This window comes from Notothenia rossii, assembly GCF_949606895.1.
Source record: "Notothenia rossii genome assembly, chromosome: 4".
In the NCBI taxonomy this organism is placed as follows: domain Eukaryota; kingdom Metazoa; phylum Chordata; class Actinopteri; order Perciformes; family Nototheniidae; genus Notothenia; species Notothenia rossii.
This window is the reverse complement of record NC_136902.1, coordinates 37,616,916-37,845,739: the sequence shown is the minus strand read 5'-3', so window position 1 is coordinate 37,845,739 and position 228,824 is coordinate 37,616,916. Positions and strand designations below refer to the sequence as shown.

At 41.4% G+C, this 228,824-nt stretch overlaps 7 protein-coding genes and 3 long non-coding RNA genes across 30 annotated transcripts; 5 read left to right on the top strand and 5 right to left on the bottom strand.

The window, feature by feature from the left end:
• The first annotated feature begins 12,921 nt into the window (after window positions 1-12,921).
• On the top strand, window positions 12,922-110,545 carry LOC307035092 (uncharacterized protein). 6 transcript variants are annotated; one of them, XM_079674080.1, is made up of 12 exons: window positions 12,922-12,952; window positions 105,002-105,199; window positions 105,424-105,662; window positions 105,768-105,868; window positions 105,979-106,151; window positions 106,466-106,660; window positions 107,612-107,698; window positions 107,787-108,040; window positions 108,118-108,243; window positions 109,081-109,221; window positions 109,377-109,485; window positions 109,927-110,545. In XM_079674080.1, the coding sequence occupies exons 1-12, from the start codon at window positions 12,937-12,939 to the stop codon at window positions 110,142-110,144; spliced, it is 1,857 nt and encodes a 618-aa protein (XP_079530206.1). In that variant the 5' UTR covers window positions 12,922-12,936; the 3' UTR covers window positions 110,145-110,545. The 6 variants fall into 6 exon arrangements, with proteins under 6 accessions (XP_079530206.1, XP_079530205.1, XP_079530208.1 ...); XM_079674079.1 differs by lacking the exon at window positions 12,922-12,952 and adding an exon at window positions 103,398-104,031; XM_079674082.1 differs by lacking the exon at window positions 12,922-12,952 and adding an exon at window positions 103,400-104,031 and having other exon boundaries at window positions 109,387-109,485; window positions 109,927-110,064.
• LOC307035097 lies at window positions 73,424-75,593 on the bottom strand. Of its 2 annotated transcripts, XR_013807018.1 has the most exons (3): window positions 75,436-75,593; window positions 74,812-74,872; window positions 73,424-74,729 (listed from the first exon to the last, which is right to left on the bottom strand). It is a non-coding gene; the product is annotated as an uncharacterized lncRNA (long non-coding RNA). The 2 variants fall into 2 exon arrangements; XR_013807019.1 differs by lacking the exon at window positions 75,436-75,593 and having other exon boundaries at window positions 74,812-75,407.
• Window positions 110,235-115,968, bottom strand: LOC307035094 (uncharacterized protein). 4 transcript variants are annotated; one of them, XR_013807010.1, is made up of 6 exons: window positions 115,374-115,798; window positions 115,182-115,282; window positions 112,210-112,349; window positions 111,871-112,119; window positions 111,500-111,770; window positions 110,235-110,743 (listed from the first exon to the last, which is right to left on the bottom strand). XR_013807010.1 is itself a non-coding variant. In XM_079674089.1 (6 exons), the coding sequence occupies exons 1-6, from the start codon at window positions 115,766-115,768 to the stop codon at window positions 110,543-110,545; spliced, it is 1,386 nt and encodes a 461-aa protein (XP_079530215.1). In that variant the 5' UTR covers window positions 115,769-115,968; the 3' UTR covers window positions 110,235-110,542. The 4 variants fall into 4 exon arrangements, 2 of the variants coding, with proteins under 2 accessions (XP_079530215.1, XP_079530216.1); XR_013807011.1 differs by having other exon boundaries at window positions 112,746-115,282; window positions 115,374-115,512; XM_079674089.1 differs by having other exon boundaries at window positions 115,153-115,282; window positions 115,374-115,968.
• Window positions 115,969-116,129: 161 nt separating this feature from the next.
• On the top strand, window positions 116,130-131,878 carry LOC307035093 (uncharacterized protein). 8 transcript variants are annotated; one of them, XM_079674086.1, is made up of 22 exons: window positions 116,233-118,238; window positions 118,472-118,590; window positions 118,669-118,943; window positions 119,036-119,652; window positions 119,733-119,800; window positions 119,890-119,979; window positions 120,115-120,429; window positions 121,295-121,586; window positions 121,777-121,906; window positions 122,281-122,358; window positions 127,288-127,522; window positions 127,649-127,827; window positions 128,115-128,224; window positions 128,747-128,861; window positions 128,975-129,037; window positions 129,336-129,390; window positions 129,616-129,707; window positions 129,943-130,060; window positions 130,202-130,301; window positions 130,397-130,567; window positions 130,814-130,990; window positions 131,355-131,878. In XM_079674086.1, the coding sequence occupies exons 17-22, from the start codon at window positions 129,700-129,702 to the stop codon at window positions 131,555-131,557; spliced, it is 777 nt and encodes a 258-aa protein (XP_079530212.1). In that variant the 5' UTR covers window positions 116,233-118,238; window positions 118,472-118,590; window positions 118,669-118,943; window positions 119,036-119,652; window positions 119,733-119,800; window positions 119,890-119,979; window positions 120,115-120,429; window positions 121,295-121,586; window positions 121,777-121,906; window positions 122,281-122,358; window positions 127,288-127,522; window positions 127,649-127,827; window positions 128,115-128,224; window positions 128,747-128,861; window positions 128,975-129,037; window positions 129,336-129,390; window positions 129,616-129,699; the 3' UTR covers window positions 131,558-131,878. The 8 variants fall into 8 exon arrangements, 4 of the variants coding, with proteins under 4 accessions (XP_079530212.1, XP_079530211.1, XP_079530214.1 ...); XM_079674085.1 differs by having other exon boundaries at window positions 129,606-129,707; XR_013807006.1 differs by lacking the exons at window positions 129,943-130,060; window positions 130,202-130,301; window positions 130,397-130,567; window positions 130,814-130,990; window positions 131,355-131,878 and having other exon boundaries at window positions 116,130-118,238; window positions 119,036-119,363; window positions 119,613-119,652; window positions 129,606-129,707.
• Window positions 131,879-136,215: 4,337 nt separating this feature from the next.
• LOC307037646 (uncharacterized protein) lies at window positions 136,216-145,688 on the top strand. The gene is made up of 2 exons (XM_079678706.1): window positions 136,216-137,666; window positions 144,447-145,688. Exons 1-2 carry the CDS (start codon window positions 136,910-136,912, stop codon window positions 144,485-144,487), a joined length of 798 nt encoding a protein of 265 aa, XP_079534832.1. The 5' UTR covers window positions 136,216-136,909; the 3' UTR covers window positions 144,488-145,688.
• LOC307037647 (uncharacterized protein) lies at window positions 142,563-146,513 on the bottom strand. The gene is made up of 3 exons (XM_079678707.1): window positions 146,213-146,513; window positions 145,684-145,861; window positions 142,563-142,820 (listed from the first exon to the last, which is right to left on the bottom strand). The coding sequence occupies exons 1-3, from the start codon at window positions 146,303-146,305 to the stop codon at window positions 142,714-142,716; spliced, it is 378 nt and encodes a 125-aa protein (XP_079534833.1). The 5' UTR covers window positions 146,306-146,513; the 3' UTR covers window positions 142,563-142,713.
• Window positions 146,514-159,337: 12,824 nt separating this feature from the next.
• Window positions 159,338-161,471, bottom strand: LOC307034790 (zinc finger MYM-type protein 1-like; the record flags this gene model as incomplete). Its single annotated transcript, XM_079673687.1, has 2 exons — window positions 159,338-159,888; window positions 160,295-161,471. The coding sequence occupies 2 exons, from the start codon at window positions 161,469-161,471 to the stop codon at window positions 159,338-159,340; spliced, it is 1,728 nt and encodes a 575-aa protein (XP_079529813.1).
• A 12,182-nt stretch (window positions 161,472-173,653) lies between these two features.
• On the top strand, window positions 173,654-178,471 carry LOC307037239. 2 transcript variants are annotated; one of them, XR_013807632.1, is made up of 4 exons: window positions 173,654-173,819; window positions 174,081-174,148; window positions 174,650-174,693; window positions 175,577-178,471. It is a non-coding gene; the product is annotated as an uncharacterized lncRNA (long non-coding RNA). The 2 variants fall into 2 exon arrangements; XR_013807633.1 differs by having other exon boundaries at window positions 173,662-173,819; window positions 174,081-174,693; window positions 175,577-178,455.
• A 1,139-nt stretch (window positions 178,472-179,610) lies between these two features.
• On the bottom strand, window positions 179,611-188,886 carry LOC307037930 (uncharacterized protein). Of its 4 annotated transcripts, none has more exons than XM_079679154.1 (17): window positions 186,895-188,886; window positions 186,633-186,765; window positions 186,457-186,531; window positions 185,893-186,288; window positions 185,601-185,705; window positions 185,260-185,492; window positions 185,002-185,180; window positions 184,319-184,412; window positions 184,002-184,237; window positions 183,670-183,784; window positions 183,151-183,268; window positions 182,979-183,070; window positions 182,432-182,549; window positions 182,233-182,334; window positions 181,961-182,134; window positions 181,319-181,495; window positions 179,611-181,091 (listed from the first exon to the last, which is right to left on the bottom strand). In XM_079679154.1, the coding sequence occupies exons 1-17, from the start codon at window positions 186,961-186,963 to the stop codon at window positions 180,817-180,819; spliced, it is 2,691 nt and encodes an 896-aa protein (XP_079535280.1). In that variant the 5' UTR covers window positions 186,964-188,886; the 3' UTR covers window positions 179,611-180,816. The 4 variants fall into 4 exon arrangements, with proteins under 4 accessions (XP_079535280.1, XP_079535279.1, XP_079535278.1 ...); XM_079679153.1 differs by having other exon boundaries at window positions 185,260-185,705; window positions 186,895-187,153; window positions 187,930-188,886; XM_079679152.1 differs by having other exon boundaries at window positions 185,260-185,705.
• Window positions 188,887-224,048: 35,162 nt separating this feature from the next.
• On the top strand, window positions 224,049-228,137 carry LOC307036840. The gene is made up of 3 exons (XR_013807489.1): window positions 224,049-224,171; window positions 226,193-226,319; window positions 227,796-228,137. It is a non-coding gene; the product is annotated as an uncharacterized lncRNA (long non-coding RNA).
• Window positions 228,138-228,824: the final 687 nt, after the last annotated feature.

Sequence of the window (228,824 nt, the reverse complement as noted above, 5' to 3'; positions counted from 1 at the left end):
CCCCAAGGAGAAGTGAAGTTTATCCTTCTTCCATCTCCTCTCTGCTCGTATACATGCGCGTCTCAGGGCGCGGGTAGAGTCAGTTATCCACGGTTCAGTCACAGGTTTAGGGTGTCTGGCCGTGAATGGAGCGATCAGGTCCAGAATATCCCTGCAAGTAGAATTAAAAAGGCTGAGAATCTCCTCAGCACAAGCAATCCAGGCTCCTTTCACGATGACAGAGTGTTACGCAACAGCCCTGTCCTCTGCCAGGCACTGTTTTCCCCAGCAGGTTGGTTCCTCCTTGGGGACAGTGGTTATCCCTGCCTGAAAACACATGTTGGACTAGTGGGAATGCTTTATGCTGAAAAGCTGACACGAAACTGCTATGCTGAAATGTAATGTGTAAGAATAAAGTGAAGAATTTAGATTGAAATGATACATGAACACTGGGGGCTTGAATGTGTGATGAGAGAAGAAAAGAAAGTAAAAAGGCTTGGAAAAGCAGCAGAATATTTGAACTGCAAGCTTTTGAACTAACTTGATGGCGAATGATCTGTCGCCATGCCAACGGCATTTGATGACATCCCTTAATACGCTTAGATGCGTTGATGGCTGCATCGTTACCAAACCAGTGAAGTTTTGGGCTGTTTGTAGTATTTTCACTGAAGTTAGGAGAAAACCGTGTTTCAAGGCAAGCCTTGTGTTGCCATGGCAATGGCATTTGAAGAAATCTCAAAACTGTCCCGTAGATGTCTGCATAGGTATCATGACAACATCGTGTTTTATGGCGAGGGATGCGTTTCCATGGAAACAGCCTATGGTGAGATCCCAGATTTGGCGTAGAGCTGTTGAGGCATGGACCGGTGATATACAAGCAAAGTTTGGGGGCGATCGGACCTTGTCCTTTGGAGTTAAAGCGACATTGTGTTTGTTGGCGAGGGATGAGTTTCCATGGAAACGGCATATGATGACACCCCATAATTGACAGAGCTGTTGAGGGTCGGACCATTAACCATTATCTGAAGTCTGATGCTGTTTTAGACCATTTGCATAGGTATCACGACAACATCGTGTTTTAAGGCGAGGGATGCGCTTCCGTGGAAACTGAACATGGTGAGATCTCAGATTTGGCGTAGAGCTGTTGAGGCATGGAACGATGATATACAAGTGAAGATTCGGGGACGATTGGACCGTGTCCATTGGAGTTACAGCGACATCGTGTTTCATGGAGAGTGGTCTGTCGCCATGGCAACGGCATTTGATGACACACCATAATACGCTTAGATGCATTGATGGCTGCATCGTTACCAAACTTGTCAATGTGACATCATTGTGTTCCATGACACAGGTGTTTTTATTTGAACTAACGGCGACAGCTGTGTGTCACCGTTAATGTATAAAATAGGTGGACCATGTTGAAGTCAGTATGAAGTCTCCATCAGACAGAAAAGAATAGCCTCAGACAGTCTGTTAAACTCCAGGGACCACGTCATTAGCTCAAACACGAACACCTGTGTGTTATGACATCATCGTGTTCCATGACACAGTTGTTTATATTTGAGCTAACGAGGTGTGCAGAGATCAAAGGTTTCCATTGTTCTGAATGAGAGATAAACCTTTTGCATGTGAACGTTTTGTCAAAGAACCGTAACAGATATCTGGGAAATTTCAAAACGTGAAGCATGTCAAGGAAGTTGAGTATCTGAATTGTAATTTTGGTGTACTTTCGGGTTGATAATGTTGATAATGATAATAATCCCTTTTTGGCAGTTTAACTAAAAGGCTGCTGTTGTGAGGAAATATCAGCCTGTAACTAGAGAATGCAATTCCTGAAGAAATTGCTAGCGGGAATGCTTTATGCTGAATTATAAAACGGACAAGTCAAATCAAGCAATCTGATTGGTTCTTAGCCGTGATATACTGAGCGTATACCACGGGTAGAATTGTAAGTAACTTTTCACAACAAGTCAGTATCCCTCCGCGTCTGAGAAAAACAGTCTACCGTTGGGCTGAAAAGCAAACTGCCTGCAGTTTGCTTTTCATACTGGAACAAGAAAGCAGCGGAGAAATAACGGGGCAGAAGCCCTCCTTTTTGACGCAGCGGTCCAGACATAGACATCAAACGCCAAAATATATACAGTGTGCAGTTCCTTTGGCATTAGGGCAGGGATATGTAGATACTTTTGAAGGTTTAACATAATGAATTGTGCTACTTTTAAAGCAAGCAACGACGTTTTCAAATCTGTAATCAAAGAGGTCCGCAAAAACGCTATCGACCAATCAGATTGCTTGATTTGACTTGTCAGTTTTATAAATATATTTAAATTTCTTCCGTTTCGAAACAAACTTACAAAGCATAAAATGGAAACATTTAAGATTAACTTCGACCTCCTGGGGGGTCTTACTATAGTATTGAGGAGTGGATTGAGCAGTGCCTATCTCCAGAAAAAAAAGCACCTAAACTACGACATGCAGAGCTACGTGAAGAGCAGGTAGACCAACTGGAAAAGTACCACCATTCGAAAGCTTTCTGATGCGGGTCTTGAAACAAAGCAGAACAATTATGACCGTTAGTGGCCACAGTTGCGAAAGCTCTCTCCAGAGCTACTGGAAGCCCAATCTCGGGTACCGGAGAAAGTGGAGCAATATTCTCGCCACGCCAAGCAACAGCCTCGAACAACCTCAACCTATACAAGTGACCACGTAAGCCAGGGGTATTCAACTAGATTAGGAAGGGGGCCACAATTGTAAAATGTCTTGAAGGCGAGGGCCACAAGACTGACAATGAAAATGAACAAATGCCATTGTTATTGTACAACCAACCATGCAATAATAAATTATTATTATTATTATTATTGATATTGTTATTATTATTGTAGTAGTAGTAAAATAGGCAACCAAAATAGTAATGTAGGCTACTGTGGCAGATTTGTGGTCTGCTGCGGAATATAAGGAGGGAGAGCGAGACGCAGTCGGGTAAACGGATATTTATTTCACACAAGGTTCCCGAGGTGGCTAAAACAGAACAATCCCTCAACGGGCAAATGATAACTGGCAGGGGTCTGGATTCTCGTCTTGGCGTAACGTTCGTCTTTCCGTCTGTCCGCCAGTCTCCTACTGAGAGAACAAAAACACACGTGGTTAAATACCACCGCATTCCTATCACTCTAATCCACTTGACAGCTACGTCAATCCCAGGCAATTAGCCGCTCCGCCCCCTGCTTTACAACCTGCCGCTAAACCACGCCCGCCCCCCCATACCACAGCTACTTTATTCTAATGAATCCATATAGATTTGTGTATTATAACACCAAAATGCTGGGTGGCAACAAATACCAGAAAACAATGCTAGGCCTAGGATAGCAAATGCGATCAGTAAGAGGCAGAGGAGGCCTAGAAGTCCGAGATTAACAAAGATGCAAGCATAGGCAGCGTCCCATCATTACAAAATAAATGAAAATAGAAGCTACCTGACAAATCAGTGTGAGAAGTTGCATTTCCGAGCCATAGCCAGTTTGCTGAATTCAGGTCGGTGCGAGGTCAGAGCAAGCTGCATGCACTGGTTGAGATGTTCATCCGTGAGTCGATTGCGATGTTGATTCTTTATCAAGTTCATTGTCGAAAATCCGGACTCGCATATGTAAGTAGATCCAAACATGGTTAACAGGTAGATAGCCAGTCTCCGGCAGTGATGAAACTGATGAGTAGAATGAGCCCAAAACTCGCACAGTCCCTCTTCTCCGAATTTTGCTTTCAGCACATCAGAGCTCTGAATTTGCAACAACTCCAGCTGGAATGCAGCCTCGTCAATACCGGGCATCACGGCTTTCGCCTCGGCTGGACAGGACCCGGAAACATCGACCGCAAATGGATTGCGCACAAATAAAATAACCTGTTTTGGAATCTTGAAGTCGTTGAATCGCTCTGTGAAGTTTTCAGCCAAGCTTTTCAAAAGTCCCTTCATTCCAGCCATTGCTGCGCTGCTCACGGGGACGTTGCGTAGTGTTGGGAAGTGGATCTTCCTCCCCATTACGTCAGGTAGAAAGAGGTCCAGGTTCACCCGAAACGCACTAACCTTCTCAATGATCTCAGCCACACTTGACCCTCCCCCCTGTAGCTGCAGGTTGAGTGTGTTTAGGTGGCCCATGATGTCGCACAAAAAGGCAATCTGTGCAATGAAATCCGGCTTTTGCATGCGTGCAAGTAGGTCTTTAGCTTTGCTTGATTTCTGGCTTGAGAGGAATTCACTCACCTCCTTTTGCAGTGCAAAGAAACGTTCGAGAACACGTCCTCGGCTCAACCAGCGGACATCGTTATGTTGCAATAGGTCTGAGTATGCGGCTTCCTGCTCTTGAAGCAGCATTTTGAACAGTCGGTGCTGCAGACCTGACGTCGAGCGAATATGATTCACAATTTTTACGACAGTCTCCATTGTTTCTTTCAACTCCCCTGACAATTTCGCACACATAACTGATTGATGTATGATGCAATGCAGTGTGTTCACTGTGGGATGCTCTGCACATAAGCGAGATGCAAAGCCCCTTTCTTTCCCAATCATGGACGGGCAGCCATCGGTAACGAGAAGGTTGATCTTACCTAGATCCAAACCTTTCTCTTCAAAAAAACTCCAAACTGCAGCAAAAATCACTTCACCTGTAGTGCTGGTTGTCAGTGGTAAAAGGCATAACAACTCCTCTTTAAAAACGTCACCATCGAAGTACCTCACAAACAGCGAGAGCTGTGCCGTATCTGTTGCATCGGTCGATTCATCGACAGCGAGTGACATGTACTCTGTCGATTTGAGATCGGCAATTAATGCTGAAAAACAGTCCTCAAACAGTACCTCTACTCTTCAACTTCCCGATGTGTCAGAGAGCGGTACTTGCTTCAAACGGTTCATTATATATTCCTTGTTTTTATCTCCTGCAAAAAGTTCATCCACCATCTCAAGAGTACACTCCTTCACAACTTCAGCGTCAGTGAATGGCTTTCTCTTTTTGGCTAAAGCGAACATCACTCGTAGGGAAGCAGCAGTGGCCTTTTCCTGGGCTGTAGAAGCAGTTGTAAGAATAGTGGTTGATGCAGTGTAAGAAGATTTAAGTATTTCTATTTTACCACGTCTAGCTGTGCTACCAGGCGGGTAAGCAACATTGAAGTTAGCAGCATGCTTGGTCTCATAGTGGCGCCTCACATTAGCAACCTTGCAGACTGAAACAGTTATTTGACATATTAAACATAAAGGTCTAGGATTGGCGTGCAATGGTAAAATAAATACAAAATCATCAGTCCATTTGGGGTTGAAGTGTCGGTTTGCACCGTCAATTTTCCGCCGTTTCTCTCCGCTCATTTTGGATCAGTAACGAGAGTAACGAGATTGACACGATATCGCGATAATTACATGCTGATCAGTCCAATGCAAGATTGCCTTTTAAGAGCTATTGAAGGAGAAATAATTTGGACTCATTTAATTCGGATAACATAATAGCGAACATATATTTACATTTATTTAAATGATTATAAAAATAAATTCTGTAATTAGAAAAAAAAATTTATATTGGAATATGGAGTGCGTTCCAGGGGCCACGAGAAAGCTCCCCGCGGGCCGGATTTGGCCCGCGGGCCGCCAGTTGAATATCCCTGACGTAAGCCATGCTACTGATGCTGGACAGTTTTTCAGTGAATGCACAATAAACAGCAACATACACATTAATGTAAATAAACAGCCAAATAATGGATCAACGCTCTCTGTCTAATATGTTCGCTTGCTGTTAGTGTTGCTTCGCGTCGGGCCGAACCACGCCCCTTAGCTGTGATATAATGAGCATATACCACGGCCTGTCGTGAGCTATTGCTTAAATATAATGTGTAAGAAGAAAGTGAATAATCAGGAATATTTGGATGACTGATTTCCATATGAATGAATATTAAGTTAAAAAGTAGCATGAAACTCCAAATGTATAAATAATGTTAAAGATTTAAGGCTTTGAATGTAAAATGTTATTCGTAGGAAAAGTTGAAAATGCAAAAATAACTGGTGAAATAGTAACATTTGGCAAATTTTATTTTCAAAAACCAGAACATGGGGGAAAAAAAACTATATAAAACGTTTCAAATCAATTACTAACAAATTATATTCAGTAAAAACACGAGTGAAAATCTGTCAAACAATACATGAAAAAAAATATATAAAACTGTTTGAATCAATTACTAACAAATATATTCTGTAAAACCACAAAGTGAAAAAGGTGAACAAAAATAAAGTAATTTTTGTGAAAGAACAAGTGATAAAACAACTATATATAGAAACTATTGTTCATTTGACACTTTAAAGTTCAACTGTTTAGGGAGAGATTAAGTTAGCTAGCAGCCTAGCAGCGTTAGCCCGTTAGTGCAATGCTAACGGGCTAATGCAACGCTGCTAGCTGTTAGCCCGTCAGCGCAATGCTAACGGGCTAAGACTGGATACGCTGCTAAGAAGCTGTTTCCTTTAATGTGTAAATTAATATCAGTTCTCACGCCAATAAACAGTCTATGAACAAACTCAAAAACGGTGTGTTATACTTTTAAAAAGAGTTCATTTGAGACTTTAAACTTCAGGTGTTTATGGATACATGAACTTACCTAGCAGTAGTCAGAGCAGAATAAATCTCCCGGGCTTGGTGTGACGCATCTGCTAATATTGATGCGTTCAAGGACACTCAGAAATGCTTAAGTTACCGATGAAGAGCGCTGGAAAAGAGACTAAATTAGAGTATTTTTTGTATTTATGTTATATATTTGTTTAATAATATAATTTGTTCACAGTGTACAAATGTGAGTGGTCAGGATCCATTATCAAAAACACCGTCATGCATAAAGACTGAAATGCAGAAAGAGCCTTGAACCATGTCAGTTGGAGTGATGACATCATCGTGTTCCATTACACAGGTGTTTGTATTTGAGCTAATGAGGCGTCCAGAGATCAAAGGTTTCCATTGTTCTGGATGAGAGATAAACCTCTTACATGTGAACGTTTTGTGGAAGAACCGTAACAGATATCTGTGAAATTTCAAAACGTGAAGCATGTCAAGGAAGTTGAGTATCTGAAGTGTTTTTTTTGTGTACTTTCGGGTTAATAATGTGGCCTTTTTGCTAGTTTAACTAAAGGTGTGCGGCTGCTGCTGTGAGGAAATATCTGCCTGAAATTACAATGGGCTTTAATGGAGACATGTTGAACGTTTTTGTCACTTCATGCCCTGAAGAGGCACTTTGTTTAATTATTTTTGCTTAATTATTTGTAATTTTTCAAGCTACGAGATGTTTTCCTACGTTTGTCATGAAAAATGATGTCTCAGGAATGTAGGGTTTGGGAATTATGGCAGTTTTAAAAAAATATATGAAGGCAAATTTCAAACTGTCCTCCACTCTAACTCTGACATCACGCCTTAACAAGCTGCGCAATGTTAAAGTTCAAATGTTAAAAATGTGATGAATTATGGGATGTATCTCTGGAATTATGAAAGTTATGAATGAGAAAAGTAATAGCCATCGATTCCCGACCGAGCTGAACGTTTTGATGTTTGAACGGAGTTTCTGCGATGTTCAATGCGGGAGAAGAAGCGCGGCAAAATAAGTCGGCGGAATAATACACTTTTCGTGCGTAGAAGAACAGTTAGTTGGAATGCTGTTAACAGCATTCCCACTAAATTACAATGGGCTCTAATGGAGGCATGTTGAAGGTTTTTGTCACTTCATGCCCTCAAGAGGCATGTTGTTTAATTATGTCATTTTTCAAGCTATGAGATGTTTTCCTACGTTTGTCATGAAAAATGATGTCTCAGGAATGTAGGGTTTGGGAATTATGGCAGTTTTAAAAAGAAATATGAAGGCAAATTTCAAGATGTCCTACACTCTAGCTGTGACATCACGCACTCTAATTCATGTTAAAATCTGAAGAAAGCCTCTTCCAAGGTCTGAACGATGTTTAATATCTCTAAAAGTAAGAATCAGATTTAAAAGTTGTGTTACACGAATAATGTCAGAAAGATGTGTAACATTTTAAAGTTGGAATGAGGTTTCTGAGTGAAAGTATGAATGAACAGTTAGCAGTTGAAGTCGCATGAAGATTTGTTGAAGTCTGAAGAATTTCTCCATTGACTTCCATGTTAAAAATTTGATGAATTATGGGATATATCTCTGGAATTATGAAAGTTATGAATGATCAAAGTAATAGCCATCGATTCCCGACCAAGCTGAACATTTTGATGTTTGAACGGAGTTTCTTCGATGTTCAATGCGGGAGGAGAAGAGGTGCAAAATTCCGGCGGAATAATAATAAAGAATTTGAATAACATGTAGTTGGAATGCTGTATCAGCATTCCCATTAAATAAGCCACACTTTGGGACGTAGGACCCAGAACTTCTCCCGCTAAACTAAAAGGCAGGTGTGTAACCTAAATTGATAAGTAAAGCCACGAAAACTAGACTACCAGGTCCTCCAGGCAAAAAGAGTCAAGACAAAGATTATGCAATGCTAAAGCCTAACTACAGTTAGAGGTCTTCAGGCGATAGTGTCGGCCAGCGTCCGTCAGGGAGACAATCCTTCTCCTACAGCCTTCCTTTTATACCTGTGATTAGCTGGAGTTGGGAACACCTGGGCAGAGGCGGAGCCAGGGGCAGATTAGGTGCACCTGTGCAATAAGGAGAGAGAACACAAAGAGGGGAGCACGTAACTTGTGCCTAAAACTGAATGATGTCCTTGAGGATGTTGAAGCCCTCCCCCTGAAGATGGTGACCAGAATCTTCCCCTTGCCACAGCAGGTGGACAGGAAAGTTCTGGACACCATCTAAGGGACAGGATTGCTGCACAAATGCCACCACACCTGAGAGAGCATGATTACATTAAATGACCTTTGTTTTATTTTTGCTATTGTTTTGCAGAACTTGGTTGTCTGTTAAACTTTTTAATTATGTGCACATATACCTGATTTCATTTGTGTTTTGCACATTTTTCATTTATTAGCAAGCTCCACTTCTCACTTTAGAAAAATAGGTGTAATAAAACATAGTAACATTCAACTAGAGACAAATGTCCTTACCTCTTGGACCATTCAATCATATTTGCCACACATGGGAGCATAGAAAAAAGGTTTAAAAAGTGAACACAGGTCTTCTAATAGAATCGCTTATTTTTAAAGTGCAACTCTGCAAATGGTTTGAAATAAGCAATTAATGCCATTCACTGGCATGCATTTCTTAATGGTGTATACCTATGAAACACACATGCATATCTTTATTTAAAATGCTGATATGCAGGGATACATCTTCAGACTTTGAAAAAAACACTTTTGAGGGGACCTATTGTGCTATTTTTGACAAATATATTGTAGGGCCATACCTATATAAAACATGTCTGTGAAGTTTTTTGCTCAAAATACCAAACAGATCATGCATTTTAGCCATGCCTCATACCCCTCTATTCCAGCCCTGTCTTCGAAAAGGCTGATTCTGTGACCTAGCTTTAATGCAAATGAGCTGCAGCTGGCCACGCCCCCCTCATACTCCAATGTAACGGAAAAACAACTAAAGACAAACTAAATAGTAATAATAAAATGTCTCCACTGATCTGTGTTGTAAGTGCGATTTCTGTATGATTCCAATAGCTTTTTATAGTCAAAATCAGCAAATATGCCGAGCTCCGCTACAACTACGGGAAGCGATGAGAAGTGAGGCAGGAACGTGCTCTGCCTCACATAAGCCCACAGTAACTGGCTGGAGTGCGGGCACTAATTTAGCACGGGCACTTATTTTGTGAGCGTGCTGAAGCCAGTTACTGTGTGGTAAGATGAGGCACAGACAAGCTCTGCCTCACATAAGCCCACAGTAACTGGCTGGAGTGCGGGCACTAATTTAGCACGGGCACTTATTTTGTGAGCATGCTGAAGACAGTTACTGTGTGGTAAGGTGAGGCACAGATTAACTCTGCCTCACCTCAGAATGCGTCACCCCACAGAAACTGGATGGAAAGCGGGCCCTAAGCGCATGCCTGTTACCATCTCACTGTATGTCACCAATGTAATGTTTGTAGATCCCTTTATTACATTTATCCTCGCCATCCATAGTCTCTAAATAACTTATTTCACGTGTATATGATATTTAGGCTCGCTGGTCTCATCATACAATGGCAATGAAAAAAGCACCAGGGGAGGCAGCCATAACCTCTGTCGCACTGAAGGGGGTGCACGTGAGCCCACAGGTTCTTGTTGCTACAGTTATTCTACGCAGAGACGGTAGACGCAAACAATAAACTAGACTTTTGAAACTACAGGAAGATAAGGAGGACTTTTACAAAAAAGTAATAGAGATTGTTGTCCAGAAGGATAGCATAGACTTCATCTTCAAGTCAAGGTAAGACCACGATTGTAATGAAAATGGAATCTTACTAAGAAAGAACAATCCAATATTTAGATTTTGGGTATCCTTTTGTTGAACAGTCTGTTTAAAATGAATTTTGAAAATAACCGAATATTTCCATTAAGGTCAAAATATAATATTTGTATATCTGACTCTGAAAGAATCAATCAACCAATCAATCAATGTGTATGTATATAGCCCAATATCACAAGTGTTACATTTGTCTCAGTGGACTTCACAGTTTGTACAGAATATCAGTATGACAATACGACACCCTCTGTCCATCGTACAAGGAAAAACTTCTGGAGAAAACCCACAGTTTAACCTCTTAAGCCCCACGGACCCGGTTACAGGGACGAAATCGCGTCATTTGCAGGAAACAACGTCTAAGGAACCTTCATATTTAATAATCTATGAATATTTTATATCCATAAAACGGAAAAAAACAAATTTAACTGATCGTTTTCATTTTTTTTTCAAAAAAAAGAAGACTGCACGGTCATTATAAAAGAATGAACATGACATTCCACTCGTCGCAGAGCCGCTAAGGACCAAAGATCTGAGCAATGACCATCTCTAAGATTGCATTCATGCCGAATAGTCCGCGTCTTTACACCAGACGCAAGTGTATTACATCGTTCATTTGCAGAAGGTTGGGTTTGCGTTACCCAGGCAACCTCAACAGACTATGAACTGTAAACTAAAGTCATTGTACGGAGATGCTTTTTCAAAATTGGCGTGACATTAAGCGGATAAAATGCAGATCCCAGCAATTTCTACAGTAGCCTGCATCATGTAGCATTGGCAGCTTATTTTCATGCTGCTGTTAATCTGGAGAGTGCATCAACAGACTCTGCGGCCGGCGCATAGGATTATAAATCAGACAACGTGCATTAAAAACATTATAACACATAATGAGACGTTATGCAATGAGGAGGTTTCACCGATGACAGGTGGCTCTGATGAGATTGTACCACTGCCTTTCTCTGTACACAGGGGACCAGTGAGATAAGCAGTCACCAGAATGAATGCATGACCCTATAGGTTACTGGATGTTGCACACAGCATAGATAGCAAAACAAGCGATGACGCGCAAATAGTTGTTTCTCATGTTTGATGCGGACTACGTCACACCAGCAATGAACCTCTCCAGAGTTTACTAGCGAGCGACCCAAGACCATATTTGAAGGCAGTAATCGGTATTGAATGTATTACAAGTCTAATATGTAGTATAACGTAGAGCACTTTGAACATTTGGAAAGGAGCTAAATAAATAACATGAATTGTAATTATGGCTGTTCTGATGCGGAACAGCTTGTCTGGTGGCAGTGAAGCTTGCATCAGCACACTATCGAGAATGATACCGATAATTCTAGACGTGTGGAAGGTCTTCCAGTTCCTGTTCTGAAAGAGGTAGGCCTAGCTGTTGAAACATTTATCTGGGAAAGTTAACAACTAGGAAATGGTTAAAAGATGGACACCAAGGGGTGCTTGCAGGTATTGTAGAGAATCCAGCATAATGCTTCTGATGAGTTGTCAAGAAACGTGGGCTACTATGGCAACCAAATGCACATTTGATTGTAAAACCTTAAAATATATATGCCGCAGAAGGCATATGGGATGTCTGCTTTCCCTGCCATGTCATCTACAGAGCATAGAAACGGGAAAAATCTTTAGTAGTTATTAATACTCTTGACAGAATAATCGTGAGGAACTAACGGCTCAATAAAGAAACGTTGCTAGAATAATTCCTCCTAGCTCTAGGCTAGGGGCGTGTCATGTTTTTAAACGTTTAAATAGCAGCACGTTTAATACTCCTGGCTCCTTCAGTGCAAACTTTAGTCTTGAGTGCGGGTTTCAACAGACATGGGTCCCTGGGAGCCAGCATAACCTGCTAAGAAACCTTGATTTAAGCCTGTGATAAGGTCATTTGACAAACATCTGTGATTAGAAAGAGCTTGGAAATTATTTGCAGCATGGTGCCTCCTGAGGCACACCCAGCGAGGGGCAGATATTGCAGGTAGTGGTTAATTCCTGTGAGGAAACTCTTCTTTGGTAGGTGATTAAATATACATGGCCGCTTGGCAGAGAATGATCATGGTATTCATAGAAGAGACACTGTAGGAGAGATTGAAGTCTAAAATGATGGTCAAAAATGTATCGAGCTCCCCTTCATATTCATGTAACGGAAATGATTAATTAATTTCCATTTTTAATTTAATTGATTTATAGTAGCATAAATACTTATACACTTACAACTCTGTATAATTGCCTCAAATATGACTTACTGCGGGCCAAATATTTCCATAAAAAAAACCTTGCTTATGCAGAATAGTATTATCTACCTGCCAAGATGCGATTCCAGAGAAATTGCTGCTGCAGGGGGCAGGAAGCTAGAAATCGTGGCTGGAACTGGGACTCCAATTCCCAGAATGCTCGGAGATGTGACGTCAGCGGCACAACGTGGTTGAACGCGGAAGTAGAAACATTTGTTTACATTGCAGGCAGAGGAAATCGAGTTTGTTCACGGGAATATCGTGGAATTAAAGGCTTCAAGCGCTGATGTTACTTCGAGAAGGTAGGACAGGATGGCAGGTACTTTGGGAATGCCGGAGTCAGCTTGCTCCTTCCTTTTTGGTGTTTAAATACCCGCCGACCGAGAGACAGTGCGACTCTTAGCTGACACACAAGAGAGGGGTTGTTACCGGAGCTGGCGTAGAACTCGGGACTTCCTCTGGCACAAGGATATTACAAGCTACTCCCGATGAGGACGGAAGGGACACCTGAATGTGTGTCGTGACTCGTGCGGGAGCTGTGGCTCGTTCCAGCGGCGTCTGAACCATGTTCTGAGCTAGCCTGTGTTTCGGGAATGAGGCATTTCTTACGGCTTCTTGCGTATGATGATTCGGTTCCAGAGTCGGAGATTGCAGTAGACATTTGCAAGGACAGCACCGGCAGGCAAGCAGCAGCAACATGAAACACAGCAGCAGGAACATGAACGTAGCAATAGCAAGTGAACGCAGCAGGCAAGCAGCAGCGACGTAGAGGTAGCTGCGGCAATAGCAGCAGCAAGCAATGCATGGAGAGAGATCTGGCAGGTTAAATAGAGCGGCATATTAAGGAGACTCTGTTTGGTTGGTTGCAGAGTGGCAAGGGGCGTTATGTATGAATGCAGCATAAGTGCTCGAGTTGACTGCCTGAACTAGCTCGCAGGCTTCGCCCCATTTACGGGACCGAAACGGCAAATACGTCTTACCTTTGCTGTTTTCTGATCAAAAGTTGTGCTCAAGGGCATTAACATGCATATAAACGCTGCTGAAGGTTAATCCAATGTCTTTGTGTCACTTTGAAATGATTACTGATAATCCATTATAACATTTATGTCAATAAGAGTAGTTTTCATATAGAGTGTATGAGAGCTGTAACCCAGCATCCGGTTTTGGGCATGCTGCCTGTGCATAACTCTCATTCACCAATGGTAATGTTTGGATGGATTTAGGAACTGCTCCTCGATTATATTGGCTCTAATGGTTAAAAAGAGGTGTCAATCACCAAAATCAACCGATGGGTGCCAGAGATATGGCAAATACACCCAAATGACCCCAGAGATTTTTTTTTTCTTCTAAACCTCTCTAAAAAGGTCAAATGCCATTTGTTTTGCATCAATCTTGATACAGGGTACTTATTATATGTTATACCGTAGTTTGGATTCCTAAAGCTTTTTTCCTACTATCCCATCATTCAAGGGTGGTTTTCACTATAAGTAATGGCTTTTTTTGGACGGAAACTATAATTTACATTGTTTTACTATGTTAAATCTGAATTTACTTTAAAATAATAACATCTATATTGATTCTGACTTTTCTACATCCAACTCACAGGTGTATTATTGCTTTTAGAAAAAAGATCACTTTATGGGTAAACTTTACGGAAAAACAGGCTCAGGCCTTAACCCTTAAAGACCTAGACGGAATTTTCGCCAGCCTGACTCTCCTGTATTTATTTGTTTCTCCTAACCTGTTCTAACCTTTTCTAGCAGTCAGCATCAAGTGCCTTGCCTCATTTGATTCAGGAGAACCTCTATTTCAAGTCTGGTTAATTTAAAGTCCAAATTTGACCTTAATTTGGTTTGATAATGGCTGAATTTACCAGTTTTTCAAAAACGCCAGTTCAAATGTTGTGTTTTTTTTTTTACTGTTTACTCAGCCAGGAACATAGGAATTTTTTTTAAATTATTTGCAAAGCTGCATTTAGATGTTTTAGGCTTTCAAATGAAATTTAATCTGCATATTATGTTCCCTGAGCAAGTTACAGCTATTTATTACAATATTATCTGAAAAACGCCTAGTATAATATGGAATAATTAAAACGAAATGTATTTCCATATTTAAATGACTGATTATGTTTCTTCTGTCAAAAAAAGGTTGAGAGAGTAAACAATTAAACCATAACAGATGACATTGCAACCCAAATAACTTGTTTCAGGGAAATATATTATCATTTGAACATTTAAATACAAACACAAACAGTGAAACAAATTCCAAGTGCTGGAGATACAAAGTGCAAATGAACAAAGTGCAAATTATATTGAAACTATAAACAAAGTATTAGACATATATATAGAAAGTGCAAATTATCTTGAAACTATAAACAAAGTGTTAGAAATATATAGAAAGTGCAAATTATCTTGAAACTATAAACAAAGTATTAGAAATATATAGAAAGTGCAAATGTACAAAGAGCAAATGATCTTCAAACTATAAACAAAATATTTGAAAAATATACAAAGAGCAAAGGAAATGTATCAACATTTTTTAAATGATTTACATCAAATTACAATCAGACTTGATTCAGTCAATCGAAAGGTTTTACGTGCGGCTGCTATGCCACTTGCTGAAGCAATTTCTGTGAGCCACAAGACGCAGTGTCACATCACACCGTGCACACTGCCAGATGGAACGGAGAGCACACATTTTCGCCGACCTTTTGTTGCCGTGTCTCCTGACCTCACTCTCGCAAATGAGTCAATTCCCTCCTCCTCCTCCTCTGCACAGGACATTGACTCTGGCAAGCACTGTGCCCCTTTGGGTGGCACAATGCTGCCAATTGGGACTCCACACAGCTCTGCAGACAGCTCCTCCATGAACTGGGCGTGGGACATGGCCACTGAGCCTGAGGACAGACACATCTCCTTGTGCAAAATATAGCTGTTGGTTGCAGCAATGTCTATAAAGTGGTACAGCAGTGTCCTGTACCACCTGTTGGACCTCTTGTGCACTGAATAGTATTGGATGAGCTGGTCAGACAAGTCCACCCCACCCATGTATTTATTATATTCAACCACACAACGAGGTGCCATGATGTTTTGTTTTTGCCATTTCCCCGTTTCCTTAGCATACACATTCCTGGTGACAGTGTCTCCATTGAAGGCTTGGTGTATTGTAGAACACACTGACACCTCTCTCGTATCCATCCACTTCACAAACAAAAGTTCCTGCTCTCTGAGCCATCGGATTGAGCCCCTGGGGCTCTTTGAGGTTAGCGCATTCAATTTTGATTTAGGCACGTTCTTCCGATTGTCGCGGAATGTACCACATGCTACAAAACCCCTTGCAAATAGGTCAGTAAAAAGTTTTGGGCTGGTGTAGAAATTGTCTACAAAAAGATGGTAACCTCTCCCCAAGTAGGAATTATCCATTAGGCCACTGACAACATCATAGGAGAGACCCTGCCCTGAAATGAAGCGGCTCTTTCCAGTATAGATGGAAAAATCGATGGTATAGCCATTGCAGGAGTCTGCTAACACAAACAGCTTCACACCCCACTTAGTTGGCTTGGCTTTCATGTACTGCCTCAGTCCAATTGTGGGTTTGTGGCCACCATCCGTTCATCAATTGAAATGTCTTTCCAAAGCTGCCACATTGCCTTGCATGCCTCTTTTATGGTGGCTTGAAGTGGTTTTAGGCGATGGAGTCGATCGTACTCTGGGGTGTCCTTTTTCCAGTCATTTGCCAAATCATGGTCTGGGTCGCTCAGGTGTACAGCTCTGCTGATTGCCATGAACCTGTTTCTGGTCATGACACAAGCAGGAAAGAGAACACTTAGGTGTGATCCCTTCCTCCAGTAGTCTCTTACTTTTGGCAGTTTTAGAAGTGCCATGAACATCATAAGGTCAACATACATGAGGAATTTTACCGGCTTTAGCTCTTCCCAAACAAACTTTTTCCCCTTAGCCTGCTCCTTTTCAGCATTTTTGTTTGTGTTCTTGCAGATGATATTTACAGCTTGCTTGTTAAAAAAAATTCTAAATATTTGTGCAGGAGTATACTCCACACCAACAAAACCTTGGACTCCAGGGGCTCTTTTCGGGCAAAAGTGTAGCAGTTGTTGGGCAGTATCTGGCTCCTGAGGTCCGTTTCAAACAGCTCCTGGCTCTTCTGGGGTCAGAGATGTTTTTTTCCCTTTTGCTCTTCCTCTCCCTTTCACTGTCAGGGGGGCTGGCATTGGTTTGGCCTTTTTTCTGGATGCTGCACCCTCCTGGCCACATTCTTTTCCCTCTAGGTTTGAAGGAGGCCTACTGATGGGGACAGTGGCTTGTGCATCCCCTCTCTCATCCTGTGGACTAAAATAAAAGGGAGGAAAATATACAGATATAAATGTCTGAATTTATTTTATTTCCTTTATTGCTTTTATTTCTCCATTGTCATCCTATCTATTTTCTAAACACAGTCTCAACTTTTGTTTTGATTTACACTTTATCCCTCTGCTAACATTACTAGTTGATGGAATCAGTAACTGAATTGTAATGCAATGAATATAATAACATTAGACCTTATAACAAACAACCAAAGAGGGCAAGCAGAATGAGGCAATAAATGAAAGGTATTGCTTGACGTTCTTTTACTGAAATAAATAGTAGCCTCTATTGATAGTGAATCTTGAGCTCAGGACTTCACTTTATGACACAATTACGGCAAATGGCCATCCATTATAAAAACTGTTAGGACTAATTATTTTCGGCGTTATACAGAAATAGCAACCGATAAATTCAACACAAACAATAAGAAATAAGCAAAGTTACTCACTTTTTATCTACGAAGGGATCAATCCCGTGATCATACTCCTCTTCATCACGTCAGCTTCAGAATCTGAGGAATCCACCGCTGCATCGCTAAGCGGTCCGCCAGACAAGTGTGTGTGTGTGTGTGTGTGTGTGTGTGGGGGTGTGTGTGTGTGTGTGTGTGTGTGTGTGTGTGTGTGTGTGTGTGTGTGTGTGTGTGTGTGTGTGTGTGTGTGTGTGTGTGTGTGTGTGTGTGTGTGTGTGTGTGTGTGTGTGTGTGTGTGTGTGTGTGTGTGTGTGTGTGTGTGTGTGTGTGTGCGTGTGCGTGTGTGTGACTGTATCTAGATATCTCGTGTTGTATTTATTTCTCTTACGCTGGCAAAATTACTCTTCTTTAGTATTACTCTCTCGTCTCTCTGTTTCTTTTTGTTTATCTCCCGCCGCCAAAAACATACACAGCAACCTATGTTGATTGGTCGAGAAGATCGTAGCATGGGCAGAGGTTTGCCTGGACCTTTACATTTTAAACCTATCCGGACACAGGGGGGTGGGACTTAGTCTATAACCTTTGCTGTTTGGCTCAGACGGAGGGGCCGCGTGGGTCTCCTTGACGAATCAAGGCTGTACAATGTGATGACGTTGCCCCGATCACGTCGGAGCCTCTGAATCCCGGAAAAGGACATAGTGATACCAGTGAAAAGCCTAGAATAGCCGCTTTACCTCACTTTTTAAATCAGATGGATAGGATTAGGTTAAAAAGTTATTAAGCATTTTAGAACGCTACCTCTTTGAAGCCGCGGGCGGCTCGCTCTGTCTTTAAGGGTTAACATGTTAAGAGGTTAATCATAGTGAAAGTGTTAGTTCCCCGTGATTTGCATCTGCTTCAAATGTAAAGATATTTTCCTTGATCTATGCTACACCCATCCACCATTCATATGAAAATAAGGGCAGTCATCTTTCTGTAATTCTGACAAACAAACAAACTGAGCCGAAAAACAAACCTCATTGGCGGAGGTAATTGTCAGAATTAGAATACCTTTATTTTTCCCACAAAGGAGAAATTCACATTGTGACAGTAAAAGCAAAGAGTGGAAAATAGCTCAATATTAATTAACCTGTTAAACCCCATCCCTGTTTTTCAGGTCTCAGGCTCGAAAATGACATGCCCAAAACAAATGACTATAACTTAACTTCTAAAAGGGTTATATGAATAATTTCTGGCTACAGAGCTACTAGAAAGACAGTCGAACCCGGTGCATTCCTCCGTCTGAATGTGGTGAACTTTTGCTAAATGTTTAGACAAATCACTCATGTTACCGCCCTTACATGCTAAACACTCTGGGCAACGAGCATTGTCCACCTCAAGACGGGTAACATTTAACCACACCTTGGCTTCTCTCCGCCATCCCCGCCGTGTGTTGCTGCATGTAGCAGCTGCGTGTGTGTAAACTGCCCCGCCCCCCTCACACACAGACGGGGGAGAGAGATCTCGTCTGGATTGGAAAGATCAAAAATACACCGACCATAGACGCATTTGTTTTTCTTTTTGCATGTTAGAAACGAGTTGGCGACACTAAGACTGCGAGATAACGTTTTTTTAGCAATAATACATGATCTTTCTCAACTCGCTACTCGGAGGGAAGTCGCTGTCATATGCCTTGTGAACACTCCGATAATGCCTCTCCACGTTACCTTTCTTTGGCAGAGTGACGCTTGCTTTACAAATAAGGCAAATAACCTTTGAATGTGAAATCACAAAAAAATATTCTTCCTCCCATTCTGGGTGGAAGTGGTATGTCTTTAGCTTTTTGCAAGGTCCCACACTCATTTTGTTGTTTGTCTCTTTAACTTAATTTGAGTTTTCCCGGCACTTGACTGATTTTGTATCGCTTTGCATTCTGGCTTAGCAGACTGGAAAGCGATAGGTCGCTTTTTCTGTCAATCAAGTAAACTCCTGAATTAAGTGGCAGGGAGGCCAAGGGCGGAGGGATCAAAATCTGTTTTGTCTATTTTTACGGAGCTGGATTTTTTTTTTATGAGTGACTCGCAATCTACCAGCATTGCCCCTGCGGTCGACGCACTGGGCACCTCTGGTCTAAACGTTTAGGTTGAGGAGGGAGAGGTTTGCGTAAACAGCATGTGCGACAGCATTAGCCCCGGACTGCTAAACCTTATACCTACTCTGCTGCCATGAATGTAATGATGGATTATCAGGAACAATTCTAAAGTGACAAAGAGACATTGGATTAACCTTGAGTAGCTTTTTTATTCCCACACGACTTTTGATCACAAAACAGCAACGGTAAGATATAATTATTGTTATTGTTTTCTTGCTCTGTTCTGGCTGCTATCAGTGAGTTATTGTCGTGCAGTGATGAGACTTATACGTATGGAATCTGTGGAGTCTCAGCCTTCAGATGATACGCCGTTTGTGCAGAAAATATGAAGTTTTAATGATCGTTTTTGCTAGTTATCACCGGAAGTAGCATTAGCCGGTTTTCGCTAAGGGCTCATTTGGACGCTTCTTGTGAGACTTGTGTTTTGTTTTGGTAAAAATGGCTCGTATCGGCAGGTAGCTGAGTTTCTTCCCGTTAATTGAGTGTGACACATTCATAGGTTTTTAAATATTAAGAAGCCCCCAGACGCTGTCTCCTGCAGTGACGCGTTTTTCCGCCCGGGGGCGGGGGCATGGTGCTTAACAGGTTAAGCATGCATCAAATGTTAAACATAAAATAGAAATTACAGATATTTCTATTTACAAAATACACATCCAGGACCAGTAACAGTTTTTAAAGTGTAGCATGTATAAAATGGTTTGATAGCCGCTAGTTGATAGTAATAATAATAAAAACTAACACTATATCAAAATGACCTTTTGTTATTTTTGCTGACCCAGTGGTTTTCGACCGATGGGTACTGGGTAAAGTTATCATACTGTTGAGATTTGATCCAGTGATTTTTACATGTGGATTCAATAAAATAAACAGACAGGCATGAGTGAATATGTAATTAATCCCAATCAAGTGCATCCATCTGAGCATCAACGGTGTAGAGATTGGAATGACGCAAAGATTAGATTGACTGGGAAACAGATTGAAGAAGACTGATGTAGCAATGACCCATCAATTAGTTATAGAGGCCCGTTCCTACCAAGTCCTGTAGAACCCTTGGATTTGTAATGCCTGGTTGACTTTCACTGTGGCAGTCTATCTTACATTCACATGGCACTAATGAGACAGGGACCGGGCGTGATTAATTGTGCGGCTCCGCGTTGTGTTCACAAACCAGCGCATATGTCCTTCTGCGTAAACAAATCTAGTAGGAAATAACAAAAGCAGATTCACAAATTACAGAAATTAGGAAGATAGACAGCATGCAAGGTGGCATGAATCTAACCGATGAATAAAAAATTATGTTTGTATCATAGCTATTTGTACAAGCAGCCTAGGAGAGTCAATAATGCGTCTCGGGTTGAATTCCTGAGGATGCAGAATCATATTTTTTTCTGGTTAACAATAAACAGAATGGTACAAAGTGGATCTGGAATACTGAGCTGGAAAGCCTCCAGTTATAGTGGGAAAACTCATTAAAGTTATCCGTTATAAGATGGTAACAGGCCTCCTGAATAAAATATTTGTTATTTGGTTTGGTTGAAATTTTACGCCAGGGGTGTCCAAACCTTTTTCACGAGGGCCACATACAGAAAAATATACGAAGGGCTGGGCCACTCACTAGGCAAGGCAAGGCAATTTATTTGTATAGCACAATTCATAAAGTGATGCAATTCAAAGTGCTTTACAGCATCAAACAGATAAAACACAATACATTTTTACGATGGTCAAAGGGAGAAGAAATACAAAAACACACAAAATAATTAAAAGAAAGAAAACCATGTTTAACAGTTTGAAAATTCGAAAATGTTAATGTTAAAAGCCATATTATAAAGAAATGTTTTTAGACCTGATTTAAATTATTCTAAAGTGCTAGCCATTCTCAGATGTTCTGGGAGTTTGTTCCATGCATTAGGAGCATAGATGCAGAAGGCTGCTTTTCCACGCTTTGATCTCACAAATGGAACAGTGAGCTGGCCTGCGCCTGAAGACCTAAGGGGTCTGCTGGGTTCGTACCGCTGAAGGAGGTCCTTGATATATTTGGGTCCTAGCCCGTTTAGTGCTTTATATGTGTGCAATAAAATGTTAAAGTCAATTCTCTCACTTACTAGAAGCCAATGCAGCGATCTCAGCACTGGAGTGATGTGATCTGTTTTCTTTGTCCGGGTTAAGATTCTGGCAGCAGCATTTTGAATTAGTTGGAGTTTACGGAGTGATTTTTTTTGTGAGGCCTGTGAAGATGCTGTTGCAGTAGTGAAAATTGCGAAAGGCAAATGCATGGAAAAGTTTTTCAAGGTCTTGCTTGGACATAAGGTCTTTAATACGCAAGATATTATTTAGATGGTAGTAGGCTGATCTGCTGATTGCCCTGATGTGGCTGTTAAAATTGAGGTCAGAGTCTAAAATTATACCTAAGTCTCTTGCTTGACTTTTCGGTTCGAGTAATAGTGATTCCAGGTGTGCAGAGACTTAATTCTCTTCTTTGGTTCCAAAAACTATTATTTCGTTTTTTTTTGTGTTGAGCTGTAAGAAATTACGGCACATCCAGTCATGTATTTTTTTTAGACATGTGATCAATAAATCAGTAGGACCATATTCATCTATGGAAAGTGATATGTAGATTTGGGTGTCATCCGCGTAATTATGATATGAAATGTTGTTATTTCAAATTATTTGAGCAAGTGGCAGCATGTACAAACTGAATAGAAGGGGCCCAAGGATCGACCCCTGGGGAACTCCACATGTCATTTTGGTTCTGTCTGATGTAAAGCTACCAATTGAAACAAAATAATCTCGATTTTCAACATAGGATGTAAGCCATTTTAGGACAGTTCCAGACAGACCCACCCATTTCTCTAGTCTTTCTATTCAAATATTGTGATCTACGGTGTCAAACGCCGCACTGAGGTCCAATAGAACTAAAACTGTGGATTTCCTAGTCGATACTAGAGGTATATTGCCTCAGTTATAAGTTAGCAAAATCAATCAAATGTAGGTAAATTATGCTGTGTTGGCAGCTGGAAAAAGACTTTTGGGCGGCACCAAAGATGTTCTGGAAAAATATCCGACACCTCAGGAGGGGGAAGCAGGGAACCCTAACCCTCCAAGCTGTGTACAGTAAGGATGGGACGTTGTTGACCTCAACCGATGGAGTTTTAGGGCGTTGGAAGGAACACTTCGAGGAACTCCTGAACCCGACAACCCTGCCCTCTATGGTAGAGGCAGAGCTGGAGTATGACGGGGGATCAATACCAATCTCCCGGGGGGAGGTCACTGAGGTCGTCAAACAACTCCACAATGGCAAAGACCTGAGGGTGGATGAAGGCTCTGGGTGTTGAGGGACTGTCATGGTTGACACGTCTCAACGTTGCGTGGAAGTCGGAAACAGTACCAAAGGAGTGGCAGATCAGGGTGGTGGTTCCCCTTTTCAAAAAGGGGGATCAGAGGGTGTGTGCCAATTACAGAGGCATCACACTACTCAGCCTCCCCGGGAAAGTTTACTCTAAGGTACTCCAAAGGAGGGTCAGGCCGAATGTCGAACCTCAGATTGAGGAGGAACAATGCGGATTCCGTCCTGGTCGTGGAACAACGGATAAGCTTTTTACTCTCGCAAGGATCCTGGAGGGGGCCTGGAGTACGCTTATCCGGTCTACATGTGTTTTGTAGACTTGGAGAAGGCGTATGACCGGGTTCCCAGGGAGTTACTGTGGGAGGTGCTGCAGGAGTATGGGGTGAGGGGGTCTCTACTCAGGGCCATCCAATGTCTGTACTCCCAAAGCGAGAGCTGTGTCCGGGTCCTCTCCAGTAAGTCTGACCCATTTTCGGTGAGGGTTGGCCTCCGCCAGGGCTGCGCTTTGTCACCAATCCTGTTTGTAATATACATGGAGAATTGGAGCAGCGGGAGCGGTACTGCAGTCGCCTTACCGCACCATTGTGACTAAAAGAGAGCTGAGCCAGAAGGCAAAGCTCTCTGTCTACCGGGCCATGTTGGTTCCTACCCTCATCTATGGTCATGAAGGATGGGTCATGACCGAAAGAACGAGATTGCGGATACAAGCCGCTGAGATGGGTTTTCTCCGCAGGGTGGCTGGCGTCTCCCTTAGGGATAAGGTGAGAAGTTCAGTCATCCTGGAGGGACTCACGAGTTGAACCGCTCCTCCTTCGCATCGAAAGGAGCCAGTTGACGTGGTTCGGGCACCTCAAATCAAGTTTTATTTATATAACAAATTGAAAAGCGATTTTTGGTTGAGCCATAGTGCTGTACATGTAATAAAAACACATTACTACATTATCACAATAAAAGACAATAATTTACAACAGAAATATAAAAAACACAGGGAAATGTCAGGAGTCGCGCTCCACTCTGACTAGAAGGCAAGGATGAAGAAGTGTGTTTTTAGTGAGGATCTAAAAAACCCTAGTGTCTAGGCCGACCTCACATGGAGGGGCAGAGTATTCCAGAGCCTGGGCCCAGATGCTGCGAAGGCTCGATGACCTCGGGTTTTGAGCCTGGTCTTGGGCACTATCAGCAGCAGCTGGTCAGCCGACCTTAAGGCTCTGGTGGGGTGTAGCGATGGAGGAGTTCGGCTAAATAAGCCGGAGCCAACCCATTTAGGGCTTTAGAAACAAATAAAAGGATTTTAAAATCAATTCGGAACCGAATTGGAAGCCAGTGTAGTGAAGCCAGAATTGGGGTGATGTGGTCATGCTTCTTGTGGCCAGTCAGAAGACGTGCAGCTGCGTTTTGGACTAGCTGCAGGCGTTTAATTGAGGCCTGGTCCCTACCCACATACAGAGCATTGCAATAGTCCAGTCTTGAGGTAACAAAGGCATTAGTAACCCTTTCTAGGTTCTAAGATAAATACGACTTGGTTTTCGCCAACCAAGCAGGCATTTTGTTTTTTTATTTTAAAAAAGCAGGATTTGACTACGGTGATGACCTGCTTGTCGAATTTAAAAGTAGTACTGAAGGTCACGCCAAGGTTCATGACAGAGGGGAGTATGTTTTCATTGAGAGAGCCCAGAATATCAACCGGAGAGGCTGGAGTTTGGGGTCCAAAAAAGATGACCTTGGTCTTGCTCTCGTTGAGGTTAAGGAAGTTTTTGCTCAGCCAGGATTTTATCTCTATCAAGCGTTGGACATTTGTTTTCAGAGGCAGATAGATCTGTACATCGCCGGCGTAGCAGTGGAAGGGAATATTGTGTTTAGTGAGAATTTAACCTAGGGGCAGTATGTACAGTAAAAAGAGGATGGGGCCCAGGATAGAGCCTTGGGGAACCCCACAGGTAAGAGGGGCTTTAGCAGAGGAGAAGGTACCTAGCTGCACTGAGGTAGGACCTGAACCATGCAAGCGCAGAGAGAGCCTGTGAGGCCTGCAGACTGTTCAAGCCGTGACAACAGGATGCTATGGTCCACAGTGTCGAAGGCAGCTGTCAGGTCAGCACGCACAGCACCAGGACAGCTGGGCTACCTGAGTCGGCGGCTAGGAGCAGATCATTAAAAACTATTAAAAGAGCTGTTTCAGTGCTGTGCATGGGTTTTAAGCCAGACTGAAACTTTTCATGAATACCATGTGTGGTTAAAAAAGAGGGGTGAAGAGAGGACAAACATCGCTCGTCCGCTCTCTATATAATAATAATAAATGGGATTTATATAGCGCTTTTCTAGACCCAAAGACGCTTTACATTATGAGTCAGGTCGACAAACAAAACAAGAACAAAAACACAAACAAAAAACAAAACAAAAACAGAAAAGCAGTCAGGAGGATGTTGGTTCAGAGGGGGGAGGGGCGGGTTTAAGGATAAGCAGAGTTGAAGAGGTGGATTTTATCTCCTCTGTTGACTCCTCCTCTCATGGCTCCAGCTGGTGTCGGGGACCTCCCTCCGCTATCTTCTATGTCCGATATCGCGTAAAACAGAGGATTTAGACGTAGTGTCTACATTGTATAACTCCACACGCCTTTTCTCCTCTTACTCTCTTTCATAACTTTTTATTTAACCTGTTAAGCCCGACCCTGTTTTTTTTTTCACGACACTGTGTCTCAGGGGATCTTAATATTTAAGAATCTATTAATGTATTATACCAGATTAATGGAAATAATCTCAGCTAATTGACGATATAAACCATTTTTACCAAAACAAAACACAAGTCTCATAAGAAGCATCTAAATGACCCCTTAGCGAAAAATGCTAACGGACATTGGCACAGAACTCAAGATAAAAGTACCCTTATTACTTATCGTAGCTGCACATACAAGATATCCGATTAAAGCTGAGGTTCCACAGATTATTTAGGTATATAGTATCATCACTGAGTGATCCGAACTTGCGACAGGGGAAGCAAAGACAAACATCACAACACGTACATTTACGGAGCTTCTAGGGAGATCGTCTCACCGTAGCTGTTAATCTGATCAAAAGACATGTTCAATGGCATTAAAACGAGAAAAAACGCGGCTGAATCGGTTAATCCATAGGTTGATAAAGTTTCTGGGCAATAATTTGTCTTATTTATAATCCATAATTCCATTTTTATGTAAAAATCGCAGAGCAAAAGTTAGCTGCTAATGGTAGCCACCAGAGTGGCTGCTGCTTCCGGTCTTGGCTATGCGTGAGTCTAACACACGCACATGACCAAATAAGGACTATGTGGGAGTTCCCCTCGATTCCATTGGCTCTGATGGTTAGAAAGAGATGTCACATGTCAAAATCCAGCAAGGGGAGCCAGAGATATGAATAATCCACCCAAATGGCCCCAGAAGAGGGTTTACTTAGCTAAATCTGTCTAAAAAGGTCAAATATCACTTGTTTTGCATCAATCTTGATACAGGGTACTTATTATATGTTGTACTTTGGATTTCTAAAGCTTTTAGTCTACTAACTGTTGGAGATTTGAGGATGTTTAAAACCAACCTCGTCTCCGCGTGTCGTTTGGTAAACTGGGTAAATTCGTAAAAAGGAAGGGATTAAGAAACACCAGAATGCAAGTTAAACAATAATCTTGTTTTAATGATACAATGTAACAATACAAATACAAAGGAAGTACTTCCTGCTCTTCCTCCAATCTTACGGATCTGGTCAGTTTGAAGAAAAGAAGAGAGCGGTATAAAGAAAACACAGGCTTATATCCAAAAACCCCAGGAGGAGCTATGCGGCTGCTCCCCCCCCCCCCCCCCCCCCGAGGGGTCCTCCACTTAGAAAAGACAGCCAATCTGCGCGAGCCAGAGGCGACCCTTACATTTGAGATAACAAACCCCTCCTTGCAAGTTTCACATACTTTTGGCATTTTATAAAGATAGGTTTAAGATATAGTTTTTTATAGTTGGATTATACAAATAACACATGTGAGTTACCTTAACCTCAAACAATAATAACAAGAGGAAAACATCAGCTCTGAGCTCAAGCAGTAAAAAAGTACCACACACTCATTTAGCCTGCAGCTCTTCCAGACACTTGAGCTATTGTTCTTTAAGAATATTCCCTGCAGAATCTTTATTTCAAATAAAAGGTTTCACATTGCATATTTCCAGCTTCCTTTACACATAGTGTTATTATTAATACAAAGTAATTAAACACACACATCTATTTAAAACAAGTAGAATACCCTGATAATTGACATGCTGAAAATCTTAAGAAGAGTGTCCCCTCCCCCAGCTCTCTCGTCCCTGTCATAAAAGCTGCTTCCATTTCCTATAGAGTAATAAAACATGTTTAAGCTAATTTCTCCACAATGTTTGTAGCCATTTAGTACCCACACATGAAAGAATAAAAACAGAGAAATCAAATAAAACACCAATACAGGAATAATTGATAAATGATTATACAGGACATATGATCACAAAGGAATACACACACATATATTCTCTATGAAGCGAACCTTGTTATAGGTCCAAATGTCCTGTCCCCTGATAGCCATGAGTTTTGGTTGATTAACAGAAGTTTAATTGTTCTGGTAGCTTAAGGCCCTATTTGAACTTCCTTTCACCTCAAAGTCCGTTTTACTGAAAAATGAATACAGAAATCCAACATACTGTCATCAAATGTCTTTCTATTATGAATTTAAATTCAATGTACATCCCCATAATGATCTGAACAGTCTATGGCTTTTACTTCTTTACCAGGCTAGTTACAAGATGTTGTCTAAATTAAATCTCATTAGATTACTATGTTTTAGCTTAAATGTAATATTTTCTTTCTACAGTTCAAACCTCAGTTACTTTAATACCTGTTGAAATATTACAAAATTGTTCCATTATCACAGGTCAACCTCTCTGGTATTCTCATTCTGGAATTACCTCTCTCAGTAGCCCCTTGTCCACTGATTCTGCATCTGTGTTACCTGTTATAACTCAATCAATATTAGAAACATGTCAACATTCATCAAACAGTATCTTATCCCCAGATATGGAGCAGAGTTTAAATCTAAAACTGTCAATCAATGGTCAGATTGAACCTCCGAGTTGGGGCGGCAGGTTTCTTTCAGTCCCGAAATGAAAAAATCCCACACTCCCCCTTTTTACACATGTACACATGTGTAGCAAAATACTGTATGAGAAGAAAACCTTCGGGTAACCAGTGGTTATAAGAAAATACCAAACATCATTCACAAAAGTACATCCATTATTTTTCACAGTAAACACTCCAGTGAAAATGAGTGTTTCTCTCCGTCCTTCAGTCCTAAAAGAAACAGAATCTTCAGATTTTAGTTTGAGTTTTACATTTGCAAACCGCCAACTCTTGTGGGAATTAGAAACGGGTCACATGTGCGTTTTTCCAAATATGTGGAATTGTAGGAAACCTGTGTTTCCCATGGAGCTCCAAAATAATGTGTTAGTCTAAAAACATGCTTGGGTTGTCATTGTTTTAGAATCATGCAGTTACACTGATCACATGCAGACATTCATTCACACTCACTCTGTCAGGTTGTAAAGTCAAGTTTGGTCAGCCCCAGAGTCAGTCATTGATAGTGCTTTTCTCAAGTCACACTGTCAGTCAGGGTCAAAGGTAATTTGGTCTAAGTCTTTTCGGCCATGTGTCGTGCTCTGCAGAGACTTTAATATTCTACTAGCTGGAGTTGTACTAGTGACATCATTGTGTTGATGTCAACCAATGCAACAAAGTTGTTCTCGTGTTCGCAGCACCATTTTCTTCAGATGTTTAACAAACAAATTATCAATACACTTTATTAATATACCGCCCCTAGGAAACACAATACCTGACTAATGTTCATGCAAGGCATTCTTAAGTGAACCTGCAGAAAACGGCCTTTTTAATTAATATTCCAAATTAATCAATAATAATAACAATAATCCATTTTATCAATTTGTTTACCCTTAGAAGTGAACATACCTCATAATGTTACATCAGGATGTTAAACTAAGCTTTGGCCAAATCAATCATTATTACTGTTTCAGATTTAACTGATGGTTGAACAAACACTAACATATTTTTCCAATTTCAGCATCAGCCTTGTTACTCTAAAAGTACGTCTTAAATAGGAATATTCGAAATGAAACAAATATTTAATCTTCAGAAATGTTCTTAACAAATGGAGAGTAATGCCATCTCTTTATCTAGTGAATAGCCAACATATTAAAAAAATGTCAGATATACAAAAATAAACCTAAATACTCTTTGACTATTAAAGTCTAAAGCTAGACCTAAACTGAACAGTTTTTTAATGGACAATTTAATCTAGAAACAAAACAAAACTGGACTTGTGTTCTTGTTATGTGTTCTTCAACATACATTAGTAAATACCTTGTGAAGTATTCACAATATAACTAATCCTCTCTAGGATATGAAAACCATTCATCTTTAACCAGATACTATTTCCCTATTTATTTTTAATTCATGATAAAAATGGTAGAACGTCCACACGTTTACCCATAGCTAGTCCCTATGTAAAGATTATCATGTGTGACAAAATAATCAGATGTCTTGTTTGCCAAACAAGGATATTAAACTTGAATCTTTTCAGTATTCCAGACCATCATTAAACAATCAGCCTCCCTTCCTAAACACTAAGCATATCGTTCTACACCACCTTCTGGTAAACTATTGCACAGTTATGCTGTAAAATCATTGCATGATTTCTTCAGAGTCTGAACAGACTGAGACCAGCCTGTCTCAAGATCTTGTCATATTGAGAACAGTCAGTGATTCATTGTCCTCTTCAGCTGTAGTCAGTGGCAGGGCCCCCAAAAAGCTAGAACCGGCCCTGGTCAGTGGGCTCCAAGGAAACTCTCTCTGGCATTGGGATGTACTGAGGGGGAAGGGACCTCTGGATCAATGTGATACAATCAGCAGACACACGTTGTCCTCTGTACAGCAGAAATCCCCAAAAACTGCAGTACCTCTTCACACCACTGTTGCCTTGACAACGAGGCATAAGCAAACTGTCCATACCTCCTCAGAGATGCGTTCTTTGCATAGTTCTTCTGTTTGCAATGAGCAACATTTCACCAACACACTGATTCAGAGTACAACCCAAAGGTGGCGCACAACTATCCAATGCTGCTGTAATCACAGCAAATCAGCTACTGAGAAAAACTCAATGTAAATCTCTCCCCCAGCGGGTTACAAAACAAAACAGCTGAGTGTCTATATGGTCAGGAATGCTGAAACATGTGAATGCCAAACCCATTAATGGTAACAGTCTTCCTATTCTTCATTACTTCAGTTCTCAGTTAATAGGCAAAACAAAGACACCTTTCTTAACCACTATAGATTCATCTTTTATCTACTTGCTTATTCTATTCTTTTTCAAATTGTTTATCTAAGTTGTGTTTTACAAGCATGGTTAGATTTGTAACAGAATAAAAAACTAACTGTATTCAGCACTATATATTTAAAATAAGTAATCTGACTACAGTTAATGAATATATTTTTGGAACACTTAAAAGGAATTATTACAAAATGTAATCTTCATTATTACTAAAGCTGAAACCTAAATAAATCATCACGGAACAGTTTTCTGTCCTTATTACTTAATTGTTTCAATAAAAACTAAAAAAAATTGTGAAAACTCCTCCTTTGAGAACATCTCAACACTTTTATTCCATCTAAGCGCGGATGTCCATGACAGACTCGTCCTATTAATCCAAAACGGTCTTTAATGGTATCAATTGTGAACTTTCTTAATATTAATTATAAATGCAACGTATGTTCTCTTTAGAACAAAGATAGGATAGTTGCATCTGAAACTGGTTAGTAGCAATTTTCTGTTAACCTAGATAAGCCTGTTGTTCTTATATCTAGTAAATATATTCGTATCTTATGTTACTCTTAAAACAATATGACATTTTCCAGAATAGTAGTTAACTCTATATAACCTGTACTCTCTCTATACTTCTTCAAACCATCTGACTTTTCTCTCTCTCTTCCTCTCTGTGCCCTGCAGCCCCTTTGTGTAACCGTGTGAGATGGCTGGAGCAAAACCTCGTGCAGGACCTCTGTCATGCTTAAACATTAACAGATTCCCTCTGACTGACAAACTTACAAAAACCTTCTTTTTACTTTCTACTCTTTCTTCATAAACTTAAAAACACCGTTCTGGTGGATCGTTTACGTTTTCAGTTTCCTATCTACTTTAAACAACCATCAACTGAGAGTAACTGTATATGATAAATACAACTCGTAAATAACATTACAATATATATTTCTTCCAGTGAGTTCGTTATTTCATGTCTAACAAATTCTCCTCTTTCCATGTCTTATTCTAGATGGAAAAATCCACCTATTATATTTGAATAAAGCCTTAACTTTAATGTACTTTATATACTCAGTAAATCTCTTTTCACTTTCCCCTAAGGTTACTGTATGTAATATCATTTTCCTTGAAGTATAATTAAGTACAATCCTTAGTTAATGACAAATATCATGAAATTCACAACGCAATGCAACGGTATCAATCAGTTCTCAAAGACTATGTTTAAATAGCAGCAAATCATTGTTTCTTATTTATTTCAATATATCTACCACTTCAAGTCACACCTTGATCGGTTAATTTTCTATGTATTTCACTCCAACTTCAGATCACTAGAGAAAAAAGCAAGCAGACACACTCCGGGATGCTGCTGCTGCTGCTCTCGAGAGGAAAAAAGGGGGGGGAAGGACTCTCACAGACAAATACTGACACCCCCCTCTCTCCCCCGCTGCAGCTCTCAGCCTTTTTAGGAGAAGGGGGGCTTCTTTCAACAATTAACACTTCTGCTATCCTTTTATCCAATTTTTCTGCTTGAACCCACTGTTCTCGTAAGCTCTTAACTCACGCTCCTCTCGTTCAAATTCTCCCTCTATTATGACTTCGTATCTATTCATCTGACTAAGGCTGTTTCATGTTCAATAATATATTCTATTTATTCACAAGAAATATATCCTCCTCACTGTCTGTCCAGCTTTTAAGATCGATATTTCTTTCACAGAATGGGAGTTTAAACCCAACAGAACAAGAGATAGCGAGATCCGTTAGTTTCAAACGGCTTTTCAAAGTTTGCGTTTTCTCCTCTTGGATTTTTACATATAACTCAACTTTGATTCCTATGAACCTAAGAATTATTATTCTGATTTGTTCCGGATGGCGTCTGAAAACAGCCACTGAACATCCCCCAACGAGTCTTAGCCGTCTAATTTTGAAAAAAGTATCGGGCCTTTCACCGTCTTCTTACACACCACACCTCGTTGATTCAATTTTATTTTATATAACTTTCCTATCTAAAATATGTATTGTATATTCCACCTCAACAACTATGACACCGGAATATGTCTCTGACAACTCTAAAATTTAGTTTAGCCAATTACAGACCTTCGATAGAAACAGGCTTGTCTGCTCACCTTTCAATTGTAGGATCCTCGTTTTAAGTTGTCAGAGATTATTCTAGGCCTCTTCTCCGGACCATTCGTCCGCTGGCTGCTGATTTTCCTCTAAAAAAAACCTACTCATGACGTCGGCACGTCCTCACGTTGCCACATCATGACGTCATCACGTCGGGGTCACCATTTGTTGAGGCAGAATCTCTGCTTTGCGTGTTCCTCTATGAGTTTGTTTAAAAAGAAGGAAAAGTCAAAGCACCAGGATAAGGGTTAAACAATAATCTGCTTTAATGGTAAAAACATACAATACATCACCTAATCACCTAATCACCTAATCACGAAGCACTCTGCAGAGTACTCCGGGCTCAGGTTCTACCACCGTGTGAGACACCTCTCACGAACGGCCAGTCCAAAACAAGAGAGCCGATCTTCAAAATGATCACAACATTTATACACAGGTGGGGAGGAGTTTTGTCGCTTGCTCTTCCTTAGCTATTTGTTATTGGCGAGTTCACTTCTGAGCGAGCTCGCCAGTGAGTTGGCAGTGTTCCATTGGTCGGTTTCACTTCTGGGCGGGACCCCAGGTAGTAGGTCAGCAGTTGTTGATTCCATCTGTTTCTTCTCTGCGCGTGTGTGTGTGTGTGTTTCTGTCCCTCTGCCCTTAGGCAGTCCCCAAATCAATGATTCGGAGTCATGACAGAGGACTCTTTGACAGGACACATACTCATTCCCCCTAAACATCTTCAACACACACAAACATCCTATCATGTATCTTTAACAGAAGTTAATTGTTCTTGTCGCTTAATGGCTTCTGTGAACTTCCTTTCACCTTGAAGTCAACTTACTAAGAATGAATACATTTTATTGATAAGCTCAAAAGGACGTTTATCTCGTTTACTGCTGCAGGGTATATGCAGGAATCCTGAAGTCAAATTTAATACCTTTTAAGACCTTTTTTAAGACCCTTTCCATACATTTTAAGACCTCATCGCAACTTTGAGTTCTAACCGGTTACATTGGCTACACACTTTACCTCACATTTACTATATTGATTGTAGGATAGCACAACTAAACAGAGTGCAGACAGACTACTGAAGCCTCCTCTCCACATGAACTTCAACCTCTCTGTGAAGGTCAGGTTTAATGCAGTATGCTGCTTTGTTGCTTCTGTAGACTCTGTAATCTTTCATTCCAGTAAAACTCCTCAGAAAACATTAGAAACCAGTATTTGACCAATAAACAAAACAATTGACAAAACTTTGAACTATGAAATATATTAAACTTTGGTGAGCTTCAGCGGGCTAATGCCATATAGGAGCTCCCTCACAAATACCCAGGGGTTAAATTGGGCTGGGGCTGTCCGGGGCTAAGCCCTGGCACATAGGACGATGCTCTGACGTCATCACCCTCACACATTTGTCATATGTTTACAAAAAAGGATATATATGTTAAGACTTTTCTCGTTCTTAATATAGACTATATTTAGGGTCTATATGTGTTGACTTTACTTTAAAATAGCAGATCTCTGTGACCGGATATAGTTTGGCTTAGACCCCGGCCCCACGAGGACGCATACGGTAAAACGCATACGCAAACGCAAAAAAGTCTTCCGTTCACACGCATTTGATTCATTAATGTGTCCGTTCACACTAGACCGCTGGAAATGCTGGAAACGCTGTAGTACATATGCCAGGCCTGTAAGTAGCGCTGCTGCCGCCACAAAATACACCAAAAGCAGCGAAGAAGACCCCGGAGCATGGTTGCCATGGTTGCCCTTCTGTTTATTCTCCGCGGTGGACGGCGTGTTCTCCTGCTGTATCTCTCAGGTAGTCCACCAGCAGATCAAAAACACCCACCTCTCCGCCTCTTCCAAGGGACGAGGGAACCGTGCGGCAGTTTCCGTTAAAAAAAATGTTCCGCCGGTCAACATGTCCGTTAAAGTTTAAATCTTCCGTACAAAATTAGAAAAGTGCCGATCAGAGGTCTTCTGTTATTTATTGAGCTTTAAAAAAAAATGATGACGACTCTGTTCTCTGTATAATAATATTTAATAAACGGTGCCTGCCTCTTTTCCTCCCCCTTTTCTGACAGCCCAGCAGCAGCAGGAGACGTTGGGAGAGGGAGGCGGGCTATTTAATCGTAATCAGAAAATGATCATATAGGGCTTACACACGGAGCCGTTGGACCCCCAGAGCGTTGCGTATGCCGGTCTACCCACCTTGGGACCCCCCCCCCCCCCCCCCCACAGAGCGGAGCAAAGCAACGAAACTTAAAATAAGAAGCAGCATTTTACGGCGCGCTATGGGGGCCGCCTTGAGGGGGTTTCCCGACATGTCGTTTCAGTAAATTAAAGGGTGTTTCATGTTGTCGTTGCTGTCGTTACTTAATACCTTGGAAAATGCCGTTTAATACTTTTTAATACTTTTTAAAAGCCTTAATTTTCGCTAAATTCATTTATCAACTTTTAATACTTTTTAAGACCCCGCGGACACCCTGTGCTGGGTGACCCAAGTCTCAAGGCCTCTTTTGGGGTATGTAGGAGATAAATCATTTATTCTACAAGGCTTTAACTGCCTTATATCTGAAAATGTATCTGGGAATTCCCCTGTTGATTGCAAGGACTATTGATAATTAACAGAGAGACCCTAGGGGCCTCTTCTTGGTATCTGCTAGGCAAAAGTCACTCAATGCAGAAATCACAAGTTTAACACACATTCTATATAAGGTGACATTAAAATGAATATACCAGATTGAACTTTCCTGCCATAACACGTTACTTTAATACTTCAAATAATTCAAATAATACTTCATAACCCATCATCCAAGGTTAGTTTTCACTATAAGTACAGCATATTTTTTGGACAGACACTATAATTTACAGTTTTTTACCATGTTCAATCTGAATTTTCTTTAAAATAAAAAACATCTATAGTGATTCTGACTTTTCTACATCCAACTGACAGGTTTATCATTACTTTGAGAAAAAAGATTATTAATTTAACCCTTTTAGAAGGGAAGATATGGTCATTTGTTCTGGGAATGTCATTTTCGAGCCTGAAACCTGAAAAACAGGCTCGGGGTTTAACAGGGTAATGCATTTTAACGGCTGCAATCGTTGTTAACACAAAAGTGGAAGTTACAGATGGAGCACTGAATTTCGGACTCCAGCTTACAGCTTCCTGCCTACCACCAGCCAAAGACCAGTATAGAGGAATGTTAAGCCCTCCCACTATTTTCCAAGAGGGCGTTGCCAGATTTTCAATTTCAGGTTTTAACCAGGAGATGGCGCTTCATTCACAAATACAGAAAGACAAGTTTCATGGACTTTCAGTTGTGTTTTGAAGAGCATTTGAATACATCAATATTTTAGATCAACTAAAGTATATCTAATCTTGTAATTCAATAATATATAGTCTTTATATATGAAATAATCATAATTATAATGTAAATGTTTACATTACACTTCTTTATTTGTTATGCTCATACTTTAACCTTTACAATCGTTTGCTTTAATATGCAGTATATTTTTGTGTTTGCTTCCTCCTGCTCCCTTTCGGACACATACTGTATGATTTATTATTATTATTAATATGAAGATATTATTAAGATAAGATAAGATGTTACTTTATTGATTGAACATTTTAGTTTAGAATGTGCTGTCCCACGGTAATTCAGAAGGCTCACAGGTCACATTCCGACCATTATTTAAAACAATAGGTGCTTTCACACCTTCTACAGTTTGATTTGTATAGAGGGAGCTCTGTCAGTTTTCGAATTACCCATTTGCTTTTGGGGAGCCCTATTTTTCAGAGCACATCCTGCTACTAAATATGTCACACGCACGCTCTGTTGACTGGCGCAGCAGCGCGGATGCGATCAATTGCTATAAAAACACTCTTCTACTAATACAGACGGTGTCACTATGCCGGCGGATGTGGCCGTTGTTGAAGCCTCTTCAGGCTCCGCATCGGCAGGCCTCTCCCTCGGTGTGGAGCTGTCAAACTCGACCCTAACGCCGCTTACAGCCGGCCAACTAAAAGTTGTTTTCCGTTCACGTTGTCCTTTTTAGACTCCTTCGCTTCTTTGCTTGTGAATCCAAAAGCTGTGACGCTTGGCTGTTTTCGTTTTGCCATATTTTTTTATTACACAGCCAGAGTTAAAAAAATATCAATATGAACATTTCAAATACCGCGCCGGCATCACCGCCATAATCATAGCAACGTAAGTAAGAATGCAGCGCCGCCACATACAGATGGCAACACCCAGACATATTCACAAATATAAAACAAATATTCAGAAACTGTAATGAACAATAACTATTATTTATTTCAAGAACTGTTATTTACAGAAACTCAACATTTCTAATCTGTGTGACATAAATATGCACGACTGTTTTGGGCTCCCCCTATTTATCTCAAAGTCAGCCTTCAGGGGAGCTCCCTCCCTCTTTGGGGGAGCCAAGCTCCTCCTAGCTCCCCCCCCATTTCGAACAGTGTCTGTGGCTGAATGGCCAGCGATTAGGTGCGGCGCATTTATCATAGGTGATCAGAGCTAACTGCCTGCCGTCAGATTTCATTTAAAAAACAGATCTGATTTTAAGACTATTTCTGCGCTCATAAAGAATGATAAGAATAAGAATAATGCGTATTGAACTGGTTTAATTAATTTGTGAGTTTATTTAACACTAGAACCGCCAATCGGGTCAATTTGTGTGATGTGTTGTTGTGTGTGTGCAATGTAACTTTTTTTCAATAAAATATTAAAGTCTCCCAGTGCCTGACTTTTCCTGAAAGTGTGTTATGTAGCACCCTATGTTGTTAAAAATTGCATTCTAATAGCGGGATTTGACGGGTTTAGGTAGGCCTATACAAAAACCTCTGGCGGTTCTAGTGTTAAGGTAATTAGGTACAGTAGAAGCCCTTTTTTATCAGTAACGAATTTAGCAGTTGAACATAAAAGTCAACTAACTGAGGGTCACTTGCAATGACAGTGTTGTGTCTAACTGTAAGCTTGTCACTCAGAGTAACCTACCGTTAATTTAGCTGCTGGAGAAGAAAGATCAAGGGGGGAGGGGGGAGAGAGCTGTGGTTGATGGGCCATTAGTTGTGTAAATACACAGCTGAGAGCTGCCGTTTCATTCAGACTGTTTAAAAAACTGTAACAACGGACTATTTTTCTTAGCGGATGCATGTCAATTTAAATCAATACATACAACTATTTTTTAAATCAATACATACAACTATTTTTTAAATCAATAAAAATGTTTTCTAAATCCATAAAAGCATTTCAATTAATATTGAGAGTCATGTCGTTACTTTGTTGAGAATTTGGCCGTGTAATAAGCGGGATAATTTGTAGCGACTTGTTCCTTATGGGGAAAATAACACCCGTCATGTGTGTGTAGTAGAGGTGTGTGTGGTTAAAACACTTTCATGAAGTGAAGGAATTTCCTTCTATAAAACAGCTGTGGGCAGCAGTGAGTGTCACGGACATGAATTCGTAGATCAAGGCAGACTGGTGCACACACTCTCCTGTCCTGCCAGGCGACACGCCCGTTCTAAGCCGTGTCCCTCACTCCTCACATCCCAAGCATCCCCACAAGTGTGTTAGGTTGTTACATCGTTTCAGATGTTATGTTTCAGTTGTGCTCTGTCTATGTTCAGTGATGCAAACTTGTCACCTTTCGGCAAAATTCGCCGTTTTGAATCCAAAATAAGTCGTTTGTGTGATTCATGTAGATCTGCAATACAAATATTTTTGGGGTATGGGGGGGGCTGGGACCCGGAGTAATCTGCGGCCGTGAGCTGTTATGTGCCATCATGACACGCATGGTGTTCTTTTTTTATATATTATAATGAAGTACGAGCTGTGTGCACGAGTCTTCCTGCCTGTCGGCTCTGCTCATGGATGTATAATAAGGCTCTGCTGCTCCGAGATGATGGTCTAGCTTCAGCAGCTACATTACCTACGGGTGCGTTCGTTAATATTAAATGTGCGTCCGGAGTCACTGTGGCACAGACTGGACCGCTGGTGAACAGCTGTTAGAACGGGCTGTTCAGGTGTTCAGAGCACAGCTCCCTTTCGGAGCGGCAGAGCGTGATGTGAACTGAAAAGTTTTTCTGTGGCAATATTATTTAAGGAATCGTTGAGCTAGCTAGCTAGCATACATTGTCACTATCTGCTAACGTTAGCTTTAGCCTTCTATTTCTAATAGTTTTTTTCATAGGCTATAAACAGAGGTGGTATAAGTATATATATTGTACTTGAGTAAAAGTAGAAGTACTCAGATCTTGTACTTGAGTAAAAGTAATAGTCCCAGAGTGTAGGAATACTCTGTTACAGTAAAAGCCCTGCATTCAAAATGTTCCTCAAGTAAAAGTAGAAAAGTATTATCATCAAAATATAGTGAAAGTAGCGACATTAAAAGTAGTCATTGTGCAGATTGGTCCATTTCAGAATAATAGATATGATATGTTTTATAATGATTGATCATGAAAGTGTTCTCAAAGCTGCTAAAGGTGCAGCTAGTTTGAATGACTTTGTATACTGCAGGGTAGCTTGTGGATTTACTCCAGGTGGAACTAAAGTCTGATTTAACACTTGATTATATTTCACTTAATTAATCCAGATCTGTGAAGTAACTAAACGTATTAAATACATGTAGTGGAGTCAAAGTACACCATGTACCTCTGAACTGTAGTGGAGTAGAAGAACAAAGTAGCAAAACATTGAAATACTTAAATAAAGTACAAGTATCTCAGTACAAGTGGGGGAGCCGGGAGCTCGGATCCTTGTCACCTTTTTCATACCTGATGAGTTTGCATCCCTGTATGTTAAAAAGCCTCAGTCACCTTAATTCATGTAATAAAAACATCTCAGGTCAGTAACACTCAAAGCTAAATGTGCAATACCATGTTCAGCTATGTTACTATTTATAATGTTATTGTTGTTACATCAGAAGATGTACATATTGAAAGGATTTCTTAACTTACAGTAGGCTATTTTTTACAATGTGTGTTGGAAGGATTTATTAAATTACAATGAATATTGTCATTGTTGAAGGCTTTTAGAGAAGGGTGAACTATAAGCCTGAATTACATAACATTTTATACCTAAAAACATAAAAGCCACAATAAATAAGTCACAATTATTCTAGTTATTTTTACCTCCCGTATTGCTTTCAACCCACCAGCTTTTATGGTGTTGTTACGTCACTAACTGTAAGCTTGTCACATACAGTCTATGGTCACTCAGAGTAACCTACTGTTAATTTAGCTGCTGGAGAAGAAAGATCAGGGGGGGAGGGGGGGAGAGAGCTGTGGTTGATGGGCCATTAGTTGTGTAAATACACAGCTGAGAGCTGCCGTTTCATTCAGACTGTTTAAAAAACTGTAACAACGGACTATTTTTCTTAGCGGATGCATGTGAATTTAAATCAATACATACAACTATTTTTTAAATCAATAAAAACATTTTCTAAATCCATAAAAGCATTTCAATTAATATTGGGAGTCATGTCGTTACTTTGTTGAGAATGTGGCCATGTAATAAGCGGGATAATTTGCAGCGACTTGTTCTTTATGGGGAAAATAACACCCTTCATCCAAATGAGGATCCCTCCGCTACACTTTGGGATCCTGATCGACCGACGAAACTCCATTAAAATATACATATTTTTGGTGAATTACTGAGTTTAGGCACGATAATAACGTTTTAATGACGTTGAATACAGTATATTCATATGTGTCAGTGATTTCATGTCAATTCGGCGAACATAAACATAAATAATCGTGGTGAAGATGATGATTAAATTAGGATTAAAAATCGAGAGCCGGGCTGCATTTCCTCCCGTTCGTTTTTTTCTAATAACAAAATTATTTTGTTAAATAACAACATGTTGATGTTTTGCAAATGATTACATGTCTCTTATTTAGCACAGAGTATGATATCCGTGACATATGGATCTTAACAAAGTTCCGCTGTACATCCAGCGTACTGTATCTGACTTTATTTCACATGAGCTCCAGTGTGGAACCCCACTGCACCTCCTGGTGGATCAATGATCCATTGCAGCTGGCTTCATTATAAATACATTTATCTATCACGGGGGCGGTCTCAAGTTAAGCTGGAGGTTTTCCCTTGAGCGAGGGCAGATCACGTACCAATCACGGCCCTCGCGTTTCAAACTGTCCGAAATGAATCGCTCCATCTGTAAACTCACTTTTGATATTCGGAAACTTCTTCCGGTAAAGCTTTTCAAAATAAACTTTAGCATCAACGTTAGCCACAGACGAATGTTAACCAGAAATGTTTTCACAATAAAACAGTTTTAAGCTTACTGTATGTTTAAACTAAATTACGTCATTAAACATTGTTAATGCTAGAAGCCTAGTGCCCAAATTAGATGTTTTCAAGACCTGGTTTTTAGTTGCTAAACCTGATATTGTTGTAGTTTCTGAAACCTGGTTAAAACCGTCTGTCACTGACACTGTTATTCACATTGATGGATATAAAGTATTCAGAACGGATCGTAAGGGCAGAGCTGGTGGTGTTGCAATATACACTGCTGAGAAACTACAGTGCTCAGTCCTTCACTCAATTTCAATTCCAAGGCAATTTGAGTTGCTAGCAGTCCAAATAACTATAGCAAATGCTCCTCTCACTGTTATTGGCTGTTATAGGCCTCCATCGGCCATCATGGATGCAACTACTAACCTTACTGAATTGTTGTCTATGTTTTCTTCTGAAATCATATTAATGGGTGATTTAAATTGGGACTGGTTGAGTGATAAATCTTCACAGTTTAAGCAGGTTTGTGATTCTTTGAACTTAACTCAGCTTATTGATCGTCCCACTAGAATAAACCCTGCCAAACCCAATAACGATACCCTTATAGATGTCATTCTAACAAATGCAGCTCATAAGTATGTGTCTGTTGGTGTTTTTCCTAATGATATCAGTGACCATTGCACTATTGCTTGCGTTAGGAGCACTAAGTTGCCCAAAGCCAAGGGCCTTATTGTCCTCAGGCGCTGCTTCAAACACTTCTCTGAGCAGGCTTTCCTACACGATCTGGCGGAGGTTAAATGGCACTTCATAGCGTTAATTCCATCTGTTGATGTTGCCGCCCAATTTTTTATTGATCACTTTTTATCGATTATTAATAGACATGCCCCCCTTAGAAAATTCAGAGTCAAGAATAGGAACACTCCATGGTTTACTAGAGAACTATCTGATCTAATTCATGATCGAAATAAGCGATGGTCTTTAGCTAGAAAGTCTAACACTAGTGATGACTGGCTTCTTTTTCGTGTCCTCAGAAATAAATGTTCAGCCCTTATTAAAAAAGCTAAAACTGATTACTATCTGAGCTTAACCACTGATTGTTTTAATGACCATTCTAAGTTCTGGAAAACAATTAAATCACTTCAGAACAAGAAAGTTTCTAGTTTCCCACAAAAACTGAAGGTCAGTGATTATTTTATTTCAGATTCAGATGGTATGTCTAATGCTTTCAATGCTCACTTCAAAAAGGCTGGTCACATTTTTGATGAGCAAAGTCATGACTCTCTAAATGGTCGTACTCACAGCCCTAGTCAAGAGATGAGCTCCCCTGTTTTTGATTTTGCTTCTTTCTCGGTCTCTGAAGTCTTACAGGGTTTGCACTCAATTGATCCTAAAAAGTCTGCCGGGCCTGACGGCCTCGACCCATTCTTTTTAAAAATTGCAGCTCAGATTATAGCATAACCAGTAACTGATATTTTTAATCTCTCCCTGTCCACTCACACACTGCCAGCTCTGTGGAAGCAAGCTCTGGTATCGCCCCTCTTGAAAGCTGGTGATCCCACTGAGTTAAATAATTATCGTCCTATCTCAAATCTTTCTGTGTTATCAAAGATTCTTGAGTCCCTAGTTTCTACTCAGCTAAAACTTTTTTTAAATTCACACAACATCCTTAACCCTATGCAATCTGGATTCAGATCAAAGCACAGTACTGTGACTGCCAGTCTGAAAGTCTTAGATGATATCAAGGCTGCTTTGGATAACAAATCTGTTTGTGTTGCATTGTTTATTGACCTAGCCAAAGCATTTGATACTGTAGATCACCACATTATGTCTAATGTTATGTTGGTGTCTCGTTTCGGTCATAATGCCATTTGTTGGTTTCAGAGTTATCTAACCGACCGTACTCAATGCGTCAGGTTGGGTAGCACTGTCTCTGACCCTGTCACCTTGGAGAAGGGCGTTCCACAGGGCTCTATTTTGGGGCCTTTGCTCTTTTTATTATATGTAAACAATATTTGTAATCAGATGCAATTTTCTACCTATCATATGTATGCTGATGACACTATTGTATATTCATGTGCTCCTTCTCTGGACATGGCCGTTTCCAATTTAAAATCAGATTTTATCACGCTGCAGCATGCACTTCTTGATTCCAAACTGCTTTTGAACAGTAAGAAAACCAAAGCAATGCTTTTTGCTCCCAAATCAGCGTCCCCTTGCCTCTCCATTGACACCATTGATGGCGTCTCTGTTGAGTTTGTTGATATCTACAAATATCTTGGCTTTTGGTTGGACAGTAATCTGAACTTCAAACACCATATCGAAGTTCTAACAAAGAAATTGAAATTCAGTCTTGGCTTCCTTTACAGACTTAAATGTTGTTTTTCAACTTCATCCCGTAAAAGGTTGGTCTCTGGCTTATTCCTGTCCCAGCTGGACTACGGTGACACCATTTATAGATTTGCCTGTCCCACTGTCTTGGCCAAACTTGACCCACTCTACCATGCTGCACTGCGTTATATATCAAATGCACCCTATAGGACTCATCATTGCACACTGTATAGCCTAACTGGATGGTCCTCACTCACTATGCGTAGGATGCAGCATTGGTTTTTATTAATGTATAAAGCCATTTTAGGAAATCTTCCACTCTACATATGTGCCAGATTTGCTCCAGTTTGTGACTTTTACAACCTCAGATCCAGTGCCTTGATACGGTTCCAGGTTCCTGCTGTGCGGACTGAGGCTGGAAAAAGGAGTCTCTTTTATTATGGTCCTTGGTCTTGGAATGACCTTCAATCACGCCTCAAACTGATGGCACTTGTTTCTATAGCCTGTTTTAAATTGAAGTTGTCAGAAGTCCTTACCACCAGCTGCTCTTGCAGTAATAAGTAGTGCCTTTCTTACTGTCCTAATGTGTACAATGTAGTAACTGCTTTTTTTTCGTCTTTTGTTTTCTTAGTTATGTTCTCTGTATTTTATATGTTTGTGTTATGTGTTATGTGTAACGTTGCTGCCTTCTTGGCCAGGTCAGCATTGTAAATGAGATTTTATCTCAATGCTTTTTATCTGGTTAAATAAAGGTTAAATTAAAAAATTAAAAAAAATTGATTTTAATTTCTTACACTAGCCCCAAAAACACAACCGCTCAGTTTCAATTAAAAGCAGCGGCAAAAAGATAAGTCTTCAGCCTGGATTTAAAAATAGTAAGAGTTACAGTGGACCTGCAGGTTTCTGGGGGTGTGTTCCAGATATTTGGAGCATAATAACTGAACGCTGCTTTACCATGTTTAGTTCTGACTCTGGGGACAGAAAGCTGACCAGTCCCTGAAGACCTGAGAGATCTGGATGGTTCATAATTTAGCAGTAGATCAGAAATGTATTTTGGGCCTAAACCATTCAGTGCTTTATAAACCAGCAGCAGTATTTTTGAAATCTATTATTTTACACACAGGAAGCCAGGGTAAAGACTTCAGAACAGGAGTGATGTGATCCACTTGCTTAGTGTTAGTGAGGAATCGAGCAGCAGCGTTCTGAATCAGCTGCAGCTTTCGAATAGATTTTTTAGAGAGACCTGTAAAGACACCATTACAGTAGTCCAGTCTACTGAAGATAAAAGCATGGACAAGTTTTTCCAAATCCTGCTGTGACATTAGTCTTTTATTCTTTCGGTGATAGTAGGCTGATTTAGTAACTCTTTTAATGTGACTGTTGAAACTCAGGTCAGAGTCCATAACTACACCTAGATTTCTGGCTTTATCTGTTGTTTTAAACATTGCAGACTGAAGGTCAGCGCTAACTTTTATACGTTCTGCCTTGGCTCCAAAAACCATTACCTCAGTTTTGTCTTTGTTTAATTGGAGAAAGTTCTGACACATCCAGTCATTGATTTGTTCAATGCACTTACTCAGTGTTTCAATTGGAGAATTTTCATTTCATTTCAAACCTTTATTTATCCAGGTGTATGCCATTGAGAACATTGATCTCTTTTTCAAGGGAGACCTGCTCAAGTAGGTTCCACATGAAACATACAAAACATAAACAGAACAACAAAAGGACATCTTACAGCATCATTACAGGGATTACAATTTTCACAACTATCCACATGAACAGGTACCAACAGCTTCCGTTGAGTAGCATCCAACCAAGCTTTAAAAACATTTAGTGGCACCAGATTGCTCAGTTTCCATTTCAATTGCAGACTATTCCAAGACAGTGGAGCTGCGCATCTAAATGCTATCTTCCCTAAGACAGTCCTAGCAGTTGGCACATTTAATAAAACTACAGCATGCGATCTCAGGCAGTAGCCACTTACAATTTGCGTTGAGATCAGGTAGCAGATGTAGGATGGAAGTTTCCCTAACATGGCTTTGTATGTAAAAATGTACCATTGACTGAGCCTCCGTACAGTTAGTGAAGGCAAACCAGCCCTTGCATACAGGGTACAGTGATGGGTTAATGCTTTACAGTTTGTCACAAATCTCAGTGCACTGTGATACGCAGAATAGTCTCCTGGTGAAATGGTTATGTACAGATGTAGCGCTTCATTTCAGACGCCTACCCGTGCAGGTCCGTGATCTGCACAGTGTGGGCCCCTGCTGAAAAGGACAACCCCCCGCAGGACTTGATACGCCCCCTTGATAAATAAATGCAATTATAATGAAACCAGCTGCAATGGATCATGGATCCACCAGGGGGAGCCGTGATTAAAAAGCTGCCACACTAGAACTCATGTGAAATAAACAGCTGATAGATCTACAGGTATCTGATAAAGCGGATATTTGTTAAGATACATATGTCACGGATAGGAACATATTCTGTGCTAAATAAGAGACATGTAATCATTTACAAAACATCACCATGTTTTTATTTAACAAAATAATGTTGTTTAATTCACGTTGGCGTAAGTACAAAACCATCGCTATGTTTTTTCATCAGGAAATGCAGCCCGGCTCAAACAAACGATTTTCAATCATCATCCTCACGATCACTGTTCGAAATGGGGGGGAGCCAGGGGGAGCTCGGCTCCCCCGAAGAGGGAGGGAGCTCCCCTGGAGGCCGACTTTGAGATAAATAGGCGGAGCCAAAATAATCGTGCATATTTGTATCGCACAGATTAGAAATGTTGAGTTTCTGTAAATAAAAGTTCTTGAAATAAATAATAGTCATTGTTCATTACAGTTTCTGAATATCTCTGGGTGTTGCCATCTGTATGTGGCGGCACTGCATTCTTTACGCTACTTACGTTGCTATGATTACGGCAGGCGATGCTGGCGCGGTATTTGATATTTTCATACTGATATTTTTTTTAAGTCTGGCTTTGTAATAAAAAATATGGCGGAAAAAAAAACAGCCAGGCATCGCAGCTTTTGGATTCACAAGCAAAGAACCGAAGGAGTCTAAACGTGACAACGTGAACGGAACAACTTTTAGTTGGCCGGCTGTAAGCAGCATTAGGGTCGAGTTTGACAGCTCCATACCGAGGGAGAGGCCTGCCGATGCGGAGCGTGACGAGGTTTCAACAACGGCCACAGCCGCCGGCACCACCTGCGCCAGCGAACCTTTCCTGACGATGCCCATGACCTGCATTTTAACTGGACACAGAAAATATGGAGTGAGTGGAATGAAAGTTATCCATGGCTTTTAAAAAAAAATAAAAAATGTGGATCTGAGACTTGCAAAGAGGCAAAAAGTATATTGATCTCCCTGCCGCCCGCAAAAAAATCCACTTTTCTGCACCTTTCCCAAGAATGGATTCAGGGACAAGTCAGCAGTGATCAACAAAATAACCTGCGGAAAAAGATTTATAAGCACTGAGTGCGTTCACACCTGCTTTGTGTAGTCCGGTTGAATCGAACCCTGGTCCGGTTCATTTGGGTCGGTGTGAACACAATCCGAGACCTCTTAAGTGAACTAAACAACCGGACTCTGGTCCGCTAAAATAGGTGGTCTCGGAGCGCTTGCTTGCAAACTCTGAAGCGTTTCATTGCTGGTGTGAACGCAGTCCGCACCAAAACATAGGAAGCGTAGTATTTACGTGTCACAAGAACGCGGATATCTTCAAAATCTTTAGCGAAAGAGTCTTTCAAGACATCCAAGGTTGTTTAATTAAAGAGTGAAGCAGAATTAAGTGTTGAACAGTGTTGTGTAAAGTAAAAATTCTCTGTCAGCTACATAAAAGTACACTCTTAGCCCGGCTTCGTTGACTTCACTAGAAATTTGCGTGGAAACCCGTTGCCTTAAACCACTTAAGTTTTTACACAAGCAATAAACTTAACAGGTTAAGGGACCAGCACCTTCATGCTCAACCAGGAAGATCTCAATGTCGCGGAAAGAGTCCTCATCATCAGTGTCCTGAAACGACAGCAACATAAGAGCACAATAAGGATATGTTTCATTAAATAACCATGAATAATGCAATATAGTCATAAGAGAGTCGGACACATGAGGGAATGTGTGAGTTGGTTCTGCTGGAATAGAGCACAAACAGATCACTCAAAGAGGTTGGAAAGAGCTGTTGCTATTAGTGCTGACCGAGAAATCATATTTTCGTTGTCATCGCAATATGAACATGCGTGATAAAAAAAATAGCAAAATAGCAATTAACAATTAATAAGAAATGATTTAATTTCAGGATGTTATGGAAACCCAATATTAAACGTAACCCTTTGGTATACCAGTTAAGACAAAAGCTGTCTGTATGAACTGTTTAGCTCAGTTTGCCACGTATCTTAAAACGTTGCGTATTCTTGTGAATTCACTTGATGACTGAGACAAAGCAGACCCCCCCCCCCCCTGGTCGGGTAGAGGTACCTGCAGGCAGTGACCCACAGCAGCAGTGGAAGGAGGACATAATAAATGATACTGACAGATGTCTGTGTTCTTCATTCTTTCAAAACTTGCCTCAGTATAATGCTGTCTATATATATTCAGATTCTTTATTGACATTTTAGATTTTTTTCCAGTGAGATATTAATGTATATAATGACTGATGCTGGTGTAACCGTTATACTGTTGCTGCTCTAGAATCACTACAGGTACAGCTGCTAGAGGAGGGGCTGCTTTGTCTCAGCCAGCAGCACACTTTATAAGATCTGCCACATTTAAAACAAGTGGCTAACTAAACAGTTAAGACTATATAAGCGGCTTTAGTTTTGTCTTGTGTGTAACAATTTCACCAATATTTATCGGCCAGAACTAATCGTACTAGTGATAAGTGGAACAATCTTAATCTGTAATTGTATAAAACTATGCTCACAGGGTTTACCAGGGACTAACAAATAATGGTGCTTTTAAATACTCTTTGAGAAGGTAAGAGGTTACTTACAAAGCCTGCTTTGTAGTTGTCGCCAAGGATAATCGGAAGCCCTCTGAGCACCAGGGTCCGGATATCAGTTGGCTCTGTAGTCTGTTGGGGAGTAAAATGACAACAAGTTACACGGCTAGAATGACAAGAAATGGTTGGTATATTTGACTCTTTACCACAGCTGTAGGACAGGAAAATAACCCGTTTTTCTTTCAGCTTATGAAAAGCCAATTTTATAATGTTTTTTAATGGACGTTGTGTGATTATATAATCATATGCGCGGGCCGCTAGTGTCTGTTGATCTCCAGATTAACAGCAGCATGAGCAAACCTGCCGAAAGTGCTGATGCTCCATGGCGGAGGCTCCGGTAGAAACTGCCGCGATTTGCGTTTTTACCCCCTTAATGTCTGACCAATGGTTGAACAGCATTTCCGTGCACATGACTTGTGTTTAAAGTTTATAGTCCGTTTGAGTTTAGCCCGTGTGAACGCAAACCGAACCTTCTGAAAAATGAAACAATGTAACAAACTGTCGTCTGGTGCGCAGCTGAGAGCGGACTATTAGGTGTGAATGCACAGAGCCAGTCACACGAAAAAGCGATCGAGATTTCGGAGATGAGAAAAAAGATGTCCTACCAAACAAGATAGGCCTATTGGCAATCAATATTGATCTAATGCAGGAAACATATACATCTTTCAGGTCTGCCTATATGATTGCCAAAAAAATAAATAAATAGGGCTCCCACGAAAGCAAATGGGTAATTCGAACACTGCTCACGATCATTTAATGTATCATATGTTCGCGAATTGAAATGAATGCACTAATACATGTAGTTTAATCCACGTGAGTTTACAACAACAAAAATAATCGCTTTGTTTTTATATCACATCCGACCGGAGGAAAATGCAGTACGGCTCTCACTACCGATAATCCTAATCCCACGGCAGGCCAGGCTCCAGGATGAAATGACTGAGGGGGCTGTTAAAAAATCAGAGGGGGCGACTTCTTTTTCACAACTGTCACGGCCTGGCTCTTGGCCATAACAAAAACGTGGAACGGACGCGATGTAAGGAAAGATATTTATTATTACCATTAAACTAAACAGAGCTACCACAATGGGATGTGTTAATCAGTAAGATCAGTAGTGTATGTGTGGGTGTGTGAACATGGTGTGGTCGTGCAAAGTGTTGAATGCCAAACTAAGGTGAAGGGAAACAAAATCATAAGTGAGGTAGCTGCTCTCCAAAACAGATCCTCCAACAGAGAGAGCAAGCCAGTCTCTGGCTCGGGCCTTTCACTCCTCATGACCGTACCGACAGCCAGGTGCCCTCAATCAGTGCTGAACGTTAAAGGGACATACACACACACAACAGGTAAATTGGCACATTTTTTTAACAAGATAAATCTGCAGAATTGTATCTTACCTTATTTCAGTAAAGTTGCAGCCTCCTTGTTTGCTTATTGAACTTTCTGAATAAGCGCTCCTTCCGGTCTTTTTCCCGAAATTGTTTTTTGAGATCCGCCTCACACGCCAATTGTATAATGCAGGCTGTTCTTGGGTGCAGTATGCTTCGTCTTCGCTGACTGAAGACATTCGTTAGCGTTGAGAAGGTGCTCTCACACGTAGCCGAGGATGCCCCAAAAGTCACTCCATGTTTCAGTGCGGTAAGCACGGTTGGCATAGCGGCAAGAGGCCTGGAGAAGCGCTGCAGGATGGAAGTGGGGGTCCACACATCCCCAGTAGAGCGGGCCATTTCAGATTGCAAAAAGTTTTGAGCTACAGCAAACTCAGATTCCACCAAAGTGGTTTTCGTGAGCTCAAGCAGCGGTGTCACCTTCTGCACATCCAAAAAGTGAGGATTTTCTGGGTCAAGGGCACAAAGCCCCTCGACCAGCTGGCTGTTTCGTTCAGAAAATCTCCTGTTCATTTCCCCAATGACACTGTCCAATGTGCTGAAGAAGAGCCGCTTGCACTCTGTCTCACTTCCTATGTCCTGCTGACCTATAGTACTCTCCACCACGTACTGCTTCAGGTATGTAGGGACTTGGCGAACTCTCTTCATTGGTGGAGGAGCTGCTGGTTCTGATGCATCAGCTGAGCTGCCAGTGGAACACTGTGCCCAAATGGCTTGGAACTCCGAGTCACTCCTGAGATGCTCCACACAATCCAACGCACTTTTAACAACCTTCACTCCAGTGGAGAGGTCTGTTTTTTTATCCTGCAAGACTTTTTTAGGAGGGTCCAGAAGGGCGAGGATTTTGTGGACCATAACCGCAGTAAATTTGAAGTGGGGCTCTTGAACTGCCTTTAGGAGACCTTCTGCCTCTACTCTTAGTTGGGTGGGAAGGCCACTGCTGTCAATCTCCGCAAGGAACTGCTCGACAGCGTCATAACTGTTGACTATGACTGACACGGTACCTAGGTGACCGGTCCACCTTTGGTCCAATAACCTTTTCAGGCGTTGTCCTGTGTACACTGCGGACACAGTTGGTTTTTTCAGAAACCGATAAAGCATGTCACACACATCAAAAAAGACTTGCAGAGTGTTCTCTGAGGACATGGCATGAGTAACGACCAGATGTAATTGGTGATTGAAGCAATGCACATATGGGACCTCTCTCTCAACTTTCTCCTGCAGTATTTTCTGTACGCCTCCTCTTTTCCCTGACATCAAACTTGCAGCATCATGGCACTGGCTGAGGATTTTGTCTGTTGTTAAGCCTGCCTTTCTTAGCTCAGAAATGACAAGGTCAGTCAGACTTAGGGCATCACAATGCTTCGTAGTGTCCATTACCATAAGTCTCTCACGAATATCATAGTTCTTATTTACATAAACACATTTTCACAACCTGTTGGATCCTTGGTCCCATCCACCTTTAAAGTGTACCAGCTGTCTCCTATTTCTTCCACTATTTCACTGGTCACTATTTCACTCATGAGCCCTATTATTTCGTTTTGAATGTCATGTGATGTGTATGTGGCATTTTTCGGAATAGTGCTGAATGCCTTTGCTAAGGCCGGGTCTTTCCTCAGTGTATATTCCATCATAGACAAAAACAGTCCACTTTCCACGTCTTCTCTTGACTCCACAGCATCCAACGTCCCCCTGAGCGGTTGCTGGTGTGACACAAGGAACTCAATGATGTCCACGATCGCACTTAAATATTGGCGATTTCTTGCCAGTTGCCCCTCATTAACAAGCGTGGAGACCTCAGATCCTGTAGCACTACGAGCACCATATTCGATCCAGAGAGCGTTGCATTTCAAATGTTCCTTGCTGGATGCATGTCTTGAAAAACCTTTGGTGCTATCAGTTGCACATTTCCAATTACAGAAGCCGGTTTGTGTGAAGGCTTTGTCTGCATTAGCACCACACCCTATGTTAAACTTTCTACATGAAAAGCAAAATGCAGCATCAGCCACAACTGAATATTCTAGCCACTTTCTTCCATTAAACCAATTCTTGGTAAAGGTTCGTTTTTGGCCATTAATTATTCGGACAGGGTAAAACTGCAGGATAACCTGAGCTGGCCCCTCTGTCCCAAGATCGTCAGGCGCAGTGGCATTAAAAGGTGGAGCTGGAGGCGGCTGTTGAGCCATTCTAGTGCTTATTATGGAACAAGATGCTCTGGCCGCCGCCGGGACATCTTCTCTGGCTGGTGGAGTTAACTCGCTCTGAACTAAATCCCTCTGTTGAAGCTCGGCCTCTACAATATCTTTGCTGCTGCCAGAACTACCAGCCTTCTTGTTGGACAACCACTTTCGGATATCCATCCTGACCTAAACGTGTCTTCTCTTTCTTCCTTTCCTTCTCACTGCTCTACAATCTCTTTGCTTCTTTATTCCGGATTTACCCCTCTCATTCTGTTCTTTTCCTCTGATCTTTAATAACAGATAGTACATTATTAGATGGCTGCAATTTGGTTAACAGACTAACTTTGATTTCCTCAATTCATAAATTGACAGGCTCTGTAATTATACCAGAACCTTTTCTCCTCTATCCCTTAACTCGTTTTCCTATACAGATTGACTTACTTAATTACTATCTACTCTAGTCACGTCAGGATTAAAGAAAAATGAATCATTAATCATCATTAAATGGTTGATTTTTTATTTTCAGAATTTAATGTTCAAACCAAGGCCTAAAACCTGGCATTTCATAAGAAAGTGACTAATATATAACCCAAATGTAATATTGGATAAAATACTAAACCAAATGGACAGACACAGATTAAAAGCAAAGCCCCCTGGTTTGTCTCTAGAGTCAAACTGCCATGAGAAAAATCAGTAACACTTTACAATAAGACTACCCTTATAAAGGGTTTACGAATAGTTTGTAATTCATTTATTAATTAAGTTGTGAAAACTTTATAAATCATTAATAAGATTTTATAAGATTTGAGATAAACAAGGCAACTGTGACCGGTTGCTTGCCAAATAGTAAGCCCTCATTTATCTGTACTGCTAAGCCGTATTAGAAATGTTAGTAACTCATTAATAAATGGGAATGTGTTTTACACTTTACAATAAGGCTCCCTTTTGGCAGTTATAAATGTTAGTAACTCATAAATAAATGGTCATAAAGAGATGCCAAGAAACATCAAGATGGAAGGGGTCTAAGGACAGAGGGTGTCGTATTGTCATACTGATATTCTGTACAAACTGTGAAGTCCACTGAGACAAATGTAACATTTGTGATATTGGGCTATATAAATAAACATTGATTGATTGATTGATTGATTGATTGATTGATTGATTGAAGGGGGGGAATAAACTCACTGAACAACAGATACCAAGGATGCTGGCTGATGAAGAAGATGAAGTAAGCTAGCCAATATAAGGCTTAGTCATCTTGCCAAATAGTGAGCCTGTGTTGACGTATGAAAACTATGTTAGAACTGGTTTATAAATGGTTCTTAATGATTAATAAAGTGTTTACAACTTAATGAATAACCTAACTATTTATGAATCTTTTATAAGTGTAGTCCTATTGTAAAGTGGTACCGAAACATTGAATCAATGTTCCACAATTCGTCACTAGATGTCACTCATTGTACCAATACGGTTTATATCATACACAGCATATTATTATTATTATTATTATTATAGTAAAAATCGAATCTAAACTAATGTAATATTGAAATCCCACACTTGACGATTGAGAATATAAATTTGTAACTTACCTCGTTTAAAGCTTTGTTGTAGTACTATGCAGTGCTTGAATTGGGCCGGTACTCACCGGTAGTACCGGCACTTCTGATTTTTACCCATGTGGTACCGGCACTTCTTACTGAGTACCGGCAAGGTGCCGGTACTCAGCCGCCGGCAATATACGTATATATTGTAAACGCAACGCAGCGCAAATGTGGGTCTGACTCTGCCTCACAGAGGGTGACTGGCTGTCTACATGACGTGGCCTGCCGACATTGCCACTTTCATACAGATCATACTAATGCCCTCGATTGGTCTCTGTGTGTCATTCAAGCTCGGGAGGGTGTGTGTTGGTGTATGTGTGGCGCGAGCGAGAAAGCGCGCGCACCGGTTACGTGTATTGTTGTTAGCATCTGGTGCTAGCTAGCTGCGCTAACGGATATAAGGAGCTTTTTCAACAACAAGGTGGAGGGAGAGTCCTTTGCTGTCAGACTGAGAGGCTGATAACTACAGCTCTGGTGAGGTAAATTACTCACTGAGTCTTTAGATAGTTAACTTAGTTTAAGTTATCTCAGTGGGTCTCAAACGGTTCGGTCACCATTTATGTAAACACATATTTCCATTTGAGGGGGTAGTGATTAGTAAAATATGCATGAATAATACAAACAAAATGTTAACTAGGTGAAAAAAGGTAAGATAAACTTGTTGAGAGCTAAAACTAGTCTTTGCTGTTGCCTCAAAGAGGAGCAGGGTGGAGAGGAGGGAGACAGGAGAGGCCGATTCAGGAGCCCAGACACACTCACAACTATAAATGAACCAAAAACAAATAAATAAACAAGTTTCAATGTTTTTTTCATATTGGATATGGTATGTTATTGGTTATGGCCATGTACTTATGATTTTATGATTATTTAAATGTATACATTTTTGTTTCATATGGGTGTAGTCTCTTTATTTCCCCCTCAAAATGCACCAGATTGATGCATTTAAGTCCAACATTTTAAAAAAAATCTGACCGGGGGAGCATGCCCCCGGACCCCCCTATAGGATTTGAGGCCCGGCCCCACTGTTCCCAAATAGATTTGCAATTTTTTTAAATAGTAACCTATCTCCATATGTTTCTTTTTGGGTAGTAGATTTAAACTAGAGGGCTATCACTTTGTGCAGCAACGCTATTGACAAATAAATCCAGCAAAATGGCACAAAAAACTGGTAGTGGCCTCAGGGACGAGGAGTCATTTAACCAGCCAGTAGGAGTCAAGCTTTACTTTCTTTTATATCCATAAAGAAAAAGTAAATCTGTTTACAGTTGTTTCATTATGGATGTTGAGAGGTATCCATATATCTCTTCATTTTGCTCTCAAAGTGCACCAGATTGATGCATCTAACTTCAATATTTAAAATAAAATGTTCCCGGGGGAGCATGCCCCCGGACCCCCCTAGACTAGAGGGTGTCAGGTCCACTCCCCACTTATAAAAATAGCACTTTACCACTGCACCCCCTCTAATCTCAGATGCACCCTGAGTCATTTTGTTTAAGTACAGTGAGCCTTTCTAAAATATACAGTAAAGACACAAACCCACCAGCATTATAGGATATACTATGACTTTGTGCCAAATACTTGTTGCTGATTTAGAGTACTGGCACCTTTTTTATTCCAATTCAAGCACTGGTACTATGTCAATATTTATAATATATTTTGCGTGCAGGTAGCCTACATTGAATTACAAGTAGAAGAAGAAGAAGAAATACGCTAACGCTACTGTTAGAAATTAAAATCAATGTTTTAATGGGGAAATGTAGTTTAAACATGCCGTCAGTTTTAATGCAGTTTTACACTGAAAAACCAGAAATGTTTGTGCACAACCAGCTGTTAAGCTTTATTCTGAAACTCTTTCATCTCCGGTTGGCAGTTAGCATGTGGTAAATTTACAATTTCCTAAAGAGGTGAATTTAGTAGCGAAATGATATGGAGCGGTGCAAAGCGAAGCCTACTGATTTAACACTACAACTGTAGATGTCGAGATACTACCATTGCTGAATATTAAATGAAAGTACAGTTTATTTGAATACATTATTGTTTACAGACGAGAGTAGCATGTGACAACATCCGGAAACCAAACCAGCCGTGAAGTATTTTCTGTATATTTTGGAGTATTGATTACAGCGTTTAGAATGTGTTACATGAAAAGTGATGAAAGAGACTATGAGGAGAAAAGGCGGGTTAAGCATTGAATGTGAAAAGTACCAATCCTCTGTTTAAATGCAACAACGGACATTAGAGACGAGGCGAGCCGGCTGGCGGGGAGGAGCCAGCAGAGGATAAATATAGCAGCACCGGACGAGGGATTCGCCCTCTTCTTCTTGCTCATATCAGGAGAGCCAGATCACAGCTGTTTGTCTGACTGAACAATATCATGCTTGTGACCAACCTGCGCCTTTTTTAATTAAAGTACCCAATGGAACTTTCACAGAGACTCCATTTAGTCTCCTTTTAAAGCTTCTCTCCTGGACGGGAGAATAACGAACACAGTTTACACTACAAACAGACACAACTCTGTTACCCTGTTTTTACCATAGACTGGTTTTTACTGACATCTAACATTTTATTTCACCTTGTTTTATGTTTTTTAATGCACATTCAAAAACGGGAGCATTTTTCGGAGTTTCAACCGGGTACCGGCCACCGAAAATGGGGACTTTGCCCAGAAAACGGACGTTTTGGTCTGTGGACTGTGTTTACAGCTAAGCACACACGCTAACATGAATTAAGACTACAAGCTCACTTGGGGTTGAGACTTTTTTACACGTTGCTTGACTGCCTGCCCACATATCTGATCCAAACATAGTAACGTAATGTAGCGATCTGCATTTATTGTTCAAGTGTTCTGTTAACTGTTTGTGTCAGGCTTCTGTGAGGAGAGCAGGTAGGGGCGGGGTTGGGGAGCAGAGGGTTTGGTGTGTGTGTGTCTGTGTGGGCGCGTGCAGGTGAGTGAGAGGTTGGCTCGAGAGGAGAGAGAGTGAGAAAGGACGGATGAGAGCCGTTGGTTGTTAATAAACCTGTTTAACTTGAGAACGCTTCACTCGTCATTCCGACACGTCCGGGTGGACGTTACATTGGTGTCAGAAGTAAAAAAAACAACAAAAAAAAACAGAGTTTTATCCGCTAATCGCCGGTAGCCGCAGCTAGCACTGACTCGGCTAACGTTAGCTCTGCTTCATCGGCCGGTAAATAATGGAAGCACAGATGAACCGGACCGGAGCTCGTCCGAAAGTCAAGGAGGAGATGGATGGCTTATGGCGTGACTCAGAAGACAATTTATGGCGTGAATTAAATGCTGCTGCCGGTTTCGACTCGGCCGGCGGGAAGCGGCACGTCGGCGCAGGGACCTCCCCCGGGAGTGGCGCGGCGCCGGTTGTAAACAATGATGGCGGCGCCCGGCTCCAAGTTAAAACACCGAAATACAACGGTAAAGCCGACTGGGAAGCCTTCCATGCCCAATTTGAACTGTTATCACGGGCTGTGGGCTGGTCTGAGGACAATAAGGCGCTCCAGCTGGCCCTGTGTATTACAGATGAAGCTTTATCCTGTTTGCTACTGCTCAGCCCGGCTGAAAGAACTGACTATGGGGCCTTGGTTGGGGCTCTGAAGCGGCGGTTTGGACAATGCAGCCAGCCTGGGGTGCTGCGTTCGGAGCTGTCAAGCAGACAGAGACAGCCGGGTGAGCCGCTCCGCATATTGGCTAATGACATTGAAACCCTGGCGAGAAGGGCATACAGCCACATGTCCCCTGAGGTGCAGAGCGAGCTGGCTAGGGACCAGTTTATCCGGGCCATAACCCCCAGGGAGCTGCGCGTCCAGACACAACTGGCACATCCCCGCTCTCTGCAGGAAGCACTGGAGCTGGCGTTGGAGAGAGAGGTTGTAGGAGGGGCGGCAGAGAGCACGCACACGGGAGGCGGCCCGGTTGTGAGAACGGTGAGACAGGAGGAGCCAGGACAAGAGAAACCAACATGGGCGGCTGAGTTGACTGAGCTAATCCGTGCTATGGCACTGCAATCGCCGCAGGGCAGCAACCGTCCTCGTCGGGGTCCTCTGGTGTGTTGGGGGTGCGGCCAGGTCGGCCATATTAGCACAAGGTGCCCCATGAATGCTGATATTCAGGGAAACGCCCCCGGGTCTGTGTAAATGGGACGTCACAGACCGCCGTTGGGTCCCATCCTGCCTGGTCTCCAGTGGACAGAGCCCAGCTGCACGGAGGGGGGAGCGGGGCTCCGCTTCCCCCAGAAGCAAACGACATCGCAGAGTCTGTGAGGGTGGTGGGCTGGACTCACGCGGGGGATTTCTGCCATGTCCCCGTCACCCTGGCAGGGGCCCCATGGACGGCCCTTGTTGACACCGGCTCCACAGCGACACTGATGAGACCGGACGTGGTCCCAGCGGGGACACGGTTGACACCCACTCTGGTGAAACTGCGAACAGTAACCGGTGAGCTAGCCCCTATGCTTGGGAGAGGGGTGGTGGTTATACAGGTGGGGGGGCTGTCAGTGTCTGTTAAGGTGTGGGTTGCGGCAGTACAGGACTCCTGCATATTAGGACTTGACTTTCTGCTGGTTGCACGCTGTGTGCTAGACCTGGGGAGGAACACGCTGGCCTTTCCAGGGGGTCCCACAGTTGAAATGGTGCACCCCACACTTGCCACGACACCACACCCACCTACATCAAGAGTGACTGAAACACTTCCCCCACCCCAAAACCCCCCCCCTGCAGCCATGCCCCCTGTCATCAATGCTAACCCCAGCCCCAACCCCACACCCCGTACTCCAGTTGATGTACGGCCCCCGGCCCCGGAACAACAACCTGCAGCTCTAAAGGGGGACAGACGGGCGGCAGTGAAGGAGGTGTGGAAACGCAGCTGTGATGACTTAAAACCCGAGCAGCGGGAGGAACTGTGGCAAGTGCTGTGGGAGTTTAAGGACATTTTTGCTCTGACAGAAGAGGAAGTGGGCCTGACACACCTGGTGCAGCACGATATCGACACGGGCGACGCACGGCCCGTCAAGACACGCCCCCGCCGCCTTCCCCTGGCCCATCAGACAGCAGCAGACAGCGCTATTGATGAGATGCTGTCAGCTGGCATTATTGAGCCCTCTGACAGCCCCTGGGCCTCGGGTGTTGTGATGGTCAATAAGAAGAAGAGTTCAAAGATGAGGTTTTGTGTGGACTACAGACCGCTGAACAGTGTGACCAAAAAAGACTCATACCCGCTGCCCCGCATAGATGAGTGTTTGGACTTGGTGTCTGGCTCATCCTGGTTCTCCTCTTTAGACCTGCGCAGCGGGTATTGGCAAGTTCCCCTCAGCCCAGAAGCCAGACCAAAGACAGCTTTTTGCACTGGGAGGGGGCTGTGGCAGTTTCGAGTCCTCTCCTTCGGCCTGTGCAACGCTCCGGCCACGTTTGAGCGGCTGATGGAAAGGGTGCTCGCTGACGTTCCCCGACAGGAGTGCCTGGTCTACCTGGACGATATCCTGGTCCATGGTAGCTCCTTCCAGGCGGCTTTAGGAGCCCTGCGGCGGGTTCTACAGAGGATAGCAGCAGCGGGGTTGAAGCTCCACCCCGACAAGTGCTGTTTCTTGAGGAGAGAGTTGGAGTTCCTGGGGCACCGAGTCGGAGGAGAGGGCATCAGCACGCTGGAGGAGAAGGTGCGGGCAGTAAAGGACTGGCCAGCCCCCATCAATCTGCGGGAGCTGAAGAGCTTCATTGGGTTAGCGTCGTACTACAGGCGGTTCGTGCGTGGCTTCTCTTGCATAGCTGCACCCCTGTTCCGCCTGCAACAGAAAGACTGTGATTTTGCTTGGACTCCAGAGTGTGAGCTGGCCTTCAGCTCTTTAAAGAAGGCCTTGACGGAGTCTCCCATCCTCACTCCCCCAGACCTCAGCCTACCGTTCGTCCTGGATACGGACGCCAGTGACGTCGGGATGGGGGCGGTGTTGAGCCAGGTGGGGCCTGGGGGGGAAAAAGTGGTGGCGTATTTCAGCAAAACCTTCAACAAAGCTGAACGGCGCTATTGTGTGACACGCAGAGAGTTGCTGGCAATTGTGAGAGCAATCAGCCATTTCAGGTACTACCTGTGTGGCCTGTCCTTCACAGTGAGGACTGACCACGCAGCCCTCCAGTGGCTGATGTCCTTCAAGGAGCCCGAGGGACAGATTGCACGCTGGCTAGAAGGACTGGCGCCGTACGACTTCACAGTGGAGCACAGGGCGGGGTTCGCCATACCAACGCTGACGCCCTGTCCCGGCGCCCCTGTGCTCCCAGCGGCTGTCGGTACTGTGAAAAGAGAGAGGACCAAGAAAAGGAGCTCTGTGCAGAGGAGGAGCGAGACCACAGGCATAAACCAGCCGAGCCGGTCTGCAGAGGTGCACGGATCATCGACTCACCCGAATGGAGAGCGCGGCAGGAAGAGGATGCTGACCTACAGCCAGTGCTGAGGTGGGTGGAGTCAGGACAAAAGCCACTGTGGAATGAAGTTGCTGGGTGCTCGCTTGCCACCAAAGGACTGGTTGCAAAGTTTGAGGCTCTCCGGACGAAGGATGGAGTGCTGCAGAGAGCCTGGAAAGAGCCTGCAACGGGGGAGGAGAGGTGGCAGGTGGTGGTCCCCAGGGCGCTGAGGGAAGAAGTGCTTAAGTCCTCCCATGGAACTACTGGGGCAGGACACTTTGGGGTCTCCAAAACCTTGCGTCGACTCCGCCAAAGCTGTTACTGGGGCCAGCTCAGGAGAGATGTTGAGGACTTCTGCCGCCGCTGCGACCTTTGTACGGCGTACAAAGGTCCCACTGATCAGTCACGTGCCCAGCTTCAGCAGCTAGCGGTGGGGGCCCCGATGGAGAGGGTGGCGGTGGACATAATGGGCCCATTCCCGTGCACAGAGAAGGGGAACCGTTACGTCCTGGCCGCCATGGACTATTTTACAAAATGGCCAGAGGCGTATGCTATACCAGACCAGGAGGCGGTGACCGTTGCAGGTGCCCTGGTGGAGGGCATGTTTGCCAGATTTGGAGCGGCCGAGGTCATTCACAGCGACCAAGGAAGAAACTTTGAGTCGAGGGTGTTCGCCGCTATGTGTGACCGGCTGGGCATGCAAAAGACGCGGACTACTCCTCTGCACCCGCAGAGTGACGGACTGGTCGAACGGTTCAATAGGACTCTGGGAAAACAACTCGCTATCCTCACCGCGGAGCATCAGCGTGATTGGGACATGCACCTCCCTCTTGTTCTTTGGGCCTACAGATCGGCTGTGCAGGAGTCCACCTCATGCACACCGGCCCTGCTCATGCTGGGGCGAGAGCTGCGGACACCAGCAGAAATGGCTTTTGGCCGACCCCCCGACACACCAGCGGTTCCTCCGGGACCGGAATATGCCAGGAGGCTCCAGGATAGAATGGAGTCAGCACATGCCTTTGCCCGCGATCAGCTGCAGAAGGCGGGCATGAGACAGAAAAGAAACTATGACACGAGGGCTAGAGGGGGGGACTTCAAGGCCGGGGACCTGGTGTGGGTGTATAGTCCAAGAAGAAAGAAGGGCCGGTGCCCTAAGTTGGACTGTCACTGGGTGGGCCCTTGTGAGGTGCTGGAAAAGCTGGGAGAGGTGGTCTATAGGGTCCAGCTGCCGCCTAGAGGGAGACGGGTGGCCCTCCACAGGGACCGGCTGGCCCCATACAGAGGCGATGCACATCCGCGGCCTAGACCCCCAGCATCGTCTAGGAGAAACCAGACAGTCACTTCCCCCGATTCACTGACTGTGTCCCCTGCTGACCCCCCACATTCACCCCCACCCCCAAACTCACCCCCTGTTCCGGGACAGGATGTTCCAAGCCGGCAAGCGCAGCCGCCTGTGTTCACTCCAAGGCGGCCTCAGAGACCAAGAAGAGCCCCGGGCCACCTCAGAGACTTTTTATGCATTCCCTCGGGGCGAGGGACTTTTAGTAAGGGGGGGGGCAATGTAGCGATCTGCATTTATTGTTCAAGTGTTCTGTTAACTGTTTGTGTCAGGCTTCTGTGAGGAGAGCAGGTAGGGGCGGGGTTGGGGAGCAGAGGGTTTGGTGTGTGTGTGTCTGTGTGGGCGCGTGCAGGTGAGTGAGAGGTTGGCGCGAGAGGAGAGAGAGTGAGAAAGGACGGATGAGAGCCGTTGGTTGTTAATAAACCTGTTTAACTTGAGAACGCTTCACTCGTCATTCCGACACGTCCGGGTGGACGTTACAGTATATTGGGGAAAATAATTCTTTAAAGTTATTTAATAATTGTGAGATTTATCGTACTTTTTGACGGAGGAATGATGCTCAAAGTGAGTGGGCAAAGAATACAACTGAGGGGGCAATGCCCCCTTTTGCCCCCTCGTAGCGCCGGGTCCGTCCCACGAGCAAACAATAATATGTACAGTGTTAATAGTTTACTGTATTATTAGTGTCTAATATTACTGCTATAACATTCACACATTGAGTTGTTAAAATCAGACCGTTGTTTTTTTTTAAACAGTCTGAATGAAACGGCAGCTCTCAGGTGATCAGGTGTGTGTTTACCAGTGATGGGAATAACGCGTTACTGTAACGCAACTACCTTTTGCGGTAACTAATAACGTTACTAGTTACCCATTCCCATTCAGTAACGCCGTTATAGTTAATGTGATTTAAAGGGGTGCGTTACTGCCAGGGCTCGACATTAAGGGCTGCCCGAAGGCCCGGGGCCTAGTATTTAGCTCGGGCAATGAAGCCTCACCTGCTGGTTGCCCGATCGGGCAATCTATTATGCCAGCAGCTCGCGGATCCAGTAATGAGTGACCCGACAGTAAAACTAAACATATCTATAACTAGTTTAGGTAGTTTGAGAGGTAATTAAAATAGCTACGTGTGATATTCTAACCTGAAGTGTGTGTTTTGTTCGCTCACCGCTGCATGTGATCATGCAGTGCTGCGTGTCGACTCGTCAGCAGCAGCTGATCTCTCTCTCCCGTAAGATTAGCCTTCACTCGCGTTTATGTCCATATTGATCAGATCTAGCTAGTTCTAGCTAGTGATAGGACTACCTGCTTATTAAAGGACACCTAAACAATAAGTGTCGCTATGCAACTGGGTGAGGCCACAAAGTATAGCGCAGCATTATGCATTTGTTTACATGCCCACCGTAACCCCGAGGCATTACCAACAGATCAACGCACAATCAACCCATACAGGACATCTCTTTCTCCACATTAAGTGTTAGACATTAGAATAGACTATTCTTGTCTGTCACATACTCTTCTTGTCTGTCACATAAGTGGCGCAACTGAAGCGGTATTGTGCTAAAGGGAAATTATTGTGACCGAAGAGATTTTGATTTGCCGGCCAACGGGAACTCGCCATTTTGTATGCTTCGCGGATGCGCTCGGCTCCTTTCGACTGCTGCTCGGGTCTGCTCGGTCAGCTTCCGGATGAGGAGGCATTCGTTTGACCAATTTACAGTAAATAACATGACAAACATTTTTAACAGGGGCCATAATAGTGTAAATAATGTTTGTTTTGGCAGTTACAACTGAATGTAATGTTTTCTACTTTTTTACATCTGATGAAGGCAAATGCCAGATGGAAAGTGTCTTGACCAACAACTTAAGTATTTCTTATAGCTATGCAAGGCATGCAAGCGAGCAAACACAAACAAGAACAAACAAACAAGTGAAATGAAGAATAAAATTGAAATTGTACAATATAATATTGTGCTGGTTCATCTTATAATTCAGTATAGAGAATGCACCAGACAGCATCTAAGACCTGCAAAAATCTAAATCTTCTAGGGGGAGGCCCCCCAAACCCTTTGTGGCATTTCGTCCGCACGCATTTTTCAGGGCAATCTCTATTGGGCTCAGGGCCATCTGTAAATTAGCTTAGATGGCCCACAGGGTCATGCACTGGTTACTGCGTTACATTATGTGATCCAACTGAACCGAATCTCCCTGCGGATGTAATTTACAGGTGAATACAGCGATGTCCTCTCACAGTACCATGGAAAAGTGAAAGTGAGGAGTGATGATTGGTTAACGCGGGGTAACATTTCAGGGTAAGCCAATCAGAGACAGAGTTGGGCGGTCTTGCCTTATGGAGAAAATACACAGACACACAAACACTTAGGCCCTTTCTCATTTCATCAAATCCCCCTCCTCGACTCCTCGGTCCTCCGGTATTGACCCGGAAATGAATTTTAGCACGCCATATTGAAGGACATCTCATTTCTCTAAATGCACTTCGAGGACCGAGGATCGAGCGCCGAGGAGGTTTTCTGGAGGAGCTATAACCGAGGATACACTGATGGGTCCTCCACGGCCCTCCATGGCTCCTTCTCGGATGCATTTCCGGGAACAGAGATGTTTCAAAGAGTCGTGACGCACGGCCGGACTTATCTCAACCAATGACAGCTCTGCATGCATCACCTGGATATTATTTTATTAACTGCTCTCATCGCAACGCGATGTTTCCAGAGAGAACAGCTGTGAGGTCCGTGCAGAAAGCAGAGCAGTGTGTAAAATATATATCACTCAGTATAACAGGCCTACTCTCTTTATTTGCTTTAGTTTAGTAGATATCTACAAACAAAGTTGATATTTTTCTAAAACCATTTATTGCTTCACATAATAAAATACACAACGGCTGTAGCCTGATTATATGCTTTAGGAGCTGTAGGTGTGTGCGGTACAGTGTGTGCGTAGATGCAGCGGACAAACAGGTCTCAGTTGGTTTGGTGTCCTCTGCTTACTTTTAATACTTGTAAATAAAACTTTTGGCCCGTAATTGATTTCCCTCATTGTAGCGACCAGAGAGGGGAGAGGGGGGGGGGGGGATATATCCATTCTCTGATAGTGTTACGTTAGGATGAGAGTGCTCTGTTTGATTCTGAAATTGTATATATTTATATAAATATATACATATATATATATATATATATATGTTTGTGTGTGTGTCCGCATCTGTAGCCTGTTATTGTCTCATACCGCACTGTGAATGAATTAAAAGTAAATATAAATTGTCATGAACACATCTGTCCATCAGACAGAGGGCTGCTGTACCTCTTGTCATCATTAATGGACGTCTCTTTAAAATGACCGCTCTGAGGAGAGGAGTTCTCATTTCTCTAACCGCCTGCTGCTTCCCCTCCTCTCTCCTCGGCTCCCCTCCTCGGCTCCTCCGCTCGCATCTCCTGTGGGCGGGACTAAGTCTTGAGGGTTTGGAGTCGAGGAGGGGAGTCGAGGAGGGGAGTTAGAGAAATGAGAAAGGGCCCTTCTAACACACACACAGGGGCGCCGCCAGTTATTTTTGGCCCCATGAAAATATATCACATTGGGCCCCACCACCAGGCACAGGCCACGCCAACCAAGCACAATTGCTATAACCACACCTCCAGAACCCAACTGACTAATTTATGCTTTAAATAACTCTACCTGTACAGGCTTGCATCTATCTTATAGTCCAAAACTAACCGCACAATATTTACTGACACTGAGCTGTGAACATGGGGGCTGTGTTGTCTGGAACCTTGTGTTCCTGGTAGGGTCTCCCATGGCAAATTGGTCTCAGGCAAGGGGCCAGACTAAGATTGGTTCACAAGACCTCATGAAAGACGACACACGAAGTGAGGATACCCGGCCCGGAGGAAGCCCGGGGTCCCCTTCTGGAGCCAGGCCCAGAAGGAGGACTCGTCGGCGAGCTTCTGGTGGCCGGGCTTGCCACGGAGCCCGGCCGGGCACAGCCCGAAAAGGCGACGTGGGCAACACCTCCACTTCTCCGTCCCGCGGGCCCACCACCTACGGGAAACACCGATGGGGTCGGGTGCGCTGCCAGAAGGGTGGCAGTGAAGGCAGAGGGTCTCGACGGACCAGACCCGGGCGACAGAAGCTGGCTTTGGGGACGTGGAACGTCACCTCTCTGGGGGGGAAGGAGTCGGAGCTTGTGCGGGAGGTGGAGCGTTACCAGTTGGATCTGGTTGGGCTCACCTCTACGCACAGCGTCGGCTCTGGAACCTTACTTCTGGATAGGGGTTGGACTCTATTCTTCTCCGGAGTTGCTCAAGGTGTGAGGCGCCGGGCGGGTGTGGGGATACTCACAAGTCCCCGGTTGGGTGCTTCGTTGTTGGAGTCTACCCCAGTGGACGAGAGGGTTTCCTCCCTACGCCTGCGGGTTATGGGGGGGAAAACTCTGACTGTTGTGTGTGCTTATGCACCCAACAGCAGTTCAGAGTATATGGCCTTCTTGGAGACCCTGGAAAGAGTCCTGTACGGGGCTCCTGAAGGGGACTCTTTAATCTTGCTGGGAGACTTCAACGCACATGTGGGCAATCATGGAGACACTTGGAGGGGAGTGATTGGGAGGAACGGCCCCCCTGATCTGAACCGGAGTGGTGGTTTGTTACTGGACTTCTGTGCTAGTCATGGATTGGCCATAACAAACACCATGTTCGAACATAAGGATGCTCATAAGTGTACGTGGTACCAGAGCACCCTAGGCAGAAGGTCCAAGATCGATTTTGTTATCGTATCATCGGACCTGAGGCCGTATGTTTTGGACACTCGGGTAAAGAGAGGGGCGGAGTTGTCAACTGATCACCATCTGGTGGTGAGTTGGGTCGAGTGGCGGGGGAAGCCTCTGGATAGACCTGGTAAGCCCAAACGTGTAGTTCGGGTGAACTGGGAATGTTTGGAGGAGGCCCAAGTTCACGAGGCCTTCAACTCACACCTCCGGCGGAGCTTTTCGGGCATTCCTGTGGAGGTTGGGGACATTGAACCAGAGTGGTCGGTGTTCAAAGCCTCTATTGCCGAAGCCGCGGCGGGGAGCTGTGGTCTCAAGGTCCTAGGTGCCTCAAGGGGCGGTAACCCTCGAACCTCCTGGTGGACACCGGTGGTCAGGGAAGCCGTCAGACTGAAGAAGGAGGCCTTCAGGGATTTGTTATCCCGGGGGACTCCCGAGGCAGTTGCAAGGTACCGACAGGCCTGAAGGGCAGCAGCCTCAGCCGTGGCCGAGGCAAAGCAGCGGGTGTTGGAGAAGTTCAGAGAAGACATGGAAAAAGACTTTCGGGCGGCACCAAAGTTGTTCTGGAAAACTGTCCGACACCTCAGGAGGGGGAAGCAGGGAACCATCCAAGCTATGTACAGTAAGGATGGGACGTTGTTGACCTCAACTGATGGAGTGTTAGGGCGTTGGAAGGAGCACTTTGAGGAACTCCTGAACCCGACAACTCCGCCCTCTATGTTAGAGGCAGAGCTGGAGTATGACGGGGGATCGACACCAATCTCCCGGGGGGAGTTCACTGAGGTCGTCAAACAACTTCACAGTGGCAAAGCCCCGGGGGTGGATGAGATCCGCCCAGAAATGTTAATGTTCTGGGTGTTGAGGGACTGTCATGGTTGACACGTCTCATCAACGTTGCGTGGAAGTCGGAAACAGTACCGAAGGAGTGGCAGACCGGGGCAGTGGTTCCCCTTTTCAAAAAGGGGGATCAGAGGGTGTGTGCCAATTACAGAGGCATCACACTACTCAGCCTCCCCGGGAAAGTTTACTCTAAGGTACTCGAAAGGAGGGTCAGGCCGATTGTCGAACCTCAGATTGAGGAGGAACAATGCGGATTCCGTCCTGGTCGTGGAACGACGGATCAGCTTTTTACTCTCGCAAGGATCCTGGAGGGGGCCTGGGAGTACGCTCCAGTCTACATGTGTTTTGTAGACTTGGAGAAGGTGTATGACCGGGTTCCCAGGGAGTCACTGTGGGAGGTGCTGCGGGAGTATGGGGTGAGGGGGTCTCTACTCAGGGCCATCCAATCTCTGTACTCCCAAAGCGAGAGCTGTGTCCGGGTCCTCGGCAGTAAGTCGGACCCATTTCAGGTGAGGGTTGGCCTCCGCCAGGGCTGCGCTTTTTCACCAATCCTGTTTGTAATATACATGGATCGGATTTCGAGGCGTAGTCGTGGGGGAGGGGGTCTGCAGTTCGGTGGACTAAGGATTGCACCACTGCTTTTTGCAGATGATGTGGTTCTGATGGCTTCATCGGTCTGCGACCTCCAGCACTCACTGGATCGGTTTGCAACCGAGTGTGAAGCGGCTGGGATGAGGATCAGCACCTCCAAATCTGAGGCCATGGTTCTCAGCAGGAAACCGATGGACTGTCCACTCCAAGTAGGGAATGAGTCCTTACCCCAAGTGAAGGAGTTCAAGTATCTCGGGGTCTTGTTCTCGAGTGAGGGAACAATGGAGCGTGAGATGGGTCGGAGAATCGGAGCAGCGGGAGCGGTACTGCAGTCTCTTTACTGCACCGTTGTGACGAAAAGGGAGCTGAGCCAGAAGGCAAAGCTCTCTGTCTACCGGGCCATTTTCGTTCCTACCCTCACCTATGGTCATGAAACTTATACAAAATGTACACCACCCCAAATTGATCATGTTGTTGATAGTGCTACAGATGCGCTGCGAATAAAATTAGACTCTGTTGCTCCTTTGAAAAAGAAGAAAATAAAACAACATAGATTGGCTCCATGGCATAATTCCGAAACCCGCAAAATAAAGCAAAAGTCGAGACAACTTGAAAGGATATGGCGTTCCACTAAACTTGAAGAATCTCGTTTAATTTGGCATATTTCTCTCAATGAATATAAGAAAGCACTGCGTAAAGCGAGAGCAGCATACTACTCTTCATTAATAGATGAGAATAAGAATAATGCAAGATTTCTTTTCAGCACTGTAGCCAGGCTGACAGAGAGCCACAGCTCGACTGAGCCTTCTATTCCCATAGCACTCAGTAGTAATGATTTTATGTGCTTTTTTAATGATAAAATTGTTACTCTTAGAAACAAAATCAATGACCTCTTGCCTTTGACCAGTATAGTGTTATCAACAGCTCCCGGAAACGTAAGTTCTAATATTACACTAGATAGTAAACTAGAATGCTTTTCAGCCATAAACCTTGAACAATTAAATTCAATGATTCTCTCCTCTAAACCATCAACGTGTATCTTAGACCCGATTCCAACTAAGCTGTTAAAATAAGTTTTTCCATTAATTAGCACTTCTTTATAAAATATTATGAATATGTCTTTATTATCAGGCTATGTTCCACAATCATTCAAAGTAGCAGCGATAAAACCGCTTCTTAAAAAGCACAACCTCGATCCAGAGGTTTTAGCCAACTATAGACCTATTTCTAATCTTCCGTTCCTCTCAAAAATTCTTGAGAAAGCAGTCGCAAAACAGCTGTGTGATTACTTAAAAAACTATGATTTATTTGAAGATTTTCAGTCTGGCTTTAGAACACAACATAGCACAGAGACAGCTCTGGTTAAAGTCACAAATGACATTCTAATAGCCTCTGACAAGGGACTTGTCTCTATTCTTGTCTTGCTCGATCTTAGTGCTGCATTTGATACTATCGACCATGATATCCTATTGCAAAGACTAGAGCACTTAGTTGGCATACAGGGAACTGCTTTAGGCTGGTTTAGGTCCTATCTATCTGAACGCTCTCAGTTTGTACGTGTCAACGATGAATCTTCCATGCAAACCAAAGTTAGCCATGGAGTGCCACAGGGCTCAGTGCTTGGACCTATTTTGTTCACCCTATATATGCTTCCGTTAGGCAATATTATAAGGAATCAATCTGTAAACTTTCATTGTTATGCGGATGATACTCAACTATATTTATCAATCAAGCCTGATGAAATTAATCATCTAAATAAAATTCAAGACTGCCTCAAGGACTTAAAAATGTGGATGACCTTAAATTTTTTGATGTTAAACACGATCAAAACTGAAGTTATTGTACTTGGCCCGAAGAATCTACGAAACAAATTATCTAAAGATATATTAACTATGGATGGCATTAATTTGGCCTCCAGTGAGACTGTAAGGAATCTTGGTGTTATATTTGATCAGGATTTATCCTTTAACACCCACATAAAATCAATTTCAAGGACCGCCTACTTCCATCTACGTAACATTGCAAAAATCAGGCATATCTTGCCTCAAAACGATGCAGAGAAACTAGTCCATGCATTTGTTACTTCAAGGCTGGATTATTGTAACTCCTTATTATCAGGGTGTACCAAGAAGTCAGTCAAGTTGCTTCAGTTGATTCAAAATGCTGCAGCTCGTGTACTAACCAGAGTTAGGAAAAGGGACCACATTACTCCTGTTCTGGCTGCCTTACACTGGCTCCCTATAGAACACAGGATAGAATTTAAAATTCTTCTTCTCGCCTACAAAGCCCTAAATGGGCAGGCGCAATCTTACCTTAAAGAACTCATTATACCCTATTGTCCTACTAGGGCATTGCTTTCCAAGAATGCAGGGTTGTTGGTTGTTCCTAGAGTCTCTAAAAGTACAATTGGGGCCAGAGCCTTTTCTTATCAAGCTCCACTTTTGTGGAATCAGCTTCCAGTTTGTGTTCGGACGGCAGACACCCTATCCGTTTTTAAGAGTGCGCTTAAGACCTTCCTTTTTGATAAAGCTTATAGTTAGGGCTGATTAGATTCAGCCCCTAGTTTTGCTGATATAGGCTTAGTTTGTCGGGGGACATCTTACTTCTTCCTTCTCTCTGTCTATACCTGTGTACTCTCATGTTCCGATTAACCCAGCTTCCCCAAATGTCTTTCTTTTTGGTGTCTATATACGCCGGGATCCGGAGTCATGGATGATCCTGCGGTCCTGTGTCATGGATTGCGAGTCCTGGATCTTGAGTCGTGGCTGTGGTCCTGGATCATAAGTCCTGGATGGATATACTCGTGGATTCATCTTCCTATTATACACACATGCATTTCCAAACATTTGGACTACCTATGTTGCAAATGTATTATCTTTTCAATTTACACACGGCATCTATTGCACGTCTGTCCGTCCTGGGAGAGGGATCCCTCCTCTGTTGCTCTCCCTGAGGTTTCTCCCATTTTTCCCTTTAAACTGTGGGTTTTCTCTGGAAGTTTTTCCTTGTACGATGTGAGGGTCTAAGGACAGAGGGTGTCGTATTGTCATACTGATATTCTGTACAAACTGTGAAGTCCACTCAGACAAATGTAACATTTGTGATATTGGGCTATATAAATAAACATTGATTGATTGATTGATTGAAGGATGGGTCATGACCAAAAGAACGAGATCGCGGGTACAAGCGGCCGAGATGGGTTTTCTCCGCAGGGTGGCTGGTGTCTCCCTTAGGGATAAGGTGAGAAGTTTGGTCATCCGGGAGGGACTCGGAGTTGAACCGCTCCTCCTTCGCGTCGAAAGGAGCCAGTTGAGGTGGTTCGGGCACCTAGTTAGGATGCCACCTGGGCGCCTCCCTAGGGAGGTGTTCCAGGCACGTCCAGCTGGGAAGAGACCAAGGGGTAGACCTAGAACCAGATGGAGGGATTATATCTCTTCTCTGGCCTGGGAGCACCTTGGGATCCCCCAGTCAGAGCTGGTTGATGTGGCCAGGGAAAAGAAAGTTTGGGGCTCTCTGCTGGAACTGCTACCTCCGCGACCCGACCACGGATAAGCGGGAGAAGATGGATGGATGGATGGATGAGCTGTGAACATATAACACTGTGCAGACGTGCAACATTCTGCTGCAGTAGAATTCACTATTTGATATAACACTTACATTCCTGACAATATACCTCAATAGTCATCTTTTATGGTGTACATGCCTTATTAATAACATTTTTGAATGGAACATTCATAAATCAAAATAAATATAAGTTAAATAAACATGACCACTTAAATTAAAATAAAGTGAATATTAACACCAATGTTATCATTTATAAAATGCTATCACAAAAAAAATAACATAAGCAGCAGATTTCCTAATTAAATATACATACAAACTACAAAATAAGCGGGTATTAAAGTGTAAATGGACAACAAAACGGAATTGGAAATGAAAAGGCCTGATGGTGGTGCTAAATCAGAGCAAAACTGGGTAACATAGCCTACTGTCGCTCTCTCTTGTCTTTCTCTCCTTTCCTTTCTTTTTTTGAAAGCCTGACTTTGTTAGTCGTTGTGACATCATACACACGTATATCGAAAGCCAAAGGTGCCATAATACGCCCGTATGTTCGTCCGTAGAATAAAAAAGGTGCCAGTACTCTAAATCAGCAACTGTTTCAAGTCAATTTATTTAAACAGCCCAAAAACAAGTATTTGGCTCAAAGTCATATAATGCTTGTGTGTTTGTCTCTTTACTTTATATTTTAGAAAGGCTCACTGTACTTAAACAAAATGACTCAGGGACCGGGTGCATCTGAGATTAGAGGGGGTGCAGTGGTAAAGTGCTATTTTTATAAGTGGGGAGTGGACCAGTCACCCTCTAGGGGGGTCCGGGGGCATGCTCCCCCGGGAAGATCTTTTTTTAAATATTGAAGTTACAGTAGATGCATCAATCTGGTGCATTTTGAGGGAGAAATAAAGAGACCATATTTGTTGTCATGCGTCAATCAGGGCCGGACTGGGACAATAAGTCAGGCCGGGAATTATACACCCAGCCAGGCCACTACCTGTTTTACCTGATTTATTTGTCAATATTTACAGCGTTGCTGCCCATAGTGATAGCCCTCTAGTTTAAATCTACTACCCAAAAATAAACAAATGGAGATGGGTTACTATTTAAAAAAAATTGCAAATCTATTTAGGAACCTGTCCATGTGAACATATTTTAAGTGGGGGTGGACCTCAAATCCTCTAGGGGGGTCCGGGGGCATGCTCCCCCGGTAAGATTTTGTTTAAATGTTGGACTTAAAGGTGGGGTAGGTAAGTTTCAGAAACCGGCTCGAGATACACTTTTTGTTATATTCCATGGAATGCTCTTAACATCCCGATAGCAATGAATATCTTAAGTGCTTTGACAAAAAATCCATTAAAAAATGTCATCTGTGGAACTCTGCCATTTTCACCATGGCAGAGTTAGGTTCAACATCGTCTACTGGTCGCAAAAGAAAAAATGTAACGGAGCAAATTAAGAACAAAAAGAAAGTGGAAACTAGGAGAAGTCAAACCAGAGTCAATATCGGAGTTGCTTTGGCTGTGTAGTATTGCTAACCTGTGTTTAGCTTTGCCTGATATGTAACGTTACTGCAGCCTGCTCTCGCGGAGGAGATGCTCTGTAAGGAAGTCTGAAGGAAGGGGCGGATTCTTTTTGGCTGCGTACTTTCAAATTTTAGTGCACTCGAGCCGGTTTCTGAAACTTACCTACCCCACCTTTAAATGCATCAATCTGGTGCACTTTGAGGGGGAAATAAAGAGACTACACCCATATGAAACAGAACTGTATACATTTAAATAATCATAAAATCATAAGTACATGGCTATAACCAATAACATACCATATCCAATATGAAAAAAACATTGAAACTTGTTTAATTATTTGTTTTTGGTTCATTTATAGTGTGTCTGTGCTCCTGAATCAGCCTCTCCCGTCTCCCTCATCTCCCCCCTGCTCCTCTTTGAGGCAGCAGCAAAGACTAGTTTTAGCTCTCAACAAGTTTATCTTACCTTTTTTCACCTAGTTAACATTTTATTTTTATTATTCATGCATATTTTACTAATCACCACCCCCTCAAATGGAAATATGTGTTTACATAAATGGTGACCGAACCGTTTGAGACCCACTGAGACAACTTAGACTAAGTTAACTATCTAAACACTCAGAGAGTAATTTACCTCACCTGAGCTGTATTTATCAGTCTCTCAGTCTGACAGCAAAGGACTCTCCCTCCACCTTGTTGTTGAAACAGCTCCTTATATCCACAGCAAAGGACTCTCCCTCCACCTTGTTGTTGAAACTGCTCCTTATATATATTATAGCTAGCACCAGATGCTAACAACAATACACGTAACCGGTGCGCGCGCTTTCTCGCTTGCTCGCGCCACACATACACTTAAACACACACCCTCCCGAGCTTGAATGACACACAGAGACCAATCGAGGGCATTAGTATGATCTGTATGAAAGTGGCCATGTCGGCAGGCCACATCATGTAGACAGCCAGTCACCCTCTGTGAGGCAGAGTCAGACCTACATTTGTGCAGTGTTGCGTTCACAATACATACGCACCTTGCCGGTACTCAGTAAGAAGTGCCGGTACCACATGGGTAAAAATCAGAAGTGCCCCAATTCAAACACTCGTACAGAGGCTTTGGATAATTAACTTTTCGAACACAAAAAGTGAAATGAATCGTAAGTTTAGTGAGTACATTATCAATATAATGTTATATTAATGTTAATTATTGATGATTGATGAAAGGTTACTTAAACATTTTTTCTTAATGTTCTACAATTTTTGGGGCCCCTGTCAGACACGGCCCCTTAGAATCGTCCTAACTTTTCACCCCCTTACGGCGCCCCTGCACACACACATACACGGCAACGCCCACCACCAGCGCACACACACACAATGGCAGATGCAGGTATCAGCGAGAGCAGCAGTGCATTTACAACTTGGAGATATAACCACTATTTTCAATTTGTGGGGATAAAGCAATATAAATATATTTGCAATATTTGTACAACATATCGATATGTGTATGTAGTTACATCAATGTTGTTGTTTTTTTAAAGTAACATTTGCTAATATTTGAGGATTAAGATAAAATAATAAGTACTTTATTGATACCAATTGGGGAAATGTTTACGCTGCAGCAGCAAAAGACAAGGCATTGTACATTAGACAGTTAAAAGACTAGAATTAAACAATCGAAAATGTAAACATCTTAAATAGAAATAAAATAGCATTACAAAAAGTAGAAAAATATACATAGTGTGAACAGCTATCTTACCAGTTAACATGTTAGGCTAACGTTGCCTTGGTTAAAGAGCCGGTTGTTTATTGCTTTGAATTCTTTAAAACAAATACTATCTTCTTAAACCTGTATGGTAGTAAGGAGCATCACATCCTAATGTGTATTGATATATTTAGAGGGATCGAAGGAAGGTTTCAAAATTCTGATACATTTCTACCATTTCTTTAATTCATGGTGGTTTCAGTAATCCCATGGTAATTGAGGACACAAGTAATCTAAAGTACTAATGTAATCTTTATGACTTTCAGAAAGGACAGGAGACCCACAGGTGCCTATCAATGATTGTCAACTGACAGCACAATGAGTCAAAGGACTAGCAGCAGCAGCATGATGATGATGTTAAATGTGTTGTTTTAGGAACATCGATTGTAAATAAATGGAATTCAATAAACATTGAATAGCATATCATGCAGTTTGTCTGTGCCTTTTCCTCTGTGTTGTCCTGGCATATCGTCTCCCCCATGGTTTGCTGTGCTGCCTGGGGATGCTCCAAGCGCTCAGAGAAAGGAGTACACATGTAAAGTTTCCCCACTGACAGAGAGGAGGAAGGAATGGCTGGCTCAAGTCAACAGGAGCAATTTAACTATCACAAAAGACAACAACAGCAACAAAATATGTGAAGTAATCATATTTTTCACAAAACGAAGACCACACCATTGGGAAGCTTAACGTCTGTTTAATCAAAATAAGGAACAGGGAGAGGCTTGCAAAACTCTGGGAGGTGAGACTCAGGTGCAGGGTGAGGGTCTCATTGCAGGTCTTCAGGCTCCATTGAATCCCCCTGGGGTTCTTGTGCTGAAAGAGGGAGACAGGAGAAAGGGTTAGATACATCTAGCAACCTATAGGATGGGAAATGGCTGACCTATTGGAAACTTACCTTGTGTTTTCACTCTCACTTAAGTCCCTCTCCCTTTGCCATCAATCCAAAATCAGCTGAGCTGCAACATAATACAGACAGGTAATAATCAACATAATCACAAGGACGTTATATGGCTCTGCTAAAAACACTCACCCATAAGTTACGTTTTTGTTTACTGTTTGGAAGTCTCAAATATGCACTCTAAATCCATATCAATAGCGATGTATCACACAAATAGCTCTCTTCCTTATTATTGTGTAACGTTAACTATAATATACTAGCTTGAACTCCAAAAAAGATATCCTCATTTCACCACCTCCACCCACGACAATCACACGCCCCAATGTTATATTTAACTAATATTTAACTCCCTCCACCCCGGATAAAAGCACGTTAAGAAGCCCCTTTTCTCTAATTCCACAACGTTGGGTTGAAATAACATTAAGAGAACGGATGAATAGGCTGTTAGTGGTTAACGTGTCTTGCTAACTTTATCCGGAATCCTAGCCTAATCTGTTATCTGTAAACGTTCCCTAACGTCAGTAGATTTAGGGATAATCCACTAACATCCTTTAATACACATGTTAATTAGACTGGTGTGCTGATAATATCCGCAATATACATCTTTAAACGTCTTCTTACCTTTAAAAGTCCAACACGAATGGTCTATTATGCTGCAACTCTACTGCGCTGCTAGCCGCAGATAGCCCCGAAAGTCAGCGGCAAGCTAACTTCCGGGGAACTATTGAGAGCTCCACGATCCGCCATTACTGTAAACTGGTCCATTGGAGTGAACGGAGATGTCGTAACTCTTCTATCTATATGGGACTGGGTTGGGGTATTGTTCTGCACGGACATTTTAGTGAACCGGACTTCCTGTTTCCGCCGGTCTTCGCTTCCCGGGCATGAAGTTGTTTACAATGGTTTTCAGATGCTAAATAAAAGTCTAGCTTGTACCTTTGATACTCCGCCTCCGACTCCCATCTCTCAGCACCACAACACTGCCAAAAGAGTGTAGTTGTTTTTATTTCACATAATATACTACTTAGAACTTGATTGTTGAGGCTACAATAAAAACATATCTTTTGTGTTTTATTGTTCCACTACATTTCATAATGATAATTGCTACAATGATGGGGAGTTGTCTTTTCTCTTCTGTGCCACAGAACAACACAAAAACTTGTATTTTTGTTGTTATTATTTTTAAAGTAAAGTAAAGTAACTTGTTACTTTTATAATTGAGTAACTAATAAAGTAACTAGTTACTTTTTTGAGAGCAGTAACTATAACTATTACTAGTTACTTTTTTTAAGTAACTTGCCCAACATTGGTGTTTACCATGCATTTGTTACTTCAAGGCTGGATTATTGTAACTCCTTATTATCAGGGTGTACAAAGAAGTCAGTCAAGTCGCTTCAGCTGATTCAAAATGCTGCAGCTCGTGTACTAACCAGAGTTAGGAAAAGGGACCACATTACTCCTGTTCTGGCTGCCTTACACTGGCTCCCTATAGAACACAGGATATAATTTAAAATTCTTCTTCTCGCCTACAAAACCCTTAATGGGCAGGCGCCATCTTACCTTAAAGAACTCATTATACCCTACTGTCCTACTAGGGCATTGCGTTCCAAGAATGCAGGGTTGTTGGTTGTTCCTAGAGTCTCTAAAAGTACAATGGGAGCCAGAGCCTTTTCTTATCAAGCTCCACTTTTGTGGAATCAGCTTCCAGTTTGTGTTCGGGCGGCAGACACCCTATCCGTTTTTAAGAGTGCGCTTAAGACCTTCCTTTTTGATAAAGCTTATAGTTAGGGCTGATTAGATTCAGCCCCTAGTTTTGCTGATATAGGCTTAGTTTGTCGAGGGACATCTTACTTCTTCCTTCTCTCTGTCTGTACCTGCGTACTCTCATGTTCCGATTAACCCAGCTTCCCCAAATGTCTTTCTTTTTGGTGTCTATATACACCAGGATCCGGAGTCATGGATGATCCTGCGGTCCTGTGTCATGGATCGCGAGTCCTGGATCTTGAGTCGTGGCTGTGGTCCTGGATCATAAGTCCTGGATGGATATCCTCGTGGATTCATCTTCCTATTATACACACATGCATTTCAAAACATTTGGACTACCTATGTTGCAAATGTATTATCTTTTCAATTTACACACGGCATCTATTGCACGTCTGTCCGTCCTGGGAGAGGGATCCCTCCTCTGTTGCTCTCCATGAGGTTTCTCCCATTTTTCCCTTTAAACTGTGGGTTTTCTCTGGAAGTTTTTCCTTGTACGATGTGAGGGTCTAAGGACAGAGGGTGTCGTATTGTCATACTGATATTCTGTACAAACTGTGAAGTCCACTGAGACAAATGTAACATTTGTGATATTGGGCTATATAAATAAACATTGATTGATTGATTGATTGATTGATTGATTGATTGAGAGACGGTTTTGATGTGATGATTCATATTTAATGCGCAGATACACAAATGAATGTGACAGTAGTTTTGGCGATTAGGCCCCATTTTGCAGGAAGTATCATTCGGGAGGGTAGAACCGATCCGATGACACTGGTGGTGGTGAATGGATAGTTGGGTCGGTCTGAGGAGGAGTGGTTTAGCTTGACCCTGGATTCGGAGGCACGGGATGCGAAAATGGGTGGAGGAGGGTTGCGTTGAGTCACCTGAAATGACAGCTGTCAGAGGGGAAAGAGCAGAGTTTAAAGGGTTTGACACACGCTATGATAGGCTCTTGGGAATAGAGCGAAGTCATTGGCTAAGCTGAAGAGTGAAGCCCCCGGTCACTTATTGAGAGGAGAGAGAGTAGAAACATGGAGATAGAAATGCATGAATGAGTAAAGACGGTCTTCCTGGTTGAACTTGCGCTAAGCTTCATTTAATGGAGCCTATCCAGTATTTTTACGTCACCCTGGGATTTTATTTACCTTTTCAAATATTTCAATAAAAATGTTACATAAACTTTTTTTGGCTTATTATTCCACACAATCATGTGTTGGGCTTATGGAGAGTGGAATGTCATTCAACATGAAAACTGTATAGTTTGCCATTAGCACTTTTGTAGTTTGTTGTTAGTTAGCGCTGGCGGCCTATGGGCCCGCTAACTTCTGCAGCGGACGCAGGTTTGAATCCATCTTGTTCTCTGCTTACGCAATAATACAATAAAGGCTAATATGGCCAAAACGTTGTATTTGTTTATTAAGTATATACTGTATGTAGGTAATGGGCCATCGTTGTCGTCCATCGCTCAAAAATCTAATTATTTCAACCTTGACTTATATTTTCCGCTGACGATTCAACGCGCAACCAATCAGATAACAGCTGTATATAGTGGTGCACGCTAACAGGTAAGGTAAAGAAACAAAATGCGTGTCCAAGTGTCTTATAATGCTCCCAGCTGTGATCATAATGTTGTACATTATCACACAATGAATAAAAGCCACAGTTCCAATTGTCATTACCTCAATTCTCTGGTCATTCATTTTCCTCACTTCCTTTTTCATTCTCTCCAAGGTAGGTGGTTCGGAAGGGAGAAATGGAGGAAATTAGTAAAAAGGAAACACAAACAGAACACACCCAGGCAGCAGTGAGCTGATCCCCACAGCTAATGGATGTCTGCAATTGTTGGTGTTCCTGTCTTCAAACAAAAATGACCCAGAGCTTTCAATAAACTAGAGAAATGAAAACTCTTTCTTGGCTCTCGGCCCAGAGAAAAGCATGAATTCCCTTTCTTTGAAGACACACTCTAGATTTTCCATCAAGAAAAGTCTTTAGTCAGCCTGAATCTCCAGCTCCCTGCTCACTGAATTAACATACTTTAGCAGGACTCCACCGGCATCTGTGACATTTAAACTGCACAGCTGTTCAGCCACAACACGAAACCATGAATAATCTATTACATTCACACATAAGCTGTAATGTCCCAGCTAAGTCATCTTCCATGTTACATCAAGCATCATAATGTGTATATAAGGTTGTCAATTATAAAGTGTTTTTATATCAAGCTGCTCACTTAAGGATAATGTTGTGGAGAACCGAAATTAAATCCTCAACTACATCAGGAGAGTAAAGAAACTAGTACACTTTATTGCCCTGTCAAATGTAACAGGCTCATAAAATAAATAATCTGGAAACACAATTTTATTGAATGTAAAGTCTCTCTTGGTCAGAGATCTCGGATGTTGCTCCTGGGGTTTGCTGGAGCAACTGACCCCAGGTAATGTGCTGTTCTATGACATCATGACACACAGGGTGTTATTCTTTGAATGGCCATGTCCACAATATTGTTTTATACATCGTTTCGCTAGCTAACTTGCATACATGGTCACTAACTCCTTACATTAGCTTTAGCCTACTTTTTCTAATCCATTTTGTCATGGCATTATGTTAGAGACTATCACTTCATCATAATAATCTCTGACATTGTAGGTAATAAGTAGGCTACTTTCAATATTAGATCCCTCCATTCAATGTTCATGTTTGAAATCCTAAGTTAAGGCTTTAGACAGATTGGGTAGAAGTACTCAGACCTTGTACTGGAGTAAAAATAGAATACTCTGTTACAAGTAAAAGTCCTGCATTCCAAATGGTACTCAAGTAAAAGTACGAAAGTAGTAGCATCTGGGGGGTCGACCTCAGATCCTTGTCAGTTTTTTCATGTCTGATGAGTTTGCATCCCCGACTCAATAAACTATAAACACATTATAGTGTGCCAAGTAGTTGCACTTTTTAATCAAAACCTTAATTGCAATGAGGTCATGTTTGAATACACCATTTTAACATTTTTCAGGATAGATAGATCGATAGATACTATCAATCCCGAATTGGAAAAATAAAAAAGGGGAAAAAATGAATTAACTAAGATACAAATACAATACAAATATACACAACATTACAGTAGAAAAGTATCTATAATAAACAGAATAAATAAAATACTGAATATATTTCAATACTCCAAGTATTTTAAATGAAGGTACATCAATTATTTTGTTGACATGATAGTGAATGAAATTCTCCTAATTCTGTGACAGTGTCTGTGGTCAAAAGGAAAACAATATTTTTTTAATAGACCCATCAGAAATCCATTAAGATGTTATATAACGTCTTGCCGGTACAACAGGTCACATACTGTATTTGTGCTGAATCGGCTGACGTCACAGGACAGAAGCGCCACTGTAAAAGTGTCCATTCATCCTTTTTGTCTTAGATCTCAAAACATGTGCACACCCACAAGCACTCTCAAACATAAGTGATGAGAACAAAGACGGTGTGCTGCTATCTTTCTCACTCCGACATGACATGACAAGTGGCTGTTGTATATGTACGCCTGCAGACACTCCAATGTAATTATCAGGCCTTATTATTCATTGGTGATTACATTTATACTGCATTTAAATTTCGCTTGAGTGAAAAGAATGGAAATAAATCTGGGGAGACATTATTAAGAGTGGGTGGAGAACAAGGGAGCCCAAAAGATGAGATACTGCACTGATCACAGACAGATCTCAATGACAATACGTTCTCATTTTCAAATATATGAACAGTGATGTGCCGGAGTGTGAGGTGTATGGGGAGCGGCCACATGAAATGTCAAATGTTAGAAATCCGCTGTTTATTAATTAAAGCTTTACGTCCGATTCGCTCCTTTTTTCCTCTCTGTACACAGCTCCAGTTTGGGCATTGGCTTGTCATCAGATTTCATTTTTAGTTGCTGCTGTGTAGCGTAAGTTTAGTACAATTATTTTTGATGAAATACTCCAAATCTCCACCCTCCATAATTGCACCTGCTTCAGTTGCTTGCTACTTTTTAAGGGCGGTGATGACAGTTACAGTCAGGTTACAGTACGAACTGAAGTTGATGCAATTTGATTGGATTGTGAGGCATGACGTGAGCCTCATCTGATTGGTCAATCCCTCAATTTTCTTTCACCAAGGGAAGCCAATTTCGGCTAGCCTCCTCTCGCAACAGAGAGTGCAATCTACTGTTTCACCATAACATCTAGAGGGGCGCTGTTTCACTCTTTGTAAAATACTCAATGAGAATGGGGGAGAGACGGGCCGGCGGAATAATTACCGAAACTAAACAAAGTGTTTTTATTTATTTATTAAAATTATAACTACAATCCAAAAAAACAGGGGAAGCCTGGCTTCCCTTGGCCTCCAGGAGAAAACGCCACTGAGTTCAAGGGATAATTATCACCCACCTCTTGCTCTTGCCCTGCAGTTGTATGTGCCAGTTGAGCTGGTTCTTCCACCAGCTCAAATCTGTCCCTCATCATGGACGCAGGAGGCTGCCTGTATATCTGAACTCGCGCCCTCATCATTCTCTTCATCATCTTGCACTTGTTCTAAGCTGCTGCTGATAGTGCTTGTAGCAGCGCTGCTGCCAAAAAGGTCTGTCAATTTGCGCCATTTATATGCTTCACCTGCGAGTGACTTCACCTTTTTTTCTCTTGCCTTCTCGGCCCCACCTTTTCGTTTTCTTTGATTTTTATCCATGTTTTTTCCTTCTCCCTGTCTCTGACGCGGCGTCTAATCCCTTGGCCCAATCCCAAACCACTCCCTAGACCCTACCCCTCCGTGACGGAGTGAATTCCGTCTGTAACCACACTCGCAGCTCAACGAGCAGTGTTGCCAACTCCATAGTAAGGAAAGTAGCTATTGGCTGTCCGAAAAGTCGCCAGAAGTCCCTAAATGACGTCATTGCCTAATTTGCATATCATGTAATGGCGGTAAAAAAACGTTCCACCCCCTTCAAGGAGGATCAAAACTTGAAACCAGAGTAAATCCAGACGACAGTAGATCAGAAATGCCTCTATTAGAAAAAGTAGAAAGTAGTTTTAATAGTTTTTAGTAGAAATCTCCCTTACAAAAAAGGCAGTATGCCCGTGTGTCATCTCCAATAAATGGCTTCAACCATCCTTTAAACTCAGGGTTTGATTCCCACTCCTTTATGTACTTTTGTGATTAGTTAGACTGTGACATGATGACCTACGTGAATGTTTAGCTTGTCACAGAGAGGCACACACACAGTGGACGAGGTGATTAAGTGACTGAGGCTGTGTGAGTCAATGCAAAGCAAAGGCAGTTATTTATTATAGTGTGACAGTGAAGAAACATTTACATTTTACATTTAAATCCCGCTCAAAACCAGGACGGCTTGGCGCATGCGCAATTCATTTACAGTCTCGACGCGGGAGGGTGTGGCTGTCTCCTCTCTGCTCTGACTGCAGCTGAGCTGCTGCGGGAGGCAACTAGCGCCTGTGAGTACTATGGGAGGGCAGAGCAGGGGCAGAGGTGCTCACGGCAGCACCCGCGGCTCGTTAACTGCTGAACAATACTTGGGTCTCCAGACACCAGAAAAGTCCCTAATAACACCTTTACAAGTCGTTAGATTAGTCGTTAGTCGCTTTTGACAAAAATAAGTAGCTGGAGGGTTTGGAAAGCCGCCGAATTTAACGACAAAGTCGCCAAGTTGGCAACACTGTCAACGAGGCTCCCTCCCAGGGGCGCCGTAAGGGGGTGAAAAGTTAGGACGATTCTAAGGGCCCTTGACTAACAGGGGCCCCAAACATTTTTAGAACATAAAAAAAAAAGGTTTAAGTAACCCTTCATCAATATAACGTTATATTTATGATGTACTCACTAAACTTACGATTCATTTCACTTTTTGTCTTCCAAAAGTTAATTATCCAAAGCCTCCGTACACCCCCCTCTATTTACATGTAATGGTTTGGTCCTGCCTCCAAACGCTGTGCGGCACCGCTCTTTCTAGCAGCAGAGAGTGAGAGCATGTGAGCAGGGATGCTAGTACTTACGATGTCTCAACGACTAACAAAAGAGAAAAGAAAGGAGAGAAAGACAAGAGAGAGGGACTAAAGGGCGACAGTATGTGACCCAGTTTTTCAAAAGAAAAGGTGGGTGCGGTCCATGAGTGGTGGAAAATAGTCTGTTAGCCAAGCTTAGTCCATTGTAAACAGTGTTGGGACCAGGGGCGCCATAAGGGGGTGAAAAGTTAGGACGATTCTAAGGGCCCTTGACTGACAGGGGCCTCAAACATTTTTAGAACATTAAGAAAAAAGGTTTAAGTAACCCTTCATCAATCATCAATAATTAACATTAATATAACGTTATATTGATGATGTAGTCACTAAACTTACGATTCATTTCCCTTTTTTTCTTCCAAAAGTTAATTATCCAAAGCCTCTGTACACCCCCCTCTATTTACATGTAATGGTTTGGTCCTGCCTCCAAACGCTGTGCGGCACCATTCTTTCTAGCAGCAGAGAGTGAGAGCATGTGAGCAGGGATGCTAGTACTTACGATGTCTCAATGACTAACAAAAGAGAAAAGAAAGACAAGAGAGAGGGACTAAAGGGCGACAGTATGTGACCCAGTTTTTCAAAAGAAAAGGTGGATGCGGTCCATGAGTGGTGGAAATTAGTCTGTTATCTAAGCTTAGTCCATTGTAAACAGTGTTGGGACTAACGCGTTACAAAGTAACTACTATTTGCGGTAACTAATAGCGTTACTAGTTACCTATTCCCATTAAGTAACGCCGTTATAGTCACTGTGATTTAAATGGGTGCGTTACTGTGTTACATTATGTGATGGAACTGAACCGAATCTCCCTGCGGATGTAATTTACAGGCGAATACAGCAATGTCCTCTCACAGCACCATGGAAAAGTGAAAGTGATCAGAGAGGAGTGATGATTGGTTAACGTGGGGTAACATTTCAGGGTAAGCCAATCAGAGTCAGAGTTGGGCGGGTCTTGCCTTATGGGGAAAATACACACACAATTGCTAATGCTAACACACACACACACACGGCAACGCTCACCCCCAGCACACACACATACCCGATGGCAGATGCAAGTATCAGCGAGAGCAGCAGCGCATTTGCAACTTGGAAATATAACCACTGTGTGCAAGACAGAAAGCATTGTCCACATCGAAAAACAGCAGTGCCAATCTCCTGAAGCACCTAAGTAATGTACATGGGGCTATAAAACTAATCGCCAAAGACCCCACCGTCTCAACCACCGGCAGTGACCCAGATGGAGCAACACCATCTAAACAGCCAAAGAACGATTTTTTAAAATCTCCACATGTCACCCAGAGTCAACTAAACAGACTGATTGCCAGGTATGTTGTTGAGGACATGCTGCCCATCGCAACGGTCGAGTCTGTTGCCTTCAGAGAACTAGTCAGCAAAAAAAACACAAAAACTTGTATTTTTATAATTTTTAAAGTAAAGTAAAGTAACTTGTTACTAGTTACTTTTATAATTGAGTAACTAGTTACTTTTTGAGAGCAGTAACTATAACTATTACTATATACTTTTTAAAAGTAACTTGCCCAACACTGATTGTAAATAATAATTGTAATGTTTTGCTGACATTAAGTACTGTTAATATCTTCACAGAAAATGCTGAGGTTTTTCATTTCACTACTCTTTTAGCTGACATTTAATAAATGCAGGTACATTTTTAGCAGCTATTCATACTAAATCAGTTGTCCCTCCCCCTGGTGCCAGGACCAACAGATCCATCTTTAGGCTCAGCAGCCCTGTCCCCCCATAATGGGGTCTATTAATGAACTGACTCGTGCTCCATGCTTAACTGTTAGCCAAGTTTTTAATGAAGCGCTTGTTCGGGTCCCTTACCGTACATCTGTATTCAAACATAGGTCACAACTATGTGGTGACACCTTGTGGTAGGAGTGTGTATCTATCTAATCAACACATCCCCCTTTCTTTGAGGTAATATAAACAGTGCAACATACATTTTAACCAAACATTTTGATTTCTCTACAATGCCATAACAAATAAACATCTGGTCTCAATGTACTCAGACTGCTAACTAGCACAAACTTGAAAATTGTCTAAACATTTTAACATCCATTAAACCAGTCTCTCAATTACAGATTCAGTCTATCTGGTTTTCTGATTTCCCTTGTAGATCTTCTGACCACATGTTCACTTGGAGTGTTAGTATCACAGTCTGTCTGTGGTGAAGGTGTGGACTCAGACTCAATGATGGATTCACTGAGCTGTTGACCAGCCTCTTTTGTTTTCATAAGACTGTGACGATTGCGTCTGAAGATTTGTCCTTCCTCTGTCCTCACAGTGAAGGATCGTGGTGCTACTTCCTGAAGAACAGTGGACCTGGATCAATCCTGACTGTGTCATTACTTGATAGCAATAGAAGCTGCTTAGCTGTTTTCTGCTTCATCTTTTGTTGTTGTAGTTGGTGTTGCAGCTTTGGGTGTCTCTTTTGCTTTGAATAGCTTGGCAGTGTGGTGCGTAACTTACGATTCATCAGAAGTTCAGCAGGTGACAGTCCACACTCCAGAGGTGAGGCTCTGTAGCTGAGTAAAGCGAGGTATGGGTCTCAGCCACTCTCATCAGATTTCTTTAAAAGTTGCTTGAGAATGTGAACTCCCTTTTCAGCTTTCCCATTTGACTGTGGATAATGAGGACTTGAGGTCACATGCTTACAGTCGTACTGTTCAGCAAATTCTTGCCACTCTCTTCTGTTGAAACACGGTCCGTTGCCACTCACTTCTGTGGTAGGTATGTGTATCTATCTAATCAACACACAATCAATCCCACCCTCTACTCTCATTTCTCTCAGACAGATACAGGGATTAAGATTTTATCCTGTTGACAAATCGAGAAGGTTGAAATTCAATCTACTTTACTCCCTGCAGTTAGATTAAATGATACTTAATGGTCTGAGCTCCATTGCTCTAAAGCAGGGGTGCCCAACCAGTCGATCGCGAGATGTGTCTAAAAATAGAACAACAATATTTTGTTTTATCGTTAATGTCCTATAACATAATCATCCTGTGCCAGACTAATGCACTTGAACGCATCAAAGCTTTGTGATTGGCCGGCGTGACCCCATTTATCGGGGCGTGGCTGGTGGGCAGTGGGCACTATTTTGCTGACGTTGTCCGTGTCAACATGAGTGACAGTCCGCGCACACACAAGACCGCAATTATGGTAGAAGCAAAAAAGCCCAAAATATATAATTTTCACTCCGAGTGGGAGGATGATTATTTTTGTATCTATTCCAATTCAAAGTCCATCTGTCTCATCTGCAATGCGAGCGTGGCTTTATCGAAGAAGAGTAATTTAGGAGCGGCATTTCAAAACGGTGCACAAACGCTGCGAGAAGGAATTCCCTCCTAATTCTGCCCTACGCTCCCAAAAGGTGAGGGACCTGAAAGGACAGCTAAATGCACAGCAGTCCATTTTCACCAGGCCCAACAACAAGAGCAAGGCTGCTACCATAGCATCTTATCGTGTCAGTCACGTTCTTGCGAAACACATGAAGTCTTTCAAAGTTGTGAAAGAAGTATTCCTGGAGGCTGCTGCCGACGCGCTTTTTGGGGAGAGTAAAAGTAACAGTAGCATTTCAACAGGTTTTTGATATAATAAAAACTAAAGTTAGATACCGTTATTAATCAGCTGTAAATTTTTGTTTTTTTGAACTTATTCATTATAATTATTGTACAAAATGGTAAAAGAATACAAACATTAAGATCTGTTCTGTTTAAATTGATTATAGTCTATTATCAATTCAGGTTAAGAAACTAGTGTTGCTTGCATCCTATTTTAGAGGCATTTCTTTTTATACTCTACTAAAATGCAACAAAAAAAGGGTTTGATTCTATTAATTTTGTCTTTTTTTATTGCACTTTGGCAGCAGATTCCTGTGTAGCTTCAGATCTGAGTTGTCTTATTATTAGTAAGCCTAATTTATACTTTTGTAGCATATGTGGCAGCACTGTTCAATGTTTCTTGAAAACATTACCCACTGTAGTACGTGACGTGTGAATAAACTCCGGCTCTTTGCCCAGTTTCATGCGGCTCTTCAGTTCATATCGAATTGTATATGTATGAGTGTGGGGGACAGACAAGGACTCCTGACAGTTAAACCTGATATTTAGTAGGTCTTTTAAGTATTGAATGCTGATAATTCTGACGTAATTTGGCCGGTCAAAGTTGTTTGGGTTCGGATAAAATCAATCCGTTACTTTCGTCCTGTGTTACGTTCGTCCCGGCTCTCCCTACGTGTGTATGTGTGGTGCAGTGGTGGCTGGCCCATAGGGGCACCGCCCCCCCTCTTCCCATATGTTTGATTGTCATTACACATTTAAAAGTAATACAAAATATTTGTATTTTTAATTTTAATGAACAAGGTAAATATTATTTAGTTGGTATCAGTAAAATGTATAATCTACAATAAAATCTCGTTTAAAATTGTGTTACGATGTCTAACGTTACTGATAAGTCACAGGTTTCCTGCCTGGCCGCAGCGTGCATCATTACCCTCTCTCGTCTGGGCGCTAAGAAAGGAGCCCAAGTAAGTGCAGCAGCAGCCAACCAATTGCTGACTGTTGCTATCTGTAAACTATGCCGCCAAAGCATAATTTAAGATAAGATAAGATGGTACTTTATTGATCCCAATTTGGGAAATTGTTTTTTTTGCAGCAGCATAAAAGACAAGGCGTTTTACAATAAAACAAAACTTATAGAAATAAACAAGAATAGAAATAAAATAGAAAATGTACATGTTGAAATAGAAAATATACATGTAGATATTATATATACAAATATATATATATATATATATATATATATATATATTTATATATATATATATATATATATATATATATATATATAAATATATGACATATGGAATATTAAATATAAAATATTGAACAGATTATATATGTGTAAAATGTTCAACGTGGTTTTATTACAAGAGAAACTATGGAGCTCTCTTCCAGCCAGAGGTGATTTATTGTACAGTGTTATTGCAGTGGGCAGGAATATTTTCCTGTATCAATCAATCAATCAATCAATCAATCAATCAATCAATCAATCAATCAATCAATGTTTGTTTATATAGCCCACTAAGAAAATACAAATACTTTAAGCTCTACTTGTTATGGATTCATCAAGTTAAGAGTTAGTTATTGCTATTTAACAGGTTTTAGATGTTTTTAGAAGGAATATATTTCAGCAGATTTGTATCACCCAGATTCCACCTTTTCTGTAGAATGACCCAAATGTTACATTTGTCTCAGTGGTCTTCACAGTTTGTACAGAATATCAGTATGACAACACGACACCCTCTGTCCTTAGACCCTCAAATCGTACAAGGAAAAACTTCCAGAGAAAACCCCACAGTTTAAAGGGGAAAATTAGGCCCTCCAGAAAAACGCGATTCTGCGATCGCAGAATTTACCGCATAATCAGCAAAATGGCGCAGATTTTTAAAAGGCCGCATATTTATCAAAAGGCCGCATTATCCCCGCATTTTTCCACACAAAGTTCAGAAAAAAAAAAGTTAACTCGTCTTGACGTGAAGTAGTGATGATGATGACGTGACGTCATTAGCTCGCACATCACAGAAGGTAAACAACACCGTAGAGTGAACGTGTGGAACTCACACGAGAGAGAAAACTCCAAGATGAAAAAATGTGATCCATCTCATTTACCGACGAACATTTCTGCTAAAGACCGGGCAAAGCAGTACCCCGATGTCTTAAACGAAAGTGGGGGGAAACTATTCTGCACCCCGTGCAACTGTGTGTTGGAGCTTCCTTAGCTTCCTAAGCTTTCTTAGAGAAAATCGACGGTGACAACCCGCTTTGATTCATTCAAACATTCGAAAATGCTTTCTGCTGCTGCGGACAAGAAAGCCAAACAACTCACGTTCACCGAGGCATCAACCTCCAAAACCTTTTCGAGGGCTACAAGAAACGAAGTGAGTAGCCTACAAGATTGAAGCTGGTCAGATAACGAACGAGTAAATGCAAACAGAATGAGTGTGTGTGTGTGATAAAACACAAAAACACAAAAACACCGAGACACAGAACCACAGAAACACAGAAACATAGAAACACAAAAACACAGAGAAACACAGAAACACAGAAACACAAAAACACAAAAACACTGAAACACCGACACACCGAGACACAGAACCACAGAACCACACAAACACAGAAACACAAAAACACAGGAACACAGAAACACAAAAACACAGACACAAAGAAAACACAGAAACACAAAAACACAGAAACACCGACACACAGAAACACAGAAAACACAGAAACACAGAACCACAGAAAACACAGAAAACACAGAAACACAAAAACACAAAAAACACAAAAACACTGAAACACCGACACACAGAAACACCGAAAACACAAAAAACAGGCTTGTGTGCTAGTCTGGTTTTTGAATAAACACATCAGTATTTTAAAAAGTCAAATAGTATCAGCCTCCCATCGACTTTTTAAAATACTGATGTGTTTATTCAAAAACCAGACTAGCACACAAGCCTGTTTTTTGTGTTTTCAGTGTTTCTGTGTGTCGGTGTTTCAGTGTTTTTGTGTTTTTTGTGTTTTTGTGTTTCTGTATTTCTGTGTTTTCTGTGTTTTCTGTGGTTCTGTGGTTCTGTGTTTCTGTGTTTTCTGTGTTTCTGTGTGTCGGTGTTTCTGTGTTTTTGTGTTTCTGTGTTTTCTTTGTGTCTGTGTTTTTGTGTTTCTGTGTTTTTGTGTTTCTGTGTTTGTGTGGTTCTGTGGTTCTGTGTCTCGGTGTGTCGGTGTTTCAGTGTTTTTGTGTTTTTGTGTTTCTGTGTTTCTGTGGTTCTGTGTCTCGGTGTGTCGGTGTTTCAGTGTTTTTGTGTTTTTGTGTTTCTGTGTTTCTGTGTTTCTCTGTGTTTTTGTGTTTCTATGTTTCCGTGTTTCTGTGGTTCTGTTTCTCGGTGTGTCGGTGTTTCAGTGTTTTTGTGTTTTTGTGTTTTTGTGTTTCTGTGTTTCTGTGTTTTCTGTGTTTCCATGTTTCTGTGTTTCTGTGTCTCTGTGTTTCTGTGTTTCTGTGTTTCTGTGTTTCTGTGTTTCTGTAATTCTGTGTCTCTGTGTTTCGGTGTTTCTGTGTGTTGGTGTTTCAGTGTTTCTGTGTTTTTTCAGTGTTTCAGTGGTTTCAGTGTTTTCTGTGTTTCTGTGTTTCCATGTTTCTGTGTTTCTGTGGGGGTATAATACGCACGTTTCAATACACATGTATCATACATCTTCACTGTTACCCTCCCCTTGTTATAATGAAGACAACAGTGCATGTGAAGGACTGTAATACACATGTATCAGACACGCTCCCCTTGCTATAATGAAGACAACAGTTTTTAAAATGTAAAAAACACTTTTTTTTATTTAAAGAAAAAAAAATGTCCTATTTACATTTAAACATTTTCACACAAAAAATCAATAGTTATACTGATTGTAACATCCCCAGGACCGTCTCCAGCTTAGAATTCCCCAGATTACTGGAAATATCATGATGGAGTTTTTTCACTTCAGTCAAAATATTCATGTGTATGCTGTTTTTGACACAAAGATGCATTACATCTACAAACAGAGCATACAATGAGAGCACATGATACACTTTTGATGTTTGTTTAATTTCTTCGGTAATGTTACAGAATGTTTCGGAAAATGAAGATTCCAGGACCACTTTAAATGTTTCGTTTACAATCGTTTCCCAATGACCAGGAATAGTACTGCCAGAACGAACGATATCCAAAATGTCTTCTAGTTTACAAACTTCAGCCATTCTGTTTACACGGGGATCACTATTCACTCTGTTTTCAATCGTCCTCATCACCACACTTATTAAAAGGGTATTGACTACATTCTGATCAATATATACATAGCGTTTTGCATAGTAGTTCCCTATTTTTATTTTACTTTAAAGAAAAAGTCAATGTTTCGAAAAAGAAAAAATCCCTGGCTTCAACCAACCGCAGGTTATTAGTCTTCTTCTTCTCCATCAAACTCGGCAGGGATCTTTTCAAGTCTCTCCTTGAGGCGTCTACAATTTTTGAGATTGTGCAGAAAAGCCTCCGAAGCGCCTTGGATCATCCAATCATCCGTGAAAATTTCTTTATCAATAAGAGTCTGGTTGATCTCAGTAATGAAGTCGGTGAGCCAGAGTCTTTTCATTAACGTGTTGTAATTGTTTCTGAAGAAAAAATCGGGTATGTCATTCACACAATCGTGTTGCCTCTGGCCGGGGTGAATGACTCGGCATCCGTTGCATATTTCTTCTCTGTACCGATGTATCACCCCCTCCACAATATCAACCAACACTGATTTCACTGTGTCCACAAACAGAGACGTCTTGGCCCAAGGAGCAAAATAAGCAGCAGTAGTACTGCAAGATTCGGGTGTCCAGAATGGTGGTGATGATGGTAGTCCAGGAGTTTGTTCCTGGCTGCAACTCACGGGGGGAGACTTGGTTTTTCTCAGATCCATAGCTAGTTTTCAAACTGTCGTCTTAGTGGGGTCCTTAGTTTTAGATGCTTTGCTGAGTGGAGGGAGGGACTTATTGCGTTGAGTGGGGGGAGTCATCTGTAGAATTGAGAGTTTTTTCACCAGTATAATGTCCCTCGCTGTTTGAGTCTTTTTTTTTTTTTTAAAGTTATTTTTCAACTATCATTTTCAACCAAGCAGCAAGAGGTCAAATTTAAGAATAAGTAATAGTTTTTCACCATTTTACGGGAAATAGTCAGAGCGCAATGTCACATCTTAAAGACAGCTTGAACTGGATAAATGGTTAGTCTTCAAACATACCGTACGTTCTGCATGTTAGTTTATCTGGCCAATTGGTTTAGACCCTACTGCCCTAGACGCATGCTCTCAATAGGGAAGTCACGCTTTGGGAAGAGGTGTTTCATTTCACAGATCCACCTTGATTCTTGTTGTGCTGGCTGAAGGAAGAGGGACGGGGGAGGAAAATTCAGAGGATGAAGAAGCAGAAAAATAACTTGTTTTGTAAAACGGGCAGCACGTCAGTTTCAAGGAAAAGATGACACCGTGTTTATGCATGACATGCAAAATATCTTGAAGCCCTACAACCACAAAAAAAAAGATTGTGTTAAAAATATGGCAAAAAAGTCGTAATATTGTATAATGTATTGTTTCATCGAAACAGTGTTAAAATCACAAACTTGCCTTTTTAGAGTCGCAGTCTTTTACAAAAAATCTGTTTTGTTAAGAGCTACCAAAACATAGTAAACATCGCAATTATTCCCAAAAACAAACTGGGAATGGGGACATCGATAACATATTTTAATGTTTAATTTTCTTCAGGGCTACCGTAGTGCACATTGATGAACACTTTAAAACAAAAATAATGCTTACAAGTGTAAATTAGCCGGATTTTAGCTTTGAGCTAATTTCCATCTGTAGCCCCGTCACATACAGCATATAAGAACATGACATTTATATATATACAGCAAAAATAAAATACATGATATGCAGAAAGAGCATGAGCAGCATACAAGCATTGACCACATGGCAGTACAATGTAGCAGCTATGATATATAAAGTGCAAGATAAGATAAAAGCGCTACATAAAGTGCAAGAGGAGATACCCCTGTGTTAAAGTGCATTTATTTAGCGGTGATTACACGTCTGTTTGTTGCTCAACCATTCTTTAAGTTGACCTTTAAAACTATTGAGAGTGGGACAATCCCGTATCTCAGTTGGGGGGCTATTCCACAATGAGCTGCCTTTAATGGAGAGGACATTTTGTCCAAAGGTGGTCCGTCTGTGGTGGACTTCACAGTCTCCTCTGGTTTCTGACCTAGTGCTGCGTCCAGTGTGTTTTCTGTGGATGAATTCCCCCAAGGGGAGGGGGGCCAGCCCATGTAAATATTATTTTTTAAAAAACACATACTTTTAAAAGACATAAAAATGTCAAAAACTCAAGAAATTGTGATTTTCAAGGATGATACAGTGGTGTTATGACTGTGGCTTTCTGTCAAACACCTGTATAGCTCTCTTGAACAGCTGTTCTATGGGTTTCAGGTGTGTGGCACAAGCAAACGACCAGTTTGTAAAACAGTATTCAATGTGAGATAGAATCATACAGTGGAGGTATGACTTTGCAGCATTGACAGTTAAGAAAAAGGTCTAATTTGTTTAAAATGTTGCAAGTTGAATTGAATGGTATTGGATACTTTCTGGATATGTTTCTTAAAAAGTCAAGTGTGAGTTCCAATATGACACTCCCTGTTCAAGATACTTGCACTGGGAGACTAGTTATATTTCTGCTCCATTTAAAAATACATTTGATCCTTCGATTTTGATTGATCGTTTACTGAACATCGTCGTTTGCATCAACATGCATACTGTTTTTGTTGTACTCATACTGTCAATATGCAGATTGTGTTATCTAGCTTTAGATAGAATGTTTTTTCTTCCTCTTTGCATAATTTGCATCCACAATCCTTTGCCAGTAGGTGTTTCCACAGTCCTTGCGGTTTTCCGATTGTTCAACTAATTGGGAGCTACTGTAAGCTATTTGTATTTGCATTTTAGCACATTACTTCCTGCAGTGATTCAGAAAGTATTGTGTTTGGGCTTTTTATTGTGAAAGGGAGACCACTACTCAGAACCAGACATAATTTCATAGAGAAAGCGAGTCTTATAGGGAGCCAATTTAAATGCTAATGTCGTCTTTATTTTACATCCATTACAAATTTGTGCAATCAATTACTTCATTATGATAAGTTGTCTACAGCCACTTTAAATGCAATCAATGTATATTTCTAAGTGCTTACAACTTAAGAAATCTTTACGTACAAATGACTGTATATTGAATATATTTCTGTACCCAGTGTTGAACAGGACCCAAACCTTTGAGAGATGAAAAAGGACACATCTGCTTTAATCAACTGCCAAGTAGTCAAGTCTGCATTTGTGTCTGTTCATTTGTAAAACGTGGAATTCGGTTTCTTTTTAATGACCTAGGTGGATTTTGGCTTTTTTTCTCTTGCCAAGATACTTTTAGACACACTTTGAGGTATGCAAAACCTTAAAACTAGAACACTGATGGCTGGCTTACGCTGCAAACTTCATCACCTTTTAACAAGAGAGTAAGTATCAGCAGAAACAGAGAGAGAGATGGCAGGCACCTTTACAGACACTTTGTTTTAGAGAGAACCCATCCCCCCTCTGTCTAGTGATAAGATGGCAGGAAGGGGGAGGAGGGGGCAGGGCCAGGCTCACACACACACACACACACACACACACACACACACACACACACACACACACACACACACACACACACACACACACGCACACACCAAAAGGCCTGACAGCCATAGGACGAGGTAAGGGTGACAGTAAGGGGTTGTGTGACTAACTAGCATATTTCGCAACTTCCCGCAATTTCACCGCATAAAATCACATAAAAACCCTGCATGTTTAATCGCATAATCAAGGATTTTAGCTGAAAATAAATCTTGCATTATTATTTTTCTCATCTATTAATGAAGAGTAGTACGCTGCTCTCGCTTTACGCAGTGCTTTCTTATATTCATTGAGAGTAATATGCCAAAGGAAACGAGATTCTTCAAGTTTAGTGGAACACCATATCCTTTCAAGTTGTCTCGGCTTTTGCTTTATTTTGCGGGTTTCGGCATTATGCCATGGAGCTAGTCTATGTTGTTTTATTTTCTTCTTTTTTATAGGAGCAACAGAGTCCAATTTTATTCGCAGCGCATCTGTAGCACTATCAACAAAATGATTTTTTTTGGGGTGGTGTACATTTTGTATAAGTTTCTTCCCCTACATGCAGACATGCTATCGAGTTAAGGATTGATGGAATCTCTTCCTTACATTTGGCTATAGCACTAACAGACTATGTAGTCTAGTAGCAGTACTTCAAAAGTTACCAAAAAATTGTCAGATAAAGCAAGATTATGCAGTTTGACTAATAGTTGCTCAATTTCAATACCATAAGTCAGAACAAGGTCGAGAGTGTGATTATAACAGTGGGTTGACTTATTTACACTCTGACGGAAACCAATAGAATCTAATATAGAGTTAAATGCAACAGTAAGGATGCGTAAGACTAAAAACAAGGCTTTCAAAGGAGGAATAATTAGGGCCCGAGCACAGAGCGCTCGGACCCAACGGCGTCCTAGCACGATGCACGAGGAACCTATTGTTATTGGAGGAATTCTTCTTATTTTTCTGCTTGCGTTTCCTGTTTTTGAGGTCTTTAGGATGCTTCAAAAGTTGTATAATTTTGCACGAATTCCAGAATTGGTGAAAACTACAATATTCTTGACTCTATGTGTTCAAATTGTCCATCATGCTCTCTAGCGCCACCTATGGCCATTTCCATCTTTGGAAAGATGTACAAAGTCGCACCATAACTCCGAATGACCTCACATTTTGCACACTTATTCGGGTGGACCTGCTCTACATATAATCTCCTTGAACCCCAAAGCTCCGCCTACTTTTTATTTTTTTTTAATTAGCATCATTTCAAAAACAGTTAAATATTCACTAAAATGTCAATAAAAAAATGTCAACACCAAACTCAGTATACAGTATCGCTGGAGGGAGTAATGACGTTTAGAGTCTAAACGTGTTCGCAAAAAGGCGGGGCTTAGATAGAAATGCTCATAACTCATCAACAATGTACCAAAAAAACACACATTTTGGTGGTAAGGTTCAGTTTGTATTGGGGAATAGGCACAACAAGTAATTTTCATTTTGGACTATAGGGGGCGCCAAAAACATGACAAATGTATAACTCATGAACTGATGGACGAAATTATAATTTTTTTTGACATACTCTGGGGATGAGTATGAACTTATATTTAAAGTGTCACAACGAAGGATAAATGTGGGCGTGGCCTGTACCTTTTTTTTTTTTATGACGATGTGCTAAAATGTGCTTCGGAATGCAAAACTTGGGAGACACGTCAAAGCCCACGACCTTTTCGAGGATGTAAAAAAAAACGTAATCTTTCAAAAAAACTGCTCACTAGTGCCCCCTATTGTGTGGTAGTCACATATAATTTCTCAGAACTTCACAAATGTTGGCACAGACATTCCTCATGGAGTTGCGGACATATTTGTAAATAGTTTTATTAGCCCCGCCCCCCAGGAAGTCGGCCATTTTGAAACACTTGTGTTTTTCATGCATTTTAAGCACATTCTTGCAAACTCCTCCTAGGGGAATGATCGGAAAAATTACAATCCAGCGCAAGTTCAGCCCCTATCCAATATCATGCTAAATTGAGAAGAAAATGTTTGATAGCTCAATTGTGGAGGTCGTAAGCTAACAGCGAATACACCATTTTTGACGATTTACATGTCGCAAATTACTCCAAACTACTCGCATATAGTTTTACTGATATTCATGAAATGCTGTATACACATTGCTCTTATGATTGCGGACATATTTCAAATTGCCTTCCATTAGCCCCACCCCTTGAGAAAGTCGGCCTTTTTCATGCATTTTAAGGACATTTCTGCAAACTCCTCCTAGGGGAATGATCGGAAAAATTCCAATCCAGGACAAGTTCAGCCCATATCCAATGTGATGCTAAATTGCAAAGGAATAATCGATCCCTCAAACGATGAGCTCGTAAGCGAACGGAGAATGTTCAATTTTTGACGATTTACATGTCACAAATTACTACAAACTACTCGCATATAGTTTTTCCTATATTCACGAAACGCTGTATACACATTGCTATTATAATTTCACACATATTTCAAATTGCTTTTCATTAGCCACGCCTCCCAGAAAGTCGGCCATTAAGAAAAATGTGCGTTTTTCATGCATTTTAAGCACATTCTTGCGAACTCCTCCTAGGGGAATGATCGGAAAAATTACAATCCAGCACAAGTTCAGCCCCTATCGAATATCATGCTAAATTGAGAAGAAAATGTTTAATAGCTCAATCGTGGAGGTCGTAAGCTAACAGCGAATACACCATTTTTGACGATTTACATATCGCAAATTACTCCAAACTACTCGCATATAGTTTTTCTGATATTCATGAAATGCTTTACACACATTGCTCTTATGATTGCGGACATATTTCAAATTGCCTTCCATTAGCCCCACCCCCGAGAAAGTCGGCCTTTTTCATGCATTTTAAGGACATTTCTGCAAACTCCTCCTAGGGGAATGATCGGAGAAATTCCAATCCAGGACAAGTTCAGCCCATATCCAATGTGATGCTGAATTGCAAAGGAATAATCGATCGCTCAAACGATGAGCTCGTAAGCGAACGGAGAATGTTTAATTTTTGACGATTTACATGTCATAAATTACTACAAACTTCTCGCATATAGTTTTTCCTATATTCACGAAACGCTGTACACACATTGCTATTATAATTTCACACATATTTTAAATTGCTTTTCATTAGCGACGCCCCCCAGAAAGTCGGCCATTTAGAAAAATGTGCGTTTTTCATGCATTTTAAGCACATTCTTGCGAACTCCTCATTGGGACATTTTGGAAAAACATTCCTATCCAGGACCAATTCAGCCCATATCCAATGTGATGCTTAATTGCGAAGAAAATAGTTGCTAGCTCAATCGGGGAGGTCGTAAGCTAACAGCGAATACACCATTTTTGACGATTCACATGCCAAAAATTACTCCAAATTACTCCAAACTACTCGCATATAGGTTTTCCAATATTCAGGAAAAGCAGTATACACATTGCTCTTATGAATCTGGACATATTTCAAATTGCCTTCCATTTAACCCGTCCCCCAAAAACTCGGCAATTTTCAAATATGTGCGTTTCTCATGCATCTTAAGCACATTTTTGCAAACTCCTCGTTGGGAAATGTTTGGAAAAATTCCAATCCAGGACAAGTTAAGCGCATATCCAATGTCATGCTACATTGAGATGGAATAGTCCTTCGCTCAAACGGGGAGCTCGTAGGCTAACGGAGAATGCACAATTTTTGACCATTTATATGTCAGATAACCTACACCTGCCTGTCTGCCTGCCACATCAACTCACACACACACACACACACACACACACACACACACACACACACACACACACACACACACACACACACACACACACACACACACACACACACACACACACACACACACACACACACACACACACACACACACACACACAGTACAACTAACACAAAGAGCTCCTAAAGCATATACTAAATATCAGGGTACAGCCCTTGTGTATTTTATTATGTGAAGAACTATATGGTTTCATGAAAAATATCTACTGTTTATTTGTAGATATCTCCTGAAGCCTAAAAATAAAGTGTGAAATGTAGGCCTTTTACATATATTATTGAGCGATATATGTTATACACACTGTTTTGCTTTCTGCACTGACCTCAGCAGCTGTTTTCCCTGTAAACATCGCCTCACAATGAAAGCAGTTGTATTAAAAACAAAATAGCCTAACATCCAGGGGAGATGTGATTAGTGAGTAAACAAACGGTAAAGGGCAGAAAGTCTGATGCGCATTTGATCATCTCAAATAACTCATAATCAAAACCGGAACAGTTTGCAGAGCTGTGCTTGGTTGACATAAGTCCAGCCATGCGTCACACCTCTTTTAAACATCACTGTTGGCTGAAATCGTCTCCGGAGAATACATCAGTGTACCCTCGGTCATAGCTCCTCCAGAGACACTCCTCTCTCCTCTCTCTACATCTTTGTACCCTCGGTGATAGCTCCTCCAGAGAATCTCCTCTCTCCTTTCTCCTCTAAATCAGTGTATCCTCGGTTGAGGCTCCTCCAGACAGCCTCCTCGATGATCGATCCTCGACGACCCTTTAGAGAAATTAGTTTTCCTTCCAGACATCCGACATCCGTTTCCGGGTCGCTGCCGGAGGACCTGGGTGTCTGGGACGCGAAAATTATAGAAATGAGAAACGGCTCATTTCCCAGGACTCGCGCGCGTCTGCTCGACGCCGGGATGACCGGCTTCCCTCCCCGACAGGCACAAGGACGCGAGGGCCCGCTCATCACTGCGCGCACATGTGCGACCGCAGTTTTAATTTCATTTTGGTTTAGTATTGATAAGTACATTTGAGTCAAATATTGCTGCAACTCCACCTCCTCTGCCTGTGTCTTGAGCAATATGAGTATTGATATGGCTGGGTGGAGTGGCTTCATTTATGCTGACATGTTCTTCGTGCCTCAACCAAGTTTCAGTGAGACAGCATATATCAATATTATAATCTGATATTAAATCATTTATCAATATTGCTTTAGATGCTAGAGATCTTATGTTTAAGAGTCCACATTTAATCTTCCTGTTTTGTTGCACTGTAGTAGTTGTTACATTTACTTGTATTAAGCTATTATGTGTGACGCCCCTATTAGGTTTTACTTTAAATTGTCCTTGGGCAGACACACACACCGTTAATATTGGGTATTTTATTGGAGAGAGCGCAGAGAAGCATGTAAGACTGCGACTCCGCCTCCTGGTCTCAACTCCAGTTTGTCTTGGATTAAGTCCACAAAGCTCTGAAATGTTTGCCGAAATGAGATTTGAACCTTCCAAAGTAGGATGAATGCATTCTCTCTTAATCAGATCAGGTTTTCCCCAGAAGGCTGTCCAATTTTTTACGAAGCCCACATTGTTTGCTGGGCCCCACCAAGACAACCAGCGCTGAAATGATGACATGCGGCTATACATGTCGTCATTGATCAGATTAGGGAGGGGACCAGAGAAGATTATCGGTCCTTGTGACAGTGGAGCTGCAGCAGTCTGTTGAAGAAGGAGCTCCGTTGACTGTCCAGCTGCAGGTGGAAATGATGGGTGGGGTTATCCATGATGGACAACAGCCATTTAGTGTCCTCCTCTCCACCACAGCTTCAAAGGGGTCTAGCTTGATGCCGATGACAGACCCAGCATTCCTGATCAGTTTATTGATCCTGCTGAATATACCAGATTTAACTTTCCTGCCATAACACGTTACTTTAATCCTTCAAATAATTCAAATAATCCTTCAATATTAATGCTGCCCATTATTACAAGCGATTTCCCCCCATTTAGTAATTACATGTTTTAAATTTGCACACACCAATTTGTTTCCTATCGCCTAAACCTCCAGGGATGTACACAGTTTAATACTGTCAACTTCTAATTTTGGGAAAAACGAAAACTTCTTTTAAAACTACAATTCCCAGTAGAGACGTGCCATAGAGAACATGTTGCGAAACACAATAGCCCGCATGTGTAGTTGTCGGGGGGCGTTCGAGTCCAGTTTTGAATAGTCTGCCGTGGTTTCGTTCCATTTCAAAGAGCTTGACGCTCGGCGTAACCTTGGCGCACTGCCACTCCAACATCCAATCCCAGAGCTTGAATATTAATCACGGGGTTTGTCAACGGGACTGTAGTCCCAAACGATAGCTGGGGATTATGGGTAGTGTAGTGTCTTCGGCCATCCTAAACAGAATTTTTTTTCGGATATCATATCGCATTAACAACACCACATCTGGCGTCACAGAGATCTTCTGTTACTGTCCTTTCTTCTTCGCGGAAGTACAGAAACACGTAACTCTGGATTTGTTTTAATGTTTGAGGTGCAATAAACGACACAGGAGCTTTTTGGCATGTTAAAACTATTATTTCCTGCCTCGCTCATGAGAGTAACAGCTGGCGAAATTACAGCCTCGCCTACTGATTTCAAATGTGTGCTCTAAAATGATATTTATAAATGACTATTATCATTATTATAAGCAAGACAATAAATGGCAAAGATATTGTAGCGTCTCGCTACAGGAACACAGGGAGGCTTAGTTTGTCCTTTATCCGGGAGTTTATTGTACAGATCACACTGTTGGCCATAACCACGCCAAAACAATTCACTAACCCTGTCGTATTCTCACACTCCGTCACGTCTCCCGCTAGCTCTCTCCTAGTGATGTGTCGGTCGCGAACGAGCCGCCTCAAAGAGCTCGACGGGAGCCGGCCCGACGGGATCCGGCTCGCGCCCGCGAACGAGCCGTTTTTTATTTATTTTTTGCAGAGGGACCTAGATCGGCATGAAGGCACATTATGCAATGTGCAATGTGCACATTATCCCGCTTATTACATGGCCACATTCTCAACAAAGTAACGACATGACTCCCAATATTAATTGAAATGCTTTTATGGATTTAGAAAATAGTTGTATGTATTTATTTAAATTGACATGCATCCGCTAAGAAAAATAGTCCGTCGTTACTGTTTGAACTAACATAGCAACGGCAGGAACTGCTTCAATAGAGCTCCTGCGGTCACGTGACTTTTGGTTATCAGCCACCATTTTGGCAGTAAACATGATGACCGGCGCCAGCGTTTTCCTACCGTGCGAGTATACATCTCATTTTAATTCAAGTGAAATTCGGCTTTATAGTACAAAATTAGAAAGATTAAATATAAGCGACCCATATAATGCACCCGGTGTGCTTTTCAAAAGCATAACCTCCTGCTCTGAAGACGATGTACCCGACTTGCGCTACGCGGACATCCACAGCTATCTTGTAAGCTTTCCATCAGTGTACTCAGGAGACTCCCTCAGAGCTTACAAAAGCTTGGAGGCTTACAAATGGTGTCAGTCCGGCTTCGTAAACAACATTCAACTGTGGAGTCTTACATCCAAAAACTTCGGCATCATCACTGCAAGGGTAAGTATTAAATTATTCCAGTTTGATAGGCAGTGTCACGTTAGCATTGTTTGTTTATTAGCTTGTCTAGCTACGGCAGTGTCACGTTAGCATGTTTGTTTATTAGCTTGGATAGCTACTGCAGTGCGTCTGAAACTAGTTTGTATTTTTGAACGTACTCAACCAAAGTGGCTGGCGTTTTTAACCTTTATTTATCTATTTTTGTAGCATTGTACTGTATTCCTTCACCCACCTGATATGAAGTGATCACTGCATAAGCGAAAGCAAACGGCCGGGGGGTCCCATCTTTCAGTCTTGTTCAGACGGCTCCTGGCTCTTTTAATCGCTGCGATCCACTTTTCCCTCCTCTCCGCGTCTTTTGGAATGCGATAATAAGATACACCTTTCTTCTTCCCACGCCTATTTGTGCAACCTGGTGCACAGCAGTTATCCACCATCCTCGACAGTCTGCCGGTGCCTGCCAATGAATTTACTGACGCGATTACTGCCAAAATGGCTGCCCCCTTCGTTTCTCGTCACGTGACCAGCATATGTGACATCATCCGCAGGAGCTCTATAGCGTTTTTTAGGAGCTTTTTGATTACAGATTTGAAAACATCCTTGCTTGCTTCAAAAGTAGCACAATTCATTATGTCAAACCTTGGAAAGTGTCTAGATATCCCTGCCCTAATGCCAAAGTAACTGCACACTGAATATGTGTCGCGTTTTGATGTCTATGTCTGGAACAACACATCCTCACTCCCAGGTCGGCCAATGTTGACGTTATGTCAAGTCCCCTGTGTCGGCTTTTTCCAACGTAAGGGGGCGGCCCTTAGCGTACATTTTCAACTTTCCGGGATGTCCATAGGCTTCTATATAGCTCCCTAAACGTATGTTGCAGACGACTTGAGGTCGCGAGCGAATGCTACCCGCAGATCCAACCTGATCTCACCAGAATGCGTGACTCCACCACGACTCCTTGACACCGCATTGCGTGGTGGAGTCACGAACTTTGTTACATTTACCTGTCTGCACCACGCAAACAACGCCAATGTAAAGTGAATGAGGCTCCTTTGTCGTGGTGCACACACGCATTTGTACAACGTCCGGCAGTGAGCTTTTTATTCTATAAAACGTCTTTAAAATCTACTTTATAGCTTGTAGAAACTCACGGGAGGCTTGTTTTATTGTATTTGTATTCATAATCATTTTTATTTTTCGTCAGAATGTATTATGGTGCATTATTTACCAAATTTGTGTTCTCAAAAAACATTGCATTGTGTGTAATACAACTGTGATTTTTATTAAATTAGTTATTTTTTAAGGAAGGCCAGAGCTTCAGCTGTGTCAAATAGATGGTTCCCTTTAGTTTACGTTATTTAAAAGACAATTATATTCCTATTTGATCAATAAAGGGGTATTGTAGGCCAATATTAGTCATTTAAAAAATATATAATGATGATAATGATGGTGAAAACCACTCCCCCCACATCGGAATGACGATGGCTACTGACTGTATTTTAAATGCTTTTTGTTTAATAGTAATAATAATCATTTTTATAACAACAATAAACCAGAAGAAGATTCCGTCGTTACCACGGCAACGTTACGTCACGCTTGACGGCAACGTGACGTAGCCACGTTATGTTACCCACAATCCACCTCACTTTCATTCATTTCATCTGACAACGGACTACAGTAAGTATCTAAAATCAAGGGGAGTTTATTTCTTTAAAACACCAAATAATATTGCTTTTATTTATTCCACTGTAGCACAGTCTCTATAGCGTTTCATTCCTGGATATTAGGTTGCGTTTTGTTTTGGCGGAAAGACCGAAGGTGCGAGTGTGTTTCATATACAGTCTATGGTGTGTTTACGTTCGGTAAACATGTTTTGTCCGTTTTGTGGAAACAACCTGGGACAAGTGACACGGTTTTGCCTTTCGTGTGGAGGATCTCTGGAGTCTTTAAAGGACACGGACCAGATGGGTGTACCAAGCAACCAGTACCTCACGCGGACTGTCCGCCCCCTCAATCAAAATAGTATTTTTTTAATTTATTTTTTATTGTTTTTAGTTTTATTACAACAGTTTATGATGTGTTAAAAACAACAGAAAACTCCACTGACAAACCAAAATGAACAGCATGGGTAAATAAAAAAACAGCTTTGCAATTTACGCAGTTTACGTCATGAGACGTAAATTGACGGTCACTGACGGTCAGTGCGTCATCCCGCCATAAAACAAAAACAAACGAAGCAACGTAGCAGCTATTTTAATTCAAGCGGACATTCAGAATATTTTATACAGTCTATGGACAGAATGGATATTCGCAAATGGCTGAAAAAGCCAGAAACAACCACACCGTCGGCGGCATCCCCGCCGCCTGGCAGCAGCAGCAGCAGGAGCACCGGAGAGGACGAGGAACACCTGCCGAGGGAGGAGCCGCGGGTTCAGCCTCGCAGTGAGGAGAGTGAGCCAGGTTCACTGGGACCGGAGAGCCCGCCGTCGCACTCACAGCATGGTTTACCAGAGGACCTCGGAGTTGACAAGCCAGCTCAGGTTCATCTCAGGCAGTTTCCAAAGAAGCAACAGCATAATAATGACTGTAAACGGTCATTTTCGGCTAATTGGTACAACGAGAGAGACTGGCTTGAATATTCGCAGCAAGAAGATGCAGCCTTTTGTTTTCCCTGCAGGAAATTTGGAGGGAGTGACTCCGTTTTCACAAGAACTGGGTATACTAATTGGAAGCATGCTAATGATAAGGCAAAGGGATTTAGCAGGCACAGTAACAGCAAAGTATGGAGGATGGATTGTGACACAATTAAATAAATAAATACATCATTAAATAATTAATTAAATGTGTCATTAATTAATTAAAATTGGAATTAAATACATAAATATGTGATTAAATGTGTCATTAATTCATTCAAATACGTATTCATTCAATGTAAAAACCACATATAATTATTTCACTATTTAATTAATTATTTCATGGACCTGTGTTGCAACGCTTCATGAATTTATTTTATCTGTCAAACTCGCCCATCAAAGTCAGGGGGCGGGTTCTAACACCTGATTGGTTACCCAGCGCATCAAGTCAAGACAGATGGATTCCAGATAATGGATTGATAGTGAAAATACCCCGATACACTGGATGGCGCTATTCACCTATAGGCTACAGTACGTTGGGTCAAGTGGAAGACTCCGTCCTGCACCCATGCCTGCACCTACATCGACGAATTTCATGCGTGCAGTACAACATGTCGAAGAGTTGCCCGGAGCTGCTGAGAGAAGCAGCGACTTTAATCGAGGAAGCTCTCAGCAGAACTCCTCCGGCCCCGACGGCGACCTCAGCGGCGGCGGGGGCTCCGGCGACATCGGCGGCTCCACTACCTGCCGCTCCACTGCGAACACCTGTCCAAGTTTAGCTAAGTCATTTAATGTCAGCCAAGTGTGTTAGTAATCAATGACTTTGGACACAGGTGTAGGTTAAATTAGCGAACAATTTGGAGATGGATTGAAAAGTGTTTGTATGCGGTAGGTGTGCGCGGTATGCTTTGTGTGTGTTCAATGGTGCGGGCATACAACGCTAATCGGCAAAATAGTGTTAGCTCGCAGCAACCACTAAATTTAAATAGACGGTGAGGCTAACTGTTTTAGCTGACTGGTGACCGATTGAGTTGTCATTGTTCTGTGTTGCAGCCGAGGTAGCAAGGCTTTTCGCGCCGTATACCGGTGGCGCCAGAAGGACTATGAGACGACCAGCACAAGTCATTCGAAGAAGCTACACACACACGGTCTGTTGTTTGGCAGACCACAAGGTGGAGAAAGTTCCAAGCGTACAGCATAAACAGGAACTTCTTTCTTCAGGACTTGGAGAGCAAAAAGTGACATTTTTAGGTGAGTAAGAAACTAAGACTAGCAAAACCATAAAGAAAGTACTGTACTGTCTGTGGAAAGTTGAAATTGTGCAGTTATGCTCGGCATTTCTTTTTATAGACAAGTATTTCCATATGTTCATATTAGACTCAAACTTAGGTTGATTTATCATGTTGTGAATACGTTATAACAGGCTTATTTGCTTAGTTTTTGGTGAGTCAATATGATGTGCTTTTATTCCACAGGGAATGACAGCGATCCAATGGTCATATCAAACAAACTTATGGAAGTGTTCCCGAAGCTCCAAAAAGGCGGAGGCTTTGAATTTCTTAAAATTGCAGGATCTACTCGTAGTCGAAATCTGGCACTACTTCCGTGTCCCAGCTCTGGATACACACTTGCCTTTCTGAAAGATCCATCAACGATGATTGGACAGTCCACAATCTACATACGTCCACTTCAACAGGATCTAACCTTAGATTGTGTAGTAGTGTACATAATTTCACACACTCAGTTTAATGCATAATTAAAACAAAGCTCACTGGTGACATTTAATCATTAATTAAAAGTATTTTGTTGTTGTTGCTAGGAGAGCTCAGGTCATGTCTCTGGTCCAGTAATCCCCTGCATCACTTGCCAGAATGAAGTTCCCTTTTCAGAGATGAAGCTGCACAGATTGAGCTGCAATGGGTATGTACTTCCTATAGAAATTGAAGGATGGTGTATTCTTTTTTCTTTGGGAAGTGTTGTGCACACAAACAAGGGAGTGTGACCATAATCTCAATTTTGTTAACTTGAAGGGCACCCATGCAGGCATTAGAAAGAGAACAAGAGGGAGGTGAAAGTGAAGAAAATGATAGCGGGACAGCTCCAGTCACTGACAGTCTTCCAGTGAGGCCATCAACATCAGCTGAGGGTTCAGTTGCCCCAGCAGCGATTGATGAGGATTTTGGTCCCAAAGAAACAAACAACGGTCTGTGTCATCACAATACAGTTGCTATAAGATTGTGTGTAATTTAAACTGTGTCAATAGAAAAATAACACCTGTAAGATATAATTGGATAAGCTAATACAATTACACAAAACAATGGGCAATAGGGTTATATATTGTTAAAATATTTTTGTTTTTTTTACAGAAAGCGGTTTTTATATCAACTCAGCTTTGTAAAATATTCTGTAAATGTTCTCCTTTTCTGTAGACTGAGAGGATATCTTAATCTGCGGGTAACATCCCAACTAACAACATGTCTGTCTGGAATTGATCACTTTATTGTTGTTTTTTTCTAGATTGGAAGCTTATTAAGGAACCAGCTGAAGCTGCAAACGTTTTCAAAGAGCATCTTTTAAGGGAACATGCACCTGGAAAAGCACTGAGAATGAAGATGGATGTAAGGGACTCCGAAGAAGACAGGGAACGGGAACTTCTGTCATTCTATAAACAGCAGCAAGAATGGGCATGTCCACTTCATTGTATTCTTGTTGGTAAGTAATATAAAGTTTGGGTTACACTTTACTTGAATGGGTGTGCATAAGACGGACAGGATGCTGTCTTAATCATGACATGATGCCTGTCATGACACTTTATGACTGTCATAAGCATTCATTAAGTGACATTCGGTAAATGACGTCACTTTTAATGCCAAGTTGACATTGTTGTTGACATAGACCAAAATAACATAACCTGTCATAAACATGACACAGAACACCTTATTATCAAACTTTTTGAACGTTTTTGCATGTCTAATCTGGTGTCCTCTGTGCCAGTTATCTCTCAACCTATTTCCAACAAAAAAGGTAATGTAAAAACGTAAATAAAGCAGTAAAAAGAACCAACAAAATGCCTCGTCAATTCTGTAGATTCCACACTACAATGTGAAAGCTATCAATATATGACAGTTTAATGTTACGTTAAGACATAAAGCTAAATATATTTTCAAAGTTTGATAATCAGGTCTTATATGTCATGTTTATGACAGGTTACGTTGTTTTGGTCTATGTCAAGTTGTCATAACAAAGACATCTCAAACAAAGTCAACTTGGCATTAAAAGTGACATCATTTATCGAATGACACTTGATGACGACTGTCATAAGCATTCATAAAGTGTCATGACAGGTGTCATGTCATGATTATGACATTATCATGTCAGTCTTATGCATACCCATTCAAGTAAAGTATTACCAAAGTTTTTAATATAAATGTATCAGTAAAGTTTATAACACTCAGGTTTTTATATGAAATTGTTAAATGGGATCCATAAATCATATAATTGAAGATCACTGATGAAAAAAGATCTTGCATAATACACACATACAATATTGACTACTTTTTCCTTGCTTGTTAAATGTTACCTAATCCTGTTACCTGGATCAGTCAGCCATTGTTTTGCCACTGTTATTTATTCATTATAATTAATTCATCAATTTTATTTCAGGTGACGTTGCTGTTGGGGAGGGAGTGATGCGGTACTTTATGACAACAATAATATCCAAACTTCAGTTTGGATTCAGTCTAGATCTTGGTAAGTCTCTTCCTATTGTAAAGATGAAAATGTATTTCAGTGGTTAATTGTTTTTGATTTAATCTCTAGATCTCTGGATACTTTACAGGAGGAATGGGCCGAACACTGCTATTTGAGGGTGAACCTGATCATCTTGTTCCAGCTGCATCAGAGGTGCTTATTGAAAGTGACCTCTTCCGGGTTGCAGGAAGGATGTTGGCCCACAGCTTTCTGCATGACGGCCCCCATGTCACAGGATTAAGTCCTGCTGTAATTCATGTACTGTTCAATGGGGACCCTGAAACAGCAACTGTTGTTACAGAAGACTGTCCTGATCTGCACATCAGGAGCATCATAAAACTGGTATGTAATGTCAAAAAAATTGCCTTGCAGAATTATTGTTTGGGCAAATGTAATCACTTGTATGATTTGGATTTTAGCTTGAACATGAAGAACTTACACCGGAACAGAAGGACGCCGTTTCAGATCTTTCAATGTCCTGGGATCTCCCAACAGTCACCAAAACAAATCGGAGATGGCTACATAACAAACTTCTACTCCATGCAGTGAGTCCCTATTTATTGACGGAATTCATTGCTGTAGTTGTTGAAATGATAAAGTGTTGTGAACCCTGGGTTCTTATGTCAACACAGGAAGAGATGGAAACATTAAACATATTTGGTCTTGGCCCATAGTAATGTTAGTTTTTCAAAACCAGCATTAAATACATACAGTTTAACTACTACAATGTTTCTCATTCCTGCAAGTGTTATTAGAACAATGGTATATTTAAGAAACCCCAATTTCACAAAAGTTGACCCAGTAGGAAAAATCATCATAAACAAAATGCAATCCTTCATAAAAAAAAATCACACTACAGTACATCAAAGCAGCTCAACAACACTCATCTGGTTGTGTGAATTTCCCTTTTGATAATCTACTCTAAAAAGGTGATAGTTAGGTGTTCACCACTGTTAACTTCTCTTAGTACCGTATTTGAGCACTAGACACCAGGTGCTGAAACTTAGAAAGTGGCATTTCCCCATCATCCATCATTGTCTTAAGCAGAACAGTTATGTCAGGTTTGCATGAAGCACCACTTATTCTCTCACAGGCATTTTGGGACTGTAGGCAGGAGAACTAGCATTCTCTTTAACTTGTAACCCAGGTAGAATTTTTTTTGTTGAAAAATAAAGGGACATTCCAGGAAAACACATTTGATTAGCGGCGTACGTACATTATTCTAGAACTTGAAAATGTCTTATAAAGGGTTGCTATATTGTGTAGTAGAGTGAGGATGGATTTTATAAAGCAAGTAATTTGCTTTTTATGAACATTTTCCCTACTATTGGCAAATTTGGGTTGAGGATTTCATCTGTAATATGGATTTTTCTGCCTCTTAGGTTATTGGGAGGACCATGCGCCAAATCAAACAGTTGAGAAAAGGACTGAAAGATGTGATGGTATGGCCCCTGTTGACATCTAGGCCAGATGTTGTCCCTCTTCTTCTCCCCAAAATGGCTGAAATGCAGTTCACACCACAGGTAAATCAGTAATTTAGTTAGATTTGACTTCACTTGATGAATGTACACACATCTTCAATGACTGAGCTGGTTCTCTTTTCCTTTACCAAGAATGTATTCTGCCTATTCCTTCACTAAAATAAGTTCTTTTTAAAATAATTACTTTGTTCTGTAAGATGCTTCTAGACAAAATCACATGGCCACTTGAGGACAGTGATGATGAAGACTTTGACATAGAGTCTACGTGCCGCATCACTGGATTTCTAAGGATGTTCATTGAAACAGGTAATTAACATTACAGGTGAAACTCGGAAAATTAGAATATCGTGCAAAAGTTCATTTATTTCAGTAATTCAACTTAAAAGGTGAAACTGATATACTCATTACATGCAAAGCAATATATTTCAAGCATTTTTTTTAATAATTTTGATGATTACATTTATTGATTTCATAAAATATTCTAATTTGATTCTTTTATTTTTGGTTTTCATAGCTGTAAGCCAAATCATCAAAATTATAACTGAGGCTTGAAATATTTCACTTTGCATGTTATGAGATTTGTTTCACCTTTGGAATTACTGAAACGAATGCACTTTTGAAAGATATTCTCATTTTCCAAGTTTCACCTGTATTTGGCTAATTTATTCTCTTTAGCAACTCTTCTATGTCTCATTGATATGAATTAAGTTGAACTAAATATAGTCTTGAATCCACTTTGACTTTTAGCTTCATCGGCTACACTGGTCCAGCTGCTGACGTTCTGGGTTGGCTGGGAGAAGCTTCCTACTGAACTGAAAGTGGAGATTTCTGGTGGAACCCTTCCTACATCCTCCACATGCTTTGAAACACTAAAGCTGCCAGCCCATTTCAAAACATTCATGGACTTTGAGAAAGCACTCGTCTCTGCCATAAATAGTGTTCAGACTGGATTTGGACTTGTTTAAGTGTTTTTCGGACAGATGTGCACTGTGCAGTTGGTCAGGTCAATTGACACAAGTTCAGTGTCTTTGAAAACAAACAGTGAACATACTGTGTCCAGTAGTTGACAATTGTTTTATTCAAAATAGTTTTTTCCATTTACTTACACCCAACCATTCTGCATCATCAGCTTTCAGTGTTAAGAGAGCAGTATTCATGTTATTCATTCAGTGGTCAATAATGAGACAGCAAGTAAAAGGAGTGTGTTTTAAGTTTAGGAAGTAATGGAGCTGTGCATAAAGTCCATTTACAAGTTCATAACAGTGATGGAAGAGCTTTAAGGCTAAACTGATTTTAAGGAATGAAGCGTTTTACAAATATGATTGCTTGTTCTAAGATGCCAAATAAAAGCATTGGTTGGACATTAGTCTGCTATGATTCTTGATAAAACTTGCACAGTCTCTATATATGATCTAAGTGCATCAGTTACAGAAACTCCTGGAGCTGGCAAAATGGCAGCCTCTTCATCGGAGAGTTCATGGGCCAGCTGAATCTCAGGGACTGACACAGTGCCTCCATGAAGACTGTGAGGTCCATTCCAGTCGATCCCATAGTCTTCATAAACCTGAATGGAGGACAAGCATGATCAATCTTGTACTTAATACATCAAACTAGTTTCATTACTCAAAGTATTAAACCCTCATGCACTGTTGGATGTTTTCACTCTTAAATGTGGCCATAAATGTTGCTGTGTTACAGAAAATGGAATGATTTTTGGTGACACATTAATTTGAAATGAATTTTGTAAATATAATTTTAAAAATGTCACTAGGTCAATAATACACTGGGCAAATTCTCTACCTGCATCAAAGTCGTGGCTGGGGGAAAAAAGCCACTAAAATGAACAATAACGAGTCGGTAGTGGTTTCTAACAGTGCACAAGGGTTAAGTTTGTTATTTTTGGTCACTAAGTCAGTTGAGAAATTATACATATTACAAATAACCGAAGAAAAAATCCAAGGCACTCTAGTGAAAAAACTATAAAAAGCCTTTAGGATGGCCACTTAATGATGAAATGGTTAAAACTAATCAGTACATAATTCAAAATGGGATACAACCCACATATCAGCAAACAGCCTTCTTATGAAAAAAATTACTGAGCACTATGGACTCTGTTGGTTTTTGGTCGCCTATATAGTTTTGTAAAATAATACAGCCATGAATACTATAACTATAACTCAGGTTGTTCTTTAAAAGCTCAGGAGACCTTGATAAGATGTATGATTCATTTAAAGTACCTTTTATAGCATATCATTTCTCATATAATTCCATTAGGGAAACAGACTATTTAAAAAGTGTTAAAATTTGATCTTTCTTTAACCTCAGTAGGGTCCTCCATTGGGCCTTGCTCTCTGTATCTTCTCCAGAGTTGCTGTGGTGACTGATTCCTTTCAGTTCTAAGACCATGAAAGTTCCATCCATCTCTGAAAGAATCTAGGCTTTGCTGAATCAGAGGAAGGAAGATCCGGTGCAGTGCGAAAAGATGGACTTCATTGTCTGGATTCAGTGTTCCCTGATCTTCCAGTGAAGTGAAGATCTGATGAAAGAGGTCCAGGGCATGTTCATACACATCTCTCCACATCCTCTCTATTCTGTTTTTAGGATCAAATTGACAATTGGTGTTAATTTGTGGGTGACATATTCAACTGGTAATGTTTGTTGTGTGAGCCTAGTTGCCAAACAATTTTTTACCGCTGATTGTGGACACTTCTTCCTGTGATGTGCGAATTCCTGTTGGCACCTCTGCTCCTGATCATGAATTCTGCTACATCTGCATTCTCTCCTCCTTTATCAGACCGTACTCTTGATGGCAGCCCATACTGCTCAACAGCAGCGATAAAGCTCTGCAAGACAGTTCTAGCTCTATTATTGCCAGCCACAGTCAGGTAGACCACCAAACGACTGAATCCATCCACCCCACCATGGACAACAAATCTCCACCTGTAAGGCAATTGTAAACACACAAAAAACAACTTTACTGTAAAACAATTCTACTGACAGATGCATTCTTTATCTGCCAATATCACTGACCTGATGAGCTTATGGTGGCCATCTACATGCCATAAAGAGTTCGGGCCAGGAACAGAATACTGGCGTCGTCTTAACACACGCAGCCTTAGACGTCTCATGTGGACTCCCTCTGCATCGACTCTGCGTAATGAGTCTTGAGACTGAGGATAGAAGAATGAAATAAAAAAAAACACACACTCACACCTGTTCAATCTACTTGACTAGTGCTGGAACAAAAATACTTGTGGAGTCACTTAATTTGAGGAAACAGTGTCATAACATAGTGAGGTGTGTATAACTATTACAGTGCAGAACCATGTCAAAATAACCAAAGTTAACTAAATTTTCTGAAAGAGAAAAAAGTTGTTACACCAAACTTAGTGATAGGATATTTTAATACATGGCTACTGGCTTCAAGTTAACTGCAAATAAAATGACTGGATGCATTGCAAATAGAAACATAGGCTACATGAACATTATCTTAAAATTAGCTAGGCTCACTACTGTATAGTTCATTTTCAAATAATAGATAAAGTATAAATAAATGTAATCATTACCAATTCTGTTAAATTGATTGGTCAATCGTTGCATTCTACAGTCTGTTCTCACCACTGCTATGTATAACACGCAGTTGTTAGGGACACCGCTACAATTAGAGGAGCATAAAGGAAAAGAGGTTCAAGAGGAACTATGTAGGATATTTGCCTTATTTAATCAGCTTCGGACTAATGGTGATGGTTAGAAAAATTACTCATAACTTGTTACAGGGAGAGTGAAGGCGTGGAAAACAACCATGCAAGATCAGAGTCTGACAACACTACATAAATACACACATATAAAACATACACCAGAGGTGGGTATAGTAGCCAAAAATTGTACTCAAGTCAGCATTGTTACGTTAGAACAATATTACTCTAGTAAAAGTAAAAAGTAGTCATCCAAATACAGGGTTTCCCACACATAGACTATACTTGGGCGGGCCGCCCAGGTATATTAACGGCCGCCCAAGTATATTTCGCGACCCATTTAGGTATTTTAATTTTTTATTTTAATTTTTTTAAATAATAATAATTATTATTATTTATTTTTTTATTCGTCCGTGACCACGACGCCATCTGCGATCGATTAACTTGTGGACAATGATCCCTCGCTCCCTTGCTCTGATCTCGCCTCCTTCTGGCCTGTTAAGTGGCCTGCCTCACACAGGGTGACTGGCTGTCTACATGATGGCCTGTGGCCTGCCGACATGGCCACTGTCATACAGATCATAAATCAAAGCCCTTGATTGGTCTCTGTGTGTCATTCAAGCTCGGGATAACCTCAGCTCAGTTGAGGTAAAGGACTCTGAGTGTTTAGATAGTTAACTTAGTCTAAGTTCTCAGTGGGTCTCAAACGGTGTGGTCACCATTTATGTAAACACATATTTCCATTTGAGAGGGTAGTGATTGGTCTAATGGATAGTGAGGTGGGCTGAAGATCGGAAGGCTGTGAGTTCATTCTAGTTTGCCCTTTAGTAAGGCACTTAGCCCTTAGTTACTCCAGGGAGAATGTCTCTGTAATCGGTCAGAATAAGTCGCTTTGGATAAAAGCGTCAGCTAAATGAAATGTCATGTAATGTGATAGTAAAATATGCATGAATAAATAAATAAAAAGTTAACTAGGTGAAAAAAGGTAAGATACACTTTTAAAACTTGTTGAGAGCTAAAACTAGGAGAGAGGAGAGAGACAGGAGAGGCTGGTTCAGGAGCACAGACACACTCATAACTATAAGTTTCAGTGTTTTTTTCATATTGGAAATGGTATGTTATTGGTTATGGCCATGATTTTATGATTATTGAAATGTATACAGTTCTGTTTAATATAGGTGTTTCCATAGATCTAGTCTCTTTATTTTCCCCTCAAAAAGCACCAGATTGATGCATTTAACTCAAATTAAAATCTTACCGGGGGAGCATGCCCCCGGACCCCCCTAGAGGATTTGAGGTCGACCCCCACTTATAATCACATGGATAGGTTCCTAAATACATTTATAAATACTTTTTTTTTTAAAATAGTAACCCATTTCCATATGTTTATGTGTGGGTAGTAGATTTAAACTATAGGGCTATCATTATGGGCCCTGCCTGTACCTGTTCGCTCTGCCATCGCGTGAATGGTCTGCTAACAAGCGAGCAACAGAAAGGTTAATGTTGTTGCACGTCACCTCAACCCCCCATCCCCCCCCCGCTACCACCACCCCCCAAGTATATTTCAGATCTGTGGGAAACACTGAAATAACTACTTGAGTAAGAGTAAAAAAGTATTTGGTGGAAAAAAAAACACTCAAGTCCTGAGTAACTGTTGAGTAACATCTGATTTGTCAAATAAGAACATGAATGTAATCAATAATAATCTCTTTTTTGGGGGGGCTGTCTATTTTCATCTGGCCAGGGACTACAGCTGATAATATCTCTGTTGGCTAAAGCTGCCCTTTCTGCTGTTATGGTTACAGTCAATTAATTGGGATTGTCTACGATATTATAAATGAATAAACTTCAAATTCATGTATTTTAAACAATACTTCTTAACTACAGCACACATATATTAAATCTTTACAAAAGTAACATAAATCAAGGCACAAATATTATATGTACATATATTTAATACTCAGGTGGGTAGAGAAGCCAACAATTGTACTCAATAGTATTGTTATTTTAGAACAATATTACTCAATTAAAAATATAAAATATTTTTCATTAAAACTACTCTTAAAAGTGCAATTTATCCAAAAAGTTACTCAAGTAAATGTAACTCATTACTACCCACATCTGATATACACGCGTATGTAATCCCTCCATGCATTGATTTCTAAACGGCTTTGCGTTTTCTCACGACCCAGAATAGAGTTAGCAAAACATAGGAGAAATGACCGTCTCATTCTATATTATCCCTTACATCAGGTCATATATTATTATACTTACTTGTAACACGCACACGTCTTGCATTCAGATGACCTCGCATTAGCTTGTAGCCGGTGTTTGGATGTCTTCTGTGGAGTTCTGTTACAATATGGTCCAACTCCTCATCATTCACTGCTGAATAGAGGTCGGTCTTTCTGCACAAACAAAAAAAACATATTAGTATAGAGTTTGTTACACAACACCGGCCATTCATAAACTGAAAACTCGTGAATGTAGTGTAAATACCTTAGACCGTTTTGTTTCATACGCCTTCTGATGGTCCTCTTTGAGACTCCGAACAATGCTGCAATTTGACAAACTGGTGTTCCAGAAAGAACTTGGTGTTCCAAGACTGCACTCGGTATGTCAAACGCCAAACGTCCTGGTCCCTGTGTGTGTTGTATCTGTTGCGCCCTGGTACCAGAGAAGCGGTGGAGTACTTCCTCTAAATTTGCAGTCACTCTACGATCAATATCTTGATCGGAAAGGGCGGAAATAACTCCAACAATTTCAATAAACTCCTCTGCTTTACACGCTACCTGCTCTGGGTCAGCAGGTCCTGCTTCCACATCTTCAGCAAGGTTTAAAATATCTCTCACCAACTCCTGAGAAAGTTGAAGAATGTCCTCCGTAGCCGCCATGCTTGGAAAGGCTTTAGACGAAAGCAATGGATAGACTAGATTTGCGTTAGCCCCGCCCCCTGACTTTGATGGGTGAGTTTGACAGATAAAATAAATTCATGAAGCGCTGCAACACAGGTCCATGAAATAATTAATTAAATAGTGAAATAATTATATGTGGTTTTTACATTGAATGAATACGTATTTGAATGAATTAATGACACATTTAATCACATATTTATGTATTTAATTCCAATTTTAATTAATTAATGACACATTTAATTAATTATTTAATGATGTATTTATTTATTTAATTGTGTCACAATCCATCCTCCATAGCAAAGAGCATCAAGCATGCAATGTTAGCTGGAAAGAGAAGGAAATGCGATGCAACACAGGCAGTGAAATTTCAACCATGGCTAACTCTCATCAGCTTGCGCGAAACCGCCTGTATGTGTCTGCAATTGTTGACATAATTGAATTTCTTGTCTCAAACGAACTGCCACTGAGGGGTGAAGTGGATTCAGTCAATAGCAGAGATGAACTGGGAAGCGGACTGTTTCTCTCACTGTTTGATTACACGCTGAGGCAAAACCAAGAGCTTGCAAAGGCTTTCAGTACAATTCCAAAAAACGCAACTTACACATCACATGATATTCAAAATCACATCATTGAACTGATGAGCACGATCGTAACAGAGCAAATTGTTAAAGATGTCGGGGAGTCATGGTTTACACTCAAGGTGGATGGAACTAAAGACCCGACAGGCAGTGAAAATGTATCTATAGTTGTGCGTTATATGGACAAGGACTACAAAATGCAAGAGAGGCTGTTATCAATGCAGACAACGGACAAATGTGATGCCCAGTCACTCACTAATGTTGTGCTTGATGAACTGTCAAATGCTGGCCTTGACGCAAACAAAATTCTTAGTCAGTGTTATGACGGAGCCAGCGTCATGTCGGCACGAGAGGGAGGCATGCAGAAGCTTATTCAAAATAAGTTAAACAGAGAAGTGCCTTACATCCATTGTTTCAACCACCAATTGCATTTGGTGATCGTGCATGCTATTTCCTCAGAGAGTGCAGTTGGGGATTTTTTTGAAGTGTGCAATTCCCTTTATAAATTTATGAAAAAGCCCACTGTAGCCGCACAGTACAAAGGAGAGAAGCTTAAAAGGCTGTTAGAGCAGCGATGGACCGGACACCTTGACACGGTGTCTGTGGTGCTGAAGTCACACACTGCACTGGTGGACTTCCTGAAAGAGATCGGAACCATGGGAGCAAGTGCTGATGTGAAAATTGAATCTGTTGGACTTCACAAGGCCATTACAGAACGGAGCTTCACATTTCTCACCGGTGTGATGCACAAAGTATTGGGGCTGATGGACCCAGCCAATCGGATGCTGCAAGCCGAAGAAACAGATCTAATCACTGCAGTCCGGCTCATTCAAAGTGCCTCTTCTTGCATAGAGGATCTACGATCAGATGCGGAATTTCAGAAACTGTGGGCTGACAGCGGGGATGCAGGTGAGGGCGCCGGCGCGCCTGCTCCTCCAAAACGGCAGCGGCAGGCCACCAGGACGCTACAAGACTACGTGGTGAGTGAAAGCCTTGGGCAGCGCGAAGTGGACATTCAACAAGAGTGCAAGCGGCTGTTTTTTGGCATCATCGACTCTATTCTGAGTGAAATGGCTGCACGTTTCAGCGAGCGTAACGGGAAATATATGTCAGCTTTGGACGCTTTGGACCCCGCCAGTGTGATTTTCCTGGAGGCTGAGAAAGTGAAACCACTACTGGATTTAACAAACACAGACATGGTTGAGGCACAGTTCACAGTTGCGCGAGAGTTTTTGAAAAGCCGGTGCACAGGCCAGGGAGTAGAGAGAGTGACTTTGAGTCACCTTGTTGCAAAGGAGTCCAGGGTATTAAGTGCCATGCCAGCGGTAATGACAGCATTCAAACACGCACTAACATTCGGGGCATCAACTGCTACATGTGAAAACTCGTTCTCCACGTTGAAGAATGTATTTAGTGAGCACAGACGCAGCATGTTGCATCGACGCAAAGCCCATCTCATCCAGCTGGCCTTTGAGAATGACCTCAGTAGGAAATTCAAAGATGAGTGGAAGGAGATGCTGCTGAGGAGGTTCCACTCGTCAGGAAAGAGGAGACTGCAACTCTACTGAAGGTAAGAGCTGGTTATTTTATCATTTGTATTGTTGCTACTGTTTGTTAGCAATGTGGTTATTGATCATCCGTTGTTGGATATGTTAGATCAGCGCCTCTGATCTGTGGAGTCTGTTTTGATGTTGCTCCGTTATGTTTTCTCATTCTATGCAGCATCATGTGACATGTCACCGGCGGTGACATGTCACATGATGCTGTGACTCACCGCCCCCCCTCGGTTTTCAGCTGCCCCCCCTCTGTACTGAGCTGGAGCCGGGACTGCGCACAGGGGACATCGAAACAGCCGGAAAATGTGAAACAAAGTAAGTGTAGTATTGCGCTAGCTTTGTGATGCTAATGTAAGACATGCAGTAAATAAAAGTTCAATCACAGTTTCATATCAGTCAAATACCAATCCATTTCTTAACGGAATAGCAACGCATTGAGCTAATATGCTAGTTTTTATTTTTAGGTTTTCCGTAAACCTTAATGCACACTTGCTTTTGCTGATTGTTGGAGCTGCTAATTTTCATATTTTTATTGGAACTATTCATAGCAGAACAACCAGGCCGATCCTATAAACTTTTCATGGAGTACAGAAACTCAAAGTCAAAAGAGAAACAGTCTTTTAACTGTGGGAAAGGAAGACTTAAACAAGAAAAGAGACGAGTCCAGGTAAGCTGCATTAACCGTTTCATAGAAATCTCAGTGTCTCTGTGTGTGTCATTACTTATATCTCTGCTATTTTACTAGATAAACATAGGAATGATGTCGCCACAAGGAGTTGATTTAAAGCCTCGGAGAGGGAAAACACTCCCGTTGTTTACAGACCCGGAGGTAGCAGCACCTGCTATACTGGAACGAGCTGTCCAGAAAATGAAAGCCTTTAACAAGGACATGGATGAAGGACCGTACGTCCTTTTGTATCCAGACTGCTCAATGTGCCTGGTTCAGAAAAGCCATTCACATTGGCAGAATATATGCCAGGATCACCCTTTTCATTTGCCTTGAGAAACATTTTAGAGGAGGTTTGTGGATGTTATTATTCAATATTTTAATTGTTAACATCCTCTACTGCAGCATACATAATAATGTGTTGAACGTTTTGCTTTTACTACAGGGGATGATACCTCAGACTCTGATTCGGATATTGTCATCACATCTAGGAGCACAGCTGAATTCAATCATTTATTTTAATGTTCATTTATTTATTTTTCATATACATTTGATTTTAAGCAGGAAATCTATATTCTGGTAAATATTTTAGAAGAACCAACTTGGCAGTTACAATTACTATCAGAAACAATCACAACGTTTCACTGTTGATAGACATATGTGGTAAGGGAACAATAATGGAAGCTGTTGATAATTGTACACTTTTACTCTCGGGTATTTTAATTTGAACCACGAAACAAAAGTACTCCAAAACACAAACCGGAAAATAACGGGTAAGTTTGTACTTATTTTTACAAAATAAGTAATTTATCTTTAAGTGGATGATAAGAATAGGCCACAGCATTTTCTCTGGTGAACATGGATACAAAAATACCATACATGTCATGTTTAATCTAATTTCAAACAAAAATAATCTGTTATTTATAAATCTTATGGTTCCTCCTACCTCTAAATTTTACTTAAAACTCAACTATACCCTGTATCATGAAGTTAATAATTTTATCAATTTTATCATGTTTCAGTAAGGCACTTGGACATTCATCCACAACTCAGCCTGGACAGGTATTGAGGCAGATTGTGGAAGCCTGATGTTTCTAATGTTCAGTGTTGTTTTGTTACAGACATTTGTATTTGTATTTCAGATAGTAATATCTGATACTGAGGATATGGGTCCACCCAAAACAAATACAGACAAGACTACTTGCTACAGGTAAGTACAAATGTTAGTAACTCACTTACACGAGAAAGACATTTTTGTTTGTAAGATGTTTTAACATGAGAATGATCACTTCCTAACAGTACATACACAGACCTGTATGCACCATGTGTTGAAGAAGAGGACGAAGAGCTGGTTGCAGTCAACATGACGAGTTTATTGGACACTGAAATGTAAACGGACAGCTATTACAGTGGCATTACATTTTTTTTCTCTGTACAATATTTCTGGTACAACATTTTTTTTTTAAAACTGTTTGTGCACTCTCTGGAATATCCACTAATAAGGTCACTTTTTTTCCTTTTCAGGGAGGAGATGAACATTACATTACCTGCCATTATTGCTAACCTCTCACAGCCTATTGATCATGGAAGAGTCAGCCGGTTCAACATTTCAAGGGCTAATGTTTGGGATGGAGCAGTCAGAGGTTTCAAGCGTACATCGTATTCAGAAAACTGTGACATGCTGGTAAAATTCACTGATGATGCTGGTGTTTTCGAAGAAGGAATTGACTCAGGTGGTCCCAGGAGAGATGTTGTTATCTCTACTGATGAAGAATCTGAAAGACCTGCTTTTTTTTTATGGGCCAGACGGACGCCGCTTCTTGGTCTACAATGCAAATGGTATGCATACGGTTAGAAGTGTACTAATACAATTGTTAATGTGCAATATGTTAAATGTTAAAGTGTTTTGCATTTTGTTAATTTGTTTTTGTTAATGTTAAATTGTTTTATCCTTGGTAAAAGTGTTTTTGCTAATGTAATTTTGTTTTATAAAATGTAAATTTGTCTCAAGCTTTGTTAAAGTGATTCACACTTCGTAATTGTCCATTGCACTTCCCAGCCACCGTACTCCGGCCTTCTGGTCAACGTTTTTAGCTGGATAGCATTTATAGTGTATACAGCTAAATTACATTAGCTGTCACCGGCATAGTTGGATAGTGGAGGTGCTAGAAAAATATGTTTAAATGCATGTATTTGCACATGTGTTGTAAAGAAAGTGTTCAACACAATGTTTTAATAGTGGCTAATGCATCGGCGATGGAGTGGAACAAAAATGTGGAACTGGAGTTTTTCCAGAGGATTTGACTGGCCACCCAATGTCCCACTCTGAATCAGAAATACTTAATTGATCTCCGGGGGAAATTGGGATTGTTACATTGTAGAATTAAAATATATAGTAGAAGATATAAGAAAAACAAGTATGTAAAAATATGTGCATAATATAACAATATGCACAGTATAAATGCATAATGTATGCCAGAGTATTGCTCAGATGAATTATTATTGCATATAGAGTAATGCACAGATTAATTATTATTACATAGAGTATTGGACAGATGAATTATTGTTACATAGAGTATTGCACAGATGAATTATTATTACATAGAGTATTGTACAGATGAATTATTATTGCATAGAGTATTGCACAGATGTTACTGTTATTCTAAATAATCCTAATCATGTTTTTATTTATCCTGTTTTACAGCTTCATTACAACACTTCATATCTCCAACACACATATATCCACACACACACACACACACACACATATAAAACCAACGGCGCTTTTAAGAGCCACTCTCTCTCACTGTCTCTCTTTCTATCACTCTCTCTTTTAATCACTCTCCTGTCTTTCTCTCACTCTTCATTTTGTGTATTGTTTGTATTATTTTTATGCCATGTCCCTCAACCCTGAAGTGAGGGTCTTTGAGCATCCCAATGAGGCCACGGTGCACATGGCATCATTGATTAGCGAGGCTCATCTCCATGAGGCCAGGGTGAGGCTTTTCATGATGAGCAAATACCCAAGTCTGTAATATAATCATTACTATTGCTTTTTATTGATGTAATGTAAAGGGACAGTTAGACCTTTTTATGCAACCGTTAAATAATTGCTCAAATATAAGTGCTGCTGTCTTATGTTGTATTACAACTTTGTTATTGATCTCAACCTCTGAAAAAATATAGGCTGCCATGGCCACTGAAACTCCTGCCATCCCTCCGAAAAAGAAAAGAAAAAGCAGGAAGAGACCTCTTTCTAATCCAGTGGTCACACGCAGACGTGAGAGACAACGGGAAACACAACGCTCCGCATCAGGTTTGTTCTTTACTATATCATGATTTCTAAGTCTAAGAATAAAGATAATTCATAACAAAGTTATTTTGGTGTACACAGTATGAAATTATGTAATTTAAAGATATCTCTTGACAAATCTGTTGCAATGTTTAAAACATTTTCAAATTAAATCAAGATATATAATAAGAGCCTGTGACTGATAATCCTTGCTTGTGTTGTATTTTTTACAATGTGTACCTCGAAAAGTATGCCAAATGTAAATTGTCATTGTGATGCTGTGGTAATATGTTCTTAGTTTCATTACCTGCAGTCCTTACAGAACATTTTCATATTACAATTAATTGGTGTAATTTTAGATTGATTAAAAGGTTAAGCAAAAATGACTGTGTCTGCAGCTTCACAAGCCAGAAGAGACGATCCTGTGCATGAGGAAGGCCTTCAGCTAGAAGAACATCAAGAGTTTGTTAGTCTTGGTGAGTATATTGATTATAACAGCAGTTGACTGGCACTACAGTTTTTCCCAATGTTTCAATTTTTTTCTGCCTGGGTACAAAGGCAGCTTCTCACAGATGTGAGAATGAAAACGGCTAGGCCAATGCTTTTTAATGCAAAACTCTCAGCTGAGAGAATAGCCATTCAGAAGTGCTAAAGATGCTGTTCAGAAGAAGCGGCTATTAGGTGCCTGGACTGTGTTCCACTGGACATGGAGTTCCTCTGTGCAACCTGTGACATGGAGGCCCACAAGAGGAATATCTTCCATGACAGAGAGGCTGTGTTCAATGGATTTCTGGAGCCCATTCCCCCTACAACTGCTGTGGTGGTGGATGAAAATGGCCAGCCTCAGTTTTGTGAACAAAGTATGTAAAGATTAACATTACATTACAATGTCCCATTATAGTGTAGTTCCCATAATTAAGTGCGAATGGGAACTGTACATAGCTGATTGAAAAAAGTATGATTGGTTTTGACTAGGGCTGCAAGATATGTGGAAATTATGCAACATTTGATTGAATATCTTGATAATCTGGAGAATTAAGGAAAAACTGTAAATACACCCTTCCTAACTTATTTTCTATATGGCAGTATGTCAACTGCCTTTTCCTACTCCAAGGTCAATCTGTGAATGTCCTGATGACGTCACAGTTACTCCTTGGAAGCATATTTCTGTGGTCACCATCAATGGTATGTTGTTCTGAAAGCCCTTCTTTTTGTACAAATGTAGCTCAGCGCAAGTTCAATCAGGAAGACAACATTATCGGGTGCCACACGTTATCACAATAAGTGATCAGGGGCATCACGCCCTGGCTAGCCAATCATCGCACCTGCTAACCCCTTTAAATTTGCTCTCCCCTCTCCGTCAGTTGTCATTTCAGGTGTCAACGCACAAGCAGCAGCAGGGCTTCGTCCCAGCTCCGGGCATTATTCATCAGCTACGCAGTTTTGCGGATTAAGCTGCAGGCGGCGTTCCCAAGTCGGCTAGCGGTTCCAGCCGGCCGCCCCGCAAACCCGGATGCGGGAGGAAAACAAGGAAATCGGGCTCCACGGAAGTTCCTCCGGCTTAATGGAAATGGCGTACTTCACGGGAACATTGACGCACGCCTTCAGTCTCTCTAGAGGGCATCACTGGCATCCGGGCCGCTTAAATGCGGCGCTTCCGGCTTCACGAGGAACGGGCCCTCATCGCATGCAAAGCTTTACCCATTGCTGGCTTCAACCACAACCCCTCCCGCAGGCAGGCAGGGCTTAAGCTACATCCCCTTGAAGCTACTTCCTCCTGCGCCTCACCTCTAAAACAGGCGTCAGGGTAGCGCTGGCAAGAGGCAGTTGCAACAAATTCATGAGATGTTTCGTTATATTGTTATGACATTCGGGTCATGCAGAGCGAGATCGCTACCCCTTTAAGAGAGAGGTGTGGCGCGTGCAGAGCGAGCGAGCGGGATACATGTTTTCTAGAAGTAAACGAGGCAGCAGAAAGGAAGGTCTGCGATCTTGCGAAGCTATCTTGCGAACAGAAGAGCTAAATAAATGCAACAACCTCCCAAGAAGAGCTCGCTCTCTCCAGTCTTTCCGATTAAATCGGTTAATGAACCTGAAGCGCGTTGCTTCTGCCCTGGGAGACGACCAGAGTCATCCCCCCCGTTCCTCGACGACGGTCTGGGAGCCGACAGGAAGTTCAACACTGTGCATTGCTACCTTTAGTTCAGGGTTAAGGTGAGTTTCAGGCAGTGTTGGGTGTAACGTGTTACAGTATGGAGTTTCAGTAACGTATTACTTTGCGTACGAAGAATGTAATGCATTACTAATCCAGCCGGGTATTGCTACCCATTACAATGTCAGTACTAACGCAGTTTCAAGCTTCAACACAGTGTTACCTGAAATGAATGGTGTTTCGTAGGGCTTCTTTTCCTCAATGACCAAGTTGCTGCACATTATCCTGTTTATGACATGACCAGATACTAAATAAATTAGGAATTGACTCCCAATATTAATTTAATGATTATTGACTGAATGATCGTATTTTTTTTTTTTTTTTTTTTCTCTTCGTCTCCACTAAGAATATTCAGTTTCTCGGTGCATCAACGGCTGGATCTGCGATAACAACATCTCCTCGGCAGCACTGTCCAAATCCGTTCACAGTCTCTGATCGACTAAATATCGCGCCATGACGTAACGTTTACATCGCCGTTTCTCTCACAATACCGCCGTCAAACAAACATCAATAGAGGATTGCGCCGGGTAGTTTTTAATCATACAAAGCAGATTCATCAGAACTACTCTTCAAACTATATTTTTCTAGAACGCCGTGACGCATCGGGTACATGTGATCCAGCGGCATTCACACCGCTGCAGCACGCGTGCAACGGAGTTATTTCATCATTAACTCACACGCCAGCGGTCGCCGTTAAGCACTCACTGTCCGACGTCACATAAGCAGCCGATAAATATTTCCCATCTCTTAGCGACATGTTTCAGTATGGATTTAGGCCGTCGGCATCACAACACCGTCATTAAGGTGATCTGGCATCCTACAGGTGACGTTGCTATCAACCGAGCTAATCAGTCATCTCGACTACTGTCACTATCTTTGCGGCATTAACCGTTTCCTACGCAATAACAGATCTTAGTGCTGCTCGACTGTATAATTATTTCAAGGTGCGGTTGCGTTCTAGTCACTTTGTCCAAGCGTACTGCTCGTTACAACACTATTCGCTTCAGCATAGGCCCTAGCATGACTGGTATAGCTCAGGGCAATCTCGATGACAAGGTCAATGTTCCCCCTCTACGCACGGAGACAATGTAATCTTAATAGTGTGCAGGCCAAGGCTGGCTCTTCAAAGCAGATATTATCAACGCGCTTTAAAGTTCCCATCATCCGCTTAGCGGAACTCTTTCAGCTTAAGCGGGAGTCAAGTAAGGAGAAACTACGCGTGCACCGGCTATTCGGGTAAATAATATTCATAGTTGTCTCTCCTCAGTCCAAATCACCCACTGCAGGAAGATCCCCTCATGCGTGCCTTTACGCCATCTAGGGTTCAGATACAACATTACTAACCTATAACTCCGCTCAACAGGGAAAGAGAAGAAGAGAGAAGAAGAAGAGACTCCCTAGGAGCACAGCGTTCATATTCATGAGGAACTATAGGCCCAGTCACACACCCGGAGTGCCTAGGCATCACATCAAGCTCATGGTATAATGTTCCTCTAACCAAACTGCGCGCATCCACATAAACGTCAAGGCGTATACAGCAAACATCTTCAACGACAGTTGCTCTTCCTCACCGGGCAACCGTACTTTGCATGCGGATAATCTTCAGCACGCATCATCTCCCGTTTCTGGACGTGGCATCCGCCGGCCTCACGACGACCGCGTTTTCCCCGACTCTTAAGGACGTGCACTGCACATCCTCCATTTTGGGGGGAATATCTGCATGAGATCATCCGCTATAGCGGCTCGCTCAGATTTCCACTCCTGCTTACACATTTATTATCACACTCGCTGGACCTAAAACTAGCGTCCCTCCATCATCCTCAGATGATAGAAGACGGTCCTAATCACTCAATCAGCTTATCAGCATCTATGACTCATCCTGGCGCACTTAACTGCTATTAAGCTAGTCTATATCATGGGTCATGTCTCAGTATTTAACTAAGCGTATGGGTTTTCTGCGTGCATCTGCACTTCATTCATATTCTCGGGTTTATGCTCACTTGGCTCATGTTAATTCAGGTCAGGATATTCATGCATCGCTGTACTCCAGCTAACAGCTCTCGTGCATTACTTGTCTACATCTCCCTCTTCGCCGGACATCGGCTCGTGCTGCCAATCCAAGATCTCTTCTGCTCACCTATGGTAAATATGCATATAACTGGTTGTGGCGTCCTAATAGCTTATCAGGGCTTTCGTTCAGATAGGTGCAGCCACCTCTGCCGCCAATCAAGGCATTTCTCCCTCATCCCTGCAACTCGGACGGTGGTCCTCCTCTGCCTTCATATCCCGCATTCGCCCAGACATCAGCGCGTGCTGGCCATCCAAGGTCTCTCAACAATAAAAATTGTAATTATGCCTATAACTGGTGGTGGTGGTTCATAGCACGTCAGCATGTATACGTGTCACTGTGTTCATGTTTAACCCTGCACGTCAGGTTGTGACCTCCGGGTCCGTGTTCATGTTTAACCCCGCACGTCAGGTTGTGACCTCCGGGTCTGCGTTATGTTTAACCCTGCGAGTGCAGGTTGCGGCCAGTGGGTCGCGTTATGTTTAATCCTGCGAGTGCAGGTTGCGGACATGGGTCTGCGTTATGTTTAACCCTGCGAATGCAGGTTGCGGACATGGGTCTGCGTTAGGTTTAACCCTGCGAATGCAGGTTGCGGCCAAATCTGCTCTCCCCTCTCCGTCAGTTGTCATTTCAGGTGTCAACGCACAACCCTCCTCCACCCCTTCGCCTCCTGTCTCCTAATACAGCGCCAAGCTGAAACCTTCTCCCTTCAGATCGGACAAACTACTATCACCACCACCAGTGTCTAGACCCCGGGGGGTTCATCAGAGCAGTTCTTTCCCTCCTGAATGATCATCCTGCAAACCCGGGGCCTAATCGCCAAAACATCATTACAGTTACTTGTTGTAATAAGTCAATCACTATTCCCGCATGTCATGGGTCCCGATAATAAACATGTATTTCATACATCACGTCTTTCCTGATTGAAGTAGTATTGTACGGCAGAGTTTTACCACTTTGTGCAATGCAAAGATTTGTATCACCTGGTCATTTTCAGACAACACCCAAATGCTATGTCAAATAGCTAATATATCATATATGCACATCTATGTATAAAATCCAATATTTTAAGGCAAACTCACAGTTTAATTACGAAATACCTTTGCTTTGTCCATTTGTTCACAGGACGATATACAATGTCTGCTTGCCACGGAAATCCTGTCCATCCTGCTCTGCAGAATGGACTCCTGAGGTTAAAGACCTGCTGTTGTATCGGAACTGGCCAGCTAGCACCAGCTGCCAGACGCTTTACAAATATGATGTGTTCACCTCATTCGAGCACATGAAGGTGACTGCACCAGCCATGTCCAGGCAGGCATTTCTGAAAATGTTGGAGCACAGATCTGTTCAGGCTGGACGGGTAAATCTGCCTGAATCACACGGAAACATACAAAAAACAATATCATATTACTGTATACCATATCATTAATTGTTGGCATTGCTTTCAAAGCAATTACTAATCTACTTTTTTTAAATCAATATACAGACAGGTAGTATCTGTGCTGATACATTTCAGCGAAGCTTCTTCGAGTTTTGCTTCCGTCAGTACAAACAAGAGGATATGTGCCAGGTCCATCACTTTGTTTGTCCAGCAAGTTCTCCAGACATGTTGGCTGTCTGCTGTGATGGAAACCGCAAGCATTACCGGTTTTCCAAGTCAAAAGGGTATGTATCGGTATTAATGAAAATGATAAAGAACACACCGCTAATACAAATAGTAGCCCTTGGGGTTGTGTTTGAGTAGCAATAACAGACATTAACAAATCACAGTAATGTAGTGCTTTGTGATTTTTATTATTGACTTGTATGTTAACTTATCATGGACAGGACTGAGGAGTCGCCAATCTATGAGGGCTTGTTCGTTTTTTTTCTTATTATGATAGTTGCAGTTACACCTGTGGTGTTCTTTTTTATATATGTCAAAACTTGTGTGTAATAAACTGACTTTATAGGGAAATGACAGTGCCGTCTGTGCTACTGCCAAATTCACCGCTGGCAGACAGATGTCAAAAAAGTCTGGTGCCCAGATAGACGAGGAGGGCATTCAAGTGGCAGTTTGCAGGTATGTATTTATAAGTGTGTCTGTGTGTGTATATGTGTTTGGTTCTTGAGTCTGGTCTCATTATTTCAGTTTTAATAGCAATCCAAGTCTAAGTCTTTGTAAGAATTGGAAGCACTAAACACTTTTGATTGTGGAGCGGAATTGATCCATCATTTGTAGCATCCAAGTGATATTTTTGGTTATAGCCACCTAGATGACAGAGATTATTATTATTAACAACTAGATTTTCTTCTGATTAATCAGACATGGGTTTCTCTTAAGAGGACTGAACCACTTCCGTGGAGAAATATACGGTTACCCAATGTTTCTCCAAAAAGAGATGTCCAAGAAGGCAAATGTTGACTTATTCTGTATGGATGTAACATTGCAGGTAATCCTCACTGTCATATTGCACATCCACAACAATGTTTAAAATGGCCTATGCCTCAGCAGTCATTTTAGATGATATGGATATTTTTGTCATGTCAATTAAAAGTTTATCTTTGGAAAACTCAATCACAAAATGCTGCTCCTGCTTCTTAGGTACTGGCCATACCTTAACAAAATAACCGAGGGATTACCAGAGCTTCTGCCGTTGACAGAAATGAGGCCATTTCTTAGCGTGATGCATGCTAAAGCCCATACAGCAAAATGCGAGGTACATAACATCTTTAATGCAAAGGACTTTTAAATGTTGTGCATGGCATACCTTATTGGATATAAAAAACTTCTAAAGAAATGCTACATAACACTACTTGCGCTGTGTTGCAGGTGAGATGGGGTGGCAGAAGTCAGGACGGAGCAGGAAACACAGTGGGAGAGGAAGTAGAGCAGGTATGTTATTAATGGCATTATTGTAACTGTATGAATACAAGAACTCTTAATAGAAAGCAGTACAAATATGTATGTGTCATCTCAGTGACAAGCCTGTTGATTAGTTTAAAGCATATCCTTTATGTCTGAGTTCAAATGAAAGATAGGCAGCTCATATGTTCAGCAACACTAAATGCATGCATATTGTAGGAAGTCAGTACACAAGTTTTCTCTTAAACCATCCAGTTCAAGATCTATGATGTGTAGGTAATATTGTTATGTGATGGTGACCGAACATTAATTGTAACATCCATTATAGGTGAACAGCTTTCTCTCCAGGGCAGCTCTGGTAACAAAATACATGACAAAAGCAGGTTGGTATTAACACTAAACACTGTGATAAGGCAGCCCTGATAAGTATTTTGCAGAGATTTCCCTCCTTAAAAACATTATTGGTGTATTACTTTACTGTAATGACCAGTTCAACAACCTTTTAACGATTGGGTTTAGTCATGTCTATCAGGTTTCTCACTCAGTACTGCCTTTTTGATGTGAATACTTACTTTTTTGTTTGTGGATATATTTTTAGTCTTTTTTAGGAAGAGTGAACATGCTCACTAAAGAGGCCATGGGCTGGAACAGAAGGAAGAGGGACAACCTTCATCAAGTTTTGGCCCACAGATATGTCAAAGTAAGGGCAAATTACAATTGTCTTCTCATCTGACATTACATATTTATGAAGGATGTCTGCAATGTAACCTCATAGCTATATACATTATCCCTTATCCACACTTCCTCTTGCAAGTCAGATGGTGTCATGGAATGTTTCAACTGTTCTTCTGAAGGTCTTGTGCTGAAAACTGGTGTTCTTTGCATTATGGTGTTGCATGGCGCTTTTGCTCTGACATTTTATTTTTTTTGTAAAGATCACAGAGAGGGCAAAGGTGGAAGCTGCCAGCTTCAGCGACTTCAAAAAGGAGCACAACCTTGATCAGGAGACCATACAGCAGTGGGTGTATGATGTCAGGCAATGGGCGGTCACAGGTAAGACATACCACAGGCTTTCCATATATACATCTGTTCATTACTGTAAGTTTAGACACACAATATAAGTTGACTATATGTTGAAACTGAGACTGTCACTGATTGTATCTCTTCTCCAATTGTTTTTTTGTAACTATTTAGAGAGTCTACGCCCCAGGGTGTACTGAAGGACTGAGGGTGGATATTGAGAACATCACTGTCACTCTTTTGCGCAGGAAGCAAGATCTGTATCGTCAGCATAGTTTGTTGTCAAACGTAGTTATTGAAATTACCTTTCAAAAACAACAAAAACATTCTGGCACCATGACACAGTTTTGTTTCCTTTTCACTTTGCAGACAGCAACCAGGCAAGGCAAAGAAAGAGGAAGAGAATGAGACAGCTGAAGAAGAAGCTTCGCGAAAAAGTTGTGCAATACAACACAGGAGTGCAGGAAGAACAGATTGACGAGGAGTTGGCTTGCAGTCTGACAGAGGGCTACATCCTACCATGGGAGAGGCATGCAAATGGTAGGATAATTGCTAGTTTGGCTTGTTTTTTTTTAGTCTATACCAAAATATGACAGTTTATCGTGGGGCAGAAAAAGCAATGGTGATACCTGCAAATATATAATATTTGTTATTAGTTTACATTATAGAGAACCAATGCTATCGCTACAAAGATTTGTGTCTCAGAAATGAAAATCATTCTATAATAATATAATTTATGAATAAATATTCCTTGTCCACTACTCCATTCCTTTCCTCAACCTAAAGGCAACACCTTCAGGTTGAAGAGGTCTGTCTTTGACCAGGTAATGCTGGTCAGACGTTTGGAGGAGGAGCAGAGCATCCTGGTGAAAGAGATGTGGCAGCACATCATGTTCCTTCTGAAGGAAGTGCAAGAAGTGGAAGCACTCAGAGGACAGACTTTGGAGGGCATCAAAACCAGCAGTATGTCTGAGATCTTAACATTTGAATATGTTCATCACCTCTTCAACACATTACATGTCTTACATAAGTAGAACACATCTGTCACCGTGTCAGGCCGAAGTGAAATAGTAAATTACTGAAAATATTCATTATCAAGATCATAATCGATTATTTTCTGTCTATTGAATATTTGTTAAGCACTATATAAGCATTAATCAACATGTCTCATTTGGCACCCAATATATAGTAAAATCCTTCAGTTTAAGACGGATTTACCTATTTTGTAGTGTTTTTACATATGCAGTATTGTACAATGCAAAGAGATTTGCAATTGTCATGGTTTGTTTACATTCAGCCCTTTTTCTGTGTGATTATTCCTCTACAGATGTTGGTGACCTGACAGAGGATGCTGCACATGGGCTCAAGAGTTTCCTCAGTCGGAGGTGGCACTTCCTCAAAAGCCAACACAAACAGGCTGTACATGCGTACAGCGGTGTAGCCGCTTTGGAATGCCATGATCTTCAATTACAGCAGGACATTGAGGAGTCGGATGACAATGACCCTGAGTCTGAGGAAGAAGACCTGTAAAGGTTTCTGCCAAGCAACACCGAGGCACTGGAGAGCTCTTTCACAAGCGACGTGTCACGTCCACACGCTGGCGCACGCCATAATAATGACAAAACACATTTAAAACGCACTTAAAGCCATACAAAATAAAGACATTATAAAACACTATATATGAGAACAATATGAAACTATGCACTTGTTTCGCCCGACTGAGTTCATAGTAATGTGAAAATGTGTTTATATTTTGTACTTCCGTTTATTTAAAGCGCTTTGACTTGCTGATGTGTATGGAAATAAATTGCCTTGCCTTTATATTAAACTGCCTCTTATTACTCAAACAAATGCTATAAAATGGTTGTTTTCTTGTCACTGCATTTTGTCATTCGTTGATTATGAACTATTAATGTGAATACATTGTAAATAGAGTTCATACATTAACATAATTCTTTATTAGTAACGTGCATAATGCAGGGTAAATACCAACACATTCTCACTCCCAACTCGTACTTCTAATTTTCTATTATTTTCTAAACCACACACTGTTATTTACTCAACAATAACACACAATTATTCTTGTGTTTATTTATTTGTTTGAATGTATAATGTCGGACTTTTGGAGTCCGTCAGGACCGAGGGTCGGAGCAGCTCATAGTAGTTGCTTTAGAGAATTTTACACCCGGAAGTAAGTATTCTCTCTTCTTTGCTTGACAAACCCATCCATGGACAAACCCTGGGATAGTCCTCAAGCTCTGTGATTGGATGTTGGAGTGGCAGTGCGCCAAGCGTCCAACAGCACTTTGAAATGGAATGGAACCACGGCACATGGTCCAAAACTGGAGTCGGACGGGTCCACCCTCTCCCCCATCCCGTCACCAGAACTACACATGCTGGCTATTGTGTGTTTCGCACATAGGTTTCCATGTTCTATGGCAAGTCTCTACTGGGAATTGTAGTTTTAAAAGACGTTTTCGTATTTCCCATAATAAGAAGTTGCCAGTATTAAACTGTGTACACCCCTAGAGGTTTAGGGGATACGAAACTCAGTGGTGTTATCACATTTAAAACATATAATTAAGAAATGGGTGAAAATTGCTTGTGCCCATAAAGGACAGCATTGACACATGACATGACAGCTAAGGTCAGAAGAGCTTTATTTAACAGCTGGTCTTATGTCTGTGACCCCTCCTGTTTTTAATTGATAAGCCTGAAACATGCACTTGTCAAGGTTCAGAGGCACATTTTGCAAATATGGCAGTAGCCAGCCATCATCTTAAGATAAGATATACTTTATTGGTCCCAAGCGGGGCCATTTTTTCGTTACATCAGCATGTGTAACAGTTGGAAATATGCAGTGGTGTTTATTTGGAAATCATTTAGTATAATCACACAAATTCTATGTTTTATATTTAATAATTCTCTGTTCCTCATTTATTGGATGTTCAATACCTGACAAGGTCAGAGATGAAAAAGGTCAGAGATTAAAAACTTGGGTCGCAGGTTCCTCAACAGTGCATTACAAGACCGATATGTATGTACCTCCACCATTAAACTGTCATATTCTGCACATTTCTTATACTATCTAGATACATCTTATAAGAGTATAATACATATGTATAATATCAGTTAAAATAAGTGCTTTAACTTGTTTTCAATAATGTACTATCATCTCAAGGACCCCTTGTGTGCTGCTTCTGTGTATTTCAATCAGGAGAGACTTCATTTTGTTTAAAGAACATTTATTGACACATGCCATACGATAAATGTTAAGTCTTTGGCGATTAGACCCCGATCCTGAAATGGTATATCTAAAGGAGGAAATGCAGCCGTGAGCATATAGGGAACCCCCCGGGGTCTAGACACTGGTGATGATGCTGAAGATCTGGATTTGATGAGGAGATGGGATGAAGAGGAGGTGTGATGAGGTCTTTGGATCAGCTCTCCTGGCAGTGGATGTGATGAAAGGAGGTGGATGGGGTGGAGGCGGGCGGCAGCATGACAACCTGAAATAACAGCTGACTGCCATTTTAAAGTTTGGCTGCAGCACGGTCATTGGCTGCTGGAGAATGAGGTGAAATGTAATATGTAGGGCCGGGACTCGATTAAAAAAATTAATCTAGTTAATTAGAGGCTTTGTAATTAATTAATCAAAATTAAATATTTGACCTGAGAACAGTGAGAAGCAATTTTTTTCACATGGATTTTAGTATACCATTGAATAATGACTGAATACATAAGCTTAAGCAACAAAACATTGTTTATTTTTTTCAAGGTGGTACTTAACCAAGACCAACAGAAAAGTGCAATTTTTGCCATAAAGTGTAGCAATAGCATATTTAGGAATATAGTACATTTCAGAGATTCAGGTAGCCTATAGGTAGGTAGACCTTCTGTAAACTATAACACTTTGTTTTTTAAGTAAAACACAATACTTTCAAGTACATTCAGAACATTGGAAACCCTGACTATTAGAAAACATCTCTCTGATGCTTCAGAGGCCATAACAGACTTTGTTGATTTACCAACAGTTGATTTAAAAAATCTAATCAATTTCAGTCCAACTCTCTCAATAACCTTGGCCAAAACAATAAACAGTTCAACATAAAGTGCCAGTTGCACCAACAATGTAATAAATAGTTCAACATAAAGTGTACCATTTAAAATAAAATAAAAAAGTGCCAGTGATTGACCTCAATCCCTCCGATTCTTCCAATATCCTGATGAAAAATAAAATCTCTCTGTTGCATAGGCCACTGTTTGATCAACGCGAATTGGGTGTGGGTCCTTGTACTCCGAGTCGGGCTAACGTCCACGCTAGCTTCCACGCTAGCTGCTATATGTTTTGCATTGAGGTGATACTTGAGGCTTGATGTGCTGCGGTGATATGCAAATTCCTTTTTGCATAATTTGCAAACAACCGTGCTCTTATTGACGCTTCCATCCGTCCGTTTTTTAAAACAAAATGTCCCATCCACGGGGAGAACCAAAGCGGTCTCATCAGCTTCTTCGTTCATGTTTGACTATTGTTCACTGTGGTTTGTTGTCGTCTGAAGTAATGAACGTTAGTTGGTGCTCCAGTATAATCGGTACCCCTGAAACTCATCCAGTGAGAAAGGTTCCGCGGTGCAAAAATAAGTGCGATTAAAATGCGTAAAAAATTTTAACGCGTTAATTTTTGTGTAATTAATTAATCTTAATTAACGCGTTAAAGTCCCGGCCCTAGTAATATGTTAAAGAGAACGACTGTGATGAGCTGATTATATGCAGCTGCGGAGTGAATATATATATACGTATATATATACCCCGTCTTCCTGAAAGAACTTGCGCTGAGCTTCATTTTACATCAATATGCAATTCGCCTGTCAAATTAATTGTCAGTGGCCATAAAACAATGCAACAATCCTTCAAGTCAAACATTTTTTAAGTCTGTTGCAGTTGTAAAACTGTTGCACTTTATTAATTCCATACAAACACCAAAACATTTATTGTTTTGTTTGACAATGGGATTTGCATGGGGTGGGAATCAGGCTGCTTGCCAGGATGGAGGCCAGGACATACCACTGAGAAAAAAATAAAATAAAGGGAGGGTGAAGAAGAATTAGTGAGCAGTAATACACATTCAATTGATTTTCATTAGGCTACTTTAAAATGTTTATACTGTTTTAGAAACGTTTGAAGACAAGTGCAGTGTTGTATGAAGTATTTGGTATTCCACTGTATGGATGCAGCGATTAACCAATGTCACTTTTAACAGTTCAGCTACACTGAGTGTTTTTGTTCTCACTATCTAAACAACTACATTATGGTACGTTAAGGTTCCTTACAGCAACTGTTGCTCATTGAAAAATATGGACAAATTGTTAATCCTGTTAACAAAGGTAAATAGGCACAGCAGCTGAAAATGTCAAAATGTTGTCGAAAAATCCTATAAAACCTCTAATTATAAGTACACATTCATCCATCCTTAGTTGTAAAACCCAAAGGTGATGTTTCCTCAGACTATTATCATAGCATCAAAATGTAAAATCATTGCATCCGTAGAGCCTTACAGCAGAACATTTCAAAGTGAATAATAACTCCTCCAACAGGCACATTGTATTCCAAGATAAGGGATAAAATAGCATTTGATAGATAAGAAGCAGCCTATAGATCCCCTTGGGGAAATGATATCATGATGCGTTTGTTACGTTAATATTTGATCTGCCCAATAATAGGGTACTGATATATCACCCTTTGTTGTAGTTTACAGTTTCACCACTTGATTGTCACTGTTGTTAATTTGCACTATCTGTAGATGAATGTCTAATCATAATTCTTTGTCCTAGTTCCTTTACATTTCTGTTGTTTGGTGATTATTGACTAATACTTTCGTAAGTGTGGACTTAACGCCAGAGTAGTTAACGTGAACCTGGTGTCTCTGTGGTGTAATCAAATATTGACACAGCTTTAATTAAATAAACTGCCTAGTTTCAATTTATCGTTTAGTGTGGACTTTGCACATTTAAAATAACTTGTGTATAGCTGGTGCTACAGACAGCAGAACTTTTTGCATTTTTCTTTAACAAATGCCACCTAAGATAATGGCGTGCCAACAATTACCACAGATGTTAACAGTACACATAGATGTAATTGTACAAAAGCCAATTAACATACCAGATGGTGCAGGGCTCCCACTGGTAAAGGTGCTCCGTCCCCCCCCTGTGGCAGGCAGACAAAGACATTGTACATCTGTATGCTCTTTGAACTTTGTACTTTCGCAAGTACTTATAATATATGTATTGTTCAAATAGTTTGCATATATTTAAAAATATAGTCATGAAAAAAGACATCTGACCGACTAGAGGGATTTACAGGATGTTTACACAAATAGCTTAATATTGTGAATTGGACAACAGCATTCCTTCAAGGTAAGATAAAGTAATTGTTATACAAATTCAGAAAAGTTATCCAACAGCAAACACTGTCATCCAGGTAATCATTATCCTACCTTTCGGTTCCTTGTCTTTATTATTTTGCGGACAGGGAACACCTCGAGATGGTTGTGAGAGCAATCAGTAATTGTATGGAATACATTATTTGCACAAATGTGCAGAACAGGTAAAGTACGTTTTGTAGAGGGCTCATCTCAGAATGCGCAAACATTTCCACTGTGTGACATAAGCACATTTAGTGTTTCCTACTGAGAAATCACAGAAGTTTAAGAGTCTACACATGAAGCTTAGCGCAAGTTCAGGCAGGAAGACCTATCACTTCGTATTGCACGTCATGGCAATACTCGCTCCCTTCACTAAATCATAGGGAGCGCCACTCCTCAGCTAACCTATCACTTCCCTCCATTCACAAGCCTAATTATCGCACCTGTTAATCCCTCTATATATGCTCTCCCCTTTTCCATCAGCTGTCTTCCAGGTGTCAACGCGCAAGTTGGTAGCTTACACTCCTCTTACGCCTAAACACTTGATACGAAAAACCTCAAACATGTCTAATTCAGAATCTTCAGAGAACTTAACTTTTTCGAAGGATCTTGATCCCGATTCCGATGCACTTCCAGAGGAAGCATCAAACTCCTCAAGTCACCGTCGCCTCAGTTCTCGTCTGAGCGCCCGTAGCGGCTCTCGCACAGCAGAGGCAGAATTCATCGTGGCCCATCTCCGGAAGCAGGGCATCACCCCAGCCCCAGATCTCCTGCTTTCCCAGCTCCGTGAGCTGTCGGACCAAGCCTCCGGTGCAGTCTCCCAGCCCAGGCCAGCAGCTCCAGCCAGCCCCCCCGGAAGAGGGCGAGGGCGCTCTCGCGGCCGCGGGGACAAAAGGTCTAAAAAAGCGAGTCCTCCAGGAGCTCGCTCGGCCAAGAAATCCTCCACTCCTCAGGCTCACTCCAGCGCCGCTCAGCAGCCCAGCGCCGCCCAGCGCCGCTCAGCCGGGAGCTCCGGCACTCAGCCCCTCTTCGATGGCAGCCTAGTCAACACACTGCAATCTCTGGCAAGTTCTATGCTGCTAATCGACGCTCGCTTTCAGTCCATGGAGAGAGGCCAGGCCGGAGCTTCAACCTCTTCGGCGGCCCCGCGGGGTTTTGTATTTGGCACGGTAGTTCCTTCTCACACTCTGGCTTCCGCCCTCCCGGCTCCTCCCTCAGGTAGGCCCTACATTCCCCAAGCCGCTAACATCTCCTCACGGCTCAGAGTGAAAATCCTCGACGGGAAAGACATTAATTTGGTCAGCCTTATTCTGCCTTCCCCGTAGTGCGACAAAGCCACCGCCACGGGAGGAAGCATTACTGCGCTATTTAAATCCGCAGACCCCCGGCTCCTCAAAGACCTTTCTATAGGGCAATTTCTGGTAGCTTTTAGCATCTTCCGCGATGTCCTCTGCGCAGTTTACCCTGAAAGGAGAGTGGAGTTAGATGGTGATCTGGCCATGATTGGCGATCTTCACATCAAATACGGGAAATCCGTGTTTTATCAGTAGGGGTCCTTTCTCCCCCCTCAGCGACTTTAGTGGCTAAAAACCTGCAGTCAGCCACCAAAGAACCCACCATAGTCTCTCAGCTCATTCAAAAAGAGCTCAACAAAGGATATTTAATCGGTCCTGTCCATTCCTCTCCGTTCCCAGTGTTCCGGACAAGCCCAATAGGGGTCGCTACACGCAAATACTCTGAGAAGAAAAGGCTCATTTTCGATCTGTCCGCTCCTCGCGCTGGTCAGTTTTGCAGCATCAATAGCCTTATTCCCTCAGAGTATTTTTCTCTTCATTACGCTTCAGTTGATAATGCCATCAAGCTCATCAAATCCGCAGGGCAAGGAGCGTGGCTCTCCAAAGCAGACATTACTGACGCGTTCAAAATAATTCCCATTCACCCATCTCAGTGGCACATGTTCGGTATTAGATGGGAGTCCAAATTCTACTTTACTGTCCTTTTAACCTTCGTGTGCAGAAGTAGCCCTTGCATCTTTAATTCTTTTTCCGAAGCCCTCTGCTGGATCCTCCTGAACATCGTCAGAATCCCCTCCGTCCTGCATCTATTGGATGATTTCCTCCTCATAGATCCCCCTCGGGACAACTCAGGCGCCTCTCTAGCAAAACTCAAACTATGCTTTCAGGAGTTAGGTGTTCCCCTCTCAGAAGAGAAAACGCTAGGTCCCACCACACACCTGGAGTTTTTGGGCATTACACTCGACTCTGTAGACATGGAAGCGTCTCTCCCCACGGACAAACTGCAGCGCATTTGCAACATCACAAAGTCCTTCTGCGAGCAACAAGTTATCACCAAGCAGCAGCTGCTCTCCCTGCTCGGGCACCTCAACTTCGCCATGCGTATTATCCCTCAGGGGCGCTCTTTTATTTCCCGGCTCCTGGATACAGCGTTGGCTGCAGAAAACCTCCATGACCAAGTCTTCTTAGATGAAGGCTGCCGCTCTGACCTGCGGATTTGGTCCCTCCTGCTCGCACACTGGAATGGCGTCACCTTCTTCTACGACGACCTTGCGTACTCCTCCGACTCCATGAGATTCTTCACGGAAGCTGCCCCACCCGCGGGTTTTGGGGGTTTCTTCCAGGGGTTTTCTCCACCCCCCCCCCTGAGATTTCTTCTCCAGCAGCTAAATTAACTGTAGGTTACTCTGAGTGACCATAGACTGTATGTGACAAGCTTACAGTTAGTGACGTAACAACACCATAAAAGCTGGTGGGTTGAAAGCAATACGGGAGGTAAAAATAACTAGAATAATTGTGATTTATTTATTGTGGCTTTTATGTTTTTAGGTATAAAATGTTATGTAATTCAGGCTTATAGTTCATCCTTCTCTAAAAGCCTTCAACAATGACAATATTCATAGTAATTTAATAAATCCTTCCAACACACATTGTAAAAAATAGCCTACTGTAAGTTAAGAAATCATTTCAATATGTACATCTTCTGATGTAACAACAATAACATTATACATAGTAACATAGCTGAACATGGTATTGCACATCTAGCTTTGAGTGTTACTGACCTGAGATGTTTTTATTAAATGAATTAAGGTGACTGAGGCTTTGGGATGCAAACTCATCTGTATGAAAAAGGTGACAAGGATCCGAGCCCCCGGCTCCCCCACCTCACGGAATATCGGCTTTAAAATGAGGAATGACAGAGGATTTTAGCAGTCAGAAAAACTAAAGCAGTAGTGTTAATAATAACAGAAACGCCAAAGAGTCACATCTAATAGAAATATATAAAAGCATTTATTTTTTAATTGTGTAGCAGTCAGTTTATAATTTTGGCAGCACTGTTGAGCATTTTCAAAATGTATTTTCATGCCTCTGTGCAAGGCTTAGTCTTTCTATCTGTATAGCCACATGGTGTAAAGTAACTAAGTTTATAAACTCAACAAGTACTATACTTCGGCACAATTTTGAGATACTTTATTTAAGTATTTCAATGTTTTGCTACTTTGTTCTTCTACTCCACTACAGTTCAGAGGTACATGGTGTACTTCTACTCCCCTACATGTATTTAATACCTTTAGTTACTTTACAGATGTGGATGAATGATGTGAAATATAATCAAGTGTTAAATCAGACTTTAGTTCCACCTGGAGTAAATCCACAAACTACCCTGCAGTATACAAAGTCATTCAGACTAGCTGCACCTTTACCAGCTTTGAGAACACTTTCATGATCAATCATTATAAAACATATCATATATGTTATTCTGAAATGGACCAATCTGCACAACGACTACTTTTACTGTCGCTACTTTAACTATATTTTGATGATAATACTTTTCTACTTTTACTTGAGTAACATTTTGAATGCAGGACTTTTACTGTAACAGAGTATTCCTACACTCTAGTACTATTACTTTTACTCAAGTACAAGATCTGAGTACTTCTACTTTTACTCAAGTACAAGATCTGAGTACTTCTACTTTTACTCAAGTACAATATATATATACTTATATCACCTCTGTTTATAGCCTATGAAAAAAACTATTAGAAATAGAAGGCTAAAGCTAACGTTAGCAGATAGTGACAATGTATGCTAGCTAGCTAGCTCAACGATTCCTTAAATAATATTGCCACAGAAAAACTTTTCAGTTCGCATCACGTTCTGCCGCTCCAACAGGGAGCTCTGCTCTGAACGGCCAGTTCTAACAGCTGTTCACCAGCGGTCCAGTCTGTGCCACAGTGACTCCGGACGCACAGTTAATATTAACGAACGGACCCGTAGGTAATGTAGCTGCTGAAGCTAGACCATCATCCCGGAGCAGCAGAGCCTTATTATACATCCATGAGAGCAGAGCCGACAGGCAGGAAGACTCGAGCACACAGCTCGCACTTCATTATAATATATATAAAAAAAGAACACCATGCGTGTCATGATGGCACATAACAGCTCACTGCTGCAGATTACTCCGGGTCCCAGACCCCCCCATACCCCAAAAATATTTTTATTGCAGATCTACATGAATCACACAAACAACCTATTTTGGATTCAAAACGGCGAATTTCGCCGAAAGGTGACAAGTTTGCACATAACATCTGAAACGACGTAACAACATAATACACTTTGTGGGGATGCAGCTAGGGATGTGAGGAGTGAGGGACACGGCTTATAACGGGCATGTCGCCTGGCAGGACAGGAGAGTGTGTGGACCAGTCTGCCTTGATCTATGAATTCATGTCCGTGACACTCACTGCTGCCCACAGCTGTTTTATAGAAGGAAAACCTCCTTCACTTCATGAACGTTTTTTAACCACACACACCTCTGCGCGCGACATGAAATCATTGACAAATATGAATATACTGTATTCAACTTCATTAAAACGTTATTAACGTGCCTAAACTCAGTAATTCACTAAAAATGTTTATATTTTAATGGAGCCTCGTCGGCAGATCAGGATCCCAAAGCGTAGCGGAGGGATCTTGATCTTGAAAAATAGTCTGTTGTTACCGTTTTTTAAACAGTCTGAATGAAACAGCAGCTCTCAGCTGTGTATTTACACAACTAATGGCCCATCAACCACAGCTCTCTCCCCCCCTCCCCCCTGATCTTTCTTCTCCAGCAGCTAAATTAACTGTAGGTTACTCTGAGTGACAAGCTTACAATTAGACACAACACTGTCATTGCAAGTGACCCTCAGTTAGTTGATTTTTATGTTCAACTGCTAAATTCGTTACTGATAAAAAAGGGCTTCTACTGTACCTAATTACCTTAACACTAGAACCGCCAGAGGTTTTTGTATCCTACCTAAACCCGTCAAAATCCCGCTATTAGAATGCAATTTTTAACAACATAGGGTGCTACATAACACACTTTCAGGAAAAGTCACGGACTGGGAGACTTTAATATTTTATTGAAAAAAAGTTAAATTGCACACACACAACACACATCACACAAATTGACCCGATTGGCGGTTCTAGTGTAAACTCACTAATTAATGAAACCAGTTCAATACGCATTATTCTTATTCTTATCATTCTTTGTGAGCGCAAAAATAGTCTTAAAATCAGATCTGTTTTTTAAATGAAATCTGACGGCAGGCAGTTAGCTCTGATCACCTATGATAAATGCGCCACACCTAATCGCTGGCCATTCAGCCACAGAGCTGTCGACGGTGTGAAAGCACTTATTGTTTTAAATAATGGTCGGAATGTGACCTGTGAGCCTTCTGAATTACCTTGGGACAGCACATTCTAAACTAAAATGTTCAATCAATAAAGTAACATCGTATCTTATCTTAATAATATCTTCATATTAATAATAATAATAAATCATACAGTATGTGTCCGAAAGGGAGCAGGAGGAAGCAAACACAAAAATATACAAAAAATATACTGCATATTAAAGCAAACGATTGTAAAGGTAAAAGTATGAGCATAACAAATAAAGAAGTGTAATGTAAACATTTACATTACTATTATGATTATTTAATATATAAAGACTATATATTATTGAATTACAAGATTAGATATACTTTAGTTAATCTAAAATATTGATGTGTTCAAATGCAATTCAAAACACAACTGAAAGTCCATGAAACTTGTCTTTCTGTATTTGTGAATGAAGCGCCATCTCCTGGTTAAAACCTGAAATTGAAAATCTGGCAACGCCCTCTTGGAAAATAGTGGGAGGGGTTAACATTCCTCTATACTGGTTTTAGGCAGGTCGTAGGCAGGAAGCTGTAAACTGGAGTCTGAAATTAAGTGCTACATCTGTAGCTTCCAGCGGGCAGTTGGTTGGGTGGGTCTTGGGGTGGTGTTGGTGTGTCAGGGTTCTCCTCTTGGTCTGGGTTGAGTTTTGTCCAACCTACAAAGGATTTGTAGTACAAATCAGTTTACAAGCCCACATATTTATTTATTTATTCATTATGTATAATACCATAATGTTGCATTGGTTAGTTATCTACGGAGCCCCTAAAGGGACATGAAAAAAAAAAAAAAAGTCAGGATAACGGATAACGGGTTAGTATCTCGTGCGCACAAGATACTTTCTCGTGCGCACGACTTAGTATCTCGTGCGGACGAGATACTAACCCGTTATCCTGACTTTTTTTTGGGGAGAAAGTTACCGGTGCGCCAAGGAGGAAGTGAAGCGCACAGGACACAACCATTTCATTGCAGACTGTTATGTTTACGTGGGGAAATGACAGTGCATTATTTGAGATATATTTCGTACTCAGACTTCACTTTAAGGAAATTTCGGCCAGGGGTGTGTGGTCACTCCAGGAGGCAGCGGGACGTGTAACTCAGACAAGAGCAGCACCAGCGCTCAAAGAGCTTTTACGCACCGCCTTCTGTGTTTACCTTCATTGAACAGCTATAAAGAGTGACCACAGGCCATTTTAACCACACACACCTCTACACACACACCGAACTGCCCGATTACTCCCCCTTTTATTAGTTTTATGAAGGAGATCCCTGGTCATCAGGACGCATGATGGGCGGACTGGGACTAAAAATCAGAATCTCACCCTGCCCAGCTGACGTAAACTGTCAACGGGGGGGGGGGGGGGCAGTCCGCCACTGGCTCTGTGTGTGTGTTCTGAGTGTTTGTTTCCCTATAAAAAAGCTGCGAGGTAAGCAGGTACTCTGCGAGTCACGGACATTAATTCATAGATCAAAGCAGACTGGTTTACAAACTCTCCTGTTTTGCCAATCCGGTGCTTAAACCAATAGCTCTACACCCCTGGCCGAAATGTCCATAAAATTAAGTCTGACTTCAAAATATAGTCTATCTCAAATAATGTATGCTCTGTCATTTCCCCACGTAAACATAACAGTCTGCAATGAAATGGTTGTCTAATGTGTGTTCCACTTCCTCCTTGGTGCATCGGTAACTTTCTCAAAAAAAATAAAGTCAGGAAAATGGATTTGTTTCTCGTGCGCTCGAGAAACGAATCCGTTTTCCTGACTTAATTGTTTTTCTCTCTCCATTTTTTTTTTTTTCCATGTCCCTTTAGGGGCTCCGTAGTTATCTGTTGATATATAATATATTTATACATATCCACATCTGTTTATACAACCTTTTCATTCATGCCTCCCCATATCAGTATTTCATTGTACTTTCTGTCTTATCTTATTCTATTTTATAAGTATATATTTGACTTATTCCTGTTAGTGTTATGTTAGTTTTGCACCTACGTTGTTGGACTAGTTTCTTCTTGCACTATTTTATTTCTTCTTGTACTGTTTGTATGCTGTATTGTTGGAGGAGCCTGGGAGTTAAGATTGTCATTGCCAACAACTACGCTGAAGCGGTGCATATAACAATAACACCTTTGAATATTGAATGTTTGAAAACAGGAACATGGAATACACACACATACATTATAAAATATGAAATTAGGCCAATGTGCAAAACATGCAAAAAAAGGCAACCCTAATCAACCTAAACTGTAAAAAAAAGATTGATTCAGTATGATGTCACCCACAGGTATCTGCTTGGCATCAGGGCAGAGGAGCCAGAGAAGCTGAGGGTTGTCCACAGAGCCACTGCTCAGCGCAATTTACTTGAAGAAGAAACACTTTTTTTTTCTGACTGTGTGACTGTGACTCTGATTGTGATGGAGGATGTCCCAGAACACTTGTCCCCTCTTAATTCTTACATGCAGGGGGTCCTAGCAGTGCCAGTGGTCCACCATGCAGCATTATGAGTATCATACAGTAATTCAATGTTTACAGCAATCAAACTGATCGCTTCAATATTTACAAAAGTCAATGGTATCCCCCACACTGGGTTATCATTGGAAAATGGAAGTTTGATAAGTGAACAAAATGTATTTAATTAAGTTTTGGCCTGCAATATAATTAGGACTCATATGTGAGATTGTGCGAGAGCTGTCACTGGCTTTATTTCTAGACTTTGCTATCCATATGTGTAGGTGGGGAAGATGTGCTGGGTGAGGTCACTTGAGAAGACATGTGTGGGGGCCGCAGTGTCTTCAGTGCGCTCTTCATGCACCACAGAACGCATTGGAGACACAGTCTGGTACTTGCATCTGTTCTGCTATTATTTACTGCTATTTCATGTTATCTTGGATTTTTGTCATCAGCTGTGGTGCGCTCCACAACTGACCACGAGTGTCAGTACTATAATGTTTCAACCATTTCCTCTGTGCTCCGATGGTGGGGAATGTGATGGCGAGACAGTGCTGATGAAATACAAAGTGGAATTTGATTTGAGATTTGAGTTGGCTTACTTCTTTTACAATTGAAAGATGCTTATGAAATTAGTTATGGCTCACAAGCATATGCACAAATAACACTGATGGTTTGAATGTAGGATCTTTAAGAAACGTGTGATATTAACTGAAATTAAATGTGAGAGGCTTTATTATATGTATAATTATGCTTATAACATGTACTTCTACAATCTGGTTTCAATTCACCACCTCACCATCTGCATAGACAATTTCCCCTGTCATCATAATCTTCTGTCAATTAATATATATATATAGATTACAACTTTTGAATGGGAAGTGGCATACACCTCTTTCAAGCCCTGTTTTGTGCATACATAACAGTTATAAATGAGACCCCAGCTCTTTAAAATTACTCTCTTTGTTGCTTTGAAATAAACAGGACAAATCAACACCACACATTGTATAACAGATAGTCAATATATGCATGAGTGACTCGTGCAGATGGTTATTAAATAAATGCAATCTCACCTGCAACCATCAGCTTGAAAATGGCCTCCACATTGTCGAGGCATGTCTTGGCTGATGGGCTAAGCTGGGCATGCATGGGCATCAAAACCTTCGTTTTAGATGTCCGTGGCACCCTCTTGGTAGGGGGATACGCCAGCAGCAGCAGGGGCTTCAAGCCAAGGGCATGCAACTTCTCCAGCTGGGAAAATAATTGTTGAGAGGTAGAGAGATCAATTAAATAAATACACAAAACTGTTGTTTACATTTGAATTTATCCTAATATCCTGGCATCATAATAAAAACAATGATTTGTTCATAATGGTTTTTTTGGATCCATTTGGGATTTTTAACTTATGAGACACTTCTTAAACTTCCTACACATAATAGTTAATTCTGTTTGAAAATCATTAATCATGAATTATATTCTCATTAATGATACAAGTAATACTGTGGATGTGAAGCAATACCAGTTAATTTATAATCCTCTGTCAAAGTAATAAAACTACTTTTCACACTTTTGGTGAATGAGATAATTCTGTAAACTACATACCAGAAGGGCGGCGTCATCAAGAACGTGGGACTTGATTCTGTTTTTAGTCATGGATGACAACCACTGCTTCTGCTGGCTTTGGAATTTGTCCATTTTCTTTTTGAGTCTCACATTGTTTGGCTGTGGATGTTCACATAGTGGGCAGATTTTATTTCCACTGTAAATATTTTCTCTACAGTTTGGGTAGGTCTTTTTTTGTGACACGCCAGCATTTGTAGGAGTGAGAGAGTGATTAAAAGAGAAAGTGAGAGAGTGATTGAAAGAGAAAGTGAGAGAGAGTGATTGAAAGAGAGACAGTGAGAGAGAGAGTGGCTCTTAAAAGTGCCGTTGGTTTTATATGTGTGTGTGTGTGTGGATATAAGCGTTGTAATGAAGCTGTAAAACAGGAAAAATAAATAGGATTATTTAGGATAACAGTAACATCTGTGCAATACTCTATGTAATAATAATTCATCTGTGCATTACTCTATATGCAATAATAATTAATCTGAGCATTACTCTGGCACACATTATGCATTTATAATGTGCATATCAGTGTTTCCCCTACCATTGTCTTGGAAGGGTGCTGCGCCCCGACAACGGAGCCCCGCGCTCCCCCTGAAAAAAAACTTTTTTATTACATTTTTTAAATGTATATTTATGTATATAGCACCAAATTGCAACTAATCTATATCTACTGTCACTTTTCACATTGAACATGTGTTCTTTTATTAAATAAATTAAATACTTTCATTTTAAGTTGTGAGTATAGTATTTTTGACCCTAAGAAACACCGATGCATTAATCAATAACAATAATTCACAGCTCCTCTCTCCCCTCAGCCAGCACCCCCCCCCCCCCCCCCCCCCCCCCCCAAAGCAGTAAACCTAGGGGAAACACTGCATATTGTTATATTATGTACATATTTTTACATACTTGTTTTTCTTATATCTTCTACTATATATTTTAATTCTACAATGTAACAATCCCAATTTCCCCCAGAGATCAATGATGTATTTCTGAATCATAGTGGGACATTGGGTGGTCCCCACTGGCCAGTCAAATCCTCTGGAAAAACTCCAGTTCCACATTTTTGTTCCACTCCATCGCCGATGCCCTTTAGCCACTATTTCAACTCTGTGTTGAAGACTGTCTTTACAACACATGTGCAAATACATGCATTTAAACATATCTTTCTAGCACCTCCACTATCCAACTGTGCCGGGGGACGACTAATGTCATGTAGCTGTATAAACTATAAATGCTATCCAGCTAAAAACTTTGACCGGAAGGCCGGAGGCCGCTAGTAGCTGGACGTGGTCGCTACAGTAGGTTGCGCGTAGCCTAAATAAAAGCAATATTATTTGGTGTTTTAAAGAAATAAACTCCCCTTGATTTTAGATACTTACTGTAGTCCGTTGTCAGATGAAATTAATGAAAGTGAGGTGATTGTGGGTAACGTAACGTGGCTACGTCACGTTGCCGTGGTAACGACGGAATCTTCTTCTGGTTTATTGTTGTTATAATAAAAATGATTATTATTACTATTAAACAAAAAGCATTTAAAATACAGTCAGTAGCCATCGTCATTCCGATGTGGGGGGAGTGGTTTTCACCATCATTATCATCATTATATATTTTTTAAATGACTAATATTGGCCTACAATACCCCTTTATTGATCAAATAGGAATATAATTGTCTTTTAAATAACGTAAACTAAAGGGAACAATCTATTTGACACAGCTGAAGCTCTGGCCTTCCTTAAAAAATAACTAATTTAATAAATATCACAGTTGTATTACACACAATGCACTGTTTTTTGAGAACACAAATTTGGTAAATAATGCACCATAATACATTCTGATGAAAAATAAAAATTATTGTGAATACAAATAAAATAAAACAAGCCTCCCGCGAGTTACTACAGGCTATAAAGTAGATTTTAAAAACGTTTTATAGAATAAAAAGTTCACTGAAGGACGTTGTAGAAATGCGTGTGTGCACCACGACAAAGGAGCCTCATTCACTTTACATTGGCTTTGTTTGCGTGTTGCCGACAGGTAAATGTAACAACGTTTGTGACTCCACCACATGCGGTGTTAAGGAGTCGTGGTGGAGTCACGCATTCTGTTGAGATCAGGTTGGATCTGCGGGTAGCATTAGCTCGCGATCTCAAGTCGTCTACAACATACGTTTAGGGAGCTATATAGAAGCCTATGGACATCCCGGAAAGTTGAAAATGTACGCTAAGGGCCGCCCCCTTGCGTTGGAAAAAGCCGACACAGGGGACTTGACATAATGTCAACATAGGCCGACCGGGGAGTGAGGATGAGTTGTCTGGACCGCTGCGTAAAAAGGAGGGTTTCTGCCCCATTACTTCTCTTCTTACTTCTATAAGAATAAAACACGGAGGAGGGAGATCTCTTTTTCTCCCCCTCTTCTGACAGCCCAGCAGCTGATCTCAAAGCACGCTCCCCTCTCCTGCAGGGGGGCGTGGTCAGCTGCAGCTCACAGAATCAGCCCCCTGCAAAAACAGCGCTGGAAAGAGCAAATAGAGCGAAATGAGGCATGGCTAAAATGCAGGATCTTTTTGGTATTTTGAAAATAAAACTATATTTATATACTTTATATAGGTATTGCCCTACAATATATTAATATAATATAAGTAATACAAGACAGAATGATGATGATGATGATGATCTCTGCGCTATAGCTGCTCCGTGCATGCATGCAGTGACATGTAATATCCAAGGATTAGAGACGGTTGAATGCTGCTGTTTTGAGCATTGCAATATATTTATTTTCACTATGTTATTTATTTATGATTATCCTTAGGCTCAGCAAAGATTTGATGTCAGCTGTTGCTGTCTTTTTTTCTATAGCTAATAGTTACTGAAATATAGCCCTTCTGTTCTGTCAGGGCCTTTTCTTTAAATATAATTTTAAAATGTCGATACAGTAGCCCCTTTTTTAAAATAGTTTTTATAGGTGTTGCTATCTGTTTTGTGTAGCGTGGTTCTACAAGCAAGTCAGTGCATTCATTGGGTGGTATCAGAGAGTTACAAGGGTCTGTAAATGCAATGAAAACATTTGGCCCCAGCAAATAATTTATATTAAACATGTAATTTTTTGTTTTGAATACTTCAGTACAAAGGATGTATTGAATAATTTAAGTGATATATGTGTACACACATACATCATTCATTAGTAAAAACAGGGCTACATTTGATTTAATTAAAAGGTATAATATGTGGTAAACTGAAGAGCCGTTTGGGAGCCGAAAGAGCCGGCTCTTCTTGGTGAGCCGAGCCAAATGATCCGGCTCACCTAGAAGAGCCGGAATTCCCATCACTACTCTCTCCTAGCTTCCCGCGTCCCTCTCCCCAGGAACCTCCCTCTTCCAGCCCCAACCAACCAGACAACACTCTCCCACCCAAACCCACAGCTACAGGTCACAAGAACCGTCCATCAAAACAGTGGCACGTTCACTGACACTCGGTAAAATGAAAACAAACTCTGAACAACAAAGACATCAAACATCAACATTATAACCAGTCCGTTACACTATGTAGAGAATAAACGTGTTTAAGATACGTTCATAAGAAACATAACGTGGGAGAAAATATGTTTCTAGCTAAACGTAATTGAGAATGCAGTTTAGTTCTGTGGGAACGTAATTTTTAGGAGACAGGGTTGCTCATAGCCTGCAGCTTGTCAGTAGCCGTAGTCGTGTTGAATGCGCTGGAGAAATAAAAAAGGTGATTCTCACAGTGCAACCCGATCCATCCAGGTATGAGTGAGCACACTGCAGCAGGTAAATAATGGCATCGTCCACCTCCAGGTGAGGCTGGTAGGCAAATTGCAGAGGGTCTAGGAATGATCTCACCTGCTGTCTGAGATGGGCCAAGACCAGTCTCTCCAGCACCTTCATCACATGAGATGTGATTGCTACTGGGCGATAGTCATTAGTAGTAATATTCATCCCGCTTTCGTCTCATTAGTATGCATACAAAAGTGACAGGTCACACCTCCCCCAATTATGCAAATGAGCTAAGTCCCGCCTCCCTTTGTTCGAGGTGTGATATCCCAAGTAGGTGTGATATGAGAGGGAGGTGTGATGTGTATTCACAAGTGTGAAAAGCCCCCACTGTTGCGCCTTATGGTGTATAATAAAATAAAATAAAATAAAAAATGCTGTTTCAATCACATTAGTATGCATAAAAAGTGACAGGTGGGCCCGCCCCCAAGTGTGTGCGTGCGTGGTGCGTGCGTGTGTGTGTGCGTGTGTGTGTGCGTGTGTGCGTGTGTGTGTGTGTGTGTGTGTGTGAGTGTGTGTGTGTGTGTGTGTGTGTGTGACGGTCTCCCCTAACCCCTGCTGAGGACCGGGGCTACATCTAATCTTATTTTAGCCCCTAAAGAAAAGCCCACCATAAACATAATAATAAAAAATAGTATTGATGTATGTTACCACTTTCCTTCTTCATCAGACAGCCCCTTTCTAACGGGAATCTAAGCTAACATCTATTCTCGTTTCAAAGCCTCCTTCTTTCTGCGGTGATGCAGCTAAATGCTGCCCCTCTCTACTATACTAAAGTCACCATACAAACTTTATTGTCCTATCTAAATTAGATTAAGGTTTTAATATGATTTGTGTTAATTAGTTTACTAGCTATGAGGAAGTCTCTGTCTACATTGCAAGGATTAGACTGATGGTTTTAAAAAAATGTTTGAGTCATTGACCTGGGTAAGGGTTTATAAGGATATCTAGTTTCTACAACAAGAGAAAGGTGATGATGAACCACCCTGGCATTTCTTCTCTGCGTTTTCCTGACCTGGATCCGATCCTGAAAAACTCTGGTAAGTACTTCATATAATTATTAAATGTTGTATGTTGTGTGGTAAACAACCTCTGTGTATATATTGTATTTATGTGTATTAGCACTATGATTCATAATGGTTTTTAAGTTTTGGGGAGACTGTTAACTAATGTTGAAGTACTTTAGTGGATGGGATGGAGTCTCACACATTGTTTCTGTGAAGGTGTGTGTGTGTGTGTGTGTGTGTGTGTGTGTGTGTGTGTGTGTGTGTGTGTGTGTGTGTGTGTGTGTGTGTGTGTGTGTGTGTGTGTGTGTGTGTGTGTGTGTGTGTGTGTGTGTGTGTGTGTGTGTGTGTGTGTGTGAGCCTGGCCCTGCCCCCTCCTCCCCCCCCCCTTCTTGCCATCTTATCACTAGACAGAGGGGGGATGGAATTTAAAAACAGTTACCTTACACTTGTATTTGTTCTCTCTAAAACACAGTGTCTGTAAAGGTGGGGGAGACTGTCTCCCCCCTTACTGCCATCTCTCTGTTGCTGCTGATGTGTTTTATGTACTTACTCTCTTGTTAAAAGGTGATGAAGTTTGCAGCGTAAGCCAGCCATCAGTGTTCTAGTTTTAAGGTTTTGCATACCTCAAAGTGTGTCTAAAAGTATCTTGGCAAGAGAAAAAAGCCAAAATCCGCCTAGGCCATTAAAAAGAAACCGAATTCCTTACTAAGTACTTCATATAACACTGTTTCGATGAAACAATGCAGTCTTGATAACTTGACTTGACTAACATTACTTTTTAAAATATATGTTTTTTAGATGCTTTACTTTGATTTCTTTCATGTTATTTTAACGCAACTTTAGTTTTTTCATATTTTTTCAACATACTGTGATATTTTGTTTTTGTCTTTCTCTCCTTTTTCCATTATATTTTTGAAAAACTACATAGTGATTTTTAGCAAAATACAACATGCAACTAATACATTATACAATATTACTTTTTGCGATATTTTCAACACAATATACTTGTACCTTTTTTTTTGTAGGGCTTCAAGATATTTTGCATGTCATGCATAAACACAGTTTCATCTTTCTCGAAACTGACGTGCAGTCCGTTTTACAAACAAGTTATTTTTCTGCTTCTTCCTCCTCTGAATTTGAACCACAACTTGTCCACTGGAGTCAGAGCTTTCTGAACTTATTTCTTAAGAGCACTGGGCATTTTTGTGTTGTATTGTGTACAGTTGAAAATGCACAGATAAACAGTAAGGCATGGGCGGTAAAATGTGTCTCCTCAGGCTCTCTAATACATAGTCATCTCTCAACCCCCCTGCCTGCCTGCTTTTCTTTACTTTTACAGCCTCATGCCAACTGCAGGGCCATGGGGTGTTAAGAGCCTAACAGGCAGCTCATTGTGGAATAGCACCCCAACTGAGATACGGGATTGTCCCACTCTCAATAGTTTTAAAGGTCAACTTAAAGAATGGTTAAGCAAAAAACAGACGTGTAATCACCGCTAAATAAATGCACTTTAACACAGGGGTATCTCCTCTTGCACTCTATGTAGCGCTTTTATCTTATCTTGCACTTTATATATCATAGCTGCTACATTGTACTGCCATGTGGTAAATGCTTGTATGCTGCTCATGCTCGTTCTGCATATCATGTATTTATTTTTGCTGTATATATAAATGGCATGTTCTTATATGCTGTATGTGACGGGACTATAGATGGAAATTAGCTCAAAGCTAAAATCCGGCTAATTTACACTTGTAAGCATTATTTTTGTTTTAAAGTGTTCATCAATGTGCACTACGGTGGCCCTGAAGAAAATTAAACATTAAAATATGTTATCAATATTCCCATTCCCAGTTTATTTGGGATTATTTGCGATGTTTACTATGTTTTGGTAGCTCTTAACAAAACATAATTTTTATGTATGACAACTTTACAACTGGTAGAAAGTTAAGTACTTTTTCTGAACAGATTTTCTTTAAGACTGTGACTCTTAACACACCATCCCCCCGAGAGCCAGACATACTCATCCCCTTTTCAACGCCCCCCTGCAGCAGCTCAGGTGTGAAACCCCGATACAGAATGTCAGTCACTGTGTAAAACTTTTATTTTCTTAAACGACTGTGACTCTTAAAGGCAAGTTTGTGATTTTAACACTGTTTCGATGAAACAATGCAGTCTTGATAACTTTACTTGACTAACATTACTTTTTTAAATACATGTTTTTAGATGCTTTACTTTGATTTCTTTCATGTTATTTTAACACAACATTACTTTTTTCATATTTTTCAACATACTGTGATATTCTGTTTTAGTCTTTCTATCCTTTTTCCATTATATTTTTGAAAAACTACATAGTGGTTTTTAGCAAAATACAACATGCAACTAATACATTATACAATATTACGACTTTTTGCGATATTTTCAACACAATATACTTGTACCTTCTTTTTGTGGTTGTAGGGCTTCAACATATTTTGCATGTCATGCATAAACACGGTGTCATCTTTTTCTTGAAACTGACGTGCTGTCCGTTTTACAAAACAAGTTATTCTTCTGCTTCTTCATCCTCTAAATTTTCCTCCCCCGTCCCTCTTCCTTCAGCCAGCACAACAAGAATCAAGGTGGATCTGTGAAATGAAACACCTCTTCCCAAAGCGTGACTTCCCTATTGAGAGCATGCGTCTAGGGCAGTAGGGTCTAAACCAATTGGCCAGATATACTAACATGCAGAACGTACGGTATGTTTGAAAAAGACCAACCATTTATCCAGTTCAACCTGTCTTTAAGATGTGACATTGCGCTCTGACTATTTCCCGTAAAATGGTGACAAACTATTACTTTTTCTTAAATTTGACCTCTTGCTGCTTGGTTGAAAATGATAGATGAAAAATAACTTTAAAAAAAAAGACTCAAACAGCAAGGGACATTATACTGTTGAAAAAACTCTCAATTCTACAGATGACTCCCCCCATTCAACGCAATAAGTCCCTCCCTCCACTCAGCAAAGCATCTAAAACTAAGGACCCCTACTAAGACGACAGTTTGAAAACTAGAAATGGATCTGAGAAAAACCAAGTCTCCCCCCGCGAGTTGCAGCCAGGAACAAATTCCTGGACTACCATCATCACCACCATTCTGGATACCAGAATCTTGCAGTACTACTGCTGCTTATGTTGCTCCTTGGGCCAAGACGTCTCTGTTTATGGACACAGTGAAATCAGTGTTGGTTGATATTGTGGAGGGGGTGATACATCGGTACAGAGAAGAAATATGCAACTGATGCCGAGTCAGACACCCCGGCCGGAGGCAACACGATTGTCTGAATGAGATGCCCGATTTTTTCTTCAGAAACAATTACAACGCGTTAATGAAAAGACTCTGGCTCACCGACTTCATTACTGAGATCGACCAGACTCTTATTGATAAAGAAATGTTCACGGATGATTGGAGGATCCAAGGCGCTTCGGAGGCTTTTCTGCACAATCTCAAAAATTGCAGACGCCTCAAGGAGAGACTTGAAAAGATCCATGCCGAGTTGGATGGAGAAGAAGAAGACTAATAACCTGCGGTTGATTGAAGCCAGGGATTTTTTCTTTTTCGATACATTGACTTTTTCTCGAAAGTAAAATACAAATGGGGAACTACAATGCAAAACGCTCGGTATATATTGATCAGAATGTAGTCAATACCCTTTTAATAAGTGTGGTGATGAGGACGATTGAAAACAGAGTGAATAGTGACCCCCGTGTAAACAGAATGGCTGAAGTTTGTAAACTAGAAGACATTTTGGATATCGTTCGTTCTGGCAGTACTATTCCTGGTCATTGCAAAACGATTGTAAACTAAACATTTAAAGAGGTCCTGGAATCTTCATTTTCCGAAACATTCTGTAACATTACCGAAGAAATGAAACAAACATCAAAAGTGTATCATGTGCTCTCATTGTATGCTCTGTTTGTAGATTTAATGCATCTTTGTGTCAAAAACAGCATACACATGAATATTTTGACTGAAGTGAAAAAACTCCATCATGATATTTCCAGTAATGTGGGGAATTCTAAGCTGGAGACGGTCCTGGGGATGTTACAATCAGTATAACTATCGATTTTGTGTGTGAAAAAGTTAAAATGTAAATAGGACGTTTTTTAAAAAAAGAAAAAAAAGTATTTTTTACATTTTAAAAACTGTTGTCTTCATTATAGCAAGGGGAGCGTGCCTGATACATGTGTATTACAGTCCTCTGCACTGCTGTCTTCATTATAACAAGGGGAGGGTAACAGGGAAGATGTATGATACATGTGTATTGAAACGTGCATATTATACCCCCACAGAAACACAGAAACACAGAAAACACTGGAACCACTGGAACCACTGAAACACTGAAAAAACACAGAAACACTGAAACACCGACACACAGAAACACCAAAACCGAAGAGACACAGAACCACAGAAACACGGAAACACAGAAACACCAAAATACAAAAACACAGAAACACAGAAAACACAAAAAACACAGAAACACAAAAAAACAAAAACACTGAAACACAAAAACACTGAAACACAAAAACACAGAAACACAGAAAACACAAAAACACAAAAACACTGAAACAATGAAACACAGAAACATAAAAACACAAAAACATAGAAACACAAAAACACAGAAACACAGAAACACAAAAACACAAAAACACAGAAAACACAGAAACACAAAAAAACACAGAAACACTGAAACACCGACAAACAGAAACACCGAAACACAGAGACACAGAACCACAGAAACACGGAAACACAGAAACACAAAAACACAAAAACACAGAAACACAGAAAACACAGAAACACAAAAACACTGAAACACTGAAACACAGAAACACAGAAACACAAAAATACAGAAACACAAAAGCACAAAAACACTGAAACACTGAAACACAGAAACACAGAAACACAAAAACACAGAAACACAGAAACACAGAAAACACAGAAACACAAAAACACAAAAACACAGGAACACTGAAACACCGACACACAGAAACACCGAAAACACTGAAAACACAAACAAAACAGGCTTGTGTGCTAGTATGGTTTTTGAATAAACAAATCAGTATTTTAAAAAGTCGATGGGAGGCTGATACAATTTGACTTTTTAAAATGAAACAAAGATACAGGGGGGGCAAAGTACAAAACTCTTTTTCTGACTAAATTAATCCTGGCAGGTTTATGTAAAGTATAAGTGTCTGGAGTTAAAGATTTATCTGAACAAGATACATTTCAATAAAATATTAAAGTCTCCCAGTCCGTGACTTTTCCTGAAAGTGTGTTATGTAGCAACCTCTGTTGTTAAAAATTGTCAATATGAAGTCAGATTGAAGAAATCGCCCAAAAAATTGCCATTTATACCTATTTCCACCAGCGGGTCATATTGACCCCACCCCTTTTCGCGCTATTGATTTTGCCTGTAAACATAAAGATGAAATGTTGCTATAGCAACGCCTTTTATCTACTGCGGTTCCTTATAGATTGAGAGAGAGAGATAGATGGATAGATATATTGATTGGTATTGATAGCGACAGTCTGTAGTGAAGGAGCGCGCTCCCGCTCAAGGGAGACTGCTCGCGCTGCGTTCTGCAGCAAACACCCAACAACGACAACCGCCTCACGAAACGCTATGTTAAAGCGTTAATAAACTAAACAATTTAACAAAATTGCTTGTCAAAATACCAATGCCACAAGACCATTTTTTTTCTTAAAGCAATATTTTTAGTGTCCAGCTGGGTGAGGGCAATGGCACAATATGCATCCTTGGTATTAGCATATAAAAGATCCAGTCTATTATTGCGCTTAGTTCGGCATTTCACATACTGTGTGAATGTTGGCAGAGATTTGTCCAGTTTACCATGGTTAAAATCCCCAGTGATGGTGATGAATGCATTTGGGTGAACAGTTTGGAGTTTGGCCACAGAGGAGTGAATGACGTCACCAGCCGCCTCCGTGTCCGCAGAAGGTGGAATGTAGACAACAACTACGATGACGGAATGAATGTAATCCCACAGCTAGCAGTTCAATGTCCGGGCTACAGAAACGCTCCTTCACAGTAACATGTCCAGGATTACACCATCGTTTGTTCACATACATTGCAATCCCTCCTCCTTTCTTCTTACCGCTCAGAATAACGTCCCTGTCCGCCCGAACACTCGTGAAGCCGGGGAGAGCCTATTATCTGGGATGAGTGTGTGCAACCAATTCTCGTAAAAACACAGGGAGCTGCAGCAACAGGCAGCCACCTAGCACGGCGCCGAGTACCGTCAGATATGATGGTCATAGGGCGCCAATTTCAGCGCCCAATGCAGTCTGTGGACTCGTATCCAAGGTGACGCTACAGTAGTTGATGAGGATGGCTGCGTGGGCAGGTGGAGACTCCGGACCTCGGTCCCCGCCCAATTCCGTCCAAGCACTGTTATCAAATCCTTTCGAAAGGAGAAGTTTGGCAGATAAATTGTTGGTTAAAGACCTTGGATCGGACCAAACCGATTTGTTTGTCTGTTGAGGGCATCCTCTGCCTTCCTTAACCTTTTAACTGCCAGCGCCACCATTTGGTAGAGCACATTTTGTGTCTTGATATCTTGTTGAAAATAAAATAAAAAGGTTTAACATCTGATTCAGCCAGCTCTACCCTTTGGTTGACATGTTATGCACAAAACAACCTCTAGATGTCACTGTGGTTTGAACAGAAAGCCCTTCAGCTAGCTTCCACTGAGGAAGTTGGCATGCTAAAAAATCACTGCTGAAGAAATCACTCTTTTTGGTCAACTTTTGTAAGGTAACTATATCCTTTTTGACATATTTTAATGTCAGAGCACTTACTGAACATATTTAGATGACTTGATGCACAAAAAAGTTTTAACAAGGGTGTAATTATTTTTTGGAAAATATGCTCAACCAACCGGTCGATTTGGCCTTTTATGGTAAACTAGCAAAATTACTTTTTCAGAGTTTCAGAGATTTTCCAATAAAATATGGTTAATAAATAGCTAGATTCATGGTAATATTACTACATCTAGTACTGCCTTATGAGTCTCAGAGTGAAAGAGTGATAATAATTTATATAGCACCTTTCATGCATGGCATACAGCCCAAAGTTGCACACAGATGAGCAAGTTAGGCCAACACAGGATATAGATACAGTATTTGCTGTTAGGCCAGTGGTTTCTTGTTAGGCCAATTGAGCATATATAGTAAGATGAGCAAGTCTTTTTTTTTTTATGAAAAACACTTAACATTACTTTTTTACCCAACAAATTATTTACAATTATAACTTATTATATTTTATGAATATATCTGGTTGTATATATTGCTCATTTTCCATAAAAGAAACAAATGTTTTTCAGTTTGTGTTTTATTTGAGTTTGATGCATACAAATACTGTACTGTATATGATGATTGTTAAAAATGCACTTTTACCATAAAAGGCCAGCTCGACCAGTTGGTAGAGGCTCATAAAAACAAAACTGTGTGGTCAGTAAAAAAAATTAAAATGGTTTGTGGTTATTTGTGGCCCATTTCATAAAAAAAATGCACACAAAAAAAATGTTCATAGCTTTTTTCTTGGTCTGGCAGTTAACCTTCTGAGACCCATGGGGCCGTATACGATCCCAAATATCACGTTGTGTTCAAAGCGTCATAACTTCTTAGCTGTTTCAGCCAGAGACATGCCGTGTTTTTCCTCTTAAACAACTCCATTAAGTTTTTCATTGAGAGGCGTTTACTTATTTCGGTGAAACGAATGTGTGTAAAGTTTTAAAAGATGCGGATAGTCTCACCTTGATTCTAGCAAACTTATCGTTTTCTGTTTTATGATCAGCATTTAGACTTTATTGCATCTTCACCTCCAGCTTTACTCGAGAAACATTATATTTCCAATTATAGCAACTATAAAAGCACACCCGAACCGTAACAAGGTAAAGTGAGGGCAGGGACGTCGGAACTATTTTCTGGGGGGGGGGTGCGGGATTTTTGCTGGGAGGGTCGGGGGGGAAACTCACACTATCAATGATTAACGAACTCGACACGTAGGCCTAATAGCCTAGGCCTATACATAACAGATATAGGCTACATAAACACACGCAGCATCTTAATTGTTACGAAAATGTATGAAACAAAATGAATTAATGAATTAATCAAGCCTTTATTAAGGAACATACTGTAGCCTAATAGGCGATAACATAGGCCTACAGCATTCAGAAAATCAACAGAATAATACAGCCTTTACGAACATAGGCCTAATGGAACATTCAGAAAAATAACGGTTTACTTTGCGCTCGTAAGGGCTTTTAAACTGTTCCAAAAGTAGACCTTCTCTCCGTTGTTCTGCTGATAAATTCTTTAAGCAGGGTCGAGACATCGCATTCATCGAGAAGGTCGCTATGCGCATTCATAATGGCCAAATGAGTGAGTCTCTCCTGCTTAATAGTATTGCGCAGCCACGTTTTCAACCTGCGCAACGCCGAGAACGAGCGCTCGGATGCCGCGACAGAAATGGGCAGAGCCAGACAGAGCTTTATGAGCCTCTCCGCTTCCGACAGCATGGAGCGGGATTGGGGCTGCAAGGTGTGCAGAATGGCCAATACATCCTGAATGGTTTTCACTTCTCGCCCCCTACACACGTCGCTCAGGATGTCCAGCTCAAGGCTTAGCTGCTCTCTTGAAAAGGAAGTCAGTTCCAGGGAACCCACATCCACTCGTTTCCCTTGGGCCGCCTGTAGAACTGCCTGCTCTCGCCCTGCAGCTACGCGGAGTCCTTCCTGGTCAAAGCGCCGCTCCACCTCTGTGCGCACCAAGTCCAGGGCCTCAAACAATTCCCTCTTCCACAGGCTTGGATATTCTTTAATAGTTAAATATAACAGTTAAACAACAACCAACAAATAGTTTCCATATGGGCTGCCTATTTAAGCTGGGTGGGTCAACCTTAAATTTTCAATTTAAATTCAAATTATGAATATGGTTTGTTATGAAAGTAGGCCTATACGTTATTTAGTCAGTTGATACCGTTGTAATGAATTATTAATTGCAGGCTAATTTCGCAAATAAGCGTACATGGATGTAGTACATTACTATGAACTATGATATCGTTTTCTATGGATAGATCAAATCTGTCCACAAATGCTGGAGAGCACGCTCTGTGTGCGTATTTGTTGCATTCGTTCAACATTACAGACCGATGAGCTTTATGATTAATTTTAAAATACTGTTGGCATTATTTATTTATTTATTTAGGCCTATTTATTTACCCTCGTTCTCCAACTCCCGTTCCTCCTCCTCCGCTGTATGGCGAAAACGCGCTGGGGTCTTGCTGGTGCGCACTGGATGAGGAGGCTTCAAGTTGTAGCGCTCTGTGTATTGTTTGGTCTTGGCCACAAGGTCAGCGAAGGTGTCATCTTGTCTGAGTGTGTTCAGTCGCTGGCAAAGAAGTTTGGCAGCTTCCATTGATCCAAGGGCTGTGACTTTGGTGCCTTGCAGTGACCGAGCCACGGATTCACATGGCGTAAACATGGTAACGCAGGCAAACAAACCAAAGACTGTGCGCGTAGTGGTGCCCTTTTTGAGCAATCCTGCCACTTTGGCACGCGTCTCCCCCTTGACAATCCTGTCACTCTCCAAGGTCCTAAATGTCTGCAGCATCTCTCCATAGCATGCCAGCAACCGTGACAGTGCCACAACTCTGACGCACCACCGAGTTGGGCACAGGGCAAGCAGGTTGATCACTTCTCCACATCCAAAAAGAGACTGGTATAACGTTTTTCTCTTTGCTGAATCATTAATCACAACTGTGACTTCCCGAACAAAGTTCAGTGTATCGGCAACAAGGCGCACTTCTTTTGCCACTTCTTGCAACACTAAATCCAGAGAGTGGTTTGCGCAGTGGACAAACAAGGAGTCAGGACATGTTTCCTTTAATCTTGCCTGCACTCCCTTGAACCTCCCTGACATGTTGCTGGCTCCATCAAAACAGTAGCCTTTCAGCTTCTCCAGCGGCAGATTTAGCCGAACAAGGACATCTTTAATGCACAGAAAAAGCATCTCGGCGGTTGTGTCTGGAGCGTTGTAAAAGCCCAGAAAGAAATTCTGGACTTCAAGATTGTCATCTGCAAATTGTATACTGCATGAGAACTGTTCTTTTCCACTGACGTCGGTGGTCCCATCAGCAGTTAAGCCGAAAAAAGGACTTTCGGATGCTTTGGCTCCGATTTTCCTCTGGATGTCATGGGCAAACAGCTCCAGAACTTCATTCTGGATGCTGCCCGACATCCAATTGTCCCTCCTCTTCATCCAGTTTTGCAGGTCAGGATCAGCGCGTACCCTCTCGACCACTAGCTGCCACAACACCCCATCCCGATTTGCAGCTCCTCTCAGAGGGAGTCCCTGGCGCCCCAGGAATCTCACGCTGCTGAAAACGAGCTCCAGCATTTTCCGGGCTGTTATTTGTTCTTTAGCAGCAGCCTCAGACAAAAGCGCATTAATTGGCGTAGTTTTCAATGCAGCCAATCTTTGAGTCGCATCTAAATGAATGCGTGTTTTCTCGTGGTCTCTGATTTTCTCCTTTGCTTTTCTCCAGTTTGAAAAGCCTGTATCTTTCAAAAACGGACTTTCAGCTTGTTCTGACCCGACCAACTTGCGCTTGACAGCTGACCTGCACACACCACACACAATGCCATCACTGATCTCGATGTATTCCAGCCACGGCCACTCTCTGAACCAGGCGGCCTTGCAGGAACGAGTGAAGTTCTCACCCAACTTCTTGGCAGGAAAATTGTAATCCTGTGGTGGTTTGCATGATATTGCCTCTTCTTGGCTAGCACCGGGTGCTGGTGGTGGCGCTGGGGAGGGAGGACGAGGCCGAGGGCCGCCGGGCCCTTCGGCTGCCTGCTGCTGCTGTCCGGTTGCTGGCACACAGCCTCTAGGTGTCTCTCTCGGACGTTTAGCTGGGTCGGGCGGATTTGTAAAAAAATCTGAAATTCGTTTTTGAGACATAGGCTAGTTCTAGCTGGCGTAGTTGAACTCAAATCATGTAGCCTATGTATATGCTAAAAACAAATGAGAGCCGCGAACACAGCAAACATAAAAAAAATTCCCGCTACTTTTTTTTTTTTTTTTTTACACATAGGCCAACGTCACAGTGAGCTGTCAGATGCAGTCTGCATAGCAACAGCTATGCCATGCCAGCCAGGCTGCTGTATTGAGCCAGGCAGGGTGCATATCACATCAAAAGATCTGTATTAAGAAATACATGTAAGTCAGACAAATTGAGTTTAAATTCAGAATCTTTATTTTTATTTTTTTAACGTAGGCTAATCCTGTGATTCCTGAGGCTGACGGGAGGGGGTGCTACCGCACCCCCCGCACCCCTAGTTCCGACGTCTATGAGTGAGGGTAAAGGGTTTTACATGCAAGGATTACAAAACAATAACCAAAGGGGGAGAAATAAGAATTACCACAAAACAGCAACAGTACATTGCTAATTTCAACCACATGTGTGTCTCGTTATCACTGCTCCAAAACAAAGAAGGGTTGGAACTCATTTCAACGTCCCTTCCGGCTGCCTCACAGTCGAGATGGCAAAAAGATACCAACTACAGATTTGTTTATCTCTAGTCCTGCTTTATTTTTGTGGATCATTGCAAATTGGTTATGTAATTAATCTTTAGATGCTCCGGATAAAAATAAGACCAGACTTATCTATGGATGTTAGTTACTTTTTATTCTTCTCTGTCTCAGTCTCAATGGTGTCCTCTCCTCTGAGCGTTGTATTTATTCACAAAAATGTAGATGAATGGACAGCAAGTACATACCACTTTGAATTATGTTTTTATACTTGGTCTTAATCTGCTGCCAATACCTTTCTAGAGTGCTGGCATTCAACGAATATAAATTAAATTAGACAGATGGTTAGTCTACATTTTATATTCAATAGTGTTTATATATGTTGCATCAAGTTTAGAATGTCAGGGTTGTAAATAATGCAATGTGCATGTTTAAACAACACACTCTCACTCCATAATCGTCCAGGAGTGACGTTTGGTCAGGGTCCCGTGGCGTGCAGTTGTGACGCTCCTAGGCTCCTTCAGCTTTATAAATAGCTTTCAACTGATTGCAATGTATTCCCATCTGCTGCGGGATTTGACGCTCATGGAAGCACGGCATTCGTTTGTGTCGGCTGCCCTTAAAGGCAATGTGAGCGTCCATTCCCATTGGATAACGGAGAATTGTACACCCGGAAGTAAGTATTCCCCTTACTGTCGAGTGATATTGCAGTGATATCTGCACTACTCATCGACTAAAAAACACCAAATTATCCTTGTTAATTACCCAACATTGATTGGTTTAAATTGTGTGCAATGCTTTTGTATTTTTCCCCTTCGATTTGGAGAAACAAATATTTTTTCGGAGTAAAGGATGGCAGAAGACACTACACCAACCAGAATCCCCAGCTATCGTTTAGGACTACACCATCTGCTCTGTTTGACAAACGCCGTGATTAGTTCTCAAGCTCTGTGATTGGTTGACCTCCAACTGCATTCCATATGAAAAAAAACATTTCGTAAAAGATAAAATCATACTTTATTCAGCAGTGCTTGCTTTACTCTTTGAAAGTCATCACAAGAATGCATTGTAATAAATGGTTTGGCTGCATTAAATATATTACACATCTGTCGTAGTTCTTTATTTTTATTTATCTACAGAGATCGGGCTCAGAATAGACCGGAAACTATTCTTTTACCGTTCAGTTTGAATTTCACAATAAAGTTAGTAATAATATTTTGTTTTGAAATTATTGTTTTTTATTGACTACTAGACCGCTGGGTCATGTTAAGACCATCTTTTCTGTGTTGCTGTGGGTTTTTCCCATCGCTTTTGTGTTAAAAATATCAAAACAATAACTAAATATATCCGTCGTAAACTAAACCAGAAACAGCAGTATATTTTATTTTGTTAACACTGTAAACTTGACAGCTTTTTAACCCAAACCACCTACTGGTTAAAGCACGTTATTACACATTTAGAGTAATGCAATGCAGGTAGATTGTGCTATCTGCTTGAAATGGGATGGAACCACGGCAGACTGTCCAAAACTGGATTTGAACGGGTCCACCGCGTCCCCCCCTCCCCCACCCCGTCCCCAGAACTACACATGCTGGCTATTGTGTTTCGCAACATGTTCTCTATCTATGGCACGTCTCTACTGGGAGTTGTAGTTTTAAAAGACGTTTTCGTATTTCACATAATAAGAAGTTGCCAGTATACTGTGCACATCCCTGGAGGTTTAGGGGATAGGAAACAATCAAATTTGAAACATATAATTAATAAATGGGTGAAAATTGCTTGTGCCCATAATGGGCAGCATTAATATATATACCCAGATGCCGGCTATGTCAGAAGAGCTTTATTTAACAGCTGGTCTTATGTTTGTGACCCCTCCTGTTGTTAATTGATAACATTACATTACATTAATTGATAAGCCTGAAACATGCACTTGTCAAGGTTCAGAGGCAAATTTAGCAAATATGGCAGTAGCCATCGATCATCTTAAGATAAGATATACTTTATTGATCCCAAATTGGAAACATTTGCATTACATCAGCATGTGTAACAGTTGTAAATATGCAGTGGTGTTTATTTGTAAATCATTTAGTATAATCACACAAATTCTGTGTTTTATATTTAATAATTCTGTGTTCTTTATTTATTGGATGTTCAATACTTGACAAGGTCAGAGATGAAATATCTATATACATCCTATAAGAGTATAATACGTGTAATATCAGTTAAAATAAGTGCTTCAACATAGTTAACATTGCTGGAAGTATGCACAAATATTGATAAATGTCTTGTGATGCACTATTGAGGAACCTGCGACCCAAGTTTTTCATTCATTGCATAACTACACCGTTTGTCTATATATGTCAATAAACCTTAGAAAATCTTGAAAGGGATGTGATGTGATCGTCATTATATACAGTCTTTAATTAACTATTAGTAGAGAATAACGAGTAATGAATATACTTTATAGGGATCCTATTAATATCTAATAATACAAATAATGAAATTCAATAACATGCTTTAACCACCAGGTGTCCCTTTCTATCAGCTGTGCACGTTTATGGTGTAAATACAGCCTATCTACCAATTGGATCAAATATAAAAGTCAGCCGAATTAGTGTTGATCCTGTGAAGAGACGTGTTGTGTGAAAAGAAATGTAAGATGTTGTTTAATTGCTGATATATTTATGATCCACGCAGTCCCGGCTCCAGCTCAGTACAGAGGGGGGGGGGCAGCTGAAAACCGAGGGGGGGCGGTGAGTCACAGCATCATGTGACATGTCACCGCCGGTGACATGTCACATGATGCTGCATAGAATGAGAAAACATAACGGAGCAACATCAAAACAGACTCCACAGATCAGAGGCGCTGATCTGACATATCCAACAACGGATGATCAATAACCACATTGCTAACAAACAGTAGCAACAATACAAATGATAAAATAACCAGCTCTTACCTTCAGTAGAGTTGCAGTCTCCTCTTTCCTGACGAGTGGAACCTCCTCAGCAGCATCTCCTTCCACTCATCTTTGAATTTCCTACTGAGGTCATTCTCAAAGGCCAGCTGGATGAGATGGGCTTTGCGTCGATGCAACATGCTGCGTCTGTGCTCACTAAATACATTCTTCAACGTGGAGAACGAGTTTTCACATGTAGCAGTTGATGCCCCGAATGTTAGTGCGTGTTTGAATGCTGTCATTACCGCTGGCATGGCACTTAATACCCTGGACTCCTTTGCAACAAGGTGACTCAAAGTCACTCTCTCTACTCCCTGGCCTGTGCACCGGCTTTTCAAAAACTCTCGCGCAACTGTGAACTGTGCCTCAACCATGTCTGTTAAATCCAGTAGTGGTTTCACTTTCTCAGCCTCCAGGAAAATCACACTGGCGGCGTCCAAAGCTGACATATATTTCCCGTTACGCTCGCTGAAACGTGCAGCCATTTCACTCAGAATAGAGTCGATGATGCCAAAAAACAGCCGCTTGCACTCTTGTTGAATGTCCACTTCGCGCTGCCCAAGGCTTTCACTCACCACGTAGTCTTGTAGCGTCCTGGTGGCCTGCCGCTGCCGTTTTGGAGGAGCAGGCGCGCCGGCGCCCTCACCTGCATCCCCGCTGTCAGCCCACAGTTTCTGAAATTCCGCATCTGATCGTAGATCCTCTATGCAAGAAGAGGCACTTTGAATGAGCCGGACTGCAGTGATTAGATCTGTTTCTTCGGCTTGCAGCATCCGATTGGCTGGGTCCATCAGCCCCAATACTTTGTGCATCACACCGGTGAGAAATGTGAAGCTCCGTTCTGTAATGGCCTTGTGAAGTCCAACAGATTCAATTTTCACATCAGCACTTGCTCCCATGGTTCCGATCTCTTTCAGGAAGTCCACCAGTGCAGTGTGTGACTTCAGCACCACAGACACCGTGTCAAGGTGTCCGGTCCATCGCTGCTCTAACAGCCTTTTAAGCTTCTCTCCTTTGTACTGTGCGGCTACAGTGGGCTTTTTCATAAATTTATAAAGGGAATTGCACACTTCAAAAAAATCCCCAACTGCACTCTCTGAGGAAATAGCATGCACGATCACCAAATGCAATTGGTGGTTGAAACAATGGATGTAAGGCACTTCTCTGTTTAACTTATTTTGAATAAGCTTCTGCATGCCTCCCTCTCGTCCCGACATGACGCTGGCTCCGTCATAACACTGACTAAGAATTTTGTTTGCGTCAAGGCCAGCATTTGACAGTTCATCAAGCACAACATTAGTGAGTGACTGGGCATCACATTTGTCCGTTGTCTGCATTGATAACAGCCTCTCTTGCATTTTGTAGTCCTTGTCCATATAACGCACAACTATAGATACATTTTCACTGCCTGTCGGGTCTTTAGTTCCATCCACCTTGAGTGTAAACCATGACTCCCCGACATCTTTAACAATTTGCTCTGTTACGATCGTGCTCATCAGTTCAATGATGTGATTTTGAATATCATGTGATGTGTAAGTTGCGTTTTTTGGAATTGTACTGAAAGCCTTTGCAAGCTCTTGGTTTTGCCTCAGCGTGTAATCAAACAGTGAGAGAAACAGTCCGCTTCCCAGTTCATCTCTGCTATTGACTGAATCCACTTCACCCCTCAGTGGCAGTTCGTTTGAGACAAGAAATTCAATTATGTCAACAATTGCAGACACATACAGGCGGTTTCGCGCAAGCTGATGAGAGTTAACCATGGTTGAAATTTCACTGCCTGTGTTGCATCGCATTTCCTTCTCTTTCCAGCTAACATTGCATGCTTGATGCTCTTTGCTGTTACTGTGCCTGCTAAATCCCTTTGCCTTATCATTAGCATGCTTCCAATTAGTATACCCAGTTCTTGTGAAAACGGAGTCACTCCCTCCAAATTTCCTGCAGGGAAAACAAAAGGCTGCATCTTCCAACAAGTCCTCCAACTAATACGACCAAATAGGTCGATTGTTTTCCTTGTTTTCCGACCCATTAATACGACCCAGAGCAGCGTTTTCAATCAACGCGTTTTAAATCAACGGGAGGCGGCGTAATGACGTACAACGTCCTCGACAACTTCTGTTAAAAACCATCGTTTTTCAGACACGTACACTCTTCAAAAATCACGGCTGTCTGTCGTAGAACAAAACGTGATCCGTCTCTTAAATTTGTGTCGACCACAGACCTTATTTCAAGCTATTTTCCCAAATCCTATGGAGAAATCTCATTGGTTCTGAGGCGAGGGAACCGGAAGTGGTAAAATGCTAACTCACCGGGGTTTTGGAGTCGTTACTGCATCACTGACAACATCCATTTATTTCCCAGACAAGCTAATAAACGTGAGTAGTCAGATATCAAAAATATATTCATTTTGGGATATGTATTATGTTGTTTTATTTTGTCGTCTAGCATAGTGACAAAGATTACTATGTTTACCTAGGAATAATGATAGCAAAGCTAAATTAGCCAAAAGTAGAATCAGCTAACGTTAACGTGAGCATGGAAGTTATGTGATCCATCGGTTCATGCGGTTGATCCAAATGTTATCACACGTCACATTCTTTATAACTATATTAAATACTATTTATCTATTAAGTGAAGAGTGACCAGGGGTGTAATACTGCCGGAACACCGCTCCGGCACCTAAAACGGGGATGGTTGTTAGCATCTGGTGCTAGCTAGCTATGATAACGGATAGGCTAAGAGGCTAATGTACCTAATGTAATGTTTACACAGTTAACTTTAGTCTAAGTTATCTCAGTGGGTCTGAAACAGTTTGGTCACCATATATGGAAACACATATTTCCAAGGCACACTTTTATATTATTGTAATGTTCCACAATAGGAGTCGGAAATTCAAGTTCTTAGGTTCAATAGCTCCTTTGGTAGTATACAAATACAGGTTCATAGGTCACAGGTTGCAGGTCGCAGGTTCAACGTCACACAGCACCCTAAAAAAAATCAAATGAATCTAAAACATCGATGAAATGTTTACAATTCATACTATTGGACATACAACAAATGCATAAAAAAAAAAAACAGTAAATAGTTAAATATGCACAAAGATACATTTAAAAAAAGTATTATTCTTATCTTTTTTTTTTATTATTGAAATGTATACAGTTAAGTTTCATATGGGTGTTGACAGATGTATCCATAGATTTAGTTAATTTTGCCCTCAAAGTGCACAAGATTGATGCATTTAACTTCCCGGGGGCCTCCGGACCCCCCTAGAGGACATGAGGTCCACCCCCACTTAAAACATATTCACATGGATAGGATACTAAATAAATGTGCACACTTTTTATATAGTAACCTTTGTACCTCAGCCAGCAGGAGGGAGTTAGTTTATAAAGGTCCTTCACTGATCACTTAACTATCACGCAGCTGTGTGCAGCATTTAATGTAAGAATCACACATTTATTCAATAATGCAGACTTAATAAATGACCATTCTTTGCTGATTCTGGCTGGAGTGTTAATTGACAGTAGTTACATAAGCTTCAAAACGAGCCACAACTGCGCCTGCACACATGCAGAACTTATAGAATTAGCAATACACCCCTGGTAATGATGATTTTAGTATTATTTTCTGTGATGATGGAGCATCAACTTTTGGATCAACCAGATATTGACAGATTAGGGTTGTCCATAACAGTCACTTTAAACATGTGACTGACTCTGTATAACATTGTTTTCCTTACTCTTGTGATTTTTGTTCATCCTATCTAAAAGATAAAAAAAACATGAGTTCATTGTTTTAACAAGATTTTTCACGATATAATAAAATACATGAATCCTGTAAACATTTGTAGTATAGTATTCTTATTTTTGGTATTCCCTGACATTATATGTGTTTCTGTTACAGATGCCTACTCAAAAAGTGTGCCAGACATGCAGGGAAAGCATAGGAGTAGCAAGTAAAAAATGCAAACAATGTGGTGCCATCCAACCCTACAAAGAGAAACTCTCCAAGCAAAAAGAAAAGGTTGCACAGGAGTGGAAGGCCACGCAAAAGAAAAACCACAGTGTCAACAAAGTGTATGACTCGACACATTTACTGGTAAGCTTTTTTCTCTTGCAGATGTCAGTTATCATAAAAAAGTGTGTAAATAATCCCTGATCTTAATCTTTTTATACAAATAGTTAAATTACTTAATTGATTTATACTTTCCAACAGTCGCCCTCATTTACTTTTTAAAAATAATCCTAATTTCTTAATTAAGTTTATGTGAGAAGTACAGACTAGTGCACGATTACTGCACTTTAGGCTTGGGCGGTATTACGGTATACCAGGGTATTTCGAAATACCGTCGGTATGATTTTCAATACCGTGACTTCACAGACTGTGCGCCAAATCACAGATGCGTTTCATTCTATTACACTGACACAGAGTTTTGACAGGGACGACATTGATTGTAATGCACAGCACGCGCCAGCAGAGGGCAGGGGAGGGCAGTCTGTCTTTCCCGCTCTCAGAGCTCAGCACAGAGCTGAGCTGAGCAAGATGGCGGCAGCATTTGCCGGCCCCGAACTCGGACAACTAGTAAAAAAGAAAACTGCCTCTGCGCCTGTTTGGGACTATTTTGGGTTTACTCGTCGCCAGTGACTTCATCCAGCACAACGAGAGACAGAGGCACTTCTTTGGGAATGTTTAAGACGGGGTGAGTGAGTGTTGACATTTTTTAATCCTATGCAACTGGTTGATGGTTTTGTAGTCGAGGTCGGACGGTTTTAAAAACGAAAGCATTTACGTGCTAAACATTCACGCGAGTAATCCAATGAATCAAATGGAAATAAGGTTTTTAACACATGCACGGAATAATATTGCCAAACTAGTTAGTGAATATAGCAAACTTTATTCAATAAGTCAAGTATTTACTCCCGGAAAATGTTTATGTATGATGATATATTGTTAACTTAGCTCACTATGGAAACAACGTCGGACATCTACAAACGCGTCCTGTATTCGATCTCAAAATGTGCCATTTGCACAATGTGTCATGTATGCAGCCCTTGTTTTGCACTTGCGCGCACGTCGCGGCACTTTGCGAGCGTCTACCGGCTCGGGCTGCATTTTACACCGAATATAATACACCGTTCGAAACATCTATTTGCCGCCGAACGCCACCTCACTCAAGTCGACCCAAGTCATACCGTCAGTGGCGGCTGGTGGAAAATATTTTTGGTGGGGCTGTTGATATAGTGAGTAAAAAAAATGTTTTGGGGAGAAATTACCCCTTAAATTGGGACTGATACCGTCATATACCGTATACCACGGTATGATGTCAGCAAGGTATGACGGTATGAAAATAATTATACCGCCCATGCCTAATGCACTTCATGTAATGTGTTAAGCAAAATTGTTGTCACCGTTGTATTTAAATCTGTAAAGGCATAACACATTTTTTCGAACTGATGTTAGATAGTGTTTGTACTTGCAGGTACCCAGTTTTAGTAAAACATTATTTCTTAACCAGAAGTAACATAGTTCAGGCCAGTGGTAATTCCTAGAATCAGAGCTTCAATGTACATGTTTTTCTAATTATATCTTACAAAAAAACCTGCATTTTGGTGTTTTATATTTTATTTTGGAACTTCATAGTATGGAAAACACATAATTATATGACTATGGTTTCCAAAAGTAAAATAAATGAAATATCATATACATTTTTGAATAAATGGTAAAACCAAGAATGTCACAGAATCAAAACCAGCCCATATTAATATAGTGCTTGAAAGACAATCAAGACCTGGAAAGAGTTAGTATTAATAAAGAGGCCCTTAAAAGCACTTTCATTAAGCTTACCAGAGTCTCTGACTTTGAGCCGTGTTCGAACAGTCATTTCAAAATTCCCCTGTAACACCAGCTTTACATCTGAAGTGCTGTTAATGCAGAACTTTGAACCTGAAATGATATAGGTTATAGCTTGCTGACATGTTTCAAAGCTAAATGTAGCTTATTCAGATATCTGAATGTGAGAGTTAAATGGACAAATATTAGGCATGCCAGAAACTGACCATGATCAAAATCGGACAGCCCTGGTGAATATTAATCGATTATTCGCCGCCGAATTGAAACTAAGCCAGGAAAAAAAAGAAAAACATAAATAATAATACAAATATATATAAATAAAATCGAATTTTAAAAATAATTTTCGATTATGGAGACTATAAAGAATATTCGAAAAATAGAATAATCGCTGGCATCCCTAACCCATATAAAAAGAACTATGCCCATGTAAAAAAACCTCAAAGTGAACCCGAGCTCGATAAACTTCTTTTTTTTTTACAGTTCTTTTTTAGGGGCTCACCTAAAAGGGGTCTAAAATCACACCTGGTTAATTGTGGGGTGCCTTCCTCAATGTGCACACGTATCACATCAGTGCATTTTTCACTTATGCAAAATAAATGGAGTTATAATGGCTTTAGGTGTGTGATGATGTTTAGAGCTGTTGTGTACATAATATTTCTTGTTTTTTTGTGTCCATTGTGTTCCAGCTCCACAAATGGAAAATGTTAGATCGGCGTCCCATCCTCCTTCTTGCCAAGAGAGGCACAAATGGTTTTGCGGCCGATTGCATCTGTCCATGGCAAATCGAGACAGAAGATGGTAACAATGCACTTGTTACCATAAAGAGGATTTACGAAAGCCTTATTAATGGTAAAGTATACAAATCTGCATGCTATATTTCAGCAATGTATCTGTTAACATTTTTTGTAAATTAGTTGCTCAGTTATCTGGTTTTAAATGTAAAAAAATGTGAATCACTGTTTACCAAGTAGTAAAAATATGTCGTTATGTCTTGTTTTGTCAGTTAAAGGGCCCATGTCATGCTTTTCTGGTTATTACCCGTCCCCTTGTGTGTTATGAAGCTTTTCCTGCATGTAAACGGTCTGCAGAGTCACAAACCCTCAAAGTACACCCTGTAGCGAGTACAACTCTAACACAGAAAATACCTGTCTATGCTGCTCTTTTTCAAAAAAAAATCTTCCTGAGTATAGTGACGTAACGGGCATAGTGACGTACCGGCTCACACACACTCACTCAGCCTTATCTTTTCTAAGCCGAGGCTCCGTGGATCTCCTCACGCACACACGCACTCACACTCACAGCCTGGATGTGAGTGTGTGTGTGTGTGTGCGCTCAGGCTGAGTTCCTCGCTGTCTCGCAGACCCCACGCAGCAACCAGGAAACAACACCAGTAATCCAGCTCACACTGTCTGCTCCTCAAGCCTCAAAGGGCGGAGCAGCGAGCCCCCCAACGTCCCGCCAACACGGCACCCAGACCCCACGCAGCATTCTCATCTGTTTGTCCTTACTGGTGTCATTTCCTGGTTGCTAACAAACGCCATTGTAACACAGAATCACTGATGTTCCGCTGTTTCATTTTTAGCTGTAATTACTCAGATTATAAATGTATATGGCGGATTATACTTGGTCATTTATTCACCATGCGTCTACTTTTTTTTCTTCTCAATAGTGACTTTGGCAGTTGAACCTGAGGGCCCTTGTACCACACAGGCAGAAATGGCCGCAGACCCAGGATCAGACTTGTCTGTACCTCTTACCACCGAGACTGACACTGAGTTCACTCTCTTCCTCACTCCTGTGTCCTCCGGCCTGACTCCTGCTCTCTCCTCCGGGCTGACTCCTGCTCTCTCCTCCGGGCTGACTCCTGCTCTCTCCTCCGGGCTGACTCCTGCTCTCTCCTCCGGGCTGACTCCTGCTCTCTCCTCCGGGCTGACTCCTGCTCTCTCCTCCGGCCTGACTCCTGCTCTCTCCTCCGGGCTGACTCCTGCTCTCTCCTCCGGGCTGACTCCTGCTCTCTCCTCCGGGCTGACTCCTGCTCTCTCCTCCGGGCTGACTCCTGCTCTCTCCTCCGGCCTGACTCCTGCTCTCTCCTCCGGCCTGACTCCTGCTCTCTCCTCCGGGCTGACTCCTGCTCTCTCCTCCGGCCTGACTCCTGCTCTCTCCTCCGGGCTGACTCTTGCTCTCTCCTCCGGGCTGACTCTTGCTCTCTCCTCCGGGCTGACTCCTGCTCTCTCCTCCGGGCTGACTCCTGCTCTCTCCTCCGGCCTGACTCCTGCTCTCTCCTCCGGCCTGACTCCTGCTCTCTCCTCCGGGCTGACTCCTGCTCTCTCCTCCGGGCTGACTCCTGCTCTCTCCTCAGTGTCTTCCTCACAGAAAAGAAGACCAACGAGGAATAAAGTGGCAATTAATGGTATGTGCGGGTTAATTAGTAATTATCTTATTTACATCGACTGAAACTGTGTTTGATTTTGCACATTGAATTAGTTAAAGAGAGAGAAAACAATCATCGGTACAATTAGAATACACCACCTTTTGTTTTGTTTAAGACTTTGCAGTATCAAAAGTCTCAGTGCCATTTTGAACAGTTTAATTGAGCACAATGTGATGTTAGGCAATGTTTAGGAGGTTATTGCTGAACTTCAACTTATTACCATCTTTTAATTCCTTGCAGAATGTCCCATTCATCAAGGGTCAGACACTTTCCCCTACAAAAAACTACTGAGGGAACGAATCAGGGAGGTTTGTTTAGAAAATATTTTAAAATAAATAAACAATGACAATAATGTTTCCGTGGAACCAAGTCTTATCTTATTGGATTTTCGTATACTTTGTTTAAAAGGAGTGTTTCAGTCTTAAGCATGACTGCTAATGTAAATATTGAAATTACAGTAACAATAATTTATTATTAATTTAAGGTTGAGGTACTTGTGTAATGCTTCATGTCGCATTAATGCATCATGTCCAGCCATTTATTTGTATATTACATTTTTTCTTGTAATCCTTTGTAGGTGAATTCCTATTCTTGGCAGTACAAATATTTTTTTAAATAATAATAGTATTCCAAAATATTAAACTGATGGGGAAAATGCTATTGACTATGTTACAGTCCTTCATATGTTTGAGTTAATCGTACCTACTATTATTTCAAATTATCATTTGATTTCACTGGACTTTTTGTATTTACATGTATGACATTTGAAAAAAATGAAGTTTACCTAAAATCTGTGTTTCTTTACTCAGGGCCATACCGAGGTGTTGGTGCAGTGGCAGTCTTGCTCTGGATGGTATGTATCTAATCTGAAGTTTCCTTCAGTGTAGCTGATGGGTCTGGCAGAACAGGGGCCACAAAGTAGTCTTACCAACCAACTTCATCAACCCTGAGATCACTAACTTAAACATTTTGGGTTCCTCAGCAGTAAATTGAATTTAGTTGATCACATGGGGGTGGGGAGCCATGTCATCAATGGCTCTATCAGACGTTTGCGCCATAAAGTAAGACATCCAAGTTCTCTGCCCTTCGTCATTCAGACATCGCGCCCTAGAAACGCTGTCTGATTGTAACACATAAGCAGGGAAGTAGCCTACATTGAAATAGAAATTAAAATATACAATAGAGTTTATCTTTGATCAATATCACTAAAGGTTAAATGATTGATATGTGAGGCTGGATGGTATTTGATCTCTTTTGTAATTACTGACTTGTTACATTTGTTCTTAACAATTATACTATAAGTATAGTTAGTAGTAATAAGTAGTATTATTTCTGTGTGCAGTCTTGCAGGCAGTTGTCTAAGTTTAGTGCTGTATGTTTGGGCATTGATAAGACAGCAAATTCAAAGAATTGGTCAAATGAAACATTGACTTTGAAATAAAAAATGTACCTTGTATTATATATGGTGTACGTGTTATATATAAATATATACATTATACTGCACTTTCATCATGATATTTTTGAGTGACTTAGTATATCTTCTCATTTGAAATAGCATTGTCAACATACTGTAGAACTACATATTCCAAAAAGTTATACTTTTTGCTGTGTCAGTATTGTCATACTGATATTCTGTACAAACTGTGAAGTCCACTGAGACAAATGTAACATTTGTGATATTGGGCTATATAAATAAACATTGATTGATTGATTGATTGACTGTTTCTGTTTTACAGTGGGGCGAAGTGGAAAAATTCCTGGGAGCCAAAGGAAAACTTTTCCAGTTAAATATGGCTGACTTTTTTTTTTCTACTTTGGAGTAATAAAATACATATAAAAAAAACATCTATGTAAGTGTTGTGCCTATTTGTGTTCTTATGTTATCAGTGAGCTGAAGCCAAGACAAATACAAATATGTTTTAAGTGTATCCATACAAACTCATTCTCTAAAACTGTCATGATTGGTCTGTTGTGAATGACACCCATGAGGAAAAAGGTCTTATACATTATATCACATCGGCAGGGCTGTGATGTGATGAGGCCCTCGCGAGCATCGACGGGGGGGTGGTGTGTAAACCCTGGACACACCAAGCCGATTACAGCTAGTGGAGCCTCGCAGCAGAAACTGTGGCGCGCTCAATTGCGCCGCATTTGCGCATCAGATGAGGCTCCCTCCACAAGATGAGGGCGAGAGGCAGACGCAGTCTGTGTGATCGGCGTGTATGGAGGGGCGGGCCTGCACATCGGCATATCACAGACTGGTGCATACATTGTACAGGCGGCAATTTGAAATGGAACGCAGCCCACACACGGCAGACAAACCCAAACACTTTTGGAACACGCCACCTCCAGACACATTAACATGCACTCCCCTAACTTTCCCCTAATCTGACATTGTATTTCATTCCATAACATATAAATATACTGTTCACCCATGTGAAACACACACACTGAAACCAAAATAATTTACAAACATGTAAAAATCTTTCATATGCGATGGAAACTTCTGAAGCAATGGAAACAGGAGTCAGAGAGACACGAGGAGAGCAGGAACTTTGATGGCAAACTGATGGTTTATTCACAAGACATGTTGTGTGCCACGAATTGACACAAAAGATGCCAAACCAATTCTGAAGATCTCTACCCCAGACCCATATTTAGCTAGTTCTGAGAGAAGAATCAACATTGTGCATAACAAGATAAAACCAACACCTCTATCAGCTGACGCCAATAGGCAGGAAAAGGGAGACAAAACACTGAGAGCACAGTAGCCAAGGCTACAGGTGCCTGTGCTCAGTCAGGACAAGACCTGGGGGGTATACCACGAAACTGGTTCAACCTAACCTGGATATGTTTGAGTTAGCCGGTTGGCCTAATCCAAAACATACGCCCTCTCGCTAAACGGCACTACGACACGGGTTATCAAGTGGATCGCTCAAGCCAGCCGTGTCCTATCTAGTTAGGTACGCGTTCACATAAAAGGGGTAGTATTTGGAGCATTCGACCAATCACAAACATGGAGAAGCGTACTGACAGCGCAGCGCGTATACTTCCTGAATGAAAAGTCAACTATATAATTAGACAAATATGAAGACTTTAAACATCCATGACTCAAACACTTTATCCAGGATAAAAGCCACATAGCTGCACCTGCAAGGTGAACACAGCTGGTAAAAGAAAAAGTGTTTGAATGCGTACATTAACAGGTTTATGATATGCCCCGTCTAAGACACGATCTGACTTTAATTACATTTGACTCGAGTGTTTCGTAATGTGTTGCTTAAAATAATACTTTTGCATACAGTATGTGACACTGTAAGTGTTGCACGGCCAGATACGGCTCAGCTGACTCAGATAAGGAGATATATGATACATTATGATGTGATGCCGCGGACTGTACTGTTACTTTGATCCAGTTACTTATGTTGTGGCAGATATTTAATTAAGCTTTCTTAACGCTAATGTTATAATAGTCGGATTGCTCTGAAGATGGGAGGTGATATTCTATTAATGTTCACATTCACACGTGAACACGTTTGGTTCTATGCAAACTCAGTAATATCCATTGTGATACAGTTATAAGGCCTTCACAAGAGACTGTCAGTGGAGATTAAAGGGGATCAGGAGCTCACGTCTTCTCAGAGTCCTTGGTATCTGGCTTGATGATTGTCTCACATTTCTAAACTTCATGTCAATAACCTGCTTAAAAAGCTGAGGGTTAGGCTAGGTTTCTTCTACAGGAACAAGTCCTGTTTCTCTGCTTGAGGCCAGGAAAAGGCTAGTCACTGTGACCTTTTGACCTGTGCTGGACTATGGTGATTTGATCTATATGAATGCACCTGCCAATTGCCTGGTCAAGTTAGATGCTGCGTATCACAGTGCACTGAGATTTGTGACAAACTGTAAAGCATTAACCCATCACTGTACCCTGTATGCAAGGGCTGGTTTGCTTTCACTAACTGTACGGAGGCTCAGTCACTGGTACATTTTTATATACAAAGCCATGTTAGGGAAACTTCCATCTTATATCTGCTCCCTGATCTCACGGAAAATTGTAAGTGGCTACTGCCTGAGATCGAATGCTGTGGTTTTATTAAATGTGCCAACTGCTAGGACTGTCTTAGGGAAGACAGCTTTTAGATGCGCAGCTCCTCTGTCTTGGAATAGTCTGCAAATTAAATGGAAACTGAGCAATCTGGTGCCACTAAATGTTTTTAAAGCTCGGTTGGATGCTACTCAATCGGAAGCTATTGGTACCTGTTTATGTGGATAGTTATGTAAATGGTGCTGTATGATGTCCTTTTGTTGTTCTGTTTATGTTTTTATGTTTCATGTGGAACCTACTTGAGCAGGTCTCCCTTGAAAAAGAGATCAATGATCTCAATGGGATACACCTGTATAAATAAAGGTTTGAAATTAAATTAAATGAGAGTCATCATCATCATGTTCTCTCTGCTGCTGCTGCTGCTGCTGCTGCTGGCAGCTGGAAGTGAGTCAACACTTATTATACTGCTGTTTAACAGGATAATCTGTCATATAACTTTTTTTTGTATTTGTACAGGTGTGAAGTGTGAACAGTTGACACAGCCAGCCTCTGTGACTGTGCAGCCAGGTCAACGTCTGACCATCACCTGTCAGGTCTCTTATTCTGTTAGTTAATAATAATAATACAATTCAATAACGTGCTTTAACCACTAGGTGCCCGTCTATCAGCTGTGCACCGTTATGGTGTAAATACTGCCTATCTACCAATTGGATCAAATATAAAAGTCAGCCGAATTACTGTTGATATTGCAAGGAGACATATTGTGTGAAAAATAAATCTAAGATGTTGTTAAATGGCTGATATATTTGTGATCCACGTCACATTTTCAGTTTTGGCGGCAGTTCTTCTTGTTTGTATAGAAGTCTTCTCATCAGGGCTCTATAAATAGATAACTACGGCAGATATGTAATATGTAATGCAGCCGAACCATGTATTACAATGCCGTTATGTGATTAGCTCCAAAGAGAAAAGCAAGCAAACTCGGAATAAAGTATTATTTTATTTTTTTTAAATGTTTTCGGATTTCACATCGCATAAACACCATTTCCCAACGTGCATTGCGGCTAAACCATGAATCACCGAGCTGAGGATCTTGGTTATGGCTAGAAAGGACCCGTCTTGTGTAAAACTCTCGCGAGAGTTCGGCTGAATGTCACGTGGCTGAATGTTTACGTTTGGCAGGCAGCCTTTCAGTTAGGATCGTTAACATCAGTTGGCCACAGCAAATGATGGTGAGAAGCTAAACTATCTATTAATTATGTCAATGACAGGGAGTGTGATTGTTGAAAAGCGGTCTTGCTGGTGTTCAAAGAAGAATGACAACACTGTAGATCACCAACACTATGGTTTATTTTTTATTCACAGGCAAGTCAACGTTGTCGCAGTAAAAGTCCCAAGATAGCTCCTGGTGCAATAAAATGTTCCCTTGCAGTGTTTTACTATTATGTCTGATGTTTCTCTATTAATATTGCTGCTGCATTAATGTGTATGTTGCATCATGTTACTGCTGTAGATGTGTTTCCGAGCCGCTCCGATTACAACGAGAGTTACAACGAGAACGTGACGTCATATTTACAATAGAAGGATCCTTTCTAGCCTTAACCGAGGATCTTGCCTACGTCTGTTTCCGGTATTGTTTTTGACGGATGTATTTTGTTATACACACATTCCTTCACATTTAAATTAAAATGTACATTAAAATATTTCGTAAGGCTTTCTAAAATGTTTTAAAATATAACTACGGTTCGAGTTGAAGAGTTTATAAATTAACATGAACCGAAGCTGTTGCCTGGTAACGCAATCGTGCAACGTCACGTCCGTTAATTCCACATCCACACACATCGATTTAATAAATGAATGTAGCCTTTGTATCTGCTAAAAGAGGTGCCGACCAGCTGGGGCAACAGAAAATTGGCGAAATTGAGTGTGACTATTACAAATGAAATCATTATTATATTAATATTGATAATAATAACAACCGACCGTCGGGGTAGCATTTGCTTGGCATTTCCGGTTATATCTCCACTGGTTGGGCCACGTTAACAATACTGTGTAATTGTCACGTTTGAAGGGACGAAATCGTGACAGCTTCACGTCTCCCATCATGGTAAATCGTCACATGTTCACGTCTTGCCGTGATACCGGGTTGTGCTGACCATATCCATGCCTTTATGACAACAGTGTACCAATCTTCTGATGGCTACTTCCAGCAGGATAACTCACCGTGTCACAAAGCTCAAATATTCTCCAACTGGTTTCTTGAACATGACAATGAATTTTACTCAAATGTCACAGTCCACAGTCATCAGATCCAAATCCTACAGTGCACCATTGGGATGTGGTGAACCAGAGATTTGCGTCATGGATGTGCAGCCGACAAATCTGCAGCAACTGCGTGATGCGATCAGGTCAATATTGAGCAAAATCTCTGAGGAATGCTTCCAGTACCTTGTTTAATCTATGCCATGAAGAATTAATGCAGTTCTGAAAGCAGATGGGGGTCCAACCCATCCTAGCAAGGTGTACCTAATTAAGTGGCTCGTGAGTGTATTACTTAGCTCAATTTGTATTGTTAGTGTGTGTCTGTAGGAGTAAAGTCTAGACACATTCTTTGGATGTAAGCATTGGCTAATTAAACAGGTCATGATTAAATGACATGATGATAATAAGGGTGATCACCAAAACCTTATACCAGGGGTGGGGAACCTCTGGCCCTCGAGGTAACTCGGATCTGAAGGTGACTGATAACTGCTAATGGCATTTAGTTGAATACCAGACATAGTAAATGCAAAGCAGGATCATATAAAAAAAAAAGGTAATAAACAAGCCATTCAATCGTAATACTCGTTTTAATACGTTGACATGCATACAACACAATAGACTTGTTAAGTCCTGTTCGTTGTCCTGTTTGTTGTCCTCATCACCGTCCTGTTAGTTTTCTTCATCACCGTCCTCATCACCGTCTTGTTCGTTGTCCTCATCACCGTCTTGTTCGTTGTCCTCATCACCGTCCTCATCACCGTCCTGTTCGTCGTCTTCATTACCGTCTTCAATGTCTTCCTCCATCATGAGAAAAGACGAGTCCGAGCCAATACAGCTGTAGGTGCTGGTGACTCTGCTCAGTTTCTGCTCCAGAAGATATTGATGGTGTAAAATACAGCAGTGCAGTCCCCTGTATCCCTCTTCTGTTATATCGCTTGGAGAAACTAAAATAAAAAGACAAAATGACAGTCTATGTAAGGCAACTTTTAGTTAGCATTGATGTTGGTTCCATATAAGCAATTTGAATGTTTAACTCCGAGGCTGTATATTAGCTAAAAAGATTTGTGATTCAGAAAAAATGCAATCATTACAGATGCTATTCAGTGATAGACATTTGACACTGGGAGGGGGGCAGTGGCAAATGTTATAAATCGGTATTTGTGGAACATACTTTGGTTCCTGATGTCGTCTTTTGTCTGATGAAGGAGGTGGTCCAGTTTGTCCAGTGCCTGCCTCAGATTTTGACAATGCTGGGTCATCTCCTTCACAATGATGACTTTCTCCTCTTCCATACGCCTGACCAGCATAACCTGGTCAAAAAGTCGCCTCTTTGTGCACAGGTTCACCACTATAATGGAAAAAACACAAAATATAACAACCACAATGGTAAGGCTAATAAAACAAATAATATCAGTTTGTATTCAATCTTTTTTAATTAAATTGACCAAAACCTTAAAATCTGGTAAAAAAAAATTCAACCTCGCCGCTTGCTGAATTTTTTCAATTCTGTCTATGTTGGCAGAATTACATTCAGTATGTCTTGAGATTCAACATTAGTATGCAGTTCAGGGTGGTCAGGAAGGGTTTTACTGTTTCCATAGATATGCCTGTCCCAGTGAGACTAGACTATTAAGACTTGATAGGGCAACATCATACAGACCTTTCAATATCATTATTTTAAAATGATTTGTTGTGATCATGATGATTTGTGACACCTATGTTGATAGCTCTGTGTTACATTGGTGATTGTATTCTAGTACTACAACTGAATTTATGGAATATCTAGGGCAAACAAAAACAAGTTGTTTCTTACCATCTCCTTGCGCCTCCCAGGGCAGAATGACATCCTCAGACAGACCGCATGCTGCTTCTGTGTCAATTTTCTCTGAACAGGCATCAATATTGTTGTACTGCAGTATCCTCTCTCTGAGTTTCTTCTTGAGCTCTGTCAGTCTTCTCCGTTTGCGTTGCCTTGTTTGGTTGCTGTCTGTAAAGTAAAACAAAATACAAATAAACTAATATTAATAATACAAACAACAACAACAAGAAACAAATATTGTTTCTAGATAACGTAATAATAAATACCATTTTGTCGATAGAGGTCGTGTTTCTTTCTTCGGAGGGAATAAATAATTTCATCTATTTCTCTCTGGAGCTCCTCTTGGCTACTCTGGGCTCCATGTTTCTCTTGAAAACAGAAACAACAAGGTGTAATCATAAAACATGAAGCCAAATGTTTGGAAATATGGAACCAAATCTATACCACAGTGATCATATAACATACCAGTGGCTGCCCATTGCTTGACCTCCAACACCCACTGCTCCGTGTCCTCCAGGGAGATGTTCAGCTCTTGCTTGAGACTCTCAAGATTGTCCACTTCAGTTTGTGCTCTCTGTGTAGTCTGGTTAGAATGTTTAAAAGGAAAAAGTGAATATGCGTTCCAGTTGGTTGAGAAGGTTGCTTTTTACTGAATTCCTTTATGCACATTAACTGACCAGACAACAACATGAAATGCTAAACACCTTCTCTTCAAGGTTGGCAAGTATCACCTTAGTGTCCCTTTTTTTTCAAGATCAAGCAGGATTAACATTATTATTATTATTATTATTATCCAGAAATTCAGATGAATCAACCTATAGTGCTTTATTAAAAACAAACAGAACAGAGACTCTCTTGGCAGAACAGTGTGCCATGGCAGCGCCATCATAATGAAATGATTGCAGAATACATTCAATTCAACAACATGTAGCTAAGGATGGTGTTAAATTACTACAACAACAAACTCGGATAGTCTTAATATACATTTTGAAATGCAGCATGGACGTCTTACTTTGACAAATCTCTTTGAGAGTGTCTTGTGGAGATTCTCCACCTTCCTGTGGTTCCATTGCATAGCCAGCACGGTTATCATATCTGCTCTAGCTGTAAACACAAAAACATGAAAATTCATATGAGCTTTACAATGTGGCACTACTTAAAACTATTTGTTTTCCTCTACCAACCTGATTTGGTCATGTATTTTGTTGTCAGAGCTGCCCTTGAGAGGAAGCTGTTAACCTGTTCCACTTCCTCGCCGACAGTATTTCCAGCACCTTCCTGGCTTCTGCCACCCCACTTCACCTGCTCAGAATCATAAACAATGAGATCTAGCTATTTAGTTCAATATTATAATTTCTTGTACTGTACATCTTTAGTTATCATCAGTGTCAGGAGCAATTTCAGAAAGTTAAAATGTTCTGATATTGAATTATGCTTTGAACTACAATGTCACAACTGCAGTTATTTGAAGCTCTATTCATTCATTATTTCTACAGTGCGGATATATTTACTAAAATAAACATAATGGGTTTTGGAAGCCTATCCTTGTGACAGTCTGTTTTGTAACAATTTTGTCAACATTTGTAACTATTACAATTATTCCACAGGCTTGAATAGAATATACTACATGATATTCTTATGTGCACTACAATTTCTAAAACATTTGAATCTAGTGACACAAATGTTTAACTTGCATACTGTACCTCGCATTTGCCTGTGTGGGCCTTGGCGTGCATTACAGAGAGAAAAGGTTTCATCTCTGTAAGTGGTTGGAGCTCAGGCAACTTTGCTGCCATCTTCTCCAAATAAGGCCAGTACCTGTAATGACAAAATCAATTAGCTTTTCCAGTTGCATGATGGCATAATAGTAAAAAGATAAACCAGGTCCTTAAAATTACCAGTACAATCCTTGTAACCAACATCAGCATTTATCCAAATGAATGCTTTTTTTGCTTTACATCTACTGGATGTGCAAGAATTAAATAGATAACACGTTTCCCACAAACACTTCCAATTTTGCAATAGTTATAACTACCTGCAGGCAACATCCATACAAAAGAATGTTGCATTCGCAACTTCAGCCAGCTCCTTCTGCAGGAACATTGGGTAGGCATATATTTCACCACGGTAGTGATTTAGGCCTTGTAGCAAGATGCCATGTCTGCACACAGCTATTTGCAGTCCTTCCTCATCCACCTTGGCCCTGGACTTGTGTGAGGTTTCTCTGCAAGCTGTGAATGTTGCCGGTCTACAAACATCACGACCACTTTTCTGAAATAGACACAATCTGTTACATTTAACCCTGTGCTAAGAAAAATAAATAAAGGGTTAGGGGATTGAATAGATTCTTACAATCGTCATCTGGCTCCTGATTTTGTCGACAAAGGCAGACACTTTACTGTCCTGGGCAATGAACAGTCCATCAAATAGAGACGGTTCATCTGTCCTGCGAAATTCGAGAAAGACATTGTAAGCAACATTATCATACATACATAAGTTTGATTGTGTCCTCTATTTAATGTGGCCAATTTGCTTTTGCCATAACATTTTCATAAATGTGGAAAAGGTCTTTGTGAATTTGATCTGTAATTCTGTGTAAAGTCTTTTGCCACCATTATTTAACATTAGTGAAAAGTTTACTGACTTCTTGTAAAAAGGTAAAAATAAAAGTACATCCTTTATATTGATGGGCATGGAATAGGGCAGAGGAAGACATAGAAAAAGGTTCCTGGGCAATTTAATACATTTTTCATGAAGCGATTATATCCAAAGCTGGTTCTTAGCTCCAACATATCCAACTAACGTCAACAATTTAACATTTTAAAGTTGAGTTAACTTTACAGGCGTCATATACAATAATGTTTATGAATTGGATTTATATAATTATGTGTAATTTCAAACCAACTATTGTTTTCTGATGGTCTACAAACTTTGGAAAAAGAAATTGCAGAGTTGGGGAAAGTTAGACATTTCAGCAAAGACATTCAGCTTAGTCAATAAAACAACAACTAAAATGAGAATATGATTTCACTGACCCTCTGGACTTCTTGAAGCGATAATGCTTTCTATTGCCATCTACAGCAATAGCCAGCATGTCAGGTGTGCATGCTGGGCATTTAAAGGGCTCCACCAGGCATAGATCTTCTTGTCTGTAATTACAGAAGGCAAACTCCCGAAAGACTCTGTGGAAGGTATCGCTACAGATTCTGGCTGTCTGGAAACAAGAATGGTATTCATTTGGTTAATTAAAAGTTTGGTATTCAAAAATCTTGAAAACCACATTTTATTCTTACCCTTCCTGTGGAAAACGATCGATGTTCAAGCATTTTTATAAATACTTGCTGGGATAATGCTGGGCTGGCCAATTTCATTTGCTCGAATGATGTGAACACATCAAACTTAAAAATAATCTTGCAGCTGTCGGTTGCTGGCCAGTATTTGTATCCCAGCAAGTCACCTATGCTCGGGGACCATTTGGCGGAACAAATTGGACAGCACACAGAAGGCAGACGAACGTTGTATGGACCTGAGAAAAAATATAAATGTGCAATTTGACAGCTATCTATGCAATGTAGGACAAAAGTATAATAGTAATCCTGTATTTCTGCTTGATCGTCTTCTGGTGGCAACAAACCATTGATAGTCACCAACACGGTCTGCTTTCCTGGGATGATGGTGAAATCTTGGCTTGGACCACAGAAGCAGATTTGGGATGGCGGAGGAATTGGAAGCAGACACACTGCAGCAAAGACAATTTCAGAGATTCATATGCATGTTAGGACATGTTAGGAAATGTAGTCAATACAAATTGAGACATTTTAACTGTTAAAGCAAACTTCCGACATGGTGAAAATGATGCCGCTGTATATGTAGTGCACATTAGGAAACCATGCTAAGGGAATATGTAATACATTATTTGAACCCACCTTGTTCACAGAGTCCATATTGGCCACTTTCATCCACAACCACTAAGGATGTGGGAGGAATAGGTCTGTAAAACCCATCAAACATGGCTTCCCTGTCATGGAAGACATGTTTACCATGGATAATAGGGTCACATGCCGGACAAAGAAAGGGAGTTCCTGGTGGAACACAGTCCAAGCACCGGACCACAGCATCAGCAGTTTTGCATTGGAGACAGGAACGTGTAGTGACAATCTCTGCAGCCAATTTCAAATTAAGGAGCTCTGGCATTGCAGCTCTGAATTTTTGTTCACGTTTCAACTGTCTTTGGGTCCATGTTGATGCAGTGGGTGTTTCTTCTGATGATGCAGGGACAGTGAGAGAACCCAACAGGTTTCTCAGTGTCTGAAGATGTTGATCTAAAATAACAAAATATAAAACAAATCATGGAATTTAGTTTAATTAAAAAAAGATATTCCATACATGGCTTTTCACTTTACAATGTATCATGAACAAAGCTATTACATACTACAAACAATTACCTACATTTCAAGTTGAAGGATAATTTAAGAATTCATTGTGCATACCAAGACTTGGGACCTGTAGAGGAATCTCATGTGTCTCCTCGACCTCTGGGGACTTCTGAGAGCTGGAAGGTTTAACTGCATAAAACAAAGTACGATGATATGGGAAACATTATTGAGGACCGACCAACGACATTAAAACTTAATGAAACACTAGAACTAGATTATATTTTACAGACCAGATCGATTCTTATTCCAATGTTGGGCTATAATGTTCCCATCCAGGTCCCTCTTCCTCCAGGAAACATTTGATCCTTGCGTTATTTTCTTTGGTATCTTCTGTATCTTCGGTTTCTTTGGTTTCTTTGGTATCTTAATATATAAATATATAAAAGAGATTATATATTTCCCTTAATTGTTGCACACACATCTTTGTAATGTGTGTGTCTGTTATCATTTGAGTAAATGTTATAATACATTTTTGGATAATGTTGTACTTGCCTTATTTGCCAACTCATCTGCGAGGGCATTCCCTATCTCTAGCCATTCATTCAGTTGCTTGGATGCCATTTTTAAGTGAGGATAAAAAGGGCAACAACAAACAAAGGATGAACTGACATACAGGGAGGGAGAAAAACAAAACAAAAGACAAGAAAACGAGAGGGGTGAAAGAGAGTAGGAAGAGGAATATGGCTCTGAAAAGAACCGTTGATTTTTTTATGATAATAGGCTACTTCATATAATTGAATTGATAGATGACCTGAAAAAAACCAAACAGATGAACTCAGATTAGCTGTGCTACCATGTAATTTAATTGTTGCTTCATAAATAAGCATTTGCCAAAATAAAACTACAGGCACCAAAATCAATCAAGTCCCAGGTAAATCAGTAATTACAGGGAAATATATTTCTCTTTTTAACTAGATGTGATGCTTTCACAAAACTTAAGTTGAATTAGCGAATGTTTAAAGTAGTAAAACAACTATGACCTGATGATATTCAAGTGTTGAACTTACCCTAACTATCATTAATGCAACATGTTAGGTGACATTTCGAAGAAAGAAAAAGTGTGTGCATTATAAAAAGCGCCATGTAAATGTCAACTATTATTATTATTATTATTAAAGTGCCATTTCCTTTCGCATTGTTTACGTTCATATCATGTCCTGGTCTGGTTAGCTGAATATACATACTTTTGCCATTGTTATGTGTTATGTCACGTGCTACCAAGGGTTTTGTTTTTAGGCAAGATTTTAGCTCCTTTTGTGCGAAGGAGAAAACTCTCCCTCCAACTTGTTGTAGACGAACCTTCTTATATTGCAATACATATCCGTTAGCGCATATAAGCTAAGCGCTAAGCGCTAACCTTTACAGCCATGCTATTGCTAACAACATGCATTCGCCTATACTGCCTATGCCACGGGCCAGCCCTAAAACGTAAAACTGAAATATCGTGGTTAAACATGATTAGTAGAAAAACGACAGGATTAATTAAAAGCGTAAACAAATCAAATGAAATACAGAAATCAGATTTACCACTTGTAAAGCTCTGACGCTCTTTAACAATTCTTCTTCTTCTTCATCTTCTTCTTCATCTTCATCTTCTTGGCTCGTCCCACTTTTGCGCAAGGTTAAAGTTCACGGGATTACGATCGTGACAAAACGTGACAAAAGGTTGTAATAAACTGCTGCTAGAAATGAATAATGGGAAAGCTACGTGGCTATGGGTCGTAATATCGTGATCAACACTGCTTAAACAATCGACCTATTTGGTCGTTTTTTGTAGGAGGACAGGCTGCTTCTTGCTGCGAATATTCAAGCCAGTCTCTCTCGTTGTACCAATTAGCCGAAAATGACCGTTTACAGTCATTATTATGCTGTTGCTTCTTTGGAAACTGCCTGAGATGAACCTGAGCTGGCTTGTCAACTCCGAGGTCCTCTGGTAAACCATGCTGTGAGTGCGACGGCGGGCTCTCCGGTCCCAGTGAACCCGGCTCACTCTCCTCACTGCGAGGCTGAACCTGCGGCTCCTCCCTCGGCAGGTGTTCCTCGTCCTCTCCGGTGCTCCTGCTGCTGCTGCTGCCAGGCGGCGGGGATGCCGCCGACGGTGTGGTTGTTTCTGGCTTTTTCAGCCATTTGCGAATATCCATTCTGTCCATAGACTGTATAAAATATTCTGAATGTCCGCTTGAATTAAAATAGCTGCTACGTTGCTTCGTTTGTTTTTGTTTTATGGCGGGATGACGCACTGACCGTCAGTGACCGTCAATTTACGTCTCATGACGTAAACTGCGTAAATTGCAAAGCTGTTTTTTTATTTACCCATGCTGTTCATTTTGGTTTGTCAGTGGAGTTTTCTGTTGTTTTTAACACATCATAAACTGTTGTAATAAAACTAAAAACAATAAAAAATAAATAAAAAAAATACTATTTTGATTGAGGGGGCGGACAGTCCGCGTGAGGGGGCGACGCCCCCTCACGCCCCCTCTTGACGCCGGGACTGGATCCACGTCACGTTTTCAGTGTTGGCGGCAGTTCCTCATGTTTGTCTAGAAATCTTCTCATCAGGGCTCTATAAATAGAGAACTACGGCAGATATGTAATATTTAATGCAGCCGAACCGTGCATTACAATGCCGTTATGTGATGACTTTCAAAGAGAAAAGCAAGCACACTCGGAATAAAGTATTATTTTATTTGTTTTAAATGTTTTCGGTCTGTTTCCGGTATTTGTTAATGACGATGTGATGTGAGATGTGAGACTGGAATTGCACAGGGGAAAATAACGTATCTTTAGATGCGGATTTTGTTAAACTAATACGTTTGCGCTGTGGACCAACACTATACATTGACGGGGAAAGAGGTAGCAATAAAGATAACACCATTAAACAGTTACACAACATAACAGAAATAATATCGATAGCAGCGTCCCTAGCAACTACCTTGGTAACAATGAAAACGTTCTATGGACGCAATTTCCTCAAGTAATCTTCGTAATAACTAGCAAACTAAAGATCATGTACATCCACTGCACACATAATCTGAAATAACAACTCATATTTCTCGCATCAAATGACATCAAGACGCATTTTAATGGCCAAACTAACTTTAAAATAGGCATTTTCCACCGAGAATAAAACGAAGTTCGGCCATGTTTTCTTTTTCAGCAGGGAGAAATTTGAAGATCACGTGACATAGACGCCAGCCATTGGAATAAATGGTGAAAAAAACAGGGTTTGTCAAACAGAGTAGATGGTGTAGTCCTAAACGATAGCTGGGGATTCTGGGTAGTGTAGTGTCTTCTGCCATCCTTACTCCGAAAAAATATTTGTTTCTCCGAATCGAAAGGGAAAAATACAAAAGCATTGCACACAATTTAAACCAATCAATGTTGTGTAATTAACAAGGATAATCTGGTGTTTTTTAGTCGATGAGTAGTGCAAATATCACTGAAAAATCTATCGACAGTAAGGGGAATACTTACTTCCGGGTGTACAATTCTCCGTTATCCAATGGGAATGGACGCTCACATTGCCTTTAAGGGCAGCCGACAAAAACAAATGCCGTGCTTCCATGAGCGTCAAATCCCGCAGCAGATGGGAATACATTGCAATCAGTTGAAAGCTATTTGCGTCCCTTTATGAAGCTGAAGGAGCCTAGGAGCGTCACAACTGCACGCCACGGGACCCTGACCAAACGTCGCTCCTGGACGATTATGGAGTGAGAGTGTGTTGGTTTAAAAGTAAAGGGAGGCATGGAGAGTGCATTAAATGCTATAATCGGTATAGGCCAGGGGTCGGAAACCTGCGGCTCTCGAGGATAAACTGATGTTTTTTAGTGGATGAGTAATGCAGATATCACTGTGTAATCATTTGACAGTGAGGGGAATACTTCCGGTTTTATTATGAAAACTTTGAGACTGGAAATACTGTTTTCACCCCGTGAGGGTTGACGCTAACTTTACATGGAAGCTGCTGCATAAACAAGTTCCCCTGGCAAGGCCTCAAATCATCTTTTCGTAATATCTATCAAACTATATATCCTACGCATCCACTGGATGTAGCTATTAAAAGTACAATATACACTTCTCGCTAGAAATCTAATCAAAAAGTATTTTAATGGCCAAACTATTCCACAATTTAGGTTTTTCCAGAGTGAATTTATTTTATTTGTGAATAAACGACCCTCCGGAGCGTCTGCAATCAACTGACTATGGGTCTGACTATGGGTCGTAATAAGCTGCTGAACAATCGACCTATTTGGTCGTTTTTCGTAGGAGGAAAGGCTGTCCACAATATGTGCCCTTCAGTTCCTAATTCAAGACCCTAGAGACGCCTCATGAGCTATTGCTGCTTTAGGCCCTTACTGAGTGGGGATGTTGCATAATATATGCTGCAACGTTGGCTGATTCTTAGCACCTATCGAGATTGTGATAGGGTCGAGCAATGGAGGTCCAGTTCTCAGAGACGTACGTGAGGAAGGGCTGGATGGTTGCATTCAGCAGACTAGATCCAATATTCTTTCCAGTTTGTTGTATGCAACTTAAGATTTCGATAGGGCAAGTCTTTCCTGTAGTATCTGAAATCAAAGACAAGTCTTAGTGTAGATCCAAGTCTTGCATGTATATATTTGTTCTGTTTGAGATAAACTCAAGCGTCTTTAAGGGTGAGCAAAGGACGTCAGCATCTGCGACGGAGGAAGAAGTGATTGGGATGTCATCAGAAAGTCAAGAACGGGCTGTGCATTGCTTGCATTGGGCGGGTACGAGTTCCTGCTGCTTGATCAGTAGTCCATTGTTGTTGTTAGCATCCAATGACAGACGAAGAACATAGTCAAGGACGATGACGAAGACAAACGGAGCAAGTATATCCAACCCAGTTTCATTAAAAAACGTATAATAGATAAGTTGGTCCACAAGGCAGGTCGTAACAGTTTCACAAAAATGCCTCTCAAAACGTGACAGGGTTACGTTTTATTTTCCTATTGAAATCTAATGGCCAGTGTCTATGTGACGTGATTGTAAACTTTCCCGGCTTGGAAAAAAAAAAAACATGGCGGACACACAAACTATTTTTAGAGGAAAAGGGTAAATTGTTGGATAGTTTCGCCATTATAATTCTTTTTTATTACGTTTCTAGCGAGAAGTGTATAATTGAATTTCAGAATCTATGTCCAGTGGATGTTTAGGATCTATAGTTTGATAGATATTACGAAGCATTTGTTCAGGTCTCACCAGGAAAAACGTAGATTTTAAATAATTGCTGAAGTATTTCATGTATCTTTGAATGTCCAACGTATAGATACAGACAAGCTGTAACTGGCTGTAAACGGTCGAAACAGGCGGGAAGTACGTCACAGAACCATGTAGCCTATAGGCTGCCCCATTTCTTTTCAACATGTACGTTACCACGCGGAAGGTCTAGAAGCAACACAAAGTCATCAAAGATATACAGTCAGTAAAGCAGAATGAATCTTGAAGATGATGTCGCCATATTTCTTGCTGATGCGATCTTGGATGAGGGTAAGGTAAGTGTGTTCAAATGATATGTACTTAAAAATGTGAAAGGTTGTGATACGCAAATGTGAGCTTTCCTGTGTTTAAGTCTGAGCCATTGATAACATTGGCCTCGTTCGACATGCTTTCGTGATATTACGTAATTTATTTCAAATGTCTAACATTACACCATAGTATGTGTAACACATTTATTTGAATACATTTGTCAAATTAAATAAGAGTTTAATATTCCTTAATAAGATAATAAGCATGTGTCGGCATAAGTGCCGGTGGTGATGCAACTGTTAAAGGTCACATGACATGCTTTTCCGGTTAGTACCCGTCCCCTTGTGTGTTATGTAGCTTTTTATGCATGTAAACGGTCTGCAAAGTCACAAACCCTCAAAGTAAACTCTGTAGTGAGTACAACTCTAACACAGAAAATACCTGTCTATGCTGCCCCAGAACGCCTCATTGGAGATTTTTCTTTTTCCATTTCTTTCTTTCTGGCCATAGTGACGTAACGCCGACCAAATGGACCAATCCGCACGCACACTCACTCAGCCTTATCGTTTCTCAGCTGCGGTGTCTCGCTCTCTCGCAGACCCCACGAAGCAAGCAGGAAAAGACACCAGTAACCCAGCTCACACTGTCCGCTCCTCGAGCCTCAAAGGGCAGAGCAGCGAGCCCCGCAACGTCCCGCCAACACTGCACCCAGACCCCACGCAGCATTCTTATCTGTTTGTCATTACTGGTGTCATTTTCTGGTTGCTAACAAACGCCATTGTAACAAGGCAAGGCAAGTTGATTTATATAGTACCTTTCAACACAAGGCAATTCAAGGTGCTTTACAAAAATGAAAGACATTCAGAAAAAGGCATTTAAAAACAGTCATTAAAAAGCAAAGATAATAAAATAAACATTAAAAGAAAAAAATACATGAATAAAAAGTTACAGTGCAGTCTAAGATATGAATAGTTCACACAGAAGTTCTGCTTTACTGATGCCTTTCTTTAAAGGTGACCTTTCATGCTAAATGCACTTTTGTACGTCTTTTATACATGAATATGTATCCCCGGTGTTCCAGGGAACTCACCAAGTGTCAGAAAACACAACCCTCTCTATTTTCCTCCATACCCAAATCTCTTAAAAAGGGGCTGCAACAGATCTGATACAGACTGATCCAGATTTGAACAATTCTATGACGTCACAGAAGTGGCGCTATGGCTATTGGGCCAACTCCACCAATCAGGAGGAGACAGCCGCTGGAGACGCTGTAGCACATATGCCAGGCCTTTAGATGGTGCTGTTCCCACAGAATCAGCCCATGCAAAGACAGTGTTAACACTGTCTTTGCATGGGCTGATTCTGTGAGAATTGAGCGAAATGAGGAATGGCTAAAATGCATGATCTGTTTGGTATTTTGAAAAATAAAAAGTATAAATATGCCTTATATAGGTATGGTCCTACACTATATTATTAAAATATAGCATGATAGGTCCACTTTAAGGTTTCTCTGAACATGAGCTGTGTATGCTTGTATGGCACATACGTCCCGAGCAGCATACACAGAGAAAACCAGACACTGAATACCTGGGGTTACTAGCCCCAAATGTTCATTAACCAAAAACGAAATGCAACCGCTCAGTTTCAATTAAAAGCAGCGGCGAAAAAGTCTTCAGCCTGGATTTAAAAGTAATAAGAGTTGCAGCGGACCTGCAGGTTTCTGGGAGTTTGTTCCAGATATTTGGAGCATAATAACTGAACGCTGCTTTACCATGTTTAGTTCTGACTCTGGGGACAGAAAGCTGACCAGTCCCTGAAGACCTGAGAGATCTGGATGGTTCATAATTTAACAGTAAATGTACATCAGAAATGTATTTTGGGCCTAAACCATTCAGTGCTTTATAAACCAGCAGCAGTGTTAATACTACTAACACTGAAGTTCTGCCACTGTCTTTGTTAAAGTGGATGTCATTGAAAACAAGAGCAGTCTCAGTGCTGTGGTTTGGACAAAATCCTGACTGGAAAACATCCAAACAGTTATTTAAATGCAAGAAATTACTCAACTGTTGAAAAAACCACTTTTTCAATGAGTTTACCTAAAGATGGGAGGTTTGATATAGGCCTGTAATTGTTCATTACTGAAGCATCTAGATCATCCTTTTTTAATAGCGGTTTAATGATTGCAGTTTTCAGGGCCTATGGAAAAACACCTTGAGTGAAGAGTAGGGGTGTAACGGTTCACAGAATTCACGGTTCGGTATGTACCTCCATGTACCAGTTTTTCCCGGGTCGCCGAGGGTGCTGGTGTTGTTTGTTCGCTGCTCCTCCGCCCCAAATCTTGTTCTTTAGTCCAGATCAGAACCTCTCCTGTCTGGCTCTCTACTTTTTTAAACGTCAGTCATCAGCAAAAATAGCAGCATCTCTCAATCGAATCGACACAGAGCTTTGTGTTGTCATCTCCTACCTGCTGGCTCTTTTCTGCTCACCGGTCCTAGCTAGCAATATCGGACCTAGCAGGCTGCTACCTAGATGCTCCCTGAAGTCTGCTGAGCTAACAATTCTGTCTCCACCCCAACACCACCCTAACTCCACCCTAACTCCGCGGCTCGTATAGGTCTTCCCATCCAGCTGCGATCAGCCGGCTTCCCCGCTGACATTGTCTCTCCCTGCCGCCTACAGCCGGTGGCTATCAAGCTAGCTAACAAGCTAGTAGGCTGGTCACCCAGCTCCCACTCTGCACCAGGCTATCAGCCCCTCCTACGATTCTCCTCCGGAAACAACTGGAATTATTCTCCTAATATGCTGTGAATTATCCTTCTGATTTTACCTGGACTCACACCGCTCCTTCTTCCACGGTCATCCGGCTCCTGGTCTCTGCTGCCCGGGTCCCCAGCATTAGCTAACTCCGTGCTAGCGCCACTTCACCGGATCATGCCACCGCTCTACTCTCTGTCAGATTTCCACTCCTTTAATAACCACCTGCCTCCGGACTGCATGGACATCCTCGCAGATAATGAAATACTCCGCAAACGTCGTCCTCCACACAGAGGCTCTGGCCGTACATTTTTATTTCATTCCACGTCTCCACACTCCATCCCGTCCACTCGGTCCTGTCACACGCCCACACTACGCCATCACAACAAACAACACGTGAATCTGACCAATCTCCTTCCATCCCCCGGTCCACACAACCCCCCCCCCCCCCAATGCAACGTCACCTCAGAGCAGCCCTGCTCAACACACGCTCCATCCACAATAAAAGCCACATTCTGAATGAATTCATTAAAGACAATAACCTGGACTTTCTGTATCTGACCGAAACATGGCGAAAACCCCAGCTATTTTTCTTTAAATCAAATCACCCCAGCAGGATTCACATTCATTGACAAACTTCGCTTCAAGGGCGGGGTGGTGGTTTAGCTGCTATAATCAGAGAGGAAATAAAAGCTACCATAATCCCCATCCCTAATGTTTCTTCATTTGAACACCAGATCTTCAAGCTCTCTGGTCCCACTCCCCTGGTCACAGCCATCATCTACCGTCCCCCGAAGCCAAACCCCTTCTTTCTCTCCGACCTCTCTGACATTCTCAATCAGCTTTCTGCTTTATCCCCATCTGTTCTTCTCTTAGGTGATTTTAACATTCATGTTGACGACCCGACCTGCAAATATGCCTCTGAATTTAAGGAAACCCTTCACTGCTGCAACTTCTCTCAACACATCAACTTCCCAACACACAGCCGTGGTCACATCCTGGACTTGGTCTGCTCCACTGGTCTCACCATCTATCATCTGTCCAGCCTCATCTCCACATCTCTGATCACCTGGCCATCATCATGGACATCAACATCCCCATCCCCGCCCAAAAGCAAAAACACACAATAAACTACAGAAATCTCAAATCCATCTCACCTTCAGCAATCACTGCCTCCATTACCTGCAAGATGTCTGTCGCCCCCCCCCCCCCCACTTTCTGAAAATCCATTTGAACTTGTGGACTATTATAACAGCACTCTCTCCTTCTGTCTCAATGAACGCCTGGCCCCCACAAAAACTAAAAATGTCTCTTTCATACACTCCGCCCCCTGGTATACCCCCGAACTCCGCCAAATGAAATCAAGGAAACGTCAACTTGAACGCCAACACGAGAAAACCACACTAACAGTCCATCTTCAAATCTACAAAGATTATCTCCAACAGTAGAGTAATGCACTCAAAGCAGCCCGGTCTAATTACAACTCATTCAGTCTGGCTCCAGCAACCCCAAGCATCTGTTCTCCACCATCAGCAAACTTCTCAAACCCTGTGACAACGCCACCTCGTCCTTCACCACCGAACAGTGCAACTCCTTCCTCTCGTTTTTACAAACCACAATCAGCAACATTTACAGCAATCTGAGACCCTCATCAGCACCCCCCACCTCCCCTCCTGTCTCCCCCCCCTTCACCTCACAGCCCCTGTCCCACTTCTCCCCTGTGACCCCCATGCAACTGTCCGACTTCATGACTGGAATTAACTCCATCTGCACACTTGACCCAATGCCCTCCAAATGTGTTAAAGTGAGCCTCCCTGCCATCTCCCAACTCATCGCCACCATCATTAACTCCTCCCTCAGATCTGGATCAGTTCCCCACTCTCTCAAACTGGCTGCTGTCACACCCATTCTCAAAAGACTTGGACTCACACCTGACATCATGTCCAACTTCCGGCCCATCTCAAATCTCCCCTTTCTGTAAAAAATACTTGAACGTGTCATTGCCTCACAACTTAAATCCCACCTCAGCTCCAATGACCTCTTTGAGCCATTTCAATCCGGTTTCCAATCAAAGCACAACACCGAAACAGCTCTTCTGAAAATCACAAACGACCTCCTCCTCTCCTCTGACTCCGGCAACCTGTAAATCCTCATTCTAATCGACCTCATCGCAGCATTCAACACCATCAACCACACCATCCTGCTGTCCCTCCTCGAATCACTCAACATCACCGACACTGCACTCTCATGGCTGAAATCCTACCTCACCGACAGACATCAGTTTATCAACATCAACAACTGCACCTCCTCCACTGCTCCTCTGTCCCAAGGCGTCCCCCAGGTTTCGGTGCTTGGCCTCCTCCTCTTCATCCTCTCCATGCTCCTCCTTGGCAAAATAATTTGTCGCCACAACCTTCAATTTCACTGCTGCGCCGATGACATCCAACTTTATATCTCAACAAAAACCATCACCCCCACAACACTCTCACCAACTGTCTCTCAGAAATAAAAGCATGGATGCAAACAAACTATCTCCAACTGAACAGTGCCAAATCAGACATCATCGGCCCCTCATCCCGTACCAAAGCCATCCAGAATTTCAACTTCACCATTTACAGCCAGACTCTATCCCCCCCCCCTAACATCCGCAACCTCGGAGTCATCTTCGACAGTCAGCTCAAATTCAACCACCACATCAATCACATTACCAGGACCGCCTTTTTCCACCTCAAATACATTGCCCGTCTCCGCCCATCACTCTCCTCCTCTGCTGCTGAAGCCCTGATTCATGCATTCATCACATCACGACTCGACTACTGCAATAGCATCCTCTATGGCAGTGGTTCCCAACCTGGGGGGCGCGCCCCCCTTGGGGGGGCGCCAAAGATCGCAGGGGAGGCGCCAGGCCTCAGATGATTTGAGGCCAAATATCATATTTAGACTTTTTTTTTTTTTTTTACTTAGAATTGTAACACAATACATGATTGTCACAAAAAAAAGCCTTGTCTCTACATTACAATAAAATATAAAAAATAATTGATCTCTTAATTTGAATACAAATTCAAGTTAGTAGCTAATAAAGGCATAAAAAGACAGACATTTATAATTTTTTCTTTAATAGAAATGTTTCTTCTGCCCGTAAAGTGTCCAAACCAGGCTTGTCTGGATAAGCGCATTTTTAAAAACATAGTCCATTGTCCATGCCGGTTTCAGTTGGATTATTTGTCACAGTTGCTCCGATCAGATCGCAAATTGAAATGGCCCTTGAGAGGAAAAAGGTTCCCCACCCCTGCCTTAAAGGCAATCGGCTTGTTTGAGACAAGCGAGACCTGCGAAGACCTGCGCAATTTCGATCAACGTCTTGCTCGTGCGTTGCATGATGGTTAGTCATTTTGTCCGACTTGCTCTGGAGGCTCGCTCACATGAGACGTTGAAATCTCGCGGGACAAAGACGCCCGCAGCCTTGAGAGCGAGGCGCGGCGAGGCGGCGCAGTTCCTCTCCTCGGGCTGCGGAAGCGAAATGCTTGATGGGAAACGACTTGCTGGTATCTCGAGCTGAGCGCTCATTGGTGGTCTTTACCCCGTGCTGCTGATGAAACTCTCCAATTGGCTCGGCAAAAGTTTGTTGTTGTTTGGTGTCAGTTTTACGTCGCCACTTCCATTCACATTTTTCATCATTGTTCCACAATGTTTATCATCATGAAATTAATATCTATATATGTTATACTATACTTGCACTGCTTACCGTTTTCATACTTTATATATCTTAGGATATTCATACACACTGTTCATACTGCTCACAGGCTGCTGTGTATATTCATACCCCTCACTGTTTATTCATCATTCAATTCATTCTATATTTTATTCTGTAGACTGTGTACATTACTTTTCACTTTACTGCTTGTTGCAGTCCTGGTTGGAAGCTAAACTGCATTTCGTTGTCTCAGTACCTGTAATATGTGCAATAACAATAAAGTTGAATCTAATCTTGAGCAGGAACAAATGTATTTATTTAGTACATATCTGACATGAACGATTAAACACATTTGTGCGTTCTTTATGAATGCAAACCGAGTCAAGCCGACTCCGGAGGTGGCGGTATGCACCTTAAAGTTGTTTGCAATCTGCCAAAAAACTGAGAGAAGAAGAAGAAGGCGAAGAAGTAGAAGAAGAAGAAAAAGAATCCGACTCGGAGCTGTCCGACTTCAGGCGAGCTTTTTGAGACCTCCCCCGGCTGCAGTTCCGGCTCCAGGATGAAATGACTGAGGGGGCTGTTAAAAAATCAGAGGGGGCGATTTTTTTTCACAACAACGAAAAATACTGGCAATGTAATGAATTGACACACCAAGCTTTTTTCCTTCTCACTGCTCTACAATCTCTTTGCTTCTTTATTTTTATTCTGGATTTAACCCTCTCATTCTGTTTTTTTCCTCTGATCTTTAATAATAGATAGTAGATATTTGATAGATAGATACCTGCACTTTGGTTAACAGACTAACATTGATTTCCTCAATTTATAAATGGACAGGCTCTGTAATTACACCATAACCTTTTCTCCTCTATCCCTTAACTCGTCTTCCTATACAGATTTACTTACTTACTATCCACTCTAGTCAAGTCAGGATTAAAGAAACATTAATCTGGTTGATTTTTCAGGATTGAAGGTTCAAATCAAGGCCTAAAACCTGGCATCTCATAAGAAAGTGACTAATATATAAACCAAATGTAATATTGGATCAAATACTACACCAAATGGACGGACACAGATCAAAAATAAAAAATAAAAGTCCCCTGGTTTGTCTCTAGAGTCTAACTGCCATGAGAAAAATCCAATCAATGTTCCAAAATCCGTCACTAGATGACGCTCATTGTACCAATACGGTTTATATAATACATAACACATTATTATTCTTGTAAAAGGGCTCGCTTTGGGGCAGTATGATCCATACAGGCAGCCCTAAATGATAACAAGTAACCATCATGTGTGGTGCTATCTGTAGTTGTCTGTCTTATTTTTTGTTGATGTCAAACAACATGGATTTCAAGTCAATATACGAAAGTAAATCAAGAAATTAAGTAAACAAGCTGATCTTCAAGTTCCTCAAAAACACTGGTCTGAGGACAAGGATTTAATATAAACATTTAATTAATCAACAGTAGGTTCCAAGTGGAAGCGATTCGCCATTAAAGACAAAAGAAGAAGAAGAAGAAGTAGTAGAAGAAGAAATACGCTAACGCTACAAACAGGCACAACACTGTTACTCTGTTTTTACTGACATGTAACATTTGATTTCACCTGGCTCTATTTTTTTTAACACACGTTCAAAAACGGGAACATTTTCGAGAGTTTCAACCGGGTACCAGCCACCGAAAACGGGGACTCTGCCCGGAAAACGGGGACGTTTTGGTCACCCATCCGACTGTGTTTACAGCTAAGCACACAGGCTAACATTAAGACTACAAGCTCACTTGGGGTTGAGGCTTTTTTACACGTTGCCTGCCCACATATCTTATCCAAAAATAGTAACGTGTGTTGGGGGAAAACAATCGTTTAAAGTTATTTAATAATTGTGACATGTATTTTACTTTTCGATGGATGAATGATGCTCAAAGTGAGGGGGCAAAGAATACAAGTGAGGGGGCAAGGCCCCCTTTTGCCCCCTCGTGGCGCTGGGCCCACCCGGCTGCGATCGGCTATTCTCGTCTACTTTCGAGGCGAGCCGCAACGCGTCTCAAACAAGCCTAATGTGAGCGTCCATTCCCATTGGATAACGGTGAATTGTACAACCGGAAGTAAGTATTCCCCTTACTGTCGATTGATTTTACAGTGATATCTGCACTACTCATCGACTAAAAAACACCAGATTATCCTTGTTAATTACACAACATTGATTGGTTTAAATTGTGTGCAATGCTTTTGTATTTTTCCCCTTCGATTCGGAGAAACAAATATATTTTCGGAGTAAAGGATGGCAGAACACTACACTACCCAGAATCCCCAGCTATCGTTTAGGACTACACCTTGTGACAAACCCCGTTTTTTTTCTACCATTCATTCCAATGGCTGGCGTCTATGTCACGTGATCTTCAACATTTCTCCCTGCTGAAAAAAAAAACATGGCCGAACTTCGTTTTATTCTCGGTGGAAAATGCCTATTTTAAAGTTAGTTTGGCCATTAAAATGCGTTTTGATGTCATTTGATGCGAGAAACATGAGTTGTTATTTCAGATTATGTGTGCAGTGGATGTACATGATCTTTAGTTTGCTAGTTATGATGAAGATTACTTCAGGAAATTGCGTCCATAGAACGTTTTCATTGTTACCAAGGTGGTTGCTAGGGACGCTGCTATCAATATTATTTCTGTTATGTTGTGTAACTGTTTACTGGTGTTATCTTTATTGCTAGTGTTAAATATGTTCGTTATTATCACGTCCAGGAGAGAAGCTTTAAAATGAGACTAAATGGAGTCTCTGAGAAGATTCAAAGGGGATACTTTAATTAAAAAAAGCTCGATAGTGTTACAGACAGAATATTGTTCAGGCAGAAAACAGCTGTGATCTGGCTCTCATGAGCAAGAGAAGAGAGAGAATCCCTCGTCCGGTGCTGTTATATATCCTCTGCTAACTCCTCCCCGCCAGCCGGCTCGCCTCGTCTCTAATGTCCGTTGTTGCATTTAAACAGAGGATTGGTACTTTTCACATTCAACATATGCTTAACACGCCTTTTCTCCTCATATTCTCTTTCATCACTTTTCATGTAGCACATTCTAAACGCTGTCATCAATACTCTAAAAAATACAGAAAATACTTCACGGCTGGTTTGGTTTCCGGTCATTCCGGATGTTGTCACATGCTACTCTCGTCTGTAAACAATAATGTATTCAAATAAACTGTACCTACATTTAATATTCAGCATGGTAGTATCTCGACATCTATGGTTGTAGTGTTAAATCAGTAGGTTTCGGTTTTCACCACACCATGTCATTTCGCTACTCAATTCACCTCTTTTGGAAATCGTATATTAGCCACATGCTAAATGCTAACCGGAGATGAAGGATTTTCAGAATAAAAGCTTAACTGGTTGTGCACGAGAATTTCAGGTTTTTTCAGTATAAATCAGCATTTTAACTGATGGCATGTTTAAACAAAATTATGCCATAAAACATTGATTTTAATTTCTAACAGTCCCTCCTTACACACCTAAAAGGTGTGTATAATACTGAAATCAATTAGTTCTTCATCTGAACCTCGCATAGTACATAACTCATATTACAAACATACAATCTAAATGGAATGGTTCAATCGGCTTAACTTTATAAAAATACAAAATAAATTATTTGCCTGTGCTCAAACATAAAAGTTTTCCCTTGTGTATAACTTCTAGTGTTTACATTCAATATCATTCATCAAAATAGCAGCAATGGCTTGGTATCGGAACATTTCTTCCTCCCTCCTTTCACAGAAACCGTTCTCATACCACGCTCAGTGTTAAGGCACTTGTTTTTACAAAGTGAAAATAAACAAACCATTTTAGAATAGCAATGATTTATACAACATGAGATCCACCATATTAGAATAGTATAAAGTAATAAAGAATAAAATGAAAAATCTTGGATTGGCAAAGTAAATTGAAAAATAAAAATAAACTATCTTGGAATAGTGTAAAGTAAATTGAAATGGATTCACTCCATTTTAGCATTTTATTTTGCTCACTTCTTCACATTATTTCATAATTTAAAAAATCACATCAGCTGGACATTCATTGATCAATCTCATCTCCGAACATCCATATCATTTAAACTAACTCATCATTGTCATCAACATCTGTATACGGGGGTGGCTCGTCTTGTTCTGCTAGCATTTGTCACTGTCTCCTCATGAGAAATGTACCCTCCCTCCTTTCATACCATTTAAGGTATGAAAGTAATATGTTCTCTAGAAGGGGCCGTTGTGCGTTCTACTCTGGGGTACGGCATTTTAGACATTTAGGCATTTCATTTCTGGGAGAAGATTTTGGTCAGTTTCAACAGTTGTAGAATTTCATCACTTAAATGTTCCTACTAAGTACCTTTGGGTGGTCTGTTCTAATGCTGTGATAAAGTCCCTGAAATGGTGCGATAACCGGTGGAATATCAATAACGCATTATACTAATTTATTTTCAATTCTGGTCTACTTAAATAGCTATGCTAACCCCTTTAACAGTGTGTGGAACATTGGGTGCCGAGCAGGGCCGGCCCTAGACTTTTGGGGGCCCTAAGCGAGCTTTGGTTTGGGAGCCCCCATCACTCTAGCGCGTTCTCACTACACACAACACGGAACCAACTTTTGTCTTATGATGTTAGCATAAGCACACATATTGTATAAATAAGCATGTAAACACCGTGGAACTAAAATCCTAGGGGAGTCCGGGGACATGCTCCACCGGGAAGATTTGTTTTTTAAATATTGAAGTCAAAAGCATCAATCTGGTGCACTTTGAGAGCAAAATTAAGAGATCTATGGATACATCTCTCAACACCCATATGAAACAGAACTGTAAACAGATTTGTCTTTATGGATAATTTTTAATCACTTAAACTGTATTCTTTTTTTGTCATATAGTATTTCATAACTGTTTTTCATTTATTCTCTCTGGCTGTCCATCTCATAATGTTCACATAGAAACTAGCTGTCAATAGGAATATCATTCAGAAGAATTTTAATTTCATGCAAAAATCTGTCACAAAAAGAGGTTGCACATTTAAATTCAGGTGTTACAGCCACATTTACTGCTGCAATTACGTTCAAACATGCTGTTGACACGTAAAGCAGTGGCAACTATGCCACCATTTCAGCTGACTTTTTCTCAGAAATACTGTCAAATAACATCCATATGTTTCAGTGCTAGTTTGATGCTTAGATAAGCTAACTATGAAACACTTTAACTGACAGGACTCAGGATCAACTTTGTAGGCTACTGTAAGGTAGCTTCTAGTTTCATGTTGAACAGTAAGTCAACATTTCCCAGAGAGCTTTCTTTGAAATCACCAGGTAACGCTAAAAAACATAACATTTAGATTGTATGACAAAGTGTTTATTTAATATATCTGGCTAGCTATAGCTACTTGCTAACGGTTTAGCTTACCCCCGCGATTCAAAGTAACGTCAACGTAGCTGTAATTTTTGCTTTGCTTACATGTTCGCATAACTTGGAAGTTTACTGACATTTACATACCTTGTTTGCCTGGCTCAAGTGGTGGCTCTGGGGTTGTTGTGTGAGCCGCCACTTGAGAATTGTCGTCTTTTTTAAGAAAATTGTTTCATGTCCATCTTCAAAAACTCTGAGTCCGACTGACAGTTTATTTTAACCATTGTCACAGCTCACAGGATAGGTACCTGTCAGCCAATAAGACAGATGTTTATTTCCATGCAACTCTCTGGTTGGTCTGGTGTCTTGCCTCTGTTGCATTCACTGAACACGGGAAATTACAATCCTGCCGTCCTCTCTAGTGTCATGATGAGGTTCAGGTAAAGCACGGTTAATGTATTATATTATTGACTCAATAATATAATACATGACTTTGAGAGTAGGCAATCTAGGCATATTAACACAATGAATTAAACATACTTATCACGGCGACGGTGTACTGGGATTTTTTTAAGGGGCCCCTTAGCGGCTGAGGGGCTCGAAGCGGCCGCTTATGTCGCTTAATGGGTCGGGCCGGCTCTGGTGCCGAGCATGTGATAATTACTCCCTCCTTTAACAAAAACTTTAAAACAGAAGTCATTTCATTAATGGTTTGCAGTTCAATTCAGGAATTTACACTTATGGCAGATATGTTTCTCCTTTAAATAACATCTCTAAATGTCAGGTCATCACTGATTGAATGGATGACCATTAGGAGCTGGTGGCGCTTGTCTTTTAAAACTCATACTCTGGTGCCGTACGCTCACTCTGAAGCTGCAAGTAAGATTTAAAACATCTGCAGGGTGGGTCGAGCGACCCCTTCTCCCTGAACGATATTTGTTGTAAAATATGCACCATCACAATGAGTGATCCAAGGCCCCGCATGTATTACTCCCAATTATATTAGTTTTTTTTTAATTAAAATGTTCAATCTCTCTTTGCCCAGTATCTTTTTAAAACTCGACATCTTGGACGAAAAACAAATGTTATTTCCACTTTAATCTTCCCTCCTGAGTTAATAACCATGCTACAATGGAGAAATCAATACTCTAGATTAGAATACTATCTTTGGCTTGGTACTAGCTCTACCTTTAACATTTTCCATACAAATAAAGATTTGTCTGCTTTTATAGAGTGGTTACTAAAACCATCCCTTTAAACTGTAGGTCTATACTGTAACAAATTAAATCTTCCCCAATTTCACACATGAATAAAAAACTCTTAAAGAATAATTTGTTCATATGATGAAAAGATTGAATAATATGTTCTACCCTCAGTGTGTTTTTAGGGTTATTTAATAGTTTCCTCTTTCTTTCTTTATAAATTCACCAATTGATTAATTCATGGCTAATAAATCTTTCTCTTTACGTATATCTCGTTGGTGAATGAGTGTGTTTATGTGTAAACTCACTCACTCCCGTTTTCCTTCTCTCCCCCTCTGGTTGTCAAGCCACGACCCCCTCACGTTCTGCCGGACCATGCCAACTCCTCCGTCCACCTTCTCCTCAGTCCATCCGCTCTTGGATCCTTCCGCTGTAACTCTTTTCAGTGTCCCATCTGCTTTGCATTTCATCTCCTCCTTTACAGTCTCTACTGGTTGCATGGAGGGCGTATTCTGCTCTCATGTCCCACACTCTGCTCTTGTGCCGAAATCTTGTGGCTCAGCTTGGAACTTCATTTCCTGTGGGGGACCGATGAGAGTGTGCCTTTTTATGTCACCTGTAGTTCTGGATGCCTCAGGTGGAGATTGTTCAGCTCTGCTTCTCTGTCTGTTCGATGGAGGAGGAGGAGTCTTCCGTGGTGAGGTCTTTTGTCTGCTTGGACGATGGGGTCGTAGCGGTCTGACAGGCTGATAAATAGAGAGAGATCTCGGGAGGCATTACGTATAGTTAAATTCTAACACACCGAGGTAAAATAAATCCAACCTTTTCATCTCTATTTTCCTAATCTTACTATCCATCTTAGTTGTTAAATGTCATCTAAACACAATTCATGTCTACTAATAATTTTACCATATCCCTAAACATTGCTTTCACCCACTGTAACATGTTTACTCCAATTAACTCTTTCAGGAAACCATTTTCTTCTATACATTTAAATACCTACATGTTTCAAGCACCACATATTCCACACACTATAAAAGAACGTCTCCATATTTTCTCCATCACTTTAATCCCACTGTTATTTTGAACCTTAGTAACTTTTGTGACTAGACATCTAAACCCATCTCATCATTTGATACAAGAACTGCATATAGGGGGGGTGAATCATCTTGATTATAACCGCCTCACCTTTGGGAACGAGTATTTCTAACTCCTCCTCTTGTTGCTCAGCTGATCTTTTGGCTCTGGGGATAAGTGAAAGTCTCTGAAACACAGCTGGAGTTTTGTTAGTGATGTGGGCATTCTCTATGAGTGAACTAATTGATCCATGTTTTACTTGATATTGTACTCCTCTTCCAACCAGAAAGGTGCCAAGTGTAATGAGCACAATCAACAATGCTATTCTAACTCTTATCCCTAGGGGACCCCACAATTGGTTTGGCTTTGTTCTTGTCATCATCTCTATTTTATCCCTGGTCGTGTCCGTTACAGAATTTAAATAATGAGTACAAAAATAACATACCATTTTTTTTGACTCTTTTTCAGATGTAAAACAAAAAATAGGTTTTCACTTTAATGTACAATCTATAAAAATCTATAGACAATTTGTCTTTTGAGCTGTTTCTATCTTTATCTTATTTCTATTTATTGTTTTGTTCCAGCTCTGCCAAATCAGTCCTAACTCCCAATAATGTTCTGGAAGTTGCCAGTAAAGGGTGACAATGTGTGAGGTTGTGTCAATTTGCTCCTTTTTCTTTACCTTTAAACCGGAGCGCGTGTGAAGTTTGTTACAACTTTTCACGCTTCCATCCACCGGGGATGAGCCCACTGTCTTTTGTGAACTTTCACCCTCACCCAATCACCTGGCCGAACAGGAGTCTCTTCTGGTGTCTCGTCTGGTATCTCTGTAGTTTTCCTAGCCTGTGTAGACAAAACTTGCATAATATTACTCAGAGTTCTGACATATTCATCCACTTCTATTTGTCTAATATCTAAAACTGGACCACTCCCTCCTTGGAGAAGGCCCAAGCTTCGGCATACCTCTTGTTGTTATGAGACCTATTGTTGACTACATGTTATTTATTAACTACAACGTCACTGAAATCAACATATCTGTATAATCATGACACTCCCTCCTTTGAGCATAAAACGCTCAATTAATATTGCAAGGATTACCGTATTCTGAACAGGACATGTAAAACCCATAACGTTGCATTAAATAAATATAACTTCTCCGTGTACCCACAAGGGGTACAAAAATATCGTATGATGTATGGTTTTCTGATGGTATTAATGCATATTCACTAAAAGATCTGCCATTAGCACTTCTAATAGTTTACTTGTTTCAATAATGGCTTTTGTCATGGTATTATGCATCATCGTTGCTGCGAAAAACAATACCCCTGGTGTCGCTAATGCGTCTCAATAATTCTAGGATTAGAGTATTGGTTGACACTGTTGAACTAACATATGATAAAATAATATTTCTCCAAACTGGAGGGAAAATATGAACTATTCTCACAGAGGGTGACCTGCATGAAGGGCTGGTGCCCCTCACTCAAATTAGATATTGCCTTACGCACTACACTATAAATCAGTAAAGTTACTCAAGAATAAATAAATAAAGACTGATTCTTGAAACTGTTGTAAAAACCCTACAACTTCTTCATCCAAGCTCTTAATCAGTGTTATGTTATTTAATCTGCGGCTCATGCCTTAAAACAGACACTTCAGACCGATTATAAAATGGTGTTTATGAGAAATATGTAATCTGACTCGATAAATCACATAATTGTTTGATTAAAAACTACACTTCTACTAACAATAAATGAAGTTCCCCTTTAAACACAGCCCCGGTCTTCTGACGGGGTCTATCTATGTACTGGCTGAAAAATGTTGGGCCAGTCTCTGTCGCTCCGTCACAGTTCTCCCGCTAACAGTCACTCTCTAGTTCAGCTGGGTTCTTGTTGACTTCTTCACTGGTTTGAGACAAGCGACCCTATTGGAACACCTCCCTTTGTAGCCAGACTTCACCACAGCAGAATTGAGTTTCTGTTTTCAGGTCTGGACAGCTCCACGTCAGGTGTATCGCCGCCCCTTGCATATTTTGGGTGGAAGCCCATCTTTTTGACCTCACTAGCTGTGTGGACACAATAGTTTTCTGTGTGGGGGAACAACATCACTCGTAATGGCTTTTCCTTCTCATAATTACAAAAATAGTCTGCTAAATGTTCTACTCTGCTACTTCTAATCGGTGGATGCTTTATGTGTAAATGCAATATTCTACTCACTATCTTTTAAATAACATTCAACCTCTCCCTCCTGTGGTGACATATGTGGCTCTATGTAGCTGGATTTCAAAATACCCTTGTGCTGAAGATGCATCACCTGATGGTCTGGTCCTCTAAGCTTCTTTATTGTTGTGGATGATACCAGGCTGTCAGTGGCATTTGGTTCATGTTTGGAAATCCTGTACGTCTTTGACATCTCTGGGACCCCCTGCCTCCGTCGTCATCATGGAGACTGGATGGTGGGCCGTTGTTTGGTGCATGTGGTGGGTATTTCATTTGTTGTTGTGGACAATCTCTAGCCCAATGGCCCAGCTGATTGCATATGTAGCATCCCTCAAACCGGAGAACTTTTCCTCTGCCTCTGCCTCCTCGGAAACCTCCTGGTTGTTGGTTCTCCATCTGATTCTCTGGCACTATCTGAGATTCAACTGTTTGAGATGTCTGCCCTGCATTCTCTGGTTCTTCCTGAGCTTGAATTGTTGGAGGTATCTGCCCTGCCTTCTCTGATGTAGCTGCCATTTGCCTTGCCGCTTTCTTGTTTTTATTAGCTCCGGTATCTTTCTCAGCTATTTGTATCTTCAAGAGTCTTAGTTGTAATGTTTTAATTTCTTCGTCTTTTTCCCTCTGGGTTGCTTGGTATTTCATATTGTGGTAAATGAGATGTTGTCTCCATTCTTCAATGGGTATAGCGTCTAATGCCACCACATCTCCCAGGCTTGCCTGCACTGATTGGGGAAGGGCGTTAATGGCCGCGTTATTCCACAGCATTACAACAGACGGTGAAAAGTCATGTCGTTCTCCAGTGCAGTCCTCCCACACTCCTTCACATCTCTTCAGGAAGGCATACTTGTCTTCCCCCGGTTCTTTTCTCAGGCTGTTGAGGGCATGTAAATCCCGTGTTGTTGGGTAGATTTGAGGAATGGTAGCCCAATACCTCGACCTGACTTTGTTTAAGGAAATGTAATCTGGAGAGTGGTTCTCAGCAGGAAACCGATGGACTGTCCACTCCAAGTAGGGAATGAGTCCTTACCCCAAGTGAAGGAGTTCAAGTATCTCGGGGTCTTGTTCTCGAGTGAGGGAACAATGGAGCGTGAGATGGGTCGGAGAATCGGAGCAGCGGGAGCGGTACTGCAGTCTCTTTACCGCACCGTTGTGACGAAAAGGGAGCTGAGCCAAAAGGCAAAGCTCTCTGTCTACCGGGCCATTTTCGTTCCTACCCTCACCTATGGTCATGAAGGATGGGTCATGACCGAAAGAACGAGATCGCGGGTACAAGCGGCCGAGATGGGTTTTCTCCGCAGGGTGGCTGGTGTCTCCCTTAGGGATAAGGTGAGAAGTTCGGTCATCCGGGAGGGACTCGGAGTTGAACCGCTCCTCCTTCGCGTCGAAAGGAGCCAGTTGAGGTGGTTCGGGCACCTAGTTAGGATGCCACCTGGGCGCCTCCCTAGGGAGGTGTTCCAGGCACGTCCAGCTGGGAAGAGACCAAGGGGTAGACCTAGAACCAGATGGAGGGATTATATCTCTTCTCTGGCCTGGGAGCGCCTTGGGATCCCCCAGTCAGAGCTGGTTGATGTGGCCAGGGAAAAGAAAGTTTGGGGCTCTCTGCTGGAACTGCTACCTCCGCGACCCGACCACGGATAAGCGGGAGAAGATGGATGGATGGATGAATCTGGAGAGTTGGTGCATTTGGCCTTGGAATCCACTGCTCTTGCCTCTAGTCTTCCTTCTATCCGTCCAAGCAGTGCCCTCATGTCTCCCAAGCACAGGTGTTCTTGGACTGTGTATTTCTCCAGATCATTCACCCACTTCTGACCTCCTTGTGTGAGTGGAGGTAGTTTTGCCACAAAATGTTCCATGTCTCTGTGAGTCCATGATTGGTATTTCAATCCTCCTTCTCCAGACGCTATCTGTCATGTAGGGAGGAGGCGCATCTGTCAGGCTTGGAAGGAGCTTTGAAGGTTGGATTACTGGAGCTTCTTCTGTCTTTTCTTTCTTATCTTCCTTTGCTGTGAGCTCTGCTCCTTGAGCCACATACATGCTGTTCGTTGATTCTTGGTTGACATATTTTAGATGGAGTACCAGACTTGTAACTCTAGATTTCTTTTTTCAGCTCTGTTCATAGCGCTTTTAGCAGGTCCATACCAAGGGGGTTGTCCGGCTTTGATCCATGCGTGTTTCTGTTGCAAGTATTCTCCATTCTCATAGTCAACTACAGCTTTTCTATGGGCTTTCGTTGGTGCTGGTTGATCATCAGCTGGATACAGTCCTCTCAGTTGCCACTGTTCCAACAGTTTCTCCATGTGGTTCCATGTCTTTTGTCTAAGATTTGGAGCTGTTATAGCATCTGCCCTTGATATCTGCTGTTGAGCCTGGCTCTGCGTCTAGTCTCAACTTAGTTTTTTTTGGTGACGTGTTCTCTAATTATTTATTAACTTATCAAAGATGAAGCACTAATCTTCTGACTAGTACCTTCGTTGCTGTTCGTCCGAACTTTAAATCTGTTTTCTTTTCTTTTTTTTAAGTTGCTCAAGGTTTTATCAATTTTTTTTAAGTTATAGATTATTTTTTTTTTTTTTAAGTTTTAGGTAAAATATTAATAATTTAATTAATATATAAAAATTATGCAAAATTAAAATATGAAATGTTAAAATAAAGTTGTACCGTGTATAGTTTTGACCTTGAAATATGAATATGGTTCAAATCCCCAGCACCTCTCCGACCTGCTATCCTCTACTCTCCCCCTGGACTCGAACCTCAGCTCACCCGATGATCAACTCAACCACCTTAATTCAAGCCTACTCGCCTCCCTCAATAGCTTGGCTCCCCTCAAAAGGAAAAATGTCACTTTTAAAACCTCCTCACCCTGGTTCACCCCTGCACTCCGTAAACTGAAGCAAACCGGCCGCCAGCTTGAACGCCTAACCATGAAATCATCCCTCACAGTTCACCATGATTCCTACAAACTCCATCTCACTACCTACAGAGACGCCCTCAATGCCGCAAAATCTGCTTACCTCTCCACCATCTTCATCGACCCCTCCCGTAACCCCAGGATCCTCTTCTCCACCGTCAACAAGCTCCTCAAACCCCGTGCTGACACCCTCTCTTCCTCCACTTCCACATGCAGTTCATTCCTCCAGTTTTTCTCTGACAAAATCACTGCCATTAATCACTCCCTATCCGCTGCATCTGACACACAAACATCTCCCCCAACATCCACCGCCACAATTCCTCCCTCCATCTCCCTTGACCTCCCGAGCCCTCCTCCCCACGGCATTCTCTCCCAGTTCACTCTGGTTACCCCCCCTGAAATACTCCTACTGATCAGCTCCTCCAAACCCACAACCTGCTCGCTTGACCCTCTACCCACCCCTCTTCTGAAGTCCTGCCTCCCCGTCCTTTGCCCCTACATTGTCAACCTTTTCAACTCCTCCCTGTCCCAAGGAACCGTTCCCTCTGCCTTCAAAACTGCTGCTGTCACTCCCATCCTCAAGAAACCCGGTCTGGATCCCTCCTCCCTCAGTATTTACCGCCCCATCTCCAACCTCCCCTTTCTCTCTAAAACAATAGAACGCATCATCTCCAAACAACTCCACCGCCATCTCCAAAAAAATGACCTTTTTGAACCCCTTCAGTCTGGTTTTCGTCCTCACCACAGCACAGAAACGGCACTCATCAAAGTCCTCAATTCCCTCCTCACCTCTGCTGACACCGGTTCCCTCAACATCCTCATCCTCCTTGACCTGAGTGCAGCCTTCGATACCGTGAGCCACACCATCCTGCTTACCCGACTCCGGGATATCGGTATCGAAGGTACTGCACTCAGGTGGCTCCAGTCCTACCTCTCCGACAGATCCCACTTAATCTCCCTCAACAATCACTCCTCTACCACAGCTTCAGTCACCCAAGGTGTTCCCCAAGGTTCAGTACTCTGCCCCCTCCTCTTCATCATCTACATCCTCCCCCTTGGTCAGATTCTCCGCCATCACAACCTGGACTTTCACTGCTATGCTGACGACACACAGATCTACCTCAGCACCAAATCCCCCCACAACCCCCCTCTCACACACATCGAATCCTGTCTGACTGCAATAAAATCCTGGATGCAACACAACTTCCTCAAACTCAACAGCAATAAAACTGAACTCCTCCTCATCGGCTCCAAATCCACCCTCAGCAAAAAACCCAACCTGACACTCACCATCGATGGCACCCCTGTTTCCCCCTCCACCCAGGCACGCAACCTTGGGGTGATATTCGACCCCACCCTCTCCCTCGACCCCCACATCCGCCAAGTTGTAAAAACCTCATTTTTCCACCTCCGCAATATCGCCAAACTCCGTCCCTCTCTCACCCGCCCCGCAGCTGAGCGACTCATTCACGCCTTCATCTCCTCCCGCCTTAACTATTGCAACTCACTCCTCTTCGGCATCAGCACAACATCCCTCAACAGACTCCAGCGTGTCCAGAACGCAGCCGCCAGACTCCTCACCCACACCAAATCATGGCATCACATCACCCCGGTCCTCAAAGAACTCCACTGGCTTCCCGTCTCACACCGCATTCACTACAAACTCCTGTTCCTCACCTATAAAGCCCTCCACCATCTGGCCCCCCCCTACCTCACTGACCTCCTCATCCTCTACCAACCACCCCAGTCCCTCAGATCCACCTCAGCCGGTTTGCTCTCAATCCCCAAGGCCAAACTCCGGAGCTTCGGGGACAGAGCCTTCTCTATGGCAGCCCCGAAGCTCTGGAACTCCCTCCCCCAAGACCTCCGTGAGTCTGATTCCCTCACCCTGTTCCAGTCCCGTCTCAAAACCCACCTCTTCAACTCTGCTTATCCTTAAACCCGCCCCTCCCCCCTCTGAACTAACATCCTCCTGACTGCTTTTCTGTTTTTGTTTTGTTTTTTTGTTTTTGTTTGTGTTTTTGTTCTTGTTTTGTTTGTTGACCTGACTCATAATGTAAAGCGTCTTTGGGTCTAGAAAAGCGCTATATAAATCCCATTTATTATTATTATTAAATCCAAATCTCCTGTGTACAGTGCATACCGAAATGTATGAAATTATGCTAATGTCACTACTTGTGTTAGCTTCAATACATTTGTGTTTGAAAAAGTATTATGTAAAGTTTCTTCTCTTATAATTAGAAACCACTTGCAATTCTATCTTGGTGATCAAGCATGTGTTTATTTATAACACTTAAAATTATACTTCACAATGTTATGGTGTTTCTTCTATTTGTGTAATAATTCTGTACTACCACCAGAGTGCGCTATTTTAATTTCCAGCTTAATCCACTAGGGAATAGCTGTTGCAAAACTGACTTGTTTTTAACAAGGAAAAAACTTATTTTCCTTAAAAATATCTTTAAAATAGGAAGAACATTACACTATGGTTAAACAACACAGCACATAACCGCCAAAACACATTTGCAAACAAGAATATTCACAAAACCGCCAATACACACTTGCAAACAAGAATATCCCAAAACCAGCCAATACACTTTTACCAGCAGAAGTACTTCCAATAGTTCTAACTCTAACAAGAAGTATGATGTTCTTTACAAGATGGAATGCCTAGCCTCAGTGTGTTAAAGCAAACAGAGTACTTCAATTAGCATTTCATGAAATGGCGACTGCCGTGTGGTTCACTGTGAACATGAGGTCAAGACAAGAAGACAACTGGTTTTCCAACCTTTGTCCTGAAGAACAAAGGGATTTGAAAAAAAACACCTTGTGTGGTTCTCACAGTGGAGTTGAAATAATGGCGGGGTGATATTTTCTCTAGTAAATTCAACACACAACACTGTAGTTTAAAATAACATTTCTATTTAGTTTACAATGATAAATGGGCCTCATACCCACCCTCTACCCATGTACGTAAATGTTTTGACTTTAAGAGCCAGTATCGTCATCTCTTCTGTTTAAACATGCTATTATGGGAAAAAATGGGACGCTATCCAAACACTATCAGAAGAATATCGTCTATATAACGCACGAATGTCGCTTTTTCTCGTCGTAATCCACCACGCAATGTCTTTTTGAAAACAGAAAAAAGTAACCACTGAAAGCTTCAAACTCCTCAGGCCTTTTCCTTGAAAAATGACTTTTTTAAAAACAGCCTCACACTGTTGTTAACACAAAACACTCACTCCAATAACCTTAGCTTCCAACTTTGGCTGTGTCTTTGCCTCAAGCAGTCCCGACTGCTTAATGGCCTAAAACCATTCACGTTAACTTAAAACGCAACAAAAGACATCTATTGAAGTGATTGGCCTCTAGCCGACATGTAATAACAGACAAACGAATAGCATGCAGGGTTAAATAGAACAAAAGAAATTGAACTCACCCTGCCTGTGACAAAGCAACGCCACGTGTGGTAGGATACCAATGTTTATCAATTTAGGCTTGTTTTAACTTAAATGTAGGCACTCTTTCTCAGGAGTCCAATTTACCAGACAGACACACACTCCTATTGTTCACTATGTAATATATTGAAGATTTTGAATAAACAGGTACTTCTTTACCTTTCTGTATGTGCCCGAGTGTATGTCTGCCAGCATTGTTCAAGCTCCTTTGAAAACTGCAACTGCTCTCCCGGTGAAACGAGATCACGTCAGGGTCCCCAATTGTTACATATGTTCGTTATTCTCGCGTCCAGGAGAGAAGCTTTAAAATGAGACTAAATGGAGTCTCTGAGAAGATTCAAATGGGATACTTTAATTAAAAAAGGCGCAGTAGTGTTACAGACAGAATATTGTTCAGGCAGAAAACAGCTGTGATCTGGCTCTCATGAGCAAGAGAAGAGAGAGAATCCCTCGTCCGGTGCTGTTATATATCCTCTGCTGGCTCCTCCCCGCCAGCCGGCTCGCCTCGTCTCTAATGTCCGTTGTTGCATTTAAACAGAGGATTGGTACTTTTCACATTCAATATATGCTTAACACGCCTTTTCTCCTCATATTCTTTTTCATCACTTTTCATGTAACACATTCTAAACGCTGTAATCAATACTCTAAAGAATACAGAAAATACTTCACGGCTGGTTTGGTTTCCGGTCATTCCGGATGTTGTCACATGCTACTCTCGTCTGTAAACAATAATGTATTCAAATAAACTGTATCTTCATTTAATATTCAGCATGGTAGTATCTCGACATCTATATTTGTAGTGTTAAATCAGTAGGTTTCGGTTTTCACCACACCATGTCATTTCGCTTCTCAATTCACCTCTTTTGGAAATCGTATATTAGCCACATGCTAAATGCTAACCGGAGATGAAGGATTTTCAAAATAAAAACTTAACTGGTTGTGCACGAGAATTTCAGGTTTTTTCAGTATAAATCAGTATTTTAACTGATGGTATGTTTAAACTAAATTATGCCATAAAACATTGATTTTAATTTCTAACACTACCCCCTTCCCCGTCAATGTATTGGTCCACAGCGCAAATGTACTAGTTTAACAAAATCCGCATCTAAAGATACGTTATTTTCCCCTGTGTAATTCCAGTCTCACATCTCACATCACATCGTCATTAACAAATAGACCGAAAACATTTAAAAAAATAAATAATAATACTTTATTCCGAGTGTGCTTGCTTTTCTCTTTGAAAGTCATCACATAACGGCATTGTAATACACAGTTCGGCTGCATTAAATATTACATATCTGCCGTAGTTCTCTATTTATAGAGCCCTGATGAGAAGACTTCTAGACAAACATGAGGAACTGCCGCCAACACTGAAAACGTGACGTGGATCATAAATATATCAGCAATTAAACAACATCTTACATTTCTTTTCACACAATACGTCTCTTGGCAGGATCAACACTAATTTGGCTGACTTTTATATTTGATCCAATTGGTAGATAGGCTGTATTTACATCATAAAGGTGCACAGCTGATAGAAAGGGACACCTGGTGGTTAAAGCATGTTATTGAATTTCATTATTTTTATTATTAGATATTAATAGGATCACTATAAAGTATATTCATTACTCGTTATTCTCTACTAATAGTTAATTAAAGACTGTATATAATGACTATTTTGCACATCCCTTTCAAGATTTCAAGATTTTCTAAGGTTTATTGACATATCATATTCACAAACGGTGTAGTTATGCAATGAATGAAAAACTTGGGTTGCAGGTTCCTCAATAGTGCATTACAAGACATCTATCAATATTTGTGCATACCTCCAGCAATATGAACTATGTTGAAGCACTTATTTTAACTGAAATTATAAATATGTATTATACTCTTATAGGATGTATATAGATATTTCATCTCTGGCCTTGTCAGGTATTGAACAATCAATAAATAAAGAACACAGAATTATTAAATATAAAACACAGGATTTGTGTGATTATACTAAATGATTTACAAATAAACACCACTGCATATTTACAAGTTACAACTGTTACACATGCTGATGTAACGCAAATGTTTCCAACTTGGGATCAATAAAGTATATCTTATCTTAAGATGATCGATGGCTACTGCCATATTTGCAAAATATGCCTCTGAACCTTGACAAGTGCATGTTTTAGGCTTATCAATTAATGTAATGTAATGTTATCAATTAACAACAGGAGGGGTCACAAATATAAGACCAGCTGTTAAATAAAGCTCTTCTGACCTTAGCTGGCATGTGGGTATATATATTAATGCTGCCCATTATGGGCACAAGCAATTTTCACCCATTTATTAATTATATGTTTTAAATTTGAGTGTTTCCTATCCACTAAACCTCCAGGGATGTGCACAGTATACTGGCAACTTCTTATTATGGGAAATACGAAAACGTCTTTTAAAACTACAACTCCCAGTAGAGACGTGCCATAGATAGAGAACATGTTGCGAAACACAATATCGATAGCAGCGTCCCTAGCAACAAGTAACAAGTAGTTAATAATAATAAAAGACATTAAGAAAAAGGCATTTTAAACAGTCATTAAAAAGCAACACAATCTACCTGCATTGCATTACTCTAAACGTGTAATAACGTGCTTTAACCAGTAGGTGGTTTGGGTTAAAAAGCTGTCAAGTTTACAGTGTTAACAAAATAAAATATACTGCTGTTTCTGGTTTAGTTTACGACGGATATATTTAGTTATTGTTTTGATATTTGTATCACAAAAGCGATGGAAACAACCCACAGCAACACAGAAAAGGTGGTCTTAACATGACCCAGTGGTCTAGTAGTTAATAAAAAACAATAATATCAAAACAAAATATTACTACTAACTTTATTGTGAAATTCAAACTGAACGGTAAAAGAATAGTTTCCGGTCTATTCTGAGCCCGATCTCTGTAGATAAATTAAAATAAAGAACTACGACAGATGTGTAATATATTTAATGCAGTCGAACCATTTATTACAATGCATTCATGTGATGACTTTCAAAGAGTAAAGCAAGCACTGCTGAATAAAGTATGATTTTATTTTTTACGAAACGTTTTTTTTTCATAGGGAATGCATTTGGAGGTCAACCAATCACAGAGCTTGAGAACTAATCACGGGGTTTGTCAAACAGAGCACATGGTGTAGTCCTAAACGATAGCTAGGGATTCTGAGTAGTGTAGTGTCTTCTGCCATCCTTTTCTCCGAAAAAATATTTGTTTCTCCGAATCGAAGGGGAAAAATACAAAAGCATTGCACACAATTTAAACCAATCAATGTTGTGTAATTAACAAGGATAATCTGGTGTTTTTTAGTCGATGATTAGTGCAGATAACAATGTAAAATCAATCGACAGTAAGGGGAATACTTACTTCCGGGTGTACAATTCTCCGTTGTCCAATGGGAATGAACGCTCACATTGCCTTTAAAGAGCATCTTGCAGGTTTGTTTTTTTCCTACATTTATGCTTAAACTTGCTTGAAAATTACAATTAAAAAAGTGAATGTAGGATTTGATATTTTTTACGAGACATAAGGGCAGGAATTCAGAGAGAAAGGAGCAATTTTGAGCCCTGCTCTTAAAAATGGCTTTTTTAAGTTAAGGTCATACGTCAAACGCGTCATATTACATAACAAAGGGGAAACATCTCCGCTCTCTGAACGCGGTTATAGTTAGTAGTTGCGTTGAGTTGAGCGGTTGTGTTTTAGTGAGCTGGTATTTTTCGGTAGTTTTATATTGTATTTCATCATTTGTAATCATGGTGCAGTATTGTGTTTGTGCAGGTTGCACAAATACCAGCCTGTCAGGACATCGAGTCCACAGTAAAAAGGACCGGAGCTAGCGTTCGTTCCTGGGTGCATTGTGCATCCACCTCCCTGCAGCACATACTCTCCACAGCTTTATCAGGAAACCGTATTACTTCTCTCTCCCCCCCTTCACTGCTCTCTCTCTCTCCCCTCCGGTACACGGCACCGTAAGACGTAGTGTGGAGTTACATTAACGATGTGGTGGCTGTACTGCTCCAGCCGTCTCCTTTGTGTTTGTTTGTTTCCCCCTGTCTGTGTTGTTTGTGTGTGCGTGGTGGCTGTCACTCCTGGCTCCCGGCTCAACCTCCACTCACCTGCTGCAATCAGCTGTCCACCCTCCCCGACTACAGATCTGCTTTCCATCAAGCCATTTACAACGGCATATCAACGGAGGCTCCACAACCTTTCTCCGCCAGATCGTCAAGTATCAGCCGTATCTCGCGTCTCTCCTCTGGTACACAGCACCGTAGTGTGGAGTTGCATTAGGTAACGCGAGATACGGCTGATACTTGCGCATTAGTTTCTGTTATGGATCAGTATCAACAGTCCTGCCAGTAACGTTACCATATTATCAATGCTACGTTAGTTATAGCCTGATATATGATAGCTAACTTCACAATGTTGTGATGTGACGTTAGCTAACATTCTGTAGCTAACGCCGGTCACTCACCAAGATAGCTGCCCAGTTCTCCACTGGTTCTCCTCACACCACAGCTCAATTTCTCTCCGATGGCCGTTATTTCTTCTAATCCTTGGCTGCTCCTGGTCTCTTGGACGCCTAGCAGGTTAATCATTATAAGGTTGTGGTCCGTCATATGCATTTGAATATTCATGTTCAACTTCTTCTGTGTCTTCTTTGTCGAAACTAGCATTGGGATCCATGTTTATTAATACGTTACACCGGCCGCTCTCCCCCTTGTTTCCCCCATGTTACGTCACACGCGGGAGGTCACGTGCCGAGGCTTTTTTATGCGGAAGTGAACATTTCTTACAAAAACGACGCCAGATGTCACTGTAGTGTATATTTCTGTATATCTTTTTGAAAATCTACTGTATTCATCATTTTCCTACACATTTATTCACAGGTGTCTTTAACCTTGAAGTTGCTCTTTAAGGGCAGCCGACACACAAACGAATGAAAGAATTCCGTGCTTCCATGAGCGTCAAATCCCGCCGCAGACGGGAATACATTGCAATCAGTTGAAAGCTATTTGCGTCCCTTTATGAAGCTGAAGGAGCCTAGGAGTGTCACAACTGCACGCCACAGGACCCTCACCAAACGTCGCTCCTGGACGATTATGGAAATTCACATTTGCATAATTGCCATTGGTGAACATAACCTAACATAACATTTGATTACCTAAATCGAACCAAACACATTTTGAGGCACCATGAACCAAATATAAGCCTACTTTAAATGTTTGTAAACACAATTCCAAGCCCTGTCATTGTAAACAACCACAGTGAAATGACAACTTTTCACATATTTCTAGCTTCAAACTGTTTTCTAGGGTCCCAATTTAAAATTAAAAGTTTAAAGTTTCTCTCCCACAGCTACATAGCTTTCTCTCTCTGCATAGCTGCATACTTCAATCTTCTTCATCCTGCTTTTCTTCTTCATCCTCCTTGTCTGCCCATCGATATTTAGCTGTGGAGCTGATCTTTCCCAGCACGTTTCGGTTGCTCAACAAATAAGCATGAAAGTCTTTGCAAGACATGTCTTTCAAATTGTATTGCACAAATAGAATCCCCTTCAGTGACTCAGCAGACAGTTGGTTCCTCTCCTTGGTCCACTGGCTCTGCGTCAGTGAGAAAACCCTCTCAACATTTGCATTGTGAGAGGAAAGTGCAAAGACAAACTGTGCAATCTTCAGTAGTTCTGAGTAACATGCAATGCTTTTGACCTTCTCAAAATATTTGGTCCACCTCTGGTGCACCTGCAGGCCACTGAAGTCCTCATCACGGTTGCACCTTTCTGTGAATCTCTTCAGATTGGTGACCTGGTCAAAACACTTGACATCATCAATTACCACCCCCTTCTCTCCTAGGAACTTGATGCAGGCCTCCACATCATTCCACTCTGGTGGCTCACTCAGATCCATCCACGTGAATGTGGAGAACTCTTCCATGGGAGTCATCCACTTCTCCAGATACTCCAGACATGTACTGTACAGGCCTTGCACATCAGCACAGAACTGGTCATATTCCTTACCAAGTCCATCACTACACTTTTGTGCCAGTAGTCCCTTAACTTTAAGGGACATGAAGTTGTTGCTTTTGCGTTCAAGAAGAATGGTGTGGATGCTGTTCATTATTTTCTTTACCTCCATAGTGGAGTTATTCTCCTTTTCCATGTCTTGAATGTGGGTGTGGAACGCAGACATGAGTGAGTGCATGTGCCAGAGGTAGATCTCACTGAATTTGTTTACAAAAAACTTCTTGATCACTGTGGGTGGTTTTTGCTGAGACAGAAAGAATGTCTTTAAGGCTGGAAACATCTGGATCATCCTCTCAATGCCTGGGAACAATGACAGCCACCTTGTCTTGCTGTGAGAAAGCATCCTTCTGTATTCAATGTCAACAAAATCACAGTACTCCTTCAGGCTCTCAGTACACACAGTGTAAATGTGGAAGAACTGGTAGATTTTGAACATGATATTCTCAAGGTCAATATCTATTTTGTCTGCCCCATGATGAACACAATTATTCAATATGTGTGCTGGGCAACCCACACCGATCAGAGTGTTCTTCAGCAGCAACCTCTTCAAATTTGCAAACACATTCTTTCCCCCTTCATCACGTTGGATTCCTCCAAAGTTTGTGTTGCAATTGTCGCCAGTAAATGCAATGCATTTTTCAGACAAATTGTTTTTTGCCAATGTTTCAATGAGATATTGTGCAATGGTTTCTGCTGTCTCATTTGGTGTGTCTTTAAACTCGATTAATTTTGTTTGCATGCCACCCCTCTTCCAGTCAAAGTACTGGATTATGATTGGGAATATTTTCACTGCTCCGTGGTTACTCCCGTCTGTAGAAACACCACAGTACTGGATTTCTTTGAGTGCTTCATGTGCGACATCAATCGAGTGGGGCGCTATCATAGCCGTGGGAACATGTTTCAAATGGGGGGTGCTGTGGGGATGACACCAGGGCTGGTTCTGACCAATGTGCTGCCCTAGGCAAGATTTTAGCTGGCAATGAAAAACCTCTGCAAAAGACCAATACATTACAAAAAGAGAAACATATTGACATGGTGGACAGCTTATATAACAAGGCTTCAAATGTATTTAGTATTATAACATGTTTTAATTGGAGGGGTGGACTTCACAACCTCTAGGTGGGTCCGGGGGTGCCCCCCCGTGAAGATTTTTTTAACATTTTAAAGTCAAATGCTTCAATCTGGTGCACTTTGAGCGCCCAATTACTAGACTGATCTAGAGGGTACAACAGATCGGTTTGCATTTTATTAATCAAATAAGTATGTGAACATTTCCAATAACTTACCATAGCCAATAACAAATAAATGTAACTTATTTTATTTGTGTTTATATTTTTAAATCTCTCCAGTTTTAAACGATATTTTTGGTTTACTGTCCTATAGTATACATTGGAATGATTTCAAACCTGTTTTTATTTATCCTAATAATTATAAAAGGTGTACCTTGGAAATATTTGTTTACATAAATTGTGATCAAAACGTTTGAGACTCACTGAGATAACTTAGACTAAAGTGAACTATCCAAACCCTCAGAGTCCTTTACCTCACTGAGCCTCTCAGTCTGACAGGACAGAACTCTCCCTCCACATTATTGTAGAAACAGCTTCTTATATCCGTTAGCGCAGCAGAAGCTAACAACAATCCCCGCCGGTACCACGGTATCCCCGCGGTATCCCCGCGGTATCCCCGCGGTATCCCCGCGGTATCCCCGCGGTATCCCCTCTCTCTATCTCTCTCACTTTGGCTGTGAGCTGCGGGCGCCTGCTAAGCCAACATCCCCCACTTTCATCACTACAGCGCCCATCGTACAGGGCAAATGGAAAGTGTAACCGGGGTGAAAAGGGTGTTACATTTACTTAATTATGAATGTTGTTACATCAAGGCTGAAAAGTTTTTTTTTTAATTATATCTTGTTGAAGTGCAGATCCCCTGTTCTCCACCAGGGGGTGCTGCAGCACCCTCAGCACCCCTACTTCCCACGGCCCTGGGCGCTATAACACCATTGACAATGGCTTCGGTTTTAGTGCGCGCGCTACTGAATCTTTTGGCAGTGTCAGAGTCTGGAAATGCTTTTTTTAGCAAGGCACTTGTGCAATCCATAGATCTGTAGCTGTTGTGATGTTTCACAGTGTGAAATGCAAACGCACCCTCCGCTGCATTTACAGCATCCTCTGTTTTGCCTGGTCTAACAAAGAAGTCTGTCAACTTTGCCGACAAACTCTCACCTTGCACAGCTTTCCTATGTTTGTCTGTGTCCATGTGCGCTTTAAGATCGCCTGCACCTTTATTGGACACACACACGTATGTGCAAGCTTTGCACACGGTGCACTCCGCCTCCCATTTGTTCCGACCGGGCCGGTACATTTGGAATTTCTTCTGCAATTCATCTGTAAAAGTACATTTGCGCTTTGGCATTGTGAATGTGAGCGGCGGTCCGCTCTGTCCCCTTCCTCTGTTTGTGTGTCAGCGTAGTTGTAGAGCCGCCCACAAAGCTTCAGACTCAGGGATTACGTCACACACGCAACAGAGTACCGTAGTATTCTGTGCAATTCGCCAGTCAATTTAAGTACATGCAAACGGTCCGCGAAACCCGGACATTTTCATGAATTTATAAACCTCCCCCGGACGACCCGGACAGGGCGTGAAAAGAGGACATGTCCGGGCAAAAGAGGACGTTTGGTCACCCTATGTTAGAGATAAACAATTTTACTCCTGACTTGTTCAGGCAAATTCCATCTGCCTTAAAAAGATGTCTGCGGTCCCAGAAAAAGTTAAAATTGTCAATAAAATTGATAGAATGGTCAGTACAGGCAGTTGAAAGCCACGTTCAGTGTTCAGTGCAAACAATCTGCTGAATCTCTCCACTCCTCTTCTGAGTGGCGGTATAGGGCAGAGGTGGGAACAAGTCATTGTTTTGCAAATCCGAGTCAAGTCTCAAGTCTTTGCGCTCGAGTCCAAGTCAAGTCTCAAGTCAGGATGGGCAAGTTCAAGTCAAGTCCAAGTCCTAAACTTTGACAAAACGAGTCTTAAACAAGTCATTATGTGCTTTTCACCAAATGTAATGACATCCATCAACAGAATAATACTTAATAATCAAACTGCTCTTTATTAGTCACATTAATAATTTATTAATCCATTTTCTCTCTGCTGGTAAAGTAACGTGTTTTTTTCTATTTTAAGAGGGATCAGTAAGGTAAGGCTACCGGTTTGATTCAGAAGGAGTTTAATGTATATGTAAGTGCAACCTTTACATGTTCATAATTTAACTGTAATGTGTATTTTCTAAGTGTACTAATTATTATTGTTGTAATGTTTCATGCGTGCAATATTTCGTCTTTTATTTTGAAGTCCAAGCTCACGTCTCGTTATGCTGTTCTCGCGTGAGTTAGAGCGCGAGAACATGAGAAGCACCCGCAGAGTAAGATGCACGGATACTTACAGCTCCATTAGTTTTGTATTCTTTCTTAAACATATAAGCTGTGAAGAGAACTGAAGAATACTTCCCTCTGTTTACAGAGCATGCAGCCCAACGAGGTATGTTGTTGTGTTTGTATTACTTTTATGTTTATTACCTTGGTAGTTATCTCACATGCTGTGCATGCTATTGTGTGTCTAACACGAAACTGTGTTTGTCATTTATACTATTTATTTGTGTAGTTTTCACGGTGGATTCAGAGGAATAAACCCGTTATCAGAAAGCCACTTGTGTCTGCCTGTGCTTCGAGGGAATTATAGTATAAGATCCCTGATGTTAAGGTGACCAGAATGTTTATTTCCACTGTGTACAACATGTTATAAGGGAACCACAATCTATCTTTATGCAAGGGATAATGTGCAGCGAGGCGGTCTTTATGGGGAAAAGAACACATGCATCTAGATCCATCTGCAGGTGGTACTTTAAGTATATTTTGATGCTAATACTTTTGTACTTTTACTTGTAACATTTTGAATGCAGAACTTTTTATTGTAACCGAGTATTCCTACACTCTGGTACTTTTACTCAAGTACAAGATCTGAACTTCTCCCACCTCTGACAATAAATCCTGAGTGGTTACCAAAAAAAAAACCCTGCTCTGAAGGTTATTTTCATTTAACAAATCCTGCACTCAGCTTTGCTTTCTCCAATATCATTGAAATGCAGCCAGATGCAAATTTCTTGACTTTTTCCTACGCGCTTGAATTTAAATCCGGCTCCCCTTCTCCCTGTCGCCCTGTAGCTGGCCTGTACCACTACACCTGCTGTCTTTGGAGCGTCTGCCCCCCACCCTTCTTTCACATAATGGTATGATCCTAGTGTGTCCTCGCATATGATTGGCCGTATGGTGACTCAGCAAAATAGAGTCCCGCCCCTGCCTGCATGGATTCACAGCAAGAGTTGCAGCAGCTGAAGATTCTGCTCTCCGCGACGGGAGTCTGCTCTTCTAGCGGCATCTCGCGATCGGCGTGTTGGAGACCCCTGAATTAAATTATCAAGTGACCTCAAGTCAGAAGGCTCAAGTCAAGTGCTGAGTCATTGGTGTTCAAGTCCAAGTCGAGTCGCAAGTGTTTTGTGATTTTGTCAAGTCGAGTCCAAAGTAATCAAATTGGTGACTCGAGTCCACACCTCTGGTAGAGGGCCACTGATGAACACCTCCGCACTTAGGGAGCTGACAATTTCCAACAGACATTTAAAGTCTTTTTTTCAGCACTTCTGACGGATTTTTCAAAACATAATTTGTTCCAATATGCAGTACAACATTCTTCACAGTCGGATGTTCAGCCCCAATATTCAGGATCTTCTCAGCCAAGTCAGAGACCATATCCTTGGGAAAACAGAGTACTTCTTACTACACAGACTTTTTACATCTCTTACAGCAGAGTCACCCACAATCAGAGTTTCAGGCCCAGTTGTTAGCTTTCCCTCTAGCCTTTTACTTTTGGAGTAGCTGTTGGTCCTTACCCTGCTGTGTGAAGAGGACAGGTTATCCAGGTAATCAGAAAGAGATCTCCGGTTCTTTGTCAGTGGAGCGTATCTGTTCTGGATTGGCACACTTGGTGATTTAGGAGGATTGTTTGTAGTTCTACCTTTAGCAGCTGTCCACGGCTGTTTCCTATTATGAAGAGGGGTTGAAGAGGCGCTCTTCCTGGGTGATAACAATGCAGGCCAGCCGGTTGCATCACAGATTTCAGAGCGATGGGCTCTGCCTGTTATTCATTCTCCCAAATCCCACGGAAATTATATACTCTTAGGCCTTGCACCCAGAAATGTCCAGGGAGGACTACCACATAAACACTGATATCCAGCAAATCAGAACAGAGTGGGTGACCTGACCAATCAGAGCACAGTGGGCTCATAGGGGGTTGGGGGGGGGCAGGAGCTCCAACAAGGCGTGTAGGACAGAGTGAATACACATACTATACAGAGATGCTGTATGAGAAAACCAATGTGATTTCGGAACATTGAACAATGTAAATCTATTTTGGTAGACCTCAACAATGGAATTATGATCAGTAGAAATGGCCATGTCAGGGGACCTTCAAGTAACATTGTCATGTGTCCCGACTACTGTTTAAAGGAGGAGCAAAGTGAACCATCAGGAGAAGGGTCACCAACAGTGGTTTGGCTTGAGGAGGACGAGGACGGGCAACCTAAACCAAAAATATGTAGAACTGGAGAGAAACGGAAGCGGGGTTTAGCCACAGGTTTGTATTTGTACATTACATTGCATTTAGCTGATGCTTTTATCCAAAGCGACTTACAATAAGTGCGTTTGACCAACAAGATACAAACTTGAAGAAAACAGAATCATATAAGTACATCAGGTTTCATAGAGCTAAAACATTTCAAGTGCTACTCAACTGGCTTTAGATAAGCCAATCCTTTATCCGTATATAAGTGCTTTGCTAGTAATTCTATCGCTCAAAGTGGAGTCGAAAGAGATGAGTTTTCAGTCCGCGCCGGAAGATGTGCAAGCTTTCTGCTGTCCTGATTTCAATGGGGAGCTCATTCCACCATTTTGGAGCCAGGATAGCAAACCCACGTGTTTTTGCTGATGGGAACTTGGGTTTTCTTTTGTTAAAGGTCCCATGTCATGGCCATTTCCACTGATCATAATTCCATTGTTGAGGTCTACTAGAATAGATTTATATTGTGAAATTGTCCAAACTCACATTGGTTTGTTATACAGCATCTCTGTAAACTACGTGTATTCACTGAATTTCACTCTCTGTCTTTAACGGCTCGTTGTAGCTCCAATAGCTCCAGCCCCCACCCTCCCTGTGAGCACAGCGTGCTCTGATTGGTCGGGACGTTGTGAATCGCGCTGAGCTCCGTGGATGTGTGGTTTCCTTGTTTAGCGATATACATCGAAACACAGCCAAACTCATCCTGAGCACACAGAAAGTCACAGCCGAAGTAAAAACAATAAGTGTGGCTTGATATTGAGTAAGAAAAAGGTTGATAAACGCTGAGAGAATTTCGCCGCGATCCCATCTGTCTGTTATCAGCCTGCAGCCAGGGAGGAGAAATCAGCAGAGCTGCCTGCACTGAGTGTGTGTGTGAGGAAGTCCATGGATTGGTCAATTTGGACCAATCAGCGGGGGCTTAATGTAACGGCTCCGCGGACGTAGCGTTCCACGGATTGGTCCATTTGGTTCCGGGTAACGCACGACCGTATCGCGCCATAGCTCTGGGCGCGGCTACTGGCCATTCCTACGTCACAATACCCAGGAAGTAAACAATGGACAATGGCGTATCTTCAACGAGGCGTTTTGGGGAGGTATTTTCTGTGTTAGAGTTTTACTCGCTACAGGGTGTACTTTGAGGGTTTTGACTCTGCACACCGTTTACATGCATAAAAACCTTCATAACACACAAGGGGACGGGTAATAACCGGAAAAGCATGACATGGGACCTCTTAATAAAGTAATTATTTTAAATCCAATATTTATTTAAGCAGATTATTAAGTGGATATTTACTCCTTTGCAGTTGCATCCGGAAGCACAGACTCTCCTTGTACTCCATCTACCAGCAGTGGTCAAGAGAGCCAGACTAAGACCATTCACAATTTAGTTAAATGTTTTCCCTAAACGTATTGCTTGCTCCCTGATTTATCATGTACTGATAAGCTAGACTTATCATTTCTCTATATCTGTACTTTTCCACATTTCATTTTTAGACTCTCTCATCCAAGACATACAGGAACTGCTGGGACTCCTAGTGAAGAACCTCTGACTTCTCAGTGGCAGGAAAGGCAATCATCAAGTGGAATGCGATAAGGCCTTTTATGGTTAACCAAATGTTATCGTCTGCTAAGCCTAAAGAGGGAGTTTGCCAACACTGTTGTGAGAAATAAAATCAATATATGTGTGCTGGAATTTAAAATGAATACACTGTTTTATTTTGCACACAATGTCTAATGCTCGTTATTGACGTTATTAATCACTTGCGGGAGACAAATCTTAAGGACACGTCACCATGAAGCTGAGAGGAAGACACGTCCCTCATCGATGCTACCAATAGAAGGAAACTACAGGATGATATATATGAGAGCGGGGAGACACTCTCTCTCTCTCTCTCTTCGATCAGAGCTGTGAAACCTTTTCTAAAATCCACTACAACGCTACTTTATTAAATATTCGTAACACTTCCTGAGGTGCCCACCTTGTCTCCTTTTTAACTTACTCCTGGACATTGAAAAAAGAACACTGTTTCTGTAGTAACATGTCGAGATTGTTTGCCGAGATCACTTTCCTGCACTGCCTGTGATCTTTCCATACACGAGTCGATGGTGCTCCACAACTTGGAGTCGGACTCGAGGGCCGATTTTCAGGACTCGTGACTCGACTCGTGCACTGACTGACACGGACTCGAACTCGTGAATTCTTCGCCTGCGATGACTCAGACTTGGCTTGTACATTGACGCTCCGACTTGGACTCGGATTCGAGCAAGTTTGCTCTCGAGTCAGATGTACTTTGTCCTGGCTTGTGCACCTGCGAGGCGAGTTCACGTACTGGGCGTGCCCCCGCTATTCCAGTCTAAAGATGTCCAGAGACACACCCCGCATCGTGCTGTATGCTTTCAGATATTTTGCTTCGGAAAGTTGCCCCTGTTACATTCACTGAACATGGGAAATTACAATCCTGCCATCCTCTCTAGTGTCACGATAAGGTTCAGGTAAAGCACGGTTAACCTGTTAAGCACCGA

Coding starts and splice junctions, on each gene's coding strand:
- LOC307037930 (XM_079679152.1), bottom strand. CDS start 186,963: ATGGCATCCAAGCAACTGAATGAATGGCTAGAGATAGGGAATGCCCTC. Junction 186,766..186,894: donor CAGATGAGTTGGCAAATAAG/GCAAGTACAACA, acceptor TTATATATTAAG/ATACCAAAGAAACCAAAGAA. Junction 184,413..185,001: donor CGCTTCAAGAAGTCCAGAGG/GTCAGTGAAATC, acceptor CGAATTTCGCAG/GACAGATGAACCGTCTCTAT.
- LOC307037647 (XM_079678707.1), bottom strand. CDS start 146,305: ATGGACAAATTCCAAAGCCAGCAGAAGCAGTGGTTGTCATCCATGACT. Junction 145,862..146,212: donor TTGATGACGCCGCCCTTCTG/GTATGTAGTTTA, acceptor TTATTTTCCCAG/CTGGAGAAGTTGCATGCCCT. Junction 142,821..145,683: donor TTTCAAGCTGATGGTTGCAG/GTGAGATTGCAT, acceptor AATCCTTTGTAG/GTTGGACAAAACTCAACCCA.
- LOC307035092 (XM_079674079.1), top strand. CDS start 103,815: ATGGTTTACCAGAGGACCTCGGAGTTGACAAGCCAGCTCAGGTTCATC. Junction 105,200..105,423: donor GCAAAAAGTGACATTTTTAG/GTGAGTAAGAAA, acceptor TTTATTCCACAG/GGAATGACAGCGATCCAATG. Junction 105,663..105,767: donor AGGATCTAACCTTAGATTGT/GTAGTAGTGTAC, acceptor TGTTGTTGCTAG/GAGAGCTCAGGTCATGTCTC.
- LOC307037646 (XM_079678706.1), top strand. CDS start 136,910: ATGCTCTCCCCTTTTCCATCAGCTGTCTTCCAGGTGTCAACGCGCAAG. Junction 137,667..144,446: donor CCTCCCGGCTCCTCCCTCAG/GTAGGCCCTACA, acceptor TGTCACCCACAG/GTATCTGCTTGGCATCAGGG.
- LOC307035093 (XM_079674086.1), top strand. Junction 130,568..130,813: donor ATGGGAGAGGCATGCAAATG/GTAGGATAATTG, acceptor CTCAACCTAAAG/GCAACACCTTCAGGTTGAAG. Junction 130,991..131,354: donor GGAGGGCATCAAAACCAGCA/GTATGTCTGAGA, acceptor ATTCCTCTACAG/ATGTTGGTGACCTGACAGAG.
- LOC307035094 (XM_079674089.1), bottom strand. CDS start 115,768: ATGGCGGCTACGGAGGACATTCTTCAACTTTCTCAGGAGTTGGTGAGA. Junction 112,120..112,209: donor GGCCACCATAAGCTCATCAG/GTCAGTGATATT, acceptor ATTGCCTTACAG/GTGGAGATTTGTTGTCCATG. Junction 111,771..111,870: donor AGAAGTGTCCACAATCAGCG/GTAAAAAATTGT, acceptor TCCTAAAAACAG/AATAGAGAGGATGTGGAGAG.